This window comes from Coloeus monedula (genome assembly GCF_965178545.1).
Source record: "Coloeus monedula genome assembly, chromosome: Z".
Lineage (NCBI taxonomy): Eukaryota > Metazoa > Chordata > Aves > Passeriformes > Corvidae > Coloeus > Coloeus monedula.
The window spans coordinates 24,952,132-25,240,489 of record NC_138822.1 but is presented as its reverse complement, the minus strand read 5'-3'; the positions used below and the strand labels follow the sequence as shown (position 1 = coordinate 25,240,489).

The 288,358-nt window shown below is 38.9% G+C and overlaps 4 protein-coding genes across 21 annotated transcripts; 1 reads left to right on the top strand and 3 right to left on the bottom strand.

Annotated features, from left to right (window-relative positions):
* Positions 1 to 58,283: 58,283 nt before the first annotated feature.
* On the bottom strand, positions 58,284 to 68,236 carry MACIR (macrophage immunometabolism regulator). Of its 2 annotated transcripts, XM_082302119.1 has the most exons (3): positions 68,180 to 68,236; positions 67,364 to 67,407; positions 58,284 to 59,166 (listed from the first exon to the last, which is right to left on the bottom strand). In XM_082302119.1, exon 3 carries the CDS (start codon positions 59,143 to 59,145, stop codon positions 58,522 to 58,524), a length of 624 nt encoding a protein of 207 aa, XP_082158245.1. In that variant the 5' UTR covers positions 59,146 to 59,166; positions 67,364 to 67,407; positions 68,180 to 68,236; the 3' UTR covers positions 58,284 to 58,521. The 2 variants fall into 2 exon arrangements, with proteins under 2 accessions (XP_082158245.1, XP_082158246.1); XM_082302120.1 differs by lacking the exon at positions 67,364 to 67,407 and having other exon boundaries at positions 68,180 to 68,218.
* A 6,745-nt stretch (positions 68,237 to 74,981) lies between these two features.
* PPIP5K2 (diphosphoinositol pentakisphosphate kinase 2) lies at positions 74,982 to 123,666 on the bottom strand. Of its 5 annotated transcripts, none has more exons than XM_082301228.1 (31): positions 123,548 to 123,666; positions 113,397 to 113,792; positions 111,713 to 111,908; positions 111,284 to 111,374; positions 110,220 to 110,305; positions 108,725 to 108,879; positions 108,266 to 108,367; positions 106,381 to 106,542; positions 105,142 to 105,263; positions 103,717 to 103,818; positions 103,082 to 103,168; positions 102,111 to 102,190; positions 101,920 to 102,025; positions 100,362 to 100,447; positions 99,615 to 99,740; positions 99,398 to 99,519; positions 97,781 to 97,963; positions 95,750 to 95,891; positions 94,958 to 95,181; positions 93,284 to 93,411; positions 92,968 to 93,082; positions 91,600 to 91,707; positions 91,399 to 91,515; positions 90,041 to 90,214; positions 87,456 to 87,629; positions 86,175 to 86,244; positions 84,017 to 84,136; positions 83,088 to 83,150; positions 79,145 to 79,276; positions 77,446 to 77,574; positions 74,982 to 76,828 (listed from the first exon to the last, which is right to left on the bottom strand). In XM_082301228.1, the coding sequence occupies exons 2-31, from the start codon at positions 113,538 to 113,540 to the stop codon at positions 76,725 to 76,727; spliced, it is 3,750 nt and encodes a 1,249-aa protein (XP_082157354.1). In that variant the 5' UTR covers positions 113,541 to 113,792; positions 123,548 to 123,666; the 3' UTR covers positions 74,982 to 76,724. The 5 variants fall into 5 exon arrangements, with proteins under 5 accessions (XP_082157354.1, XP_082157355.1, XP_082157356.1 ...); XM_082301229.1 differs by lacking the exon at positions 123,548 to 123,666 and adding an exon at positions 123,312 to 123,440; XM_082301230.1 differs by lacking the exon at positions 84,017 to 84,136.
* On the top strand, positions 123,645 to 134,202 carry GIN1 (gypsy retrotransposon integrase 1). 2 transcript variants are annotated; one of them, XM_082301234.1, is made up of 9 exons: positions 123,645 to 123,735; positions 125,772 to 125,816; positions 127,173 to 127,318; positions 128,201 to 128,394; positions 129,486 to 129,791; positions 130,554 to 130,682; positions 130,775 to 130,942; positions 131,387 to 131,675; positions 133,426 to 134,202. In XM_082301234.1, exons 3-9 carry the CDS (start codon positions 127,180 to 127,182, stop codon positions 133,719 to 133,721), a joined length of 1,521 nt encoding a protein of 506 aa, XP_082157360.1. In that variant the 5' UTR covers positions 123,645 to 123,735; positions 125,772 to 125,816; positions 127,173 to 127,179; the 3' UTR covers positions 133,722 to 134,202. The 2 variants fall into 2 exon arrangements, with proteins under 2 accessions (XP_082157360.1, XP_082157359.1); XM_082301233.1 differs by having other exon boundaries at positions 130,494 to 130,682.
* A 7,502-nt stretch (positions 134,203 to 141,704) lies between these two features.
* PAM (peptidylglycine alpha-amidating monooxygenase) lies at positions 141,705 to 265,935 on the bottom strand. 12 transcript variants are annotated; one of them, XM_082302135.1, is made up of 27 exons: positions 265,835 to 265,884; positions 242,563 to 242,590; positions 211,235 to 211,750; positions 210,002 to 210,122; positions 207,666 to 207,723; positions 200,646 to 200,733; positions 194,117 to 194,202; positions 192,353 to 192,436; positions 183,650 to 183,698; positions 183,106 to 183,173; positions 181,436 to 181,516; positions 181,255 to 181,331; positions 180,866 to 180,969; positions 177,832 to 178,019; positions 177,052 to 177,123; positions 164,813 to 165,118; positions 160,031 to 160,160; positions 154,810 to 154,926; positions 154,214 to 154,286; positions 152,703 to 152,910; positions 151,850 to 152,050; positions 149,054 to 149,172; positions 147,983 to 148,082; positions 146,585 to 146,638; positions 144,149 to 144,358; positions 143,070 to 143,126; positions 141,705 to 142,534 (listed from the first exon to the last, which is right to left on the bottom strand). In XM_082302135.1, exons 3-27 carry the CDS (start codon positions 211,324 to 211,326, stop codon positions 142,353 to 142,355), a joined length of 2,925 nt encoding a protein of 974 aa, XP_082158261.1. In that variant the 5' UTR covers positions 211,327 to 211,750; positions 242,563 to 242,590; positions 265,835 to 265,884; the 3' UTR covers positions 141,705 to 142,352. The 12 variants fall into 12 exon arrangements, with proteins under 12 accessions (XP_082158261.1, XP_082158257.1, XP_082158262.1 ...); XM_082302131.1 differs by lacking the exon at positions 242,563 to 242,590 and having other exon boundaries at positions 265,835 to 265,935; XM_082302136.1 differs by lacking the exon at positions 242,563 to 242,590 and having other exon boundaries at positions 144,155 to 144,358; positions 265,835 to 265,935.
* Between the last annotated feature and the right edge of the window lie 22,423 nt (positions 265,936 to 288,358).

Here is a 288,358-nt window from a genome sequence, read left to right as displayed (position 1 = left end):
TGTGTTGTCAACACTGTTTTCAACACAAAACCCAAACACAGCCCCGTACTAGCTACTGTGAAGAAAATTAACCCTATTCCAGCCAAAGCCAGCACAACTTTTCAAAATATTTTCACAGTGAAAGCTAATTTCTTGGCAGAAGACTAAAGCTTGTTGTGTCTTTTCATGCCAGCATCCTTAGTTTTTTACCAGAACATTTCATTACATGCTTACTTTACAGAACCATGTATGGGTAGATGTCACACTGCATAACACTACACTCCCACCACTGGCTATCAAGAACCCTGAGTGCCTGGGCCTTCTGCACCAGCTGGACAGGAGCAAAGATGTCTGGATTCAGCACTACTGCATTCTGAAGGATGGCTGTTTGTACTTTTATGCCACTCTCCGGTCTACACCTGCCCAAGGTAGGGATGGCTGCTAGATTTTAATTGATTATTGAAGTAGAAATGTTTCACTGCAGTTTCCAAGGAGAACTTTTACCATTAATGACAGTTTCTTGTCAGGAAATTCCTGCTGTTCCATGAAGGTGAATGAAGGACAACCAGACTCAGTCTCTATTTATCTACTAGCCACCTCATTCCTGACCCTAGTCTTTTTCCCTTTTCCTCCCACAGTCTGATTTTTTCTCTCTGTATTGAGTTATTCTGTGCACCAGGAGCAGGTATCACAAACAAGATCCACCCTTCTAAAGCACTTTATGGTGGCTTGAGGCAGGCCCACTGATGGCAATCTTCTGAAAGCTGTCAAATCCTGCATGTTAGGAAGCATCCTCAGATACCATGAACTCAGACTGGTTTTCCTGAAACTACCAGGTTTACACATGGCCTTGTTAAAGCTATTCCACCTCAATATGCAGAACTTTCCTACTGCAGGAGAGTCTGGTGGTCCAGGATGTGACCACAGTCATTTGCAGCTAAAGCTGCCATCTAGGAGCCCTCCCCACAGCAGGAGAGGGTGGCTGCCCACTCTCAAAGCAGCAACATGATGCTACTGGCGTCAATTGTAAGCAGAGCTCACTTCACACACAGAGAGGGGATCGAGGACCTGCAAATGCTTTCTCCCTGTGCTAAGGAAGCTGGCAGTCAGAAGAAACAGAAAGAAAATGCTTTTTGTTTGCTAGTCTTTGGATCGAAAGGGAAAAACTTTTCTTAGGGCTTATGCTATTATGATCAGGCAAAAGGTGCTCCCCTTTTTATCATTCGCATAACACTCTTCATTGCCAAAGGCCATACTTACGAAATGACATGGGATTTCCTGTCCACATGAAACCAAAGCTAAGGTTTTCCCAGAGAAAAGTAGTGAATTAACAGAAAGGCAGAAATTAAGTTTTATGCATTTATGACCCTGAAGCATGTGCTCCTCCCACATATTTTCTTTTGCTGTTTAAATATCCTACTACATAAAAATTCTTCTATATGCTAGTGGTTTTTTCTTGTTACTGCAGTTTTTTTTCATTTTTACCACATATCCTCATTCTCTCATATAATTCTCAATGCTAAAACATTGTTTTGGGGCTGTTTGCCTAAATGTGAGACCCCCCCCCAAAAAATACAGACCCTGTTTGCGGATCTTTCTGACTATTCATCATGTATGTATAAAGTGAACTTATACTTTAAGTTGCACTGAAGTAAATTCTGGATGAAAAAAATAAATAAAAAGAACAAAACAAAACCAGCTAAAATGAAAATGTCCAGAAGATCAAATTCTGTCTAATGTCTCTTCTTCACAGCTGGCTAGTATGGCCTGCAATGGCATTTCAGTTACTAATGGCAGCAGGAGTAACCAAACCTGGTTTTAGGAAATTTTTTTTCATGTTGAAATTCATATCCCTTTAGTTTTTAAAGGAAAGAAAAAGAAAATATCAGCAACAAGAGCCCCCCTTGCAAAGAACTTTATAGCGGCTTGAGGCAGCCTCATTAAAGGCAGTCAAAAGCTAGGAAAAATATTTTACCATGTCTTATTTGATGAAAAGCTAAATAAATCTCTATTGCTTAGCATTTGGTAGACAGGAAGCCTGTTTTACACTGTTTGAAATCAATTTTCATAAAGGAAAAAGAAGCTGAACTTTCACATTTTTAAATCTAAATTCTGTAAAACTCTGTGAATACACCGATCCGAAATTCCAATTTGCCAGATTTGTTAGTATGCTTGTAATTGGCAGTAATTCTATAAATGGTATCTGCAATGTACATGATGCATGCCATTTTATTCTGTCCAGGTGGCCTTTACCTGCAAGGCTATATTGTGAGTGAACAGTCCCTGGGCTCCAAGAGATCTGTAATTGAACTCAAACCTCCATCTGAAGAATTTAAAACATTTTACTTATGTGCAGAGAATGTAAATGAAAACAAAAGGTAAACCAAACATTTTCTGTTTGTCTTTTTTTTCCAGTTTATTTACCAGACTTTAGGAGAGAGGAACTCTGTGGCTTGGGAAGATCTAGTGACAACTTTGCAGTCTTTTTTCACTTTTCCCTCTAGATTTCCCTTTAGCAGTAGCCTTAGTCAAGCTGTGGTAAAACATATACTGGAACCTGTGAGTCATCAGTTCTCTTATTGTCAATGCTGGAACAACTGTAGGGCTGGCTTGCAGATGTTTGGAAATAAACCTGGATAAGGTGCCTTTCACAATTATATGTGGGTGATTATACTGAACACAAAATAGAGTGTATATCCTCCTCATTCCCAAGAATTATTTACTCCTGCCAATGGCCACTAGAATTTAATTAATTTAAGTAAATTGGCCAATGAAAACACGTTCTGAAAGTAAATTCCCTCACCATAATCCAGTCAAATTCCACATCTGTCAGTGGGACTTTTTACCTAAAGCCTACTAATTACACTACCTGGGTTTTAATTTAATGAAGAAAATACAAAGGTTTTCAGTGTGTTGGAAAATCTGTGTTAAGCTATATTGTTTTTGTAGCCAACTCCTCCACCTTTTGCATGTCTCCAATCCACTGATTATCAGCACACATGGAAACAGAGTTGAACAAACCCCACTTATTAAAGTCATGTTTCAAAGGACAGAGAAATGTACACATAATACTTGGTCATGGAAAATTGTTGGTCTTCCATTTCTTCTAGGTGGATTACAGCTTTGAAAGCTTCAATTAATAAATGGTTACCCCTACATCAGGCAATCCAAGATTTCATGAACAGACCACTGGAGGAGACAAGGATGTGAGAAGAAAGCTCAGTTTTTCCCATTTCTGTTTTGCATTTAAAATTCCATGCTATATCTTGTGAGTCATCTCAAGAGATGCTCTAGCAGCAGCTAATCTTTAGCACTGCTATACATTCACAACTTTTGTAAGCATTAGTAAATAAATGCAAAGCAATGTTGCCTTCTTTGTCACTGTATTTTGTGTTTCTACTTCAACTCAGACCACACATAGAGTCTACTTTACAGCTGTGGCCTGCCATATATTCCACATACATTTTGTACTCCCTGCAGGGTTTTTTTTTGTGGGTTTGTGGGGTTTTTGGGTCTTGGGGGATTTTGTGCAAATGCACTCTTTGCAAAGTGTTCTGCTTTTTCATCCAGATGGTTCATATGTGGGTTTGCCTGTAAGTTTCGAGGTGTTGTCGTGCTTAAGGTTGGGACAAGCTGGGTTTACTGAAGGGTTAGCAGCTACATACTATTACATGGAATAAATCTGTACATTTTGGATGTGCTATTGTACATTCTCTCTTAAGTGTTAATTTTATGCTGATTTTGATTTGGTCATCTGCCATCATATCACAGCACATTTGTGAAGAGAAATCAATTCAAGAATCAAAGGATGCTGTTTCCTCCAAAGTTAGCAGTAAGAGACAGCAGCATAAAACTTCATCAGGGATATCAGGATTAGACATTTGTGGTAATTACAGCTGGTCATATACACAGTATTTCACAAAATTGTCTAACATTTAAATAACTCCTCCTATGAATAAATCTGGATATTCTGTTTCCAAGCTTCTCAAAACACTATTTCAAGTAAAATTACAAAGTTTAGTTCAAAGATACACTCAATACAAACAAAAAAAAATTTGCCAGTCTGTGAGATTTTAATTACAGAGGCTGTGATACTTGCTTTTCTTATGATCTTTAGACCTTAAGATTGTTGGAACACCCCGGAAACTCAGCTACTCACTTGCTGTTACCATTAGCCTGGAAAATACCAGTTGCAGTGCAGAAAAAAGCTAAAAAGCAAGTGGTGCTCCCCTAGCCACCACAAATGTATTGTTTAGGAAACAGATTCATTAGCTTTACATGCTTGAAGCAATAGTACTTCAAAGAATGCTGCTAAACTGTTCAAATTATTTGCTACAGTGACTTGAGTGATTTATTGCAAAAATAAGAATGGGTAGTTAAACACGTAAGCTATTTATTGAAAACAGGCACCCAACCTAACCATATGTTACTATGTTTGCTTTGTTTAAATCTGTGCACTGAGGTAAAATGCACAAGTGTATGTGAATAAAGGCAGATCACAGCCATATTCTACATTCTACAGTATTTTAAAATTTTTGTGTTCAGAACTGAAATTTGCATATCTGCTACAACTCTGAGAATAAATAATGAAATAGCTATGAATTACTTCCTTTTCTTACTCTTTTTCACAATGAAGACAATAACACTTAGAGGTCAAGTGCAAATGCTGTTTACATGAGACTAATAACTCTTCCTGCAGAATAGTTATCCAATTAAGAGTGACAGCTCAGAGCTAGGAAGCAGAAAGCAAACAAAAAACCAAACAACAATATATAAAACAAATTCAAGCAAAATTAAACACAAAAAAAATTGTTTTCCATTAGAAAGAGTAGTGAGTCCTGTGAAGGGTAATGTAACTGTAGAAGGGTCTGGAATACAAATCCTATAAGAAGCAGCTGAAGGAGCTGGGGGTGTTTAGCCTGGAGAAAAGGAGGCTCAGGAGGGCCTTAATGATTCTGATTCAAAAATTCTAGGGTGTAGTAAACTTAGGATTTCTCAAATAACTATAAACTTTGAAAAATTATGAAAAATATCACTTCTTTAAAGAAAAAGAAAACTATCAAGCTTTGGAATTACCTAGTTTTTGACCCAGGGAATTTGAGGAGGAGCCCAAGGTAAGCTTGCTGCATTTCTCTGAGTCAAGGCTTGTTCCTTTCTGTCCTACTGACAAGAGATCAGAGTAGCCTATGGCTGTTGCTGTGTTCCTGTGAAGTAGCTACAGACTCCAAGGAGGTGGGCCTGCCATCCATTCCTTCTTGTACCACTTCATCTCCTTTTTTTGGTAGAAGAACCAAAAGCATTCTGAAAAATATACTGAGATTTTTCTCAACATGTATCAATAAGATGAAAATTGTCACCAGGGAAATTTGCAAATTTTCAAGCCTAATCATTGCTGATTTTACTGTGATTTTCACCAGGTATTCACACCACTTTTTGGACAATATTTCTAGCATGAATTATAGCTCACTTTACTTGGCTTACATATGACTACAGGACAAATGTTAGTCATACCCATCAAGTCAGCCATGCCTTTTAAAAAAAAACTGAAGTGGGAGGTTAGTTCTACATCTTTTCCATAACATAACCAGATGGTATTTATTATAATGAAACACTGATGCATGCATCTCTTGTTGCTAGTTAATGGCCCTTCCCAAGAATGTCTCTTTAAGGTAGGAAAGAGAGTAGCAAAACAATACCCAGACTGCTCACTTTACCCTTCACAAGCCTGAACATTTAATCCAAATACATTTAATACCAGAGGATATGTTATTACCATGCTCCAAAAGCAAAGAGAAATTATGAAGAAGTTATGGGTAAGTTGAAGAAATTTAAAAAAAACTCCTGGATCTCTTAGACAGGGAAAGGCGAAGGGATTGGATGAGGTGATTTGATGGAGAAGTTGCAGCTGTTCCGTAGCAAAAAAGACCCTGCCACTTATCCAAGGGCAAATGTGGCACCTATAACCAGAACTAAAGTTACTGAGGGTGCACTGAGGTTAAATAAATATTCATAGTCAACATTATACATGCACATGTACACAGACACTCTGGAAGGATTGTACTGCTGTCACTGCCTTTACTTTTAACCCTGTCCAGGTCACCCTAGACCCTGTGGTACTGCACTGTTGTTTATTGTCTAGAAGCTTAGACACAATTTTCTCTGGAGATAACTTCCTAAAAAGAGCCTTTTGACAGAATGGAAACTTTCTACCAAGAAGCCCTTAAGGGAACAGTTTAAAGATCTCCATACTGCTGCGGATGAAAATTGAGAATACAAAACCAGACCTCTCCTAATTAAAAGCTCGAATTTTTTTGTTTGTTTCAGGTTTTTTTTCCCCTCATTTATCTGCTTAGAGTGCCAAACTGGCATTCTTACAAAAACATTGAACCCTAGAAATTTTGGTTCAGAGAGGGGCAGCTGGGAAGATGGATTTTTCTTTTCTTGTCTGTTTGCAATTTCAGTCTAGTTGCTGTATCAGTGGAAGAATAAAGACTCAGCAGAAATATCTATACATATCCATGTGCAGCTGCTTGCCCTTAAAATCTGCAAGTGGCACTGTGATGAAAAATAAAGTTCTTGCATAGTAGGAGGTAAAATAAGGGGGGCCAACTGAGGTTTGTCACTGAAGGAGTATTCAGTAGTGACAAGAGATGGACTGCAATTAATCAAGATCACACAGAGAAGTTCTAAAGCATTTCACATAAGGAATGATGTGTTGGAGGTGTTGCAACCTCAACAAAGTATAAAAGGTGTCCTAAAACATTAAAGGGGCTCTCAAACTACATTACAGGCTAACAGGAGGAGCAATTTCTTTCCCAAACTGATTTATTGATGCTATTCGTAACCAACAGAATTTTGATAATTTCATCATTTATTTAAGATTGTAATGCTTGCAAAAGTCTTTCACGCTAAGGAAGTGTGATTTTACTTACAAGCTGTGAAACAATCTCATGCCTCCAGGGCTTTTTTTCTCAGACTCATTATTCACAATATGGTCATACAGTGTCCGATCCCATGATATTCACCAAAACCACACTTTTTTTCTGCACTACCCTCTGGGATAGGTTTTTTGTTGTTGTTTGAACTGTGCAAAGAGACACACTACTTTTACTGATTCCTTCTCCTCCACAAAACCTTTCTTCCTATTACTTTTTCTCCTGCAAGGGAAAACTAGAAAGCATTAAGCACTAAATCACACTGTAAAATTATTTATTCCTAAACAAATAAAGCACCTCTGTGAGACCTTTTTTTTGCAGAAATTCTAAGCAGCAGCCTTTAACATTCTTCTCTTAAGCATTCAGGAAAAGGATTCACTTCAGAGGTGAAAAAGCCTTCAAGTCAAATATAGTGCCTATACAATAAATGCCAGAGAGCAAGCAGTTCAAGAAAATGCGTATGTGTTGCTAACGTAAATGCACTGAGACTGTAAGACAGGAACAAATAACCTCACACAGCAAAAGCAGCTAAACTCAGCTACACACTAAAACTAAAATTCCTGATGGTATACACAGTGAACAGTTCTGGAGAACCAGTCTCAAAGGGTTTATACACTGTCTGAACACATACTGTGTACATAGAACCTCACACTCAGGTTTGAGAGTTAAACTGCAACACAGGCTTTATAACCATTAAAACAAACAACAGTCTTTCAGCTTCAAAGAGCACAGAGGATTTGCTAGGGGTTATGCAAAGAAGTGAAGGTATCTTTCAGATGCAGTAAAATGTCTTTCAGCAAGTCAGCTTCAAGTTTTCAGTCTTCTGACCCCAGCGGTATCTCCACCACGTCTGTGTCTCAGTAAGGGAACAACAAACAGCTCTGGCCCTGTGAGCAATTAGAGCAAGCAAGAAAGTGTGAGGAGGAAGCAATCATTTGTGGACTCCATGTATCAACTTCATTAGAGCCAGGTTTAGACCAGTACGTTCCTCCCTGATCTCTTTTTAATCAAACAGCCACTGGTGACATTGAAAAGTGCTGCAAATATGTGTTTCACAGCTGCTGTGTTGTCCAGATGATGGAACTGTCAGAACTGAAATCATAAAATAAGAACTGGAGTTTTTACTGCTTTGTATCTTTGCTACCAAGGGTAAAAAAGGCAGTGTGACACAGCTACAGCCTTCAGTAGTGCACAACCGATTCACAAACCCAGATTAATGTCTTTTCTGTGCCTCTTGTTGCCCCAGCACATAAGACCCAATAGAAAAGTGAGAGAAAGAATACCTAAATAAACTGAGGAACAAACTGAGACTATAGGCAAAGCAAATAAACCAGAACAGCTCCTTGAAGAAAATTAATTTTAAGGGCTTCAGTGATGATTAGGATTTGACAGATACAGGCAGCTATCCAGGCCAAAAGGACTGCAAAAGAAAAAGCACCAGGCAGAGTCTGTAGGGAGACAAAGAGAGGAGATAAAAAGGAAGCAGCATCAGGAGCAGATGCAGACCAGGAAGGAGAAGGAAAAGAGTAGTAAATGGGGCATTTTGGAGTTCAGCAAAACATAGTACTAGTGAAGTATGATGCTAGGGAAGACATACAAGATGGTTGTGGTGTAGGCTAAACTACAAGTGTCTAAGTCCTTCAGCAAAGCTGCTACTTCATGTGGACTGAGGGAGTGAGGCTGGCAGAAATGCACAGTAAACAAATAACATTATAACTCATTATAACTGTATGCACACCACAGACATCTTGAAATGTTTTGGCAGCAATGGGGGAGAGGAACATTGTGTTTTGACAAATTCTTCTTTCTTGAGGCAAACTGTCATGTTTGTGTAATAGTGGGTACCACTAAAACCTGAAAAACTGGTAACCTAGAAAGTCTCTTCAAATCCTCCTCTGTACAGCAAGTCTGGAAAAATAGCCATTAAAACTGTAACCTATTTAACCTAAATAGGTTAGCTTACTTAAATAGTGCCTCAGTCAACAAACATGTGAATTCTTCTTTCATCTTCCATATGACCTTGGAGTGTCAGTGTGAATACATGAAGATGACAGCAAGTTACATGCTACAGAACAAACCATTTGTTGCAGAAACCTGTTGTCAACAAGCCTGGTAAAAGCATCTGACCTGCTCTGCATAGCAGCATTATTCCCAGTCATTCATATCTTTAAATCATGTCTGTGTACACTCAACGTGTTTGCCCACAGCAATCATCAACAAACACTTAACTGTGATACCTCAGCTCTACAGATTATCTGTGGTGCTACCTCAATGCCCCGAGGTCTCTCTCACAACAAAGAGTTTGTATTGTGTTTTTTGTGGTGCCTGTCTCTCTCTTTGAGGGTTAAACACAAGATTAACTGCCTTTAAAGAAGTAAACAGAAAGAGGAGTGAGAAGGATTTCTACATCTGTCATGTGACCAGAAAGCTTTTCTTGCCCTCTGTAAACTTTTATACCAAATGCATTTCACCAGAGCCAATGCAGTTGCTGTACCTATTCAGCTATTTATATACCTTTATGGGTATTTGTGTAGATAGATACCTTTCCTTTAAAGTGGCAGAAAACAGTAGATCTGAACTTCACCTTGAAGACAAAACCAAGTTAGTGAACTTCAAGAAAGCCACGCTATGCACTCTGGTGATAGGCAACGTGTTACTTTCTGTCTTGCAACCAGAAAAACTAGACTGCAGTCAGGGAATACTTCTTAGTCAGCCTTCTGCAAAATAAATCATCTCTAAAATCCCAAATATCAAAGCACAGACACTTTGTTGGCGTCCTGCAGGAGAAATGTCAGAGTCAGGAGAAGGTGAAAGTGAAACTAGGCCAAAAGCACCTATCCTTTGTGCGCAGTTCAAAATGCACACAGCATTTACTAGCTACTGAATGTTTCTTGAGATTCATTATCTATGCATCTGACCTCATACTACAGGGCTATGATGTTCCTGTATACGTTCCAGAGGAAAGCTTGACTCCAGACTTCACTTACCATTCTAGCAGCCACATAAGTAATTATGGGAAACATGGAAAAAAATTTCTGTAATCATAATCCAAACATGCAAGGCAATGAGCGTCTTCCACAGTGTATTGAAATCAGGCCTGTGTTACATGTCCTTTTCAAATGTCACCCTCCTTACCTGCAAATGTAATAAGTTCTGCCTTAATAAGTTCTGCCTAGCTTAGTTGGTGCCTCACCTTAGATTTGGATTTGTAGCCAATTCTATAGATATGAGACACTAGAGATTTTCCCCTGTCAATATTGTGATATATACTTTAATTTACATACTTTTAATACATTCTGATTAAAAGTTTCAGACAGTATTTCCTTTACAACTTTGCTTTACATGCAATGCACGCATAATTTAAATAAGTTTATCTTTTTTTTTTTTTTTTTTTTTTTTGTTATGTGTGAGGCAAGCAGCATGTACAAAAACAAAATTGAGACTGGGAAACACTAAACACCTCCTGTTTCAAAAAAGATCTTCAATTTACATATCCCCTTTGTCACAGGTTAGCAAGCGTAGTCCCGGAAGGGATGTCCTTGCAAAGGGGTGCTTACAGCTTCCTCTGGGACCTGACAGAACCTATCAGCTGGCCAGTTTGAATATGGACAATTCTTTAAGCCACTAAAGTTGTGACCGCCTCTGTGATACACACTTAAGAATAGACAAACTCCCCCCGCAAGCTCTCTCTCGTTTCCGGCGCTGGGACAGGTGGCTGCGGGGCCCATGTGGGGGCCAGCGGGCCAGGCCAAGGCCCTGCTGTGGGCAGCCAGAGCGGCTCGGCACCGCCCCCCACTGCGGCCAAGATTTCAGCAAAGCGGCACCTCTGCCAGGTGACCAACAGCGATAAGCCACACAGCTGCAAGGCCGAGGTGAGATTAACCCTTTTATTGCTGTGAAGAGCTGAAAACCTAAGGGAAGAGAGAGAGGAGATGCTTAAAGCTGAAATTCTGTTGTGAAGCTATGATATATCAGAGTACCTGTTGTAATTTCATGAAGATATGGGGGGTGGAGTGTTCAACTCATACTTGTGAGCAAAAGCACCTGCCCTGAGACAGGCAGATGCTGACACAGCTGTAATTTCATGAGAAGTTTGGACAGGGAGAGATGGACCAGATGAGGACTTTTGCTCCAAATGGGAAAGGAGAAAACCTCAGTTCCTAGAGATGCTCCCAGAGATAGTCCTAACGGTGAAGATGAGGAGGACCCTCTGCTCCCAGGGAAGGAGAAGGGCCTCTGTTCTTAGAAATGAAATGCTCCCAGAGATAGGTGAAGAGAACTTTTGTTTCTGAACAGCTCAACCTTAAAATTGTACCCCAAAAACTTCAAGAGTGGACCCTCGAAAGCAGTTGCGGGAAAAGCTGCAAGTCGGGGGAAGAGACTCACATGCGAGCAGAGAGACTCCTCTTCCTAAATGGACTGAGCAATATTTGGAAGTGGGCGGCTGTCTCGTTGTGATAATGTTTTCATAGCACGAGCAAGAAGAGACTTCTCTTTCTAAATGGACTGAACAAGGTTATTATGGAAGTGGTAAACAGACTGAACATCTTAAGGGTTGTCTTTTCACATTGTCAGTGGGAGCAGGGAGGAAGGTGGGGGGAGGAGGAGAGTTCTGAAGGTGGTATATTTTTTTTTTCTTTTCCTTCTTTTAGGTCTGTTAATAAACATCTTTATATTCTTTCAAGTTTGGTGCCTGCTTTGTGTTTCTCCTAATTCTTATCTCACAGAAGATAAACAGTAATGAGTATTTTGGACCAAACCACTACACTAAACTGGTGTTTCTGCCCGGTTACAAACCCAACCCGCTACACCCTTATCACACCAGAACATAATTGTGCAACAGCATCATCAGTGATAACAGCACAGGTTTGGAAGGGGAAGTGTTTGTTTATTAATAGCTCTTGGAGAATCACAGGAGCACAATACATAACAGATTGTTTTTCTTCTGGAATATACTGAGCTGATGACCAGTACTTTTCTCATATTCATGTTCTTGCCAAATAAGCAACGATTATTTTAAAGATATCTGTGGCAAACACTAAGAGTCAGATTTACAGGAGTGGTGAATATCCACCCCAGGAGGAATCAAGAAGACCTGCAGGAATTTGGCCTCTCTAACAAGTAGATCTATAATTTTCAGTAATTTTCTCATAGTACTACTATAACAAGCTAAAATAGGTCACAATTTCTACCTACATTGTCAGTGACCTTTTATTATTGTGTGTTATTTTCTTGGCAGGATATATTTGTTTTCAGAGAAGCTGAATTTGCTGTAGTTAATATAAAGAATATAAATGCATAGAGTATGTATATATATTTTTTTATATATATACACAAAATAATGAAAAAGGACCTTAAACATTAGCAACTGTGCTGTAGTAGAAATGTGCCTCATGAAAAGCTTAATAATCATATACCCAAAGCTTTATCTATTCTCAGGAAATACAGGAAACTGAAATAAATTAAACATAGATCCTGACCAAAGCTAAACTAGCAGTATTCAGAATACAGTGCTTACCCCTGTAGGTATGAATTCTGAAAAGTGACTTGAGATACGCTACTGTTACTCAGTACAGCCTGGTTGACAGACCACTCGCAATTGTGAAATGTTGCTCTGTAAGGAAAGATAGCAGTAAAAATGTTGCAAAGAAATACATCCATGCCTGAGGGATCAGAGATACTAAAATGCAATGTGAGTTTCTCATTGCAGTGGATGGGTATCAGCTACTTGTGCAGACAATAAGGAGCAGCATTGAAGCCAAGCCTCTAAAGGAGGAACAAAATGTTAAATCCATTGCTTAATATTTCTTCTGGTTTTGACCAACAGAGAAAAGATTTCGATTATGAAGACCACAAGTACACATCTAGCAGCCCTGACATTTACCTACCACTCAGGTACTATGAGACTAGAGTTATGTACTGCAGATTTCATAAAGCCTTCCATTCCTCTCTGCAGAAATTTTATTTCATCCTTCTTTTTCTGTTTGTTGTTACAACTGAAGGAGATGTACAAGACCATACGTTTGCATGAAATCTATCTTACTAATTGCTTGAATAGCCGTAAGCAGAATCAATTAGCACAAGCTGAATAGATAGGAATTAAATCCAGGGGTGAAGGGATTATGTCTATGGATATATCCTTGGGCTTTGTAGCTATTATTTTAGGAATGCATTTAAAATAGATCCTTCACAGTGTATTCACATTTAACTCTCAAATACTTCATGAAAACATTCCACTCAGGAGTCTAGACAGGTTGGAATTGTCCTTCCCAGGAAGGCTACTGTCATGTATTACACCCAGATAGAGTGAACTTTGCCAAATCCTTTCCCACTGCTATCTCTTCTGAGATCCAGGAGATGTCAGTTTGAGCCAATAAAAAGATGATACAAATATCTGTGGACTCCACACTCTTCAAGTCTCATATAGATTTATCACAGTCATTTCAACTGTGTTTAAAGTGGTTTAAGTACACACCTGTATCAACAGGAAAAGAAAAATTATGTAAGTCCAAAGCAAACATTTATTTGACTGTTTTTGCTTTTCATTATTTTTTATCAAATTTTAATGTATATAACAGAAAGAACACAGGAAACAGTAATAATCTGAACACAGAAAGGGATATGGCTTGATCACAGATCAGTTTATTAACAGATTAGTGAAGAGATTCCTAGTGTATAGGATTTTTCGCAGCTGACCTGCTGGAAGATTTTTCAACCAAACTTCTAAATTTCAAGGTTTGTGAATTTAACTTCAAAAGAACTTCAAAAATTCATTGCCATTTCAGTTGTTTTGATTCAAAAGTGAAACTGGAAAAAAGCCTTATATTTTTTATTTTTCAGTTTGAAAATTCAGTATTTAATTCAGTATTTACATGTTAATAAAAACATTTAAGAAACATTATCAAAGGTTAAAATTTAATTCAAGACTTTATTTTTGTCTGGGCTGTGAATGGTAAATAAAGATCAGCCCTCTAACTGGATGCTACAGGAAGCGATTTATATCCAGAGTACTCAGTACTCTATGAATCTCACACTCAGCTTTCTGTTCAAAATCTGAGAACATGCCCCTAAGATTATATTTCAATTCTTCATCTCATTTGACGCTCCATTGGACTTTGCTTTAAATCAGATAGGAAAACCTCTGTTCTTAGAATCCTAATGGAAGCAGACGAGCCCTACCGAAATCTTTACAAGCATTAAGGAGTGCCTATTAAAAAGCTTTGTGTTGGTTTAACACCTTACCCCAAATCATAGTAAATGTCCAAGATTTTTTGATACAAACACATAGAATTTCTGAAGATATGATTTTAAGCACTTCCTGGCTTTCCACCCAAAGCCACTGCATGTCTGAACCTAGCTATTCAGATGGCATTCATTACTATTTATCTTGCTGTGGTTCTGCCTGCGGCCCACACCCATGTCTCACTTGTCCAGCAGTGATGTGAACAAGGGACCTGTGTGCTCTGTGCACATCTCAAACTCAGGTTCGCTGAATATCTCCAGAAGGCCTTTGTTTTTCCCTTTCTTTCCTCTCCCATATTTTCTATAAATTCTTCAAACACTTCCTTCTGTTTTTAGAAATCCTCTGCAGTGACCAAATGGTGAGCCCCCTGCCAGGGCTCAAAGTTGGGACTCAGCCTGCTCTGTTGTCCAGCTTTCAAAAACTACTGTCCTCCACTTGGTACTCATACACAAACCATGAACTCTGTATGCTTCCTGCTATTAGGCATTACTCACTTCTGCCCTCCTCCCCTTCTTAACAGTCCCTTATGTTGTTCATATGTATGTTCTAGATGTGCTTGCATTATAGACTTGGTTCCCTCCCAAAAGTGCCATCTTCTCCCACACCTCTGCTCTCAGTGTTGCCATTGTTTTGGCTCCTGCCTAAGTGAGGACTCCCTGGTCCCAGGAAAACACACTTCCTTCTCTCTGGCAGATTTCCCGCTTCCTATTTTACATTTTATTTTCCTGCCTGGATGAAATCAAAACCCATGGTGGTGCCAGCTTTCCAGCACACTATCAACACTCCCCTGCACCACAGAGAACAACTGGAATGGAGCATGTCGGCTAATCAGGCACAGTGCAACACTCATTCTGTTTTCTGATTCCTGCTGAAATCTGCAGGCTCATCCAGTCTCCTGCCCCGTGGCACACTCACAGCCAGAAGACATTAGACTGACTGTGCTGTAGGACCTCAGCTTTTGACCACAAACCAGAATGTGGCAGCTGATATTTCATGCATTAGCAGATAGTAGGGGGACTAATTCAAAAATCACCACTGAATAATAATAAAGTGTTTTCTTCTTTTGACAGGAGGCCCACAGCAAACCAATTTTTCAATGTGACCTTTTCCCCAGTTATCAAGAACAACTACATCCTGATTAAAAAAACCCCAACTTTCATACTTAATCCTGACGTGTTTATTATCCAGGAAAGATGAAATTATTTGTTATTTAGCAGGAAATGCAAGTTATAATTATATAGAGAAGTCTAGCTTTGGAGATATAATTGGCCTAAATATAATGGTGATATTTAGGCTGGAATAAAGGCTAAATTGAAGCAGCCAAATTAGCAGTGGTCTTGCAGATGATTAGTTGTGAAAGAAGGATTGAGTATGCCATTTTATGCAATGTACCCATAAAGGCACTATAACACTGTGAGCAGATAATTATGCAACAGTCTTAAATAATAATTGATCAGGGAAATAATCTAAAAACTCAGCATGATATTGGAGAGTGGCATGTATATAAGACGAAATCATTCCTTTTGGCAATTTTTATTTTAAATCAATTCTTACCATATGAGGATTTTAATTCTGTTTGAGCATATAAATTCTGCTTGTTTAAAAAAAGAAATAAAAAGAGAAATGCTACAACTGAGATGAGAAGACATTATTATTAAAAAAAATTAAAATTCTTATTTCTTATATGCAGCCCAAAATAATTTAGGCACCACTACAGAAACAACTTTTCTTCACATCTTATCAATCAAAATAAAATTTACCTTACTCGTATGTTTCTCAAATGTTCCTGCTTTCTAGATTGAACAGGTGAAAGAGAAGGTTGAGTATTCACCTCTGATAGTGAGATGTCATGATAGTTGACTTCCTACTGCCCAGCTAGGCCATGGCATTTGGGTTCCCCATCCATCCCTCCATTATTTTGAGAAAAGAAAAACATTTGTATCAGGAACTGTTAAGCCTTCACTACACTGTATTCAGTCCCAGAAAAAACATTTCTGCTCGTGTCTAACAATGCCTTCACATTTCATTACTCCCAAGCTCTCACTGAATTTTCCCTGTATTTTAAATATTCTAAAGCAATGTGATTTTAAACTGCCTCATCTTAGCTGTAGCAACGTTTAAAGGAAGGAGACAAATAACTGCTTTCTGTCATGAGATTCCTGCTGTGGTAGCACAGGCAGAAACCACTACAATAACAAATAATCAACTTCATCTGCTGTGGGCTGGATTTCAAAGCAACTACACATGCTAGGGGCATGGAGCTGTTCAGCTGTGCACACACACACAGAAACCATGCACCTAAAACTATACCAGCATGGTTTCATACTGTGCAATGTTACAGTGGGGATACTGCAACACGTGTATCAGACAACGAGGTCCATGGAAAAGAAATATATATGGACTGATTCTTGATAGATGTTTCAGAGATGTTTATCTCTCCAGCCGCATGGCCGGGGCTCTGCCCAGGAACTGCTGCAATCACGGGACCCAAGGGTGCTTGGCCATGCAGGGGACACAAAACAACCAATGGGGAGCGAGGCTGACCAGGGGCAGGGAAACCCCGTGTCTCCCCCCTGGGGCCCCTCTGCCAGGGCTACAGGGCAGGGGGGAGGGAGACTCCAACAGTGCAACACCTCCAGAAAGTGTGTTTAGGTTCTGAAAGTGAAGATGGAAAGCATGAGACTGGAATGTTTGAACTCATTTCCTGAGAAGGCCTGTAAAAATATGCTACTCTGTAAAAATATATTTCAGCTTCTGGTCTCAAACACAGTCAAGAAAACCTCCAAACAATACAGAAGTGCTGATCTTTTACTGCCCTTGTTTATTCCAGTTTAAAAGATACTTCTTAGAAATCTTGATGTTAATTAGCTGTACATGTGAAAACACAGGCCAGCTACAGAATGCTCATATTTTTTTATTAAAAATTAACACATATCATTAATATATATCACTGCATCACTTCCCTTCTTCCTAGTTATTTCAGTTTTCTTCCCTTACTAATCAATCCACAATACTTAGCATATGTTTCATGCTTACACACATTTCATATTAAATAATTCATCTAGTTACAGACTCATTTCCAGTTAGCATCCTTATAAAATCATATAAATAAATGGTGTTTATTTTGATGAGGCAAAGGACAACCTGTATCAGTTTATTTCATTCTATTGAAGTGATGAAAGAAAACCATTATACTCATTGCTATTATATTGGTTTTAGCTGGCCTTATAATCTCTTGTTTTCCTAAGTCACAGACTCTTGTACCACTCCACTACATGCTGTTCTTTAATATTTGCTACAACTTGGTACCAGGTATTTATTATACAGTACTGTTTTTTTATTACCATAGCACTCAGAAGACATAAAAATGTATCAGGAATATGCTGTTCATTTTAGTCATTCTTAAACATACCTTGGCTCTATAATCTTTCTTCACAAGATAATAGTTCAAGAATTCAACATTTTTTTCCTTTAGAATTCTGTTGTGATTAACCCAGCAGGTAGCTAAACACCTAAGAGCTGCTCACACATTCCCAAACCTTCACTGGGATGAAGGAGAGAATCAGGAAAAAAAAAAAAAAAAAGTTAAATTCCTGGGTTGAGTTAAAGAGACTTTAGACACTTTACAGAGCAGAAATAGGACAGAAAATGAAAACAACAAAAAAACCAGAATTAGAATGTACAAAAAAAGAGAAGTAAAATGCAATTGCCCACTGCCCACCAATGGCCAATGCCCAGCCTGTTCCCAACCAGTGGCTTCTCAACTAGCTTTCTCCCAGTTTGTTTTTTGAGATGCCACCACAGAGTGTGGAATATCCCTTGGGTGGGTTGGGATCATTTGTCTAGGCCATGTACCCTTCCAGCTTCCTGTGCCCCCAAGCTTCTCGCTGGTGAGTCAGCACAAGAAGCAGAAAAGGCCTTGATACTGTGCAAGTCCTGCTCAGCAGTAACAAAAACATCCCTGTGTTATCAACATTACCCTCATATTAAATTCAAACACAGCAATGTCACAGCACTGTACCAGCTACTTGGAAGAAAATTAGCTGTGTCCCTGCCAAAACCAGGCCAAATTCTAGTTATTCTTTATTCTCCTACATATGACATTTGGATGCATGCTACATCCAAGTTAAGAAAGTGGCTTAGTTTCACGATTATACCACACTGTTTTAGCAAAACTGGATTCCATTGAGAAATAACAGTACTTTTCTGTTAATAGTCACATAGTTGAATATAAGATTTGGAGATATGGCTCCTTTTCTTTTGAAGCATGGACCCTATGAGTCATTCAACAAAAACAGCTGACATGGACTGTTAATAAAGCTAAATATTACCACAAGAGACATTTTTGACTGAAGGCTTTGGATTTTTTTAACAAATTCCCACCCTTGCATTTTATTCTGCCATTTAGACATTGATATTTTAGAGCACAAATTCAGACAGCAAAACCCCTTTTATACAAGTATAGATATGGAATGGTATACCTTACCATACTTAATGCCGCCTCACTGCTGTTGTAAAGTTCACAGTTAAAATTCCTACTACTGAAAAAACAGCAAGAGTTTACTTAAAAAAAATAAAGCTCACTTTCTACAGGAAAGGACATTTCTTATAAACTTCTCTAAATCGTAGCATTAAAACAATAAAATTTCAAAGTCCTTTTCCAAAGTCCTCAATTGATGTAATTTATTTCAAGCTAATTTCACTATTGCACACCTCCTGTCTGTGGTTATTCGGCATTTTATCTTCAGTAAATAATCTATTTTAGAGTTCAAGATTTAAAAATAATCTTTCCATATTAGTACTAATAATTTAAAGAAAGAATGGCATCAAGCTGGAAGATGAGAGGGACTGGGAAAAACCTAGTACCAACACTAGCTGAGAATGGATCCTGTGATCTACGACCTACTTGTGGCCTTCCATTACCTGAAGGGAGCCCACAAGAAACATGGAAAGGGACTATTTAAAGGAGCATGTAGTGACAGAATGAAGGGGAATGGCTTCAAACTGAAAAAGCACACATTATCTTAGGAAAAAATTCTTTACTATGAGGGTGGTGAGGCCCTGGCACAGGTTGCCCAGAGAAGCAGGGGATGCCACATCCCTGGAAGTTTTCAAGGCCAGGCTGGATGGGGCTGTGAGTAACCTGGTCTGGTGAAAGGTGTCCCTACCCATGGCAAAGGGGTTGGAACTAGATGATCTTTAAGCTCCCTTCCAACACATACCATTCCACAGTTCTGTGTTTCTATGATTCTAAATACTATTATTATCATTTCTAAGGGTCACAATATCTAGAAGCCTGCAACAAAAGAGATGTTGTACAAAGATGTCCAAAGAGATAAACTCTTTAACCAAAACAGAAGTTATAACTTAAATGAAAAAGAACAAAAATAAAGGAGCCACAAAGAGGGATTATGCTGGCAGGTGACACAATAAGTGAATTGACTCTGTCCAGTTTTGCATGAACTAGATTCGCAATAAATACTTAACTATGTGTGATCTCACTCACTCCCAGAGCAACAGTCTACCTGTATCAAGTTTAAGCAGCTGTCTTAGGAGGACATGTTATTTTAAGCCCTGAGCTGCAATAGTGCAATTAGGTTGTCCCCACACTTGCTATAGATATTGTAGCAATCCCTCCACCATGCTTCTGTTTCATAGCTCTTCTGCAAAATTCTATGATTTCTGCAAGGCTATACAGGTGACAGGGTCATAGGTACAAAAAGACTGTAGCTTTACAGGATGCCTCCTAAAATCATTCCTAGTTATCACTAGAAATACAAACAGTCGCATTCATGCTCAGATCACATTTTTGGGGAACTATCAAAGAAAACTTATGATTACCTTGCCTCATTAAGAGCTTCCCTTCTGTTGTCCTGACATTTAATTTCTCTAAGCACCATTTTAAAAATTGCTCAGCTACTTCTCACTGATTTAGGATACGTATGGAAACATCAGTTTAAAGTAACAGACCTTTTTGTGTGCTGTATTTAATAACCCTAACAACAAAAGCAGTTAAGTATCTTGACAAAGAAAAAGGAGCTTTCACAACACGATGTATTTTAGCCTGTATTATTGCAGATGACAGGGAGCAATGATAGCATCTAAAAGAGAGACAAGTTTCTTACCACTAAAAAAGGGAAATTATCCAACAATATTGCAATTAGCAAAAATCATGCCTACATCACATTACAGTTTTTGTAGTTATCTCTAGGCATTATTTGCTCTTACGATCAAATTACTTTACGAAGTTATTGAAGCAACTAGAATTTTCCAGTTTGTGAATTCACAAACTAGGAAAGGAAATGTCATCACAACTCTATGTCTTCTTATAAACTCTACCATACAAAAAGCCTAAGGTGCTTTTTATTGTATATTTCAATTCTGTTTGGTGTTATGACACCAGGTTTTTAAACTTATTTTATAGGATTACCATTGCCACTTAAATACTGCATTGAGAATCAAGTTCAGTCACAAAGAGTTTGAAATTTAGGCTTTGATTTTTTTTTTAAGATAACCTGTGCTTGCCAACCCTGCCACTCTTCAGGAACTTGCTACTGGGTGAAAATAGAGACCTTATCATTTCATTTTTGTAAGAGATCACTTTTAGCAATGTCTTCATGGTGACCAGAGGCAGGACCCAAGGGGATGGTCTGTATCGGGGAAGGTTTAGGTTGGAGATTAGAAAAAGGTTCTTCTCCCAGAGGGTGTTTGGGCACTGGAACAGGCTCCCCAGGGAAGTGCTCACAGCACCAAGCCTGACAGAGTTCAAAAAGCATTTGGACAACTCTCTCAGGCCATGGTGTGATTCTTGGGGGGTCTTGTGTAGGGCCAGGAGTTGGACTCCATGATCCTGACAGGTCCCTTGCAACTCAGCTTCTTTGATTAATTAAATACTCTTTAGAAAATTCAAAATGAGCTTGTAAATAGTTTGGAGAATGGCTAAAGGCAATTACCGTTTTTTTCAGACTGCTAAAATAGTGTTTTCTTGTGTTTTAACAAGCATCAACTACCATGCCTAAAAGCAATAGAAAGAGTACCTCCAGTGTGTGGGTTTGGGATCATCTTTTCAGCTTAAGTCAACTACTGTTTTCAGACATGAATTCCTAAAATCCCCTAATTTGCACCCCATGCTTTATATTCGGATTTGCTCGCTTCAGTAAGAGCAGCAAATACTCATATCTATAATAAAAGATCATTCACTTTCAGAAGTAATGGCTAAATTCACACACTCACATTTTAAGTGCTGGTATTTGGTTTCAAAAAGCTTTGTTTTTTCTTAGGATATGGGGGAAATGACTGAAAGCAAAGCAAGTATTTCTCAATTATTTAAAGAAATCACTGTGACATTTAATTTTCATATAAGTAGAACAAATTGCAATATCTTCTGAGACCAAGTAGGTTGGTTGCTAAGGCTGCACTGAAAATAGTAGGCTTTTTCAACTTTCCTCCAAATTTATTTTCATCAAAAAAACCTCCAGAAAAAGGAGATGATTTGGCAATAAAATCATCTCAAATGTGTTCATTTCTGTTTCAAATTAAAAATATATTGTTGATGTTTTTTTTAAAAAAAAAGTCTTTAGAGAGCAAAATTTTTATGAAAAGGATTGGAAATAGATGTTTCACTTTTAAGCAGAATACACTTGCAAATGTGTTTTAAAATTAATAATAAGATGTCAAATGGAAGAAAAAATTTAAAAGCAAATTCATTGCATTGCCTGTAGTCCTCTCTTCCTTTTTGCTGTGAATAGGCAAAATACTGTATTCTTTCCATAACTGCTAATGGGAAAAAATATATATATCCATGACATGTTTATGTGTTTATTCTCTTTTTGTAAATACTGTTCTATCTTTGCTTTGGATTCCTATGACTTCAGACTGAATTACAATAAGAAGCAAGATGAGCAACACTCAAAATTTCCCAACTAATTTTATTCTGCTTAGAGCATTTGTGCTGTCATCAGGAACAAAATTTACTGCCACAGAAAAGCTTGGAAAAGTCAGAGGTGCTCTTCTAAAATTCAGCATTTCTTGCACATATAAATGAGGCCCTATCTGTGAAAGCCTCTCTTTCTATTTGTTAAAGTCAGGGTCCAACACCCATCATGTTTTGCTCTAAAAAATGTGTGGAAATGGAATGACACTTCCCATCCCTTTTTTACACAAGAAAAAGATAAAAAAAGGAAGAAAGAAGGGAAAAGCCCCCTCAGAAAGAGAAGTTCTTATAATAAGCAGTCACAAGTAATGCTCGTTACCCTAGCAACTGCCACATTTTATGGGATTCAGTTTGCCCCCAGGCTCCACAGCATACCACAGAAATTTACTAGGTTCTGGTCTTGAGAAGTATTTTATGTTCACACAATATAGACACATGTAGACCCCGGAGAGTTAATACCCAAGCAAGGAATGAATTTATGTTTCTGAGTAATGCTTCATGTAATAAACGAATTGGTTTCAGGGTGTTGGTTATTACTGTTTAAATGAGATATAGAAGAGGGGAGTTGAGGGTGGAATAGATGGACACATTAATTGAAGGGAAGTTGCGAGACTGTACGGGTGTAATGCTGGAATGTAACCACTAGATGTGGATATAACAAGGACCCAATGGGTTTAATAGAAGGAACTTTCTAGCACATTGCTTCATAGGGTACAAGGGATGAGAACGATGCCCTAGACTGTGATTGGAGAACGAGCCAACCAATGAAGTGGACTTGTTTGGAAATGATTGGTGAGGAATGCACGGAGGTATAGACCAACCAGCGAACAGGAAAGGGATCAATCACCATGAGGATTAAGAAATGCACCAGTCCGGTAGCACCAAAGACTTTAAAATCTACCCGCACCTGGGGGGCGGGGTAGGGGGGGTCCTCCTGCGGAACGTGGGGTCCAAGGGAGCACCCAGTGGGTCTCACTGTCTTGTTGGTGTATTGTTTTATTCTGGCTTGTTGCGCGGAGCCTGGGCTTATCCTGGGTTCCCGCTCTCAGCAGTTAATAAATAAACGAGTTGACTTTTCCTTTCAAAAGTCTCAGCCTCGTTTACAACTCTTCGTGTACTTCCTAATTTTACTACTTAGTTCTCAAACCCTGTTTGAGAGTTGACTGCACAATTTTTTAACACTGAATTTGAGATGAAGTTAGCTTTGTGATGCAGAGAAAAATAGCACTGATTGGGACCACTGGGGCAAGGGGAAAACAAGAATTCAAAATAAACTATGTGAATAATATGCATGGGGTTATTCCAGAGCACAGGTATACGAGTGTGCCACTTATTCCAGAAGAATTTATCTATTTTGTATCATTCTAGCAAGATAAGCAGCTCATAGATGGTAGTACACTGTGACTTCTAACACAAAGTGAGGCGTGGGAACATAATGGAAGGGGAAGTGAATTAAAATCTTAATTCGTGAGACATACTAAGCCAAAATAAATAGAAAATCTGACAATTTTCATATTTTTGAGCGCATAGAACACCACAACTTTTGTATTCTACTATTACTGTCTCTGTCTGGCTCTGTGGGGTCACACGCGTGCACACACAAATGCACGGCTAGCTTCAGTATAAAGTTGGAGGCAAAAGAGGCAGGAAGGTTCTTTGCATGGGTTCCAACAGGAGCATTTATTGCTTCTACACTGTTGAAGACTCCAGAGGCAAAGACGAGAACGGCAAACTCAGAGGTTTTGTCCGGGGGCGGGAAATGGCGGGACTAGGGAATGGGGACCAATGGGGAAGCTCTGGGGGAGTGACGAGGGGTAGAGGCTAGCAGCCAACCGGGGAATTCAAATTGGGATAGATTAACATAACTGAACAATGGATCCTGGGAGAATCCTTTCTGGTCACCCCAACATAAAGTGGTTCTTGTGGTACTAGGGACTTGTCTTACTGAAAACTCTCTGTCCCTTGTAACGTAGGTTCACCGGCCACCATATTCTACCTTTTTTTTTTTTTTTTAAAGAAGGTGCATGTTAAGAAAAACCAACGTTTTTGAATCATTACAGTCAGCATACCAGATGCTGGCTTTCATCTATAGTTATTCACTCCAAATTTAGATTAGCACAGAACAGCCTAGGAAACTCTTCCACAAAATGTTCATTAAAATATAGCTGCCTCTGAACAATAGGGAAATGTGAGCCTGAAAATAATTATTACATGAGAATTAGCCAGAACTTTATTTTTAACTATACTGTGACAGTAGTTTTCACATAATAGGAACAGGGAGTTTTTGAACATGGGTGATCCAGAAGACTGCTTCTACCCTTTTAGTATTGCAGACTGCACTACCGTGTAGCAAACTCTTGGCTACATCCTGCTTTTCTACATAAACACAAGCACAGTAACTCAAAACCTTTTTAAGTAAACCAGACCATGCACAGCCGTGTTCAGTCTATGGCTGCAGCTTGGGACTTGAAAAAGATAGGAAGTTTTTAATGTAGGCCAATGCTTTGTTCAGGAAAGTCTAAAGTCGCTGCACTGCTGTCTAGGGAAGCTCTGGCAACGGTGAATTTTAGTTTTTTTATTATAAAAAGCAAACTCGTATTTTAAATAAAACCAGACTTTTCAACTGGAAATTAAAATAGTTTCAAAATCTCTGGTTTTATATGCCTAGTGACAGAGAAGTGAAATAAGAAGGCTTAAGGGCACAATGGCTAAAGGTGCAGTTGAACGTGCAGTTCCAACCAGAAATTATGGATCTCACATGAATATACTGGATGTTACATTAAGATCAGGCTGAACCCTATAATAGCATCTCCCAGTCTTAACTCTTTCAGCCTCAGGGAAGGATGGAAGGAAGGAAGGAAGAACAGAAGGAAGGAAAAGCATATAGAAATTCCAGCTCCAGTAAAAGAGTTTCACCAATTCAAGGTTCAGGCCAATAGGAAACACATTTTAACCCACAGACATCTCTTAAAAGGCAGTCAAGAACCATTATGAATTATGGACCTACTTTCAACAGGGGTGCTTGAATAACTATTTTTTATCCACTATATGTAATAATAATTATTAACTGCTCTCTCAAGGATATTTCCTTCATCTTCATCCATTACCAGGGTTCAAGGCAATAACTGCAAATAAAGCCTTAGGATGATGGAAATAATTTGAGCTGTTAAGTCTGATATGAGACAAAAGATACAGTGCCAGTAGTTTCATTTTTCATGTTCCATCATAATTGCCAAAGAAGATTACACCTGACATTAATAATATGATAACAATTTATGAGAAAAATTAATTTTTAAGTTTTAAAAAATTTAAACTTAAAAACCAAACATCCATGAGAGTAACAACCCTCAGTCTGTGAGAACTGCCAAACTATAGTTCCTCTAGGCTACCGATTACTTAAAGGTATCTTATACCAAGTTTATTTTTAAAGAAACACTTACGAACAAAAGAGGCTTCCTTTCATAATCCACTACGCAAAGTAAGAAGGCTTCTGTTTTGCATTTTGTCCTGAGAGTATCCACCAAAATCCAATCAGCTTCCAAAAGTTTTTTCACTTTCCAAGGTCCACTTCTGCCTCCTGTGTACTGGCCATCTCTCCTCCAACCCTGTGGTAGCTTTCATGCTTTAAAAACCTCATGTTTTTAAAAACCTCAGCCTGCGTCAAAGGCTTTATGAACACTTACTAGACAGCTTTACCTGCTGACTCAGGGAATACATACCAAGTTTAGTCAGCTGGGATTTCCCTTCAGAGAGAAGCCATGCTGTCCCAACACCCCACATTTCCCATGTGCGTTCTGGTCCCTCGGGTGATGCCACAGCCCAAGCAGCTCATTTGCTCTGCATTTCCATGGCGTTCAACACTTGTATGTGTTTCCTTTAAACCAAGCTGGCTCCTCTTGCTCCCTTGTTCTCTCTGTTAGCAAGAGGGTGCTGGAGATGACTTAAGTCAAGCCAGTCAGAATATGGAGCACAGCAAAGACTTATCCTACAAGGGTGTTGGCTGCAGACAGCTATTTTTGCACTGTCCAGTTGTGCTTTACCAGCTGTTGTTCCATCTGTAGACTTCTTACATACATTCCTAACCAAGAGGTCAAAGTGACACTGCAAGACTACCAAGCCTGGCATCACCTCAGTTTTAATGGGCAGTCTGATGTATCCCTGCTCTGAGCACAGTAACTCCTGTATGGCTGGAACACATTTTTTCAGAAGGGACTTCGCCCCTGTCTGAATGGGACAACTCCCTTAATAATCTGTTTTTAACACCAATTGATTAATTCAATGTTAAAGGAAAAAAAAAAAAAAGAAAGAAATCAATCCAATATCCTTGGGTTGATATTTCATGCATGGTTTTTCCCCTCACATTTTTAAATTAAAGAGCATGTTAAGTACCCTCTACTTTCAATTCATTATAAATAAATATTCCACATTGTTTTGATAACCTGTTGTCTGATCCCTCTGGTACAAATAATTTATTGTGTACATGAGACTTTCCCCAACACCTTCAGCAATAAAAACTGAAACAAGGAATTCACCAAGTCTGTTAGTGTCATCACTCAAGCACCTCTTTGACCTTTTTTCCTCCTGTCATCTCCTCACTTGTCCCCTAAATGACTTCCTGCTTTTGATGCATTTAGAGAACTTTTCACTACCATCTTTTGTTTTCTTAGAAAAGTGAATTTTCCAACCATCTTATAGTCCTGTGTCCTGGGTTGCAGTGTATTCTATCACCATCCTCATGAGGTGTTGAAATCAGGTGGGGCAGTGTTTCCTTGCCTCCTCCCCCCAGACTATCTTGCTGTTAATGGCCCATCATTGTCCTGCCCCATGACTCAGAGATAACTCCCTCTGGACTATCATCTGTTAATGAGCCTAATCAACACTTGGCCTCATGACTCATTACCCCATTGTGAGATGCTCCACCCAGAGGGAGGAACCAAGCATCCCAGCGTGGATATAAGCTGAGGCTGAACACCAGAGAGGGAACCTTTCCACTGGATTTCCAGAGGACAGGAGCTACAGAGCCATCACTGGACCTTCTGAGGAAGAGCAGACCCTCTTTTCTACAGGATCACCGCTTCAGAGGACTGCAGCCACCATTCTGCCGGACTGCTACCACCACCCTGACTAACAGGGACTCAGGTTGTATCTTGACTCTGTCAGTTTGACAGTGTTTTCTTTTAGTTTTTTCTTTCCTTTTCTTTAACTTCCCCATTAAATTGTTATTCTGACTTGGTGCCTCCCACTGGTTTGTTTTCAAACTAGTACATCCTGTTTCCAACTAAGCAGTCCGTTATACACTGTCTGCCTTGTCCTGTGCATTTAAGCAGGCTTTTAAATTGTTAACATCAGCCTTTCCCCTGTGATAACTACCCAAAATCTTCTAATGCGTCAGACATGGTTTAATGGAATGCTTTGTTTGGACGTTTCTTGCTTTTTTGGACTGCCTCATTTTTACATAATTAAAAATACATGTAGGATTTCTGTGGATGAATTCAGTGAGTTACCTGACTTCCTCATTCCTATAACAATTATAAATCTAACTGTAATGTAAATGTTACTAGAAAGGTATCCCAGTGATTCATCCAGAGGTAAATGTTCAGTGTCGTCTGGAACAAAGTGCAGAAAAGCATATTCCCATGAATTGCCAAAGAAAAATTCTTCGAGAAAGCAGCTGTCTGCTAAAAAAAAGCCCCTCACTATATTTAGCACACATTCTAATACAGATCTTTTTATTCAGCTATAGCATGTAGTCAGGGTTCATATTAACTAGTGCTGATCAAAGAACTAAAAAAAAGGCAGCCTTGTAGTTTCCAACTTCAGAATTAAGTTTGCATTTTGATAGTGGGCATTTAATCCTTCAGCCAATTTATAGCATCCTGATGATGTCATCTTACATGGGTGATTAAAGACACATTTAATCTTCCAATCAGAGAAAATATTCAGTCTCAAAAGGAGCTTTAATCAGAATGATTCCCTGCTGTGCAGAAATTGCCCCAGCAAGCAGCATTACTGACCTTCCCTCTGCAAGAAATTTGAATTTCTACCAATTGATCAGTCAGGATTACTACCATTTCACACCACATCAAGATTAAATGGCCTTCCCAGATCAAAGATATGAGAAAACTTTTCACTTGTATGAGTAGAATACTGCAGATACCGACAGTTATGGGTTTGTTTTTCTAAATTGTCTTTTAAAAGATACCTCGGGTGATTCCAGTTACTGAACTAAGCTTCTGTCATGTCTCTCTGATTAACACACGTACTTTACTATATAAATACAGTATTTATATAAACTAATATTAAGCATTAGCTGCTGTCATAAGGTTTCTGCCTTCTTCTGTCAGCTCACAGTCAAATACAAATTAAAATAGTGCCCCCAAAATTACTTCTCATGACATAAACAAGTCCCAGCTGATAATATTTTTCAATACACTTTACAAAGTGTAGTGGTTCGGTTTGAAGTCCATGACTTAATTCGTTTCCTTCTGTGACACCTCTATTTTTGCAACCTGATCTACCTGCCAGTTGTTTCGGTGCTCCTCATCAGCTCAACTCTTGACTTTCACGGATAGCTTTCTTAATCAGGTAGTGATGTCTTACAATCATGGATAAGATTTTTTTCCATGGAAAATTGCCCACCTGAGGCAATCTTTTAATTCCAAAAAATGTCTTACCTTCTGGCTGAAGTTCTAAATTAATCAACAAGAACTCCACAGGAGATAGGAATGCAGGCAGCTGATTGGAGGTTTTACAGTAAAATAGTGTCACAGCTTTATTTTTCTGAAGTCCAGATCCTCTAATATTAAAACCAATGGCAATTTTCCCATTAATTAGAAGCCTAAATCATGTAAGCATTTTGAAAGATACCTCTTTTTGAGGCCAGATAGAAAAGTTACCAATTACTGCAATAGCAATTTCAATACTGATTAAAATCTTGGATGTCTCCGCAGTTAATCATATAAAGCATGTATTATACAACAAAAGTATGTAAGAATGATTTTTTTTCTACCCACATTTTTTAGAACCTAGATCTAAGAAGACAGAAGAAGTTTTTTCAAATGCATCACTGGCCTTCTGAAAATGGAAGGCATATAAAAACATTCAAATATTCAAAAATAGCTGCACCTCAAATTCAGTGTTCAGTTTTGGGCCCTTCACAACAAGAAAGACACTAAGGTGCTGGAGTGAGTCCACAGAAGTGAATGGAGTTCATGAGGAGCAGCTGAGGGAGCTGGGGGGCTCAGCCCGGAGGAAAAGGAGGCTTAGGGGGGACCTTGTTGCTATCTACAATGACCTGAGAGGAGGGTGTAGCCAGGTGGGGGTTGGGCTCTTCTCCTAAAGAACAAGCAACAGGACAACAGGAAACAGCCTCAAGTTGCACCAGGGGAGGTTTAGTTTGGATATTAATCATGTTAAGGGTTGTCAAGCACTGGAGCAAGGCTGCCCAGGGCTACAGTAGCATAACCATCCCTGGAGCTATTTAAAGACTTGTAGATACAGCTCTCAAGGACATGGTTTAATGTGGACTTGGCAGTGGGTGAATGGTTGGACTCAATAATCTTAGAGGTATTTTCTAACCTAAATTATTCCATGTTTCTAGAACTGGGTACTCCAGCCTTCTAAAAGCCCCTCTGAAATGTTAAAACTAATTCACCATCTCTGAAACATTGCTGTCTCACAAAATGTACAGATTGGAGAAGTCTTTACAGATCATTGTATCCCACCTCTGCTCCTGGGAGTGGTGAATTACTCTTTTTTTTCCCCCTAGGTTTGCAGTTCTACTTCAAAGTTATTAAATTGATAGGATGGCCACTATCTACATGAAGGTTTATGTACCATTTTTGCTGGCACCCCCAGCACTATTTCTACTTCTTTTTTTTTTTTTCCAACTATCTCTTTACCAAGACTAATTCTGAGAAAACTATCAGCTAAATATTGAAAACCTGATAAAAATAAAAATATTTGAATTCTATAGAAAACATTATTATAGATGGATCAGCAAAAATCTTGCATACAGTCAGTTGCTTGGAGCTGTAGCTATTCTGGATTGTATCGGTTTTAAAAGACAGGTGTCTGCTAAGGAAGGCAGAAGCCCCCCTTGAAGCGGCAGATATAACCCCTTTTCCCTCCAAGTTATTATATTTTGAAATCAAGGGCCTTTAGGCAAAGATGTGGGAAATAGGAGTAACAGTTCTTTACTATATATATATATATATATATATATATATGTATATGTATATGTATATAACCAGTCAAACCAAACAACAACAACTCTGGCAGTAACAGCACACACAAACCCAGTCCCAGCCCTCTCGGCTGTCGGGCCCTTTCCCCTCGGGTGCAGTTCCGCTCGCAGCCGGCAGGGGCGCTGGCGGCTCCCGGTGAGCAGGGCAGGTGCGATGGTTCCCCCGCGGCTGCAGGGGGCGCTCCGGAGCGAGCTCGGCAAACACGCGGCACCGGTGCCCTGGGATCCCGGGAAGGGAAGGAACAAAGGCTTCGCAAACCCCTGGGCAGCCGATCCCGGACTCTCAGGAACAGCAGGCTGGAACGGCAGGCGGGAACAGCAGGCTGGAACGGCAGGCTAGAACGGCAGGCTAGAGCGGCAGGCTAGAACGGCAGGCTAGAGCGGCAGGCTAGAGCGGCAGGGACAAACGCAAATCCCGGGTGGCAGGCGAGATGTATCCAGATGGGAGAACCCCACGGATGCCCAGGCAGGCAGGGCGAGCAGGGCTACAGAGCAGCGAAAACTCGAAGCAGCAGCAGCGGGGCAGGACAGCCACAGCTCGGCCTCCAGCAGGGCAGGGAAAGCGGCTTTTGGGGTCCCGGCGTTGTTTCCAGCAGGAAGAGAAGAACGGCCAAAAAGACAGAAGCAGCAGCTCCTTTCTCTGCAACTTCTCTCTCCGGACGCTCAGAGCGAACCGACCCCACACCCAGGTGTAGACAAAGGAGTAGCCAGGCCCGCCCCAGTCCCTTTTTGTCTTTCTTAAGTACAGCTATTTGTCCCCTAGCAACATGCATATGGGAGAAAATTCCTTTAACAGGAAAAAAACTAAGACTAAACTAAAACCCCAACATTATCCCCCCCGAATTTTTCCCATACTAACATGTTACATGAAACAACTTTTTTTTTAACCATATAAATCTATGCATTACCCAAATTATATACAAATATACATGCTGATAGTGATACAAGTACAGAGCCATGGGTAGTTCACCCTAAAACAAGGTCCCCTTGAGGTACGCATCGGGTCTCTCCATCCTTTTGCATCACCCACCAGGTGCAACCTGGTCCCTGAGCAAAAACGACCCCACGGATGGGTTTGTCTTTGCTCCAGGCAGACTTTACCCAAACAGTTTTTCCAAGCATACCTCTCATGTGCACCACTGGAACCTTATCCCCGTCTGTTGTTTGTAGGGGTTCGGATTGGGCAGGGCCTGCTCGGCTGGTGGAGCCTCGGGTGTTAACTAACCAGGTGGCTCTTGCTAAATGCATCTCCCAGTTTTTGAAAGTCCCCCCACCCAGTGCCTTCAAGGTGGTTTTAAGCAGTCCATTACACCGCTCAACCTTCCCAGCTGCTGGTGCATGGTAGGGGATGTGGTACACCCACTCAATGCCATGTTCTCTAGCCCAGGTGTTTATAAGGCTGTTCTTGAAATGAGTCCCATTGTCAGACTCGATTCTCTCAGGGGTGCCATGCCTCCAAAGCACTTGCTTTTCCAGGCCCAGGATGGTGTTCCGGGCAGTAGCATGAGGCACAGGATAGGTCTCCAGCCATCCAGTGGTGGCTTCTACCATTGTGAGCACATAGCGCTTGCCTTGGCGGGTTTGAGGCAGTGTGATGTAATCAATCTGCCAGGCCTCCCCATACTTGTATTTGGACCATCGCCCACCATACCACAGAGGCTTCACCCGCTTGGCCTGCTTGATCACAGCGCATGTCTCACAGTCATGGATCACCTGGGAGATACTGTCCATGGTTAGACCCACCCCTCGGTCTCGTGCCCACTTATAGGTGGCATCTCTGCCCTGATGACCTGAGGCATCATGGGCCCATCGAGCTAGGAACAGTTCTCCTTTATGTTGCCAATCCAAGTCTATCTGGGACACCTCTATTTTCGCAGCCTGATCTACCTGTTTGTTGTTACGATGTTCTTCATTAGCCCGGCTCTTGGGGATGTGAGCATCTACATGACGGACCTTCACGGATAGCTTCTCTACCCGAGTGGCAATGTCTTTCCACTCTTCAGCAGCCCAGATTGGTTTTCCTCTGCGCTGCCAGTTTGCCTTATTCCACCTTTCCAGCCAACCCCACAGAGCATTGGCTACCATCCATGAATCAGTGTAGAGGTAGAGCTTTGGCCACTTCTCTCTTTCAGCTATGTCCAGAGCTAATTGGACAGCTTTGAGCTCAGCAAATTGGCTCGATCCACCTTCTCCTTCAGTAGCCTGTGCAACTTGTCGTGTGGGGCTCCATACAGCGGCTTTCCATTTCCGGCTAGCACCTACAATTCGGCAGGAACCATCAGTGAAGAGGGCATATTGTCTTTCACTCTCTGGTAGCTTGTTATATGGTGGGGCTTCTTCGGCACGTGTCACCTGCTCCTCTTCTTCTTCAGAAGATAACCCAAAAGTCTCACCTTCCGGCCAGTTCGTAATTATTTCCAAGATCCCAGGGCGACTCGGGTTTCCAATTCGGGCGCGCTGTGTGATGAGGGCGATCCATTTGCTCCAAGTAGCGTCGGTGGCGTGATGCGTGGAGGGAACCTTTCCTTTGAACATCCACCCCAGCACCGGTAGTCGGGTGCCAGGAGGAGTTGTGCCTCTGTCCAATTACTTCTGAGGCAGCCTGGACTCCTTCATAAACTGCCAGGATTTCCTTCTCTGTGGGAGTGTCGTTGGCTTCAGATCCTCTGTAGCTTTGGCTCCAGAATCCCAGTGGTCGGCCCCAAGTCTCACCAGGCACCTTCTGCCAGAGGCTCCAGGACAGACCATTGTTCCCGGCTGCAGAGTAGAGCACGTTCTTCACCTCTGGTCCTGTCCTGACTGGGCCAAGGGCTACGGCGTGAGCAATTTCCTGCTTGATCTGGGCGAAGGCTTGCTGCTGTTCAGGGCCCCAGTGGAAATCATTCTTCTTGCGGGTAACCAGGTAGAGAGGACTCACGATCTGGCTGTACTCGGGAATGTGCATCCTCCAGAAACCTATAGCGCCTAGGAAAGCTTGTGTTTCCTTCTTGTTGGTCAGTGGAGACATTGCTGTGATCTTATTGATGACCTCAGTGGGAATCTGACATCGTCCATCTTGCCACTTTACTCCCAGGAACTGGATCTCTCAGGCAGGTCCCTTGACCTTGCTCTTCTTGATGGCAAAACCAGCTTGCAGGAGAATTTGAATTATTCTCTCTCCTTTCTCAAACACTTCGGTTGCGGTGTTCCCCCACACAATGATGTCATCAATGTACTGCAGATGTTCTGGAGCCTCACCCTTTTCTAGTGCAGTCTGGATCAGTCCATGACAGATGGTGGGACTGTGCTTCCACCCCTGGGGCAGTCAGTTCCAGGTGTACTGCACGCCCCTCCAGGTGATGGCAAACTGAGGCCTGCACTCTGCTGCCAGAGGAATAGAGAAGAATGCATTGGCAATGTCAATAGTGGCGTACCACTTCGCTGCTTTGGACTCCAGCTCGTACTGGAGCTCCAACATGTCTGGCACGGCAGCGCTCAGCGGTGGAGTCACTTCATTCAGGGCATGATAGTCCACAGTCAATCTCCATTCCCCGTCAGACTTGCACACAGGCCAGATGGGGCTGTTGAAGGGTGAGTGGGTCTTGCTGACCACCCCTTGACTCTCCAGCTCGCGGATCATCTTGTGGATGGGGATCACAGCGTCTCGATTTGTCCGATACTGCCGGCGGTGCACTGTCAAGGTGGCAATTGGCACTCGTTGCTCTTCCACTTTCAGGAGCCCAACTGCAGAAGGATTCTCAGATAGTCCAGGCAGGGTGTTCAATTGCCTAATGCCCTCGGCCTCCACAGCAGCAATCCCAAATGCCCACCTGAGTCCTTTTGGGTCTTTGTAATAGCCATTCCGGAGGAAGTCTATGCCCAGAATACACGGGGCCTCTGGGCCGGTCACAATCGGATGCTTTTGCCACTCCTTCCCAGTCAGGCTCACCTCAGCTTCCAAAAGGGTCAACTGCTGTGATCCCTCGGTCACCCCAGCGATGGATACAGGTTCTGCCCCCACATGTCCCGATGGCATTAAAGTACACTGTGCCCCAGTATCAACCAATGCATCATATTTTTGTGGCTCTGATGTGCCAGGCCATCAGATCCACACCGTCCAGAAAACTCGGTTCTCCCGTGCCTCTTCCTGGCTAGAGGCAGGGCCCCTCTAGCTCTGGTTATCATTCTTTCCCTGGGTGTACATGCTCGAAGTACCTTCAAGGGGATCCGACATATCATCCTCCCTTCTGTAATACCTGGCAGCTCGGTCATGGGAGGCTGAGGCTACCTTCACCTTAGCGGAACCCCCTCGGTTAGTGCCTCCCTCCTTGAGTTCACGCACCCGCGCTGCCAGGACAGAGGTGGGTTTCCCATCCCACCTTCTCATGTCTTCCCCATGCTCACACAGGAAAAAACCACAGCTCAGCTCCTGGGGTGTACCCTCTCTCTAGCAGGGGGACGATGGGCTCTGACTTGGGGGCCTGTGACTCGCACTGGTGCCACACTGACCCTCCTCATCTCCTCCCTCATCTCCTCCCTCATCTCCTTCATCTCCTCCTTGAGGTCCTAGACCACAGCAGAGACATGAGCTTTCAGCGGGCCATTGATCATGCTGTCATAATGCCTGAGCTTGCTGGCAACAGAGCCCACTGTTTCTCGGGTATTGTCAGCATCAATCGTTGCAATGAAGGTGGTGTATTGCGGTGGCTCTTGCCAGGTTCCACATCATCTGTCCTGTGCACCTGACCTTATCGGGGTCATTATCATGCTGTCCATCCTTCCCAAAGAGTACCTCTAATATTGCCACCTCTCTTAGCTGTTGGATCCCTTGCTCGAGTGTCTTCCACTGCATTCTATGATGATACTCCTGCATTCTTTCTTTGTGAATGAACCTTTCTCTCACACTCATTAAGAGCCGCTCCCAGAGAGAAAGGGGCCCTGGCTCCCTCACAAATATCTGGTCCACACCTGGGTCCTGGGTCAATGATCCCAGATACCTTACCTCACCACTATCCAGTTGCACACTTGTGCCCATAAGGTCCCAAACCCGAAGCAGCCAGGTGGTATAAGGCTCACGCCCCCTTCGCACAATGTCGTTTCGCATAGCACGGAGACTGTCGTACGACAGGGACTCAGTGATGATTTCTGGCTCTGGCTCTCCTGCTGGTTGTGAGGGTCCTGGTTGCCCATCATCATTAACTGGTCGTACTGATTTGGTCTTACACTTCCTCCTTTGCACAGGGGCGACTGCTGCTGGCTGTGGTTGTCCTTGTGGTTCAGCTGAAGCCTGGACGGTTGTAACATCCGTGGGTTCTACTGCTGCACCATCGGACTCACCCTCTTTGGGGCAGGGAGAGGGCTTTTCACTAGCTGAGGAGGTGTATTCCCTTAGCAATTGGCATATCTCCTTGCGCACCTGGCCCATCTCCTGGCACATCTCCTGGCGCACCTGGCCCATCTCCTGGCACATCCCCTGGCACACCTGACCCATCTCTTGGCACATCTCTTGCATCCCTTTTGCCAGTACCCCCACCCAGTTTGGGTAGTCCATTTCTGAGGTGGACTGTTGGGCGGTATCAGTCTGTGGGGCGGGGTCTCTAGTGTCTGGGGCTGCGTCAGGCTCTGGGGTAGGATCTCTAGTGTCTGGGGCCGTGTCAGGTTCTGGGGCAGGATAGGGCTCTGGGGTAGGATCTCTTGTGTCTGGGGCCATGTCAGGTTCTGGGGCAGGATCAGGCTCTGGGGTAGGAACTCTACTCTCTGGGGCCATGTCAGGTTCTGGGGCAGGATCTCTAGTCTCTGGGGCTGGTGTCCGGGTAGATATCCAAGCCAATCTCAACTTATCCTTGAGTGCTAAATAGAGTAGGCCTATCAGCAGCAGATGGTTAGTATTCAGAGGGAATTTAAACCCTTCGAAAATTGATGGGGTGGGCCCGAAGAACTGGTTGAGGGGTTGGGGGAAAACTTCCCCTGGTGTCATTTCCTCACAGAAGGTACCATTGTTAACATAACCCCAAAAACATGTGCTCAGTGTGTGATAGCCGTTTATCCATGTGCCCACATTCCAGAGGAAGCTAAAAACCCATGAATTCCTCACCTTCTCGACCCATAACGCAAGCTGGATAACAGCAATGGTAGCCTTAGTCAGAGGACCCATATTCAAGTAAGGAGCTGCAAAGGGGAAGAATATAGCTACGGCCACCTGCCACCCGAACCAGGGTAAACTAGACCACATAGTGCTGCCTAACAAGGTTCCTATATCTGGCACACAAAATAAAGTTATCCAAGAACTGTTATTCCTTTTTTTCACCTCTCTCTCTTAATGCCCTCAGGCCCGACATTGGGCGCCAAGATCTGTCTCGGTTTTGAAAGACAGGTGTCTGCTAAGGAAGGCAGAAGCCCCCCTTGAAGTGGCAGATATAACCCTTTTTCCCTCCAAGTTATTATATTTTGAAATCAAGGGCCTTTAGGCAAAGATGTGGGAAATAGGAGTAACAGTTCTTTACTATATATATATATGTATATGTATATGTATATAACCAGTCAAACCAAACAACAACAACTCTGGCAGTAACAGCACACACAAACCCAGTCCCAGCCCTCTCGGCTGTCGGGCCCTTTCCCCTCGGGTGCAGTTCCGCTCGCAGCCGGCAGGGGCGCTGGCGGCTCCCGGTGAGCAGGGCAGGTGCGATGGTTCCCCCGCGGCTGCAGGGGGCGCTCCGGAGCGAGCTCGGGAAACACGCGGCACCCGTGCCCTGGGATCCCGGGAAGGGAAGGAACAAAGGCTTCGCAAACCCCTGGGCAGCCGATCCCGGACTCTCAGGAACAGCAGGCTGGAACGGCAGGCGGGAACAGCAGGCTGGAACGGCAGGCTAGAGCGGCAGGGACGAACGCAAATCCCGGGTGGCAGGCGAGATGTATCCAGATGGGAGAACCCCACGGATGCCCAGGCAGGCAGGGCGAGCAGGGCTACAGAGCAGCGAAAACTCGAAGCAGCAGCAGCGGGGCAGGGCAGCCACAGCTCGGCCTCCAGCAGGGCAGGGAAAGCGGCTTTTGGGGTCCCGGCGTTGTTTCCAGCAGGAAGAGAAGAACGGCCAAAAAGAAAGAAGCAGCAGCTCCTTTCTCTGCAGCTTCTCTCTCCGGACGCTCAGAGCGAACCGACCCCACACCCAGGTGTAGACAAAGGAGTAGCCAGGCCCGCCCCAGTCCCTTTTTGTCTTTCTTAAGTACAGCTATTTGTCCCCTAGCAACATGCATATGGGAGAAAATTCCTTTAACAGGAAAAAAACTAAACTAAAACCCCAACATGGATATCCTCCAATTTTTCTTCATAAAAATTGGAAGATGCTTGCCACAACAATTAAGAAGTTAAAATCACTGTGGTAAGTCAGAAACAAATTAATTTGCATTTAATATATTATTTTTTTCACTTTCATCCACTTAGCTTAAAAGGTTGGTGTTCCGCCACTGAATGTTCCATTGCACAATGACGTTCTCTCTCCTTTCTGATTTTATCCATCTGCAGCCTACAGTTCACACCATGAAGCTCTCTTCTGCAACATTCCTGGCCGGAAAGAGATTTCTACAGGCATCCTAGTGCCTAATGCTTTTTATGAACATTTCTTGAGTTTCTGAAAAATCAGCTAATGTAAAGCACTACAGCAAATAGTGGCTTGCTCCATTTTCTCATAGGGTTCAGGCTGTCGATGCTGTTCTCAAAGTTCTTGCATATTTTAGCACTTGTATCTCCTCCACTATCACAGAAAGAACAGCTCATAAGGAGCTTCAGCAGGCAAGAGTCTAGCAAAATGCCAGAATGGAATGCAACAATAATCCTACCAGACATCATAGTTAGTATTTACACCATAATACTTAACAAAGCTTGAAAGTTTTTAAATTTTTTAGAACTGAAATTATTAATAAAGGAACAGACAAAAGTTTTGCTTTTTCAGACAGCTTCTCAGACTACAAAATTGCACCATCTACCTATTCACACTGTGCAGGGCTGCTCAGTATCATAAAACACCATGGGATTTGAATTCAGGCCATACTCAATTGGAATAAAGATTATTATTTTATTCCTTCAGCATTCTCATTTCAATTTCATCTAAGCTTATGAGTATGAAAGTGTACACACAGAGCTGCAAGCCTCCTACCTTCACTGCAGCCCAGCCTGATCACAGCATTTTGCTGAGACATCCCATCAGCCTCCTTAACCAGGCAGAAACACACTTGATTGGTTCCTAGAGAGGTTTGAGACCAGCACACCATCTTCTTCCATGTCTTTGGTTTTTTTTGATACTGGAACCACACTCCTCCTACTTTTGTAGCGCTGCTCCTCTGAGGTTCCCCATTTATTTCTCCAGCCTTCCCCTGATATATTCCACTGAATTCTTTCTGCCCTCCCACTCTCCATAGAAATGAAAGCACTGCGCAAGGCTCTCCTTCTTTGCCCTCCCCCTCTTTTCACTCCAGGCCAATTCCTTGATAGGTGACACCAGGCATATGCAAGGTGAGAGAACTTGTCTACTAAAAATGGATGGAATGTGGTCAGTTAATTTCCTTACCTTCTCTTTCGTTTTCAACACAAGACAACTGATTCTAGGTTTTTCCCCCAAAAGTGATAGTCTTCTTTCCTCAGTTCTTCTAGTGTGGCCTAGATAGTTCTTCTGTAGGTTTACATCAATGTCATTCTCTACCACCAAACCACTAAAGCTAAGAGTAAGTTAAAAAGGTGTAAGACAGACTGGGTATTGAAATATTAGGGTAATGTTCCCTTGCTCTTTCCAAGAAGGAAAGGAAGCTTTCCACATTCTGTAGACCTGAAGGTAGTTTGATCTTCCCCGAGTGCTTCTGTGATGGAATAAAGAAGAAAAAAATATTTCAAAAATGCCTGGGGGAAAAAAAAAACCCGTATAATCTGTCTGAAGGTTTTCAAGGTTTGGAAAGTTGGCATTACCTTCTGGCTAAAAAATGTACTGTGAGAAAGGGGGGGAAAAAAAATCAGTAATTCAAACATTGTGTTCTTCTAAAGATCTGTCTATCCAGCACATGTTTGTGCCACTCTTACAGTGTTCAGTGTAATCATCCATCATGGAAACTGATGTCCCAACTAAGAGATCACAGAAAACCTTTCATGCAAAAAGTCGGTCTTCAAAATCATCAATAAACCTGCACTTGCCATATGCTCCGACAACATGCAAAGATATGTGCACTTTAACTGCTGGTTGCCAAGCTTGACACTGACTTTAAAGCTATTAGCATTGTAATAAATTTACCTTTTTCAGTTTTAATGTACATTTTTCCTACAACTTAACAACTTATTTATACAACTTATTTATACATCTGTAATATAGCTCCACTATAAAATTAGTCTTCAAAGCATTTTTTCTAGTTTTTGCTGCCGATATTCTCACTAAGGATGATCTTTTCCTATTGTGTCTTTTTAGGACATAATCCTTTTAAGGTGAAGCTCGGTAACTGGCTTCAACCAGACCACACTATAGAACTTCTAAAAATTGATTATGCTGGAAAATTTGTTTCCAATTCTTTGGCACCATTGAAACTTAGAAAAAACAAGTAAGTTAGCTGTGGGATATGCCCAGCCACTGCCCTGGAGGGATGTCTGCTGAGATAAAAGATTTCGCAATCGCCCAGCAGGACTCCCTGGAAAGGCGACTACTTTGAGTCATGGTGAGGAAAGGTAGACCCACAATCCTTTGGGAGACCCTATGCAGATCATTCTGTAACCCATTGGTCTGTCCCAGACCCTCTGTAACCCATTGGTCCCCTTGCTGATCCCCTGTATCCGTATAAAAGACCAATTCGCCTCTGTGGAGAGAGAGCTCGTCCCTGGCCTTCCCCTTCTCCGGAGGGAACCCCCAATAAAGCTCCCTTCGTGCGGAACCAGCCATACGGGTCTTCTCGTCTCTCTCCTTGGTCTGGCTTGGCCTGGAGGCAGCCCTGCAGAGCTGAGCTGAAATCACGAGCTGATAATCACTAAAGAGCTGACAGCCTCTGCAAGGGCTCCTCTGCCAGCAGCTAAGAGGAAGACACCGGGCCTCGGGAAGGTGATTCCTTTCGGGACCATCTCCCTGGACCGGTCATCTCTTCCTGGGTCACAGCTCGGACCCCACCACCAGCTGTAATAACTGGTGCCCGAACAGCCATTGGACCCCGGACCCCTGGAGCTGGCCTGAGCTGCATCTTGATCGCCAAGACAGAACCAGCCGTTCGTGTCCTGCTCCTCTGAAGATAGACCTACGTTTTAGCAGGCCTTTCGGACGGGAACAGTTCGAGCCCCTCACCTCCCACCTAGGACAAAGTCCCTGAGGATCGAACTGCCAGACCACCCCTTCAGCAGACCTTTCCAGGAGCCAGCCCCACCAGAAAACGGGATTTGTAAGTTTAAACTTGGGGCTCTGTCCTCCTCTTGCGTGCATTTTAAGTTATTTTTGGGGGGGTTTTTTCTCTTTTTCTGCTGAGGGAGGAACTAAGATGGGAAATAGGCAGGCTAAACCCAGCCTTTCCCAATCTGAGAGAGACCTATACCCCTTTCTTCTGACTCTTCTCTTAAAATCTGGCTTTAAATTCCGTAAAGGTGTTCTTTCTAAGAAAAATCTCAAATCTTTCAGTAATTGGATATCTCTAAATTTCCCTGAAGCTACCATCGATTCTGTTCTTTCTGATTCGTTCTGGAACAGTGTGGGGAACAAACTGTATTCCTCTCAAGCCTCGGGAAACCTGTCAGTTTCCAAATTCATTCCTTTATTTCATTTACTGGTTAAAATGCATCGTGCGAAAACCCCCCCTCAGCCAAACCCCTTCTCTGCCCTTCCCCCCTCCCACCCCCCCTCTCCGCCTCTGGTAATGGCCAGCCAGAGCGCGGACCCCGCCAGCTGCCCCGGCCCTGGCCCGGCTGGGGCGCCGGCCCCCCCACTTCCCTTCCCCGATCCCCTGTTCCCGGCGGTCCCCCCGTGTCCGGCCCCCCCCGCTCGCCCCCTCGGTTCCGCTGTCACCCCCCAGGCAGCGCACGCGGTACCCACCCCAGACTCATCCCCCCTCCCCGGCGTGGATGACTCTGAACCCCCCCCAGCCCCGTCTCCCTGTGCCCCTGGCATCCCGCAACCCTCCCCACACGACACCACCCTTCCCCCTCTCGCACCGGCCCGCGGTGCCTCCGACCCCCCCTACCCCACCACGTCCCACTCCACCGCGTCCCAGTTTCCTGCCGCGTCCCTGCTCCACGCGGTCCTGCCCCCCCCCACCCCAGCACGGCGGCCCCGTCCCCACAAGCCGCCCCGCCGCCGCTGCCCCCCCCCGCACCCACGGAGCAAGCATGGTACAACACAGGACTGGTCCCACAGAGTTCCGTGCACACCCTGTGGGACACGGAACAAGCGTCACGCCCCCCGCCAGCGTCTGCCCCTCTCGCCGCTGGCGGAACGCAGCTATCCGTGGCACCGCCTCAGGCTATCGCCCATAGAATGGAATCTCCCTCCCCCCTTCCCCCACCACAAATGGCCCTGACACCCTGGCAGGCGCCAGCACACCCGCTCTCCCCCCTACCAGCTGCATCTTGCGCAATCCCTGCTGATGTTCCCCTTCTCCCTGCACCCCCCCCTCCCCCTACTACAGGTTCTTACACAATCCCTATTCCCCCCGCTGCTGCGCTAGAGCCTACTGCCCCCCCCACCCTCCTATAGCCCACCCCGATTCCACATGGAATTGCGAAACCGGCAGTACCTGTAATCTGAACCCCCCCCAAACGACCTGCTGCTGTACAACGTCTCCACCCACTTGCTGCCATAACAGGACCCCTTCCCACCCCTCAAAGCACCCCCGACCCCCCCCCCATTCCTGCCCTGGGTAAAGCAGAGCCGGCATTTCAAAAACGCCGCGCTACACCTGTATCCCAGCCCTGCCCTGCCACGGCCTATCCTTTCTGTTCAGATGACAGTAGCAGCAGCTCTGACTCTGAATCTGAAGATCAATGGGCAAGCACGCAGGGAAGCAAACCGGGAGGGTGATTGGGAGTTGGCTCAGAAAATTTCAGCTTTTCCAGTCTTTATAGGGAGAGGGAGGAGGGGTGGCCCATCTACAAAAACATGGGAACCTATCCCATACAAAGAAATCAAAGAGTTTAGCAAGGCAGCAAAAGACCATGGGAGAGGGTCACATTTCTTTAGAAACTTATTGGAAGCCACTTTCTCTGCCTATACATTAGTACCACATGATATTAAAAACATTATTAACTGCATCCTTTCCCCTGTCGAATATATGCTATGGGAAAGGCATTGGAAAAGACACTTAAAAACACTGTCTGACACTTATGCTAAAGATGCAAATCAGACAGATTGGACAATAGAAAAACTGGCTGGAGAAGGTGACCTCCAAAAACCCTTAGATCAAGCTACAACCTTACCTGAAGTAGCATTACAAGACATAGCTATTGCAGCTAAGACATCGCTGTTTCTCACCCCTGATGATTCTGTTCCTACACAATATTTCTCTAACATCAAACAGTCAGCAAATGAAAGCTTCATTCAGTTTGTTGATCGTTTGAAAGCTAGCTTAGAAAAACAGATAGAAAGTCCGGATGGACAAAAGGAACTTTTGGGCAAACTTGCCATGGTAAATGCTAACGAACAGTGTAAGAATATCTTGAGGGCCCTACCCATGGACACAGAACCAACAATAGAACAAATGATAGAGACCTGTTCCAGACACCCATCCACAGAGAACACAATGACCCAAGCAGTTGTAAAGGGCATCACAGAGGGAGTTTCCAGTGCATTTGCTGCAGCAGTCTCTAAGGAGAATGCCCGCTGTTTCTATTGTGGCCAACTCGGATACTTTATAAAGGACTGCCCACAAAGGTCACCCACCCAGGACCATCGTGCCGCCTACCAAAGGCACCAGAGACAGCAACAGCACCAGCAGCGTCCAAAAAACTTCCATCGGAGCGCGGTGTCAAGGCCCCGCGCCCAGACAACAAATCAAAGGCCATACTACCCTGCCGCAGCTGTGAACTCCACATCGGACCACCGAGAGCAGACAGCTGGACCTCGCCCAGCACCATCATCCCAGGCGATCCCAGAACACATGAGAAGGATCCAACACACGGAGCGCTACCGATCGGAACGAGATGCCAACTGATAACATCACTGCCATTTAACTTTGTTGACAAGCGTTTTTATCGTATTCCCACAGGAAAGTATGGACCGCATGATGGCCCATGGGACATTCTTATCCTAAGCGATACCATCCATGGTCCAGAACAACTCTTTGTATTACCTGAGATACAAACAGTGCACCCTGGACAAGAGATTCTTGTCCAGCTTTGCTGCACGGACACACCTTTCTTTCTCCCACAGGGAACACCGATTGCTCAAGCTTTTTTACTTCCACAGAACTGCCCAGAACAGGTTCCCCTCAATCCTACAGCATTGTGGATAGAGATTGTGGGCTCAAACAAACCGACCATCGAGTGCAGCTTGTTCTGTAAAGGAGAGAGGGTCTACCGCCCAGGGATGCTGGACACCGGAGCAGACGTGACCATCATCGCCCGCTCCGAGTGGCCAGGGAATTGGGAACTGGAGCCAGTGGCAGGTATGATCTCCGGGATTGGTGGAGTTGCAGTATCCATGAGGAGCAAATGAAATGTTGTCATTGAAGGACCTGAGGGCAAGATAGCGACCACCCGACCATTCGTGGTAAGGGCCCCCATCACCCTATGGGGCAGAGACCTTCTATCCCAGTGGGGTGCCACTCTTACCATTCCCAGCCAGGATTTCTGACTGGGGCCACTGAGAAACGCGCGCTGCCATCTCCTCCCCCACTCACCGGGAAGACTGACAACCCAAAATGGACAAGGCAGTGGCCCCTTGATAAAGAAAAACTCAGTGCGCTGGAAGCCTGGGTGGAGGAGCAACTTGCCAAAGGTCATATCACTGAGACTACAAGTCCTTGGAATTCCCCTGTCTTTGTACTGAAAAAGCCCGGCGCAAACAAATGGAGACTACTCCATGACCTACGAAAGATCAATGAGGTCATTGAAGACATGGGCCCCCTCCAACCCAGCCTGCCATCACCATCCATGCTGCCCCGAGACTGGCTGCTGGCCATCATAGACATTAAAGACTGTTTCTTTAACATCCCGCTCCATCCCCAGGACGCACCACAGTTCGCCTTCTCAATCCCCTCTCTTAACGATGAAGCCCCACTCAGAAGGTACCATTGGCTCGTCCTCCCACAAGGCATGAAGAACAGCCCGACCATCTGCCAGTGGTATGTCACCCACATTCTATCCCCCATCAGAAGCCTGTTTCCAGAAGCAATCATTTACCACTATATGGATGACATACTAATCTGTGCATCAGAAAAAACTTACTTGGACAGAACTCTTAAAAAGACAATTGAAGCCATAGAAGAAGCAGGGTTCGAGATTCGTGAAGACAAAGTGCAGCACTCCAGCCCATGGACTTACCTCGGCCTCCAGATCTGTGAGAGAACCATCGTACCCCAGCAACTCTCCATCAAAAAGGACCCTAAAACCCTAAGGGACTTACACAGCCTGTGTGGATCCATAAATTGGATACGCCCTCTACTGGGAGTCACAAATAAAGACCTCGCTCCCCTCTTCAACCTCCTCCACGGCAGCAAAGACTTGGACTCTCCATGCGCCCTCACACCTGAAGCCCGAGATACCATCACCAAAGTTCAAGAAGCCCTGTCTTCACGCCAAGCCCATCGCATTGAACCCAGCCTGCCTCTTCAGTTTGCAGTTTTGGGTAAAGCTCCCTGTTTCCATGGACTGATCTTCCAATGGGACCCTAAACTCAGAGACCCTTTGCTGATACTTGAATGGGTCTTCACAAGCCATCAACCTACAAAGACATTAACCACCTTCCAAGAAGTAATGGCACATTTAATAAAAAAGGCCAGAACTCGTCTCCGCTCTCTTGCAGGGGGTGAGTTCACATGCATATACTTGCCATTGACCACTGAAGATCTGAAGCTGTTGCTCCAGACCAATGAGAACGCCCTAGATAGCTACACAGGCCAAATTTCCATTCACATGCCAAAACATAGACTTTTCTACCGTGAAGCAGCTTTTAAATTGATTCCAAAATTAATCCAAAGTAGAAAACCTCTTAAAGCTCTGACCGTCTTTACTGATGGTTTGTCACATCGGTCTGTCATGACATGGAGACAACCCAATACCCAGAAATGGGAATCTGATATCCAAATAGTAGAGGAATCTCCACAGATTGCTGAATTAGCAGCTGTTGTCAGAGCCTTTGAGAAGTTTAAAGATGAACCTTTTAATTTGATCACAGATTCGGCTTATGTCACTGGTATAGCTACAAGGACTGAACATGCTTTTCTAAAGGAGGTCTCCAAACCAAAAACTATACCAATTGGTTTCTACATTAATCCATTTAATCTCACACAGAAAACAGCCTTACATTATGCATGTGAGGTCACACACTGACCTCCCTGGTCCCATTGCTGAAGGGAACAGGAGAGCAGATGCACTGGCCATGCCAGCAGAGACTGCAAACGGCCCTGACATCTTTGCCCAGGCAAAGCTGTCACATGCATTTTTTCACCAAAACATTCCTGCCCTCGTCAGAATGTTCAAGCTTTCAAAAGATCAAGCAAAAGCTATCATTGCAACATGCCCGAACTGCCAGAACTACCAAATACCATCTATGGGTACCGGAGTCAACCCCTGTGGTCTGAACAGCTGCCAATTGTGGCAAACTGATGTAACCCACTTCCCATCCTTTGGGAGATCCAAATACGTGCACGTGTCAGTTGACACATTTTCTGGGGCAGTGTTTGCGTCAGCCCATGCAGGAGAAAGTGCCATCCACGTCATCAAGCATTTTCTCCTTGCCTTCGCCACCCTGGGAGTCCCTGAAGAAATCAAAACAGATAATGGGCCTGCCTACACCTCTCACAAGTTAAAAGATTTCTTCAACCAATGGGGAATAAAACACAAGACAGGCATACCTAGCAATCCCACAGGGCATTCCATCATAGAAAGGACCCACCAAACCCTCAAGAGTCCTCAACCAGCAACGGAAAGAAACAGAAATCTTGTCTCCTGTTGAAAGACTCTGTAAGGCTCTCTATGTCATTAACTTCCTAAATGGTACCTTGTCAGAGCCTGAGCCCCCCCAGTACTCCGCCACTTCTCAAATTCAACCCAAGCTGAGCTCACGGAGAAGCCACCAGTGCTGGTGAAGGACCCTGAAACACACCAGGTATCTGGGCCTTTCCAATTGATTACCTGAGGGAGAGGCTACGCCTGTGTCCAGCTACCATCTGGCCCGAAGTGGTTCCCAGGAAAAAGCATTAAACCATACTTAGGCCCTACAAACACTGCTAACACAAACACCAAGAACTCTCCTGAGACAAATACAGGACCTCCACAAAACCAGACCAGCTCGCCATGGAGACAAAAACGTCGCCGGATGCCCACCAACCAGGAAAAACATTGTCCCACCACACGGCAGCAGACGAAACAGAAAGCTGAACAAGAAGCTACAGCAAAAAGTCAAGCCGTAGCCCAGACACAGCCTGGAAAAACTGATCCCTAGTTTATATGTTATCACCCCTTGCTACCCCAAAATATCCCCTTCCCTCAACCATTGTCAAACTTCCCTAAACCCCAAAACCTCCCCTCTCACCACAAAGCTAACAAATCTTGCTTGCATTCCCTCTCAGAAGCCCCATCCCTGCCCAAAGATGAAATGTATCTACATTGATGCTGTCCTCACCGTTGCCTCGATGTTCTTCGCCGTACCACATGCCTTCAGCTGGCTTGTCCCACAGCCTAGCCATATGTCTCGGTTTTGAAAGACAGGTGTCTGCTAAGGAAGGCAGAAGCCCCCCTTGAAGTGGCAGATATAACCCTTTTTCCCTCCAAGTTATTATATTTTGAAATCAAGGGCCTTTAGGCAGAGATGTGGGAAATAGGAATAACAGTTCTTTACTATATATATATATATATATATGTATATAACCAGTCAAACAAAACAACAATAACTATGGCAGTAACAGCACACACAAACCCAGTGCCAGCCTTCTCGGCTGTCAGGCTATTTCCCCTCGGGTGCAGTTCCGCTCGCAGCCGGCAGGGGCGCTGGCGGCTCCCGGTGAGCAGGGCAGGTGCGATGGTTCCCCCGCGGCTGCAGGGGGCGCTCCGGAGCGAGCTCGGGAAACACGCGGGCAATGGCGCCCTGGGATCCCGGGAAGGGAAGGAACAAAGGCTTCACAAACCCCTGGGCAGCCGATCCCGGACTCTCAGGAGCAGCAGGCTGGGAACGGCAGGCAGGAGCGGCAGGCTAGAGCGGCAGGCTAGAGCGGCAGGGACGAACGCAAATCCCGGGTGGCAGGCGAGATGTATCCAGATGGGAGAACCCCACGGATGCCCAGGCAGGCAGGGCGAGCAGGGCTAGAGCGTAGCGAAAGCTCGAAGCAGCAGCAGCGGGGCAGGGCAGCCACAGCCCGGCCTCCAGCGGGGCAGGGAAAGCGGCTTTTGGGGTCCCGGCGTTGTTTCCAGCAGGAAGAGAAGAACGGCCAAAAAGAAAGAAGCAGCAGCTCCTTTCTCTGCAGCTTCTCTCTCCGGATGCTCAGAGCGAACTCCCCCACACCCAGGTGTAGACAAGAAAGTAGCCAGGCCCGCCCCACTCCCTTATTGTCTTTCTTAAGTACAGCTATTTGTCCCCTAGCAACATGCATATGGGAGAAAATTCCTTTAACAGAAAAAAACCCTAAGACTAAACTAAAACCCCAACATTATCCACCCCGAATTTTTTCCCATACTAACATGTTACATGAAACTTAACTTTTTTTTTCTTAACCATATAAATCTATGCATTACCCAAATTATATACAAATATACATGCTGATAGTGATACAAGTACAGAGCCATCGGTAGTTCACCCTAAAACAAGGTCCCCTTGAGGTAAGCATCGGGTCTCTCCATCCTTTTGCATCACCCACCAGGTGCAACCTGGTCCCTGAGCAAAAACGACCCCACGGATGGGTTTGTCTTTGCTCAAGGCAGACTTTACCCAAACAGTTTTTCCAAGCATACCTCTCATGTGCACCACTGGAACCTTATCCCCGTCTGTTGTTTGTAGGGGTTCGGATTGGGCAGGGCCTGCTCGGCTGGTGGAGCCTCGGGTGTTAACTAACCAGGTGGCTCTTGCTAAATGCATCTCCCAGTTTTTTAAAGTCCCCCCACCCAGTGCCTTCAAGGTGGTTTTAAGCAATCCATTACACCGCTCAACCTTCCCAGCTGCTGGTGCATGGTAGGGGATGTGGTACACCCACTCAATGCCATGTTCTCTAGCCCAGGTGTTTATAAGGCTGTTCTTGAAATGAGTCCCATTGTCAGACTCGATTCTCTCAGGGGTGCCATGCCTCCAAAGGACTTGCTTTTCCAGGCCCAGGATGGTGTTCCGGGCAGTAGCGTGAGGCACAGGGTAGGTCTCCAGCCATCCAGTGGTGGCTTCTACCATTGTGAGCACATAGCGCTTGCCTTGGCGGGTTTGAGGCAGTGTGATGTAATCAATCTGCCAGGCCTCCCCATACTTGTATTTGGACCATCGCCCACCGTACCACAGAGGCTTCACCCGCTTGGCCTGCTTGATCGCAGCGCATGTCTCACAATCATGGATAACCTGGGAGATACTGTCCATGGTTAGATCCACCCCTCGGTCTCGTGCCCACTTATAGGTGGCATCTCTGCCCTGATGACCTGAGGCATCATGGGCCCATCGAGCTAGGAACAGTTCTCCTTTATGTTGCCAATCTAAGTCTATCTGGGACACCTCTATTTTCGCAGCCTGATCTACCTGTTTGTTGTTACAATGTTCTTCATTAGCCCGGCTCTTGGGAATGTGAGCATCTACATGACGGACCTTCACGGATAGCTTCTCTACCCGAGTGGCAATGTCTTTCCACTCTTCAGCAGCCCAGATTGGTTTTCCTCTGCGCTGCCAGTTTGCCTTATTCCACCTTTCCAGCCAACCCCACAGAGCATTGGCTACCATCCATGAATCAGTGTAGAGGTAGAGCTTTGGCCACTTCTCTCTTTCAGCTATGTCCAGAGCTAATTGGACAGCTTTGAGCTCAGCAAATTGGCTCGATCCACCTTCTCCTTCAGTAGCCTGTGCAACTTGTCGTGTGGGGCTCCATACAGCGGCTTTCCATTTCCGGCTAGCGCCTACAATTCGGCAGGAACCATCAGTGAAGAGGGCGTATTGTCTTTCACTCTCTGGTAGCTCGTTATATGGTGGGGCTTCTTCAGCACGTGTCACCTGCTCCTCTTCTTCTTCAGAAGATAACCCAAAAGTCTCACCTTCCGGCCAGTTCGTAATTATTTCCAAGATCCCAGGGCGACTTGGGTTTCCAATTCGGGCGCGCTGCGTGATGAGGGCAATCCATTTGCTCCAAGTAGCGTCGGTGGCGTGATGCGTGGAGGGAACCTTTCCTTTGAACATCCACCCCAGCACCGGTAGTCGGGGTGCCAGGAGGAGTTGTGCCTCTGTGCCAATTACTTCTGAGGCAGCCTGGACTCCTTCATAAGCTGCCAGGATTTCCTTCTCTGTGGGAGTGTAGTTGGCTTCAGACCCTCTGTAGCTTCGGCTCCAGAATCCCAGTGGTCGGCCCCGAGTCTCACCAGGCACCTTCTGCCAGAGGCTCCAGGACAGACCATTGTTCCCGGCTGCAGAGTAGAGCACGTTCTTCACCTCTGGTCCTGTCCTGACTGGGCCAAGGGCTACGGCGTGAGCAATTTCCTGTTTGATCTGGGCGAAGGCTTGCTGCTGTTCAGGGCCCCAGTGGAAATCATTCTTCTTGCGGGTAACCAGGTAGAGAGGACTCACGATCTGGCTGTACTCGGGAATGTGCATCCTCCAGAAACCTATAGCGCCTAGGAAAGCTTGTGTTTCCTTCTTGTTGGTCGGTGGAGACATCGCAGTGATCTTATTGATGACCTCAGTGGGAATCTGACGCCGTCCATCTTGCCACTTTACTCCCAGGAACTGGATCTCTCGGGCAGGTCCCTTGACCTTGCTCTTCTTGATGGCAAAACCAGCTCGCAGGAGAATTTGAATTATTCTCTCTCCTTTCTCAAACACTTCGGTCGCGGTGTTCCCCCACACAATGATATCATCAATGTACTGCAGATGTTCTGGAGCCTCACCCTTTTCTAGTGCAGTCTGGATCAGTCCATGACAGATGGTGGGACTGTGCTTCCACCCCTGGGGCAGTCGGTTCCAGGTGTACTGCACGCCCCTCCATGTGAAAGCAAACTGAGGCCTGCACTCTGCTGCCAGAGGAATAGAGAAGAATGCATTGGCAATGTCAATAGTGGCGTACCACTTCGCTGCTTTGGACTCCAGCTCGTACTGGAGCTCCAACATGTCCGGCACGGCAGCGCTCAGCAGTGGAGTCACTTCATTCAGGGCACGATAGTCCACAGTCAGTCTCCATTCCCCATCAGACTTGCGCACAGGCCAGATGGGGCTGTTGAAGGGTGAGTGGGTCTTGCTGACCACCCCTTGGCTCTCCAGCTCGCGGATCATCTTGTGGATGGGGATCACAGCATCTCGATTTGTCCGATACTGCCGGCGGTGCACTGTCGAGGTGGCAATTGGCACTCGTTGCTCTTCCACTTTCAGGAGCCCAACTGCAGAAGGATTCTCAGATAGTCCAGACAGGGTGTTCAATTGCCTAATGCCCTCTGCCTCCACAGCAGCAATACCAAATGCCCACCTGAGTCCTTTTGGGTCTTTGTAATAGCCATTCCGGAGGAAGTCTATGCCCAGAATACACGGGGCCTCTGGGCCGGTCACAATCGGATGCTTTTGCCACTCCTTCCCAGTCAGGCTCACCTCAGCTTCCAAAAGGGTCAACTGCTGTGATCCCCCGGTCACCCCAGCGATGGATACAGGTTCTGCCCCCACATGTCCCGATGGCATTAAAGTACACTGTGCCCCAGTATCAACCAATGCATCATATTTTTGTGGCTCTGATGTGCCAGGCCATCGGATCCACACCGTCCAGAAAACTCGGTTCTCCCGTGCCTCTTCCTGGCTAGAGGCAGGGCCCCTCTAGCCCTGGTTATCATTCTTTCCCTGGGTGTACATGCTCGAGGTGCCTTCAAGGGGATCCGACATATCATCCTCCCTTCTGTAATATCTGGCAGCTCGGTCACGGGAGGCTGAGGCTACCTTCACCTTAGCGGAACCCCCTCGGTTAGTGCCTCCCTCCTTGAGTTCACGCACCCGCGCTGCCAGGACAGAGGTGGGTTTCCCATCCCACCTTCTCATGTCTTCCCCATGCTCACACAGGAAAAACCACAGCTCAGCTCGTGGGGTGTACCCTCTCTCTCTAGCAGGGGGACGACGGGCTCTGACTTGGGGGCCTGTGACTCGCACTGGTGCCACACTGACCCTCCTCATCTCCTCCCTCATCTCCTCCCTCATCTCCTCCCTCATTTCCTTCCTCATCTCCTTCATCTCCTCTTTGAGGTCCTGGACCACAGCAGAGACATGAGCTTTCAGCGGGCCATTGATCATGCTGTCATAATGCCTGAGCTTGCTGGCAACAGAGCCCACGGTTTCTCGGGTATTGTCAGCATCAATCGTTGCAATGAAGGTGGTGTATTGCGATGGCCCTAGCCTTGCCAGGTTCCACATCATCTGTCCTGTGCACCTGACCTTATCGGGGTCATTATCATGCTGTCCATCCCTCCCAAAGAGTACCTCTAATATTGCCACCTCTCTTAGCTGTTGAATCCCTTGCTCGAGTGTCTTCCACTGCATTCTATGATGGTACTCCTGCATTCTTTCTTTGTGAATGAACCTTTCTCTCACACTCATTAAGAGCCGCTCCCAGAGAGAAAGGGGCCCTGGCTCCCTCACAAATACCTGGTCCACACCTGGGTCCTGGGTCAATGATCCCAGATACCTTGCCTCACCACTATCCAGTTGCACACTTGTGCCCATAAGGTCCCAAACCCGAAGCAGCCAGGTGGTATAAGGCTCACGCCCCCTTCGCGCAATGTCGTTTCGCATAGTGCGGAGACTGTCGTACGACAGGGACTCAGTGATGATTTCTGGCTCTGGCTCTCCTGCTGGTTGTGAGGGCCCTGGTTGTCCATCATCATTAACTGGTCGTACTGATTTGGTCTTACACTTCCTCCTTTGCACAGGGGCGACTGCTGCTGGCTGTGGTTGTCCTTGTGGTTCAGCTGAAGCCTGGACGGTTGTAACGTCCGTGGGTTCTACTGCTGCCCCATCGGACTCACCCTCTTTGGGGCAGGGAGAGGGCTTTTCACTAGCTGAGGAGGTGTATTCCCTTAGCAATTGGCATATCTCCTTGCGCACCTGGCCCATCTCCTGGCACATCTCCTGGCGCACCTGGCCCATCTCCTGGCACATCTCCTTGCGCACCTGGCCCATCTCCTGGCACATCTCCTGGCGCACCTGGCCCATCTCCTGGCATATCCCCTGGCGCACCTGACCCATCTCTTGGCACATCTCTTGCATCCCTTTTGCCAGTACCCCCACCCAGTTTGGGTAGTCCATTTCTGAGGTGGACTGTTGGGCGGTATCAGTCTGTGGGGCAGGGTCTCTAGTGTCTGGGGCTACGTCAGTCTCTGGGGTAGGATCTCTAGTGTCTGGGGCCATGCCAGGTTCTGGGGCAGGATAGGGCTCTGGGGTAGGAACTCTACTCTCTGGGGCCATGTCAGGTTCTGGGGCAGGATCAGGCTCTGGGGTAGGAACTCTACTCTCTGGGGCCATGTCAGGTTCTGGGGCAGGATCTCTAGTCTCTGGGGCTGGTGTCCGGGTAGATATCCAAGCCAATCTCAACTTATCCTTGAGTGCTAAATAGAGTAGGCCTATCAGCAGCAGATGGTTAATATTCAGAGGGAATTTAAACCCTTCGAAAATTGATGGGGTGGGCCCGAAGAACTGGTTGAGGGGTTGGGGGAAAACTTCCCCTGGTGTCATTTCTTCACAGAAGGTACCATTGTTAACATAACCCCAAAAACATGTGCTCAGTGTGTGATAGCCGTTTATCCATGTGCCCACATTCCAGAGGAAGCTAAAAACCCATGAATTCCTCACCTTCTCAACCCATAACGCAAGCTGGATAACAGCAATGGTAGCCTTAGTCAGAGGACCCATATTCAAGTAAGGAGCTGCAAAGGGGAAGAATATAGCTACGGCCACATGCCACCCGAACCAGGGTAAACTAGACCACATAGTGCAGCCTAACAAGGTTCCTATATCTGGCACACAAAATAAAGTTCCAAGAACTGTTATTCCTTTTTTTCACCTCTCTCTCTTAATGCCCTCAGGCCCCACGTTGGGCGCCAAGATCTGTCTCGGTTTTGAAAGACAGGTGTCTGCTAAGGAAGGCAGAAGCCCCCCTTGAAGTGGCAGATATAACCCTTTTTCCCTCCAAGTTATTATATTTTGAAATCAAGGGCCTTTAGGCAGAGATGTGGGAAATAGGAATAACAGTTCTTTACTATATATATATATATATATATATGTATATAACCAGTCAAACAAAACAACAATAACTATGGCAGTAACAGCACACACAAACCCAGTGCCAGCCTTCTCGGCTGTCAGGCTATTTCCCCTCGGGTGCAGTTCCGCTCGCAGCCGGCAGGGGCGCTGGCGGCTCCCGGTGAGCAGGGCAGGTGCGATGGTTCCCCCGCGGCTGCAGGGGGCGCTCCGGAGCAAGCTCGGGAAACACGCGGGCAATGGCGGCCTGGGATCCCGGGAAGGGAAGGAACAAAGGCTTCACAAACCCCTGGGCAGCCGATCCCGGACTCTCAGGAGCAGCAGGCTGGGAACGGCAGGCAGGAGCGGCAGGCTAGAGCGGCAGGCTAGAGCGGCAGGGACGAACGCAAATCCCGGGTGGCAGGCGAGATGTATCCAGATGGGAGAACCCCACGGATGCCCAGGCAGGCAGGGCGAGCAGGGCTACAGCGTAGCGAAAGCTCGAAGCAGCAGCAGCGGGGCAGGGCAGCCACAGCCCGGCCTCCAGCGGGGCAGGGAAAGCGGCTTTTGGGGTCCCGGCGTTGTTTCCAGCAGGAAGAGAAGAACGGCCAAAAAGAAAGAAGCAGCAGCTCCTTTCTCTGCAGCTTCTCTCTCCGGATGCTCAGAGCGAACTCCCCCACACCCAGGTGTAGACAAGAAAGTAGCCAGGCCCGCCCCACTCCCTTATTGTCTTTCTTAAGTACAGCTATTTGTCCCCTAGCAACATGCATATGGGAGAAAATTCCTTTAACAGAAAAAAACCCTAAGACTAAACTAAAACCCCAACACCATAATGTTTGGGTGACCCTAGCAAAGACACTCAGTCAAGACAATCTATGCCTGTCCATGGGCAGCGTAGACAACCCACTCTCTACGTGCCTGGTAGGAATTCCTTTAGTAGCAGATGATTGGCCCATCACTAACTCAGAGCTCCTCCACACCACAGGTAAGAGGCCCAACCCGCTAGACACTTGGGATGAGTGGACAAAGATTCTGCCAAATGCTCGAGATGAACCCCAAGAATTAAACCTGCTGGGGTCCTCTAAAGCAACATATTGTGTCAAATTTTATTTTAGACTGCAAAGCCAACACTGGCCAGGGATTGACCAAGCAAAAAACACATACAGAAAAGACATATCACCATTTAACAAAGCCTGTAATAGTCAAGATTGGTGCAATTACACTAGCCACATACTCTCTGTGTCCACTCTCCACCCAAAAGTGCTATCCCCAGGGAGTCTTTCTTGTCTGTGGTGACAGAGTATGAGCCGGGATCCCCTCACGCCTCCAAGGAGGCCCCTGTAGCCTTGGCAAGCTTTCTACTCTCACCCCAAATATTATATTGTTACATAATTGGAGACAAACAGACACATCAACACCTCAAAAGAGATCCTTTGCTGAGTTTGACCAAAGTTGTGACAGCCACATTTACAATTGGAGTAAGGCAGGACAAGTTGCAGCTTCCGTGTTCACCCCTTGGTTAGCTGCACTCAAGGCCCTTGGGGATATCAATCACCTAGGGTGTTGGCTAAGCAAACAGGCTAATGCGACATCTGCCGCCTTGAGCGATCTTTTAAGAGATGAGGAGACTACCAGACATGCAACCCTACAGAATCGAGCAGCAACAGACTACCTACTGCTAGCCCATGGACATGGCTGCCAAGACTTTGAAGGGATGTGCTGCTTCAATCTTTCTTCACACTCAACACTCATCCAGGCAAACATCCAGAAACTACAAGAACTAGTAAAGGACCTAAAAGTAGAAAAGAGCCTGAACTGGGTCAATGACCTTTTTGGACGATGAGGAATAACGGGATGGATTGCATCTTTGATTAAGGGAGCTTTGTGGGTATTCATTGTAATTATTACTGTGTTACTTATGTTCTCTTGCTTCCTACGTTGCTGCAGAAAGGCTGCTGGGAATGCCCTTTTAATAAATACAGAAGGGGGAGTTGTGGGATATGCCCAGCCACTGCCCTGGAGGGATGTCTGCTGAGATAAAAGATTTCGCAATCGCCCAGCAGGACTCCCTGGAAAGGCGACTACTTTGAGTCATGGTGAGGAAAGGTAGACCCACAATCCTTTGGGAGACCCTATGCAGATCATTCTGTAACCCATTGGTCTGTCCCAGACCCTCTGTAACCCATTGGTCCCCTTGCTGATCCCCTGTATCCCTATAAAAGAAGACAAGTTCGCCTCTGTGAGGGAGAGCTCGTCCCTGGCCTTCCCCTTCGCCGGAGGGGACCCCCAATAAAGCTCCCTTCGTGCGGAACCAGCCATACGGGTCTTCTCATCTCTCTCTCCGGTCTGGCTTGGCCTAGAGGCAGCCCTGCAGAGCTGAGCTGAAATCACGAGCTGATAATCACTAAAGAGCTGATAGCTTCTGCAAGGGCTCCTCTGCCAGCAGCTAAGAGGAAGACACCGGGCCTCGGGAAGGCGATTCCTTTCGGGACCATCTCCCTGGACCGGTCATCTCTTCCTGGGTCACAGCCTCGGACCCCACCACCAGCTGTAATAGTTAGCTATTAAAAATTCTTTCTTAGTTTGTATTACACATAGTGTAAGCAGTATTTCCCACATTTTGAGGACTGCAAGTGTGTGTGCGTTAAGCAAACATCATAACCATGTCTGATCACACAGACAAATAGATCACCAAAGGTAAGATGCCAACACATTTTTTATGTCTGAACTCAGCTAGATAGCCATCAACCACTCTCTTAGTGTAGCCATACAATTACAGCACTGGACAACATTAGAAACATGCACATAAAATAAATGCGTAGTTCTTTTCCTGAAACAAAGGAACAGACCTAAGCATCTATTTCACAGAAATCCAGGACCCCATCTTTCAAGTTGTTTTTAAATGCTCCTTGGTCTAAAGTTGTATTTTTTTTAAATGTCCTCTTCTTATCCTACACAGCAAATGAATCCACAACAATAGCTATTTATAATACCCTTTTTATTTTTCAGCCAGAAATACAATTTAATTGGATAGTTCAATAAACAGTGGTGTTTGTTCCTTAAACAAAGCCCCCATCTCTTTGGCATCTGACCATAATCTGTTTTTCAAACTGAAGACTATATAGGAAGACTTTACTTTCAAGATCATTGTTCAATACATTAAATTTACACCAGTGTAGTTAACTTTGAAAAACACACCTTGGTTTTTTTGTAGTTTCTAATAAACTTAAAAAAAGATAACCAAACCACAAAATGCTCTCTAGTGGGCTGCCTTCATTTAAACTGTGGAAGTGACAGAACTCTTAATTTTCCATAGCACACATACTAACTAGTGCTTTCTAGTAATTCTGAGTGATAAACAAACAAACAAACAAAATCTTAACTCTATGAGAAACAACTGATCAAATAATTTATGTTTCAAAGCAATATGAAAGTATTTTTAACTTCTGCAGAGGTCATCAGCCAAAATCAAGTTACACACTGCTTCAGTAAAAGACTGCACCTAAAAAAAAAAAAACCAACAAAACAAACTTTTTAAACTTTTAAACTGAAGTTACCAAAATGTTTTAAATACATCTAGGAATACAACTGTCAAAACTGCATTTGATGTCATGTTTGGATAAAAATTTATTAAGTAACAAAAATAAGCAAGTGCATTATTCTGCTGAAAAATCCAAGATCATGTCTTCAATGCTGATACAGATATATTTCACTTGCACTTGTGTAAAAAAAACCAAAAAACCTACCCTCCAGAGCTCACTCAGTTCAGTGCTTTAACAGAATTCCCAAAGCTATGCTGAAGTTGACACCTTCTGTTACTATATACGAAATGAAAATCACAAAATCAAAAAAATTACTGACATAACAGTACAGACATTCCAGTTTCTGTCTCAAGACAATGTAAAAATAAGATCCACTAACAAAAAAAAGAAAAAGAAATCTTCACTCCCTGAAAGATTTTCTTTAAATAACCGAAGTACTCATTCTGAATGTTTTATAGAATAAAAAGGACAAAGCAATTACTTCCATGCAGAAACTAAAAAAATAATTTAATAGGATTCAAGTAGCAAAGGTTTCTTTTATGAACGAATCTCACCCACATCACCAGTAAAAGCGCAGTCTCAAAATGTGTGAATTCAATTGTTCAAATAGCAAGTGATTAGTCCAGTCAAGCTCACTTTCCTATCCATGTTGTAAGAAAAACCCATACATTTTATTACAGAAACAAAAAGTAAAACCAAAAAACCTCCTTGAGTACTTATCCAAGAGCAGTTTCTAACATCAAGCCAAAATTAGCAACAACCAAGCAGACATCACCAATTTTTCATTGCTGAAATACTGTAAATACTAGATCTAGCTGTACCAAAAAAAAAAAAAAAAAATCCCAAAAATCAAAAGCTTTTTTTTGTTAAAATGTGTCCAAAAAAACATCCACCAGCTGCAGTCAAATCTCCATCAGAAGCTGCTTGCTCAGGAAAGATTTCTCTCTCCAATTATTTGTAACACATTGCATTGCTAAGACTGTATTCAAATAAATTCCTTTCTGGTAACACTGAGCTGATACAACCACCTACAATGTGGACAGTCATGTACACAGTACAACAGTGGATTTTTGCAGCAACAGAGAGAAGGTAAGAAACCATTTCTAAATTTGAGATGATAGCTCATGTACTATTCCTTGCAAACATACGATCCCCTCTAAGAGTAAGGTGTTGGAGCTGGTATTGTAGCACTTCTGTGTCAGCAGGTTCCTTAATGCTCATTTTGTCTAAATTGAGGTAGTCCAGGGATTTGGAATGAGCCCTTTTACCTTTCAAAAGACAGAGAGGCAGGGGACCATGAAATGCCTTGTAAGGTTCATATGGTAAAGCTTTATTGTATTTATCCCCTGAACTGGGCATCCGTCTCCTTCTCCTTCCATTTACTGCTGGGATCTCATATGGCTGGTAGTACCTACTTCTAGTTTTGTACAAGCGCGAGGAACGTGGAAGTCCTGAATCAAGATGTTTGGAGCCCAAGTTCGGACCAGATTCTCCTTTATTCTCTTCACTTCCTGTACACTTATGGGCTAATTTTAGCAGCTCCTCTCCAGTTGTGAAGCCAACCAGGTAGTTAGAATCCATGTGAAGGATCTGATATCCTGCAACTGTCCGCCGCATTGGTGAGCAGGGGGTGCTGGAACAGCGTGGCTTTTCTGCTTCCATCCTGCCTGCACAACTCACCTCTGCAAGGGGCACAGGGAAATTGGAGAGGGCAGTTCTGGACTCTCCATTCACATCAACTTCCATTTTAAACACAAAGCTTTGCTCCTAAAAATAAAACAGAGCTTGGTCAGAAAATGCAACACAAGGTGCTCAGAGAGGACCACAAAAATGGAATTTTGTATTACCCACAAGTCATAACCAATACTTGCCTATTCAGCCTTGTCTTACCTCTGCAGGGTGTCACATAACAGAACTATCACCAACATCTGTCTTTCAAAATTATCTTGGGTGGGTTTTTTTAATAAAAAATACTATAAAGATACTGATAATTCTTAATAGCTAAAAACATACTTGAATACTACCATACACAGAAGTGGAGCATCTCGCCAGATAATTTTTTCAGCCTTTTGGTGCATTTGATTCCTTGTAGTCCCTCACCTCTTGCAACATCTACATCCATTAGCAGATCCATAGCACCTTCCCCTGTATTTACTGCATAATTTGTCTATTGACAATAATCTTATTAAACAAAGCTTTCAAAAAACCTGCCTAACAGATACCACCTCGTTCAGGTATGACCACAGACCAGACCTGATCTCCTGAGTGTACTGCAGTGCTTCCATCTTCCAGATGTGCAGACAGCTTGCTTTAAATTCAAAGAATGGCATCCTGGCTGTTCCACACCTGTCTGATTAGGTCATCAGCAGTCGTCACCCACTCCTCAAGAAAATTCACCTATCACTTATTCACAATCAGCCAAACACACACTCTTTTATTCTAATAGGATTCTAATGTATTTCTAACAAAGTATACTGTGTTTAATGAATATAGCATTAGATTCTTATAAGCATCTTAAGAATACGCAATATTTATTTGTTTGTTTCCTATTTCTCTTGGAAACAGACTATTTTACCCTTCCCTCTCAACTATTCCAAACACATTATTTGGTGCCTTTACAGACGCAAGTGCTCACTACAAGCTATTACCACCTCTAACATGGAAACGTATGGTCACCATCACAGCAAGTATACACCAGTAGATGCTAGAACACTGGGAAGCCTTCTTCTCATTTCTATTTTCAGCATCACATGGACCGTTTCAGTGACACTGCTACTTCACAAAACAGAAAGGTCACATTTGTTTCCAAATCCATGCTTTCTTCATTGTCAGACTGTCACCTTTGCTCTAAACTGCAGCTCACGGCTCTGTAGTCAATATAGTTCACCAAAAAATTCAGCAGAGCTATGTCATGTTTAAAGGCAACAAGACTCAAAGGAACGAATGTTAGCATCTAAGTGTTAAGCAGAAACAATTCTGAAATTCATTATACGTGACCCAAAACCACATTCAAAAACTCAATAATATTTCACAAATAAGACTGACTTAAAATGTTCTTCCAAGAGTTTGCAAACTTTTAAAGCTACTACTTGCTGCCATTTTGAGGCTTAGAACATCACAGGCCAAGTAGCAAAGACAAACAAGGAAATACTTTATTCCATCTTCTGCAATTAGATATTACCGCAGGCCTGGGCCCTAGGGTATATCACTGTGTCCCGCAGCCATAGGGAGGAGGAGGAGAGAAGATCCAGCAGGCAGGAATTGTGCAGCAAGACTGATTGATTTAATTATTTTACAAACTCTTTTATAGACTTTTTTCTTCATAGTCTAATTGGACAAAGGATCAGCCACCCCTTGGGGTGATTGGCTAAAATCCTAAAACATCCATTGTCAAAATATTTTCCTACTATACCATAAACAAGACTTTCCAAGGTTGCAGGTGTTTGCTTGTTTACGTAACTCTGCTACCTCTTCTGTGAGAGAGAAAAGTCTCTCACGGACTTAGAAAATAACAAGAAAATCCTTGCTAACAGCATTTTTGTACCTAAATTCCCCCTTTTTGTTTTATAAGATAACAACTCTACTATTAATCCTAAATAGAAATCTACATCAGTTATTAATTCTAAATATGTCCTTAAGGCTTTAACTATCTGACTCCATAACAAGAAATTTAAAGTTCAGTCTCTGCTGGTGGAAGGACCATCCGCCTGATGGTTGACATCTTGGTCATCATCAGAAGAGTCATTGGGCTGCTGATCTACATTCTGGTCACCATTTGGATGGTTGGCGTTCTGGTCATCATTTGGAGGTTGCCTGTTCTGCCTCTGGTGCCGTATGTCAGGGTGAACACATTTTGAAGGTAGCCACCGTACCCCAGTATCTGTGGAAACGCAAGCATACCCACGACCCCAAACGATAAGCTCATGCGGGCCTTCCCACTGGTTAGTGAGCAAATTCCGCACCCAGACTTTTGTCCAGGGCAGTTGTCTCTCGCCTGCAGACTGCAGTGAGAGAAAATGATTCAGAATAACAGGATTATTTGAATTTTGTGGTACTGTAAGGTGATTAATTGTATACAAAGCTTTTGCTAGTCGGCTCTGTGGGGTTTCTCCATGCATTCCCCCTTTTTGTTTTTCCAAAACACACTTCAAGGTACCATGAGCGCGTTCGACAATGGCTTGGCCAGTAGGAGAATGTGGAATACCAAAGGTATGGTCTACACCCCATAGGTGTAAAAACTGCTGCATTTTCTCCAAGGCATAGGCAGGACCATTATCGGTTTTCACAGAAGCTGGCACGCCCAGGACTGAGAAAGCCAATTTCCAATGGGCAATGACATCACGGCCCTTCTCTCCAGTCTGAGCAGAAGCCCACATAGCCGAGGAGAAAATGTCAATAGACACGTGCACGTATTTCAGCCAACCAAATTCTGGCATGTGAGTTACATCCTTTTGCCAAATCTGCAAGGCTTTTAGCCCTCTGGGGTTTACCCCCACTGGCAAAGGCGCAGCGAGTCCATGACAGTCGGCACAAGCGCTGACAATGTCACGCACTTCAGTTGGCGTTAAATGAAACTGCTTCTGCAGGGTGTGTGCACTTTGATGGAAGAAACCGTGCGATGCCTTGGCTTGGGCAATTTTGTCAGGCTGAGGCCCTACCCATGCAGGGTTGGCCAGCATGACAGCTCTGGCATTGCCTTCTGTTAGAAAACCTGGTAAGCTAGTGTGGCTTCAAATGTGCAGAATGTAATACGGATGCACTCGAGCCTGAATTGCAGACCACAAGGTTTGCAACAGCGAAAACAGAGCTGCATTGTTCAGCTCCTTCAGAAGTGAACAATCTAAGCGTTGGGTGATATCTGCTACATAAGCAGAGTCAGTAACCAAATTCAAAGGTTCCTGTGAGAATTGCTGAAAAGCCATGGTAACAGCCCTTAATTCAACTAACTGAGCAGAGTCTGACTCAGATTGGTGTGTTAATGAACCACCGCAAAGGCAGTGTAGGATTCTGTGCTCCCTTACACACAGTGACCCCTACTAAAAATTTGTCCCAATCCGTACGCCCCAAGCTGCCAGCACATCCCGTCCCCAAAGGTTATGGGAAGTGGTAGCAACATAAGGCCTAATTGTAGCTGTGTGCCCCTCTGAGTCCTTCACCACCACAGGCTGTTCACTTAAATAGCTCTGTGTGGCTCCTCCTAATCCTGCGATGGCCGATCCCACCGGGGCTAAAGGCGATGAGGGAGGCCATGCAGAGAAGGAGATGATCGTTACATCAGCACCCGTATCAATCAAATCTTGAAGCTGAGTCCGGGGTGGATTTAAAAATTAATTTACTTCTGTTTGAAGCATAGGTATGTGCTCTGGTAACCAAAAGCAATCAACTTGGAAAAGTAACCATGCAGAAGGGAAGGAGTCAGCAGTTCACTGCAGAATTATTACCCTCACTGCAAACCAGTACAAAGGAAAATCACAGCAGAAAGCCTTCAAGCCAGCAAACCCCCAGCCTAATACTTCAGCCTGAAACTGCAGAACTCCCATTCTGTGCTGCAGTGTGAAGAACAGTATTAAAACCAATCTGTCAGACATTCAAAAGCAACGGCAGCATCAGAAGCTGGTGCCACAAACATCAAAAGCTCAAGGGAACAGCACTACTAGCTGGTGACAGGAATGACTGGCCAGCTCCATAAGCAAAGGTCCAAAACAACTCAGCATGTATGTGTTCAGCTGTTCCTTCCCAAGACTTTTAATGCCAGTTATTCAAGCGGCATACGGCTTCAACGTGATTTATATCCTTATCTGGGAAAAAAATAAAAAAGACAGAAGGACATTAACTAGAAGACTTCTATGAAAGAAAATAGAAAATAATTTGAGATTCACAGTGAGTGTAGGTACCATCACCTATGAACAGATATTTAAAACCTTTTGACAGTATTTTTAGGACATTTCTACAGTTATAAAACTTCTGTTATGTTCACTGCTGTTTACAAGTATAAGCTCATCAGTAATTCCCAGCATCAATTATAATACTGGAAAAAACAGTACTTCAGTTTAAAAAGATTACTTCTTCAGATCACAGCTAGCTTGTCTTCTTGCCTGTCAAACAGAATAACAACAGAGTGATGCCAATTCAAGGCAATTTGTAATTAAAGATTATTACTGAATCTAAGCAAGGAGACTAGGAACAAGATGGCATATCCTTTGCCACTGGTCCACATATTAAAAAAAATACAGAAAATAACTGAAAATAGCAGTTACCAAGAGAATTCATTTGACCAATACCCACCAGAATGGCATCCAGAACAGAATTCACTTCAATGAGATTTTACAAGATTTTATCAATTCTCTTTGTATATTTAAACCAGGCCCTCCATATAAAGTAATCAGACCCAATCCAATACAGATTAACACTGAGAAAATTGTCTCAAACATAGAGCAGAGGAATAATGAAGATAAATACTACATTAACTACTAAAAATCACTGTATGACCTCAAAGAATACATTAATATTCTTGGGATAGTTCTTTCAGTGCAAAACCATCAAAATTTCCACACTTCACAAATATAAAGGCTTTCTGATTATTGAATCTTTCACAAAGTTGTCAGATATCATTCATATCCTTTTCATAACACGGGACAAATGAAAAACAGACATGCATGACACATTAGTACCTGATGACAATATATGCACCCTCTATCATTTACTGTTGAAATGACTTATCGCCATGTGCCTCGCTGCACTCAAAATCGTGTGTTTGAGTTTTTTCCCCAATCATGTTACTACTTCTTTTATATGTATTACTTACTGTGTTTCTGAGGAGAGAAATACAACTTACAAAATACGAACTTTAATTACTCAGTATTTAAAGACAAAGAAAGATGAAGACAGGTTTCCCTTGATACTCCTATACTTTGTAGAAAGTCTGCATTATCTTGGAACCACTGTAAGTTACTCTCAACAAAATAACTGGTTCTCTGTAATTTCGCATTTCTGTTGTTACTTATTGCCTCAGCTAAAATGTGAAGTGATTTGACAACATGCCTTTTCTTTTCGATAAGCATTGAATTTCTGTCCATCCAGTAAAAATATTTTCTTTTTAAGAACTGATTTTTCCCCCTAGGTGCCAAGCCTGTAGGCAATACTATTAGTTAAGAATCACAAAGATATGTCACATTGATAAAATGATTGTAATTCCAGCAATGCTTACCTGTTAAACATCAGGAGTAAGTGAAATCACCCAGCATGTGTGAAGCTTTTAATTATTTCAATTGTCTATTTGTGAAGGGTAAAAAATAAGGACTACATCTTTCTCCTTGCAGTCTGAAGGGAATAAATTTTTGCTGTTCCTAACAAGAAATTCCATACTACTCTAAGCTGATGAGAATGGAGGCAATATGAAATTGTTGCACCACGTAAGACAACATTCAGATGGAGTAACAACTAAGTGTACCACTGATTTACTTCCTCTAAATTACATGCAAGAAAATGAAATTATGCATAAGACATACACTATAATCCTACAAGCCTTAAGAAAATAGATGAATTTACATTACTGAATTAATAAAAGCTACTGCAGTTAACTTTAGAATGTAATGTAAAACAACAGCCTACAAAATAACTAGTAAAGGGTCTGTGTATGGGGGGGTGAGGGGGGGAAAGGGTGGTGGTGTTCTTGTCAACAGGTAAATTATTAGGCCATTCAGCTATTCAGTGTACCAGGCAATAATACCACATGGCTTACATAAAACTAGGATTGACAAAATGTTCTTTTTAAAAAGATGAGTACATCAATTTCTACCAATATGTTCCTACTTCAAGTAGCAGTAACCATTTTTAAAATTCTTGTTATTAATGCAATTTTAAACAGAAAACTATTATGATCCAGAAAACCACCTTTTAAAATTGAAGACAGTCACAAGTGCACTACTGAGGAACCACAACTAGCAACACAAGTGACTAGCTCAGACCAGATCAGCATGACAGAGCATACAATTTACAAAGAAAAGAGACAGATGGAATGCCAATAGTCTGACCAGACTAATGAATTTTGTATAAGCAGATGTAGCAAGCAGGAAAAGTGAAAGAAAATGGTGGGAAAGAAGGCCATTTAACTCTAACATCTCTCTGACAAGCAATACTAGATGGAAGTGTTTAACAGACAGTAACTTCTCTGAAATATTTAGTCTTCCACAATGCGACTCCCTTGCTGGACTGAATCACAGACAAACAATTCCCCTTCACTTGGTCAGTAAAATGATGCTCCTGGACAGCATAAGGTGGTTGTTTACCATCCTGACTCATAAAAAAATGAAACAGTGAGATACATGTAAAGAAGCTGATACATATTGTAAAACAAGTAATTTTTATTCTTTTTTGGATTAGTAAGTAAAAGAATGTTTCCCTTATTTCTGTATGCAGCTATGCATTTTTACTTTTTGATCTTCCATCTTTTCATCAACTAAAATCTAAGTTTCATTTCCGAAGTTCTTCTAATTTTCATGTTAGCCCATGTGGGAAGACACCCAACAACCTGACTTGTCAACAAAAAACTAAGCTGCCTTTTAAAAATAAGAGGTAGAAACAAACAAGCAAAAGCAGAGTGGTTTAAGTATTTCAGGTTTCACCAAATAAATACTGATTTCTTTTCTTTAAAAACCAAAGTGGGACTACGGGTCTCCACTGTTTTTGTGTTAGAGAAGAAATTCATGTTGGGTAGTATTCTATACTTACAAGTCTGGCAGTGCAGCTCTGGAGACAATATTTTGAAATTATCAGCCTAAATCATACTATATTCAGCTGTGACTACAAACAGCTATTCAAAGAAAGATACTTTAAAAACAGACCTACTCACAGATATTATGAAAAATATGTTTAATCAATGCAATTTAGTTTTTTCAGTTTTTTTAACCGAAGCACTGTAAGTCACTAGTTCTTCATCCTAACTTGCTACGATCTGCAGCAAATATTTAGATATTTGGTGGAAAGGCTTCACATTCACTTATACTATCCACATTGCTGAAGGTCACTTTCTCAAGCTCACTAGAGTAATGTATGCAAAGGCTTTAGAGTTTTGTTGTCTGCCTGCTTCTCAAATGCTCCTTCTTTTACTTACATGCTGCTTAAAAACAAGTGGACTGAAAAATATGGAATAATAATTAATAAAAGCCCAACAGTACATGCAGTTACAGTAAATTTCTATTACACTTACAACTAGTGCAAACAGAAGTCTTCTTTCCGGAACACTCAGAACGTTGTGACTCATCTGACTTTGCCATAACATACCACATTTGCATATGATTATATATGCCCAGTGGCCAAGCCAGCAACATAAGGCTGGTCAGAGAAGAGATTGTATAGAAAGCCACACTATAATGTCAGTACTCTTACGCAAGAGCTTAATTTCAGCGATTGCACTGCTACTGCCTCATTTCCCTGTGCTTCAAAGCCACTGAGAGAACCACCCTCCTCCATCTTCATTATCCTAACAAATACTCTTCCTCAACGGGGAAAAAAACCAACTGAAGCAAGCACACCCAGCCAGATGGAATATGGTTCAAAATACACCCAGAACAGGAGGGTGGTGGGAGGAGCAGCTTTCTGACATAGATTCATTTCTGCATGCAGCTATGTATGCACACACGTATGACATCCTGGCCCACTCTAGAGAACACAGTAACAAAGACATGTTTATAAGAAACATTTGTTAGTGTTCATCATTTTCTGTTTTCTTTATAATAGATAATACATTTATGCTAGGCAAAATCCCTATATAAAACAGTACATAAATAATATATACAGAGAATTAAAATCTGAGATTGTTTTCCTGCATTCTGCAGACCACTCAAAACAGCACTGATACTGCTCAGAGACACTCTCCCAGTAAATGTGCACAGACAGACCTGGCAAAACATGCCTGCTAATAAATTAATGCAGCTTAGCTCTGTGAAGTAACACGTTAACGCACCTTTGAGAGCACAACGGCAGTCAGTGAGCATCACAGGCCAAACCCTGAATATTTAGACAAAACTCTGAGTCTCCATCTAGTCTTCACTAAGCAAAATTTATTACAAAGAAATATAAAGTTACCCACAGAAGGCTGTGCACTAGTGCACGTTCTTACTGCCAGAATCAATAATAAGGTCATATTCAAGTTTATCACTTGCCTGAAAGTATGGGGCTGCCAGTGGCTTTAAGCTTCAACTGAGGAGATAGTTATGCATACTAAATACATATAGACACTAATACTAGATACAGCTGGTAACAGGTAAATTCTGGGCTTTTCCACCGCTTACACTGTCACCCATCGGGTGCCACGGAGAGCCCACAGCAGCAGCTCAGCGCAGGCTCCAGGCCCTGCATGGCAACTCCCCGGCTTTCCGGCACACACGGGGATCGCCACCAGCGTCCTGGTCTCCTTCTACGGCTGCCGGGCAGCTCCTGCCTTGCTCCTCCCTACCGGCTCAGCCCCACCGCACCCGGGGCCGCAGGGCGGGAGCCGGGGCCTGCAAGAGCGCGGGGCCGCCGCTCACACCACGGGACCTAGCGCTGCCCGGGCACGGCCCGCCCGGCCCCTCAGCCCGCGGGCCTCGCTGCCGCTGGGAGCGGGCACAGGCACCGCCGCTCGCGGGAGGCCAGGTCCGCACCCTGCGGCTCCCCAGGCCCCACCGCCCACCCCGCACGGCTCCCGCCCCACGGTCCCTCCCTGGGCCCATCCCACTCCCGGAGCTGACGGCAGGGCCAGAGGCCTCGAGGCCGGGGCTTCATTCCCGCCTGCTCCTACCTGCGGCCCGGTGCGGCCCGCGCGGCAGCGGCTGCCAGGGGCGGCGTCCAAGGCGCTCCGGTTCCCCGGGCCCGCTTGGCGCCGGGCTGAGGGCGGAGCGCGGCGATGGCTCCGTTCGATGCATCCCGGCCGTTCCGAGCTCCGCCTCCCTACCCGACCTGAGCCTCGGTGTCTTCCACCAAACCCACCTGTCCCGAGCCTGGCTTAATAAGCGTTAGTCCCCCCGCGCAATTTCCCGTCGTACACAGCTGTAAGAATGGATCAAGTAACCATCTCTTGGTGACTTTCTCATCACGGGAATATCACCCACCTCCGTGGTATTTCCACACAGCCTACAAAGTTTGAATGCTGACTAGATAAGAAACCTTTAGTAATGGGTTTTGCCAACAACCAATTAGATAATTTCTCTATTGCATTTTGCCGATTAAGCAAAGATGCTATTACTGCAGCGAACCTAGCAAACAATTGCATAACTTGGCTTTTGCAAGTTAAAGGGAAGAGGAAGAAAAAGTGCGATGTCGTACTCCTCTTTTTCCAGCTCTACCACACAGCTCTTAAGCTAGGTTTTGTTTCTGAAGCTGGGTCTTTAAGGACGTGCTCTTGAACACGCAGCTGAAGTTTATTACTCTCATTAGGAAGACATGGATGACCCCAATACAAAGGCCACGTTCTGTTCTCCCTTTAATCCCAATGGTCATGCCAAGAAAGTTGCAAATGAACTGGTCTCGAATTGCGTCAAAGGATGTCGGTATTCCATACGCACCCAGTCTAACCACTGTGCTTCCAAATGCTTCTGGAATGGGTGTTTCTTGGAAATTCTCAGCTAGAACAAACAACAGAGAAACAAAACACTAAGTTTTACAAGGAATTTTAATTACAGGCTCTGCAAGTCCTTAATAGTCATTGGGTTTGTGTGAAAAACACGGGTCACAATCTTGATGATTTAATACATTTATTAAACACTGAACCAATTAACTGAAACACATACGATTGGAAACCTCTGCAGCAGTCTGCCTAGCACAAAACAAAGCACAGCGCCGAACACACCAACACGAACAGACACAACCAAACGCACGGCCATACGCTACCGTTATACATTTTATACCCAAAGCCCCGCCCTTAGACCGCCCATTGCTCCACCCACCAAAGTCTTTGGGATTGGCTAATTGATGTCTTGGGTATCTTGATTGGGTCCTTTCTGTTGGTTCATTGCCTAGGGTCCTTCTGTTGGTCCACCATCCATCCAATGCTGCTCCTTGTCTTATCCCTTTATGTTAATTCCTCATTGAATGCCCGCCCCTTCTATTACTTCATTGGGTTCTGGAAAGTTCTACATTCAATCTTATGAGGTAAACTCAGCAATTCATTTCAATAATAAAACATTTTAAACGTTGAATCCCTGCAGTTATTAATGAGCAAACAACCAAGTCCATTAACAAGACATCCTAATTATAATCAACTCCTTCCTTCCCACCGATTAATTCTTTATTGAATCCGAAAACCACATACCAGAATTCATTTATAACAGTTTGCAAGATCACAGAAGTGTTCTAAGAACACTAGTAAATTTACACTAGTAAATTTAGCACAACATGGGGAATGTATCTGGTCAAGCAGTAGTCTAAGAAAAGGAACCTGTAGTGTAATTCAGGGGCATTATGATGCTCCATGTTGCTGACAGTACACAAACCCCTTTGGTTCATGTTGACACCTGTAATACAAGCTTGAGTGGGAAATCCCATCTTCCTATGCTGTCCTGAGGTATAAATGAGGCTGGGTGTAAGATCTTGTGAGTTAGTGTATCACAGCTTTCTCCCAATGAACATCCTCCCAACAACTTCTGCTCTTCCTGTCAACTGCATTTTCAGTCAGACTCTGAAATGGAGTTCCAAGGAGCAGAGGGCAGGCACCAGTAGTTATAGACTTTAGGAGACAACAGGGGATGATCATAAATGCTTGGGGATGATCATAAATGTGTTCTGACTACATAAATGTTTAAAAGAAAACATGTTTTACAGATTAGCAGTCCTGTCCCATCATGTGTTCCCCTCCTCCCTCCAGATATTTTAGTATTTAATTAGCTGTAAAATTAACTAACATTTATCACACTGACAGAATTAACATGGTGCAAAACTTTTAAATTCCTAGGCAGAAAAAGAAAGGCAGATCCTGAAAACTTCTCCTAAAGCTAGTACTCAAATTCCATACCAAATACTTGAAAATGAACCTACCATTTCCTAAAACCCCATCATTTACAAAGTTTTGCATTTTCAATGCAATCATGCTGTTAAGATTTTCCCAAGATAAACTACTGTATTTCATTGGTTTTTTGCTATGTTTATCCAGGCATTCAAGATTTTATATGGAAAATTAAGATACTTTAGAAAACTCGGGCTTTTTTTTCCCAGGTAAGATCTGATTAACTTTTTATGTCTGCCGTAACACAGAACAAAAGAGACCATTACAAGCCATTTTCTCTGCATCATCCTAGCCAGAACATGAAGCACCGACATCTCAGAGTGTCTGTGCTCATCAGTAGCTTCCCACATCAATGACAGTCAGTTAGAATGACAGTACAAGACAATTTATAAGTAAACACAATATTAAAGATAAAATACACAGAAAACGGCTTAATTTCTATTCTTGTCTTCAAGCTCTTCCTGATTTATTATCCTTAGAGTGCTTTTATAAAAGGCTTATTTCTCTCGCTATTCCTATATTCCATATTAGTACATTGGAAACTGCTATGGTGTTTTCAGCATTAGTGAAGTTCTTAAATTGCTCAGCTGAAAGCTGAAAGCTGAGCAATTTAGAGAATATTTACTCAGTGTGTTTCTTTGGTTCTCTGTAAATGGATTTAATTCCAAAGCTTAGTCAGACAAATATTTTTATTAAATACTCACTTTCCTTTCCCTTACGAAGAATTGTAGCCATTACTTTGAAAATCTGATTTTTGCTGGAAATCCATAGCCACATTCAGGATAAAAAAACAAGGTACTAATTTGAGAAGGGACAGGGAAGAGAAAAGCAGCTCTGAGGGTATGGCTGATGTGGCAGAATAACAGTATACTGGAGAAAAAAAAAGGAATATTTTTATATTAAAAGACAAAGAAAGAAGTATTACCTATTGCCATATAACTTGCAACTTTTGCCATCCAAACTCAAAAATCATTTAGTCATATCTTAAAGGACTAATTTGTTAAGTTAAAAACATTACAGTGAAAATCTACTTAAAACCTAAAGAAAATTTCTTAAGAGCATCATTTAATAAAATCCCATCTTAATTTTTTTTATATAACAAGTTAAAAAATAATTTTAGTAAGTGTGAAAAGCATCCCTTGATTTACTTATTGGGCCAAATTCACTTTTTTGCCTAATTACTCTGATTTCAGCTGGAATAATGGCTGTTTAAGCAAGGCTGAATTTTGTCCGATGGACACAAACACAGGAAATATGAAAAAAGTGGTGGGTTTAGAGCTTTCTGCATTTTGCAGATCTTCAGTTAGTACCAGCTCTGATTCAGAGCAGCTGAAAGCAATGAACAAAATGATTTAACATAGTAAGACACTCTGTCCTACACCATAAGATCTAAAAGTTACTGGGAAAAGGAAGTGAAGTTTTGGACTAGTCTTTAATAAAATCTGCACTTAGTGTGCACGTGTATAGGAAGAGGCAAAGAAAATACTTGCCAGTGTTGCTGTAGGTCTGTTAACTGAACCTAAGGAAGTTTATCAAAGTCAAAACTGTACATTGTTTAGGAGCAAGAGAAGTGATGAGGACGTCTATGCCTGGACCTGGTTGCTCACAGAGTTGGTGCAGTCTCCATCCTTCAAGGCTCTCAAGCCCAAGGCAGATTAAGTGACCTAGTCTGGTCTCACAAATGACCCTGATTTGAGCAAGACATTGGATAACAGTCCTCCTGAGGCCCTTTCCATCCTGAGTTACTGTGTGTTCCTATGATCCTTGTTTAACCTAACTGCTTTTGGGTTGAATGCATAGCCTATGTCGAGGCTAAAATGTACGGCAATTAAGAATAGAATAGAATAGAATAGAATAGAATAGAATAGAATAGAATAGAATAGAATAGCTCAATTGGAAGGGACCTACAATGATCACCCTAGTTTAACTGCTTGACCATTTCAGGGCTGCCCAAATTTAAAGCCCGTTATGAAGGACTTTATCCAGATGCCCGTTTTTAAGGCACTGACAGGCTCAGGGTATCAACCACCTCTCTAGAAAGCCTGTGCCAGGGTTTGACCACCCTCTCAGAAAAAAAAAAAGCTTCCTAATGTCCAGTCAGAACCTCCCCTGATGCAGCTTTGCTGAATTGCAGGGAGAAGAGCTCAGCACCACTTCTCCTCCTCTGGGAGCGGAACAGAGCAATGATGTTGTCCCTCAGCCTCCTTCTCTCTAAACTAATCAAACCCCACCACTCCTTGCAGAACAGACCTCCCAGCCCTTCTGCCTGCTTGGTTGTCTTCCTCTGGATGTCTTCAGGTGCCTTAGCATCATTCTTAATTTTTGCGGGCCAGAGCTGCACACAGTTTTAGCCTGTATTTATACTCATAAATAATACTGAAGCAAAAAAAGGCAAGAATCTCCAGGTTTTTGCTTTTTCTATTTCAAATACAATGTCATTTCAGTCTTTTGAATTCTTTTGGGTTTTTTCCTTTGTTTTCCTTTCTACTTTTCAGTATTTGCAACTTTACATGTTCTGTGCAACTGCTCTTTAAAAATGTCTAGAGTCTCTTAGTTTAAATTCATAAAGTTCAAAATACTTTCCAGAGTAGCCTTTTAAAATAATTTATGGAAGCTTTACATGTAATTTTTAAAGTCTAAATATATTCCGAGCCGTCATCCAAAAGGGAAATGAAGAAGCTATCAAGAGTCTGAAGACAAGTAAGACAGGAAGTCTGAACGGACTTATACTCAGATTTTAAAAGATTCACGTTTTAGTACTTGTGTTAGTATTATTTGTATGCAACAAATAATCTTATTAAATAAAGGAGCAGTTATTCCTTCTTCTGGAGAGATGAAATAGGATATTTAGTAAAACAGGTGTACCCAGACCAAACAAGCATGTCACCCAATTACATTGTCTTCCCTCGTCAGTGACTTTTCTCTCTTTGACTGAACAGGATGGAGATCTGTAAATCCTAATTTTTTGAACTCTGGATTAGAAGTCTATTTCTATATACTGCATTCATACATTGTGTGGCACAGTGACAACTTTTTAATCCAGTCTATTTTTATTTTTTTTTTTAAGCAAGTTCACTTTAGAACTGTTTTTCTATCAAGGTAGAATTTAAGCTTCCTGTAAGGTCTTGTTTACACTAGCTTCTACCTTTTATGATATGGATGTTCTCTGTATTTAGTACATTCTCCTCCTCCTAGGCCCACATTTGATGCCATCCACACACTCACACATTCTCTTTATACATAAAATATTTAGCCTGGTTTTTTATTCAACATCTGTTTTCCACAGTAATACTCTGGACTGCTTTGGTGTTACACCAGTTCTGTATTTCAGAGCACAAGATGGTTGTTTTTAAGGCTAAGTGAGGGAATCAAAAAATTAGTATGTAAAAATACTCAATGAAATTTGTCCTCCTCACAAAAGCATGCAAAATGAAAACCATTATTTAGAAAGAAAAATAAAAGAAACATGAACTACTAATAGAAAGTACACTTCTTTTCTTACACTGCTTCTTGTAGACTTGACTTTTTGCAAAGTTTTTGCTATTTTTTCTTTATAAAGTTACTCATGAGTCTGTCAAAAATAAAATTGCTGTAAACTGATAAAGAAAAAATACAGGAAATATAAAGGAATATTATGCTTCCATCTATGTTAGATGACAGAAAGTAGTCTTAAATCCATACATTCTGCCACTTGTCTATTGCACTGAAATGTGTTTTAAAAATCTTTGTTACATCTCTTCTGCCATCATCCTTTGAACTGTTTCTGCTGATACTGTTCAATGTATGATCATTATTTTTGATATACTATTATATAATAATATGTATAATTATTTTGTATGCATATGTCCCTAGGCTTGATTATATGGTTTTCTACAAAACTGAACTGTGGAAGCACATCTGCTTTCCCTTAACAACTTCTATGTGCGTGGATAATTACATAACTGAAATTTATTTATTAAAATAAAGAATCATACAATATAAAACAGTATTTAAATTAATTTTAGGAGTTTTTTGGTTTGGTCTGTTTTGTAATGATGCTTCATTTTTGAAGAAATGCTAAGCTAAATAATTACTTAAAACTACATTGCAGGGTGATAGTATTTTGGGAGTTACACTCATATTTGACCACTGATTTTCTGTAACCATGTTCTCTGACCTCTGTCAAATCTGGTTGGAATAGGATGTACAGTTCAAAAGGTTTGTGAGAGACAGTGCTATTGCATAAAGAAACTGAATTAAAAATAGGTTCAAAACTGTGCAGTCCATGTTGTGTCCTATTGTCAAGTCTCAACAGGAAGTAGAAGAGCACTCACAGTGGTTCCGTATTTGACATTACCATTCTGGAACACAACAAAGCACTGCAGAGAGTGACTGCCACTTATCTTTTTGAGGAGTGACTTCAGTATAAAGTGATATTGTCATTTCTTTTATGCCACATCCTTAACAGCAAGAGAAATTCTGGCTTATTTGTAAATTAATGGCTGATATGTAAATTGTTTTCCATTGAGATTACTTCATCAACTACTCACTACACTTCACAGTGCTTTTAAAAGAAAACACAATAGAGAGAAGTTGCCAGTGACCTTGATTTTATTTAGGAGCACATAAAAAAAGTTATGCCACAGCTTTGGTTGACTGGAATGATAAATGTACTTAAATTTCTACAGGGTTTTTTTTTTTTTTTAACGGTAAACAAGCGTACATTCAGTTGTATGCAAGACCAACATTATCAATAACACAATTACACTACAGGAAATGAAATCCTTGAAGTATATAGCTGTGAAACCCTTCATATTTTTGGTATTTAACCAGCATTGTTAGAAATAGTCTGCTGAAGCCATTTCATATATGGTAAACACTGAAAAAAGACCCTGTGGCAAAGTGAATGTAACTATAGTTGCACTGGCTCTGGAGATGAGTAAGAGCCCTACCTAAACATCTTACTTGTAAGCTATGTCTTCTGCAGCTTAAACATGAAAGGAATTACCTAACTTGCACTTATGAAGTCCATTCTTACTACTCAGACATTTGAAGAAGTGGTCTATATTTTCATACATTTGGGATACTTATAACCCAGTAATTTTTCATGCCACAGAAGAAAATTACAGTAATTGCTTAGACTGGATGATTATTCTAAGTAACCCCATAACTCCATGTTCCACCAATTTACAAATGCTTCTTACATCTCTTATAAAATGTTTAATTTTTTTCTTTTTTCTTTTTTTTTTTGTGGTTTTTTTGTTTGTTTTTATTTATTTGTTTGTTTTTTGGTTGGTTTTTTTTTTTGTTTTTTTTGTTTGTTTGTTTGTTTGTTTTTTTGAGAGCTGCTGTCAACCACCTAGACTGGAAGGAGGGAGGTATGAAAATTCCCAGGCCATGACGAATCCTGAGTATTTTGCAACAGTATGCACTGAGTTCTGGTGGTCCACAGTCTCTCTCTTTGCTGAAAGGATGATAATAAAGCATGGATGGAATATTTACAATTTTTAGACTAAACCTACTAGCAGACCAGCTGTAACCATTTCTCTTTCTACAAAACGTGCTTTTTAATATCACCTTATTGTAGAAACATATGGCAAAGAAAATAAAACTGTCTTTTTTAGTAAACGTAAGAAGGTTTTGATAAAAACGTATAAAAGACAGTTTTATCTGCTGGATGATATATAGGTACCCGTATACAAACATGTATACCAAACAATAAAAGATAAGGTAGAGTTGAATGTTACAGGTCTGATGTAAACAGAGAAAAAAAAAAAAGAGTAGTCAAAAGTGCTGATACATGAAATCACTCCATCATGCCTAATTATTGCAGCATATATGATATAAAATAATTAAAATGCAGAAAACATCCGCTTATCTCCAAACCAAGGAAAAGAGATCTCTTTGGAAATGTAGTTAAATTAAAAACAAGTCAAGATAAGTGTTATGGTTCAGCACACAGAAGAAATTCACAGGAAGATTATAAATTCCTGAAAATGTAAGTTTGTGATGACAACAGACAATGCCTTCATAACAGTGACATCAACAGAGCCACTGTAACACATACCATTTTCTTTTTGTACAGGTTTACAGTAGATATTTGAAGACACAGAAAAAGTTCATGTGCAGCTTTTCCATTAAAAGCTGTGCAGTTCATCAAACTGATAAGTAGTATATTTCCTGAAATGTTTTAGGAAATGAGAAAAGACACTTGACCTAAATACTGTGCACACTGGTTAACCATGTATAAACTAAAGATTCTTAAGTGCACTATGAATTGCAGACATGAATGGCTTTTGAAAGCTCAGTAATTTGCTTGAATTCACACCAAAGAATTGTTTAGGAAGTTGTTTCCAGTTTTGTCTGATCATTTCTCCTCAGAAAGAGTTTCACCACGAAGTTCTGCATCTAGTGAGGCCTCTTCAAGAGGTGGTTTAATATTAGATACATTAACAGGAGATCCAAGGGTAGCTGTACAAATAGAGAGAAAAGAAGTACTAGGTTTTACACTTAATATCCATGCTAAAAAGCACCAAAGGCAAGAAAAATGCATGTTACCTAGGACAGAAACAAATAAGCTACACTATCTAATGAAATCTGAAATCCAAGTGAAATTTGGTCTCTAAACAGTACAACCATCCAAAAGCAGACAGTGTAGCTAGCCAGCAGTTCAGACTGAATATTCTAATGATTGAATGCATCATCTTGTTATTGGCAGTTTTAGTCTGAACAGGGTCACAGAGCTCTACATTAGGTGTTCAGAAAACATCTTAGCAATTCTGCCACTTAAATAAATGAATTTACTTTGTCTTACTTGGAGATAGCTGTCATACTTCAAAGCAAAAGCTCATGAACTTCAGGCCACAGAAAATGGAACAATTCAGAGGATAAGAAAAAGTAACTATTAACACAGTTTTACTGCTAAAGGTATTTGTGCAATGCTATTGAGTTCTCACTGACCCACAAAATTATTCCACTTACGTATGGAATGTTAATAGCTGCCGTATGAAGTCATGTAATATGTAAGAAGAATTATGCTGTTGGAAATAATCAAGTTAGTCATTTTGCCTTTGACAGAATTTACTTACATAATGTTAGTTTCTCTACAGCTAGCCTTTCAGGCAAAGTTTCAAGTGGAGTTGGTTGAATTTTTGCAGGGGTAAATGTATTTAAAGAAATTTTTCTTCCTGAAAGGGGCATCAGGTAAGTTGGAGAAGCTGAAATGGTGGTGAAAAAAAGAATCATTATTAATAAAAATATTCTCACCAGAGCCAGATGTCAAAAACTGTAACCACAGGACTGTGTATCCATCCAGCAAAATAGATACCACATTCATACAACTGGCTGCTCACCTACTGATTTTCAACTGTAGTGTCGAAACTTCACAACATGAAAGACAATTCTAAAAATCTCTTTTTTACCTCAGAAAGCAACATAATAAGTTCATGCTGTTAAGAGAGAATTTCAGTAACAGGTGCTTTGCCAGAAGATTGGCAAAAGCATTAGTGCTATTTCTCACGGGTTATGTGAGATTGCATATGTTATAGGAGATTGCACCTGAATCAGCCTTGAGTCCAACACTTCTATGAAAAGTGCACACAATGCATTAATCTCTAGACAACCTCCAAATAGTACAGGAAAGCAGGAGAGCTAAACATCTACGACTTTAACTGTATCAGGTCTATTTTCCAACCACTCCTTGGTAGAGAGGTGACAACTGTACTCTAGAAGTATGACATTTTGGTTTTCAATATTTCTTCATCTTGTATACTCTCAATTCTGAACTGATTTTGAAGACACACAAACTTCCTAACCAGTATAAAAAGGCATCTTAAATAGCTGAGAATTTTCCTACACTTGTAAGTTTCACTGAGCTCTTTTTCAGTAACACCAATTTTCTTAAATTGCTTATATTCCTTCTCAAATATAGGAGGCATACCCTATCAAATAAGCTGCTGATTAAAATCTGAACTGTATAAAATAATAGGGGGGAAAAAAAGGAAAAATCCTGCAGCAGAAAAAAGGGGAAAGTCCTAACAGGTAGAATACTGTTGTATCAGTACTTGCAAGTACAAGTTTTCTGATCAAAGCATGAGTCTTTAAACACTTCCTTAGTAGGAATGATTTTCAATCACCTGACACATTATAAGCATCTTAATATGTGGTAAATCTGACCTAACTGAAACCATTTCCAAAGACACAGCAGTAGAATCACAATGGGAAATCATTTTCCCAGACACATGCACATGGATAGAACTTAGCTGTATTTCTTTTCAAGATCACCTAAACTTTAAACATGCAGCAGAAACTGCTAAAAAGATAAGAAGAGCAGTCTACAGGTGAAACCCCAAGTACTATTGAAAGAAACAGGAAATAACAAAGTTTTACGTGTAAATGCAATACTATTCTGCTGAAGTTACTGCCAGTACAACAATACAGTATAAAGCTGGGAATACTGCATGCTCCCTGAAAAGCATTACCTGTGATTCAGCTGACAGTGCGGACAGTACAGAGAAGTCAATGTAATAATAAAGGCAATAAACTAACTATGATATCATTAAATCCTTAATTTACTACCTCAGCCAAGAGAGACATTACTTCAATGAATTTTAAGTGTCCATACCCACAAAAGGATAGTGCAAAATGTAAAATTATGGTTTATGTACATTTTCATTTTCTTCAAAAGCAGTATTTCCAGTTTACTTGTTAACTGCAAAACACTGCAAGGATTAACTAGACAATAGTTAAGAATTTAAAATTGGCGTAATTACAAACTAAAACCAGTACATGTCTCCTGTAGATTTTCCCTTGATGGAGCAGCAACAGAAGCAAGAAATTCATCCACCTGCTTCAGAGACAAGGAATTGTGTAGAGTTTCCAAAGGGCAGATAGAAGGCACCATGGAATACAGTTCAAAACCTAAATGAAAAAATAATAAAAAAAAGAGATTTCCAAACATAAGACAGGATTTAAGGTACTGCATTAATGCATGATAAAAAGTGCACATTAGCATGTGCAGGCATAGGACTCTTGAAATCATGGAAATTAAGTATTACAGGAGTCCGAACAAGGTGAGCCAATTTCCAGCATATACTAAGCTAAAGATACTGTGTAACATACCATGGGATACAAATCCCGTGTACACATGAAGTACATGGGTACACATAAATTATTCAAACATTAGAACTGTGCTCTACTCCCAAATCAGTTCATGAAAAGATAATTTCCCTTTAGGAAAAACTTAGCATATAACTTTAAAAAAAAAAAAAAAAAAAAAAAAAAAGTCAGGAAAAGGTAGAATTTCTCCTACTCATTCTCATACCTGGCACAAGACTAGATAGATAATTCATTCATGCAAGAAAGTAGGATAGCTATTTTGTTAGCAGAAAAGAGCTAAAAATGCTGTATCTTCCAAGAAATAAATTTGCAGAATTCATGTTCTATCATCTTCAGTATTCTGTGAAAACAAACTGTTGCCTTTAATATCAAAGGAAAACCACTGTTAGCATTTTTATACCTTGAGGCTACATGGTTTTACTTTCTGAGACAGATATACACCTACCTTTGTGCATTTAAAAACAGTATTAAAAGACTAGAAATTTCATATATTAGAACAAGTAAGTAAAGCAACCCAAAAATCTAAGAATTTTTTGGACTATGCTTTTCTATGTTAGTATTGATCATACACTAACCATGCTTATTCATATTACTAACAGACTAAAAAGCATTTAAACATCTTGGCTAAAAAATAATTTTCAGTCCTCTAAAGTGTGGCAACTCAATAAACAGCTTTTCATCCAATTGCATTTCAGAAGAGGAAAATATGTCCATTAGTGTTTTCAACATACAGCTGTAACATTAAACTTTGCAATTCAATACTGTAAATTTCTGCTAAGACAATTACATGAAGAAGCAATAGTGAATGAGATAATGTTTAGAATTTCAGTTCAAGGTACATTCGAGACAGCCCTATGACTGTGAACTGTTCTTTTCCATAAAATAATAAGCAACAATGTTCCTGTGATATCCAGTGTTGCCCATTCACTCCCCATTAGTACTTGCATAAGGAAGAAATTCAACAAGATTTCAACCCCCAAATGTCTATACTTATATTTAGATCCACCTTGGCCATACTCAAGTTTCAGGGACCATTGCTACAAATATTCAACCAACTGAAGCGTACTTATGTCAGCTTCACTTAGATTATAAACAAAATGTAGCATTTCATGAAAACTTGGGGTTTGTATACAAAAGAAACAGCACCATACTGTTAATTTCTAGTCTCCTATAAGGTCAGTAGCAGCTAACTTTCAGTGTAAGCACTAAGATGCTTGGCATAGATATTAATACCCTAAATAACTATATGCATGCATGTAACGCGCAAACCCTTTCGTTGCATTACAGTAAAACGTAAGATTTCTCTTTACCCTGACAGAAAAGTAACTATCACTTGAATGAGAATGTTTTTCTGATTTTGTAATTAATGAAGTGGGACAATGTCAGGTTAACTTTTTTGTAACTATTATTGTTATAGTCCATGTTATAGAGAACCAGAAAGGAATTCCAAAATGCACTCATGCCCTTTAAAAAAAAAAGAGAAGAAATAAAATTTTATTGGTTTAGGAATTTCCCCTCCAAATTTTTTGTTGACTTTTGACAATTCTGCTGTCAGCTAATCATATCCCATAAAGTCATTGTAGTATCTTTATGTCTAAGGGATATGGCTTAAACCATAATCTGGAAATCTGCATGTAGGGTTTTATTTGAATATTTTCTTATAAGTATTGTATGATGTTATGAGAAATAAATTTGAAATTTTATGATGAAGAAGCCCGACAGTATCCCTTTAAGAAGGCAATTTCCTGTACACTAACAGCCTTTGATCTTTGGCTGTATTTGTTCTTAAAGCATCAAAAGGCAAAACAATGAAAGGGTTAACGCAGCATCTCAAAAAGCCACCCTGCTGTCTTAAGATTCAAAAGCTGTAGAGACATACCACTGGAGCCTAGAAATTCCACAGAGGAAATGGACCAGCACCTAAAGAGGTGTGGGTGTTCTGCAGAGGCCCAGAAAATAAGGTATAGCATTTTCAGAAGATACTTGTTTCACCATGTTCCTTGAACTAAAGATGGGAGGGGTAGTCTGAAATGAGTTAAGAGGGTGTGGTAACAACATAAAAGTAAGAAAAAAACAGAGTGAAAGGGACAAGGATAATCAAAGTGATAGTCCAGAGGACAGACGAAACAACATCAGTATGGAGTTATGTTAGTAGAGAACCCTTGGAAACCTGCAATATACTTAGGGTTCACAGGAGCTCGTACTGCATGCATTGATCTTGTTGAAGATGTGTGGTAAAACTGCTGCATTAAATGAATCAGAACAACCAGTGTGATCAAAAAAAGCTATTTAGATCTTTTTTTTAAAGAACAGAGTCACAAAAAGTGACTAAATGGAACAGAAAGTAATCATATTAACCACAGATTCTCAAATGCAGTTCTTACTTTCTGACCTTGTATGTTTAGGAAATTTTGTTTGGTTTGAGTCTTAACATAAAAAAAAAATGTACTCCTGACTTTTCCATTTAAAATAGGACACTAGATTTGGCCTTTTAGATCAACCACAGTCTTAATGGTATAAATTAAGCCTTACTACAGTTTTCTTTCAAGAAGCACTGCAGTGCAAAAAAGTCACTATGAGTTTAAAATGAATGTAACAAAAGACTGCTTCTAAGCAAAGCCAAACAAAAACTCAAGACTTTTTTTTGAAACTTTCTTTCTAAGCAAATATATTTTTAATCTAACATGAAAATACTGATGACTTCCACTGCGATTTCAGTATCACTATCACTGAACTCAGCCAGCAGTCATGCACATTATAAAACTGCAGTTAAGAAATCTGGAAAAAATTCAGGTCCGATGGGTGCTGAAGAGTGAGTCTACTTTTCATGAACAGGATATATCTGGGGCCAATTTAATCATGTAGAAAGGGAGGTGCAAAATATTTTGCTGAGGAAGAAAAAGACATACCTCTGTCCTGTGTGTTAAACGAGAATTTTTGCAAACTGAAGACAGTTAACTCTCACTCTTGAAGTTCAAGAGGTCAATGCTGCTCAAGAAGTCACAGCTCTCTTGCTGTGATTTTTAGTGCAATATTTAAGTAATTTGCACATCTGATGAACAGAGAAGTATAAGGTAAAATAAATTTTTGTCCCATGAAAAATATAGCAATTTAGCTTCTGCTTTAGTTTTTGTAATTTAGCATCACTTCAAGAAGATAACTCCAGCTGTCAATTCAGTGATTTATTTTAGAATGGGCAGGCTCAGAAAATCAGTTCAGCAGGAGAAAGACAAAGAAGAAGCAGCAGCTATCAAGAAGTGTATGTCTAATAAGATCAGATTTCATTGTCTGTATCTTGTACCATACAGTCTGATCACGTAAGAACTTGTGGAGAATAATTTATTAAAGAGATCATGATTAACAGTAGCACTTTTTTTTTTTTTCACAGATTTTTCTAAGGAATGAATTTTGATGTTGTATTTATTCTAATGAATGGTAAAGAAAGGATTTAGGGTATCTAATGATTACAAATATATTTGGAATTGTGCTTGAAGTTAGGAACAACAGACAGCTGGATGATACTGTACACCCCGTATTTGAAATAAAAATAAAAGGGATGAAGCAAGGAACCTTTTGTTTTCGATTTTGTTTTTAAAATAAAAGCAAAACGTACCATTGGTTGGGTGTCGAGCAAATGAGATAGAAAACCTTTTAACAGCAGAACCGCGTGTGGTGTCTGAGAAAGAGAAAAACAGGTACCTGAAATTTGTAACAGCTACCAAAAGAGGGAGATTTTAAAATAGGAAAGGAAGAAGAAAGGAAAAAAGAAAAGATGAGAAGGTATTAGAAGTGAGTGTCATGCAGAAGGGACCAAGGAAAAAGACTAAAATCTAAACAGATGTTAAAAGAAGAAAATTTGGATTGTTGGTAAACTACAAGACGTGTAATGAAGTTTATGAAAACAAGCAGAATGAGCTGGTGATTCTGGCATACAAGGTTATTCAGGTTAGACTCAAACACTGAGTAGTGAAGTGGGGGGGAAAACAGCATGAATACTGTTTCACCTCAGAGTTATAAAGGTGTGCTTTGGTATCTTTACGTTCTGAAATCTAGTGAGAGAGTTTCTTCACTATCCCAGACTATCCACAACTGAGAATCTCCTGCTCCTTTGTAACCAAACCCCACCAAATAAAAAGGTCAGGAATCCTAAAATTTTCACCATCAGTATTTAACTTATTACTTTATCATTTCATTCCTTGTATATGCTCCAAATAATTTATTTAATTTCAAGATCAATTAGCAGTGATAAAAACTAGAGATTAAAATGATTTAAGAATTTAGAAACAAAACTTTCAGTTTACTTAAAAAATGCACTTGCTAGAATCTCCTGGCGCACATTACAAGTGATCTGGTAGTCAATTCAAGACAAATAAGAATTAAGGATGCTATTAAGTTAAACATAGGCAAGCTATGGGCAATAAAGAAGCAATAGAAACTCATAAAATTAATACTAAGGCCAAAGATTCTAGGATTCCATTAAAATCTTTAGAAGTTCAATGTGGCACATGGGTTGTGCGTGCATGTGCGAGAGTGTGCACATACCATCTATGAAGCCAGAAGAAGTCAGCTTTTTACGATGAGTACGAGCATAATCCTGTAGGTTAGGTGCACTTGAAGAACCCCCGAGCACTGAGGTGCTAAACAGGCCCGCACAGTGAGACCCTGATGGGAGTTAGAGAAAATACATACAACAACCAGGTGTTCGTCCATTCACATTGGGGATGCATGCAGCATGCAAGCACATGGCTCTTACCACACAAAAGGCAGCTTTTGGCAGTGCCTTGGACAGGTTCACAATATGCTTGTAATGTCAGAGTGGGACTTGTAGGCTGAAACTATCATAATTTATTGTGCTTCTACTCATGAAACAGCACACTCTGCTATATGTGCAAAGAGAGGATTGGCTTTAACAAAATGAGTTCTTGTCCTGTTTTCACTTTTGGTAAAAAAAAGTTACCAGTTAGCATCAATGCAAACATAAACAAAACAACAAAACAAAATTAAGAAGATGACGACGACGATGATGATTGATGATGATGATGTTAAAGTTGTGTCTTTGAAAATCTGTATTCCTGACACAAATATAAACTGGAAAAATACTGCTAATTGCTTTCATCCAAATCAACCTTTGAGATGACAGGCTATGAAGTACTCATGAAGTTCCACAGACTTAGTATGTGGAAATACTTCTAACCCCAATAAAATCTTAACCAAATTGGAAATACTCTATTCATATTTCAGTTACCATTACTGACATTACAAACTGACAATACCTAAAAGTTTCATCAAATTTAACTCGACTTCCTTTCCTGAGAAGACTTTTGCGCAGCTCCATGCAAGTGACAGTACTTTGTTACAACTCATGCATTCCTGCCACTAGAATGGGAGTTTAAACGAATCACTGAAAGCCACAGACAAAAATATAAAAATAACTTATGTAATCATCAACCATTAATGAAACTTAGATACAACAATGAACATAATGGAAAAAAAGTTGCAATTTTTTTCCTTTACATTTTAGTACTAGTTGAAAGGAGAAGCGCTTTTTACTCAGAACTTATCTATTACATTTTAGATAAGTAGCAGCATATTTTTTTTGAAAACCAGCAATACTTCCTTTCATTACTTATAACAATCCAGTGAGGGAAAACATTACTAGCACATGTGACCAATCACAGCCAAAATAAATTGGTGCCTGGTCTGTGGCAAAAGCCTTTCACACCAAATACCTTAATCTACACCAAAATACATGAAATTCCACAAGCCATATTGTGTCACACAAAAGAAAATTCATTCAACTTTAGCAAGCACATACTAAAAACCAGGACTTCAATAAACAAGAGCACCTGATGTATGCATTTTACTATGGGAAAAATATAATGGGAAGAAAAGTATCACAGAAAGATTAAACATACAAAAAATACGTATCTTTGCAAATAAAGGAAAAGCTACTTCTAAGTTTATGCATACAGGTTATGCATTTTTTTGCACTTAATTTTTCCCACAAAAAGACACACAGAAAAAAAAAGCAATATTGATTTACAGTAGTGCATGCTTTCACTTTTTTGCATGTGAGTCATATGTATGCCTGTTTAATAAAGCAACAGAAAAGCACCATTTGAATTAAGAAAATCTGAAAGAAGCCTTTGATAATATGATTCATTCTAATGCTGAAAAGAAGAAATTAATTTTAGGAGAGGGAATATGTGCAAAACCCTTGATACTATCAAGAAACTGTATGTTTGTTCCTCATCCCCTCCCCTTGGAAAAATATCTTCACTTTCATCAATTGCCCACAGTAGGAAACAGAAATTTTCAAGAAAAGTGTTTTAACTGTTTCCAGAGCAGGCCATTTTAATCCAAAAGATTCTTGCAAAATCCAAAAGCTCAATCAGAAATTACATTATCTTAAAAATTTACTTTATGTTAAAAACAATCCTGTGTACCTGTTGTGAGCATTACAGAATCAGTAGTACGAACAGTCTCAAACAATTTTCTCTTTTCAGTTATAATTTATTTTAAAATTTTCCTGCAAAAAAATTGTCCAGTCTGTAGGCAGACACTCAGAATATGTTATTGATAACAAGTACTATTGGATCCTGTTAATAAAAAAGCTGTTCAAAGAATATGCAACCATAGAGAACAGCAGGCAGATGAAAAGCTGGTAACATCAAACAAATTTTCAACCGTAGGCACATACCTAGACCACTCTGCTTTTGTTCCAGAATAGTTCTCGGTGTTCGTAAGTTACTATTGCTCTCTGATAGGACCTGGATATAAGAAACAGAAAAATAAGGGGAAGTAGAACAGCAGCATGAAACATCCATTTAATTTGATACAGCAGCCTGTTTCAGACACAGGTGTTAATAAGCTGTATGATAAGTGTTAGTAAAAATATGTAAAGGAAACATGAAAGATCATGCAATATCCCCTTCTGAAGGGAGTCCATTTCACATATGAGTTCCTTGCAATGAAGTGGTGCAAAGCAAGCATTCAGAATGAGAGAGGACACAGACCAAGACTGATATGAGACATTTGAGACATTTTATTTCATTTTACCAAATGTACTTTCCTAAACTGCGCCTGTAGTGAAAAAAGGAGGGGAGGGAAGGAAAGACAGACAAGCTATTGAGGACACCATACGATCACTGACCATGCACAGGCTCAATCACTATAATCTTCAGATGCTCACAGCCTTTGCTGATATAAACTTCTCCAAATGTAAATAGTTTTAGAATTTTCCATAATAAATTATGAAAATTTTCAAAGAAAAAGGATATGGCTACAGAACACCATCCATTGTCCTACATGTAAACAATATCTTGCCATTCTTAATAGCTTTAGATCTTCACTGGTACTTCCAAAACATTCACTATTTCTTTTTTTTTCTGCTTTCCCCTCACCCCCCATTACAAGGAACAATCTTCAAAATATTGTACAAGTCAATGGATGATGTACTGTGTTGGGAGTTTCAGACACTTCCGGATACAGATGGCAAGAATTATTAGTGCTGGAGTTCTTTCCCTGCAATAGTTAATACCAGGCCACTGAAAATATGATATATGCAAAACAAGTTTTGAATAGCAACATGAAGTACCAGATAAATTATTTTAAATGGCATTGGTTGCAATTAATTTTTTTTTTTTAATTTACCTACCACCAAATTAAGCAATGCTGGTTTTAAAGTCTTAAAGGACAACTAAACCAAAGCATAATTCTCTTTCATTAGGCAGTACACGAAGTCTTTTTTACTCTGGTAACATTTGCAATTCCTATAAAGAAACCAAATTTTTATGAAAGCGTGTAAAACACTCAGTGGAAAAACATGCACTTGCTCTTTTTCCCCCAAACATTCTTGGCAAGTAATTTTAAGAAGTGGAGGTATTGCTTGAAATATAATCCATACAAAGGGATTAGATGTCCTTAAAGACAGTTGTTGCTTGGAATGCATAAAATGTTTAATGAAGTAAAGTTTAAAAACCTGTTGCCATGAGCCAAAAATACTGGATGTGAAAGCCAGTGATTTAGGGGAGACAGGGGAAGAAGTGATTTGTTCCCCTGATCTGCGTCTTCGACGCCCAGTACCCACACCACTGGTGTAATGCAGCCAGGTACCAATACACTCTGGGCTAGACACACTCAGGGGGCTCTCTTCCTGGAAGTGAGAAAGGGGGTAAAAAACAGCAAAGCATGCAAAGTTAGATTCAACAGAGCCAAATGAACAGAAAAGAAAAAAACCCAATCTGCTTGCACCCTTTTATATATTACTTTTAAAACTATTAAACAGTGAAGAGAGAAGAATAATAATACAATATTATAAAGTTTTAGGTTTCACTTTTATCTTTTCATACAACTGTATCTTTTACTACAACACTTCAACCAAATTTCTGGTAGACTAATATTAGATATGAGAGAAAATTATTTGTTATCAATAATTGATTCATAATTTTAAGAATTTTTTACATCTTGGAAACAACTTTTGTTACCCTTGACATACTGTTTAATAGTTTTTCCCCTCCTAAGTACATTAAACTTTCCTATTTACTACTTAATAGTTTCCATTTCTAGTCTATAAGCTTATCTGAAAGCTTCTTTTTTTTAAAATTGCCCTTGAGACTTTACAGTTGACTCACTGGTAGTAGCACCAACCTAACTGGTAGTAGTTTTCCAGACTTAAAAATGTCCTAAAAATTATGTGATCCTGGACACCTTATCAGGACTTCAAGGGAGGACAGTGTCAGGCTAAGCACCCCCACAATGTCTCCATCATTATGTATCATTAACAATTAACATTTTTTGTAATACAGAGTTTCCTTTCCAATGTCAATGAGCTTTACATTCTTGTTTTACTACTATAACTCAGCTTTTTTTTTCTTTTCATGACTCAGTCACAGTCGCAGTCCTTCTGTAAATATTGCTGACTATAACCCAGATTAAAACTTCCATATAGTCTCACACCTGACAGTGTCCTTTCTAATTAATGGACGTAGGTGAAAAGAGAATTGCCTTACAGGAGGAAAAAAACCCCAAGAAAATAAAAGGAAAAAAAAGAAAAAAAAAAAGAAAAAAAAAAGAAAAAAAATTTTTAAAAAAGAAAAAAAAAGTCCAAGGCAGTTGCAGTTTAAGTTGCAGTGACTTTTTTTGAATTGCTCCAAAATGCTGTTTAGTTTAAATATTCCAAATACTAGTTTTGCAGATTTCAGTAGGCCAGATGAAACTTCCTGTTTTACTTACAAGAAAAAAATGGTTTATAGTGTAAGTTTTCTCTAAATCATCTACTTCCTTCCAGCAAATAAGCAAGCTCTGAATGCTGAAACACATTCCATTTAAACATATATTATCTGCACAGTCAAAATTTGGCAATTTGTACTCCTGATATCTTGTGAAAGTTAACTTGCATATAATTTATGAAAATGGTTGAAAGTCTGAAGTAATAGACTATTAAGTTGAGAATAAGTGAACTCATAGCTAGGAGGGGAGTTTGCATGATCATAGTGGAAACAGCTTTTAAAAATCAAAAATACTGATGTTGTGAGCATTTGTTTATGAAAAAAGTTGGAAATAGAAAATGTAAGACATTAACATTTATTGTGTCTGTTAATTTATGGAAGTCATGTGAAGTTATACAGATATCCTTACAGAAGGGGAATCATGCATCTTTTTCTCTCCATACTGCCAATAACAAAGTGATTTGCAAATCTGTAATACTTTTACTGCATACAGACGACTCATTCCTAACACAAATATGAAAGAAAAAGCTTTTGGTGTGAATCTTCATTTCTGATGGTTTCAAGCAACTGAAAATGAGGCAATGAGAAGCTGTTAGTCTGCTTCTAGCATTAATATCACAGAAGTGCCACTATGCACCATCTGAAATTTTCCACTCAACCATCCCAATGGTATCAGTGATAGCTGTGCATCCCCCCACCTCTGTGACATTAAGCCATATCTGTGAAGCACACCTAGATGTCATGGCTTTCAAGACAGCAAACTAGATTGTTCAAGATGTTATCTACAGAATTCATGAAACACAAACCCCAGGCCACTTAAAAAAAAAAGCTTCCACTTTATCTTCTTACCTTCAAAAGCTTGACAAGTGGAGTCACTTTAACTCCACATGAAAGCAAATACAGCAGAAGATGTCTCATTTCCTGCACCTCCCCTACCACCCTAATCCCTCTGTTCCCTTTCAGCACAATCACCCTGAAAGTTCGCTCCATTCCCAGTAGTAGCTGTTTCATAAGGATGAATAGAAAAGCAATGTATGTTAGTTTGTAGATGTAGGTTTAGACTGAAAGAGTCTTCATTTTCAAATATCAACTTTTCTAAAATGGCTTGAAAAAAAAAAAGGAAGTCTTATCACAGAATAGTAATAATTTTTAAAAATAGACCTTCAGAGAAATTACTGCCATGGAGGATTTCCCACTGAGAAAGGGCGAAACTTTTTTGACAGGTATCATGCTGGTTCTGTGTAATCAAAAGCAGAAGTATATTTGGTTTTGTTTTCTTAAAAGCAAGCAAAAGTTAATGTCTTTGACAGAAATTATCTGGAACACAAACACTTACTTCAACAGAACCAATCTTCCTGGATCTTGGAAGGGGTGACTTTCTGTGTATGTGAATTGGGTCTGATACCATTGGCTTGAACATCACTACTGATCGATCCGTTTCATCTCTTTTAGGAGCATGTGCCTCCTCATCACTATCAGTTCTCTGAGAGGTTTTCTTTGAGCCTTCATTCTACAGGAAATACATAATTAATTCTTAATTTGTCTGCACACCTTCACACATGTAGACGGAAGTGGCTCTCAAATAAATACTCTGCATAAAGATAAAGCAAGCTGATTTTAAAAATACAAGATGCAAATCACATATTGTAGGGTATGCCCAGCCACTGCCCTGGAGGGATGCCTGCTGAGATAAGGAGATTGCTCAATCTCCCAGCAGAAGTCCCGGGGAAAGCCAACCACTTTTCAGTTACAGCGGGAAGAAGACAGACCCAGAATCCTCTGGGAGACCCTATGCAGATCCTTTGTAGCCCATTGGCCTTTACCCTCTGATACCCATCCCCTGTATCCCTATAAAGCCAGCCCCCTGCCCCTGCGAGGGCAGAGAGATGCTCGTCCCTGGCTCCCCTTCGCCTAACTAATAAAGCTACCTTGTGCGGAACAGCTACACAGGCCTCTCATCTCTCTCTCTCCCTGGTCTGGCCTGGAGGCTGCCCTGCAGAGCTGAGCTGAAATCACGAGCTGACAATCACTAAAGAGCTGACAGCTTCTGCACGGGCCCTCCTAGCCAGCAGATGAGGGAAGACACCGGGCCTCGGGAAGATGTTATCTTTTGGGACCATCTCTCCAGACCAGTCACAGCTTCCACGGTCAGAGCTACTGACCCCTCACCAGCTGTCATAACATATTACTGAACAAACTGCTCTAGACTTTAATAATCTACATGTGTTTCTTCTATCTTCTTCTATGTACAAGAATTCCAGCCAAGCTTTGCTCTGCTCCGTTTCTCAAAAAGCAGTGGCAACTCCATGGACCTGACCATACATCTTGGAAAATACGAATCCTTCCTCAACAATCTGCATCCATAAACATGCCAAACTACTTTCTTAAATATGTCTTCAGCTGCCAGAGTATTATTCATGTGACACTCTGATGCTGATACCACTTCTCTTAGAGTATTTTGTATTTCTAGTAAACATTCTGGCAAAGCCTTAGAACATCCAAATTATCTGTGTCCTTACTTCAGTCCCCATTCCAAATGAAAAATATTGGGACTACTTATCTTTTACTGCACGTTTTTTTACCAAAAAAAAAATCACACTTGTATTTTTTATCTAACAATTTTACAGTGTTTATTTTAGGTTGTCCATATCCAAAAAAACTAAGTTTTGCTTTATAGAAAAGCATAATTATTACCTCTCTGGAGGCAGGTCGGTATCCATATCCAGATGGTAAATTTTTATCTTCCTCACAGCCTTTAGCTCCTGGACTGAAGTGCAGCTCTACATGAAAACGTTCTTCCGAAGAAAGTTCCTGAAGTAAAATAATTAAATAGGCTTATACTTTAATACATAGCTCAGCACCACTAGATAATTTTAAATTATCCATTTTAAATACCTTGTTTGGATCCTCATAAAGCATGATAACAATCTGTGTCATGTAATTGAGTTCATTGACCACATTTAAGTAATCCATAGCTCGTTTCCATTGTTCATCTTTTGATTCCTTATGGAGAAAAAAAAAATAAACAAATAAAACTCAGTTATTTTCTTTTAAAAGACTGATGATTTCACTTTTCCGCCATTTACATAGATTTTCATAGCAGAAGTGCAAAGCTCATAATAGCTATGGAAATTGCAAAACCAAAAAAACCAATTATGAACCTCCATGAGTGACTTAAAATTGGTCATCAAATGACTGAAAAGAGCAGAATTTTCATAATTTATTTCAGTGTGTCTTTCATGGTTTTTTGCCAACGATGATATGTGGACAGAGGCACTGTTTTCAATTCTCCTGATAAGAACTGCTAATTTTGCAATAAATTCATTTCAGCTAGTATATTGTGAAAAATGTTTTTAGATATCACAGTAACAAATATATGAGTCAAACAGAGTAAATGAAGCTTGCTAGTATATAGAAGAGATACAACCATTACATCCCAAACTACTTAAATAAATAGTCGCTTTTTCGTGCTGTAGGAAAGAAAGCATTTAGTAATACACCTTAAAGAAAAATTAAAAGTTTATCAGACTAAAACTTGGAGTGTACCTGCTGTAGCATGTCACAGAGGTTTAAAAATGCTTTTGTCATCACTGAGTTTAGTCATCCATTACCAGAAACAAATATGTCAATACAGCAATTTGAAAAGTAGTGTATTAGTCAAGTTGCATCTTACAAGCAGACAGGTTTGTGGTGCTGCAGATATCATCTCCAAGAGCTCAGTTTAAGTAATTTCTGAATCTGGAGACCTTGTCTTTTCCAGTGTTAAAGACAACCAGATGGAGAATAATGCACCACCTTTGTAGTATTCTATAACAGTACAGGAAAGTAAGAATAAAATTCATTGTACAGGAGGAACTTTGTACTCTATGAGCAGCCTTGAAATTAGGTAGGGATGTCCTGACAATATTTCAATGGTGAAAAATAATAAGCCAGTGCAAAAGTAAATTCAAGAGAACCCTGAATGACAACTTGAGAGTAGAAGTTGGAAGAATTATTGGTGACAATAGAAGACAAAAAAAAGGTATGTGGCCTTTCCACATCTATTTGTGGAAATAGGGAGCCAATGGAGCACAGCCACTACCTTGATGGAAATCAGCATGCTAATTAATGTGCAATTTGCAGTATGTTTCTGCATAAGTAATAGGAAATCAAATGCTTGAAAAAATATGATAAATTTCAAAGACACTTAAGCTTTCAATTGATACAGTCATAGGAAGATTCAGGTTCCTCTCACAGTATCAGACCTTCAACAGAGAAACTCACATCACATAAGGCACCATAGCGAAGGGTGGATAACAGGGAGTGGACATGACTCTCACTGGTGAAATACAGCCGGGTACGAACATGGCGTTCTGGGGACATAACACCCCTGGAGTAGCTTAAAATAAAGAAAAATGTTCTTAGACCATGACAAGATGTGTCCCTATTTTTAAAATAAAATTTATTCTTTTAAAATAAATGAATAAATTACACTTTCTAATTTCTATGAGCTAAAAAGATACTTCAACTATGAAAGCTATAGAATATCTCTAATTTTTATGGGAATTAATGTAACCATGTAAAGATGTAACTGGCTTACAGAGGGTGAAGCTTATTTACAGTGTCATCATCTTGAGTTCTCTGAAGGTCAGAACGAATTTTTCTGACCAGAGGAGTGCAGTAACCTTTGGCAATCTCCAATTTCTCAGCTTTTGAAATACCGTATTCCTGTGTAAAAACAAATTGACTTTTAAAACTCAGTTAAAGATTGAAATACCTTCTATTTCAAAACTTCTATAGTAAAGCGTATTAGTTTGCTCCGGCTGCAAACCATTTTGTTTAACGTTTTTACTACATATGATTACTGATGGAGCTTCAACTAACAAGCAGTTTGTCTTTTTGCTGGTTGATTTTATACAGAGAAACAGTTCTTCATTCACTAATTAAACCAAAGTAGTGGATTTACCTTATGGTATGATAAAGCTCTTTTTCTTAACCAAAACATCTACAGAGTCATTCCTCCTTCTTGTCACCATCTCAATCTCCTATCCTGCCCCCACAAAGCTTTTTTTTTTCCTTTAACAGTCAATAAAGAGACATACTTGGAATGTCTGTCTTAGTTTGGGGTAAACCACCCCAGAGAAGATCTTCTATTTACATCAAATAATAATACAAATGGTATTTATGTACAACTGGGAAATTATTGATTATATTAGATTTTATAATATCATCAATATTTAAAAATATTTCTTCCAGGAGCTTCATATTCTGCGCTGCACATGCTATGAAAGTGCTCTCACAGTTAGAATGAATCTTCTTGTTACCCTAGAGAGCAACATAAGCACTCTTCCTTTGCATTATGTAGGCTATCAAGTTTTCTTTGTTTATCTTCTTTTAGTATGTGTCCTCATTTTTACCTGCTCTCCTCTAACTTTCTCTTCAAAATTTCAGCTTAACAGACCCACAAAACACAATGCATTGTAAGCATCATTACTATTTTTGTCCTCCTTGTCAAGGAGCTTGAGAGATGGGGAGAGGAAGAACTTCCTTCAAATGCTGCACGCCATACGGGTAAATATGTCTGTTACAACAGTGCTCTGTAGCTGCCAGGACACTTGGGGAAAGCTTTAGTCTGTTCTGTCCTGTTATCACAAAACAATTTCATGTTCTGCCACCTAGAAGATTTTGGAGCTAACCCACATTTAACAGCCTGCAGAGCATGTAAGTTTAACTTGTCCGCTTCTAGCCTGAAATTATATGGAATTTAATGTCTACATTCATATCATGGAGTGTTAGCATTTTGAAAAAGTAGAAAGGTCTTTTTAAATTAAAATTGTTTAAAATAAGTTAAATTACATAGATTAGGATTAACAGTGTCAGTTGCAAAGAGCCCAAAAATGTCTATAAGCAGGAGAAACAAAATTAAAAGCAATGTCAGAAAACAGAGTTATTCACAAAGGCTACAGTTAAATCTATGATGAATGGTGGAGATGAACCATTTTATTTTAATACACTGCTGTAAAGGAAGGAGGCATGTTCACACTTTAAACTTCTAGAAAAATTCACCCTGAAAACAGCTTAATTAATTATGAATCAAATTTTTCTTAAAAAATCCCAGTCAACTTGCTACTGAAAAATAAGAGATAATGTCAAAGGCTTCTATTATTGCAAAATGCGGGAGCTTCAAAAGAAAATACAGAGTAGACATTTTCACAAAAATTTGAAAAAGCATTTATTCTACACTTTCTTCTATTTAATAACTGAAAACGCTTACCTGAGGAATCACAATGTCAGCTAAAGCTTTTGAAAGCCTATATAATTCCATTGTGTTTTCTAATTTTAAGGATCCATTGTGTTGTACATCATATTTTATACAGTCATAAATATCAGGAATCTTGCTAATATCATATCTTCCATTTTTTGTTTTGAAGTCTTTTTCCAACTTGGCCCACCTGCGCAACATCAGTTCTAGAGTTTCACTGTGATAGAGCTGAATATCTGGATAAACACACATCTCTTGTAAGTAATTAAGGCCATTCAAGTAACAAAAGGACATTTTAATTACATAGACATAACAACTGAATTATAGAGGGATCAAAATAAGTTAACTGCATTACCATTACAAAGAAGGGACAGCTGGGCATAAGGTTAATTTTAGTGCTGAAAGCATCACAACTACATGGCTCCACTATGATAGTCAAAAACACTGCTGCAGAAATGCACCACTGGCCCTTAAACATAAGATGTACCTATATAACTTAGCCTTAGTACCCCAACTGTTCCTATTACTTTTGTGGAATGCTAAGTTTCAAATAACTAAGACAAGAATTTCTGCAAACATTGGAATTTCTGACCACCACAGAGCCCTTACTTGCAATATAACCACATGTTCCTCCTTCTTATTTTAGAACTGTGCTATGAAATCAGACTGTGAAAATCCTTAATTCATTATTGATTGACTAATGTTCTGCTAAAAGTGAGGTTAGTGAAGAAAAGTTATGTTACAATTCTCTTTCATATATGTTAACTAGAGAAACTAAATACAAGTATAAAAATGTTTCAGTACCTGCAGACTTCGGGTCTTCCATTCTCTGCCTGATCTGAGAAGTCAAGCTCTGGATCAAGTAATAGACCTTGTCACATGTCTTTACAGGATTTTTAATAACCTGCATTGATTTTATCAGTGAGATGCTTCCAGATGGAGTAAGCTGCAATTTGAGATAAACACAGAATTAACTGAATGAGAACTATATTTGAAAGACCTGGTGAGATAAGATGGAACATGTCAAAGATTCCAAGTATTGGGGAAAAAGCACTCAAGCAGGTTGCTTATGAATGAATATTTTTACTAATTTATCAATTATCTATTACCTTTGAGGCATTAATACATCAAACAGTAGTACCATTTACTAGAGATTCAAAGGCAGTAAGAATTTCATAGGGCAATTAATTCTATACAGTAAATGTGAGTAACTACAAGAATTCATAAAACCATTTCCGTTATTCCAAGACAGGAAAATTGGAAAGATGTTTAAAACTTTGTATATACTTAGCAAGCTTCCATAACTTCAAGTAACTTCTGAATTCAAAAACTTACAAAAAATTCTGTTAGAACTGTTGTCATTAGGCTACACGCCTCACAAAGTATTTTTTGCTCTACAGGAACAACCAGATCTGCAATAGTAACTGATACCTTAAAAAAAGTCTGCCTGTTCCTGTCCTAGGGTTTTGTTTCTACAGGACTGCAGGACACAAACACAAAAAGAAAGCCTTTAAATGCACATATACCAACAACATATGAGATGTTCTTCAGAACTTAATTAACTATAGAAATGGTAAAAGCTACAAACATCACCATGAAGGTGACTGTCTCACTAAAACAACAGAATCAATGTATGTGTGAGGCTTAGCCTCATTTTGTTCAGAAAAGTCTACAGAATCCAAAGTGATCAGTGAAATTAAACAGCAATTTATACACAAAACACACAATTATTTGCACTTTCCTCAGTATCCTGAAATGGATAGAGTAATTTGGATATGGAAAACTTCTGCTTTCTACCTAACAGTAAGCAGTTCCTATCTTCCCAGTATGATGAAGTAAATCAAGAAATCGATTTATTTATACATAATAGGGAAGGAGACACAGGAATAAATCCCATACAATTTTCCCAAATCACAGGTAAATTAAAAAGCCTCCACAAATAAAGGAAGTTTTTATTGCTTAATAATGCCAAGGGTAACTTTCAGTGACTGAAGAGCAATCTATTGGTTCCAGCCACATTTCAAACCTGATTATATCAATACAACAAACATCAATAAATCCTTGCATTTTCCAATTACTGTTGAATCCACTGCTAGCAGTGGTTTGCATGATACTTTACCTATTTAAATGAATCTACACAGAGTATATACATGCCAGGTATATTATTCTTCATTAATTTGCTCTCAATACTTTTTGAAAAATAGCAGTTTAAGCTTAAACCTCATCTGAGGACTTGTATTTAGTTGTTATATGAGACAGAGTAAGGCCAATTGAAAGAGAAAGAAGTTTCTTAATTATAACAAACAGTACATTTAAAACCAGGAACAATGACTGTTCTGTACCAAGTCAACATAAACTATATTACTATGTGCTAATTCAGCATGTTAATGAGATATTTCATTTCACTGATTAGAAGTATTCTACTGGTTTGCAGGATCTAAGTCAAAAAAAAAGACCCTACAGCCGATTAACTACTGAAACAACTGCAGTAGGTAGGCAAACATTTTGTTACACCACACACTGTCAAAGTAAAATGTAAACAATATAACATCATTTCTTGAATAATTCAAATATTTTTAATGGAACAGCGAAGAAGAGTTACAAACGAGATCCCTGTCTACTCCTCCTTCAAAGTTTGTAGCTATTCTGATTACCCAAATCGCAGGACAAAATATCTACAGCCACAATTGGTACAGCCACCTTTGCAGTTCAAACTATTTGCAAGCACCCAAAGGATTTTGCAAAACAGATACATAAACTTACTGCTCATTACTTTTGCACAGGAATTTTCATAATTATTTATTTTATTTAATGGGAAATTAATCATATGCTAACCTTATCATAGTCATCAGCAGTAAACTCTCTGTCTCTCTGGAGAATTTCATGGAGCCTTGCTTTAACACGATGTTGACAGCTGCTTAAAGAATCACTGTCACTGTCCAACAGACCATTCATATTAGCACTTTTTACCATCTGGACAAGAATAGGAGTCAGCTCTCCCTCTAAGGCCAGTAGTCCCTGAAGCAAACAATACAATTACTCAGGCAAATAGATAAAAATGAAAATATGAGTATCTTAAAAAAAAAAAACCACCACCCAAAACACTAATTTAAATTCAAGATCGTATCACTTGGCTATGGGTTAGATAAACAGAGGCATAATGCATGTATTTAGAGAGAAATGGCCCGCCTAAAAACTGCTAGTGTGCAGGGTTGATACAGATGGTAAAGACTGATGGTGACATGTCACAGAGAATGCTCCCCAGCACCAGCTGTTCAAGTCTTGGACTTTGGGGAGTGCAGGTGCCTTCTCCCTGAAGCTGGAAGCAACAGCTGCCTGATTTGTGGGTGACATGCTTTGCTCAAGGATTTGTGTTACCAGAGAGGAGCTAACAAACCAAATAGCATCTGGCAGGATAAACAGGAGATACGCAGGGTCTTACAGAGACTCTACAGAGGCAAAAGCCCAAGCCATGTGAGTCACAGGACAATCACAGGCCTTGAACAAGAGGTGAATAGAGAATTCCAAAAGGAAGAAGGTTGGAAACTTTTTGACTTTTCTGGCAATGGAAGGGCTCTGGAATAATGAAGGAAATGGTGTGGTGCCTTTTCAAACCTGCTGACCAAGGGAAAGCAGGTCAGATAGCTGAAATATTTCTGTACAAACACATGCAGCATAGAAACAAACAGGAGAAACAGGCAGTCTGAAGACTTGAAGAGCTTTAAGTTAATTCCAATTACAGAAATACGGTAGAATAGTTCACACGAATTGACTTTTGCTATAACTAGATATGGGACCTTTTGGAAGCCAGGTACAGGGTAGTATCACGGTAGGCCTCAGCTACAGACCATCCAAATTAAAAGGGGAAATGGATGAAACCTTAATAGAAGCAGAGAAAGCCGCCTAACTGCAGGCCTTGTTTCCATGGGTACTCTTGGCCCTGGATACCTCCATGGCAATATTGAAGGGGACAAGCAATCAAGATTTCTGGGAAACACCTAGGATAATTCTTTGACACAGGTTCCTGATGAACTATTAAGCACAGGCATTGCCCTGCACCTGTTACTCAGACGTGTCAGGAAAGTAAAGGTAGGTGGCAGTCTTGGTAATTGAAATCTGATGTTCTAACAGATCTGCGGAGAAGTGAACAAGACAAATAATTGCATTAGAGCCCTGGACTTCAAGTGAGCAGACTTTAGCTTGTTCATGGAATCTTATGGAGAAGAGCCTTGCAGGACAAAAGTGCCTCAGACAGGGCTGTTCAATTAAAAACTGTCTCATCTGCTCAAACAACTTCAAGTGCTTGGCACATTAACTGGATACTTTTTCACACTGAACTACTCTGAAAATACCTTTTTCTAATAAACTGTAAATCTCTCCCAGAGTTCAAAAGAAAAAATGAACTTAAGAATATCAGAATTTTAGAACTGAAAACATAATTTCACATTGTACCTTTGCAAAAGCTGCGGCAGTCATCTGAACTCGTCCCTCATCAGAAGCGTAGATTTTGAGATCATGTCGGTAAGTGCTATGTAATCTAAGTAAACCACATCCAGGAAATCCAGCATAATCTCCTATCAAACAAACATTTTGCTCTCATCTTGCACTTGATTGATTTATGACACTCAATTGATTTTTTTGAAAATTGTTATTGTAATTTTCTTTTTACCTTGTCCGCCTGGATACATACACCTGAAAGCTCTTCCAAGCTCCTCTGCTTGAACCCTGCCTGCAGGGGTCAATTCTCCTCCCCATTTTAGAACCAGAAGCAGGGATGGCTCATTTCTTCTATTATCTAATTGTACACAAAGAGAGGAGCTTAGGAGTGAAATCTATTGTTAATTTTTTTTTCCAAATGAACAAGAAATATTTGGTCTATGAAAAGCTTCATCAAAGGATCTCTTCAACATTATGTATCTTTCATAGCATTCTAACATTAAGGAAATATTGACCTGGTGAACTAAATGTGCACTTTAAACAGAGAAAACTGAAGTAGTTAAACTATGAAGAGAATATAAGTGAAAAATACTTAGCATGAATCCAAAGCAAAAAGTAAATCAAGACAGAAAAATTAAAACAAATTGGATGCTAAATACTCTACAGTTTATAAATGTTCTGAAGATAGTAATTGTTCTGTGAGATTTTCTTATACTGGCTCAAAACACCACTTGGATGAATCACTGAAGTTTCTTTAATGTTACTTTTCTGTTGCAAAAGAGGAGGGTTAGAAGAAAAATTTACTACAGAGTTTTTAGGTGTACAATTCAGATTAAGATACTGTGAATATCTGCTAACAATACATTCTTGAAAAACAAAATAGTCCTTCTTCTTAACATCAAGACATGTTATACTACTAGTCCATGACTATTTATATAGACATCATATTAAGTGATAAGGTACAAAAGTAATACAATACCTTCCTCTTCGCTGGAAGTCTTAGGGCAGCCATGAGGAAGATATGTTAACTGAACTTTGCGATTTATGCCTGAAAAATGCCCATACCTTAAGTGGGAACAGGAAAAAAAGAGGGGAAAAGGGAGAGACACATTTAAAATATTTTCCTCCAAAACTGCTAAAATCCTGTAATAGGATATAATAAATCTCTTGTTGGCCAATGATTTGTGCATTTGATCACCATTTATTGAAGCAGTGCTTAGAATAAACATTAACTCAAGAAGCACAGAATTAGCAGAAATAACAACTATGCTACAATGAAACATCTTAAAATACTATCTAATTCTACTTTTTACAACACTGAACATAAAACTGGAACCCTCCTCCCCTAAAACAACAACAAGCAGTATGGCACGTGGCCTAAGTAATTTATCTATTCAGATCCAAAGCTACAGTGGCTATCAGCATCCAGAAACTGGTCTCACAGTGTAGATGGCTACTGGTTTTATAGCCCATTAAGTTCTGAAGCAAAACTCAGTATTTAAAACAACTATCATAAATTTCAATAATAACTGTCTGTTCCCTGATATTTTTTTAATTACGAATTCCTATTACCATTTCACATTCTAGGGCTTGGAACACAAGCCCTATGAAGAACGACTGAGGGAGCTGGGGTTGTTTAGCCTGGAGAAAAGGAGGCTCAGGGGTGACCTTATCACTCTCTACAACTGCCTGAAAGGCGATTGTAGCCAGGTGGGGATCGGTCTCTTCTCCCAGGCAACCACTGACAGAACGAGAGGACACAGTCTTAAGCTGTGCCAGGGGTAGTTTAGGTTAGACATCAGAAAAAAATTCTTCACTGAAACAGTGATTGTGTGCTGGAATCGTCTGTCCAGGGAGGTGGTGGAGTCACCGTCCCTGGACGTGTTTAAAAAAAGGCTGGACATGGCACTCAGTGCCGTAGTTTAGTTGATGAGGAGGTGTTAGGTCATAGGCTGGACTTGACGATCTCAAAGGTCTTTTCCAACCTGGTTAATCCTGTGATTCTGTGTAATCTTTAACAAACCTTGAAGCCTTACTTTTTTCTGTTGTTTTCTGTGTTTGGTTGCGTTTTTGAAGTTTTTTTGAATTACTAAATATTTCAGGCTAAGTATACAAAGACTTATTTATTTTCAATCCTTAAAGTTTGCTCTAAGTAGACAAGTACCCATGGTTAAAGTTCTTACTGGCTCTACTGGACTTCATTATGTCACACTGCAAGAAGCAGACTCTGATTACAAATATTTTCATTTTAAAAACATGCAAGAAGACAAAATTTGCTATCAATGAAGGTAACTTTCTCTTGTTGAAACTATACTGAGACACTAGACACAGCAATAAGTTAAATTAAAAAGTCAAGGAGAAAAAAAGCAGTGATGGCCCATTTCAAACATGACATCCCTTCTCTTCAAAAACTTTGTGCTTGAATTATTATATTATTACATATTTGGTAACATTGCAATCCATGTAGTAACTGGTGAAACAGGTCAAAACAGCAGATATAACTTCATTGCTACAAAGCCTGAAAATTAGACACTTACATTTCTAACACAGTCTTTAGCTGTTCAAGTTTTGCTTTACTTTCTTCAATTTCAGAATCATTGTTTTGCCCAAGTTCTACAAGGAGCTGCCTTGCTATATCAAGCACTTCCTAAAGGAAGGAAACATAGGATTTAATTAAATAAATAGATTTCTACTTACAGAACCTTATAGTAAAAAAATAAAGACAAACTTGCCTGAAGCTGTTTCGGTTTTTTCAGTTTCAGTTTTCCAGATTTATATCCATCACATTTTTCAAAGAGATCAAAAAATCTTTAACAGAAAGAGAAGTGATTAGAAAATTCAATTAATAAATTAAATTATTACTACTTGAGCAGGAGGCTCTTAAAGTGATCTAATATTAGCACCTTTACATTATTTGAAAGTCAGGTTAAAACCTGCACTACAGAGGTCAAACCAAGTTTTATTCAAATCCCATCTCCCCAGAAAGTCTCCAACACATTAGGAAAATAAGAGTGCTGCAAATGTTCTCTTACTGACTTCTTAAGTATTAAAAAAAAATATACTCTATTTATTTGAATGCTATAATATTTGAATATTCTTCAAGAACGATCCTCAACAAAAGTAGGGACCAAAAATACCGTGAGCAGTCCTACAGTTCTTCAGCGTGTCCCCAAAATAAATAATTCGTTTTTTACTGAAACTGCACCTAGTTCCAGGTCAATTATGTAAGTTGTCTTATGAATGCTAACATAAAGATGGTAGCTACCATAAATTCAGAGTCATTAAACTTTGACAAAAATAAATAGCAAAAGTACTATGACATTGCATACAAGAATAGTTATGATAAAACGCAGAAGGCAGAAGTCATGGTCTAATGGACAACCAGAAATATTCTCTGCTACATTATTTTTAATAAAGACATTTATAGACACAAATGCATTTTCCATAAGATCAAACAGGACTGTTCACAAAGCACAGCATGTGTTGAAGGAAATCTACACAAGTACGTTGACAGTCCTGTTAGAAAGAGTGGTGCATACTTGTAATTAAGTGCAATATCTAAAACTGTTAGATTTAGAAGAAAACAAAACAAAAAGCAACTTGCAATTGTGCAATTCCTGGTCAATTCACTGCTTGCTTAGCCCCCAAAACCCTATGCTCTAAAATATGGAAAATAATTTTAATAAAGATTCCACTTACCTCTGATGTTTTACTTCCATTTTCATTTTTTGCTTTGGTGTTCGATCCCCATGGCGTATTACAGCTATAACACATCTAAGCTCCATCCTGAAATTTCCAGAGTTGTATTTCACAAGTCTGTATACATGGGTCTTTTATTTACTATTAAACTAACCATAGAGAATTGACAAAGTTGTAGTCATCTGACATAACTACAGAAGTGATGGAAACATATGCAAGAATAGAAGATTAACTGAAAATAATATAAGGTATGAAATACAAATACTGATTTTAACACTTAGGTCGCTACAGAATACCTATTTTAAGTGGTTTTTAAAACAAAGATTTTGAGGATCATTAAATGAGAGAGCATGTTTATTAGAAGTGCATATTAAGTTGGTGCTGGAACAACGATTAGCAGTGGAAGCTATGCATAAAAGATGCTACACTTGAAAATCTGCTGTTCTATACTCAGCTTGACTAAGGATGAAAAACTCTGACTGCTGGTATAGCAATTGTGATTCCTTCCTTGTTTTCAGCACACAAAACAAGCATTCATAGGCCAAAGTGGGCACACCTTGTAAAGAGAAAAAAAGATTCACACAAAAGTTACATTGGGAGTTTGTACAATTCAGATGTAGCTACTATTTTCTTACATTGTTCCAGAAGTGGTTGGCACAATAGGAATGTCTTCAGCTTCTAAAGGAATTGACCATGGTATTTGAAATTGGGGAGCAAGTTCTCTCATTATGATATTTCTAAAAAATGGGTTAAAAAAACAAATCAAGGAAGTTTAAAGCACAGCTTATAGAACATACACAAATGGCAAACCAAACAGATTATATATATGCATTTTTGTTAATGTAGTTTTAGAGTACTAGCAGCCACAAATGTCTAGCTACATATTTTTCTTTTAATTGCATAATAAAGACCACTTAAAAATTTAAAGCTATTACAACTGCTACAGGGACATTAGACTACTGGCCCTGTGTTTGTAACGAACTTCAGCTTTTCAACTCCACTTCCTGAAAGAGTTCCTTGGATATGAATTAGTCTTGTTCATTTATATATGCAGACAATTGGATTCATTAGGCCTAACTATAAGTGCTTAATAATCACCAAGCCATTCTCATCAAAGAGTAACTGCTGTCTTTCACCAGTAGTTTCTCAAAAGTTTCTGTGATAAAACTGGAAGAAGAAGTACAGTCTCTCATCTTAACTATAAAATGACAACACAGTCTCCACCTCAAGAAGGTTGGCACATCTAATGTTCTGTTTCACAAATATTTCATCAAAATACAATGAACTTCAGATTAATACCTACATAAGAAGCACTAACACAGAGGGAAAAAAAAGTCCATCTTAAGGTAGAGAAAGCCAAAACATAATTGCTAAAAGTCTTGAAAAAACTCGCAAAATCTTTCATGTAAGATTTCAGACAATTAGATCATGCTGTATCTCATCATTAGTGCAATCTTGCTGTAAAGCCAGTCACAATGGGGTCAGCTTACTTTGAGGACAACACTTCCTTGGCATAGAGTTCTATACCCACTTCTGTATGATCCCTTGTTACACCTTTTTTTGCCTCCAGTGGCAGAGAAAAGATGGTATGATAGAAGACACCTTGATTCTATTTCAGTTTGGTTTTACAAGTATGAAACTGACAAATATACAAGTATACTCCAGCTTCAGATCAAGGACAATGTACAGTAATTTGGACACATTAAACAGCAGCAATCACAACCATCCAGCAGTGCTTCACGACTTGAAAAGATCTCAGCTAACTTTAAGAACTTAAATCTTGCTTTCAAAATACTTATTCAGTTAGCTTTAAGCACTTTTAAACACTCAGATGTTTGGGATGATTTCAGGAATAAGGAGTTTAGTTAGAATTTATTTATTGACTTAGGATTCTCTTTAATTATATTTTTTTATGGTTTATTTTAATGACTTTTAATGTGATATTTAATTTTTAATAAATAATTAATAATTAATAGTAATAAGAAATCTGTAGTACCTAAACTATACTAATATACAATGGAGTTAATAAGCAAATTTGAAATAAATCAGAAAACTCTTACCCCAGTATCTTAGCACAATCATCATAGTATTTCATGGAGTTTTTCACGAAACTGAAGCCATTCACATCACAGACATAGGACTGTCCATTAGCACGTAGCAAATCAAAGCCACAAACTGTTTGCTGTTTTTAGGAATAAAAGTTCAAGTGATTTAGGATTGCCTATTCTAAACAAACTTTATATTTTATCAGGTTATTCATCTGAAAACATGATAAAAACGACACATTTTACGCTTAGTATCTTTTGTCAGTTCCAGGTTAGGTTCACCCGTATCATGCAAACATCTTCCTGTTTTTAACTTTCCTGCATACCCCTAGCAGTATTAGTATTGAAGGTCAGGTTCACATGAGCACAAAGTTCAAGCTTTACAGCAACAATGGGCCTACAAATTCCCCTTTCTGACACAGGTTTGCTGCTACATACAGTTTTTAAGGATGGCAGGCAAGAAATTACAAAAAAATTGAAAAACCATTTTTGTCAAAATTTGACAGCATAGTTTTGACATAGTATGACATTTTGATATACATGATAGTATTTAACAAGATACTATTGACATCATTAGTAGAGGCTACTAGAAGCTATTTCATCTGATTACTTTTTAAAATCTCAAAGCCCATTTTGCCGATAAAGGTTCCAGAATGACATCACAGTGACACATGGGTAAGGAGACAGACTGAAAGCCTTTTTATAAAACAAGTGAAAGGAGGGTAAGAGACTGAATTAAGTTTTGAACAAAGGAATCCTTACAACGATACAGCAACCTTAAAATTATACAAAAATTGAAACTATCAAATTAATATCAAATTATTCAAATAAGTACCTAATCATGTCAGTACCAAATTAACAGTTAATTTGTACCCAATGTAAATACTAGGTTAACAAAAGTAACAAAAATTTTACTGAAACTGTGTTTTGCCAACTTAGAAACTATTACCAAAATGTGTGAAAATACTATACATAGAATAGATACACTGTGGGCTGGCAAAGCACGATAGCAACACATAAATTCAGGAAACTAATATAACACAAGGAACTTTTCAGAACTTTTCAATACATTAAAGGAAGACTCCTTCTTGATTAAAAAAAGATGTGGACATGGAAGCTTATCTTTTCACCTTCTTAGGAGTTCTGCAGCAATTACCACTGCTGGCTTATGCACTAAAACTCTATGGAAGTTTCATGTAACAAACAATTAACTAACACTAAATGTTTGATCAGATAGGAAAGCAATCAGCTTACCTTAAAGGCAAGGCACACTTTCCAAGCAATTAACTTCTCTCTTGCATTCAGGATGACTGGATATCTCACTTCTTTTCCTTCACTATCTCGTTCTACTTTGCCATCCAGAGCTGGAGACTTCCGGGCCTCAGCGTGAGCATAGTCTGGACCTACTGTGTACACCTGTATTGAGAAACAGGACCTCTTGATTAAGTGTAATTAAATTATGTTGCATAAATTTGCAAAATGCATGCATATAACTCAAACGTGACATCATCAAGAGATACTAGCTGCTTTTGTCATTGAAAAGGTCACGCTAAAGCGTCTTCCTCAGTGGCATTCTCTGCCTTCAGAGAACACATACCATTTACTGACAGCCTAGGATAAAATAAGAAAATCACTCATTAAAAAACTCAATGAATAAAAATTAATTACTCAGTTATGATGGTACAGTGATGTAAATGTTTTCTTCTCCAAAACATCTGCAAAACCTGGAGAACAGGTTAGTTTGAGAATTATCTCAGTTTACTTATTATGGAATCTGGCTGCAGAACTAAGTCATTCTCTTAATTTAAAAAGTATGGTTACATTTTAGACAGGACTAAACAAAGCAAAGATCTGCCCAGCTTTAAGATGACAAGGTAGGAGCTTGAGAGAACAATTTTGTTATCTCTCTACTGCAATTTTGATGCTCACTGAAGGGTTTGGGGCATATGCTAAATGAGATTTGTCAGCAGCTCTCAAAAATAGGCTACAGTTTCTTTAATTAAAAAATGAACTCCAAGCATTAATAAAAAAAGTATTCAAGTAAAGCAGATGACTGCCAGTACTGCCAATTAACTGAATTCAGGCAAGAGGGTGAGTTCAGTGAAACCGCCTAATATAAAGCTGATAGTCTTGTTAAAAAATCCGTTATTTATTTGGGGTGTTAAAAGCCCAGTGCCCTTGATGACTTACACTACAGCTAGTCAAAACAGTCCCTACCCCTCAAGCTATTTGCATTTCTTCATGTTGCAAGAAACCTTTTGGGAAGTTTGTAAAGCTCTTATACAATCATCTGTAAACACAAATTAACCTATTGCAAAGTGTTGCACAGAATAACCTTCAGAACAGTACACCACGGCATTTTTCTGAGAACATGAAAAGATTATTCTCCTCATATGCCACCGAGAGATACCAAGAAGCTGACTGCAATTAATAAAAGGCCTTTTTGGATTAGACCTCACACTCTCTACCCCTGCACCTTTTTGTCTAAATATGGTGATCTCTTACATATTGTAGAACATTGGTTTCACATGTTTTGAAATGGGCTTAAAATAGCCAGAATGAAGACAAAGGGAAAGGAAGTTATCTTCACACATGGTTGGCTTAACACATACTTTGTTATTGCTCTGTTTTAGCATTCTCTTATGGTACCTAATCTTTACTTCTGTTAAGAACTTAAATGAACAAAAGAATGAAAATTATTGCAGATAAGGTCCATGAAGGTTATTTTCTTTGATGTCATAAAATTTTAGCAAGTAACCTTTGCTTATTCATTAGCATACTAAGATCTATTTTATTTAGATTTCTTTGTGACCTTTAACCTTCAGATAAAATATCTAGGCAGCATCTGTCAGCATAGGAAAGAAGATGATGTTCTGGCACTAATAGAATACAAAAACCAGAAAGACAATATATTGGGTAGCAAGCCTCCAGCGCTTGATTCTAACAATGCAACCACAGCCGCTCTATATTACAAGTACTATGTTTAGCTAGAATCAGAATTGCATTCTTTACTTATGAACTGTATTAAAACTCAGTTAAAATTAATCCTTGATAAAGATAAACTATTATCTTTAAAACTGACAAGCTCTTTGAGTACTTGATTGTTCTAAATATAAATAAGAACGTGTATCTGTCATACCTTCACATCAGTTCCATCTGTAGGCATGAATTCCTCATAAATATAAGAGCCTGTTTTTCTCACACTGCTTTCAGGAGAATACACACTGCTTCTGCTGCCAATCTGGAAGACATATTTTTCCATTAAAAAACTCATAGGGTACTGCTAGTGAAACTTTAAAACAACCTAAAATAACACACTTTTACTGACAAAACACTTCCTGTATCAAATGAAGCAAGCTTTTGACCACTGCCAAAAGATTTTTGTAAGATTCTAAAAGTACATTCATAGTGTATGCTAAGAATCTGCAGTAGTTAACAATCTACTGCAAGAAACATAGGTCTTCATTCATCTACATGTTCTCCTGAAATTAATTCTCTGATCTGCCACTATTCCTCAGCAAGCAGGACATGACAGAATTACTCTGCAATCCTGTTAAACACCTACAGCTTTTCAATAGCTTTAGTACCATAACCTCACCTTTCGAAAGAGCCTCTGGCTTCCACCCCCAGCAGATGTTGGATAATAAATATAAACATTGTGGTCCTCAGCACTAACTGGCTTTTCTACAAAGGGCTTCTGGAAAATTTCTCCATTTACTTCCACATGATCTTCTCCTTCAATCAAGTTGCATTCTGAAGAAACAGCGCAAAGAATAGAGCTGTAATGGTATACTAATGGCATGCAATTATTAAGAGATCTGCATTAATTTTGCAGGTTGAAATAATAATATTGTATTACATCTTTGTTTCTCCGATTTGTTACTGACTGCACAACAACTGATGATTACATGCAGTATATGTTTGATGAACCATCTCTGATTATGTTATTTAAATACTGTGTTCCGGAATTTCTGTTGATTCCCTCAGTGTCAGACAAGAAATTGTCTCCTGCAGGTGCATAACCTGCATAATGTGGCATATTTTGGAAATGTTTTGAAGAGACGGAAGCACTGTTTGTCTTCTTTTTTCAGCGCCTCTCTCTGAAATATCAGGGAGCTGGCAGGTGAGAAGTAGTACTCATGGTGTGGTGCCAGACGCCACAGCACCTTCCACAGGGTTAGAACTGTCTCACGCTGTGTGATTCACGCACCCTGCACATAAGATTAGGTCCTCTGGTATCAGCAATCAGGAATCTGGTATTCAATACTGGTTAACTGCAAGTAGCAGCTTTTTTTTCACTTTTGAAGCAGAAATGTGTCCTTTTTTCCCTAGATCACACAGACATTTTAATGAAAAATTCCCTTGACCTGTCATTGCAATCTCTTGCTGTTGCTTAAAGTCTTTATTTTAGTAGAAAAAGTTCAGTTTGTTTCCAGTCATACAAAAAATTAATTCCAATTTATATTCATAGTACATTATCTGCAGATATATCTACTATAGATTTCCAATATACATTGGAAATCTATTCTTATATTCTTCTGCTTATACTCAGAAGGGAAGGTATTCAATAGCCTAACTTGTTTCTGTCAATATTACCTTCCTAAGCAAAATTACTAATAATTGTGGTTAATATAACATCCTGAATGCTGCTCTCTTCGATGACATATTAGAATCTCAGTTCAGGTAAGGAGGCCCACATATTCTAGTTGTTCTATGATGTCTGTAAGATGTATGGTGTCAAAATTATATTTCTCAGTTGCAGACTTCTACTGCCTGCTGGGATGGAGTTAATTATCTTCACAGGAGCTGGTATGATGCTATGTTTTGAACTTGTGACAAAGAAGTCTTGATGTTTTTCTTAATGCTGAACAGTGCTTACACAGTTCAGCATTACACAAACCTTCTTTTTCACATACGGCCCCCCACAGCCATAGGGGTCAATCCACAACACCACTTTAAATGCTGGTGAAGAAATCAAACTCGAAAAATGAATTGTCTAGGCAGTAAAATTTAGCTTTCCACTATGTACATACTGTTCTGCAGGGGAAACACAGAGATGCTAATGGTTGATAGTTTATCTCTGTTCTTTTTACCTTGGGGATTGTTTGGATCACGGTTCAGAACTGCATAGCGAGGAAGTAAAATGCCTTCAGCTTTAAGAATACCATAGACTTCTCTTCTAGAAGAAAAGAACAAATATTGCACAATGAGCCAGCAAATCCTGCTGATATTTGCAGTTTATAGTCCATGAGTAAAGGAGAAGAAAAATAAACATAATTTTTTTTTCAAATCACACAGGATAAGGTTACATATATAATACTCTTCTTACTAAAGAGTCTACTGACAGCTTTAAAGGTCACTGACACAGCTATACCTTTGCAGTGATCTCTTCAACATCAGTAAAAACACACTTTGCAATGCCAGTCCTTTCCTTTCTGGCAGTGCAACAGACATTTACACAAAACAATTGTCTTGTTAAAGGAGATTTTCAACTGTTCATGGTAAAATTTATACAGAACAGTAACTGAAGGCATCCAAAATAGTAAGTCTGCTCACTGTTCAGAAGGCTCCAGTGTTTATGTTTTTTGGTCACTATTAGTAGTTTTATTAATGTTTGCTATGCATGACCTCAGCGCCAAAAGAAAATTCACTTTCAGTAACCACGTGACCTTTGAGTACAAACAACTTCTGTTAAGTATCATCTTTACAGAAAAAAATACTGTAAATCAAATGAATTCTACGATTATAGGAGCTTGCACAGCTGCTATACATGCTATCCTATATGTATGTTAAGAGTTTAAACTTTTTTATTTGCTAAGCTTTAGAAAAATGCATCACCGAACTTCTAACTTGGTAAATTTTCAGACACATAATGTAAAAGCAGCAAAAAAACCCAAAACCACCCCTAAAGACACATCCCAGAAAACGATGCATACATTAATAAAGTGTAACATTCACCGTAATTTTATTTAAACTACTGTACAATCATGGAATCATAGGATTGTTTGAACTAGAAGAGATGTTAAAAATTATCTAATTCCAAACCCTCCACCATGGGTAGGGACAACACACTGGAACTGTTGCTCTGCAGTAACAACAAATTTTTATAGTCTCTGACAAAAACGGGTTGCTTTAAAAGGTGATTTATGTTATTTACCTGTCCTGTATGTGATACTGCATATTCAAGTCATTGATTACGAATGGATTCCTGAGTTTTGCATAGGCTACTGCTTTGTCCAGAGGAAACCCTGTTTATTAAGACAAACAAATTAAAATTACAAGACACGTTACCAGTAAATAGTTTGGAACCTTTGTATTAGATCACTATTTCCACTGGCTTCAGAAGTATTTACCAGTGGAACAGCTATTTTTGAACCATGTCAGAGAGGACCTTCCCAAGCAATGTAAACAGTATCATTTAAAAAACTCGCATTTTAAAAGTCAGTTGTATTATATTAAAGAAGACAAATGAATCACTTCCTAGGAAAATCCAATAAAACTGCAAGACAAAAAACCTAAAAGGACTTTCAAAGAGCTTAAATAATTTAGATGTCACAAGTATTTATGGTATTATTAGAAGATTTACCTTTAGAGTGAAAAGAAATGAGACAGTCACATAAAGGCCAGTTTTCTACTGGCTCATTCAAAATAACATCCTCTTCAAATATCACCACAGTTATATACTTAAACATGGAGAGGCGTTCAAGAATTTCTTTCATTGGTTTGGACTTTGATTTCTTAGCCATTGAACAAATCCCAACTGCAATTTGTCTTTCTGGTGGCTGGAAAAGAGGCACGGGGGAAGGGAAAAGTAATTAATGTGTGTTCTCAAAACACAACAGCGTTTTAGCAGCACAATACTAGAGCAGGTATTTTCTCTTAAAATTCACATGCTACCTTTAATTTAGTTTTTAATCAAGTAAATTGCTAGCAGGTAACAAAATGCAGCATAACAGCATATCACACGGCATCCTCACAAAAAATGCCTCAAGAGTGAAACTGTTTAATAGCTCTGTATTACTTTTTATAAGTGTTGTTACCAGGAACAAACAGACATGATCAAAGGCTAAGGCAGAAGTGTTGAACCTGAACAAAATCACACTTAGGGCTTATTCTGACATTAACTAATAATTGATTTTTCAATTATGTCATTTTTTTAATGTCTAATTAACAGTCACCTAATATTACAAGTGAATTATGAAAAGGAAAACTAGAAAACAAGAAACTTCTATTTTAGATTTCTGACCTATTTAGTGCATAAACAGTTTTGCTTTTTTTGTATACTCTGTATTTACTTTCATGTTAAACTTTCACTAATTTCTTTCTGCCAGTGGTACTTCTAAAGGCAACTGCCAACCTACTTTGCTCTTTAAAGAAATTGCCCACAGAGCAATACTTTAATTCCACTTACTGCTTTTTGAAAATATAGCCAGCTACCTTCCCTTGCTAAAATAGATTAACTGAGTTGAGCTACTTGAGCTGCTAATTTTGGACTGCTACTCTGCATTTCCAAGTTACTTCTAATCATGGGAAGTGCTTTAGCAACACTGCCTTGCATTTAAACTTTTAGACATACAATTAGTGAAAATTCAATCTATTCCATAAAGTGAAATGTTGCAAAAAGAGCAATGAACAGTTAAAAAAATTATATGATGACTCATGCATAATAAAATTAAGAGTTTGTCTTAAGCAAACGGAAAATTGGTGAGCACAATGCTAAAATACAATTCAGAACACTTTATAAAGATAATAAAGTAAGGTATAATTTAAGATTAACTTAGTTTGCACTTTCAATATACCAAGACAAGGAAGAACAACAAAAAAAAAACCCCAGAAGTTAACTGAAGCACACAAAAGAAAAATTCTCAATAATTTTTTGCTTCCAACTATCCAAATAAATAAAACAGAGGCTTATGCCACCATCAAGTTCATTCCCAGAATCCAAATCAAGTCTGCAAAGCATGCACATCAACCTAATTTGCCCTGAAACGCTCTAAAATCAAGCATATCTATTTCACACTTAATTTTCAGGTTTCTTTTCCAGACATTACTGACAGATCATTATCTGAGTAAGAACAATTTCTCAATTTAGAACACCATTTCAGTATGAGACTTACATGAGCTAATGCCATTTTTGAAAAAAAATGAAATACTGAAAAATATTTTTTTAAAATATTTTTTAGAAACCATTTTTGAAAAAAATTTTGGAAATAATCAAAAATAACGCTCGAGAACAAAGAACAGTAAACAAGTGTCCCTACAGTACTTACAGAGTCATACTCTTCCTCCTCTTCTTCCCCATGGTCATAGAAGTGTTCATAATCTGTAGATCTGGCTGAATCCAATAATCCTTCTCCATCTTCTCCACCAACAAAGAATCTGGGAGGATCATTCTCTGTCACATTAACAGACATGGTTACAAGACCTACAGAAATCTATGTAAAAATTACAGGCACTCTTGCAGCTGAGATTCTGGGCATGTTTCCCGCTGACTCAGGAACACTAAAGTCCCTTCCTCTTTGATGTTGCTTGAGCAGTGTTGCCACTGTGATTGCGCTGTTTACCAGGCACTGTTTAACTGGTTATCATCTGCTCATTAATGATTAGAGTTGCTGCTCCGAGAAACAATATGCTGGTGCTTCCCTGAGACAGTATGACTTTTTAACCTACAAGAAACAGACAAAAAAAAAAAAAAAAAGACACACTTGATAAGGGGAGATAAAATAAACTCTTCTCATTCAGAAAAAGTGTTCGAACATTTACGTACCTCTGAGCAAAGCATAACAAATAAAACAGTGCGCACCACACACAGTCTACACTTTTAGAGGTATGTTTAGAGCATTGGGAATAGTTTCAAAATTATTATCAAACTACTGATGTATAAATTCTAGAAACAGATAATATAATGCGCAGAAGTAAAAGCTGGCAAATGCATTTTTTTCCTAAGGTAAAAACGCTAAAGTGGAGAGTATATATTTTACATAAAAAATACAACAAAAATATTCTCAAGTATTTACAATATTTAACTCACTATCCATGTCATCAGCTGTTTGTTTTCCACAGAAGTTTTGTGATCAAGTGGCAATGGCAAGCAGACAGTAGAGCTAATAAAAATATAAAGCCACCATTAGGACTACTAAAAAAAAACCCCAGTCTTAAAACTCGAGTGAATCTTTTCTATGAAAACAGAATGTATGCAACAGCTTGCAACAAAGTGTTGCCTTATTTTCACTCTGAAAAATTAAAAATTACAGAGATGGACACTAGCACTGCCTTCTGACAAAAGTACCTCTAACCACTAATGTAGCAGTGAAGTGAACACACATTGCACCCTTTTAACCTGTCATGTGAAAATAAAATATTGGCAAAATAACTTGTACACAGAAACAGACCCACATATCAGGCATCTCTTGTTTTAACTACTTAACTGATGCTGTGAGATGTAGATGGCTTTCTAAGACTAATTATAATGCATCACTACTACTTAGAAAATTAACAAGCAGTTACTTGTTTAGGAGCTCATCTGATCCAACACGTTAGGTTGTTTATTTGTCAGGTCATTACGCAAGTGCCATTCAACAGTGATGTCTCAGCAGAACTGAATTTGTTTTTAAATATCAGTCAAAATTACTCTGGCTGTCCTATGAACTAAGTGAAGCACTAGTAAATTCCCAGTGGTGGACAACCATTCAGCTTCCTGTGAATGGGGATGGTAAACAAAGCAAAAGTTTCCCAGAAAGAATCTGCCCTAATTCAGAGGCTAGATGTGGGTCAACAATACAGAAACATCAGATCCAGAAGCTGAAACTGAGGTCTGAGCATAAGGATCCTGGGCTGACAGAAGAGGATTAAAAAGATTTATTTCTTAAGCCTATTTGCTATGTATCTGTTGTCCTTCAATTCTGCTACAAAAAATTATTTTCCCTTAGAAGGTGAAACTGTAGTTGTTTGCCTTTCAAGCAATAAGAACAAGATGAAATTTCAAACACCTAATTCATCTGACTGTCACAAGAATTAGAAATTGGGTGTTGAGGTAAATTAACCCTGTTTATGACATGGTAAAGAAAGAGCTTTCCAAATCCTATTTCTAGCAAGCTTCAGAAAGGCAGAGGTTATTGCCAACATGTACTGGCAACTAGCACAGAATTCTGTAAAGGTATCAAAACCAAAAAAGACAACCCCAAAAACCTCTGATAAAGCCTAAAAATGAAGATCCTCTTGGATCACCTTCCAAATCTGTACATTGGAAAGCAGTTTCTTAACAGCTTTTTAAAACTTAAGATTTTTCTAATGAAGAAGGAGGAACAACAACTTGAAACAAGTATGTGGAAGGTCTTAAAACAAGATTTTTAGGTCTTCTCTCTCCTACCTATTCCTGTAGCACACTTTGTGAGAGCAGCAGAAGTTATGAAGTTTATGTACAATTGATGACTGGCTATTTCATGGGGATGCCTGACTGACGGGAAATAGACTGAAGGGAAAGAGCAATGTATTTGTCTACAAATGACACAAAGATATAATCCGACACACTTAACTTCCCCAACAGACCTATCTGAAAACTCATTGTTCTGCTACCTTCCTCATTCAAGAATCAGGAGACTGCTGGTGTTATGAGTGGCAAGCATAGTGCAGTGGGGCTTCCTTTGTGGAAAACAGACTTTGAACAGCCACATAGTTTGCTTGGAATTAACGGTATTTTATCCAAGATTAACATTGTTCATCCGCTTGAAGGCAAATGAATTACTAGACTGCCAATCCATGCTACTGTCACTAGGCCCCAGAGTCTTCATACAGTTTGTAAAAGTAACACCAAAGGCAACAGATCAAAAAAGGATACTGACATTTTTAAGGCTTATAAACTACTGCATGAACTCACTGAATTGCATATAAACTGGCATTCTGACTACTGATGGTTGCCAGCTTATCTCCCTGATGGCAGATGCTGTAAGCTACAGTCATTACCATATATTTGTGTCAGGATATATTTAATAAATTATCTATTTTTTAGACTTAATGCTTTCAGAGATGAGAATTAAAATTCTTTCCCCCCAAATGCTACAATAAAAATGGAGATATCCCCTTCTTTCTTGTGGTATGTGAAATAAAAATAAACCAAGAAAATAGACAAGCGAAGAGAAATACTAAGTGACTGCAACTACAGTGAACAACTTACACAAGTCGTCCAAACACCATTTATAGTTATCTGACATCAAAAATGCAGTAAGAGCACGCTTAAGTAAACACATGGTTCTCTAGCTGTATGCCAAGGAGAACTAATAAATGGCAGAGCAGTAAGATGGAGCTGTCTTCCTGCTTCAGAAGTACTATCAGTGCTGATCGGAGAAGCTTCCAGTACATGGTGCCCTATGCAGAATTCCATCTTGTTGCCCCTTGAGCATGTAAGTCTTCCCAGTATCATTTTTCTTACTAAGATGTGATGAGCAGCAGCAGCAATATAAGGGGCAGAGATACTTAATGGTATATCTTCTTGTACTTGGTGCATTAGCATAAGCCTCAGTAGATAGTGAATGTTGGAAAATTATGTACTCATCTCAGCCACGAACAACTGCACTGTAAGCAAGACAAAACCCGAAGCTTTGTGTTGAAATATGCACTGACCTAATTCCAAAGAGAACATAGAGAACATCCAGACAACCACCTCCTACTGTGTAATGACCTCTCCAGGTAAAATTAACTAGACTATGTTCTGTTTAGACCTCACCTGTTACACAAGGCTTCTCTTTCACAGCTTATAAATTTAAAAAATCTTCACTTTCCGGGAGAAATGTACTGGTGTTCTTATAAAGGCTTTCAATCAAATGTGTGGCCTGTCTACAATATGATATGTCTTGGCCAAAAAAAAACCCCAAAAAATAAAAAAAAAAAACCAAAAATAAAAACCCCAAAAAAGGATAAAACAACATTCTAAATACGTAAAATCAGAGATTTTGATAGCCTGTGCCCTGCATTACAAGTTCTGTGTTTACTCCAGTGGTGCTCTACAGATTTTTCATCTAACAGAACATTTCTCCATTTTTACAAGAATATTCTAAAGGAATTCTAAAGCATGTTCTGAAAGAATAAGCCAAAACCTAGTCCTCACTGTGTTAACAGATACATCCCCAGTTTTTCTGTCCTCATTCCACATGTTTCAGCAGCTCAGGAATCCAGCCCCAGTGTTTCCATATTTACTTAGAGCATAAAGATTAGTATTCGAGTAACTGTAGGCAACAAATCAGTTCAACACAGCAGCAGTGGTCTGAACAGTCATGAAAAAAGGGCTCAAAGTTTTAACACTCACATTTTGAACACTAATAAGAACATATACAACTCCTGTACAAACAGAAGCATTTTACCAAATTTTCTTCTGTGCCTCTGTAGCCATCAGAAGAATAAATATATACTTTCTATACTCCACACTAATGGGAAGTAATGGAACAAACCTGTAGTAAAAGTGCTTTGTATCTGTTATCTCAAGAAAAAAAGACATCATGCATTAGTTACAAAACGTCTCTAAATTACCAACCACTCAGGAAAACAACTTCTTAAAATGCCATTTTATCAAAACAGTGACATTTACATTGTGGAATTTATCAAACAAATAACAAAGAATCATAAGTAGTGCTCATCTGTTACATGATTCTGTACATATATATACATAATAGTAACAAAACAGACCACTGCCCTGTGCTCTACCCCCATATTGCTCCTTTTAAAATTCAAGTTTTTACCGCTGTAGGCATATTCCAACTGTATCCCTTATTAGCTTCCAGCAATTTAAATTATTTCACTAAAACCCAAATAATGTTAATAGCAATTTTTCAGACAGTCTCAAGTGAGTTGGTTGGACAAAAGGTTTTCACTATCTTCCTGCCCTGCTAGAACCATCATGGCTAATATTTTCATTAACAGTACATTTAACAGCAAAAATGTTTGCCTGACTCCTGCTGAGGCATTTTACCCTTTTTAAAATTCCAATTCTGCAATATGATTTACAGTGTAAGAAACCATCAGACAGCCAGTTTGTTGGGTTGCTGGTGACGCAAGACAGTATGAGGAGGAAACAACATGGAAGCAGAGGACAGACTGGAAGAAGACAAGACCAATGGAATCTGATAGCTGAGAGCACCAAGTACTGCAATCCCAAGCACTCTCCATGCATGTGTGACACCTTTCTACCTTTCTACAGATGATTCAAAAAAAGTTGATAATACTTCAAACTGAAATGTGATACTTTAGAACTACTAACAGGAGCCCATACTCGAGAATAGCATTTCTTCAGGTCTGACAAATGACCAGGAAGAGAGAAGAGACAGCACAGTCAAAATGCAGAAAAAGAGGGAAAGGATGCCAAAACCAGAAGCTGCTGGAGACAACGCTGTCAGTAAACCATACATGACTTGTTTGTTGCTGTACCTTACACAGCAAGAGATACATATTCTCTCCAATTTAAAACTGGACAGAATTTAAACACAAGATTTCTACTGTGTCATGTAATCAATAATAAAAAAAAATAACATTTACATGCAGATGTTGTTCTGTTCCATCACACATCCTGTGAGACGCTGAGCAGTAGCTGTCAGCACGTTACTGAGATGGACTAAATCTAAATAAATGTGTTGAGCTGCTCTATCCCAGTATCTCTTAACCACAAAGAATGTTATAGTTACTGCCTGGTATTATTTTTACACGGTACTAAAACCTCAAACCCAAACAACCTAAACAAACAAACCAACCAAACCCCAACAAAGAAAAACCCACAAAGAAACAAATCAAACAATAATCACAGAAAATTCAAGGGTTTCAGATAAGTACTGGAATTTGTAAGGTCCAAGTATACTACACGAAGCTGAGAAAGACCTTTGGCTCTCTTTATCAAATACAAACTTCAACAGGCTTAAGAAGTTTATCATCACCTTCAGCAACTCTGCTCTTCGTAGTAAGATTAAGCAGGAACTCCACTGATGTGCAAAATAACAGACAAGAAATAGGCTAAAAAGGGGTAACAAAGGAAAAAATTATTATAAAGTCTACATCACACAGCTTTACTAGACCTAAGGCACCTGCTCCGATCTTGTGTCAAACATTGAGATCCAGATTTCACAATATGCTAACACATTCCCTAATCATGACAAGAATCTCCCAGAAGAAAAGATTAAAAGTAGCCTTTATTTATTGCTTTTAGCCAGACACTGATTCTGCCTACAAGCCAAGCACAGCTCTCAGACTGCTACATGAAACGCCATAATCTCTGCAAATGACAATGGTGAACATGTTAATTTCTTTCTGTCTGTGGGAACATTGCAAATATTTTTTACAATGTTCCAGAAGCATTACTATGTAGTAGTTTATGCATTACTCCATCAAAAAAATTAACAGCAGTTCCCATTTCAAAAGAGACTATCCACTTTTCAGTTTCATTGTACTGAAACCTGAAAAACCCTTAAGAATAAAAGGAGTCTTCCTTGCCAGGTAAGTGCCTGCATTTGGTTTACATGGTAAAGCTTTGGCGGTGAGTGGGCTGCAGGGGTGGCTTCTATGAGAGACACCAGAAGCTGCCCCTGTGTCAGACAGAGCCAGTTCCAGTCAGCTCCAAGATGGAACTGCTGCTGCCCAAAGCTGAGCCCCTCAGCCATGCTGGTGATGCCTCTGCTATAAGGTATTTAGGAAACGGTACAGAACACTGCACAGAAGCTGGGAGGGTGAGAATAACTGAGAGAAACAACCCTGCAGACGCCAAAGTGATTCAGAAAGGACATGTAGGAAGTGCTCCAGGCACTCAGAGATTCCCCTACAGCCCACCACAGTAAAGCAGGCTGTGCCCGTGCAGGCCCATGGAGGTCCACAGTGGAGCAGACATCCACCTGCAGCCCACAGGGAAGCCCATGCTGGAGCAGGTGGATGTACCCTGAAAGAAGATGCAGCCCACAGAGAGTCTGTGCTGGAGCACCTGGCAGGAGGTGTGGCCCATGGAGAAGACACATGGACAGGAATGCAGTTCCAGGATGGAGCCTTGTTTTACTGAGGGGATCATATTCAGTGTTCAAGTGGTTCTATATGGACAAATAAATTCATATATTAGAAAAGTTATGTAAAAAATGTGTCATTGTATAGTAAGGAAGCATAAAATGGTTTGGGTTTGAAGAGACCGCAAAGATCATCCAGTTCCAAATCCCTGCCATGGGCAGGGAACCTTCCACTAGACCAAACTGCTCCAAGCTTGATCCAACCTGGCCTTGAAGACATCCAGGGATAGGGCATCCACTTCTCTGCATAACCTGTGCCAGTGCCTCACCACCCTCTCAGTAAAGAATTTCTACATAATATTTAATCTAAATCTCTCTTTCTTCATCCTGAAGTCATTCCCCCTGGTCCTGTCACTATAGGCCTTTGTAAATAGTCCCTCTCCAGCTTTCTTGTAGTCAGTCTCCCTTTAGTTACTGGAAAGTGCTCACAGAAGGCCAAATTTGTCAAATTTGCCTTAGTGAAGTCACACTGGCTGTCACCCATCACCTTATTTTCCAAGTGCCCCAGGTGGATCTGCTCCAAGATGTTGCTTAGTAAGCACCTGGTGGCCAATGAATGTGTTTTCTGGGGAAAAAAAAAAACTACTGCACTGTTACTCACACTCCATCTTCAGCAGTAATGTATACATGCAGATGCTTTCACCCACACACTTTTAGGTGTGGACACCTAAAACCTAGGTGGTTAGGACCTAGGTGGTTAGGACCTAGGTGGTTAGGACACACTTCTGACAAACAGAAAACAGGGAGTTGAAACCTCCGAGACAGAAGAGAACAGAGACAAAATTTGTCCTGTTTCATTCAACTGTTCTAACCACTAGGCTACCATAATCCAACTTCACTTTCCCCATGCACCGCTACGTGGGGTTTTGCTGGTTTTTTTGTTGGGTTTGCTTGTTTGTTTGCTTTTTTGTGTTTTTGTTATTGATGTTGTTTTTAACGTGGCCTCTGGATGGCTTTTTACAGGAGAGGGCTTGCTGATCAGCATTCTAAGCACAAGACAGGTCCTTAGTCTGCCAAATCTTACCAATGAGACACTTGCAAACACCCACTCTCAAGCATCAGGAATCCAGAAATACCCACCTTACTGGCATTTCCTACTGGAAACAACTCTGCTCAATGTTAATTACAGGAGTACCTAATATTTCTCAAAATTCTGTATATCTAGGCTAGCTAACAAGCTTCAGTTGCCTAAATCTTCTTCTGGGGACCCTTATTATTTTCCAAGAACAATGGATGTTTGTACCAAAAGTAATATTCAGCCTGATCCTCTGTACTACAGTATCTTAGGGGACAGACAACTAAGAAGAGTTGTGCCGTGCCATGTACGCCAGGAGTCTGTTAAGAGGCCAGCTTTGCAGCAAGGAAATACATGCCTTCTAGGTTCTTGATGAATAAGACTTCTAGTCTTAAAGCACAACTGTTACAATTTTCCAAGAGTAATTACTTGGCTGATTTCCCCATGTCTGCTTTCTCTCCCAGTAATTATATAGATAGTTAGGCAAAGTATTTCCAGCAATTTTGAATTACCAAACCTAAAGTGAAATAACTTTTCAATGGGTCTTTCCCTGACCAAGTTCTTTGCTTGCAGAACTTGTTTTTCCCTAATAGCTCCCCAGCAGAAGAGTGACTTTTCAGTACATGTAAAACTCTTGAGTTTTATCTCCAAATACTGCAGTGTCACAGGCTTACTTCAACTTTCTGGCTGAAACTGCAAAATAAACTCTTACTATCCTTTAACAGAAGTGTTAAAACAGCCTTAGAAGTCTAGAAAAACCCATCTGGTAAATATCATTCTCTTACCTTCCAGACAGAAAGGCAGTATTATTTTAAAGTGGTAAACTACACAAACTGACATCTGGCATGTGTTTTAAGTGTCTCCTGCACAGCTACAGAATAGATAACCTTCACATTCATTAATCTCCAAGCTCCTTTCTAAATCAAACTCTGTCAAACACATCACATAAAGTCATTTATATTTGAGACAAGTTTGAATGTTTCAGGAAGGCTGGCTTCCAAAATTTTAAAGATCCCACTCACAGATGTCAAAACAGCTTCTCCAGATTCTCACAAAAAACTTTAATTCAACTTTATAGCGAAGAGAGGTTTTGCAAAAAAAAATCTGCACTCAAGTTCATTTGGCTCAGTCTCTGGAGGCCTGATCTGTTCTAACCACAACTGCCAGAAGGGTGAAACTTTCTTCCTTAGAAAGAAACAGACAACCAAGACAAGCCAACCAGTATAAAAATTTGAATTTCTCACATATTGAACCACAAGAGGCATATTACATCACAACATACCACAAAAAAGTTTTACGTAGCAAGAATAATTTTGTTACTGATTGAATCAAACCTTGTTCACTAAGACAAATATGGATTCAGTATGAATTTTGATACTCCAAGGAAAAAAACAAGCTTGACTTATTACTCAGAGTACAAAGATGATACAGAAGGGATGCAAAAAAGATGTAAGCTTAAACAGATACAGGGAAACAGCACTTAAAAAGACAGATACAACAATGCAGAAACACTGTTACTAACAGCTGTGAAGGGTACCCCAGTTATAAGTAGTTCGCATGAGAAAGAAAACTACTTATTTCCTTGTGGTTATGACACTGATCACCCCCAATCTTCCTGCTTGTGGCTAACTGCAGCCAACTGCCACAGGTGAACAACAGAAGTGCCAAACCCCCAGCATTTTCAAAGCTAACAAATACTCTGTAAAGTTCCCACGTTCTGGAAAACACCACAAAAACAAAGATAAATGTTACACAGGACATGCCGTCTATACATCTCTCTCATCTCTGCTCCTGACATGTAATCAATTCTCAGCTTTGGGACTGCTGCTGCTTTTCCTCCCCGATATTTTAATTACAGACAGCAATCTCCCTTGCTCCAACTTATATTATACTGAATTTATCATCAGTTTTCGGGATGTTAACAGTGTTCCAAACGCAGAGCTCCAAGAGATGCTCTATCACCTCCCTTCCCACCCCCGTTTAGGCACACGCCACCTTCCACCCCGTGTACATCTGTACCAAAATGCTTCACTTGACACTGACAGCACCGCACGCTGCAACCCCACACACCCGGTGTGCGGCACCACCGCTGCTTCAGCGAAACCCTGTCCGAGAGCAGAACGATCCAAAGACAAAGCGCTGACCGCGCACATGGGCCGCGCGCGCCGCAGTAGCCTTGGGCGTGCCCGAGGACAGGCTGGGGAGCAGCGGGGCTCTGCCCACCCCGCGCTCCGGGGCCAGGGCCGGTGCCCACCGCGACACCGCTTCTCACGGGAACTCTCGCTCGCCTCAGCCGCCGTGCTGCCTACCCGCGTCCTGGCTGGGCCAGGAATGGGAAGGAGGGAAAGGCAGGAACGGAAGGAAGGAGCGGACACCTCACCTGCCTGCGGCGGCCCCGCGGTGCCCTCAGGAGGCGGTGCCACCGCTTCCCCGCCCCCTCGCCTCCCTACCGCCACTTCCGGGGGCACCACAAAAGTCTCGGGGCGCCGCCAGGGCCGGTGCTTCCCGGCGGGACCGACAGCAGCGAGGGCCCCGGAACGGGCCTTGCTGGTACCTCTGCCGGAGCAGGTACGTGCCTGCAGCACGGTGGCTGTGCCTAGCTGTGCCCGCCAAGCCGAGGGGGCGGTGGGGGGCGGCGGCGGGCAGCAAAAACGTCGCGTCGGCGTCGCCTTGCGCATGCGCGGGGCTCGGCCGTGCCAGGCCCCGGGGACGGTCGCTCTCGACGGCTGATTCCGGCATGCCCTGCGCAGGCGCGGTGCATGCTGGGGTGTGTAGTGCTATGGGCGAGAGGGAGGATGCGGAGGCGCCTGCTGGGCATTCTGGATGGCGGCTGAAGCTACCGCGGGCGGCAAGACGCGGTTTCGCGTGCCTACCCACTCGGCCTCATAGGCGCCCGCCCCAGCCCTCTGTCACGCTTGCAAAACCAGGGAGGGATGTAGGCGAGTCCGTCAGTCTGGTTTACATGTTTTTGGAAGCACCTTGGTTAGAAAAGTGATGCTTTTAAGCTGTGTGCTGGAGACAGCCTACAAGAGAGCTGGAGAGGGACTTCTTACATGGGCACGTACTGATAGGCCAAGGGGGAATGGATTCAAAGAAAGGGCAATTTTAGGTCAGATATTAGGAAAAAATTCTTCACTGAGGGGTGGTGAGGCCCTGACACAGGTTGCCCGGAGACGCTGTGGTTGTCCTATCGCTGGAAGTGTTTGATCCCAAGTGGGTTTGGGGCTCTGAGAAACCTGGTCTAGTGGAAGGTGTCACTGGCCATGGCAGTGGTTTGGAAGTTGATGATCTTTAAAGTCCGTTCCAACCCAAACCATTCTGTGACTGTGATTCAGGGCTCCACAGGCAACTCCTGCTTCTTGTAGGAACTGCTGCCAGAGGTAGGGGAATTGATCAAAAGCTGGACTAAAATAATACTTTTCCTGTGAGGATTGTGTTTGTGTGTAGGAGAAATGGGCATTAAAGAATGAAGTAGCTAAGTGTTAGCAGGTGTGGCTGTCTTGGCTAAGCCACTAAAACCAAAAGACCTCTGGTTATATGGAAGTTTCATTCTCTTTGCCAAAATACCTCCTAGTGTATATTTTTCCAGCTTCAAAGGTACTAAAAAATTGATAGCTGATGTTATGGCTTTGATTTTTAGACTACCAGATGCATTATGAGTATTGACAGACATAACGTAGGAATTATCTGAATAAATAAGAAAACCAGAAGATTTTATAAATTGTTCTTTTCAGAGCTGTCCTGTTTGGCTTTTTTTAGGACTAGGCCAAACACAGTAAATTAGGTAGTGGGAGAAAAGATTAGTAGGGATACAAGAAACTAAATATCCAGGAAGGAAGCCCACATTAGGCAGCAGTCCATCAGACTGCTGAAGCACATAACAGTTTGCTGGATCAGGATCTTACTAAATTAATGTGTGTGGGTGCTACATAGTGCATTCTTTCTTCATTGGCTTCATTACCTAAGCTCTTCAAAACTTTTACAACAGAAACTGCCATTGCAGGAATGTGGATAGGGTGTCTGCTTAGCCAAAGTGTATGCTGTGGTCCTGTTTACAAGTATCTTGTTGCTGTGCAACTTCATTTTATTAAAATGGGCAATTCTGGGCTCCATGGAGAATATTTGCTGTTTCAGGAAAGTTTCAAAAGTACTGGAAGAATAAAGATTGTTCTGTAACATCTTTTCCTCCCATGTGTAAAAGTCTGTCAAGCCAAAAGAGTCCGTCATCCCTGTGGTTAAGTAACAGGTCATACCTGGCTAGTTTTGACTTTAGGTAACTTAAGTACAGGACTGGCCTTCAGGAAACCTCTGAGTAAAACTTGAATGTGTACCCCTGGCAGATGGGAGATTTTAATTGCCCTTTACCAGTGCTGTTTTACTCTCAGTAATACTAGTTAATTGACTTCTTTTAAACAACAGAAACATGAATTTATTTCATGGTAGCCACACCTTTTTTTCTGCTGTTAGTTATCCAATTTACCAGCTCGGTGGGTTGGTTTAGCATGTGCTGTCAGATGTAAATTTACAGGAAACTGCTGTGTGAGACCAGTCCTGTGTTCTGGCTCCTCTCTTTCCCTGTTCTGAAACACCCTCTTCCTTCACAGGCAGGATCGTGGTGTTGAAGAGTACATCTGTGCTAGTTCCCTCAGGTATGAAAATTTTACTTTAAAACTAATGTTGTATGACAAGAGACTTGGCTGGTTTTGAAAACCAGCTCTAGGTTGTACAAAAATGACGTATTCAGTGTGGCAAAAGTCTCATCACATTTTGAATGGGAAGTTCCTGGAATGCATTTGCCATTGATAATAGCAGTGCTTAGCTCAGGGTGCAGGTTCCAAAAATAGCATATAGCAGTTTCTTTTCTGGGAGGAAAGGATGAAATGAAAGCTGGCATAATCACTCATAAGAGCTCTTTATCTCCTTCCCACAACCAGCGTAGTAAAGGTAGGTGAGGATCTGTAAATTGAAAAATAGACATCTTGTCCTACACAATTTGTTTTCAAATAGCATCAGCACATAATGAGATGATGCACATTCCATTCTCACTGGATACTGTCACTTTCCCATAATTATAAGTCACTTAGAACACACAGCAGACAAACTAGTTACTCTTTTTAGCAGGCATGTATTGTCACAGTCTGGCGTTGGAACAATGGCAGGATAAGGAAGAAATTGACTTAATGCTGTGGATAACCAGCATTCACTATGAAATTATGACATGGCAGACCCCAAGCTTGATCCTGCTCTTGCAGACATCGACGAGAGCAGGATTAAACTGCTGTTTCATCTATGCTGCCGGAACAGATTTGGGAAAAAAACAAACCACTCAAATCATGTAGAGCCTGCATCAGTAATCCTGCCTGTGAATATTTCTATTTTCATTATTATGTAATTATTTTGATGCTATTCTTGCTAAACTCAAACATATTCTGTATCAATGGCCTATTTTACTAATTATATTATTGCTTATTAATGTGATCAGGGAAGTCAGCCTGTGTCAAGGAATGAATTGTTACCTTGCATGCAGCATCTGGTTTGGAATTTCAAAATCTAATTGTCAGATTAATTAGTGAAAAAAATTAATTTCCATTTGTTTCTCTTTGGGAAGTTGTTTTTTTCCTAGTTGCTTATGTGAGTTTTTCTCAACTAAAGTGGATCTTTGGACAATCTCTAGCACAACTGAATTTGAGAGGTACCCAAAAATGAAAAGAACAATTTCTTTCTCTCTGATCCCATTTCCTTCCCCTGTCCAATGAGTATAGTAGAAGCTTCCATTGTGTGGAAATTTTAAAGTTTGAGAAAACCAACTCTGCTTAGAACAAAATTAGTGTTTCAAGCAGTGTTTCTTGTTGCTAAAATTGATGGTGGATGCGTACAGTGGATGGTGTAACCTCTTCTTAGAAGCTACATAACCAGGATGCCTCTGAGCTACAAAGAAATCAGTAAAAACTTGAAAATGTGCTTCTCTGACAATTTATCTAATAAATTCTGTGCATTTTGTTCAGATTGGCAATGGTTCGTAGCGGAAAAAGTGGTGGGCTCCATCTGAAGCAGATTGCATACTACAAGCGAACTGGGGAATATCATCCCACAACATTATCAAGTGAAAGAAGTGGAATCAGGAGAGCTGCCAAAAACTTTGTTTTCAAAGGTAAAAAATTTTCTCTCAAATTATGCCAAAAATAGATACTAAGATGAAGATTTGCTAATAGGGAAAAAAAAAGTGAGGTCTTGCTCTGCAAGATCTGCATTCTATGATTTTAATAGACATTCTCTATGAGACAAATGCTCTGCAAATCCCTGGTTAATATATAACAGGATGGTTGTAGAAATGGAAGCTCAATCTGCTTTAGTCCATTCCAGGACAGGTTTATTTATCTATATAAAAGCCAAACCTTGTTTTATATACTGGAGAAATATGTAGTCACTGCAATCCATAATTGAAAGTATTACAGAAAGGGAAATAGATCTGCAGCTGGAGACGAGGAATGCTCCATCCAGTCTAGGGGATGGCTGGACAGAAGTGCAAGGACAACTTTGCCATCAGTCACCTGAGAGCCTCCAGGCTGTTCCCAACTTTATTGCAGCCCTGGAGATGTATGAGCCTTTGTAGTCTGCTGTGCTGTCTCAATCCCATCAAAACTGCCAATTTTGTGTAGAGAGAAGGCAGGGAGGAGTTAAATCTATGACCATCAGTGTCAGGTTGCTGGCAGGCACCCAACAGCTTCACAAACAACAGTCTCAACACTCCTTTCGAACCCCAGTGTTGATTTGTGTTTCAGTCAGACTTCCTGTGGGAATGCTGTTTGCATTCTGACTTGCCCTTGTAACTTCTCATGTCCAGAGGAGTTAATAAACATGGCTGAACTAATGGCTCTTTGGAGGACATAATTGAAATGTTTGTAAACAATAAGGTATGTTTACACCAAAGTGAACTTACTATAATAAATTCTGTTCTGAGTCATGCTCAGTAGTTTAGTAAACTAAACAGAAGACAAAGCACTTGCTTATAATTTGCTGGTACTTCTTTCAGAAAACAAGTTGTTCTATGTTGGAAAAGACAGAAAACAAATGCGCCTGGTAATTGTTTCAGATGAAGAGAAGAAAAATGTCCTCGAGAAATGCCACAAAAATGCTGCTGGCACTCATCATGGTATATCAAGGACACTGACTTTAGTGGAGTCTAATTACTACTGGACCTCTGTAACAAATGATGTCAAGCAGTGGGTATGGCCTCATAGCTACAGGATACTTTATGTAGTCTGTTGCAAGTGTTCGGTAATCCTACGAACTTTGATACAGCAAGTATCCAGGCTGTTTCATGAGGAGGAAATGTGAGCTTGCAATCACACTACAACTGGTTATCTTGGCAATGCATGGTGGTTTTTTACCCTTTTACTACTTTTTACCCTTTTACTACTGACTTGCACACCACTATGCTGTAGTGGGGAATCCTAATCTCTTTTGGTAGGCAGGGCACATCCGGTCCCTGAGAGATTTCTTGTGCAAGGAGTCTCACATATCTTTTTTAGGATGCAACATGCCATCACAAGGATGTGTGGCCAGAGTAGCTGCCAGCAGATAAGAACATGAAAATGGTGTCTCTGCTTTACAATTAGGCATGTTCAGGAAATAGTTAAACAAATCAAAGCTTGGGAAAGCTCCTTCTCCTTCACCCAAAGATACAGGGGCAGGAGCCCCTGGCAGAATTTGATCCTTCAGGAAACTATATGTAAATGTCCTTTAAAGCCAAATTACTGTTGCTATCAGCTTACTGCATCACCTGAATACTTTGAGTTCATGTGCAACTGTTACGTGAACTGAATATGAGTCATTCCTTTCAATTTAGATTGGACAGAGGGGCTCTGTCCTGTAGATTAAGCTGTTATGCATGGAAGATTGTGATACAGGGTTTTTCAGCCACAGCATACATAGATAAGCCAAAAGAAGAATGATTAGGACTTCCTCTCATTCCCAGCTGCTTCCTGCTTCCTTTGGTATTTACAGATAGTAATGGATTTTAAAATTTTTATTGTGGACTTGAAAGAGCACAGTGCTTTCAGAATGGAGAGAATTCAGCTATGAGTTCTTTTGCATGTCCCTCTCCTGGCCTTCAGTATTGTTTGTTTTTATTTTGGTTTTATGCTGGGTCTGAAAAATCCTAGGGTAAAAAATTGTAAGAAAGGTGATAAATTTGTTTTGCATTGCCTGGTTTGACCTGATTCACAGAGAAATAGTGGATATCTGTGATTCTGACAGTTGTCTTAAACCTCACCATCACTTTTTATTGTTAACGTCTTCCCTGATGTCTTCTCCAGGTGTATGCTTGCCAGCATTGCCAGGTGGCAAAGAACACAACCACCACAGTGCCGAAAACACACCCTATCAAAGCAGAGGACCCATGGACAGCAGTCACTATAGACCTAATGGGACCTTTCAACGTTACCAACAGAAGTCACAAATACATCATAATTATGACAGATTTGTTTACAAGATGGACTGTTATCTTACCACTGCATGACACTTCAGCAGCTGAAATTGCTAAGGCAATCATAAATGTGTTTTTCTTATATGGGCCACCTCAAAAGATGCCTTTTGATCAAGGGAAGGAGCTTGTTTGTCAGGTAAGTATTTACATGGCTGGTTAATCTCTTTTTTTTGGTTGTTTTTTCCCCTCAAGGAAGAAATGCATTTTCCCTTATATTGGATTTGAATTTTAGATTATTTTTGAGAGAGACTCTAGTATTTTTTTTCTTTAATTGAAAAAGTAAAGAAGTTAGCACATACAAAAAAAGTCAAACCAATTATTTGCAATTATAATGCTATACAATGTTTCCCAGGGCTTTATTCTTTGTTAAAAGAACAAAGTAAAATTATTTCCTGGCAGTTACAGTACAGGTTTTGTCACTCACTTGAACTGGCATAAATTTACATGCTGCAGCCAGCTGTATCTTCTTCATCCATATTGCTCAGTATAGTAATAGCTAAGGGTCTTTTTGACATTGGTTTATAGTGATTATGAAGGACTTTCCACACTTTGTTCCTCTCAGAGATCAAGAGGTCATCAGACTGCGATATGGAGGTAATGACAGATCGAGTTAAGTGGCAAAAGGTGGTTAGGAACCATCAGTCACCGGCTCCTAAGCCCTACTTACTCCTTTAGCTCTCATTCGCAGTCCTGGTGTGTTTTGTGCCAATATGTATGCAAGACTTTTTCCAGTCACCACCATATCAACAAAAGGGGTGGAAAACTGAGGGTTTTTTTACTTGAAATGGGATACAGAACAGGGGAAATGTTCACTAATTGTGTTCTTCTTCTTTTGAAGATAAATGAAGAACTGTTTGCACTGTTTGGAATGAAACAAATTGTATTGTCTTATCCTCAGACAGATGATGTAAATGAAAGAATGTCCAAGACAATCAAAACTTTCCTTAACAAGTACTGCATCGACCATCCAAATGATTGGGATGAACATTTGTCTGCTATAGCCTATGCTTTCAATTTGACAAATTTGGTATGTCAAGGGTCTTCTTTTGACTGAAATCCTCCAAAATGTCTGCAAAGCTGTATGCTAAATTTGCTTGCTTTTGGTCCCCATTTAAATAGGAGCCAGATCAAAACACCCCATATTTCCAAATGTTCAACCGTAACCCACATGCTGTTGAGTCTATGAATATATGTGTGGAAGGAAAATATAGTATTTTTGCCAAAATATTTGAAGCAACTAAAAAATTCAGTCAAGCACTGGAAGAAGAGAAAACCTCAGATTGCCAGGTAAATGTTATATATTTGAATTTTACTAGTAAGAGGACCGAAGATAAAGATGGAAAGGTCTGAGGCATAAAGTACAACTAACCTTATAAAATCATGTGGGGGTTTGAGTGGTGGTTTTTAGTTTGTGTTCCTTCCCCTGTGATCCTTTCATTTCAGTGTAACACATCTCATATGTATTTGGAGGGAGTAATGTTAAGAGACCTATTGTCAAAAGTTTACTATGTCCGACTTAGAGGGCAGAAAAGATAAGTTGAAAGCTATTGCCTATGGACTGGTGATTTATCAAGTTAAAATCAATTTCTTCATCACTCTTTAGTCCCACATAACTACAAACTACAAACATCCAAAACTACTCAATGTCATGCTTAAGCACTATTAACCAATGCTACAAAAATGCATTATTACTTTTGGAAAAAAAAGTCATTTATGTGTATCTTTCTGTAGGCAGATAAAAAAACTTCAGATGAACAAAAAATCAGAACCAAAATCACAGTCAAAAGGAAGTCAAAACAATTAAATACCCTTCGACTTAAAGTTGGCCATGAAGTCCTCAGGAAAAGAAAAAACTGGTGGAAAGATGGTCGTTTCCAGTCGGAATGGATTGGTCCTTGTATTATAGATTACATCACAGAAAATGGCTGTGCAATATTAAGAGATTCCACAGGATCCAGGCTGAAAAGACCCATCAAGATGTCTCACCTCAAGCCATACATAAGAGGGTCCAATGAAAAAGGTATATAGTATTTTTTAAATTTGTATTTTTATATATGTAAAAAAAGTTGGGTTTTTTGTTTTGTTTTTTAAACTTCTCTGTTGTGTTGTTAGGTTATTGGAATGAACAAGTATCATTCATTCACCAGTGGGAGTTACATTAGCACACACAATAATGTAATATCTGTAGTTTTCAGTAAGGAGAACAAGGGAGCGTGAGTGACATGAAACTATGCAGAGCATGGAGGAGAGCTCCTGAATCATGTTTAAGTCTTTTTGAAAGTAGCCTCTATTAAAGTTGCTTCAAATCACTGGTTTGGCTCTATTTGTGCTGGCTGATAGAAGTATAAGAACATGCTAGAAGTATAAGCAGGCTGAACTGTGTTCAAAGGAGCATTTTCTGACTGTTGTTTCTGTTTTGGTGTAGGCTGGATTCACATTAATTTTGCTTGTGCGATGGAAACTGTCTCTTTTTTACAACATCGGAGTGTCTTCTAAAGCCTTAAAATAGGAAGACTACAGCAGAGAACTGATTTTGGAATAGTTTATTTCAAATTGAAGAAGTCAGTGTTTTTCTTACCAGAGCAAATAAAATTATCATGCTCTGCAGTAGGATGGCTAGAAATTCCCCAGGATTTGGGTAACCAACTTCCACTCTTGGTCTTACATATTCAGTGTGTCCTTTTGCAAATCAAACAGTGGCAGCTGTTTCTTTTCTGCTCATGCTGTCTTTGAGTCACCATAGGCATTTTGAGGAAAATTAAATGCATGGTGTGCGGAAGACTTCTGTCACAGAACAGGCTGCTTTTTACTTCAGAGTTCTTGAAGAGCAGAACAGTTCCCACACTATTGGCACATGTGGTCAAGCTTTGGTTCTTGTAAATATTATATAAACTACACAGAGATGGTAATTTCTTCCATCACCTCTTAAAGCTGAGAGATTTGCAATGCTGAAACTAATTCTGGAATTTTGTTTAAGAAGCCGAAATATTTATGTCAGTTGTCAGTTACGGATTTCATAACTAAGATCTTGATTTCATGTCACATCATGAGGCGGCTACTTTTTTTGGACGATCACTCTGTGCCTTCTGGTTCCTCATTAAATTGCTGATGCATGAGGAGAGAGTCACACATATCAAGCATGTAGATAATGTGCAGCTATTACAATAACTTTGGTAAATTGTGTCACTGTATAAAAAGTTAAAAGTAGTTGTCTTTGTAGTATTAGAGCCTAATATCTTTACTGCTGAATATTGCAGAAGTAGTGTGTAAACACAGAATTCCCTTTTTCAGGAAGTGACTGTCTTGGTCTTGGCTGGGATAGATTTTGGGGGTTTTTTTTACTTACTTATTTTACTTACTTTTTAAACTTTTCACGGTTTAAGAAAGCCTGTTGTATGTTGGATTAAGATTTCCCAGTGAGAGCATGAAGAAACCACATTTGTCTGTGTGCATGCACAAAATGAAAGAATCTTCATGTCCATTTATTCAAGCTGTTGGTTCAGTAGGTGACTATGATAGACATTAAGCTAGTCATTGACTTAGCTAAGAAAAGTTCTAAATGTGGATCATTGCAAATATTATTTTGTGGATGTAATGAGATGCCAAACATTTGATGCTCAGTGAACCTGGGAAATTCACATTATCAGTCTGCTGTCACTTAAACACTCTTGTTCTCTTTCAGAAATTGTTTTGAAAAGTAAGTTAGCACCTCACTAACATTTTGAGTATGGCTTCAGGGATCTGAACTAATGGCTACTTTCCTTTTACAGACAACCATTACTTTCTACAAGGTCCAGTAGTTGACCATGACTATATTGGCTTATCTGAAAGATCTAATAATTCAAGCCAGCCAGACTGTGTTGCTGAAGGGGAAATAAATGCCTACAAAAGAGATGTCATGTCTGCTGTACAGATTCCACTTGCAGTCTGCAAAGACCAAGAATCAGCAGATGGTAAACATGAGTCTGAGCTGAGAGAAGATCACTGCATCGAACCAAACACAGCAAAGCCAGAGAAATGGCCTTCACCTTGTTGGACCCTTCAGACCAAGACAGAGGAGACTTAAGCATAGTCTTCTGTCACATTTCATTGCCAAGCAGTTTGGAACTACTGTGACAGACTGAAAAAAAAAAAAAATAATAGCTCCAACTTCCTTATCCCAACCCACTTTACTGCTTTATGAATCTAAGAGTGCTGTAGGTAGCTACTGGTTCATTTGTCTGGGAAAAGCACTAGCAAAAACACATATTCTGATCATATATTTAAATTTCAGATTTTGTTGGTAGAATGCCAATGTGGCCATCCATGCCTTACTGTTATCCTCTCAGGACACAATGCATCATTTCACTGTAATGACCTTTTCCATTTAACCCTTAGATGAGTCATTTCTAATGTGCACTGTGAGATGAATTTAACCTAAGCAACTTGGTGTAAATTTTCCCTCCACTACAGAGAAGCTTATGTCTTCCTTTTTCTGTTATATAACAGTTTTCTATTCTTTCTGGGAAGCTGCAGCCTCTGACTTACACAACTTTTAATTTAATCTAATTTAGTCTAATCCATTTAAGATCTCACAAAACAATAAAACTTACAAAATCAAATATGTGTAGTGTTCTATGCATGAAACAATGAGGGCTTCAGCTGTTCCCTGTTCATCAAAAGTCGGCTGGAGTAGGCAGTTTTAATATTTCAGGCATGTGAAAAAATCTTAAGAGAATTTAATATTCATTTGTGCTTTTTTCATCTGGTTCTCCATTACAGTTGCCTCTTCACTAAGCCTGTGGATGTTGGGAGATTTTCCATGGACAGTGGGCTATGAAAGGTGAAGCACTGGTATTAACTTACTCTCTGATTTCCTTGAGTAAGTTGTTACTGGTCTGGACTTCCTGCTGAGAAGACTGTATCTCAAAGGCAGCTGCACAGGAATTTTTTCATGTGGAAAACTGATGAGTGCAAGTCAGTTCCTTTTTTTTTTTTTTTTTTTTTTTTTTTAATAGGGGATTGACATGAAGATGAAGAAAACCAGCAGAAAACTGAATTGAGCAATTCAGCAACTTCTGGGTGATGCTCTGGAAAATTTGCTTATCTTGCTCTCTGAATGTGTGTGTTCCCTCTCATCTCTACTCCTGACTGTCACATTCCTCCACCTGTGTTATAAGTCACGTACTATTTATTAAGAATTTTCAGTTAATTTTTGGCAATTAGATGTGGTTGTCAAGGCTGCTTAGGTACCTACCTCATACAGAAATTCACATGTATGGTACAGTATATCTGTGATACCATGGGATGGATCTGTGTGAGAAAAGAGCTCAGCACCATTACAGAATCCTGTCTTAAACTTCAAATGAGAAATAATTAATACTCAAATTTTTTTGTGTCTTCTGAAAATGCAGTCCTACAGATACAGTTTTTCTCCACCAAGACTGCTTCAGAAAGAGTCTTTCTGAATATACTATGTGTGTGCACACATGGAATAAATACTTATTTTTGCATATCATGCCTTTAAAGAAAATACTAGTGTCAGGAGTAAAACTGGAGAATAAGGCATTATTTGTAAGACTCATTTCTGCTTTGGTAGCTGAAAAAGAGAATCAGCCTCTCTTAGTTTTTTTTTTACTTAAAGTGATCAGTTCCTGACTTGTGCACAGTACAGCAGAGCTGTTTTCTGGGGCAGTTCTGGAGTAATGCAAGTGTTGTAGAGTTGTTAGAGCTACACTGAAGAGAAAGAAAATGCTACAGTGAGAGAGGAATGGGGAAAACACAGAACCATTTACCATACTGTGTACATTAAACATATTGCTGGTCTTTCAGGCTTCCTGGTAATTTTAATCTACTGTATTGACCAGTAGGCTCATTAGTGACTTACCAGTGCACTGAAATGTGGCCTTCTGTGCATACAGGAGGTTCACTGAAATAAAATACAGGGTTTTCAAACTATTGACAAGAAGAACAGTCACTGGAAAAAAAAACCCACCAGACACCTAGATTAGAAGACCAAAACTGACACAAGAGTAAGCAAGATTTAGCAGTGTCTTCAAAAAATGGGTACTATACTCTTCTGCACCTATTAGAAGACCTGTTGGTCTGCTGTTTATACCTTGGTAACCAAACTATGTAGAAATTTGGAATGAAAAGCAGTACACAAAAAGCTTTAATTTGAAGAGGAAGGCTCTTCCAGGTAGAAGTAACCAGACAGAAAACTGAACTTTAAAACTTTTGATTCAGGAGCAGATAATCCTGAGAGCTGCATTCCCTAGTCAATTCTCCTTTCAACTTGTACATAGATGAAGGGGTCTGCAGCAACTTTGCTGCACTGATAGCAGAAGCAGGTGTGCCAATAAACAATAAATGTTACAGGAAATACACCATTTCCCCTTCATCAGGCAGTGCTGCCCTGCTACAGATTGCTAGTGCAGTGATTAGCAGATCACTTGGACACAACTTTCTATAATTCTGTATTTCCATGTACAACTCATTACTCACGTGGATGAGCCCTTTTCTGGGTGCTTGCAAAGCATCTCAAAACTCGTCAGCAGAGCTGGAGCATTCAGCTCTGCAGCTGGTGACAAGAATAGGTGCCTTAAATACGTAAAGTGATATCTGAGTAAGTGGGTTAAAAGGGAATAAATCAGATTTCACAAATTCAGTACCTAAAATTAGTTGATTATTTTTGGCAATTGATGCCTTTAATCTCCTTATGCCTCACTTCCCCTTTTGTAGAGAGTAGCACCATGTCAGATTCCAGACAAACTGCAAAAAATACTCATTACTCTTCAGAAAGCTGGCAGACAGAGTGATGAAAGCCCCAATAGAAAAGCCCTTAAGAAAATGAGTTCTATGTTTTGTGCATCATCTCAGTGACATGCAGTAAATAAAACATGTGCTTCCCCACCAGATTGATTCTGAGTCTTTACCGTAGTCAGAAACATCATCCATCACTCCCATAGATTAAAGACCAAGAAGAAGGAAAGCAGAGCGCATAGTTACGGTGTAATACCGGCAAACAATTTTTTTTAGTCTTAGCTTCCGTGTGTTCGTCTCCAGAGGGAGACGTTTGGGATTTGTGTTGGAGCGTCGGTCGCAGGGTGGCAGCCTGGACCCGCGGGAGCCGCCGCCCGCAGGGTCCGCGGGGCGCGCCGGAACTGCTGCCCACCCTGCCCTCCCGAGGATGTCTATCGGAAACTACGTTCGCAGCAGAATTTTCGGCAATTTTCACATCGAATTGTCGATAATTACGGGAGCATGAATACATTTCCGAGAGAAATATGATCCGCTGTGTGACCGACCTGTCATGGGAGCCAGAGTACAAAAATTCTCTGCTTGTGCATTAGGCGGTTTTATATCACAGCTGCCAACTGTGGTAAACTTCCAGTACAGCTTTACACCTTCCTAGGAACTGGGCACCTTTCAGTACTCGTTACACCTTGGTTGCTGTGAGCAGGATCTCGCAGGCAAGTGTCTGGAAAAAGGCCATGCCTTCCACTTCCTTATGTGTGGCACAGTGTGTGTGACCTGAGAGCAGACCCGAGGAAACATGGCAGAATTGCGGGATTCAGTCTATTTTCCAGCAAGTAATTTTCTCTTGAGCAGCAGTTTTAGGATGTGTCATGGCTGAAGGAAGCAGTAACAAACACGGGGGAGAGGGTATTCAGAGCACTAAGGATTGCAGTGGCCAGGGTAGGGTTCTGCCCTGAAACCCTAAATGATAAATAGCACCAACTTTAGCCTCTTATGGCTGTTGCCTAATCTCCATTCTGAAAATATTCTTCACTTATAATTAAAAAGAGTAGAAGATTTAGGTTTCTCATAGGTCTCAGAAAAAGAAATGTAGTCTGTAATTAATAATTTTCCTAGTTTGCTGAACTGTTACCACTCTTTTCTAAGGAAAAAAATTACTTCACTGCATCTTTAAACCAGTACTTTGGCACAGTGCCCTAGAATAAGATTGCCCATACATCATCCATATGTTTTCTAAAAAGCTGTACAGTGAAATCAGACAGAGCTTCACTCACAGAATGTCATGCCTCACATGCAACTCGTTAATAAGAAACGTAAGTGGAATGGAGATAAAGAAACAGTAAAATAAAGTGCCTTCATGACCTGTAGTACTTAAAAAAACCTAGTGCAACTTCCAGATTGACTGCCATGCAGTATCTCTCCAAATATGTGCTAACAATGCCAGCTGGATGTTATTTTAGGTTTTTCAGCCACCATGTCCAGAAACAGCAAGAAGTTTGCAAGTTTTGCTTGGATAAGTAGCTATCACTGTAGATTTTAAATCCTCTTCTACACTGTCAGCTCCCCTCTTTTCTTCTGCCGGTAATGCTTAGCTGTACAGATGAATCTAATTTTTTCACCATTATTGGAGAAGAGCCTAAAGAGCAGTTACAGTGTAAATTTTACTAATAAATTTTGATAATTCACATAAGAGAAAAAATATTTTCACATTTAAGAATTAAAAAAACCCCAAAAGGTAAAGGCAAATCAGGGTGCTAAAACTCTAGTGTTCACTAATATGTCTTTTACATAGAAAATACAGTGACTTAATTTCAGCTCTTAATTTTAATTGACTTGAATATTTGGTTCTGGTTTTGGGGTTTTTTACTGGTTTTTTACACTACATGAATCCACACAAACTCTGAACTATATAATGACATAGTCTTTAAAATTTTAAAGTATGTCCTAAAGTGCAATTAAATAATTAAATAATAAAGGTGCTTTTACATTGCTCAGCAGTGATGTTCCACACAACTTTTACTGCTAATACATACGTAGTCTTTCAAACAAGTTTCCACAGGTATTTGAATGGCAAGCTAAAAATCACCAAAGCTGCTTCTCTGTAGCATGACACATGCTTAATCCTAATCCATTGTAGTGTGACAGACATTACTGACCTAAAGACTCTCATAAAACTTAGATAAATATAACTTTGGCAAGGAAGAAGCTTTTGCAATTTACCACATTGATCTATAAATCCTCATTAATTCTACAGTGCACTGCTTGATTAGAAAACAACTTAATCAAGATGCTTCCCAAGGAATCAATTTATACCTAATGATACTTGGTAGCAAGGACAGCTGCTTAATTTGGATTGTAATTTCAGTTAATTGGGACACCTTCAGGTGACGTGGGTGGCAACCTGTGTGTTACAGGTCAGTGCATCCTCCTCATGGCACCTTGCAGTTGTCCCAGTCTGCCCTCACTTAGAGCAGATTCACAACAAGGTGCCAAGAATTACCCGACACCACTTGCCAGTGGATCACAGCCACCTTCCCATCATTCTGAAGGACATCCCATGGGTCAGACTATTTAAAACAGGCAGATGCTTAGTACAGTACAACCAGAGGGAAAGGTGTGTAGCTACTTGGTCAGCCTGATTTAAATGAAAATATTCAGCCCCTACAATAGCCAGGATTCTTACTTCTTAAAAAGGCTTAAAAGATTAATCAACAACATATGGAAGGTAGTACCATGTCTTTTAAAATGTGCAATTACATGTTGTTCATTAAAGCATAATCTTATCTGGAATAACTGCTGAAAACGAATTTAAACATGCTCTCTAACTCCACCAGCTTAGACTGAATAACTAGAATTCAGCATTTAATACAATAAATATTAGCACATAGAGCCTGTTAGGATGGAGGATGGTCTGATGGCTTATTAAAATGAGAACTATGATTCATAAAGCTTGTGTCTTCCTTTTTACGTGAATTTTCTATTGCACTATGAAGTCTCTGGTACATTGTTTTCATAAGATGCAGCTTTAGTATGAGATAAAGAACATTCAGTGCCTTCACACAGGTTCAGATGTTCCAATTTTGCCATTGCGTCTGTACAAAATTAGAGCACAAAACCTGAGGTGCTGAAATTTGATTGCTGCTGGAAAGTAGCTGGTTGCCTGTCTATGCAGTTATTAAAAATGACAGAATGGCTTGGGTTGAAAGTGACCTTAAAGATCACCTAATCCAACCTCTCTGCCGTGGGCATAGACATTTTCCATTGAACCAGGTTGCTCAGAGCTCCATCCAACCTGGCCTTGAACACTTCCAGGAACGGGGCATCCACAGCTTCTTTGAGCAACCTGTGCCAGTGCCTCACCATGCTCAGAATAAAGAATTTCTCCCTAATACCCAGTCTAAATCTCCCTCTTTCCGTTTAAAATCATTGCGCCCTTGTCCTGTCACTACAGTCCTTAGTAAAAAGTTTCAGTCTTTCTTATAAACCCACTTTAAGTACTGAAAGGCCAAAATGTGATCTTTGGGGAGCCTTCTCTTGTCCAGACCAAGCAACTCCAACTCACTCACCATCTTCACAAGAGAGGTACTTCAGCCCTCTGATCATCTTTGTGGCCTCCTCTGGACCCACTCCAACAGGTCCACATTCTTCTTATTTTGGGGACCCCAGAGCTGAATGCAGCACTGCAGGTGGGGTCTTACCAGAGCAGAGCAGAGGAGCAGAATCTGTTCCCTCATCCTGCTTCTCTTTAGGCAGCCCAGGATTATTGTAGAGACCAGTGTCTGAATTCCAGAGAGCTGAGATTATGAGTAAAGCTCAAATAATCTGTTTTAGCCTGTACTTGCAATTAAATTGTTTAGCTGATTCCCTCTCAACAAAACATCATCTAGAATTGGAGATAACAGCTCAAATAAAGTAAAGGACAAAGAGGGAAGCTGCATATTACTTCCACTGAGCTCTGCTAATGGAAGCAGAGAACACCCAACATCATTTGGACACAAGGTGAGCTAACCAAATGTTAGAAAAACACACCCTTATTGATTGCTTTTGAGAAAAGCCTGTCATCTTTTAGAACTGATGGTATATACACCACCTATGACAGCAGTGTCACCACAGCTTTCTTAATTGCTGTCACTGGAACCTTCCTGTAAACTAGTGATTTAGCATTTTTATAGACAGCTTCAGAAGATTCTTCCCAACTAACTGGTTTGTTTTTATTCATATATAAGAGGATCAAGGCCACAGCTAAAAATAATACTGCCCTGCTTTCAAAAGTGAGAAAGAAACAGGCTGTTTTCCTTGTAACATTAGGAAAACAAAAATTTGCATGAGAGAGAGCAATTTAAGAGTATGCACTAAATATATTTCACACAAAACTGCCTGTACTCCAGTGTTTCAGATGGCTATCCTGGAGATTTTGCCGTATGTGACAAAAGAAACTAGCTCGCAAAGGATTTTAAGTTTGGTGTTGTTTTGTTTTGTTTTTTTTTTTTCTTTTTCCAGAAAAAGGGGATTTATAAAATCTCACTGGGGGAAGAAATCTTACCTTGTGCTCCACTATCATTACCCTTACTCCCCAATAAACCATCTTGCAAAACCACCACAAGGAGCCTAAAGCCTATTTTCTGACCTCAATGCCAGCAGCAGCCTATTACAACACCTGCAATGACGAAAATGAAAACTGTTTCATAAAACCCTGTGGCAATTACAGCTGTGTACACTCTGCTTATAATAGCAGTTTAAAAAGGACATTAATTATGCTCTGATCATCAAACTGGACCGATTAGTCATGATGATGTTGCACAATGATTCACACTCCAGATGACTCATACAGAGAGGGTAATTATCCAGCAGGACTTCCGTAAGTCTGCTTTTAAATATGAGAGCTCATTACAGAACTGAGGGCTCCTGTTGTATGAATGAAAAAGGAATTGTGGAGAAAAAATGAAAATCAGTACTTCCAATCAGGTAGTATTAGATGCCTATCCTGACTAATTTGTATATTTAATTTGAGACACAGGTTTCCTCTTAGCTGTGACCATGTGTTTTATTAAGGAAACACCTTGCAGTTTTGTTTACAAGAAAAATTCCTCTTTAGATGTTCAAGGTTGACTTTGTACATGTATGCAGATTATTAGACTTAAAAAAAACCCTCAAACAACCTTGTGACATAGCAAAATATTTTTCCAGCTTCCATACAAAATAGCACTTCTTTCTCTGCTGGTAGAACACATTAAAATTTTTACTGTATTAACTGGCCCATGTAACTTTTACAAAAGTTGTATACAAAAAAATGCAAGCAAAAATTCCAAAGTACACTCCAACAGCCAATGCTCTGCGAATACTTTATTACACAAATTACATTCAGGTTCTGAAAATAGTGTTCTAACAGTGATACCATCTAAAAATAAGACATTCCAGAAACACATCAAGGTAGGAAGAAGAAAAAAATTAAATAGAGGCTTTTTTCTTTCCTTCAATGCAATATCATGTTAGTGATCTAAAAAAATAGAAGACGACTTAGCAGCTTCATTTTCTTGTGGCACTGTATATTCTCTGTACTGCAACAGGTTAAGGATATTGAAGAGGAAAGGCACAAAACAGAAATTGGCAACTGAATAATTATGGAAAATATATTTTGATGAAGCAGATAGTAAGACTTATTTACAAGATCCCCATATTTGATGATAAATACTACTGCTTTAAATCAGTCCTGCAATTAGAAGACTTTGCTTTATTAAGATGTTCACATAAAAACCAACAGCACTGATCTGGAATTTCCATACACTCCTCCACTTAAAAAGCGTAACTAAAACCAAACAAAAATTAAAGGAACCAGTGTACAGCCCCACACAGACTAGAACAGTTTACAATTAAATACACGAAGTCTTAAACGTGCTTAAGGGAAAAAGAATCTGACATTTTGGGTTGAACTGTATAATGGAGAACTCAAAGGTTGGTTTCAGGATGATGAAGGTGCTGGTGGGAGTGGAGATGCTGAACACTCTTCCTCGGAATCTGTGCCATCATCTTCATCTTTTTCTTGATCACTTCCTTCAGTGCTCAGCCGGTCAAACCCTTTTCGGCTGTAGCCTTTGTGACTTGCAAAGAAGTTCCCAAGGTTAATTCCACCACTGCCTTTCCCTGTGGAAAGGAAAGGATTTTTGTAAGGTTTGCTTTAACTCTAAGGGGGGAATAAAAATCTATCTACTAATTAAACAGTATAATGGTGATTATTTAAAGTGTTCGTCCAGAAACTGTTTTTAAAGATTGAGCGCAGGAGCCACATAAGTTGAGTGTATGTATTAGGAAAAAAGAAGGAAATTCATCTTTGAAGGAGAAGTTTCAGACTATGCTTTTTTAGCATCCATTATTTCGTTAAGTCTACACAGTTTACTGGTGTTCCTACCCATTTGCTCCTAGTTTCAAAGTGCTTCATTTCATTCATCAGATTCACAATAACTCATAGCTGCTGCTCTCCCACTGGTAGTGACTCATACTCTTTATAGTGGGCAGATAATGACAGATGAAAGTTGTTTTAAAAGACATTTTCAAAAACCCCTGATCTTTGCCCCCAATCCCTCCTCTGAGAAAGTTCCATCAAATCTGTTATTCAACAAGAATACAGAAAAAAAGCCTCCAGTTACTGTGTTTGAAAACATCTTCGGTGACTACTTACCTCTAAGTCTGCCTAAAATTCTGCCTGAACTAGAATCAAGTTTGTGTTCCCCATCAGCTGAAAAATAAAGTAAATTTCAAAAATAAGCTAAACCCCCAATGTTCTATCATCAAATAATTACCTGCATTTTCTGATAAAAAGCACAGACATTCAACAAACCAATCAGCAGCTCTAAGAAGCCATTTATGGCAGTACTGCTGTAGAGTGTTAGCATATTTGATATGCTATCTAGCACATTTGATGTGCTAACACTTTTGAATACAAAGAGTCAGGAAGCTGTATGTTGAAATCTTCAAATAAAATATATCCAATTCAGTTGCACAGCTGTATTAGATTGCTGAATGGCCTGCTCTGTCACAGTAGGTCCTGACCAGTGGCAGAACTGTGTTGTCTACTTCATATAGATTTTCTTCTCTGGATGTCAGTATCTTGATAAAACAATTTCATGATACAAAATAACAAGTCTAGTGATCAAATGTCTATCGCAGTCTGCCAATTTATGAAAAATAATGCTACTATACAATACAAATTTAGAACCAATTTACATAACTTCTAAGTACCTATTAAAGCTTTCAGAGCAATTGATGAAGGTGCATTTTGGAAGCATGTCTGACTCACAGAACTGACCAGGTAAAACAATAATATATAATCTCTTGTAATAGTATCTGCTTTGATTTTGCTTGTATCTCTAGAATACCCATGGAGTCTTTTGTTCTCAGCAATTTAAAGATCCCATACCAGAAAATCAAACTATGCTTGCAGTATTAAAATTTCTGAATTCTAGACAATACAACATTAATATATTCTATTAATTTTTGAGGTAACAATTTTTGCCTTGACACCAATTAAAGTTTTTGATATGTGTTCTGAAGAGATGCTAGTTTGAGATGCAATATTAAAGGCTCAGGGGGCTGCAGGTGCTGTGTCCCTGCTGATCCTTAGTTTGCATGCAGCAGCACTGCAACTGTTCAGGAGGGCAAAGGCACAGGGAGCTGATCTTGTCATACCCTCACCCCTCAGTGTTCAGTGATACTTGGAACTAGAAAAAGAAAAGCCTGTTCTCTAGAACAGTTACTCACAGTTACCTCCATAGACAGTTGTCTTCCTCCACCGAATAAATACTAAAATTGCCAGAAGGACAACAACAGGGATAATAAGAAGAGTTGTAATAAGAACAAAGGAAATTCCAGTGCTGCTGGCCTCCTGGACCAAGTGTTTATCCGTATTCTTTAGAGGGTCTGTCGATTCTGGCTTGTTTTTCAATCTGGCTTCTACAATTGTCTCTGATTCTTTAAAAAGAAAACAATTTCTGTATGTAATCCATATGCATCGAGCAACACAGAACAAGGTGTTACAGGAAACAACAAGCTAGGATACCTTCAGTGCTTTGTAACAAGGAAACAGAAGACAAACTCTTATGGAGACATTTTTGGCTCTTGCTGAGGTTATCCCAAATATAAGGCAGAGAAAGTCTGAATGATACCTTCCCCTTTTCTCAAATGGGGAAAGGAGTTGTGTCAAACAGAGTTTTGTCCTAAAAAGTACCTACTATTTAAAATACAGGAAATTACCCCAATGATCCATCTTTCCAAATAAGCATGTGTTGTAGTATCAATTAAATACCTCCTTATGACAGAAACACTTCCACAAGAAATACAGAAAGCCAGTATACGTCATATTATCATAAACAAAAAGGAAAATTTTAAAGATCTTTCTAATAAAACTGTGACAAAGGGTTAAATTTTCAGAACTGTTATACTTCATGAAGGAATTTTGGCTCTACAAATCTGGAGAGCTTTTGAAAACAGCCTCCAGTCATTCCTGACTAATTTGTTAACTCTATGCCTACAAGGAGAAAAACTATTTCAGGGAAAACCTTTATGATGTTGCATATGCTTCGTGATAACTATTAATAAGTAAAACTGTCTAGCTATATATTTTGAAGTCAGACTGAACAGCATGTCTTAACAAGTAGCTGCATCACAAACACTCTGAATCAACTCTGTTTTGATTCTGTATCAAAATTTAAATGATGTTCTATTCTGAAGGAATAGCAAATGGTTCAGTCAACACTCAACACTAATAAAATGATAACAATATCATTGTCTTCACAAGTACAAGGATAACAATGACACAATGAAAACAGCTGTCTGTTCAAGTTGTAGTTACTGCTAAGGAAAATTTTCCTCCATCATCTTTCCCTCTGGGCAAAGCTATAGCTCTCCATATATTCTTTCCCCATGTCATAGCAGTACAAGCACTAGTAACAGTCTGTCACCAGAAGGCTGTGAGATTGCAGGCCACTCCTGCCCATTTATTAAGCAGACGACACAAAGTCCATTGGCTCTTTTCTCCCAGTGGAATTGAAAGATGTTAATTTCAGTCTATCTACTCTAACCAGTTTTAGACATTGTTACTTAAAATTGTTACTTACTTTTTCTTACCCTGGTGTTACTATTGCATTTTTTCTGTATGACATTAGAAGAGTCAGCTAAAGAAAGCCAAAATGCATTTACTTATCCCTAGATACACAGCATGCTGTAATTTCAACACTTCCTTTCTGAGTGCTTCAGGCAGGCTGATGTACCAACAGAGATAAAATAAAAGGATAACAGTGATGGCAGTAAGGATTTCACTGTTTCATAATGTTAGCCCTTCTCACTCTATATGCTTTCAATTGGCAGTTGAGATTTTTTGGACTTTTCTCTGTCTACATATACATGGCTGAAGAAAACTGCATAACCTCTGAATCTAACCAAAGAAAACCAGTTACGAACATCTGAACATTTTACATGCCTTTATAAATAGTACCATAATCTGGTACTGTTTTTCTGAAAGTGAAATGAGCTGCATAATAGAAAAATTACTTTTAATCTACCTTAATTGATATTTTACCACTTTCAATCTCCTGTGTGTACTATCTCCTTATATTGTTCCTACATGCTTTCATTTTCTTTTTTCTTTTTTTCCATTTTCATGCAGATCAATTAAATTAGAAGTGTAGTAAATCTATGGAAAGAAATGTAAATACAAAAAAATGGTATTTCTTGCCATATGGTGTGACTGACAAGGCTATGTACTGAAAGACACAGGAATGTAAACCAATTGCCATTTCAAATAACCATTTTTTTGGTGGTGGAGGGTTGTGGAGAAAGGATGGTGGGGAGTAACTATCACAGCTGTATTTCAGAGCTATTTCTGCATCTATGGGAGCTGCCACAGATACCAATCTGGACCATACCAGATGGTAGAATGGAATTAACCTACTAGTTAAATTTTTATCTTAGTTTCTGTGACAGTGAAGCACTTGTCATCACTGAAAACGAAATGTTTAGGTTGACTGTGAAATAGCATCTACCAGGTAACAGTGTTACAAGTTTTTTTCTAGTGCTTCCTATAGCAACTCAAAAAAACCAAACAAACTAGTCAGCATTTTTTCCCTTCAGCTTGGCAGAAGCTTCACTAGTCTACATGAACATACTGATCCCTTCATTTTCATTATGAATCAGACTAACCTTTTGTTTCCTGTACCTCAATACCAGCCTTTTTAACTGACCGATGTTCCATTTCTGTAAAACAAAATCATTCTTCAGGACAACTGATTTCAGAAAGGCACTAGTGACATTTTCCTGCTAGCTTTCTCAAATGTACAGTACAATCCTACAGTAAACATTCCCGTCAATACCTGAACTTCACCATGGAGAGTCAATATAAACTATTCAATAGCTCACAAGGCCATAGAAAAAAAGAAAGAGCTCGATTCATGAAGGGTGCTTGCAACAATCAACTTTTATGAAACAGAAAGATTTTATGGGTATGCCTAAAGGTTCATGGATTCCCACAAAAGTAAAACTGTTTATTATAATCAAAATCATAGTGATTTAAAGGCTGGCTGAATCAGGGTTTCTTAGCTACTGCTCTTTTATACTTCAGCAAAAACTAAAAAGAAGATTTTATACAAGGACTCCCTCATCTAACCTGTAAAAATTCCATTACTTTTTTATTCTCATGTTTCTTTGAATAAAAGCTGAGAATTGGTCATGTTCAGTTTACTAGATGCAGACAAAAACATATCCAATTAGAATTACAGTTTATGTGGTCCAGTCTCCTGTTATTAAGAGCAGCTGATACCAAATGCCCCAAAGGAAAATCCATGAATTATGAAGAGACAAATAAGGAATAACTAGCTTAGTCATTTATAGCAGTGGACTCTAACTGGATGACTAACATCCTGAACCCTAAGGCTTTATCTCCGTCATACATTTTTTTATCCCATATAATGCAGCAGTGGATTATATTTTTATTCCTGTAAAACATGTAAGCTCTCTCTGAATCCTGCTAAATTGATGTCTGACTAATCACTCCATGAAGTGAAGCTGCCTGCTTTGGGGGTTACTAGATTAAAACTGGTAAGTGTTTCCTCTGTATGGAAATAGGACTTCAAATTATACTAGATTAATTTTCTAGTGATAAATGCTCCCAATGAAATGAATATAATTTTTAAGTTGACCTGTGTTTCTACTTCATCCCCTGTGAGTTTTCTACATTATAGCCTCACAGGAAGCAGTTGAGTTCTCAGCAAATGATACACTGAAATTACTAAAATACTAGAGTAGCACTTTTGTTTAAGTGTTTTATGTGTACAGTGATGTGTAAGGCAAATGCATTTTGATTCTTTCTGTGACAAACTCATGTGCCCAGGACTCTTCTTTGACTGAGGACACAGCAATGCTGAATAATGGTCTTTTAATGAAAACTGAGCAGCAGCACACAACTGCTGCAGATGAAGCTTGTAGTGCACTTACATCACTGTCATTATGCCACCAGGCTCTTGGCCAAGGGTACCAGATAAGTGGTACTGACCTGAAGATACAAAATGTGAAGTTAGGACATAAAGAACAAAAAGAACATACTTTCTGCAGATGCAAACTTCCACACTGCTTTGGCATGAACATCTCCAACAAATACTGTTCTATCTTCTGATGCAACAATATCATGTGGCATCTCAAAGCTCTGTGAAGATAAGCAGTCACAGATTACCCTTAAATCTCTATGCCTTCATGAGGCCTCCTTAACCCCTAACTTGAGCCTGGTCATATTCAATCCTTCTTTAGACTGTAAAATGCAGCAGGTGCTGGTGTGAAAGTCTAATGTGCGAAAGGAGAGTGATTCCATTTCTACTGAATGTTTGCCTTCTCCAGGGATAACAACATAGAGATTATTCCATGTATTAATGCTACAAATATATTAATAATATTTCTATTCCTATTATTACACTCCATTTTATCCTGTGAAATATATATTTTCAAAAATAAAGAATCTTGGTTTGAAGCCCACATATTTAGTTTAAGTTCATATGCAACACAGCTATTTGCTATATTCAGAAAAAATAACTCAATATAATTTAAAATTGGATGGCAAATAAAGAGTATATGTGGTATAAAGTGGGAATTTTAGCATTCATTCTTTAGTCCAACACAATATATGGAAGCTGTTAAAAAACCCTCATTTTTTTTATGTACTATACTGCATGTAGGACATTTAGCCTTAACTTACACACTAGTATTCTGTAAAGAGGGATGTAACCACACAGTTGCGTATTATTTATGCTTAGGAATAAGCTCCATTTTTTCACACTTTACTAGCATCTAAGTATATGAATATTTCAATTCCTTCACAATTCTCTTAAATTAACTTTTAATAATTGTACTGGCAGTAATAAAGTACTACCTGGCTGAATATATTATCTGTAGGAATCATCTAGAGGTTAGTATAATTTTCAAATGTGCACCACATGTAGAAGCTAAGACCCAAAATTCTAGTGTCTTTATTTAATACTATGAAGAATTCCTTTTGAATACCTTACATTATAAAATATCTTATTTCCTGCAATAGTCTTATGGAAGTTGGAGAAGTAGAATTTTACCAATGTTCTCATATACATAATTATATGCAACAGGCACTCTATGCATATAATACTCTACCTTTCTAAGTGGAATGAAAGTATCAATTATTTCTCCAGTAGAGAAGTTCATCACAAATCCTTGCACTGATTCTGCCTCTCCAGGATAAGGCATTCCATTAACTGCGAAGAGGAGACCACCTACAACAACATTAGATTTGCTGTAAGAACACACACATAGCAAACTGCAGTGAAGATAAACTGTAATAGTTTAGATGAAAAAAGGCTGAGAGACAGAGAGACAGAAAGATAACTCAACAAGAAACAAAACTAGATGAGAAAAATCAAGTGAGGTGTAGCAGCTGAAACTTTGTCATTTAAGAGGTGCACACTTAGTTCAAACGAAAAGAACCAGCAAGGCAGTATTTTACAGTTTGTTTAAATGTAAAAGGAATGTGAAGGTGTTAAAAAATTAATCTGAAGAATGCTTTGCTAAGGATGGTTGACCTGATAGCAGAAAGTTCTTTCAATGCATCAAAAGTAGAAAGTCAGCTGAGGAGTAAGTGGGACCTTAAAAGGAAAAGATGTGAAAGGGGAACTCAGGGATTAGAGGCCCATGGCAAAGAAATGGATTTTTTTCAGTTTTTTCTGTTTATTATGTTGGGAAGATTTCTAACACTTTTTTTTTTCCTAGTAAAGAGGTCAGAGGAGACAGCTCAACTGGAAGCACAAGGTGTAAGACAAGTCGGAGGTTAAAAATTTATGAGGTTTAGATGGCATTCACTCAAAGTCAGAAGGAAACCAAATGTGAAATCACAGACCTCACATCATATTAAGCAACCCAGCACGGCAAACAGCCATTTCTCCAGAAGACTAGCAGAATGCCGAAGTAGGGCCCACCTACAAGGACTCAAAAGGGTGCCTGTGAACACACATTACCAATTCTGACTTCCATCTCCAGTAAGATGGTAGAATCCATAATGAAGAGTAAGACATGGGTAAATGTGGTCTGTCAGAACAAGTTGGTATGGCTTCTCTAAGGGTTGTGCCTCAGCTCTGAACAGGAAAAAAGAGCACACAAGTAAGCAGATTCTATAGACATACTTGCACTTTCAGTAAACCCTTGACAAGGTATTGCAACAGAGGTCACTGAATGTGAGTTAACATGGGGCTGAATGAAAGATCCATTAATGAACAGGAAGCAAAGAGAAAAACTTAGGGGCAGAGATTGTAATTCTTCAGGACAGAGAAGTCTGAATAGTGCCATCTTGAAGTGATCAGAGTCAGAAATTTTATTCAATAGTTTTCATCAATGACTGAAAAATGGGGTGAACAATGACATCTAGCAGTCTGAGGAAGATAACTGACTTCTGTGGAGAAGTCAAAAGCTTGATGATAGTGAGGAAGTACAGAAAGACTTTTTATAAGAATAAGTGAGTTGTTAAACAGATGGCAGAAGAGCTTCTGCAAAGAAAAATGTAAAGTGATGCTTCTTCTAAAACATAATCTAGATCATGCTTATGTGATGTTTGAACTTGGAACTGGCAGCTACAGCTCAGGAGAAACATTCCTAAGCCATCACTGAAAGATTCCCAAAATCTCTGCCTCCATGGATAGCGTCAGGCAAAATTTCAATAGAATGTCTGGCATCATGAGGAGAGTTAGGAATGGAGGGAACAGTTCTGGACTATGCAAAAACTTAGCATGCACACATATTGACTACTGAGTGCTCTTTTACTCTCTGCATCTCAAAAACGTTCCAATGAAGCTAAAGATGCTGGAAGATAAAGGCAAATACAATACTCATGGGGCTGAAGCAATTAAACGGCTTGAAGAGGATAAGGCAAGATGAACAGGCACCAGACTGGGGGAGTGTAGAACTGTTATTCAGCTCCCACAATTCTGGGACTGAGAAGCACTCAACGAAACTAGGCCACTCTTTACATTAAAAAAAAAAAAAAAATAAAGTGGATAATGAACTTCTGGAAACTGTAATTGGGGAAGGTCAATGAACCAGACAATACGAGTCACTTCAAAATGGGATTAGGAAAATTTATGGGCAATAGGTCTGTAGAAAGATCCTATGAAGAAGAGATCAGAGGCTACCTCCTAACACTGCTAAATAAAGGGTTTGTGGATGCATGGTGAATAGGAGAGGAATGACTACAAAACGCATTCAGGCTTACACACACTCTCAGAATGCCTCTTTTGCTTCCACTGTCAGAGAGATATCAAGTATCTCATCCAGCACAGCCTTTTTTACATTCTTAGCAGATGCAAAAGAGAGAAACATGATATTAAATTTTGTATTAAGGAGTCAGGAGCCCAACATGCCAAAATTCCTCATCCAGTTCTTAACATTTACCTTACCTTCAGTATCAGTATTAAAAATCTAATCCCAAAACTTAATACAGTAATTGTTAAACAGACTGTGATATTAAAAACCACAATATTTTCTAACTGTTTGCTTTCAGTTCTTTTGTTTTATGAAACCAAAAACCTTTCTTGATCATTTGGTCTTAATTTTGCTCTCTTCAATGGAGTTCAAAATGAATACTTAGAAATGTTATTATTAATAATAATTCATTATTAGCTGATTAACTGTGCAGTCACCAAGAAGCTGCAAGATTGTCTACTTCCTGACATTACATTTGGGGAGTGTAATCAGTCACTTCTTAGAAGCAGAGATTAGATGCAAGCTTCCTTCATCCACAAGTAGGAAAACAAGTAGTTCTCAAATTTTCCATTGCATCAGGACTACTCAGGAAGATAATTAATATTTGTCCTAGGATAGCACCATAGCACTCTTCATGAAATAACACTGACATCCTGGCACAAAGCAACTACTTGAAATCTGCAGAACAAGAAAAAAGATTACCTGGAACATATGAAACTGCAAACAACTCTCTTCCAAAAGCTTTGTGCTTGATCTCTCTTGTGAACTCCCCAGTCTCTAACCTGAAGCACTGAATTCGACCATTTTCTCTGTCTGCAACACACAGCTGACTTAAGTCAGAGATCAGGGCTAAGCTGTGAGGAATATGAAACTGTCCGGGCCTGGCTCTGCCTAGAGAAGTCTCTGAAATAAAAAAAACCCCAGGTTTGTGTTAAAGTACACACTGAAACTATCAGTTTTATTTAGAAACAGCAGCATGCCACATAACCATGTAACACTGGGAAAAGACTACGGTCAGCTTGCTTTCTCCTAGCATTTAGGTAGAAAACTCATAGCAGCATATTGCATTTTCTTTATAAATCCCAAATTTAAGAACTTGCAATTTCCTGAGAATATTCAGCACAGTTTAATGTGATACATAAATCTGAGTCAGGCAGAACTATAATTATTCATAAAACTTAAAATAGATGAAATCATGGCATAAATCTGGCAAAAAATGATTATTTTGTTACACGTTTAAGCAAAAATCTGGCTTTATGAAAGTCAGAATATTTTCTTGATAAAACAGGACACACCAATATTTATTCTAAAAGCAAGATAACAACCCCCCCACTTTTTATTTTTAGTAAATATAGAACTACTACAAGTAGCTGTAGAAAAAGTCGAAAGAAAATTTGGATGCCATGACAAGGCTGAAATTCATGTAGGACCTGGAAGGTATTTCTGTAATAGAAATTCATTTAAAAAAATTAATAGTAACAGTGGGAATTTTGTGGTTCATGATCAGTTCATTATAACAGCAGTATGGGTAAAGTACCAAGAGCTCTGACTGTACCTTCTCCCCACTGCATCACGTACAGTCCATTTGGAGAGAACTGAATAATCCGACTGTTGCAGTAGCCATCAGAGACATAAATGCTGCCAGTGATTGGATCCACAGCAACATCAGTTGGTTGACAGAAATGATTTTTGTCACTGCCTGGTTGCAAAGCCACTCCCAAGATCAGTAATGGCTCTTTGTCGCTGGCTCCTAGTTTGAAAACCTTTTTTTCAGTCAAAAGGAAAAGAAAAGATGTTTCAGTTACAGAAGGTGAAACCTAAGACCTAGATGGCCTAGGGAAAAACTCCTATCACTGTGTATAAAAGACATTTATATACCAAACATAATCCTAATATATTGACCATAATATGTATTATTGGTTTTCCAATAGTGCTGATTCTAGGGAACTTCTGCTTAAAATACCAATTTCCAGTCATTACAAAGCAAACAATTTAGTTTCATTGTTTAGACTTAAGTGCATCAATAAGCAGAAGACATAGCAAAAAATTGCAAAGGGATCTTGACAGGCTTGAGGAAGGGGCTCCATGAGAACCTTGTGAAGTTCAACGAGGCCAAGTGCAAGCTTTTGCACCTGGGTTGGGGCAAACCTGAGCATAAATACAGGCTGGGAGGAGAAGGGATTGAGAGCAGTCCTGAGGAGAAGATGTTTGTTGGTGAGAAGCTCAGCATGACCTGGCAATGTGTGCTCACAGCCAGAGGGTCAACCATGTCCTGGGCTGCATCCAAAGCCCCGTGGGCAGCAGGGGAGGGAGGGGATTCTGCCCCTCTGTCCCACTCTGGTGAGACCCCACCTGCAGAGCTGCCTCCAGCTCTGGGATCCCAGAGGACATGGAGCTGTTGGAGCGAGTCCAGTGTCTTGGACATCAAGGTGATCAGAGGGATGGAGCTCCTCTGCTATGAGGAAAGGCTGAGAGAACTGGGATTGTTCATCCTGGAGAAGAGAAGGCTTCTGGGTGACCTAGTTCTGGCCTTCCAGTACCTAAAGGGAGCTCACAAGAAGGATGGAGAGGGACTTTTTACAGGTGCATGTCATGATAGGACAAGGGGGAATGGCTTTACACTGAAAGGGAGGAGGTTTAAATTAGATATTAGGAGGAAGTTCTTTACCATGAGGTTGGTGATGCCACTGGTGAGGTTGCCCAGAGAAGCTGTGTCTGCCCTATCTCTGAAAGTGTTCCAGGCCACGTTTGATGGAGCTCTGAGCAACCTGGCCTAGTGGAAGGTGTCCCTTGCCCATGGCAGGGCAATTGGAACAAAATAATCTATAAGGTCCCTTCCAACTCAGACCATCCTATGATTCTATTATTTCTACGTGCTATGTCCTTGTAGTAAATTACTCAACACAACTATACTCCATGAAGTGCACAGGGGTCAGTTTCTGTAGGCATCTTCTTAATGTTATTCTTAACAGGCCTAGATAAGCAATTTATGTCAAATCTCTAGGAAAATAAAAATATTTTTTAGCAAAATATTAAGGTCCTGGTACTAAAGCTTCAGAAACATACCTGATGAAGAGCTACATCAGTGACCCAGTAGTTACCATTTTTATCTACACTCAAACCATGTGGTAAATAAAATCTGCAAGCACAAATATAGAAGAATTAAGTTAAAAACATTTTTCTGAAAGAATGATATAGATGTGAAGCTTTCATTTTTTACCTACAGATCAAAACCAAATGCTGTACATACTAACTACGTGTAGCATTTAATGAAAAATACAGCTTTACAGCTTAGAATTTTCATGACAAGAGTGTCTCAATTCTGAAATTCAGTTGATCTCAGATATCTCACTCAGGGTACCTTAGCATCTCTAAGGACAATGTACAATATTCACAAGCTCTGCATTTCTGTTAATCTGGCTGGTAGATGCACTTGTATGAAATGTTAGAAGCAGAGGTGGTAGAGATGGCAAATTAATTTTATTATTTGTTGATTTTGTATTTATTTATTTACTTTAAGATAATCAGAGGCTACACTTACACAACTGTATATAAATGTACAAATGTAATATAAAACATATGAAAATGAGTTTAAGGACTCTTTGGCATAAAATATATGGAAATACTAAATCAGTTACTAAGAGTAAAAAAACCTAACTTACAGACTTTTGCCTGTGGAATGAAGCAGTTTTGCATTAGTTGGATTCAGGACAAGAATTGTATTCTGTTCAATTGGTCCAAGTCCTCTTTGCTGATAAACAAATTTGCTGTCAAAAGAACTGTACAAAAGGAGTGGAATAGAAAGCATTAGAAGGTTCTACTGATGAACAATAAACTTAAAGCCAAGTTCAGTAGTTAAATTCCAGTGTGGAGTTATTGGGTTCTTTTTTCTTTAAATTTAAACCTCATTACATCACAGTATGATTGTAAGAGTCAATAGTGTTGTATGTCTGCATTTTCTACTGAGGTTATGACTTCCAAACTGAAGGAGCACCAAATCAACACAGCAACAATTAAGATAGTCCTAAAGCAAGTAAGTAAAAACCCCTTTCAAAAATTTTTCTTTTTTTTTTTAATAATTTCTTTGCTATGGCAACCCAGAAATGAGAAATTCAACAATGTAGCCTAAGAAAAAATATAGGTAATCACCAGAGCACACCTGCCAGTAAGACTAGGAATACTTTGTACCATCTAAGGCAGTCTGTGCATGTTTGTGTGTCTTCTGCTTTTTCTTTTTTCATATGCAGTTCAATATCTTGCTAGAGCTTACTACTACAAGATTCAGGTCTTATGCTTCTTATCCTTTTCAGAGTGTGCTTACAGAAGACTATAGGATATTATGTGCGTTCCTTCTACTCCTACAAAATTATACTCAATTTTCAAGATACATGGAATATCTTGATGAAACACATTTGAACATGTCTCTATTTCAGACATTAAGAACCAGGATAAACTTTCCAGAGGACATTTACTAGGCATGAAATTATCATGTGCTTCCAAAAAATAAGAAAAATAGTTGTCTGTATCCTTACAGAGACGTTCACTATTACTCTAACCTGTTAAATTTATGTTCAGCTTTTGCTGCAGATAAACAGAGCAAAATATTTTGAACAACATTTCAGGCTAAATGTTAGAGCATGGTGTTTGATGTGGATGAAAGATGCATGAATACAAGACTCACTCCCTGCTCCCACCTTGTATTTTTAAATCCATTTGTTAATCCCAAGAGAAATCCAGCCATGACTGATGCTACTTGGTAAACAAGAATATATTTTGTAGTCACAGAGGCAGCTATGAATAAAGCTATTAAAACTATATATTGTGCAGTTCTAGCAGTCTCACATCTCCATAGCATTAAATATTTACATGTCTAGAATTTTTAATGTGGAAAAGCAATATTGGCTTCATATATAACCAGAAAAATCTATAACAGAATGTGTTTAAGTTTCTGCATAGGCGATGATTAAAAAATAGTATTTAGATACTGCCATTGCATATAGTACTACCTGTAACTATTTAATTTCTGGTAGAAATAATTTCTGATGGAAAATAATCCTTTTCACTATGAATGGTTGAGCAAAAGGTGATAGCTACTAAAACTCTCTCCAGATTTCTGCCATCATGTATAGGGAGACACTAGATAAATGGTAATGAAACACAAAGGCCTACACTGGTGTTACATCTTCTTGTTTGGCCATGATTCAGGAGGTGCTGTTATTACCATTCATGACAGTAATCTGCCATGACAAGTTCTCTTCATTTTAAACAGTTTTTTTTTTAAAAGGAGTCTAATACTTGTAAGGACTTGCTCTAGCTATGGATGACCACAACTGGAGCATCAACAATGGACAGACTGAACTAATCTTATTTTTAATCTACATAGATAATCGCAGAAAATCTATACAAATAATCACAGAAAAGAATCTTAGTGGTGGTAGATATTGTACAAAACAACCCCCACAGAAAACATGATTGTATCTCTGCAGAACTGACTATCCAGACTACTTAAAATAATTATTGGCTTTCCTTGTTAGGATTTTGGTTGTTAGTAACAGTGCTGTCCAGACTCCTAAGTATTTCTTACTATGCCCAACTCTTCTGGGAACTAACTGCTTTCAGTGTAAATAAGAGATTGTATGGTACTCAAACAAATTCTAGTGAACTTGAGTTTATGGGAGTGATCTTCCAATCATCTTCTCCCTGTCAAACTTCTTTTCTAGGAGGATGACTAGAATGCTACAAAATCACAGTCACGCTTTTCTTCCCAGTGTTTGAGATTAATTTCCAGGCACTGTTCCTTTGTTGTAAGTGATAAATGAGAACACAAACAATGTTGACTGCTTCTAGCTTAAAAGCAAGCAAGGCCAAAACCACACAAATAGAACAACTAAACACAGTAGTCATACTGCTCTAAAACATGGTTTTCTGATAGGTTCTGCACTCTGATACTGAAGGACAAATAAAATCTGCTGCATATCTCACTACTTCTAATTTCAAACTCCAATTAATTCCAGAGTTATGTTTCTACTTCTCATCTGGCCACTTCACACTAATGCAAACAATTTCCTGCTAAATCTAATATCCTTCTGGTGGGCTACATGATCTCATAATCCCTGAAAGCACAACCCTGAGGTCTGTTCTTGATCAAAATCCATCACCATTGTCATTGTGTGCTCAGCCTGCCTACCTTGTTAAGAATACCGTAACAAGAAAGTAACTTATATTCTCTAGTAAGTTCTTTACAAATTGGATGAATAGTATACATTTTTCATCACAAAATGCAAGATTACTTCCAACTGATTCACTCCTTAGCCAGCTGAATAGTTATAATTTCTTACATTCTACACAACAAATGCTGCTTGTAGCAAAGACTGTTCTGAAACTGAAGAGACAATGTTGTAGAAGACCCTTACTTATAAGGAGGATTTTTTTTTTTTTAAATCATACACTGAAGGAATGCTACAGCCACTGCAAAGTTGCTACTGTATTACATGGCTTGTCACTGCATAACTTTTGTGTTCTAAAGTAGACTGAAATTACCTTTTGCAACAGCACAGATCATTCAACCAGCTGTATTTAGCCAAATGAGGATCCAGCTTTTGTGGCATATGTTAATAATGCATTGGAAACATTTCTGCATAGCCTAACAGCACAGATCATTTTTGTTTAATTTGCTTCTATACTAAGCTGGTGAACTAATGAAACAGAAAACAAATTCTGGGCTTTCAGGCTATTGATTTATCATGTTTACAATTTGGTAAGGAATATTACACTCAATGAACTGTGTATTTGCAGCTAATGATGAAAGTTAACTTAAAAGTCTGGGAACTTCTTACGCCTCCCCCATACAATTGGCATATAAACCCCTTCCAAATACCTTTTTTTTTCTTGAAAATGACAACACCCATTACTCCTTCCTTTTTCATCACAACCCCAAATTTTTCATATGCCTATGTATGTACCCAAAGATAAAAAGGGAAGGCTAACTGAGTGAGCACCTTTCTATGTGCCTCTTCTCTGTGCCACAAGATATGGAACAACAGCTTAACAACAGGCATGTTTTCAAAATCTATTTTAAAATCACCATACTCTACAGAAAAGGCCTACAGAGTTCTAGTTCGGCTGACATAAGGGTCCCTACCAACACTAGGTTTCCTATACATTAACTATGCTCCAGAAGAAGGAAAAAAAAATTAAAATTTGGGAAAAAAAACCCTCAAGAATTAGGATTTAATATGTAGTTATCTTTATGGAAGGCCACTTGTAGCATTACTGAGAACTGCTGGTACATATGTGGATTTCCAGACACATATCACAAATCCAATCTTCTTCTGCAGCCACAGCATAATGAAGTTCTATCTGTCTCTCAACATGGTTGATTCATCATGCACACTTGCTGTTTTAGGGAATGTTCATTTTTTTTTGTTTTGTTTAAAATCTGCAGGCTTTCCCAATACTGCTGGATCTCAAACTCAAGTTTTGTGCTCTGGATTGTTGGTACACTCCAATTGCCAGAGACTCAAAAATACGTGTTTCAGAAGGACCAGCCTATTTTCAAATATTTTTACAATTCTTTATTCAACAACACAAAGAACAGCACTTATGTTCCTGAGTAGGAGGACAAAAAAAACTCAATTCAGCATCAGCTTTTACAGAATACTTGAAGTCTGAGTAATACAAGTTGCATAATGCACCATCCTTTCAAATTTTATAGTCTATATTTATATACACTTGAGCTGGAAAGATCATTGACCTATGAGAATACCGCATGAGAAATAAATGATTGCTTTATCTGCTGCATTATGTTATTTGTTATTTATATGTTATTTATATGTTTATTATTTATTATTATATTTATATGTTATTTATATGTTTATATTTATATGTTATTTATATGTTATTAGCTTAAAACCTAAACAACTTACTTTCTTTCATAAAACACTATTCTAAGCATAATTTGTTATTATAATGTTCAGAATACTGTTCTGTTTTTCAGACACTATCTTAAAATGAATTCATCAGGATTTGAAAACAACCCTATCCTTTAGTCTTATAGCTATATATATGGAGAACACATGCTTAAAAACAAGGGAAAAAAAAAGGAGAAATTAAAAAAAAGGTGTACTTAAAAAAGGTACCACATAACATGTTACAGGCTTGTACTATTTCCTCCCAATATTCTGTTATAATTTCAAAAGTATCCATATAAACACATATACAATTTTGAAGATCAAAGACGTAAGAATCATGAAAAAATAGAGACAGTACTCTTCACTGGAATGTTCTGTTCTTGAGATAATATACCTTTGAATATATCACTTTACAAACACTAGAAGGACTACCATTCTAAAGTTCACGTATTTTTTGGTTTGAGTGATGCTAAATGTAGCTAATTTTATCAAATGAGTAGGACAAAGCTTGTTTTGAGAGAGTACTTTATAACAATCCCATTTTGTTCAGTGTACATAAGCACAAAGAAGAATGAAGACATACTGGAGATAGCTTTGCATGTCTTAAACCCAAGTACTAATTGTAGTATACCATACCAAAACATTATTCACCCAGGCTAATTATTCCTGATAAAAGACATGGAGAGGTAGGGATAATTAATCTCATACTAATGTGGTCATACAGTTTAAGGTCCTAACGAACTATGTTCTTTTCCTCCGGAGACACATTCTTACTGTGTGAAGACCTAGTAACTCATCATCTTGAATTGTCAGTCACCATTTCTACTCTGAGACTCGGAAAGGCACTTTCAGCCAAAGAACTGAATTTTGAAATGGAAAGAGAACTTCAATCTGCTTTTCTTTGAGAAGGTATATAAACAGACCACAGGAATTCAACCTTCTAACTCTCCATTTGGCAAGAGTCTCTACTTACTTTTCATCCCAAAGATGATCACCTCTGTGGAAGACAACTAGGTTATTTTCAGGGTCCAGAGCCAACCCAGAGACTTGGCCTAGTTTGAGGTCTAACCCAGGCCACTCCACAGCCTCTTCTATGTGGAAATCTGACCAAAGAAATAAACAGGCAAAAAAAACAGATAATCATGTAGCATGTTTATTAAAAAAATCCAAATATGGTTAACTGGCATTTGGTACTGACTACTGGGAATTACATGGACATTTTCTTACATGCAGTATTTCCATTCAGTGCATCGAGATTTAATTCCAAGCATAGTTTTAACATAGCAAAGCATGCACAAGCACTGGCATCCTGCTACATACAGATTACAGAAATGTCAAAACTGCTTTCGATTCCATTATTTTCTCCTTCTGATAAGGATACATGTACACAGACTCTAGAAGTTTTAGGAGTTCTGTAAATACTTTCTACACTGAAAGATTACAACTACCATTTAAACCAGCAGGCAAACTTAAATATTAACTATCAGTGTTTTATTAAAAAATGCATAACAAATACCATGAATCACTACATGAAATATGTGGCAGGTGAATAATGTTTTTTCTTCTATAAAGCTTTTAACACTAAGAAAAGAATATTTCTTGTACTTGACTTAAACTGTAAAACTCAACTAAGGGAGAGAAATTTAATTTCAGCCCAAAGATTAATATTAAAAAGATAAAAATATGATCTCTTAAATCTCTCTTTTATGTAAAAGCAGACTGACAAGGATAAAAGGCACAAACTGGTCAATATTTGAAAAGTTGCAGAGAGTTGACTGCAAGGATTAATTTCTCACAGATCACCTGCATAAATACTGCTTGGAAGAGGTTGCTCTTGTGTAGCTCTGGCAGTATATTAACAGACTAATGAACTAGAGTATCAAAAATAAAAAATGTAATGGCAAAAGAAATCTCACTAATTCTGATAAAATTAAAAAAAAAAAAGGAAAAAGAAAAATTATAAAATTTTATAAAATTTGTTCTACATATTAGGAAATCCACCACTGCTTCCTTTCAGAAATTGATTTGTTAAGCATAATTCAGGTATTTCTACAGTGCAAATTTGCATGTAGGCACATATAGCCAAACCGATGGCAAATAAGAAGCAATTTCTTTGAAGTTACATGAAGCTGGAACCACTTCACTAATATTGTGTTTGATAACATCATGCTTTGCTTTGCAACTTTCAGTTCACCCAAAGTTTGTGAGTTCTGCTATAATCCTAAACACCAATCACTGGGGTATCATCTAGGCAGGTGAAACAAATATCCAAATTCATAAAGTGCCAGGGCATCCTGCTTTGAAACATGGCAGATCACAGACCTTAGCACACAACATCCAAGGAGTCTGAGAGGGTTCACCTTCACCTGGAAGTGATCTTCCAATGAAAGGAAAAATTACTGGGAAACAATGTAAATCTTTAAGTGACCTGTGCAACCCATCTGTCCTGAAAATACCCTCCCTTTGCATTTCACTTGGAAGAGATGTAGTCTAAGGGGTAACAACAGGTATACAGTGGAGGTAATATCATTCTCTACAACCTAGGCAAGGGAAATACAAAACCAGTGCTGAAAACCTACTGCACACTAGGAGATGTTTCACCTGTTTAGACTGAGATATCATAGCTAGAGTAGGTGAAAAACCTAAAAGAAGCCTAAAAGCTATCAGCAACTGTAGTGAATCCAGGACAGTAATCCGAAAGTTCTAAAACAAGAAATTCTGCTCTGTAGAAATTTTAGGTGAACAAAAGCTGCAAATTAAAGGAAAAGCTGTTAAAAAAACCCCAAAAACTATACATATTCATACTTCTGTACAGTTGAGTTGATCACAGTAGGTGCAGTGCCAGGTATATTCACAGATGTTTGGGTTTTGAAAGGAATGAAAGGACGGAAATTCAGTGTCTGCTTCCTCACTTGCTCATACCATATCACTTTATGCTAAACTCCAGAAAGCTTGTCAATGTTTCCTGTTACAGAGCCCCTTGGCCTCTGAGACTTTTCAAAAAAAGCTAGAAAAAATAAAGGGCTAAACATCCGAACACTAAATTTTGGCCTCTATTTAGTCTCTCCAAAGGCACACACTATAAAACAGAAAATGTTTATGCTTAAAGGAATAAAAGATTTCTGACAGATCAAAATAATAAAATGAATGTTCAGTGAAATACAATCTAATCTAGGAGCTCCAGCCTCAATACAATCTTTAGATTTTATCACCTTTTCCCAGAATTGGTTAATTAGTATTATATTTTCTTTTTCCTTTGCAAGTCCATTCTGAAAGTCTACAAGAATAAGTGGCCCATGGAACAGTTTCATACAAAACTAATGAAAATTACTTTCCCCACAGAAGAAATTTATAATTACCTAGAAAAAACAAGATCACCAGTTTTGTTGTAAATGAGATCTCTAAACTCAGTACCAGATCTTCTACCTTTCAACTTAGAGATGTTCCTTTCATTAAAAAAAAAGAAAAAAAGAAAGAATTACCTAGATTTAGAACACGCAATTAAGTCTCTAAACAAGGAAAGATGAAAGCCTTATTTATTGACACAATTGCAATTTACTGTCCAGAATTCCCTGGAAGATTGTTCTAGCTTTTAACTTTGCAAACTTTAAGTGATGTTGCATTTAATCCCAGCCATCAGAGTACTCATTTAAATCTTGACAAATTTAATTAAGCACTGCACAAAGGAGTTTTTAAAATTGGAAAATTACACTCTTTGCCTTATTTAGAAGGTGTAATTTTACTAGTTGCAGTGATGTTAAACGACCTGACGAATTAGTGACCAGTCTAGGTTAACAAGCTAACAACAGCGCAGGAAGAGCAATAGTATAAAGTTTAAACATTTATAGTAACTTTACTTACTGTATTAGCCACTTGTTATTTCAGGCCAATTACATGTTAAAAATTGGAATATTTACAAGACTAAAAATATTAAACTACTTTAATTCTGGTAATCTTTAAACAGTTTAATGAAATTAATTTAACAGCAGAGTCTTGTACTAAGAAAATGGAGAATTTTTTCAATTCAGTGCAGTGAAGGTTTTTACAAAAGGTGCAAATTTTTTATTAAATCAACACAACTTTACCTCTTCCCCTGAAGAGGAAAATTCTCTTATGGAAGATTTTTTTCCTAAATATCTGAATACTTCCCTAAAAAGAAACTACATATATGCTTAAAGATCTTATTGCTACAGAAGTTCTTTTGCCAAAAGATGGTACTGACAGCTTCTGCAGGTCAGGAATTCTGTAGTTAGAGGTATTACAAAGATTAAAAAATGCTAATTAAGAAAATGTCAGATTTTTTTTTCTATATGTCAAAATTGTGTCATTTGAAAGTTCATTTATTCATTAGTCCTCCACCAACAAATTCCCCCCAAATGAATTACAGACATTTGCTACTGACAGAGCTGAGCAAATGCTCTCTGTAGTTGGAACTCATGCTATAAGGTATGTCAAAACGAAGCCTTTATTCAGCTCATTGACATTATCTCCTCTGGATCAGTGAAAACAGAAAGTAATTTTCTTCTTTGCCTTGTACACACCACATGTTATTAGTCTAAACTGAACAAACTTCTTTTGCAAAAATGCTATCCACATTGTTTTCCTGAATATTTCATTCCAGTGAGGTTTATGGAATTGTTTATGATTTACACATTTGTCAGGCACATAGTAACATTCCACCTGGATTTTTGCCCCTATGCCAATAATTTGACAGATTCTTATTTAAGTGGATCGCACAATGTAACATTGGAGAGTCCTCATCTTTGGTTTTCTTTTAAATACAAACCCAGGATTTTGCTGAGCTTGAACACTGTAATAGAATTGCATATAAGCAGAGACAATACATGTTAACATTATGAACAGAAATAAAAATCAAATGGATGATGGATGATATATATTTGTATACAAAAGTACTTGGAAACATCAGTCTGGGTGGTTGCAACATAAAAGCTGGCATGTGTGTGGTTACAGCTTATGCATACAGATGGCTTCCATGCATACAAATCACCTTCTTTTATGAGATACCCGTCACATGCTGCATTATCTGGCTTTCCACATTAGCAAGTAAGGCTAAGCACAGTCAATATCACAGAGACCAAAATGCAAGTAAAACAAAGAGAATAATTCCATGGTTTCTCTGTCATAGAAACCTGAAGGGAATAAACTGTATTTCTTGAACAATAAAACAGCCTGTACCAGAATATTTGGAGAGTCAAGCCCAATTTGAAATCAATACGCAGAAAATTTTACTTCTGAAGAATTTTTCAGGATTACCTACCACTCTTTCTGAATGAGAGAAAAAATATCTGATAAAATTACAGCAATAAATTTTATAAAATTGTGTATCCAACAGGTCAAAGTAATCAGCAAACTCATAAAATGTATTGATTGTTCCAGTGACCATTATATAGTAGTTACTTGTCTTTACTTCCTGAGACTACTATATCCTGTGTGTACCTTGTTTTAGCATAACTGATATAAAATCGTTAAGGAAGAGTCTTAAGAGTAGAAAAAAATACCGTATTATTAAAAAAGTACTGGTGTTGTGCCATCAGTACACATTCTTTCTTCACACATGGAAGGGGAAAGAACCCCAGTGAAATACTTCTAAATCAGAGGGAGAACATTTCAGTAATTAGGAAGAAGGTAATGTAAAATACTTCCAAGCCTCAATTGAAATTCCCTTCAGATTTTGCTAATGTGGATCACAGCTCTTACATTGCATTTCATTGTATAAAATTAACCCCTAACCTACCTCCTTTATGTTCTTTTTCCCAGCTTCCCTCACCATGCTTAGACTGTTGTAAAGAGAAATGTCTGTTCTCTGGTGGCCTCAAGGTAGATTCTAGTCTGTGAAACTTCTGAATTCTGTCTCTGACAAGAACAGTATTGTCCCTTTCATCATGATTTGTGATGTCTCTGGCAAGATCCTTCTTTTGGACTACATTAGCAATCTCTGCTACAAGATCTGATTCTGCCTTTTTTGTAGGGTTTTGCTTATGCACATGCACAACATCTTCCCTTTCTCCTAGCAGCTTAGAAAGGAGTGAATAGAAATCACCTGTACAGGAAAGAGAAAAGATAAAGAGGAAAGGAGAAAAAAACCAAATAATTACAACAGATCAAGCTTTCGATGGCTTCAGCAAAGTATAATGTAACAAAGTTATTCAGTTATTGGCAAAAATAGCAAAGAGGAACTGTTTCAGTTCTTAGGAACTGAACAAGCCAGGTTTCTAGTAAGATGAAGTCAAATCGCTACTGACTTGAAATTACATATAGATACTCACTTTTACCTGACACCCTGGCATCAAAAAGTCATCACCTCTGAAGAGATGTTCTTGGAACCAAAGAACAAGAGAAAAAGGGAAAGGGAAAATGAAAGCAAAAGGGAAAGGAAAAAGTGTGCACATTTCAATAAAAGAGTATTTATGATGGAATTATCTGGATTTGCCAGGCTACTGCAGAGTTTTCATATTTTCACAAAACAAAGAGGGGAAAATTCTATAGTTTTATCAAATTTTTCACTTACAAAGACAATAATAGACAACATGATACTTTTCAAAACATATTTCTGTGAAGTCTGTCATTGTATAAGAAGCTTAAGCTGTAAGAAAACCGAATTTCCCATCTGCAAACAGATTCCATTGCACCCACTGTAGAAAAAAGACATGATCCATTAAACTTGCTTTTATTTATTCAGTCTGGGTTCTGCCCCTTCTTTCATTCTGAACAGTAACACTCCTTAGTCATGATATCATCTGGCAGTGAAGGGAAAACTAACTTCTCAATGTGCTTACTAGCAATGCAGTTATCACTGTAACTTTCTTAGGCATCAACAAACATTTCAGTACGTTCCAAAACAATAGCTCAAAAAAAAAAAAAAAAAAAAAAAAATAAAAAAAAAAAAAAAAAAAAAATTTAGAATTTACTAACCAAGTATCTTGGCTGCCTGAAACTATTATCAGTCCTATTAAATACCCCTACATCATTTGAATGGAAAGAGGCATTCAATGTGCTTTAAGAGTTACTCCAAGTAGGTATCCTTCTATTTCAAACACGAATCACTTGTAATTAAAAAATTGTATTATTTATGACAGGCTATATAGGATATCTTTTAGAAAAGTGAAACAATAAGTAACGAAGCTTCCACCACACAAACCAAAGAAATAAACAAGGAAACAACCACCCCACCCCCACAACAAACAAAAAATCAAACCTCAAAAAACCCTATTCAGAACCAGAAATCATCATTTGCAGCCTGGAACAGAGGAAATTAAGTCTTTTGAAAATGATCCTAAGAGGATCTGTCATGTTATTAAACAGTCCCAGTTCAATGATTTTGACTAGAATTGCATTCCTTGCCCTTGGAAATGAAATATGCTAGATAACATATTCTGTCAGAAAATAATTACTGAAGTAACAGGGCGAATTTCAATGAAATTAACAAAGCAAATTAGAGGAGAGAGAAAATCATTAAGCTATGTAACAAGTATTAATTATTTGCTTCACATGCAATTGGTAAAACTAGGGCACTCCATGATCTTAATATTGTCATTTAATGAGTCCAAGTACTGATTCAAAACAAATCCAAATATTTTGAAAGGATATCAAAGGAGTTTTGGACACAAACCTTATTTATACTGAGAAGGGTTTTTAATTAAATTAATCAGGTTCAATAGTCTCTACTTAAAGCAACAAATAACTGGTGCTGAAGCAGAAACACAGCTGAAATTTCCTTTACTTAGGAAACATTTGGTATTAAAATACTCTACCTTGGCCTTTTTCTTCCCCAACATTTTAAAAATTAAATGAATGTCATACAAAGCAAATGTTTTGGTTTTATCTGTGGCTGGAGACCTATATATGAAAAGAGCCAACTACCTCTCCTATATGCAATCATTTCCAGTGAGAGGTCTGAGTGGTAAAAGCAGTGTTCTCCTTAATGTAACTGTGAGAAGTCTCCCTAAACAAACAATCTGATGCTATTTTAAACTGCAAGCCTTTTTAAAGCAAGTTTAGTGATCCTTGCACAGTTCACTCTCTCCTAGTTCTGTATCAACTCTCTAATGAACTGACTTGTAATTGTTGGCTGCAAAAGGACAACAACATATTATAGTTTTTACAAAGGTTTCAGAACTCTTAACAGCTTATATGACCATTCTGTTTGAGTGAAGAAGTTTGACAGCTTCGTGCTCCAGCCAAAAGCACCGTATTCTATCTCTGGTGTGCAAGTGTTGTCACAGAATAATTAACCCAGTCTTTAAAATAGATACTGCTTGTTTATTAAAAAAATTTTAAAAAGACAAAAAAGTTCTTTAGATTACCTATCTGATATTAGCTTCTTCAAAAGAAACTGTTACAAGATAGGGTTTAAGAAGAAAAGAGAGCAGGAGAATTCAACTTAAAAACAAGCTAAGTCCAGGGAATAATTTTTAGGACAGGATGCTTTAATAGAAAACTCCAGTGGTCTTTATGGAAACTGTTAATCGCGGATTCAAGTCTAATAAGGTGACCAATTTTGGTTTTCTCCTAGAACTGAGCCAACAACCATAGGATATATGAGGAACCTTCGAACACTGGAATATAGAGTAAGGCATTTTGAGTACTATAGCCACTATCCCATGGGTATAGATGAGATATTTTCCAAGTTGAGCTTGTCCTGTTAGAGTTTTCATTAAGCAGGTGTTTTGTAATCACAGCAGTTAAAAATATTTAGGAACTGTCTGAATGAATGGAAAAGGGTGTGCATCAGAGAACAGAAGTGGTCAGAAGTGCAGCTGCCCTGAAACTGTGATCCTTTCCTTAAGTGAACGTGTTTGAGAAAATGAATGTGGAATTTCCACGAAGTTCAAAAAACATCCATGGAATCTACAAATGTGACCAGTATCTCCATACTTCTGGCACAAACACTAGGCTGAAGTCTCCTGTCAATGTCCTGGCATCTTGACAGAACACAGGGTATTTACAAGACACAGAAGACATGAAAGTTAAGAATTTAAGTGTCCTGATTACCCAGTGTTTGCAACCCCACCCTAAATTCCACACATTGAATGTGCATCTAACTTTTTTGAGCTTTGTTTGTGATGCCCAGGCAGATTCCAATAATTTGTAAGCAGTGTAATTTTAAGAAATAGTTCAGAATTTTCTAGAGATAACCAGCAAAAAGCAGAGTCATGCTGGTTCTGAGTAAAAGCTGCTCTGTGCAAAGCAATATCCAGCAAACATCAAAGCATGATCTTGTGTTACTGCTTTACAGTGGCCTTGTACCAGCTGGAACAGTTGAAGCCTGAACATACTCAGTGGTAAAGGAACATTGCCTGGTCTTGTTTGTGATGAGACAGCCTTTAGAATGCCTGAATATGACTAGACAAAGATATGGGTGAATCAGCAACTTGATCTTACTGAAAAAATTGAAGTCTAGCAGTGCAATCTCTGGGAAGCTGACTGATTAGGTAACTTTCAGAGAACATACTTGTATTTCTTATGTGCAAGTTATCAGCACAGTTCCCTCTATGGAAAAGATAATTGGCTAGAAACACCTGCAGTTTATTCTTTCTGGAAGAAGTGATAGCTGTCAAGACCAACATGTCCAGAATGAAACAATGCACAAGCATACTCCAGTAAGTTTAAACTTCCGATGGTGGTTCTACACTATCAAAACTCTTTTACAGAACAATATTTTGGAATACAGTCATACAAACAAAATCATAACATAGGCAATTTCATTGCAAAACATGAGTTGAACTTCATCTGATTTAATAAAAGGCCAGGTTAAGGTTGATGAAACAGTTTACATATGTAATGTTTTCAGTCATGTGCTTTAGTTTTAGGTAGTCCTGTGAGGAGCAAGGAGTTGGTCTTAATGATCCTTTATGGGTTTCTTCTAACTCTAGATATTCTCTGATTATATTTCTAAAACTAGGTACTTTTTTTCCAGCACTAGAACCCAAGTTCCCCCATTTGCCGTGTGCAGTCGCTGTCCGTGGTCCTTCAGCAGCACACCACAGTGCTGTTGGAAGCACAAATTTCCAGTTTAGATGAAGTATCTAGCCAAGGAACTGCAGGATCAAGCTAGATGATCTGAAGTTCAGCCACGGTAAGCCTGTCCAGAGAGCCTGAGTGTGTACCTGTTAAGATACATAGGTGAAATCTCATTTTACTACATTTTAGAAAAATAGACAAGGCACCTTGGTGGTGTCTGAGAATTTTCATGTCCAGAATCTGTTATTTTTGTCATAATGTCTGTACAGTGTCACTGTGATGGTTCAGAGAGCCTCCCCAGTCTGTCACTGGCATTTTAGACTTCATGTTCTTCCTTCCAAACTCATGTCTTGGTCCTATCATAACAGGACCAAGAAACACATTTTCACAGTTGACATTGGGCTTCCCAATTACCTCTGAATCAAATGGAGTGTATTCTGAGACTGCATGTTTCTGTCTTAGCAGGATTTGCTTCTGTTTAGTGGGTTAGCTGGCAAAAGTGGTCAGGGGTTCTGCCCCTTCCTACGTACTGAAATCATGCTCAAATGATATGGGTCAAACTATGACTTACTTCAGCAGAACTCCTGTTCCTGATAAAGATACGGAAGCATCTGCAAGTATCACTTGCGAGACTGTGTGATCCTGAGTAAATGCTTCCCAAATATAGTTTTTTAAAATAAAATTCAAAGTTTAATTTTCTTTGCTTTCTTTGGCTTCTGGATGAAGCTACTAAGATTATTCTAAGAGATATATAAGGTAACACTGATGGTGTAAAAGAATGGGAGAAAGGCAAGACATGACATTACGTAAGTGAACAAAATCTAATGCCCGTTTCAAGTGATATTTAACTGAGTTTGACAAATAGGCAAAAAAACTTTCAAAATGTCTTCTAGTCTAGTATAATTTTTCACGCAAGTCATGACTGAATCTGCTGCTTTGATGAAAGTCTTGGAAAGATTCCTGAGAACCAAAAGGTATTAAGTAAGGCTGTTTTCTTTTTGAAGGGATTTGAGGGGCTGGGAGGCATAGATATGAAGAAATGAAAACAGCTGAGCTGCTCTAGAGCTTCTTGCCACCCTCACTGCCCTCAAGTGATGTGCACTTACACCACAGGCAAACTGACGTATTTGAAGAACCAAGAATTGCATCTGCTCTCAAGGCATTTCTAAGCAGCTTACAGAGCAAAAAAATGGATAGAAGAAAAGGTTAAAAAAAAAATTTGCTCTTTTTTCTTCTATGTCTGCATGTCCCTAAGATGGGCTTTTACTACCACCACAATGTGAATGCATTTTCTTTGTTTTTCAATCATCCTTTCTCTTTCTGTCAAAATACTTTAATGTAGAAATGTTTTCAGAGCCCAAGCATAGTTTTTAAAATATCATTAGATTATACGAGTTTGTAAATGGAAAGTGTGAAAGTATGAAGGAAGATGAAGAATCTTCACTGAATATTAAATTTTGTTATAAACATGTGTTCCTTGACAACAAATCAAAACCTGATACCCAAAACCAAGGCTGCTTGCAGCTATCCACCTGCCGTGTTCTTTCCTTTCCTTCCTGACCAGTTATAATTTCCTGACAAGAACCAGTCATTTTGTTACAATAAAATATATTTATTAGCTGCTTCTAGATGACTAGCAGTAAACACAATAGTTTTATATTTCACTGTGCTCATTTGGATATACTACAGATACTTGAATTCTGGCATAGGGTGCCACCTCAAATTTCTATTTCATGCAGTATGTACTTTGAAATACATTTAGTCTCACAAAATTACATAAATGAGAATATGTTTATTACAGAGGAGTTGCACTGTCTTCAATTTATTTTTTTAAGCATCATCATGCTTTATTTTAAAAAAGACAGCAAAATTATAAAAAAGGAACATGTTCTGCCAATAATAATAATAATGACAATAACAACAACAATAGTAATAATTTTGGTTTGTTTTAGATCTGTGATATGACCTTATTTCTCTGAACTCTTCCTGTACTAATACGATGTACTACACTTTCAATTTCTTCAGACACAGTAATGATATTATAAGAAGTTTTTGTAGTTGTTCATTGACAAGCAGCCTTTAGGAAACACCCGGGAAATGTCCCTCTATAATTTTAAGAGCCAGAGAACATAAATCAAGGGTCAGACAGTAAAGAATGAAACATTCAATTTAAAATGGCTTCTTTCCAAGCTTGTTGTACTCTTTCCCTGCTTAGATATACAATTACACCAATTGCCTCTTTTGTTTTTTGTTTAGATCTGATGCTCCTTTCTTTACTGTGCTGAAGATGCTTTTGTAAAGATTATGAATAACCTTATCCTAACCAAATTGAAGTCTCATCTTTTATTTACAACTTTGAGCAAGATCATTCACTGTTGAGAGAGCAAGCAAATCCTCTGGTATTCTGAATCTCCCTAATTATAATTCCCTAGCAGTATATATCACTCTTAGTATCTTTTAGTATCATTTTCTTCAAAGGTTTAATTCAGTCACTTATCTTTTGTATTCTATTTAAGGGACCTCGTATAATCTCTGAGCCCTAAACATACAGTCAAAGCCTGAAAACACCTAAAGATTTTCTTGTACATCTGGTCTTAATCTAAAAGCATCTCAAACACTTCATTCTATGCATCCCACATCAATACTGGAACACGAATTTGTCTTTTGTTTCAAACCCCTCCTAAGAATGTTTAACCACCTACCAAACTGAACTCCTCTAACAGCCATATACAAACTAGCAAGGGTAGATTATAACAAATATATTTTAGAAAGACATTTAACCCATGCTGGCATAAAAATACATCGTCTTACTGGTTGATACTGCTTCCATGGCTTTGCTATGTAATATTATCACAAAAACACACTATTGAAAAACTAAAGACATGCCTGCATGCAGATTCTCCTTTCCTCTGCCTTTCAACATCGGTCCCACAAGATATTGCAGGCCTCCCTTCACATTTCTCCCTCCCTGATTTTTTTTTTCCTTTAAGGAAACAAAAGAGAGATTGGCAGAGAGTGGAGGAGCTGTATCTCCCTTCATTTAAATCAATCAAGAGATATCTATCCCAGATGCAGAAAGACCTCATTCAATACATTTTTAGTGTAACAAGCTTTTCTTAGAAATGCAGAACTTCACAGAAAATATGCAACTCCGCACAGACATTTCCTTTTCCCAACTCACAGATTGAGCTACAACTATGCAAAATATTTCCAGATGTTTAACAAATACCTGGTGCAAAATACTTACCTCTGTGTGCGGGTGGGTGTGTGTGCAGTCATACGCAAATATACTATGCAACTGAAAATAATTAAAAGATGGGGTAGGCATCCAACAGGTAGTAAATAGCAGATTTATGTGTAACCTTTATTCAGACCCCATTTTGTACAGATTGTTATATTAAATTTTCTTACAAAGAAACTTCCTCCTACAGTCAATGGGCCATCCAAATATATTTATATTTAACCTTATTCAAAGATTCCCTCTCCAAGAACTCCTGAACAAGTATTTTAACCGAACAGAAAGACTTCTAAAATTTTTATTCCATCATCTCTGTTTATGAAACACATGCTTGCATTAAAGTACTTTACCCTGTACTGTGAAACTAAGGTCTGTAATTACTGACAGAATAATCATTTAGCATCCATTCATTTTGGATGTCCACCTAGAAACATCTCAGAGTGTGAATTTACAGGGTACATTGTACCATATTCCACACCTTCCATTCAAGCCACATTTCCAGTCAGTTTCAGGAGGAGCTGTGTATATGCAGACTTAGCTTCAGTTCTTTGCTTTGTATATCCTCAAAGACTGGGAAAACAGATCACGACATTAGACTACCCAGCTACCTAGAATCACTCTGCAACTCTCGTAAGAGTCTAGGGAAAAACACACTGTAAGCAGAGAGCATCAAATTGCCTTAGACTATGGACCCATATTATTTTCTTTCTGTTGTTTACTAGTTCACTATACCTATTCTAATCTCTAAAACAAGAAGGTAGAAGTGCAATGAAATGTTTTCTGCGCAACCTATCTCACCACTAGGACAGCAATTCTAATGACTGCAAAAGTAAAGTTCAGCTTTATAGAAGCTAACACCTGAATGCTTGACTAAAACTGCAGTATTATTTTAAATGTAGGAGGTTTAATGGGATTTCACTTAACACATTCAGCTGTGAAAAAGGGACCTCACATGAATCTGTCTGGGGCATTGCAAAAGAAAGATCTTAAGTTCATTGATACTGAACTTTCCCATTTGAACTCCTTGAATAAATTAGTCTCATGGCAACAATGAAATAATGAGGGATACGGGAAAAAATCCCATGGTATTGGCAGTACCAACACTAGTGCTGAGAGCAACTGCAACTTTGACTCACTTCACATTCCATCATCAGAAGCAAAATGTATGTTACTTTTTTGGTACTAACTCCTAAATTCCCTAAGCCAGACAGAAGAAAACTGTACTTTTGTAAGTGTCATGGCAAACGTAATACCAGAAGTACAATGACAATCTCAACTCTTTTCTCTCCCATATGCGTGTAAGTGACATACACACGTGTACACATATGCCCTTCTAAAACAAAACCCAAAATCTGATTTTTGCTTTATATGCTGCTAGTGAATTTTCAGCTCAAGCCAACCTTGAATTTTGCTTTAAACCATTTAAACATAATTATGTTTAATATATGAAATACATATTGTAGTAATATAAATATAATCAAATAATTGTATTAATTTTAGTAGTAGACATTTTGCCCCTTCTGCTTCAGTTTATGATTATTCCTAATATACACAAAATGAGATTTCAAATCAAATAAGCCAGTCAAAACATTAAATACATCTGATTAACCATCACCTCTCTTACTCTTTCCTTATTTTTAGGAAACTACTCCTGCTATTGCTTATATGCATGAGTTTCTAAAGATTTCAGGTACACCATCAGCAAACTTTCTCAATAGTAAAGGCTGCTTTACTGTTTGCATACCAAAACAAACCTGAACTACATTACACTGTACTATGCCACAGGAAAGTGATGAACAAGCAGAATGAAACACATTTAGGTGTTTTTTCAACAGGTAAAGACATATGGCAGAGATAATGAATGCTAACAAATAAATGTTTTTTGCTCTACTGTATCTATTGAGTACACTTTAATCAAACTTCTATGATGAACAAAAAATAAACATACATAATATTTGTTATACTAGGGACTTGATGCTTCAGCAGCAACAGGAAACTTTCCTATACACCAAATGTCTAAATCAATTGCATTTCCTACAATAATTCACTTCTTATGAACAGTTTATCTTCACCAAATAGTGACACTGCTGTTTCAGAAACAATATAATGAGGTCAGTTTCATCAAGATAAGTTCAGTTAAATTTTAACACAGCAGGGATTTGGCTTTGTCTTCATTCAGAGTGCTGGTTCACTTTGTGATGGTTACTGCTTATTTCAATATATCTGTATTGTTTATTAATGTGCCTCTGATGAGTGAAGATCATGAAATTGAAAATTTAATGTAAAAGCAATAGTAACACCTGGATGTACCAATATAATAAACATCCTGTGTGTGACAGGAGGTACCTCTATGCTCAGGCAAACGTGATATACACATTATTTGTAAGCAGATACTTTCACATGGCAGACTTTTTTGTTTTCCCCTTTTGATGCAAATCCTTAGATTTAGGAGTATTGACATAAAAATTGTGTCTTTGACCATGTCTCTAACCTCCAGGTTAGTAAGTACCTCCATGGCAGCACAACAACTTAACAACTATTTCAGTTTTAGTGAAGTAACAGTGTTTATTTCAGTTGCCTGAAACTAAGGAGGGGAAAATAAGCTGCTAAAACATAATAAATCACAGAGAAAGAAACCTGTGCAAGATAAAACACAGAGTTATTGGAAAATTGTTGATGTGCTTTCTTCAGAGAAAATGAAAGGCTGAATTTACTGAGCAACAGCTCAGATGCAACAGAACTAATCGAAGACTCAGTTTTGGTGTCTCTGTGTTTTGTAGATAAGGTTATCATACAGAATATGTCATACCATAAATGGAAAGACTTATGTCTTTTACCTCTGTGAAAGAATGTATTTGTATAATGACCTCAGCCTCTGTGAAGGTATGCATGTGCTTCCGTGTAGGGTCCACTGCTTCCTCCCTCCAAACTGTAGAATTTTCCTGACACTAAGGTCTTGTTCAAATTTGGTTGATATTGGCAAACTCACTTAAGTTACTTGAGGAAATGGACAAATTGGCAAAATGTGCTTAAAACTGATTTGCCCCACAAAACTGGACTCCAGTTTCTATGTTAATTTTTACAGGCACATTTTAGCAGACCATTTCAGCTCCAGATTTCCCCAGTATATCTGGGGAGCACTTGCAGAACCAAAACCCACTTTCTAAGCCAGCCACTCAACTTTCCCTCTTTGGAGAAAAAAATAAAACCAAACCTGATCTAGTTTTTCCTGCTGCTTTTTTTGCTTACTCAGACATAATTCAACTGAAGTTAGAGCTGTATCAATATAAAATTGAAGACAGGTTCCTGTAAATGATGGGAGAATTTATCTTAAGCTAACAATTAAGAACACAAAATGAAATTCACAGCAATTGCCGAGTTGTAGTACTTCACATCATGAACCCAAGTAATTTCAAATGAACAAAACAACTCTGTGTGTTTCCATAGAAACAGGTTAGATGAGGATGTATACTAAATAGCAGTCTCAGCAAACCAGACTGCATTGCAGAAATATCTTCAAAATACATTTCAAAGACAAATGAAAAGGATTTTAACAGCAGGACCTTTTTCAACACTTTTTCTCAAACACTAATGAATTCAATAAAACATACACATAACAAGAACCTTGACCAAATGCTAATGCACCAATGTTACCAATAAGGTAACATAAGGGTAAAGCAGATTGTCAGCATGAATTTTGATGTAAATTTGTAAGCAGATAGCTTGTTCTGCTCTGAAACAGGATTAAAAAATTTGAATTGCTTTTCTGTCTTAAAAAATACACCCTGAATGGACTAAAATAAATATCAGATATGCCATTGTAAATATTATTTGTAATAGTTCAAAGTTCTTTCATTCAAGATAGTTTCACACTCTAGAAACTAGTTTTATGTAACTAAAACTTAATTATTTGAGTTAACTCTAAAAAATGACAGAGTACATATAAAATCTATCCTCTTTGTGAGATGTTATCAAAAATTCTAAACACTGGCCAACATACGCTCTTCTTAAAGTCAAAAGGAGATTTGCTTTAATTTAGTCTTTGAACCTCAACATTCTTCAATGAAAAATGTATGAAACTGTAGCTGATGAGGTCTTCCCCTTAGTCTCTAGAAAAATCCTGATACTGAGGCAATATTTATCAAACAGTATATGACTCACACAAACTTTAAAGTAGAGTCTAAGATATTTCTGAAACGTACGTAATATTCTGAGTATTTCTAAAATCTTTATAGCAGTCATAGATTTTTCTTCTCCAGCGAAGTACTACACACATTTCTGTCTGAGTTCTAATGCATATGTGCACATATACACAAATACAGTGAAAAATAATACAAGATTAAACAGCTGCACTCAACTTGCTGCATGCACAGCAAATACTGAGGCATAAGAACATTATTCCGTAATATACACATAGTAATACAAACTGAGAAATCAATGAAGAGTTAATACCAAATAGTTAGATAGAGAATACATGCACATACAAATAAATCAAAACCTTTGTTAGCTAATTAAACAAAGAACAGGAAAACCTTATAAGATTAAAATGCACTAATAAATTTTACCCAAAAGGCTAGAGATCAGTGGTAAACTAATTTTTTTTATTATTTGTTATATAGCATGCAACCCTAATAGCTTTAGAGAACATTGCAAATTGCATCAATTAAAGATAAACAGATTAAAAACTTCATAACTCATTAAAAACCAGGATATAATTTATAAGTATTTTACATTAGTGAGTCCTTTACTTGACATAGAAATAAACAAGTACATACCCTGATCCAAAATCTCCGCCTCTTCTTTTTTGGCCTGCTGCAGCAAATAACCTGTATCGCTATCCTTGGTTTCTGAAAAATGGATTTAGGATATGATGTTAGCCTTTGCATGTGAATGGAATTGAGTATCTCCCTACTGTGGAAAAACGCCCTTCGGAAAGGAACATTTGGTATTTTTACACACAAATAGTAGTTGTACCAAACAATGCAGCACTAAACAACTGGAATAAAAAAAATTAAGATTTGTATTAGAAGATAGAAGTAAAAATAAACATAGAAATAAAAAATATACATAGAAATAATACACAGACATACAGTAAGATTACTTCTGGATAATACTGCAGCTGCAACTTACATGCCTACTACTGTTCAATGTAAACATTTGATTCCTTCCATAACAAGGCAGTGGGATCTAGAAAACTAGGGAAATGTTACCATACAATTTTGTAGGAAATAGACAGAAGATAAGGTACACATTAAGAAACTGTTAATATCAAGTTTGGCATAGAAAAAGATGCCAATCCTTAGGCCACACAGGTCACATAGCTGTAAAAATGTGTTAGAAATTGGAAGACAACATGAGAAAGAAACAGACAAAATACTATGGCAGACACTTCCACCAAAACCAACAGTGGAATCCCATGATGGTTCATTAATTAGCAATTCGAATTTTATGCAGAACTGTATTACCTCTTCAGGAAAATTTTGTATATCAAAACAACACAGAGAAATACATCAGTGAGCATAACATGAATAAAATGGATTACAAGTATATTTCACCTTCATGATGACCGTGCATCATCTTCAGCACATCAGACTTGACTGGAATAGGAATATTTGCCTCGTTTGGAATATTTCTGAACATTTCAGGGTTTGCGTTCTGTGTGCAGGTCATATATGAGACAGCATGCTTGGCTTCCATATAGTACATAATGTAAAAGTTGCACATTTCATCATTGGCAGTACCCCTACACAATACAGAAAAGATGGGGCACTTTGAAAATAATGAGCTGGGTAGATCATTTAATTCATCCAACTTGTTTAACAGGATACTAGAACACTGCAATCAAATATTTACATGTCCCAAACTAAAACAAACTCACTGCATTGCAGTAAGTATCAGAAATTTCTTTTGGTTTATACTGGAGAAAATGAGTGTGCACAAAATCCCCACATACCTCAGAAATTCCTAGCAATTTGGTTTTGATTTTATAGAAAACTGCATCACCTATTTAAACTGCTCTGCCTTCTCTTTTCTCCAGCAAACCAACACAGTTCTCATTGTGTTATCAACTGTGCACATGTTCTGATGAAATATGACAGACCTATATCATTCATTACATTACTATTCACTTACTTCTCTGCAAATCTTGGACAAATGTAATTTGAAATTGTTGCAAATAACATACATGTTTCATTCAGCGGCTATTTTTTATAACAAATCTTCCCCCTTTCCCCATCAAATGCATTCATTTATTGCCCAATCACATGGGTTCTAATACTGCAAAACTATTTTCATTACATACCTAGATACCATAAGTATGTCTTAAAGAGAACATAGCACTGTTATCTTGAGAATAACTTGTTTGTAAGCTTCTGTAACAAAAACATGAGTGCAAGGGGAATGATAAAACACCAGCAAAATTCAGCTCTTTGATAAATGTTGTGCATGTACTTGAAACAGAAGTGGCTCTTCTGTACTGCTACATAATCTTGTCTTCAACAGAAAAAACAGCTGGCACAAGAAAGTTTTTCTTCTGAAAAATATTACTTTGTAAAGCAGAGTATATATGGCCTCTTTACAACTGTGGTCTGTTTCTTCCTCTAGAAGAGGAACCTTCCTCTAGGTTACTATCTTCTGTTTAGAGCTATAATCCTGACAATGAATAAGCTAGGACTTTAAAAGAAACGTGCATAAAATACAGGGGTTTACACCAAGATTTTTTAATTAGCTTTCACAATTAAACAGTGAGCCTACACTCATTAAAAAAATACAGAGGTGGTCTGTTAGCTGTTTGCGAAAGACATCAGTGCTGACTTTTCCAGCAGCATCCTGCAGCATTCATTTATTCACCATAGCAACAACAATGACACAAGCCAGAGGGGAGAGAGCGAAACATGGGAGAAGAGACTGTTTCAAAAGGGGAACTGGTTATTTTTCCATGAGCTGGAAGTTTTAGCATCCTTTGGAGACCACAAAAATGAGACTCTGACTGGGCAAGTTCTGCTTAAGCTTTTAGAAAGCATTAACTTCACTGTTGGACCTCCAATATCCATCACTGAAATTGCTTCCTCTTTAAGACTCCAGTAGCAAATGAACCACAAGCTGTGGTTCACCTGACACACTACTGAGTCTAAGCATTTGTGGTGATTTAATTTCAGGTGGCAGTTAAGTACTGTTGCTTACTGCCCCCACTCCTGCCCTCCCCAAAAGCAAAGCAAAACTTGTGATAAAATATAATAATACTATATAGTAATAAATAAATAATAGCAATACTAAAAATAATAATGACAATACTAATAAACAATATGGCAAGATTAATACAACACACATTCATATATTATAGTGCAAATAAATAATAATAAATGAATAAAAAGAGGAAAATAATTATCATAATTATAACACTGTATTATCATAATAATAATACCGTAATGAAAAGGACTGAGAGTTTCCCCACTGAAAGCACACTTGTACATTGAAAGAAAATACCATAATTGTCCTAAGACTGTTTCTTAAACCATAAGGATCATTCAACAAACAGAAACTACTTTGGGGAAAGTTAAAGAAACATGACAAACTTTTTGAACTTCTGAATAAAGGTCAGCAGTTAAATTAAGGTTTTATGTTTTTAATGTCATGATATTTGTAAAAACTTCTTCTCAACTCAAAATTCAATTTAAATTGAAACAAAAAATATTTTCCAGCTGTTACTCATCACTATTTTAACTGCCCAGTGGAAGGTGATAAATCCATGTTGAATCCTTACCCCTCTACTGAGATGCAATCTTAGGGTACTCAGTGCATAAAAATCTCTTTCCTTGGAATGCTGCAGCACACACTCCCAGAACGAAGAGATTTCCACAGGTCATCTTTGTATCTCTACATATGCATTAAATTACAGTTCAGAGAACCAGAGCCAGCTAAAAGAGTATGAATATTATATCTATTTTTATAGCTATATTAGTCCTCTTGATCTTACAGGGCTGTGTCTGTCACCTGCAGCTGAATAGCATCAGTGACTAACACAGTTCAGATTTTCCTATTTATTATTATTAGTCATTTCTGGTTTGATTGTTTTTTATAAAAGCCTGTATATTTTTACACTGAAAAAAGGTAATTGCAGTATTAGTCCAGATTTTTTAAGGCTAGATTTTGCCACAGGTCAAAATATCAGAATTTTATAAGCTTCTATAAATTTTCTTTCTGAAATAATAGAGACAATTGTGAAGCTTTATTATTTCACTTTAAACAGTTAATAATGTCAATATACTAAAAAATATATTTTCTAGAATTGATATTCTGAATCCTTCTGTAGGAACAGACCAGCCCAACATCTGAGTAAGTTGTTTGGCAGCCTAGCTTCACTTCAGAAGTGTTCTGAACACTTCAGCAAAGTGAATATTCATGTAAGTAACATCAATGAACATTGTGTAGAGTTAAATCTTAAGGAGACCAGACAGCGTAACAAAACATTCTGATTGAAATTGTTTCTTAGAATTACCTTGGAAGAAGACATGAAACAAAAACATTTCTACATATAACAAATACCCCAGAAAAAACAGTTAGGAAATGGAGCAAATAAATAAAATTTACCCTATATGTGTCTCTGTAGTTCTGCCTTCCCCAGTGAACACACATCTGGCTGCTAGGATATCATTATAGCTAACATCTACTGGATATTCCACGGGATAGAATGCCTGAAAGAAAGGATGATTCACTACAATCAGTGAAAGTGCTTCATATTCTCTGTGTCAATAGACACTGATGAGAAAGACAGTGCTATATCTCTGAAATGACTTTTGCATCATAATCTAATTGTGGTAATACGTAGCAATATTCACTTCCAGGAGCACAACAGCACATAACCAGTGGAAATACCATGACGTAAATCTGTGGACATGTGATTTCCAATTCAGCTTCTCAGTTTGAAACAAAGATAATTAAAATTTACATTCTGAACTAAAAGAAAGAATCCAACCAACCTGTGGTAGTTGCGGGCTCTGTCTACCAATCAATGTCCATTGACCGTTTCTCACTCTGTATCCACTCACTACTTTACCTATAAGATATCAATATGCATGAGAAGTGAGATGTACTTAAAAAAATACATTGCAGTGCCAACATTTTTCTGTTAAGTATTTGATATTCCTATATTACTCTTACCTAGTCTGTGTGTATGAACTCTGTAGGCAAAAAGGTGCATTGGAGACCTTTTGTAATGGCAGGCAATGTCTGCATCAACCACTGTGAAAATAAACAATGACAATAAACAATGACAAACAGATCATTTATCAAACAGAGAAAAGCTGAATTACTGTACTTCATTCAGCATGGTTTACAAAATGTATACCTATACTGGACAACAGATGATTTCAAAAGATAATAGATAATATCTTATACTTCTGCAGTGTCCATCTCAAGACATCTGCAAAGAAAAACTAATAAAATATAGTGCAGGTTACTGGAAAATTACTTACTCAGCTGCCATACATATAAAATCTTTCTGGCTGAAAGCCAGAAGAACTTCTTCTGATAAACAATACTGCTATTTAACAAAATACAGTAATACATTTACTTACAGACTATGTTGAGGGATGCTTAACATAAACACAACTATGGTAAATGGTCTACTCAGGGGAAAATTAAAATAAACTGGTATAATTTTAAACTGATACAATTTACAATGAAATCTTGATTATAAAGGCCCAGACCTAATTTAGGGTTAGACGAGAGACTTTGTCAGAGAAGTGCTGAGCAAAGTTTACAGGGTAGTACTTGTGTTAGCACCTAAGGAAGAGCCTACAGAAAAATCCCAATGCCTTTCTGAGAGATATCTCCACATTTCCTGTTTTAACAAATTTCATGCTCCACTTAAGGGCTGTAAATTTGACTGAACATAAGAACGCAGTTATCAGCAACCACAGAACTGTTTGCCCTTTTCCCTCACCCTCCCAGTTGTAAAATTAAATTCCTACACGGATCTAATATGCTTGGAGGTAGTGGGGGATTAATTTGGTATGTTTTCATGTTGGAGAGCAAAATACTTTTCATTTCAATTCAAATTTAAGAATGTTTCAAGTTGCTGAATTCACTAAACAATTGGAGTGAGCTGAGCAGTCAACCACCTCATCCTATTTAGGCAGCTAGCTGTGAATGGGACAAATGGTGTTCTTGGTTATCTACTTTAAAATTTTGGTATAGCGGAGTAAAGTCAGTGTTCAACTTCCTTAAACAGAACAGTCTATGCTAACTGGAATAAAAGATATTGGGAGTTCCAAGCTGAGTTTCACATAGAATTCAAGATTCTGAATAAAAACTGTTCAGAAACTTCCTATTACCATTTTTTTCCAGCATTTTGACCTTTTAACCTACTAGGAACACAGGAATAAAATTCTTAAATAGCAGCTCCTTACTGGTAGAAATTAATTTTGTAAAACTGAAGTCTTAGTAGATCACAAATATCATGAATGACAAATACAGATGAAGCAGAGTGCAAAACAGTTTATGGCTTTGTAGAGGGGAGAGGAGGAATTAGAAAATAGGTAGGGCATTTTTTGTAAAATATTAAGATGAAAATAAATTAAAGAAATAGTCATTATTAGTTGTACAATATTGTGTTTATACAGCATTGATTGCCTTTACTGATGTAGTCATAGGGAAATAGGATACAATCTTAAACATAACTGTTTTTTCCATCATTTGTTCAATCAATCAAATAATTAGTTTGTCCATCTACATATCATCAAGCCTCTGCCAAATTTTCTTACACAATAAGCAATAAATATAGATCAGATGCTGAAATTATACAATCACTTCGTAAAATGATGACTCACCTTTCTCGCCTGGTGGTATGACCGTGTTCACAGACATCATAAGATACATTCCAGCAATCAAAGGTTGCCTGCAATGCAAAACCCAAGCTCTGGTAAACAAGTCTGTAAAACACAACTGCAAGTGACTCAATATGCAATACCATTTGACACCACTAATTTCTACATATGGGATTACATCTGAAACAGATGTACTGAAAAAGAAGCTGTTTCACAGCAGTTCCCATCTCCCTCCCTTTTTTACTACCTTTTCTAAAGCATTCTCTGCAAAGTATGGGAAATAGGACAAAGCTATCATCTGTGTAATTGCTGTTCTCATACCAGACTTCTAAATATGAAGCTCTTAAACTGGATTAACTCGGTACTCATAGCACAGCTATGTCCAGTTTCTTAGCAGAAATGAAAATTTTTGCCAACAGATGACACGACTTCGAAATTCTTAATATTGTGAAGTATGTATTATTTTTATTTCATATGGTTTCAAAGGAATCCACACTTTATGTTCCAATGAAAAAAAGAATAGGTAAGCAATTTTAAAAATACTCACTTTTGGTGTGTCAGATGTAAAGTTACACCAGAGCAGTCCTTGTGTTTATCTGTACAAATTGTGAAACAGTTTAATCGTTAGCAACTGAAACCCTGCAAATTACTACATATAAGTAAGATTTTTCTGGTGTGTAAAAAATACCAGAAGACAGAACACGTTTTAATCTTACTGTGTGCGGTAAAACTGCTATACTGTGAAAATACTACTCAAATTTGCTCAAAATTGAACACCTCAGTACTGCATACGTAGCAATCCTAATACAGAAAAAAAACTTTGGTGGATGAAAACTGCTGTATTAGAAAATGTAGATCTCTATGAACTAGTATCTGGGAAATGAAACAGTATCATGTTTACACTAGCAGAAAAAGTAGTTTTGTTTCAAACAAATTTATATTTTGATCAAAGTTAGAAAAATGAAAGATTTATGAAAAGCAATGATTTTAGCCACTAATAATGCAGCTGCCAGAAATCCTTGTAATAAAAGTCATCCGGTGAACTTGATATACCAATACAGACAGCAATTCTGCTTAAAATTGGATATGCTAGAAGGCAAGTAAAAATAGATGATTCATTTGTCAGTGTACTGTATCATCATTAGCTGATGTGTTTGACATTTTAATTTAATGACCCAGTTGTCTTGATAGTTACTCAATTATAGTTGGTCATCTGGGAGTTCAATCTTTGCTCCTTTTTAAGCAAGTTTCTTTTTCTTATGGTTTATAGCAGTAATAGCTGTAGCTAGAAGATGGATCTAACTCCAAAGCAAGTAAGCAGAACATTCTAAAAAAATATCCTCCAACAGTGTATGTTTCAGGTAAGAATGAGAGCAGAGTAGCTATGGATCTGGTGACAAGTGGTAACTTCTGAGAGTTTTTCCTCCCATCAATAGCCAGATTCCAAACTGAAAAAGTAGTACATTTGAACAGAATAAAGGACAATGAGCAGAGTGGGACAACACAGGGAAACTTTACAGAGTAAAAACTACCAGTTCAGTTTTTCAGATGCTAGCTATTTCCGTCACACCACATCTCACTATTAAGGGATAATAATCAGTTTGCTTTTCACCATTACTGATAGTAGAATTTGCTAAAATTTGTTTTCAGTATGTTCACAATGTAGATCTGTAAACTAATGTATGTGTTATTCAAGTGAAATAGTTGCTAACGCAATTTCACTGGGTTCTCATAATGCTCATCATCATGGCATCTACAAATTCTTTGTTACTCCAGCTCTGTGCATCCCAATAAATACTTTTGGATTTAAACATCTGAATCAGTATACAACAGTTGTACCTTTAAAAATAGCGACAGAAAAGGGAAGTCTTCATTGTACACAGAAAAGAAAAATAAGAACAGTAGCTCTTAAGACTACCTACAAATGTACTTGCATTGAGTAAGTACCATTCCAGATCATGCACTAGTTTTCAATTACAGGTAATAAATGTTTCTTCCAAATGGCCAAATCAAGAATCCAGAAGTGCCAAAAAGAATAAGCTATTAGGAAAAAAGAAGGGGAATGGTAAGAAAATATTCAAGAGAAAATGAAATTCAACTATTTGTCAATGGTTTTAGAAAAAGTTCAAGATACCTATATACTGTTCATCCTCTCCCAGCAGGCAGCTTCACTCACAATCTCAATGCCTCAGTGTTTGCTACTGAGGTCTTTGTAAAGTGTCTTTTGCTCCACCCTCCTAATTTCAAACTAAATTTTTGTTATTTATATAACACAGGTGATGCTGCAGAACTCAGTTTTTTATAAGTTTAGTATTGTTAGAACTCTGCACTACATCAATTTCAATGGAAATTGGAAAACGCTTGCTTCCTTTCAGAATATTATTACTTAAAGAAATAAAATTATAAAATTTAAAATGCAATCAGTGATATTAAGTCTCTCAGTTTTGGAATTTTATTTGAAAACATCACTATTCTATCTTTTGAATACTGCTGCAAAATCATCCCCAAACCATCAAAGTAATTTCATATTTGAAAAATTTAGTGCTTACGTCACAGTGTCTCTTTAAGAGTAGCACCATAGCAGGAAGGAAAAAAATTCCAACACATTTCAGTTTGGGAATATTAAAGTATTTTGAAACAATCTGAATTTTCAGAGCACAGAAAAAATTTTAATCAGCATTTTCATCCAAATAGAGCAATTTAAAAATGAACTGAAGATAGCTGGAAACTTCTAATTGCTACTATATAAGGCAACCATCTAAATCAGTATCAGGGGAAGCATAAATGAACTTCTGGCACAAGTATCTGATCTGCAGTGCTGTGTTAAGAGTGAAAAAATGGACGGATACATTAGTCTAAACCTTTCAGGAATTCCTACAGTGCTTTATAATTCTGTTTGTAGATACATTTAGCCATAACTGAAGTAAATGTTTTTCTAACAACTACAGAGGGAAGCTGGAACTGATGTTTCCCTGCTTCTTCTTCCTTCAGTTCACCTCTCTGAAACACTCAAAGCTCTAAACACTTCACCCAAGAACGCTGACCACAGTGAGATCATGCCACTTCCCTTTTGCAAATTCTCTTCAAGCTTCACTATCTGACCTAAGCTTGTCCAGCTTATCTAACTACTTTGATTTCCTTGTTTCAGCTATTCAGTAAATAAGCACTGCTCTGGGACAAAGAAGCTACTAGCTACTATTTGCCATATGACAAAGACTGGAAAATGCATTTTTATATACTTCAGAAAGTAGGTTCAAATGAAAGCAAATTGTCTATGCAGAGTTTCCAACTGAAATAAATACTGAAGTTGTGCTCGTGTATGTCTTTTGTGTTCTGTGCAAATATAACACAATCATATTAAATATTCCCTGCTTTTATTTACCCATGTCAAACAAAGCCAATGGTGCATGTTAAACCGGCTCCATATTTTAAGTATTTAATTTTTTAAAATTGTGCATGACAACATTGGAATGACCATTCCAAGTTTAACTGCCAATAAATGTTTAAATTAGTTAAAAAGAATCACCTATGCTACTCCTGTTTATAATGTTTTCTAGAAGAAATATCTCAAATATCAGAAATACTCAACAGTTTTTCAAATTAAATACACCTGACATGAAGGCAAATTATCCTAAAGAGAAACACTCTCCTTCTGTAAGCTGATTTTGCTAAGAATTTCTGAAGCAAGTCTGACAGACCTTCTGCTAATCTGTCTATCCTGATCTACAGTCCTGAACTCTTTAATTACATGCATGACAATCTGCCACAGACATTGAGACTTCTAGGACTTCCTAGATGCTTAAAATTGCATGGTTTTTTATTCATAAAAACAAACACTCTTCAAAACCTATTTTCTTTGCACTCTGAGTATGTGGGTTATAAATTATTGAGCACTCTGCTCAAACTATTTATTCAGCTTCTTCATTGCTTTACTTCTAGTATTTCATAGGAACAGTGTAGTACTCATACGTGACTAGAATACTTAGAAGCTTTCACCGTAACAGAATGGCAAATTTTATGAAGCCCCAAACCCCTTGTTATTTCAAAGTCAGCACTTGATTTGTACCTGAATCTCCATACACAGGCTCAGAATTGGCTTTGCTTCATTCAAAATAAGTAGCCTCAAAGGTGAGCACAACCTCTGAGAAAGGCAATTCCAAAGCTAATGCCCATGGGGAAGTAACTTTCTACAAGTTATATTTAAAAAGCAAAGACATGCAGCACAAAAACGAACTTGAGGTCCCAGTGAAGCATGAGACAAATTCAGTATATTGCATTCAATATTGGTATCTAATATTTGATACATGAAACTACCTTAATTTTTTTTTCTCATGTAAGTCAAGGTGTTTGCACTTGCTGATCTATCCACTCATCCAATATCAATTCAGTAAAATCCTACCTTTTTTCAATCTGTGAAAAACAAAATGCAAACACAGACTCCCCAGTGACATTTTCAGAACTTACTTTCCAAAAAGAAAGGAGGCAAACAATTGTTGATCCTGGTTCAATATAAATTTTTTAACATATGAAGACCTCATAAAGGTCAGAGATGACCGATTTGCTAAAATGATATAATATTTTATCATAGCCATGAATCTCTGTGCATATGTAAAGCTAACTTTATTCAAGACACTAGCAGATTCAAGAGAGTATCAAAGAGAAGGCCATTGAATCTAATGTTTAGAATAATGTTCAAATGACAACATACAATTCACATGCTTATGAGGAAAAACATCTTTTTAAGATCTACTAGCTTGGTGGCCAAAACTAGTTTCTCTCCCCAACCAAAAAAACCAAACCCTAAGACAAAACTAAGAACCCTACACCTCACTCAGAAAAGCAGGTCCATCTATGTTATTATATGTAATGTGGGTAACATAATTCTTGCAGGGAGTGATAGCAAGGAGAAATAAATCAGTGAAAAGGTGGGGAATTAAAAGAAGAAGCTGAGAATGCAATATTGTTCACTGTGCGACAAAAGAGAGAGAACAGGAAAGGGAATGAAAAAAAAAACCAAAGCTGAACAGAGATCCAAGAATTCCCCATAAATTTGCTCTAAAAATATTGACAAAAAATTATAAATTGCTTCAAACAATGCAACAGTTGCACATATACAAATGACAGAATGTGAAAACCTTCCATACAGAACAGCTAGAAGACCTATCACTGATAACTTTTAAACACTGATTCTTGAGGATAGCAATTATATTCTTACACATGCTGGAAAGGAGTAAGAGAATAATATGGCAGATTAGAAACAACTTTAAGTCTTTGTTACACAAAGTGAAGGAAAAAAAACATTCTAGGGATTAGAAAAAAACCCACATTTTTTAAAATTCAGATTCAAAGGTGCTTACATAGAAGAATAAAACAAGACCACGGTGACAACTGCACTGCGTATCACTACAGCCTAAGTTCAAAGCTGACTGGGTCCCTTTACAGACCTAAGGATGGCTAGATTTACTTTAATTTGAATCTGAACTATAAACACTTATGAATATATAAAAAGGCAGACAAATTTCTGACAACTTTTTAATTGTTACATAACTGTATCCATTATTAGACATAACTCCACAATAATTTTTGCTTTTACAATATAAAATGCAAAGAAAATTAAATAGGGAAATGAATATTTTTCTAAGATGGCTCTTTACACATTTTTTTGTAGAATGTATTTTTGGTTCTCCAGCTAAATTTTAATATGTTTACTTTAGACAAGGTACAGTAAGTTTTATTTTCTTATCTTAGCAGAAAGTGTGTATCTACATATGCATTATTAGCTCAGGATTATAGGTAAGAAGGGATGGAAAGTGAATTCATTTACTACCTGGTTAATGAAATGAAAAATATTCTTTTTAGAAAGAGTTGAACATGAGAGTTGATGATTTTAACTATGGCATTTTTTCCCCCCAGAATTGATAGGAAATAGATTTGGGTGCTAATACATAAATATCTTACTACAGCAAGTCAAATATTTTATATTTGCAATTTCTTGTAAGTCAGAACTCTGAACAATTTGGAATCTTTGATGTACTACTGAAAGAATGACAAGTTAACTGAGCATATTTCATCATTTATCTTCTGTTCTAAATTGCAACAACTGCATGTGCTTACACACAAACTTCAATGACTGTATTCTTATGCTTTGATGAGCCGTGGTTATCAACAGACATCTCACAACAAGAAAAATACCTTTAGGTTATTCCTGAAATTTAAAAATACTTGTGAAACTAGTTGAAGATTATGCATTGAATATCTTTGAACACTACTGTGAAGGTTTAGGACATTTTATTAGATTTACATTACATTTTTCTCTACTGGAATTTTCACAGGTAGGCGATACTAAAAACACTTTTTCTCACAAATGGCAGAAAAGATAGATTTTTTACTTTAAAAATACGATCACAGACTACCAAGCAAAAAGCACTGAAAAATGGGAGGGCATTCTGTCACACTCATGACACTGGTATCACCTCCTACATCATAATTCTATCAGTCCACACTCCTTAAACTTCATAATTTTGCAGGCTCATATCTATGGCATTTCTAAGTCCTGCACATATATTCCAGGCAAAAAATAAGGAAGTCTACTGCAGAGGGTCTGCTGGGGGTATAAAACGATGTTTTAATTTCAGGTGATAATTTCTTTCACTGCAGTTTCTCTATGTATGCAACTGGGTTGAGTAGGAGCTTTGACTAACAAGTCAAGTTGTTAATAAAAATTTCCAAAGACATTCTCAACTAGTGTGCAATGACGGTTACTGAGCTCATTTGTTTCTTTTTTTAATAACTATATACTCATATATTATACTTAAGAGTGAAAATGAACAGTGAGAACTCTCAAGCAGTGAGAACTCTCAATGTCCCCAAGCAATAATGAAGAGCAGGCTGTCAATGAATATGGTCTCTTTAGAGGTTTGCTACTTTAATTACTCAGGATTTTAGAAGGCAAAGAATCCCAAGGGTTGTAAGGGTCCATCTGAACTCCTCATGAAAATCAATTCTTTCAATTTCAGTTGTGCACATTTGCAAATATGCTCTCAAACAGTGGTGGCACCCTCAGTTTATTCCTTCCTCATCCTCTACCAATACTGCCATTAAGCCATATTATATCTTCATGTCATGGCAGAAACCATACCTTCTGCTTCAAACAGTGCTGCTTAAAATTCTAGCTAAGTATTGCCCAAACCTTGCCAGAGATGCACAGAAGAGAGGCTGCATGGGCACTGGGAAGCTGCACCTACCTGGTAACTTCTCCATTCTAAACCAAGCAGAGTCTGTGGATCATTTATCATGATACCACAGAAGGACAGAGAGGCCACAGGCATAGCTTGACCTACTGTTGTAATGCATATTCCTCCCTTAATTTTTTTGTTCTTTTTCAGCTTTCTCTTCTTTCAAGCCCAACATTTTCATTATCACTTAGGCCACGAGGATCTTCACATTCTTGTTTAAATCCCACAGCAGTAATGTATGATGGATGAATTCCATGGGAATGACAACCACACATTTTTTGCTCTTGATGACCATAGAGGCCGTAACCCAAAACCTCCACACAGGATGCGATTTACAGAGTAAAAGCAAGAATATATGCACCTCAAAAGATATCTGAACAAGGCACTTTAAAGAACAAAGTACAACATTAAATATAAACAAATTAATTAATTAATTAATTAATCCCCAAAAATCACCACCAATATGTCAATGTGAATTAATGAAATTCAAATTTCCCAAATCCCAGCTCATTATATGGTCTGGATGAGCACTGAGGTGGACTGAACACCAGCTGAATGATTTTCTAGTTGGAGGATGGCAACTAGCAGTATAGCCCAGGAATCAATACTTGAGCTCCAGTCCTGTTCAACATCCTCATTAATGACCTGGATGATGGGGCAGGTGCACCCTCAGCAATTGCAGATGACACCAAACTGGGGGAAGTGTGTGATGCACCAGACTGTTGTGCTGCCATCCAGAGGGACCTGGACCGGCTGGAGAGAAGGGCTGACAGGAACCTCATGAAGAGCAAGGGGAAGTACCAAGTTGCCTTGGAAGACCTGTGCATGTGGGAAGGTACAACCCTAGGCAACAAAAAGCTAGGAAGCAACTTGTCACCAAAGGACCTGGGGGTCCTCAGGCTGCGTGTGAGCTGGCTGTGTGCCCTTGATGCAAAGAAGGCAGATGGTGCTTTGTGCTGCATCAGCCAAAGCATGGCCAGCAGGTCAGTAAAGGGGATCCTGCCCCTCTGCTCAGCACTGATGAGGCCACACCTGGAGTTCTGTGTCCAGTGCTGGGCTCCCCAGTGTGAGAAAAACACGGATAGTGTCCAGCAAAGGGCCACAAAGATTATGAAGAGACTGGAGCATCTCTCCTATGAGAAAAGGCTGGGAGAGCTGGCACTCGTCAGCCTAAAGAAGAGAAGGATCAGGAGGGAATGTGCAAAGAACAGGGAGCCAGGCTCTTCTCAGTGGTGCCCAGTGATAGGACCAGAGGTGATGGGCACACGCTGAAACATGGGAGGCTCTCGCTGAACATCAGGAAACTTTTTCACTGTGTGGGTGACTGAGCACTGGCAGATGTTGCCCTATGGTGTTTCTACACTTGAATATACCTGGACATGGGCCTGGACAACAGGCTGCACGTGGCCCTGCTTGAGCAGGGAGGGAATGGACCAGATCACTTCCAAAGGTTTGTTTCAACCTCAACCATTATGTGATTCTGTGAAACATTCAATGACAAGTATAAGCATATTGCTATGCTTGAAATGAGTGTTTCATCTTTAAAAAAAACAAAAAACCAAGCCAAACAAATAAACAAAAAATACATTGTCTCCATGAATTACATTTTTTCCAAACACAAATACCGTGACAGATTGGCCAGTAAATATAATCTGTTCAAGTAAAATGACAGGTTAAGTGTGTTCACACCTCTTTGTTTCAACTTGATTAAAGAAAATGCTGAATGATATATGGAAACCTCAACTTTCTCCCCCAAACTTAAAATTATTAATCTGCTTCTTGATTACTTTAAATCATTTGCTCCACATTTTTTGAGGGGAAAAAAAAGGTGTTCACCTTTCAAATACTTATAGTGATAAATTAAGTTTATAAAGTCAAGTTAATATACAAATTGTATTACAAATATGCCCACTGATCTTTGCAAATGGCACTAACAGAAAAATTATTTTCTAGAGGTAAATATTTTTGATGCTGTAGCTGATACAACTTACAGAGCAAATTTCCAAAATGCATACCTCTAAATGCACTAACGTCTCCGTAGTGTACCTGGAGAACAAAGTATCTGCTACCCGTTTCTCCTCCAACTCTGAATCCTACACCTAAAAGAAGTAAAATGTATTGTTTTCAGAAACAATAAAATGTAAGATAATTCACCATCACTGACCACATAAAAAAATACGAATCACTTTAATGGCTAAGAGTGAAGGGGTTGAAAATTTCAGACACCACTGAAGTGAACTTTGTCCTGAAACCCAGGAAAACCACCAGCCCATGATCCCAAACAGACCAAGAAGCTTAATTAATTAAGTTAAATAACCATAACTTAATTAATAATACATATCTGCTTTATGAAGAGAACCCTCTCAATCAAAGAACATTAATACAGATTTTATAAAAATTTTTATAAAAATTTAAATAAAAATGAAGTTTTGTCATCCATGTAAGATTTGGTGGAACTTTCTTTTCTCATACAAACTCTACGTGATACAAACTAATTAATACTAACTTACTAAGAAGACATTGAGACTGATAAGAAAAAAAGATCCGCAGTAAAATATTTTTAGATTTAAATAAATATTACATGCAGAAAAAATCTTGAGGAAATTATGCAGTTATGTTACTTGATGAGAGAAGCAAGCACAGGCACAAAACACAATAGAGAAGCTTGAAATAATTTGAAATAATGAAATTCCAGTTATCAGAAAGGGATTTCTCTAAAGCAATTCTACAATGAACACTTTTTAAAAGAAGCAGAGAAAGCAATTGCTTTGTATTTGGTCAGAGAATCCCACAGTAACAGGCAAAGCCAACTTACAAATGGGACTACAGCCTCTGTGCACAAATGAGGCATCTTTGTGAATACTCCCTACAAACCTTGTATTTTTGCACAGCTTACCAACAAGGAAAGCATTACTAGCTGGGGTTTAACAGCAAAACTTCCACAGAATCCTCCAAGCACAAAACTTTTAAAGAATCCTCCATTTTAACAATTTTTTTTAAACTTGACATTCTGATAACCAAATCAAGTAACATTCATGTTGTTAAGTGCGTAAATGGATTATTAAAAAAAACCAAAACATTTTCATTATATTGGTTCATGGCTTTGAAAATGGGCAGCAAAAGATGAAAGAAAAAACACTCAAAATTTAAGATATTTTCAGATTGAGGCTATACAGATGGTAGATATTTCTAAGACCCTTAGTGGTTATTACAAAGAAGCACTTCTCCCTGTTTTGATTTAATTCAGCAGAGTTGTCTATCATGCAAGAAAATGGGTATACAAGCATGTTGCTCAACTGCATCAAAGCATCAAAAAATGAAAAACACATTAAACTGCCAATGTATACTTTAAACAGAAAAAATTCAGTGTTTAGATTCAAGTTGTCTGTGCCTTCCCAAACAAGCAAAAATATTTTAATGTAGTTTGTGTGCTACTGAAAGATACGTAAGTGGTAACCTTCTAGTAACATGTAGTAGGAAATGCAAGATTAATGCTATATAATAATAAACATTATATTATGATAGTTATCTCTCCCTCAGCCTTTTTTACCCCTACAGAAACCCAAAATGGTATAGCAAACAGAATGACAAAAACCCGCAAGTATATTAGCTAGCATAATACATTTCATAGTTAATGAGGTTGATGTTTATACAGTTGCTATCAGTTAGACATAATGAAAATATTACAGGATGTTCCCAGATATGACAGGTGCTTACTTCCATGTCCTCCTTTCTCCCCTGCCCCTGCACACAAGAACTCCATATTAAAGCGCCAATACCTTTGGGCAGCCTGGTGGGTGGAGCATTTCTTGCCCAAGCATACAAAATATTCGATTTATCTTTGCATGTTCCTTCATCACAGTCCCTAAAAGTATGAAGAAAGAAAAGGGAATATTACTTTTAAAATTTTGAAATCAGAAACCAGCAGGTGAGTTACATGCAAAACCACTCATTTTAAGATCTATGAAGATGTTTTTGAATGTATGCTGATTAAACACAGTTCTTTTAATATAGAGTGCTTTCAGAGATATTGGTAGATGTTCCACCTTTTTTTTCCTCCCTTCGCCTTAAGGCAGTGTTGGACAGCTCTGATGGGCTCTGTCAGCCTATTAACCAGTGATGGGAAAAATGAAGGAACCTTTTATGGTAATAAACTGTATGAAAATTTCTAGCATTATTGACTCAAGTGATACAAAATGACAGTGGCTGCCACATTTACAAAGAGGGACAGGACTCAGGCACAAAGCAGAAAAAAACCCCACAAGACATCAAAGCTTCAGCATAAAATTGGTTATTTAAAATTCATTTTAAAATCATTCCAAAAAGTGACAGGAGGCTGTATATGAACCCACAGATAGGAGGCACTCACACTCTTCCCTGTACTTAATTTAAACTCATTGCTTTATGTTAATTTTTATTCCACTGCACGATTTCTTGTTTTTCAAAATAGAAAAATCACACACATACACGCACACACACAAAAAAGAAACAATCACCAAAAAAATCCCGAACAAACAAACCAAAAAAATACAAACCAAAAACCCAAGGGAAAACAAAAAGAAAAAAGAAGAGTTTGCCAAGTAACAGGCCACAAACAGGTCACAAATATTTACAGTAACTGAGAGCTTGAGTTGTCCCCAGCCTCTGCGGCTAGCACCTTGTAGGTGACACTGAGGGTGAAGAATGAAAGACTCCCGAAGACTGATAAATTTTAGACATTTTAAATCTGCAAGAACTGGTAAACCTGAGGCAGAGACACCACCAAATCTGTAAAAGGCCAGACACAGTATACAGACAGCACAATGTATCTTGACCACATCCAAGAAGGCACATATGTGGATGTAGGCTGCATGACCATATACATGGATAATCAAACAAGGGACCCTAAGGAGCTTTCCAAACAGCCACCTAGAATACACTTCTCCCTCTTGATCCTGAATTAGGGAAGAGGTTTATTTACAGGGTGTATTTGTACTTTCTTCCAAAGGCAAACCATCCACGGACCTGAGCACAAAGTGTAGAAGTCATTCCACAGGTGCAGCATACACAGTAAGACTTTTAGAAAGCCTCACCCTGAAACTATTCAGACTACATCAACTGACCCAAACCAGATGTGATGAAGGTTGGCACCAATGCCAGTATTTCATTCTAAACCAAAATGGTACATCCCCTGCTCTGTTTATCACTGCTTGTAAAAAGACACCTGGGAAAACTTTTGTATATGTAAGGCATGGTTTCAGTCACCTGAAATTCTGGGGAAAACAGAGTGCCACACAGTGTGAGGAAGAGCATAAAAGACCAGGACATCTACCAGATGAAGGCTCAATCATGTTCCTGTTACGGATGGCTGAGCCATATGTGCAAATGATGATGATGATTTCCAGGTATCTCTCAGAGATAACCAGCTCTTCTGGCATGTATATCAAACCACCTCAGCAGGACATTATGTACTTCTTTGATCCCAGTGAGCCTTATTGCAGCATAGCTACTGTATTTATTTCATGAAAGCTTTGCTATAATCATGAAAGCATCAAGAGAAAAGGGAACACACCACTTCTTTTATAGTAGTTATACTCACAACATGTATTTCTAGACCTTCATAACTAACAGTTTGGTCACCTTCCCCTTCAAACACACCCACATCCCAAAGGACAATCAAAACTTACTTCAGAATAAGTGAAATGCTTTCATAGATGCAGCTGCAGCTGAAAACTATGCAGCTTCCCACTGCTACTATACAAAAAACCCAAGAGACTTCAGAGATCTAACCCGGTATTGAGCTGCACGATTTGGAAATGTGTTGAAGAGATTGTTTAGGAGGAATGCCAGAAGGAACTTTAAGCACAGTCACAGCTTTACCACCACACTTTGGGCCAGACAGTCTTTATTTATACCACAGTATTTCTAAGAACACATTAATTAGGAAAAAACCTGTGCAGGTTGTTTTCAAACTGTCTTCCTGAGATGCTACCAGAATGGAGGGGGAAGACAGCAGGGGACAAAGATGAAATACAGACACTGCTCTTTCATTTTGTTTAAAAAATGGTCAACTCTCTCATTTAGCCATCAATTATAATCTTGAAACATCAAGTTTTCAGGAAAAAACAAACCTAGAGGAGATTGCAAAGAAGAGATAAGATAAATAGATTGAAATGCAGGGAGCTACTAAAACGTAAAAATTTAACAAACAAAAAATCACTGAAAGTCATAGCTTCTTTACATACAAAAATGAGATTCTAAACAGAATGAGCGACACAGAGTACCTTAAAAATGGATTACAGCTGCATATTACACAATCTTGTTCTAGAAACTGATTATGACTCAAAATTTGGGATTGAGGCAGGTAGGGGAGAGCTTACTGACTACTTCTTGGATCTTTGCGGTTTTTGCAAACTCTCCTGGACTTCCCAAAGACATTCTCCCCAATCTTGGGTCAGTTCAAAAACTGTTTTCATTAATGGCACTGGGGTTTTGACTGATTACCTAGACTGAAAGTAAAATATTTCACTATGTCAACAAGACCACTATTTGGCTATCCCTTCAGCATATTTGCATTGGTTATGGTAAAAAATAACTTCTTTTATTTCTTTCTCTATTATACTGTACTCCTCAGCACTAACTAAGGATTTAAAAAAAGGGTAATTGAGGTGACTGAGTAAGACAAATCATCATTTTTCTCTTTTGTATGTTGCAGACCATTCTAGGGCAGTGGCAATGGTAAGAAACTACACCCAAAAATACAATTCTTTCTACTGTCCCCACTTTCCCCCATGCAACGAAATAGAAGTCCTTCACTGAACCAGTCATGACATCTTTTGCAACCTCTACTGAGCTATTGATGTCAAGGGCTTCCAGAACCATTCTTTCCTGCCAACAGAAACAGCTAGTCTGATAGAAGCATTACTGGGTTGTCATCTATGACCTGTACTTATACATCCATTTGCGTTAGATAACTATTTAAAGTTGCCCTGCCTGATCTCAAAATACAGGCTCTGTCTGTGAATCAGCTCATTCATGAGAGTTTATTTCAGCGTTAGGTTTGACACAGCACAAGACCTGTCTTGCCAGGAGACCCACAAATTCTGAATAATTCAACATTTTCTTTTAAAGCATTCAAGTGCATTCCTGATTATCTACAGAGAATCTTAACTTTTGATCAATCAGTTCGGGCATGTTATTTCAATTTCAACAGTTTGTCAGCTCAGGCAAAACTTGTCATTGCGGCTGCACTGGTTTTAGATTAATTGTGATCAAGGAATGGAAGCAGCTACACCATTTTTTTAGTGCACTGAGCAACACCTGAGGCAATGAGCCCTGGGAAACCACTTTTTTTTTTTCCTATGGAAAGGCCTGTGTATTTCAAGAAGGGAGAATAACATTTAGGATTTGTTCAGATAAAAATTCTACCACACTGCAGTGAAAGCTGAAACCAGCACAGCTTCCATACAATTTGACAGCCTTTATGAAGGCCAGGGACATTTGCAGGAATAGTGTCAAATCAGTATAAAGGGCAGCAGGCCAGACTGGCATCACAGATTTTGGCTTAGTGCTGCTATGGCGAAAGGGCAGCTAACCCCAACAGAGTCATCTGGATGCTTCTCATTCCTCCTCACTCAAAACTGGCCTGAATGAAACATCACACCTCAGGAAAACTAATTTTGACCTTGCATTCTGAATGTTCCTAACAGCCTATTTTTCCATAATAAAACGAATCCACATCATGACGGTAAGAGAAGTAGCTCTTGACTTGCAAAAGCATATGTAACTAATATTGCCAGAACTTTGAAAAAGAAACTAAGAGACAAAAAGATCTATGTGGCATACCTTAATCTAATAAAAGCTGGCTCTATAAAGATGTTGACCATGTAAAAAGTAAGGATCCTTGCTAAAGAAGCCTTACAGCAGCCTGCTCAAACAACCATTCTTTCCCTACTAGATGGAAGAGCAAGAGAAGTCATCACTTGAGAGCCTTCAGGTAACAAAAGGAACAGCAAATAATCAAACAAAATGAACAACAATAAAAACCAGTAACATACAGTCATCAGAATTACTTTAACAAAATCAGGTTAGAACTCTCTAGCACTCTTTAGTCTATTTTATGTATAAAACATGTGATCATCTTTCTAGCCTTGCAAATAACTGTGGGCAGAGCAAGATAAAAAGCTGCAAACTGCTGCAAAACCAGGGATGTGAAATGATGAGACACTGAATGAAGAGCTTTCATTTTGAGAATGCAAAGCAAACACAAAACCTCAGAAACTACACATTAAAAAAAAGGCAAGATCTCATCAAAACCTGCATATGAAAAATTGGAAATAGTAGATTTAAACACAATACTATTGTATTGGGTCTGGCTAAGATGGAGTTAATTTTCCCCACAGCAACCCTCATGGTGCTGGGCTTTGCATGAGGAGCTAGAAAGGTGTTGATAACACACCAGTGTTTGGGAAAGGTCTTAGTAGAGGCCACAGCCAGGCCAGCTGACCCAAACTGACCAAAGGGATGTTCCATACCATATTATATCCACTCAACAATAAAAGGTAGAAGAGAGGAGAAAGGAGGAGAAATACATATTTGTTATTTATTACATTTGTCTTCCAGAGCAGCCATTACTTGTGCTGAAGTCCTGCTTCCTGGAAAGCGGCTTGGTCATGGGAAGTAGAGAACAAAATATTTGGTTCTCCTCTGCCTCTGCAGAACCTTTGCTTTTGCTTTATTAAACTACCTTTATTTTGACTCACGAGTTTTTTTCCATCCTGATGAGGATTGGAGGGATAGAGCAGCTTGGTGGGAATCTGGTGTCCAGCCAAGCTCAATCCAACACAACTAAGTATTTTGTCATTTGACAGGTAGGTGTTAACTACAGCAATCGAGAACAAAAGCAACATTAGCTGCCACACGGCACAGGCTGCCATTGGTGAGTCTTCTTCCTGCTGGGAGGAGTGAAGGTACAGCCAGGGAGCTCAAACTACCTGAACCCTAGACTCAAAACAGGGATTTGAGTCTGATTCAGTTTTGAAGAACTTTGGGTTTTGGCTTTGGATCCCTCTCTTCTACAAACTCAGAACATCAGTTAGATGTGACTTGGGCATTGTCTCATAACTTCATCTCAACACAAGCTCCTGATCAATCTGTAACAACATAGTTTTATCATGTACAAATAAAACTACTTCCAGAAATATGAAAACAGCACAAGTACAATCTACTCAGTTTTAAATAGGACACTCACCTGTTTTCAAAAGGCCAGAATGGAGAAGTTTTATGTTGGTGTATTGTTAACATTAAAGTATTCAAGTATATTCTATCATATAAGATACAATAAAAAGAACACAGAAAAGCAGTCTACTGGGAAAAGAAATTAATAGAACAGAATAGAAATTCTATGCTTTCCGTTTTACTTTGGTCTGACCTTCTTAAGCATCTACTTTTCTTGCACGACTGTGCAAGATTACAACATTTTCAACATTAGAACTGTTGGTTGACGGGTAAACAGGAGATAAAACTTCTGAGGAAAATTTGTTGTGTATGTTTAAAGCATTAAACAAATCATCTCCCCAAAATACGCATTCAAAATGTTTCGGGGTATTTTTCCTGAAAATTTATTATACTATACTATTAGTTCTAAATTCCAGGTTTAGTTACCTTTTTGGTAAATACTTAAAAGATAAATTATGATTACACAACTCTATTAGACCACCTATATAAAAATTGTTCTACAGTTCAGAATAATTCATATAACCTTTGCAGCATCAGCAAAAATACCTCATCTGCTCTCTCATGAAAACCTACAGAAAATTTGCAAAATTACTGAACAGATGATTAACCCTCAACCACCTTCATATTCTCTTCATTTTGCCTCCACAGACCTATTTTAGTGGCATTGGTCTGCTCTCACTGCGTAGTCATTTTGAAGGGCAAGTCAACTACCAAGCCCCTTGATAAGCTTCTTCAGCTTATCCTTTGCTCACCTTGATTCTGAACACCTGTTACATGACTTCATACAGAGAAAAGCAGCCAACTATAGATGAAGATGAGATTTTTTGGTATTCAATGACACACTGTTTACTATAGCTCCTGCCTCCTCCTTGAAGACAGTCAATTAGTCATGAAGAAAACAGAGGAGATAGTTAAAAAAAAACCAAAAACCAGAGCACTTTAAGTGTGGAAAGACTAGATTGTTACACATTTCTTCTTCATTCCAAATTTTCCTACTTTTCCAAGAAATTCTGACACCAGAAAAGGTTTATATGGAAGCAACTAACACCGAAAAAGAGCTGGTTGATAACAAAAGCAAGAAGCAGCTCTTACCAGTAATTTTCGGCAGACGAAGGTTCATTACACCCAAAGAGTAACATGTGATGGACTGTGTCCATGCTGGCATGAGGCTTAAAGTCAACTGAAAAAAAATATGGCAAAACAAGTAAGCTATCCATAATCTCACCATAGGTTACATAACCAAGATCATCTTGTTCCATTTTTCCCCTGTAATACTACAAAATAAGGCAAGTACATCCCCACCCATTTATTTGCCTTCTGCATTCCACTTAACACTCTTTCCTTAAATTTTCATTCAACAGCCCTCCTTCTACACTAAAACACTGTACCTCATTTATTAAGAAAAAGAAACTCTAAGTTCCCAATTAAAACCACTGTATTGCCCACAAAAGTTAAATTTGATACTTAGGTAATATATCAGTGTATCCCAAACCACAGCGTCTTACTGTCACCAGTCTAACTGCAATCTACCTTTGAAATCTGCACTTGTGATTTGATAATACTCTTCAACTTCTTTTGTACTTCATAAAAAATACAAACAAGCAGAAAGTTACAGTTAAGAGCAACTAAATCTTATGCATTAGTAGTATCTTCTCCCAGTATTCTACCTGGCTTACATTTTTTCTGCATCTTTCTTGGGACAACAGTTTCAAGAAGGGATTATGATTGAGTCTAACTAATACGTCAAACCCTTTGGAACGGAAAACAAGATTTGTTTAAAGTCAGCATGATGTCACTGCCCTAAATTTCTCACTATTAGAAACTTAGATGTGAATATTCACCTCCCAAATGTCTGTTCTTTATCCTAAGCCACATATAAAACACTGGTTTGGTTTCTCAAGTACTTGTGATCCTGTTTAGCATAGTAAAAAGTTTACCAACACCATGGGAGTAATATTGACCATAAATGTATAATAAAGGTATTTCTAAAAATAAAGCAAGCTACATTCTTTTATTACTAAAAATAAGTCAGATGCAGGGAATGCAATGGTTTTTCACCTTATACTACAGAAGAAGTTCTGAAGACAAATTACTCCTGCCCTTACATGTACACAGACAGTGAGGAGCCTCCATGTAACTGTCTTCTAGCTATTAACATGGGGAGATGGTGAAGCTACAAACCAGTGAAACATTGTTCTGCTCCTGAGGTTTATGGCATTACTTGCACTCAGAAGTCAGTATTTTAACACAGAGCTGTGGCAGGTTTCCTGAAATGAATGATAATGTGGGTTATTGTCCCAGTTTCATGGGGGAAAATAAATCAAATAGCTTCCTACCCAATTTCTGGAGCTGAGATATGATGTGGAAAATAAGGAAAACCAGCCAAAAGTTAAGGCACACAAGTCAAGTTTTAGGTTGAAGATACAAGGCACGCGTTCAGACTGTAAGAAAATGAGCATGCCACAGCTGAGGGCTTGATCCGGGAAATAAGAGATGTACCCACATGCACTGGGAAGGTACTTTGAATGATATATATGAATTCAGAAGTACAAAAGTTGCAAGCATGAATGAAGTCTAGAGACCACCTAACATCTTTATTTTGCTATAAGCAAATTCTACTCACTTCATACATAGAAACCTCATCTGTGTTATGGAGACAATTTCTGTTTTGATGTTTTTATCAGTAACAATTAGTAGTAAAATTACAGTTTATGCTTGCATGGCAGAGGCAACATGTCATTCTGTGTGGAATTCCTACCTTAGTTTTCAGGTGGTTTGGGTGTTTTAAGCTGCTCTTATCAATTTAAGTGAGAGATTAAATTTCTGAAGGGGTTTATAAGAAGTTCACACATGTGAAACTTCATTAACTTTATGGTCAAAATTAGTACCTGTAAAAAACGTACTCTAAGTACCACCTATAAAGACAGCCTTCAATAAAAGTAAAATTGAAAGTTAGGCCTGTAAGCTGCCAAAGCCACCACCTGTCCTGCTGCTTAATACTGTCTCAGTACTTCTTTTTATTTCTCTACCACTGTACCATTGCGAGTAGTTATTCTAATGAGTGTTTCAGGAAGTCTTTTATTCCCTCCATGTAGTGCCTATTACAATGATATCCTAGAGTACGGACACGACCTTTAAGGACTATTACAGAACTTATCACAAGTACCTTACTAAATGCTTTTCTTACTGAGAGAAAATAATGCACCAGAGCTAACAAAGCAAAATCAGATTTCTGGAATACACTGTTTTAGCTGACATGCCTCATCATTGCTTAAGGAAGCACGGAAAAACCTTACAGTCAGCCTATGAGCTTAAGAGAGCTTTGTACAGGTGGTTACAGTATGGTTCCAGTACAGCTATTTTCGTACCAGCACACCCAGGCATATAACTTTCCAAAGACAAGGTTTAAAGAAACAAACAAACATCTAAAAAATCCTGTGTTGAAAAAGCGATAGAGATTAATGTGGAATTCAAGACAAATGCAGTACCTGCCACAGAATGAGAAGGTGGCCAGAGTTTGAAGAGACCTTAAAGAAAATCTTGTTTCAACCCTCCTGCCATGGCAGGGACATCTTCCACTAGGCCTAGTTTTCCACTAGGACATCTTCCACTAGGCCTGGAACACTTCCAAGGATGGGGCAACCACAGCTCCTCTGGGCAACCTGCGCCAGGGCCTCAGCACCCTCATAGTAAAGAATTTTCTTCTAATAGCTAATAGACCTACTGTCTTTCCTTTCCCCCTTGTCTTGTCACTCCATGCTCCTGTAAAAAGTCTCTCCCCATCTTTCCTGTGGGCTCCCTTCAGGTACTGGAAGGTCACCCAGAAGCTTTCTCTTCTCCTGAACAATTCCAACTTTCTCAGTCTTTCCCCATAGCAGAGATGCTCCATCCTTCTGGTCATCTTTGCGTCCCTCCTCTGGACTTGCTGCAACAGGCCCATGTCCTTCCTGTGCTGGGAACTGTCACTACCAAAGGCTTAAGAAATATTAAACTAAAGTCGTATTTTCCTAGTTGACAGCTTCCACATTTTACACTAATGAAGATTACTCAATAGTTAATTTATTTAATGCATGGAGAAGTGATATAAATGACTACTAAAATAACAGTAGCAGTTTTCATACACATACTAAAAATTGAAGTCTGACTTAATTTCTTGATCAAGTACTACTCAGAACTACCAACTCAAAGAAAAACCGGAATGAACAGAACATGACACCAGTTTAACCTTAACAGTGTGTACTTAAGCTATGTATTTAAAAAAACAACTTCTAAGAAGTTAATCTTAACAAATAACAATTCAATTAAATAAAGTTGATAGTTTGTTTGGTTTTTTTTTTTAAATATTAGTGTCCTCTCTATCACAGAATTAACTTTAAAGAAATTTATCAAAAATTCAGTGTCCGGAAAGCGGCAAACTAGGGAGACATTAGAGGCCTCCAATACAGTGAAGACGACATTGCTTGGCAATAGGAACGTTTATACATGCCATAACAGAGTAACAAACCTAGAGCTTCTCATAGTCATTTATGGATGAAGAGTAATAAACCATCTACGTCAGTCTGTGTTGCTGAACATAGAAGGCTTAATTTCATTTCTACAGCACAATCAGACAGATAGGGACTCATCGTGAGTCAGTAAGAAAAAGACATTTATTTACTGGTCGCCCATGTGAATGAATGCAAGCAGGTGAAGATGACAGTCAAATTCAGTCAAGTTTTTTGGCTCAGTGGCCTACTGTCAGACTCAATTTTTATGAGTGTCTGTAGAGCACCCTTTAGCTATCTCTTCAGCTTAGTAATGAAAAAGCGATTTTTATCAATGCCTGCACCATTAAAGACTCAACTGAGTTTCTGGTTTGGCTACTTAGTCATAAACATTAATCAATCATGATGCAGAAGAAGAAAACCACAATGGTATGTTTTAAAAATGTAACTGGAGCAATACTTTCTTGAAAAATCACATATTAATCTGACTCAGTAATAATGTTTAACATACTAATCTGACAGCCATTTCACTTCACACGAGCAAAAGGCATGTTCCTAACATAAACCATACGTATACCAATTCACCTCACAAAAAACCACTCTCCCTAACCCGATTTGTCAGTATTTACAGCCCTTTGGGACAGAGAAACAACAACTGGTTGAAACAGAAATCTCAGCCTTGACAGTCTGACCCCTCCTCTAAAGAACATAATACAGAAAACAGCATCTGCCAAAATATACAGATGCATGCCTGAAAAAGACCCGTAGGGCAAAACCTGCTCTAATTCTCCTGCTAGCTGCAGAAATTTCATTAAGTAAGTTTGATCGATTCCCTCCTCTGATAATGTCTGAGAATTGACTCCAAACAAGTTTGTGAATTCTGGTACAGTATCTCACCAGCTCTGAAGTACAAAGTTATACCCACTGTCCCTGTGCAATCATGAATGTTTACCGGTTTCCTTTAGGAAATAGCAAAATTGAAGTGTGAATTTAAAGTCCTTAAATACAAATTTAATAAAAATAATGAAAAAATGTTACAGAAAAATTTTTTACTTATTAACAAATGTAGTACTGCCCTCATATAACACTAAAAATGAAGCGCTCTCTTCCAATATTCTTCTATTTCTTATATTCTTCTTATATTTCACCAATATGCAACAAAAATATCTTGCTGTGGGTTCCATAACAGAGCCTCCTCTTCTGCAATGTCTTGGAGGTGGGAAGAAACAACAGTAAAAATAGCAAAGCAAAGTAAAAAAAAAGGAATGAATTAGCAAGTCTTGGTGAAACCATGAAGACACTTGGTCATAAAAATGTACTTCTAAACCATAAAAGGAAACAAAACACAAGGCATTTATAGCAAATAAATTGAACTGAGGCAGAACATGTAGCTTTACCAACAAACTGTCTCAGGAACCCAGTTTATTGTTTCAGTTATGTGTATTCACACATCCTCATGTTAAAGCTCTTCAGAACACACACTGTCTTCCCAACACATCATCAACAGCAACCCAGTGACAATTCATATGCTAGTCTTCCATTGTTTTTGTCACAAAGTGAAACAGTATGTTTTAAGGCAACTTAATTACACCATTTATTGGCAATGCAATGAAGGCAGATTCTACTTAAACCATAAAAATATAGACTCTATCCTTTGAAAAAGAATAAACACTCTGTGTGCCAATCTTCTATGCTTATTTAAGCAACACAAAATACATGTATGTTCACAACACTTAACAATATCCAAAGCAGTTAAGGAAAAACTTCACCAAGCAGCTAATTTCTTAGGTGATGATGTCTATTGTAAAAACCTCTTTCTTGAAAAGATTTCATTTTCTATCCAGATATTTTATAAGGTAGGTCATTCTACATTCTTTCTGCTCTCTACAACTGGATAAGATTGAGTCTACTCTTTCTAATGATCAGGTAACTTCTGCTGATTATGAAGACTCCAATCTGAGTCTTTTCCATGAGGAACACTTTCCAATGATTTTACTGAAGCAAAATGGAACGATCACATGCTTCAGACTGTCCATTTGCCTATTCATTTTGTGTGGAAGTGAAAAAAGAGGAAAAAATCCAGTAATTTTCTTTTACTTTTAAAGCATACAAAAATATGAGTTTGTAAGGAATGCTATCTATCATGGGAACACTTTAAGTTCACACAACAAGATGGGCTTTTTTATAAATTGCTCATCCAGCTCCTCCTGCTCTTCAAAGCTCTACATGACAACTAGAATGGTTTCTCCATTCAGACCTGATTCTGCTTTGTAATTACAGGTACTCAAGAACAGCGATTACTGGAAAGGTGACCAAATCCTGTAAAAATCATGTGAAGAACATATAAACTTTTAGTTTACATAACTTTTAGGTCTTCAGAAAAAAATAAAATGGGTTGCATTACATGACTTGCATTGAGACTTTGCACAACTTTTAAGCAAATTCTTTCAGTAGGTCCTTTTAAGCATACACACCATCAAAAGAAGTTTATGTTCCTTCAACACAAACAACAGAATGAGACATGCAGCAACCTAATAATGAATTAAACTGTGGAAATTTTCAACTCAGTGAAACACTAAATAAAAGCTGCTTGAGCAGGAAGTTAGTAGTACTGTCTTTCTATGAATCAACAAAAGCAGAAGAGTCTGTAGAGTTGTAGAAGAGTAGTTTATTTGAGAGTGACTCACTCCCTTCTACGTACATTTTTACTTCTGGGATGATACTCACAAACAAAATGTGAGATCAGATTCTCACCTCTTTACAAAACTGATCTATAGAGAAAGCACTGGAAAAAAATTTACTCATTTTTCTTAGTTACTGTAATACAACATGAAAATCAAAACACAATATTCTACCTTCTGAGGGATTTCCACAAGAAAATCCAAATGGAACAACACTCTCATAATACACTACATCAAAACTACATGTGAGTCCCACCATGCTTTTATTAAGTGCAGATATCCTAAAATGCAACAAAAGTGTAAAGGAAGAAAAAGACTGTTTCCTTTTATACCGTTTATAGCATGTTCTGATAGCAAAACTATCTTCAGCCAAACCAATAAGCCTTCTCTCTCTCTGAACAACTGGATGTTCACGACAAGGCACAATAAAATTGTTAAGTACCGCAAAGATTTTCTGAACAGATGGTGTTCTTCTGCTGATCTATATGATGACAGCATTTGTAAGGTACTACAGTATTTCCTTCTACTTGTCCACCATCTTATTGATGTCATGTCATAAAAAACCCCAAAAAATAGGAGAGGGTTTGGTTTCTCCTCCAAGTAAAATCCTTCTGCAGCCAACACTGACTGTAAGTGCACAGGATTTACAGCCTGTACCAGCATGTAAATAGTCTGCTCAGCAGTGCAGAATTAAGTATCCAGCCAAAGACAGAAAGCCAATACTCAGCACCAAATGGGACTCTTTGGTGCTGACTGACAGAGGCATCTGCATGCAGCTCCTTAACTGCTATTACTCATGAATCTCCTCAGATACAGTGTTATCTTGACTCTAAGCAGCTCCATCTAGTTTGTTAATGCATTAGCCATGACAAATGCATTTTGGAAACTCTAATGTCCAAAGATTAAGTTAATATGAGTCAAAGAGAAAAAAGCTAACCAATACTCACCTACATAGGCTTCATCATCCACTGGCAGCGGTATTGACATGCAGAGGTAGGTATCTGACTGTTAAAAGAAAAGAGAACAGAAATTACCTTTAAATTGGGAGAATTTAGAATTAAAGAATAGAAACATAGTATTAAAATTCCCTACACTTTCTGAAGATGAATGTGGGAATACCGAACAAATGAATACACACAATAGGACCATATAGTAAAAACATCACATACTTCACTGAGATATATGGGCAAAGACAATGTATGATCCCTTTACTACAATAAGAAATAAATTCATTGCCACAATTTATTTACATGTAACAGAGATCAGGCTATACGGTCATCAAAGTGGCTACCAGGCTGATAGGTACACTATTAACTATTTTAAACTTCTTTTTTCTTAAGACTTTTTTTCCCCCAACTTCTAAGGCTGTTTAAGAAAGGAAATGTATCAGGTACTGGAATTTCACTACACCCATGAACTCAAAATCTGACAGGACTTTCACTTTCATAAGGACATCTAAATAGATTAAGATAAAACTCCTGCTATGAATAACTTCAAACTTAATTTAAAAGAAGACACTGTGAATAGGTGTAAACAATTAAATGCAACTGAGAACAAAGGACAGGTACAATGCTGATAACAATATGTGATTACACAAAGCAGTGATTTGCAGATAAGAAAACATTTTTGGTCTTTTTGCTAGAAGATGGGAAGGGTGAACGGAAGTTAACTGATAAAATTGATGTGAATGCCTTTGGGTACAGTCATTACATGCATTTACAGAGTGAACATATTAAAGCCATTTAGAAATAAAAAAGGAAATATTCTATGTTTTCTATTTAACCTGGGTTCAGAAGAAGATTTCTTTTTTTTTAAAAAAAGCACAACCTAATTTAGGACCTTATACTAAAATTTTGAAAGCCAATGGCAGTAATGCTTCACACTGTAGTAGAAATTAAACAGTTTCCAATGAATGTTCATGTGTGGTACCTGTGCCAAAAGAATGCACAACTAGGTATAGATAGACTACTCCTAAGTCATGTAAGGGGTTGGTTGCCACTCATGCACCCATAGAGCAATCACAGTTATTAAATGCAAGACAAATCCTGGCCCTCCCACCCCTTCAACATGCCCAGTAATCATTTTAAAAATGCAGAGTTTTTGGCAACCTTTCCCCCAGCCTTGACAACACAATACACAATGAAGTTTTTTTTTTTTTTTATAGGAATCTGAACTACTGATCTCTTCATATGTTTCCTAGCTGTTCAACTGATGGCTTCTCAGGTAAAATCAGTAACACAGAATTATAAATGTGCACCTGGATGAACTGAGAGCACTTTTCACTCTTTCTGACAGAGAAGTTTAATATTTTGCTGCAGTCAAAGAAGATCTTTCTAGAAAGTAGAAACCATATTTCTGTTTTGCACTTGCTGAAACAACACCTCTTGCTTTAAATTACACGTTCCAGAGGGGTTTACCCCAATAACTTGAAAACCTCACTTCACTCCTTTGAGAGTGCTATCTGCAGCAATGAGTCATCAACTACTGCAGCACAACATACTGCTCTTTTCAAGCACATGTAGCCCTCTAGAAGAGATGTAGACCTCTTAATGATATATATAATTCCCTGCATCGGCTTACTGCAAGAAGAAAAAAAAAAATCATTTTTTATCTTGCTTAAGGAAATTAGATGTGAAAATGACAGTGGAATCTCAATACTTTTATGTGAATCTTAAAAATGCTAATGCTAAGTTGAAAAATCTTAACTGTCTTCACTTTTACTCACTTGGCTCAGTAGAATATAATCTTTTAAGAGTATACCATCGTAAATTCATACCTTAAAGAGTAAGGTAATTTCATAACTTAAATAGTACACCATCATAACTTGTTTATAGTAGCTTTCATGGAGTATTTTGAGAGTTAAAAATACTAAGTCAGAAGTACTATGCCTTTTAAAGTGCTTTTTGGTTGTTTTCTGTCAGCTTGCCAAAGTTGCAGCAACGTACAGTTTAATGTAATTAGATTCACTGATGCGTCATCTGAGATTTGGTGTAAACTGCAACTCCATGTCTTACTAGCACAGATAGAAATATTTCACATTATAGAACTTCAACAATTCAGTTTATGAAACCATCATTTTACAAATGAAATTAATTCAACGAAAAGATTTTTCTCTCATTTGAGGTTACTTCTTTGTTGCCTACTTTTCTCTGAACATAGATATATATCTATAAAATTTACCCTGACTTTTTTGTTCATTTTATTTGAGTGACATTATAGGAAAGGCTTTGTTTTCCTAGATTATTAAAAGAAGAGAAAGTGGCAAAAACTGCAATTCTCTCACCTGCTTAGGTGTCACCCCAGGCATGCGAATGTCCAGTGCAAAATCTGACAGACCAAAAGAAATCACCGGCTGGTCACTTCCAAGGCATTCACTGGAAAGAGATGTGGTAGTATCTTTGTATCTTAAAAAGAAGGAAGAAAGATTTTTTCCAAAGTATTGATTTTTGTTAGGTCTTTCTTAAAGTAAAAGTCTACAGAACTAGTAAAGAAGTTTGACAATGCTGCCTAGTTCCAGGGGTGATCTGGAAACTTCACTCCTTCATGAGCTGAGGAAAACATCTTTCTGAAGTATTTCCTGATCTGAGCAATCAGATGACTAGTTTGGAAAATATTAACTGAAAACGTAACCTACTATTTCATCTTAATAATTGTCTGAGGCACATGGATGTACAGATAGAGAATTAGTTCACTAAAATACGTCAAGTACTATTAATAATTCACAACAGTTTTGGAGGGTTTTTTTGAGACTATGTGCCTGATTTATAATTCTATACAGATTAAATTAAATTACATGCAAAGGGGCAACTTTTGCTTCAAATACTATGGCATTTATAGCAACTTGTATGCTACTACAAGCAGCAAACAGTTAACTTTGCAACATCAACGAATATGACATTCTGTATTGAATTCAACATATAAACGAATTTTAAGAGTAATGTAGATCACTGTAAAGAACTGAATGGTAAGACGTGAGAAACATTGGTGCAACACTGATACAAGTTTTGACTACGTATATTCCTGTATACAGAAGTGACATGGTACCCAAACCTCAACAACAGTAAAATCCTTTTTTCAGGAGCTGAGGCTACTTCTCTTGTCCACACTACATTAAAGTTTACCTATGCAATTTTGAATTCAAACCACAGCTAAATTCTCAGGACTGTTCAGCTTAGTTGTTGTTTTCTTGTCAAAACATCATATTACCCTGCAAGCTAACTCTAGGATCTGAAATAGATTTAATCCCTGTGTAGCCTCAAATACAGCTGTAACTAAAAGTTTTATTAATCGCCATTTTATCATCCTAAACTCACCTTTAATGAGCAACCCTGTGGATAAAACATGAGTTACTGTCTTCAGTATGACAAGAGTGCCATTTCAAAGTGCAGAAAGAAAATGCAGAGCAATGACCAAAACCAAATACCATAATACATTTTTATCCGGACATGCTTTTTCATACTTCTGTAATATTGTGACCGCATGCATTCAACACATAATATTTTCCTGCATAACCCACCTCTTGAAGACTGAAAGTGGGCTTCTGAAACCCAAACAGATGTTTTGAAACAGAAGAAGCAGTATTAGCAGGTTGTTAAAGAAGCCAGCCATGTCCACCCTGCTGTCTCTGGTCTGATTAAGTGAGCAGAAAAAGGGCAGTGCAGTTCTATCAGCTGTGATCCTGACAATTACGTGGCAGTAGCAGCAGTATCATTTCACTACTTCATTATTATGTACTCTGCAGGCATCCTCCAGCTTCTGACAGACCATCTGTCTTGGAAGGCGATGCACTGTAAATCAGGAAGGTGGATGATACTATGTTGCCTTTATTATTAGCTATGAAAAGCTGTTGAAGAATCTTCCCTTGCAGATAGATGATTCTGTACTTCTGTCTACTTAAAGAGCTGAAAAGGAGTAGCACTCCTGATGCTTTCTGCCCAGGTTGTGCAGTTAAATCTGCACGTTACTTATAAATCCAGAGTGCTGGAGACTTCAAGTGGCATCACAGAAACCAGCATCAGACATCCTTTAGAACCTGTAAAAATAGAAGGAGGTTTAGGATGACTAACACATTAGAGCATTAGTTCTCAGCAAATCCCTGTTGAGGCATTTTAATACATTAATAAGTTCTTTCATGACCATTAGCCCAACCCCATAAAAATTGCATTGGTTCTGTTGATTCATCCTTTTCCTGCCCTTCCCTGCATACAGCATCAGAAACAGACACATTCCATTGTGATATACAAAATGTACTCTCAAACATATTTTACATTATGCAAAGAAATACAAAAACCTACTCAATATGTAAAATGCAAAGTATGGAGTACTTCACATATGCAAACACCAGTATAATGTATTCTGCAAGCAGGAAAAAAGAAAAAAGCCAACACTGACATAGCAAGAATCAAGGTTTGCAAATTTTATTAACTATCACCAAATGCTTCTGCACATATTGCAGACTGGGAGAAAATTTTACTTTTAATTCAACCTGTAATAAATCATTATGTCATTATGGTATCTGTTTCTTATGTACTTAAGCTACGTTTTATATCCATTTCAGGAAAGAGATACTTTAATATTTTTTTTTGGAAATACAGTAACCAGAACTGTTGACATCAGACTGCCCTACATTAGTTGAGTAGTTTTCCATCCTTTCATACACTGAGGGTATGTCAGCATAAACTATCAGTCTCCCTCCTGTTTAACTTCAACTGTTCTTACTTCCCCATTTTAGTTGGCATGGTATTCAATTCCAAAATTTTAGCATTCTTTATTCAATACACTAGAAAATCACACCATGTCTTAGCAAAGACATATACATTAGTATTCTTTTATTTTTTGAGAATTACAGTTTTGGTGGAAGGAAAGTTTCCAGTTATAATCAAAATCTTTTAACTGTCTTATGTAGTAATTCTTCTAAATTAGTATAAATATTCTGGATTAGTAAAAATACTAACAAGAAAAAACCACCCAAATTAAAGTATCTTCCAGCCACTGGAAGACATAGTCAAAATACTTTTATAAGGATGAAATAGAAAATAAGGATTCTGACATGAAACCAATGAAAATCCATATATTTCGTGAAAAATCACTCCCATTTCAGGGCACACATAGCAAAAAGGCTTCTTATAAATCAAAAGTGCTTAAGCATAAACTAAGAAGCCATACTGGCTACACAGTCACTGCCTGTAGTTAAACAGCTACACTAGATTTGCATTGAACTATTCCCAAGATCTGATTATGTTAATCAACACTAAACTTGCAAATTTTATTCACTGAAGGATGGCATAAAAGATTTAGTCACAAACAACTAAAAATGAACACATATTACTTTTCAGCTTGCCAAAAATACACCAAGGCTGTCCACAATCATTCATGCAAGCAATGATACAAGCTTAATTCCTTTTTTAATGTAAATTTTCATGTCACCACTTCTGTGATCTAAACTGTTTTCACTAGTGAACTATACAAATCTGCAACACATATAAAGGACTGTGCAGTGATGGAGACCAAAAATCACTTAAAAACAAACAAACAGAAAAAACAAGTGTGACATGCTTCACATAAGTTAAGACAACTACAATAACATAAGGCTTCATTACTTTCATTCTTTAAGGAACAGCTACACAACAGTGACTGTTCAGTGTCTTTGTAAACCACCTGACCAGAAGTTCTACTACCCTTCTTTCATTGTACTACCCAAGAAATTGTGTCTTTTTTTGCCGTATCATAGTGCAAATACCCTTGACAAGCAGGAAATCTGAAGAACAGGGGCAGGAAGAATACAATGAGTTGTAACATACACAGAACTACAACATTCTAATTTTTCTTTTTAATATGATAAGATATTTTCCAATAACTAGAAATAAGAACAAATGCTTAGCTTATGCAGGCTTCACTAAGTCTGAGATCTGTTACATCAAGTCTGTTACAAACATCTACATGGTATACAGTTTAAAAAAGATGTATTTAATATAAAAGAAATAAAGGAAAGGAACAGCTCAGCAGTCCCTCCTGATGTGAAATACAAGGGCTTTGTTATAGCAGCTTTTAATCCTCACTACAAGTTAAGCATGGTAATAGCAAAAATCACCAGAACACATCTTAATGTTAAGAGAATATGCGATGATTTGTGGCTTTTAGAATGCTGACCACAGGAGGCAGGGGTAAAGCAATAATCTGGAATAGTCTGAAAAAGCAAAGAAATTAAAGCTTCAGTGAGATAAATACATATCTGTATATTCTCCTTAAAAATGGTCCAATTTCATCACCAAGTGCTTTTTAAGGTTTATCAGCTGGATGAATATGAAATATGAAGTTTAATGTGCCCAGTACTTCAGATTAGATCCCTGCACAATGAAATTTTACATCTGGAAGGAAAGGAGAAGAAAAAGAAAAAAAAAGGCAGCACTATCCTGAAGTTATTCCAATGTAATGTTAGATATGATGCAATACAGAAAAATATGAGATGAGGGAAAACAGTGAGGATGAGTGTCATAGGTTAGCAAGCATAGTCCCGGAAGGGATGTCCTTGCTAAGGGGTGCTTACAGTTTCCTCTGGGAACTGATAGAACCTATCAGCTGGCCAGTTTGAATATGGACAATTCTCTAAGCCACTTAAAGTTGTGACCACCTCTGTGATCCACATTTAAGAATAGACAAACTCCCCCCCCAAGCTCTCTCTCATTTCCGGCACTGGCACAGGTGGCTGCGGGCCCCGTGTGGGGGCCAGTGGGCCCAGCCCAGGCCCTGCTTGGGCCAGGCCGGGCCGGGCCACGGCCATCCTGGAGTCGATGGACCTGTTCCAGCCGTGGAACCCCCCCCACTGCCTTGCCGTGGGCAGCCGGAGCGGCTCAGCTCTCCCCCCTCTCCACTGTGATAAGAAAAATTCAACATTCCAGCTGCAAAGCTGCAAGGCCGAGGTGAGATTAACCCTTTTATTGCTGTGAAGAGCTGAAAACCTGAGGGAAGAGAGAGAGGAGATGCTTAAAGCTGAAATTCTGTTGTAAAGCTATGATATATCAGAGTATCCTGTTGTAATTTCATGAAGATATGGGGGGTGGAGTGTTCAGCTCGTAAGCAAAAGCACCTGCACTGAGACAGGCAGATGCTGACGCAGCTGTAATTTCATGAGAAGTTTGGACAGGGAGAGATGAACCAGATGAGGACTTTTGCTCCAAACGGGAAAGGAGAACACCTCAGTCCCTAGAGATGGACCAGATGAGGACTTTTGCTCCAAATGGGAAAGGAGAAACTTCAGTTCCTAGAGATGCTCCCAGAGATAGTCCTAACGATGAAGATGATGAAGACCCTTTGCTCCCAGGGAAGGAGAAGGGCCTCTGTTTTTGTTTCTGAACGGCTCAACCTTAAAATTGTACCCCAAAAAACTTCAAGAGTGGACCCTCGAAAGCAGTTGCGGGAAAAGCTGCAAGTCGGGGGAAAGGACTCACACGCAGGCAGAGACACTCCTCTTCCTAAATGGACTGAACAATATTTGGAAGTGGGCGGCTGTCTCGTTGTGATAATGTTTTCATAGCATGAGCAAGAAGAGACTTCTCTTTCTAAATGGACTAAACAAGGTTATTATGGAAGTGGTAAACAGTCTGAACATCTTAAGGGTTGTTTTTTACATTGTCAGTGGGAGAAGGGAGGAAGGTGGGGGGAGGAGGAGAGTTCTGAAGGTGGTATAATTTTTTTTTCCTCTTTTAGGTCTGTTAATAAACTTCTTTATATTCTTTCAAGTTTGGTGCCTTCTTTGCATGTCTCCTAATTCTTATCTCACAGCAGATAAACAGTAATGAGTATTTTGGACCAAACCACTACAATGAGAGATTCAGTAATAAGATTACATAATTACTTAGGTTCATTATGTGGACATCTAGATACCACTGTTATGCTTTCAATTTGGGGTAAGAGATCCCAAGGGAACAGAAGTAATAAAGTAAAAAGACAAAGACTACAGTGAGAGAAAGGGAGATTAAAATCAGATTGGGCAATGCAAGCATGTTATTTTATCCCACATGCTCCACCCAAACAAAGCAAAAAACAAGAGAGTAAAGAAAAACAAAAACAGTCAAAAGGAACTAGCACAAAGACTGAATGGGGCAGGGGAGGAGAGGCAGGGGAGACATTGGAATTCAAAATAGAATGCAAAACAATATATCAATGTGACATTAAACAAATTAGAACTGTCTTTTAAAAGACTAGCAATTAATTTCCAAAAATCAGCTACATAAAAAGAAAGCTCTGTATTAACCACAAGTTTATAAAGCACATTATAGTATTTTCTTATTTTCTGTTTAGTGACTAGAACATTTCATATACAGTACCAAGAGAACAAGCCAGAAGCAGAAACCACACCCTCAACTGTCATTACCTTCAAAGAAAGAGAAATGAAAAGATGATTAAAATTCATGGCAATTAATGTCCAAGTCTATCACAGATGGTAATTTCTCATACTTGAATCTCTGTTTTTGTTATGCACTGAAGTCACGGAAATGAGCAAGGATTCCTTGCATTCTGTCTTCAGCTAGAGGCAAGTTCACATTTTGTCTTAGGCAAAATTTTAAGCTTAGACAACAACTGGGTATACAAACAATAGCCAGTTCAAGAAATGAACTGCAGCTAGGCCTCCAAGTTGGAACACTTTGCTTCTAATAACAGGATAATCAATATGTTGCGGGATCAGCTTAGGGATTAGTTAATGCACTAAATGCAGCCACCTAGGATACAGATTCATAGAAAAACATATTTGACAAGAAGCCATCAAATTAGACAACCTCTTGATCCTCAACATTAATGAAAAATATCTCACAAAACATATCTAGGGGTTGGGAGGAGATGCACAATGCAGATAATACTGGACTGGGACAAGTGACTGATAGACCAAAGCGTTGTGCTGCTATCTAGAAGGAACTCGACAGGCCAGAGAAATGTCTTTATCTTGACCCATGAGCCTCTCATTATATTTTCTCTCCCCTGTCCAGCTCAGAGGGAGTGACTGAATGGTTTTGGATGGGTGCCTGGTGTTTAGACAATGCCAACCCACCAGAAGGACTAACCTTTGGCGGCATGAGTCCAAGCACGGTGAGGAGGTCACAGAGGTGATCCTTGCCCTCTACTTGGTGCTGGTGAAGTCACACAAGGAGTGCTGCGTCCAGTGCTGGGCTCTCCAGTGTGAGGGAGACAGACAGACCGGAGAGAGTGCAAGCAAGCACCAGGAAGATGCTGAAGACACTGGAGTATCTCTCCTGCCAGGACGGGCTGAGAGAGACAGGACTGTTCAGCCCTGAGAAGAGAAGTCTCAGGGAGATCTCATCAAGATACAGAAGTACATGAAGGGAGGTTGCAAAGAGGATGAAGCCAGGTGCAAACTCATTAAACATCTTTATCAGTGATCTGGGCCAGGAGATCAAGTGCCCCCTAAGTAGATGACACCAAGCTGGGTGGAAGTGTTGACCTGGAGGGCAGGAAGGGTATGGACAGGCTGAATCAATAGGCTGAGGCCAGTTGGACAACGTTCAACAAGGCCAAGTGCTGGGTCCTGCCCTTGGGTCACAACAACGCTCTGCAGTGCAAAACTGCCCTGTGGAAAAGAACCTCCAATCATCCATTCTAATTGCCTTCTATTTTCCTTCTCTTGCTCTCCATTTCTTCAGGAAGATGATGCCCTCCTCCCTGCCCACCTCAGCAGTGTATTAATTTTCCATCAGATCAATTGGTCAATGTGCCAACAGGCAATTGCTGGCCTTCTATCACAAAAGAAAAGGTGTGAGCATACAGCTGGGGCTGTAAAGGATCCCCCAGCTTGCGCAGCAACCCATACTGGATTTGGTGTAGTATTAAACATACTCTTTTAAAATTGAAAATGGTAACTTTTCAAATATAGCTTGCCTCTTGGTTTAATATATATTGTGCAAACTCCTATCTTCTGCTACCAAAAAAAATTCAGACATGAATACCGAAGGAATAATAAAAAAAGAAAAGTATGATTGCTCTTAATGTTGTTTTTATGAACCTTCTCCAAAATTTGTTCTGTTGAGAGTAAGTATGATGCCTATTTTTAAAAGAAGTATTTCATAAAGAAACCTATTGCCCAGGCCATCACAGGAAGAACAATATTAATACATTAAAACAATATTAATACATTAAATAAAGGACTGTGATTTGAATTTTCTTGTATGCATTACCACAGTGAAACTGGATTCATTCTAACAGGAGATACTTTACGAATGTTTTCCAAATATATTGAAATTAGACAATGTGTATTTCTTTCCTGTTCAATTAGAAGTATAAAGTGGTAATTAAAATTTATTTATAAGAGCAATACAAGATATAAAAAAAGTTCAATACCGGAATCTAAGCTTATTTTGAGAGATTCTGATGACCTGTGAAGCATTTTTATGGGTTTCCTACTGCGGAAGCAAGTTCTACTTACTATCTTAGGATAGACTATCTGTACCAAGAAAAATAATAAAGCAAAATCTTTCAAGTGCTCTGTCAATTCAGTAAGTACGATAAGTTTTACCCACAAGACAGATTTTTTTTTTTTAATTATTTGAAGTTTTATACAGCAAAGAAATGGAGGATGAAGAACTGTCATTTACATGTTTCTCTTTTGGAGACCAACATGTTCATGACACAACTTGCAGTTTCCTAACTGCTATTAAGAGAGAATATCATAAACCCTGTGGCCATAAGCAAACCCTATTCATTAAACAATAAAGGAAGCATTCAACTGTATTTAGTAGGCAACTCAAACAGCAATTGTAGTTATGGAAATCACAAACAAAAGGATGCAAGGAAACAGATTATTATATATGTTTATGCAAAGAAAAAACAAGGACATTATTTCCAGGGGGACTGGGCAAAAATTTATAGAATATATAGAAACTAAAACCAGCCTCAGATTTTTTTGTCAGCCTCAGGAAATGCATGAGAAAACAGAGAAGAACCAAGGAAGCATAAAACCCCACAACCCAAGGTGTCAGAATTGCTGTCACCAACCTCTGCATACAGCTGTAACCCTCAGCATCTCCCAGATTAGGACAAACGGGACAAATTTAAAAGTTTAGGCAGACTTGATCTTGTCAGATAAGCTTCTAGAATTGTTAATTTTTAACACCATGTGAGAACTCAGTGCAAACAGAAGAAAATGTGTAAGAAAAAAAAAGATGCAGTAAAGATTTAGCTACTCTTTCACAATGTGACCTTATTGAGCAGCCTTTGCTTAAGACTTGGTTATTTGCCAACAAGTAAAGCTGTCCTAGGACTACCTTCTTAGTCACGTTTTCCTCCCTTTCCTAAAGTAGATACAATACCACTCCTCAACACAATGCACACTCAGGTGTGAGACAAGGAAATACCTGAAAAAGAAGGAATTTTAATAATACATAATCTAGAGGCACTTGCTAGAGTGTTTCAGATGAAAATAAAATTAATATTCTTGGAAATTCTGGAAACTTTCATCAATTTCTGAATTCTAAGATAAGATTTTTCATAACATGATATACAGTTCAAGGTAAGTTTTTTTGCTCATTTTCTCTATCACCATACCATCAACTATTTGGTATAAACTTGTTTACAAACAAGGATTTGTACTTGGTTTGATAGAACAGAAATATGTAAGCAAACCACCAAAAATAATTATTTCCTGTTCATGTTAATACAATTGTGCTTGCATTAGTAAAACATTAGGAGACTTCAAGCAGAAATTCACTTTTACAACCGAAACTACTTGAAACACCCCCTTTCTTGTCTTGAGAGTCAGATATTTTTCAGAAGTCTGAAGACAAGACAGCATGTGTTGGCTCTCCCACTCTGCATTTTAATAGCATTTGAAAAGCATTTTATTCACAATAAATCACCTTCTAATGCTTCTGCTTTGACCAGGTATCAAAACAGGCAAAATTCTCTTGTCAAGAAAGATCAACACTTTTTATAGAAAGACAACATCTTAGCAAACTGCTAATTTCATGTAATAAAAAAATGAACAAGCTGGATGGTACTAATTTCTTGCTCAAAAGGGAAAACACGTAAGATGCCTCTGCTTTCATTTAATATCCAGATCACTATCAGTAGCACAATGTAATAAGAATAAAAGTTCAGTGAAATGCCCTCTGTTTTCCCTTTGTTATGCAAAAATAGAAAATATTAAAGGGAGAATGTTTCATAGAGTTAGAACTAGCCTCCAAGGATAAAGCACATGAGAGATCATTTCAAATACTTCAATTACGCATCACACATGAACTATGAATTAAATTCATTGCATGTTCCTTCACTAAGAAGGACATTAAACTGCAGTGGGCTCAGCTGCAGGGCTCTGTGAGAGACACCAGAAGCTGTCCCTGTGTCAGACAGAGCCAGTTCCAGTCAGCTCCAAGATGGAACTGCTGCTGCCCAAAGCTGAGCCCCTCAGCCATGCTGGTGATGCCTCTGCTTTAAGGTATTTAGGAAAGGGTAAAGAACACTGCACAGAAGCTGAGAGGGTGAGAATAACTGAGAGAAACAACCCTGCAGACCCCAAAGCCATTGAGGAAGGAGGGGAAGGAGGTGCTCCAGCCTACAGAGTCCATGCCAGAGCAGGCAGATGTACCCAGAAAGCTGCAGTTCCCAAGAAGTCCATGCTGGAGCAGGAGCTGTAGCGCACAGGGGATCTACATTAGAGCAGCCTGTTCCCAAAGAACCAAACCTATGAAGAGAACCCATTTTGAAACAGCTCATGGAGGACTGTCTCCCACAGGAGAAACCCCACTCTGGAGCAGGAAAAAAGCATTATGAACTGACTGCAACTTCCATTCCCCACCCCCCTGCACAGATCAGGTGGATGAGACAGAAGAGTTGAGAGTGAAGCTGAGCCTGAGGGAAGTTGGTTGTAAATGTTATCTCATTCCTCAGTATCCTACTCTGTTTAATTGGCAAGACATAAAAAATAGAATATCCTGAGCTGGAAAGGGACCCACAAGGCTCACTGAGTCCAACTCCTAGCCATGGACAGTACAGCCCTAAGAGTCACACCATGGGCCTGAGAGCATTGTCCAAAGGCTTCTTGAACTTCCCACTGCAGGGACAGGCTAGGTTTTTTTGTCAGATTAATGAGTTGGAGCAGCTCAGAAAGGTACTAGATGAAGCTAAGCACTGGAAAAAAAAAATAGAGAAACAGCAGTGTGTTGCTAGGGGTCAGGACAGCAGCAGGTGCTGGAACACTGCTAATGCTAGCAAGCTTCTAGCTCCCCTTGGCCAGGCAGTTGTAATGCACCTTTATGCCTGTTGTTCTGCAAATGGTGGTTCCTGGCTCAGTGTAACATTCTTATGAGAATGCTGGAGTGATTAGTTCCACAGTTTCTATTTGCTCAGTAGGATGCTAGAATGACCTGTCAATCCAAATATTATTCAAGACAACACCTCCCAAATCCAGACATCCCCCCTGCAAAAACCCACCTCAAGAAGCCTTATTTAAATAACAAATGTCTGGCTACCAGAAAGAAAAATAAGAAGAATTAAGAACTTTTTTTTAAACCCTTGAATTGTATGTCTTTTTTAAGTAATTCCAGGTATCAATCTGGAACATCTTCCTGTATATCCAGTCTAAGTCATGTAGTTAAACTGGTATTTACAGCATTAAATTTTCAGCATTAATTTCAGCATAAAATTTATAGCATTAAACTTCATAAAAGTTACAAGCAACTTCAATTAATGAAAGTAAGTCAACAGGAGTTTGTTACAGTTCATTACAAAAGTAATGTTGTAGTCTTTCCTCACTCCAAATGGCACAGATAACATCATCTCTTAATTAAGGGAAAAGACAACGAGGAGAGTGGACAATGAAAACCAAGTCAATTAATCTAATTCAGTTTAGTATTCGTTAACAATTGACCAACATAAGATCCATGCTAAAAGCAGATGAATGAATCCTCAACTATTATAGACCTTTTTACGACGCACTTTTTACTAGTTAAATGCATTGTTTTCAAAACTAGTATCCATAAAATTAAAAGAAAGAATTCTGCAAACATCAAAATAATGCTAGAAATCCAGCACCTCGAGAAATACAGACTTTCACAAAATACAACAATGCTAATACTAAGGTAACTGAACACAATGAAACAGAACAGTATTTCAGCAGAACAAGTCTTAATGTTATGTAGAATTTTTTAAAAGTATAAAGGTAAGTACAACAAAATTGCCTGTGATTATACTAGCACTAGGTTTTTCTACGAAGTGCCTAAATACAGGTGGAGTACAGTAATAGTATATTTTAGGACATAAATGGATAATCAGGAAGAAGCACGTTTCTTTGCTAGAAGACACCAATACACACGGGAAACCAGGAGTTCACAGGAGAAAATGGAAGAAAAACTAAGCACACTGGAAAGGAAGAATAAGGTTAAGAAAACCAGAAATAAAAACCAATGAAGAAAGAAATGCTGAGAACATACTACGCTCCATTGCTACGTACAAAACGTCCAACCCCATGGCAGAAGTCAGGAGAAGGGACTCCACACTGGAGCTGGGGAATGTGCTCTAAAGGAGGTATTAGCCTATGAAGACCTCACACCAGAGCCGGCTCCTGGCAGATGCTGTGGCCTGTAGATGGGTACCCATTCTAACAGATGCACATGTCCCCTTAGCCAAATAGTACAGGTTCCAGAGAAGATAAAGATCTGAGCCATTAATGGGCCAAGAACTCCAGGTTCATCTGTCCTCTGAAAACCCACAAAGGAGCAGAGTGACCCAGTGAGCATCCATGCTCATGAGCTTGGAACACCAATCATGCGATTAAAAAATGAATAGCAAGTGGCTTTTCCAAGGATAATTTGTCAAGGAACAAAGGAAGTTATAGGCACAAGGAGTCTCATGCACACTTTTCCCATTGTGTACAATTTGACTATGAGCAAGCCACATAAATATGATACCCTAAGTGAGCTGCCTTTGAGCTCTCCCTGCCAGGCAGTGTGGCTGCATGGCAGTGATCTCCCCTGGAGCTGGGTGGCCTCTCAAGGTTGCTCCTTGAAGCCTTTTACCATTTTACCAAAGGTAGGTCTTTGTTAAGTGACTGGTAGAGCATACAGCCCTGGTGGAATGGTAACTTTGATTTGTGCCTGGTAATTTTGAATCATTGTTCCAATGACTGGGCCACACAGTATTAGAGTGAACTTGGGCACCAAACTGTAAGTCACAGTTTTACATCATCTTATTAATAACACTTTTGCTAAAACCATTTGACAGTAATTCATTAAGTGATCGAAATCACCAATTCACGACACCCATTAGGAGCAGTGGCCCTGCAGGGGGCTCACACTGGAGAAGCCTCATCTGGAAAGACGATATCCTGAGGAGAGGACTCACATTTTATCAGTTCTTGAAGGATTGCATCCCACAGGAGGTACCTCGCATGGGAGCAGGGAAAAGGGGAGCAGTCCATCACAATGTTAGATCCTATGGCCTGGACCAAAGGGACAAGGGTTGGAGACTTAATGGAAATACCTTTAATTTGTTGTAACCCATGATTTCTTTTTATGTTAAAGGAATTCCTATAAAAGGACCTACCTGAACCAGCGGCGGACAAGCTGCACACAAGGCTGCACAAGTGCCACAGTGACCTGACCTGAGCTGGCTCAGGGGCCCAGTAACTCCCCACAACACACCACCTCTCTATCCTAAGCAATCACCAGAAGAGATTGAGCTCCAAGTCATGGACTGAATTAACTCAGTGAACATTTGTGGGCATTTTACAAGGGTGGTCCATACATGAAGGATCTGTGTATACATCAAAAGACAGGAGGTGGTATGTAGGTGGTGAGGACAGCGAGGATGTATTGGATAACACTGGACCAGAGCATGATATGAACAGTATGGGGATGAGGTGTGGGTTTGTGGGGGTAGTGTAACAATTTTGGCTTGGATGGTGCACATTTTCTTCTGAGTAGCTTACATGGACTTATGCTTTGGATTTGTGAGCAAATAAGCATTGAAAACACATGGATGTTTTAGCTGTTGCTGAGCTGTGGTTACACAGAGCCAAGGCCCTCCTTGCTTCTTACACCACTGTACCAGTGAGAAGGTTGGGAGGGACACAGTCAGGACAGCTGACCCTAACTGACCAAAAAGATAATCCATACCACATAAAGGAGGACTGTGGGGACATTTGGAGTGATGCCATTTGTCTTCCCAAGAAACCACTACATGTGAAGGTGACTGAACACCTGCTGATGGGAAGAAGGATATGAATGCATTATTTTGCTTTGATTGTCCATGCAGCCTTTGCTGTCCCTGTCTTTACCTCAGCCCATGAGCTCTCTTGATTTTCTTGTGACTGTCTTGTCCGACCCACTGGAGGCCAGTGAGAGAGGATCTATGTGGTGCTGACATGCCTACCAGCCTTAAACCACAACTAGTTTTGTTTATTTGCTACCTCCGTAACACAAAACAAGTCAAGAGAAATAAGCATGAAGGGGAAAACAAATAACCTGCACCAGCTGCGGGAAACAAGAAAACCAATAACCATCTAAACTACTGTGAACATGTTTCCTGCTCTCTACAACATCCAGCCCAGCCTCCTGATAAGACTTCCTTCTAGAAATGTGTTCTTGGGAGTATGAAGGAGGATTCTCAACCTTGTTCATTTCCAGAGTAAAGTGAACGAAGCATTCTTCCCTGGAAAATGCTATTCAGCTATAGGCCACTAGGACTGGAAAGACGATACATGAAAAATAGTAGGATACACATCCCAATCTCTAAATTTTAAGACTCAATCCCCAAATTCTTTTTTCTGTAGAAGAAAGGTATATGAAATTATAACTATGCAAGATTGGGCAAGACAGCTTATTCCTTCTAGATACTGGAATTTTAAAAAAATGTTTTAAATTGTATTTATATATAAATACTTGTTTTCAAAACATAGGTGATTCAAATGATGTTTAACCCCCCTTTTCAACAAACTGCAGGGGCAGAAAAATCCTTAAATCCAAGATTTTTCAGTAATTCTATTGTTTATTTTCTCTCATGCAACATCAGTGTTTGACTTATGAGGAAGAACATCTTTACTTCACATTTCTTTTACTTCCTTTAATTGTTCAGTCAAAAGTATGTATGAGAGACAGGAAAATGTATGTAAAATCTACAGTAATTCTCCCTCAGCATAACAAAAACTATTAAAGCAGTCAGACTATTTAAGCAATTAGTTTTCGCATACTTGTGAGATCAATGCCAAGTGCAATTTTAAAAGCTTACTGACATACTGGTTACTCCCATTTCTCAGTAACACTAGGCTTTATTCATTCTGAAAATCTTGCCTGGCATTTAAAAAAAAAAAAAAAAGAAAAAAAAATTGTCAACAGCCATGAGTCATATGCATTTTCTCTCTCCCAGAGCGTGTTCAGTAATTTCAAAAATTTAAAGTTATCTTAATTTTAGATTGCCTCAGCTAAAGGAAGTACATTACTGTCAGCATTACTCACAGCACAATTTAAAAGCAGACCTATCCTTGAATGATACGAAGAGAAATCAGATACCTTTGAACACAAAAGGAGGAAAGTGACGCTACTACTGAAGGAAATCTTTCATACTACAAGAGGAGATCCTTAGAAGTGCCAGAAATTAAATATATACTTTGCCTCTTAAAGATCTGACACCTATTAGACAGAACTGTGGAAGATTTTGTCAAGTACTCCAAACTTTAAAACAGTACTAGTTTCCTTCAAGCAAAAATAAAGAAAAAAAATTTATGACAAATCTGTTGACAGCCACACATTAATTCATTTAAATTATGAACCATCAAAAATTATGAATAATTTCAAATCTTAATGCATAAACGTTTAAAAACAAGATCTTGTTGTGTGACAGACAACTGTACACAGATGACCTTTGAGAGTAAAGAACTGCAGCAAGTGGAAAGAACAAAACCACATCACACACACACAGGACTGTGCATTCCCATTCAACAATGTTGAAAACTAAATAGATTTCACATACTTACAATTCAGTTTTTATATACACACACACACACACACACACACACAAAAGTTCATTCCATTAGTAAAAGCAATGAAACAAGAAGAAACTAACAAGAAAGTTTTTAGAAGTTTTGCTGTAAACAAACGTTCCTCAGAACTGGGTAGAACCAGATTTCATGTCAGCTTGATTTGGTTTCGATCTTTATAATATAATTTAAAGCTACATAAAAAACATGCATCTTGTATGGGGCTGCCAGATGAGGTCAGAAAGATTTGGAAGATCATCTGTTCTCATTCTTACCAGACCAGTACACTCCACCCACATCTTTTCAGGCAAGTAGCTCCTACATCTTACTTGGGATATAACATTTTATGTGTATATATATATATATATATATATATATACACACATAGACACACCTATATACATACAGAGCTTATCTGCTATTTTTACAATTATTTGTGTCCAGTAAGGCTCTTCTGGGGTTTTAAATAGAATCTTGCACAGAATGGATGAGACTCATAATACAGGAAGCAATGTCTTCACTTGATACTGATTTATTACTGTTTTCCACAAAACTCCGACAGATGTGGGTATAAGATTAATCAGCATACTGCCCTTCCTAAACCACTCTACAAAATCCTCAGGCTTTATGTTTTCTGACTCTTGCATAATGGCCATGATTTCAGGTTGAAGAAGAATCTTAAGACTTAGCTTGTACTTAGCTAATTTGTTGAATTCATCTGAAAAGAATTTCTGCAATACATCATTTGAACAGAACTAAGAAGTCTGGTTTAATGATTTCTGAGCCTGTGTATCAGAAAGCAAAGAATTTAAGGTCTGCATTTTACTACAGACGTTGCCTTGCTGAGATCTGCAGACACCTGGCAAGAGAAACTAGAACATGCTAGAACCCTATCTGTATTTTTCAGCTTTCAATGTATAACCACTGCTCACTGAAAATTAAAATGAAATTTAAGATGTATCAGAAACTTCCATTAGGAAACAGAAAAAATTTTGTTTACTTTTCCTAACTTGAGTATCTGTGAATCCTACTGATGTCTGGACTCTTGAATGCCATTACAGGGAATGAAATGGAAGATAATTGAAGAGTTGTAATGAAATCTCTTCAATTTTGTTGTGTTTTAATCCCAGCTGGCAAAGGACTCAGTGTTGTTTGACTCAGTATTTGTCTTATTGCTTATGCCAACTCTTAGAGACTCTGTATTGGTGCTGCAAGTGAGTTACCCCCCCCCCCCCCCAATACAACAATGGTAAATATGTAGGTACATATTTAAATGCCAAGTTTAATCACTTTTTTTTTAAATCTGGAAAACAAAAAAAATTATTAAGTAATTATTTTATGTGTTTTGCCTTTTGCTTCAGAATGCAATCTCCTTCCTATGCTATTCCATCTGTCAAGTTATTATTTTGATTAGCTTAAAAGCCAGCAATAAAAAGGCTGTTTTCCTTGGTGACTTGTCTCTTGTTAAGCACCTTGTGCATGCCAGCCTGGCAGTACACTTCTCTAGGAAGTGTTTTTTAAGTAACATCTCCTATGAAAGAAGAAAGTGAGCCAGGAAGTCCTTGAAAATACAGAATTTATTGGGAATCAACTCACTCTTGGAGGAAGGGATGGGACAGTTTCACAGACAACAGCAACAAACTGAACATCACAATTTCAAAGACCATTTTAACTACAGGTCAGCTCAAAAACCCTACCACTTTTCCCCTAATACTCTACTGAAGAGTACATGTTATGGAACAGAGCTAAAAGCAACCTAAACAAAGCAGTTTACAGGCTGCAGTGAATTTTTGTGATGCACCTTCATTTGTCTATTCCACCTTCCTCCAGAACAGCCCACTCTTCTGACTGGACATACATGACACTCCTAAGCAAATATACAATACAAGTAGTAAAGAGAGAAACCTATACTTACAGGACCTTCTAACAATTTTTCTGCTATTTTGTTTAACAATAGTCAACTACTTATTTAACAATAACAACTTAATACAAACAGATAAACCACAAACTGACATCCAAAAGAGAAAGAGAACGAGGTGTTTTTTCAAAGATTGGCCTTTGCTGGAACAGGAGGCAAAGGGAAACCCTGACAATACCTGGCACAGTGCTCACCCAGCAGGGTGGGGCATGCAGGGGGCCAGGGGAAATGCAGGAGCATCTGCAGGGGATTGAAACAGCCCCGGGAAGCAACTGCAGGGACCAGGGCTGGCAAACAGGGACCAGGCTTGTTCAGCCTTGAAAGAAGAATGTTTGTGGGAGTATCATTGGGGACTACAAAGAAAGAGACTACCTTTCACAAGGAATCACAAGGAAAAGACAAGGGGTAATGGGTATAAATTACTCTTGGGAAGATTCTGTTGGACAGCAAAGGAACATTTTTCATAATGAGAACAATCAGCCCTTGAAATAATCACCCCTGGAATGTGGTGGATTTCCCAATGCTGGGCTCGTTTAAGATCCATCCAGAGAAGGTGCTGGTGATCTTGACTGGACCATGCTTTTGCCAGGAAAGCTGGATCAGATAATCCTTAAGGTTGCAACCTAATATTCTGTGATTCTTGCAATAACAGCAATGATTAAAGAAAAAAAACCAACCAAAATACCCACCTTGAGTCCCGGATTTTAAAAACTGTTTATTGTACCCAGTGACACATTATTTTGCTACTCCAACAAATGCTGTACGTACTAATAAAAAGCTTTAGTACTCGACCAGTACATGAATTCCTAGCCAAAACAGAATATAGGGAACAAATCAAGCACTTCTACAGAAGAAGCAGTAAGATCCACCATGTTTCTGAGCATGTCAAAAGAGGACAGGAACAAATCTTATCAAGATTAAGGGCAATGGTGTGCCTTTTAAAAAAATTAAAATAAAGTCATTATCACAATCTATGAAAGGATATCATAGTTACTGCAAGCCCATGGGCTCATACATTTGACATACAAAAAAAAATACAATGCTTGACACAAATATTTCTTATTCATAGATAAGATAAAGTTTTGGAGCAAGATTTTCATTTATCTGAGTAAGGAAGTGCGGAAAACCAACAGCCAGCTATTCAAACTAAATAGCATGCAGAAGCAAATCCAAGCTGATTGCAAAATACCAGCAAGCCAAGTTTCAGAAAAGGTCACAATTCTTTTATGCCAGATTCTCCAAGGCAATCATCATACTGAATAATGAATACTCTTAAAAATACAGCCTATCAGCAGAGATATTTGTTCACATGAGTGCAAGTCTAATCTCATGAACTCAGTTGCAACATTCATGAAAAGATTCACCCATGAGCATATGAATTGGAAACCTGGTTATGAGCCAAACTACCTAATCACCAACTCATAAGCACACAGGTGTGTTTGCAAGAAAATGTGGCAATGACTTTTATTTTTAGTATAACATACACTCTTTTGCTTGTTTTTATTTTAACAACCAAGTTCCCATAAACTATTTTGACACTAGTTCAATTACAAGCTAAGAAAACTACTTTGCTATCAAAAATTTGTACAAAATTGTAATTCTTAATTAAGAATACATTTTAATGTTTCTCCTTAATGCAGTAACATGAAACATCTACAAACTAGAGATAAGAGACTGTCTGTCCAGAATCAGATTTGTGAAGAAACTCATTTACATGTTCATATTTTGTCTAGTTCAACTACAAAACTTTCACATTAGTGAACTTTATAAACCTGTAAAAGTGAAGTTTAGACTATTAAAAGGAAACATTTTTAAATTAACACACTAATGCTTATTAAGGGTACACCAGTGACTTTTTTTGGTAATGTAAGAACAGTTGGTTAAAAGATGTCTTATGTATTACAGTGCTTATTAGAAGCACTGTATGCAACACCCACTAACTAAATGCAACACCCACTCACCTACAGTCAGTCATGCAATAACTTGTCAAAGTAGCATTTTAGCTCCTCCTAGATGACATCATCTGTTTTTTAGCAAGAAGTCCCAAATCTCCCATTCCCAGTTCCCCACTCAAAAAACCTGATTTTTCTGACATAAGGTGAAAGCTACCAAGAAGTGAGGGGTGTGGGTTGAGGAGAGAAAATACAGAAGTCATTCACATGCTACATAGAAATAGTAAACAATATTCTGAATAGGACTTTTGGATGGAGTCTACTACTCTGTAATTTTTTTTTTTTATTCTATAAATACCTTTTCCTGAATTTTCTTCTTTCTGGGTCAAGAACATACATTTTTGCAGGAAAAGAAAAAAGATCAGTAGAGAATTTTCCAAAAATGCCCAGTTTGAAATGCTACGCAAAACATTACACAGACTTAGCTTAAGTTATAAGTAAAAATGTGTCTGCAGCAAGACATAATAAATTATTCAAGCTGAGTCCCAAACACTGAATCCCAAATGATCCCAGAAATGCAGTAGTTGAAAGCAATCAGGAAGACATCTGAGACTAAAGCAAAAAAAAAAAAAAATCCAAAGATAAGTATTTTTTCATTCACATAAATGTTTCATTGTCACATTATAAGTCCTCCTTAGCCATTGATAAAATACAGAAAGAAAGCACTTTTAAATGCATTTTGGTGTAAAATATGACAAGAATTTTGTACAACAAAATTTGCCCAGTTTATGATAATAAAGAAGCAGGTCAGCTATCAGCAGACTAAACACACCGTCAGAAAGTCAGTACCTACTTCAGTTGTTGAGAACAGTTACATATTTTTAACGCTATTACTATCTCAAATGGGGAAACACTTGTTTTTCCAATGGATTACACTGACAGTTTAGTATAAGTTATTTCACTAGTTAACAGTACAAATCAACGTAAAATAAAAATAAGGCAGTACTACAACAAAGGAGTTCTAAAAAATCCAACCATGATGGAAAGGGGAGAAAGAGTTTAGTATTACACATTACTTCCATTTCTGATACTCTTAGGTGTGTATGGAAGCATTAGGGTGTGATCCCTTGGCAAGAAACATAACACATACTCCAAACTCACCTTGGAGCACAGTGCTTACCTCCCCTAACACTTTCAGATTAAGCGTGTAAGTTCCACAAACACACCATAATTCCATCATTTTCACCTCAACGGCCTTCCAGCAATTCAGGCTTGAAATCAACGTACTAAAGGACATGGCATAGTGAGGCAAAGATCAAGGCTAAAGTCAAAGACAGAAGCCAGGTGACCAAACAAAGGACAGTAATTCCGTATTAAACAGTGTAATTGGCATGGCATTTTTCAGCTGCAATCAAGACATTTTAAGTGTTAGAAACAAGGGTACAACTTACATAGGAGAACCTCCACACCAGCAAGAAGAAATTTGTCTTCTTCTCAGGTTCAAATCACATCCTATGCTTCCCTTCCCTTTTTTTATTCAAGGGGTATCTTCAAACTCTTTTACAAGATAGGGCTGTAGGCCTGGTGAAGTACAGCTCTTTTCCAAACATGGCTGTTTGCTCTTATCAAAGGTGACAGCCTCAGTGACCCAAATGTTGGGATTTCTGTCTTCCTTTATCCTCTAGAAGTAGACTTCTAACTTTTGAATCAGACTTTAGCAGCAAGAAGGGATAATATCAATACAACTGTTACTCAGCACACTTTTGGTGGGGTTTGAGTAGCCTCTGTAAACATGTTACATTTTATAAATTGCATCATAAGCAGAATTATTTCTTCTAGTTTTCAAGCAAAACCCATAAAAACTTACTGTCACAAAAAAAACAGATGACAAACCTGGCTTTCAGACTGCCTTTCAAATTATCTGCTCAGCAAAATTTTTTGTAGCAACATCTGTCTTTGTATCAAGACACAATCCGGTATGGCAATCCATGGAAGTGCCAATGCTTGCTGGCAACATGCCTGCTGAAGAGGGTGGCAGGCACAGCAATGTGAGGACAGAGGGTCAGCATTCTTGTCTTCTGAATAAAGGACTCACTAATGCCACAGCAAACTTAAATTTTGATGTTTTAAGCTAAGAAAAAGAAAGCGGGAATTGCTCTGTGATGATGAAATACAAGTATGTGCCAGAGATACCAGAAGGGAAGTTACTAGAGGTGAGGTTGGAAACTGGGATATGGTGGAGGGGAAACTTCACCACTGAAGCTCCATAGTCTAAACTGCACTTTGAATCCAGTGATTAGGACATTGCAAACTGTCAGCCAACAGTTTGCAAAAATACTCTAAAAGTAAGAGTTTTGATTTTAAGATATATGAGTTCTCCTGAAAATAAGGCTTGAAAACTCAATGTCAATTTTCTTTCCTCAAAGCTGAGGAAACAGTTTTCCTAACAGCTACTCATGGCAGCCTAGTAAGCACTTCAAGGGTCCTTTGATAACGCATTTTTGCAATCACCTTTGTATGGCTATGTAATGATTTACTTTAAGTCACAATGTTTGTGAGGAAAACAAAGAGCAGGAATATAGTGAATAAATGCCATTTCTAGCTAAAGCCTTCACGGAAGAAATGGTGTGGTGTATCATGGGTAAAGATCCCACACACAGAAATTAACCACACACTTCATTAGATCATTTCCTCTTGTCCCATCATTTGTTACTCGGGAGAAAAGCCTGACACACACCTGACTATAACCTGCTTTCAAGTAGTCACAGACAGCCATCATAGCACACCTAAAAGTTTAACTCCCAGCTTAGGGCTGTATGCACTGCTTGCCTTCTCTACATAAGCAACCTGAAGCAACAGAAGTAGAAGTTTTTAACTTCACAGCAGCAAGCACACAAATTCCCCAAGCATAAGACCAGCTGTGTCAAGCTACCAGGAACCTGAGCTGCACAGTCGCAATACAGTTGCATGGGATTTCAATCATAGATAAGGGCTTTATTTATACGCAGTGTAACTGTACAAAATACATAACAAAATCTCATTATGTGTCCACATAGCTTTTGTTTCCTACAGGCAAGCTGATTGAAGGATAGCAAACTATCTGGAGCAAGTAGAAAGAAGTAATTTTGAAGCAGTGGGCACCAGTGTCACTATTACCAGATGGCTCAGAGATGCCACAGACTCCTTTATTCCTCAGTCTGGCTCCATGATCCTTTTAAAGGCACTCAAATAAAGAGACAGCTCCACACACAGGTTAACTTTACAGAAATGAAGGAGAATGACTGTGCAGAGGAAGAGCATGGAGGCCACATAAAAGTGGTACAGAAAAAAACCCTAATGCTGTTTAGATGCATGAACTCTTCATGTGTTAACATAACTGATAGATGGAAGGTGATCTTCATTTCCTTGTCACATGCTCACTACATGAGAACTTTTCCCAAAACCTCATGACTAGACATCTCAAATTTGTTGTCAAATAGTTTTAACAGATTTTAATACTTTATATGAAATTACCACTAAGGTTTTTAAAGGGAAGACAGGAACAGAGCATTTTTTAGTAAAAACAGGTAGAATTTATTCTAACACAGTTTCTTGCTTTCCTCATATGTTCAAATTTTCCTATTCATCCATTTCTCAAAACAGGCAATTCTATATAACCTCTCATTACTTATCCTGTACTTTCACAGGTGTTTTGTATCAGATGACAAAACAGCGCTATCATTTAGCAGTCTCGGCACTGTACTTTGGCTAAAGAGAATTAAGTCTGATTTGGCATTAAACTGCAAAGATGATCATTTTCACTCTCTTTAAGTTATTTAGAAATCAGAGAGGGCTGACTGAATTTGATCATGATTGTGCTGCCTTTGGAGAAGGACAAAAAAATGATGAACACCACCAAAAAATAGAGCTGTGTTAAAACGAGCTATATTTAGCACTACATGAACAGAAGCCAGTACTGCTCTCCTTCATTATGACACTGACAGTACCAAACAGAATGCCTGACCGGTTTCCAGGGGGCTTCAGCAGCTACTGCTGATGCACTGCAGAAAACAGATTGACACTGAAGCCTATTTGTACTCTCTGCCATCATGTGCTCTCCTACCATCCAGTTTAAGACAGTTAAGCAAAAAGACATCAATTACAACTGCCCTTCCAAGATGCTGCTTGGAATAGATGGAGCATATATCTGAAGCTTGCTTTCCTGCTAAGCACTGATTGGTTTTAAACAACAAAGTAATCCTAAAGATCCATTGCCAAATATCGTGGGAAACCAGGTATTCAGTGGCAGCCCTATCTCCAGTTTTGTCAGTCATAATGTTGCACAAACTAAGAATCGGAATATAAATAATAGTGCCCATAAAAGAAATCAACAAATTAAAATCTGACAACTTGCTTTTGAAAAAAAGTAGGTCAATAATGCAAATCTGCCAGCTAAACACAAAAGTTTGTCTATTTATACACGAGATGCAGAAATGACTTTTAAAATGTAATCAGAAAAGGTCAATTTGTTTTCTTGTTCAAAACAATCCCACTAGAACATTCTCAAAAATGCATTTCACTGATAGCTATAACTATTCGTATTAAAAGGGAGAGATCATATATTTTTTTTCCTATCCCCTGTTGAACATCCCCTACAACAATGAAATGCTTGGCTGTGTACGGTACCCCCAAGACAACAGACGTATCTTCATCCTTCTAGCACCTAGCTGAATTCACTGAAAAGGTTCTTTTGTTGGTCGGTTGGTTATAATTAGCTCACGCTCAGCACCAAGTAATACTGACTGCCACTCAGATATGCTTCACCTACAAGCTTCACCTGTGTTTTAATTACTTAGCAAAACCATCCACTATACCTCCAAAGGCTCCACAATTATGTAACATTAAAAGATAAAAACTCTTTTAACTAAAGGAGGTTACCCATGGTAGTCATAGTGCACTGCTTGCAGAGGAAATGGTTAAAATACTGAAATATTGATAAAGCTTAACAGCTTCCTGAAAAAAATAGTTTTCTGTAGAAGTGGATGTTGAAAATGCCTTCTTAAATGAACTCTCATTCACTCATAAAATAAAAATACAAGCCTAGAGTTTACACTCCAGTACAAAAAATACTATTATAGTTGGGTATTTATCTACCTTTTTGAAGCATTCTTCTCCAAAATTCACCAATAAAGCTTTAAAGGCTATGTTAACAATGAAGAATCTCATACTCTCTTGTCCCACAAAAACTTCATGAAACAGTGAAAGATAAAAGATGTAACCTACATCTGTTAAACGTAACAAAGACCTGCACAATATTCAATCCCACCTGAAGAGTAAAGCACACATATTAGAGCTCTGACACATAAATAAAACTAAGAAAATACTGATACTAGAAAATCATTCCTAAAGAACACCAAGGATGAAGAGTATGAAACACATACAAAAACTAACTCTTTATGTACTTCTCTATGAATGTGGGTATCATGTGTATCCTGTATATAATTTAAATATATAATAAGAGACTAATTCACAAGTGCTTCCATGATACAAGGCAGTAGCTGATTAACTACAGATTGGGAACTGAAGCACAAGTTCATGCAAGGCCTCATGTAACCAAGCCAAGAGCTAAAATCCTGCTCACTCATACCAGCGCACTGCTTGCAACAAATCATCACACCAGTTCTTGCAAAGTCCCCTTGCTGCCTTCAGTAAAGCTCACCAGAGAAAGTACACACCACAATTAAATGGGACAATTCAAAAATCTTACCCTGGAGTTGACTGTCAGGTGGAACATGTCCCTATTACAGTATCTCATTTTAGTTACAGACAAACAGAAATACAATACTTACCACTTGTAGTTCTTACAAGGTAACCTCTATTAATGGGTGAGCTTCTGTAACCAACAAGTAAGATAAAACATACACTTTCATACTTACTCTAATTGAAAGAGAATATATTTATAAAGCCTCATTATCTCTCAAGAACCTAACTGCTTTATGGTTTTTCTTTTTCAAGCCTGAACTGAAAAAAAAAATTGCATTAAAACAAGCTCAGGTCTTTCTTAAATGAAAGAAATTGCCAAGTATCACCTTGTTAGGATGAAAGAAACAGGATCCAATTCTTTTACTGCCCCAAACATGATGGCCTTACCTCTTTCATGTCCCAGGATGTGCCTAATTTGCTATTTGAGACAAACATATGAAAACAGACAGTTCTCTTTCCAAGATTTCCTGAAATCACAAGTTAGGGACCAAGTGTCTTTCTTCCTTTTGTCTTTAGTAGAATTGATGGCATGCTTGGTTCCATGTATGTTTGGGTTCCTCTATTTTCCTTTGAGGATGGCAGATGACTTTCACACAAAAAAGGGAACTGCATCAGCCTTCTATCTCCCTTGTAAAGCCATCATCCCTTAAGAATCTGGTCAATTTAGAAGAGGAAACAGCTACTATTTTTAGCAGTTTTGCAAATCTGCACTGACTCATACTCAGACAAACTGATTAGTTGTTCCAGGATTATTTTGTGAATTCAGCTGCATGGCACGGGATGGGCGAAAAGGCTAAGCAAAAGTACACCACACTAGTCTGGTCATTCACTAAACAGTTACCACATCCAGAAAGTCTACAGCAGTGATTATGTGAGCTGGCAGTGAGGCTAAACTCAAGAGCTGTCAGCCAGGGGACCCCTGAGGCATTCCCATTTCCAGGTTGGTTTCTTCAAGAAAGAAAGGGAGGGATGGCATACTAAGTGGAGTACTTCAAAGTGGTTCAGATTTAATCTAGATTTTCTAGGAATACCTCAAGGAAATTTGTACTGTGACATTCCTTCTAATGGACTACATAGACTCCTTTAAACACCAGAATGTGGCAACACTATAGCTCTACAGTGCTTTTCTGAAGAACTTGCTCCTTTCTTACCTTTAAATATATATACCACTTCTCTAAAGGCATTTCCCTAAAAAAGCAGTACGGAATCGACTACTATCTTCAAATTATGTTAATTTTTTAGTTAAAGAAGAAACAAGCAAACAAACAAACAAAAAACCCCCACCCTAGAAGCAGCACAGTGGTAGTACAGTTCTGCTTTCTTGTAGCACTCTGACCCCTCTTCACAAGTTCATAAGACACTCCTTACATATCATCTAGTAACAAGATTCACCAGCCTAGCTCTACCACTCAACTCTAAAACAAGACAAACACTACTAGACTGTCTCAGCAAGTAGTGGAAGTCATACATGGAAACCTTCCAGAAAGGTCCAAGACTTTAATTTCTGTAGAAATCCAAATAGACTGGCTTAGTTCTAAGACTTAAAAGTTCCCTTTTGACTCCCACCCTTTCCCACCATAAAGAGCTTACAGATCTACATCCAGAAAAGTGAAAATAAGACTCACACCAATTATAATGTTCAGCTTTCACTGAAGTAAATATAATTTTTTTTCAGCCAAGATTTCAGCAGCACCTCCAACTGAAATAATTTACTTTTATACTAATTCTATTGCATATAAAATAATATAAAAATAGCTCTGTTAAAAAAAACCCAAACCAACAAGACAAACCCCTACCTACAACCTCTCTGAGGTAACACATGACATAACTTAGGAACAACACCACTGAACCATAAATTAATGCCTCTTCTAGATGCACAACATTGCTTCTATTCTTAGGTTAAAAAGATTGAAAACAAGAAGGCAAAACAATCATGTGGTTTCAAAATTTTGACCTATATTCAGGAAAAAAAAACCCACATAACAATACAACGACTTGGAGGATATGGAATAGGATGACTGAAAAACAGAACAGAACCTATACATGTTTGCATGTACAAATGAAGAAGCTCAAAATGAAATTCTAAGGAAAAAAAATATCAGCGAAGTCCCATTTCCCCCACTTGACATTCCTGACACTGAATACTGTCAAGATATTCTCTTGCTTTTTAAAAAATTCTCCAGAATTAGGTGTTGTACATAAATATGGCAGAGACAAACCAGCAAATTCAGAATAACACAAGCTCTAGAGAATGGTAAAATGTTTTTCTTAGCACACCATTATTTTTGTTGTGTATTTACCTTTATGGTTTTTTCCCCTTGAAGATCATCTAAGCCACCCATCACTACAAAATGATCACATTCACAGTATATGACAATATTCCCAACACCTGAAGACAATAATTTTAGAACAGGAGAATATAATTTTGGAAATCAATACGCTAGTTACCAGTCAATACAGAATGGAAATATTTATAAAAGCCTTGAACTTTAAAAATCCATTCAAGAGAATGTCAGTTCTTTCTAACTACCCGTTCTGCCTGTTTTAATTATCATTATTACACAGATTTAGACAAACATGTGCACATGGTTCCAGACAAAAGAAAAGCACTTAGGAAAAAAAAACAGTTACAAAAAAATTATGCAGATTGTTCTTCATTTTCATACAGCCACAGAGGGGAAACTCTATCTAGTGCACAGCTGAAGCATGATTTTTGGAATAATGCAGGGGGAAAGAAAAGACAAAAAAGACACAGCTGTTGCATAGTTGCTTATGGATTTTTCTACATTTTTAACAGTCCTGATTAAATTATCCAATCTTACAGAAATATATGAATGCTTATCTACAGGTAATTAATTACATTTTGACAGAACAAAATTATTAGGTACTTTTCTGTAAGCAAATCCTAGCAAGATTAGGGTACATCTTTTCTCCTATTAACTGAAATACCAGGCAAACCACAGAGCCTTCATCCCCCATTCCACATGCATGCGTACAAATAATGTCAGAGGAGATAGGACGCAATTGAGTAAACTTTACTGATTCTGAAAAACTATGCACTTCCTCCATTACAATTAACTTCTGCGCAAACAAAGACAAGCTCCATGCTTTAAAGATATAACTATGTAAAATTGCTTAAAGCTTTGTGTTGGAAGAAAATCTGGCCATATCATGCAGACTGAGAAAGGCAAGGTGGTCTCAGTTCCAGGTCCCCACATCCAACCATGGAAAGGTTAAGCATATATCCCCACCATGCACACAAAACATATGTTTTACATATATATTATGTACAAAACTGTACACATGACCAGCCATGGGGCAAGGAGGGAGGTAGAGGAGGAGGGCATAATAATTTAAAGCCAGCACATTCCTAGTGTCAGGTCTTGAACTCAATTTCCTTGTTCAAACAAGGTCAAAAATTTATCCAGAATTTCTATCTGAATAGTAACTTCCCCAAATATCAGGGAATATATTCAGAAACTGTCCACAGATTCTCATGTGCCAACCAGCTATTTTTTCTCACAGTTGTATTTGAACATTGAGATTTTAAATTCCAGAAAAAACCCACCATGATTTTTAGGGTACAGTTGTACTAATGGCTAAGTTGATACAGCAGAATATGCTCAGAGTTAATGCTCTGCAGGGCAATTAAACAGTCTTCTCTACTGTGACAAACTCGTGAGTCCACAGATTCCAGTGGAATAGGTTCATCTTGCTAAGTGGTGGAAAGGCTCTTTGCTTTGTTACAGACTAGGTTTATGTTGCATCAACCCACGAAACAAACTCACCCCATGACTGCTGCAGGGAGAGAAGAGCACCAGGAGAGAAAGACTACTCTTTTCAGCATTGAATTGACTTAACATCCTCAAAAATTCTTAGCTTTACCTTAGATAATGTTCTAATCTGTTCTCGTTAGATAATATAAACTGAAAGAAATCCCAATTTACCCTGTTCAAGTCTTTTTTTTTCCTTCAAGAACTTCTCCTTCAGCCCATATTTAAGGTAATTATCTCTCTCTTCATCTTCATCTTTTTGAAACCCACTCTGTGATGTCCTTCTGTAGGTCACTATTACAGTACTATTTGAAAAAAGCATGTTTCTTTCTTTAAAGTAGTCTTCATCCTTTCCCCTCAGTTCTCCTGTAATCCTGCTTGTTTTCTGCTCAGAATGGAGAAAACACAGCAATGATTAATGACACCACTGCAGTGGAAGATCTCAAGAGTGCACCCAAACATGCATCCTTATAAATGACCTAACAGGATTATAGTGGAAAAACAAACAGAAACCCTGTTTCTGTAATGAACTGTTTGAATGTGAAATCTGAGCATAGTCAGAAGACCTGGTGGGAGGAAAAACAAATCAAATCCATTAATAAACATGAAAAAGAAACTCCCATCTACAAACTACTACTACATCATTAGACACACATTCATTAAAGAAACACACATATTACATACTGGCTGGTTATGTCTAACATGCCAAACTGAAAACCAACCAAACAAAAACATTGAATGAAAAACAAACCAAACAAAAAAGAATGAACAAAAAACCCCTAGTCTAACCTCCTGTGCTAAAACAGAAAAGATGCACCATTCCTAGAGCCATAAAGGAGGACACTGTGACCAATTCAAACTTGCATTAAATACATAAACAGACTTTATTTTTTTAAGTGTCAAATATCAAAGTTAATAGGTATCAGAATCAGAAGGGGTGTTGGTTTCTTCAGTTTATCTAAAATACTAATCTTTTCCATATTAATGTCCAAACTAATAGCTAGGCAGTCAAGAGAGAGAAAAAAAGAGCACATACATCTTTATACTAGAAAGCAAAAAATCCTCAGTCCACAAGGAATTAAAGATACTCAAAAGGCACAGTACTGTCACTAGACTATCTTTCCTATTCTTCTAAAGCACCACATCTATTGCAATTAATAGCACTAAAAACTAAGTGTCTCATCAGTCAGTGCATAATAAGCATTTTGCTTAAGAAATGCCAAGAGAGGACCCCTTTTCCCAAAGCAGACTTAAGTGTGTAAATAAGCCAAGGGATGTTATGGTCAAAAAGCAGAAAACAGGAAGAGGTTAAGAAAAGTTATTTGCATACTGGATATGCATGGGGGGGGGGGGGGAAGAAATAGAGGTACACTGGTGGACAATACATACCACCTTAATGTAGAATTTCCTGCAACACCAAAGCCCTTTTTTAATGTGGGGGATGGGGGGGTTTTGTTTTAATAATAATTTTTTTTTTAAGTGAACATTTTTCTCTTCCGTAGTACTCCCATTACATTATTTGGATGATCTTCTTATGATTAAAAATAAAGCTCTGCAAATTTAAATTGGTAAAAACCTTCTAACTATTGAATAAGTCAGGTTTTTTACTTCAGGGATTTTTGGTTTTTGTATTTTTGTTTTTTATATTTATGAAAATTACCTAGAGTTTGTCATTACATTTAAATTACACCAAGCTATGCGCAAGTGGTTCATCTAAAACATACTTTATGCATTTAGTGAACAACAGGGAATAAGAACAAACCAACACTGAAACTTCAGTGTGAGGATACATAAAAATTACTCAATACGAAGCAAAAGTCACTTACCTTCCAGTCTCATGAATTACTAAAATAACACTGGATAACAGAATGTATGGAGAGATCTTTAGTGAGGGCTGAATCATCTTCATGTAGACGCTCTGAACAGCCCCTGTATGCATACTGACATCATCAGTAAACACGTGGAGGCAAAGGATACTATGGTAACCACGCAATGTGCTGAGAGAGAAGCCTTTAATTGCTTCAACAACTTCCTGCGGCTCGTGCTACAAGGTTTCCATTTGCTCAGAAAGAAATGAAGGCTGTAACAGAGGCAGCGTGATACTGCGCAGAAAAAAACCCTCCACTGAATCCTGATTCTGTTAATTGTGATGTGACTTTTTAAATGACAAGTGTCATAGCTTGAATCTGCTACTGAAATCTTCTGACATCTACAAGATTTGTCAGGAGTCACAGGTCAAGAAACAATACTGCCAGGTAGCAATTTTATAAGCATTTCTGTTTTCTCTATGCATTGATACCATCACATTGGGATATTATCTTCTTCAAGTCACAGCACAGTTTTAAGTGTAGAGCGTTCTTCTGCACCAGAGGGTAAAACAGTGTTCACAACAAAACCTGAAGTCCAGCTAATACTAAAGCTCAGGTATAATATAAACTGACATGCTGCGAAACAAGGTATTTATCCTGGTATCGTGTCTCTTTCAACTTCAATGACTATTAGCCAGTAGACCACTTACCAAGGACAAGACTCTGGGAAATATTACCAGCAGTGACATGATATATGATATGGCCCAAAGATAGCTGAATAAGATGATTTTGGCTGTTTTCCAGAAAACTGGACTACTATCTCTCCATTTTACATAAAAATAGTTCAGCAGATGTTTACTTGTTTTCTCAAAACTGAAAAATAACCACGCAACTAACAATCCAATCAGAATTACACAGTTAGTTGGGATTCTCCCAGTTTGGAGTATCTAGAAGGGCCACCATAAACAGGTTGTTTAATCAATGCCACTGTTTCAATTTTAATGTCAATCAAACTCCTGTGAAGAAGTTATGCTTTTCACAGTTAGGTTGGAAGTCCTCATCATGAAATGCGTGGGTTAAGAACGTTACTGGGCCAACCACTTTCACAGCTAGATGTCATCTGGTCTTACAGACCAAATTTTGCACTCCTATTTTAAAAAAGCACATTTCATGGCCCCCTTTTCAAACACAAGTGCAAATTCCCTCAGATGCTTCACACACATGCTGCTTTTCATCGGAAATTTTCTGCACACACACGGTTTCAAAACCATTCAATCTAAGTAACCAAGGGTATTGTCCTCCACCCCAGTATTTTTATGTATATAATGCTATGCACACTTTAGGGGAAAAGGTAGAGAGAGAATAGAAGTAAAAAACAGCTAGAGAGTTGCCTTTATCACAAGTTACAACTCAGTTAAGCTCCCACTAACTGCAGCAATGCAGAAAGCCGTAACAAGAAGCAAGTTGATCCTCTGTTGAGACCAGTATTATGTCTCCAGCGGACACTAACAACACTCACCCATGCACAAATACAGAGAAAAACAGCAGCTGAACACAGTAGCTCAACAAAAACAGAAGACTGTACCCTCTCTGTTCCCTCCAACTCCATCTTCAGAGACTGATGTTACAAGCATGGCAGCTCCTTTTAGGAAGCCCAAAAGTCAAAAGAGCCACAGCAGTATGAACAGTGAAACTTCTTCTAAATCCAAGGTATGAGAGAGGTAAAGGTGCTTACCATCTCAAATTAATTTCCAAGTTAATAGCTTAAAAAAGGAAAAAGAAGAAAAAAACCACATTAGCCTGAAGCCAAATAGAAAAGCTTGTTCTAAAATTAAAGCACTAAACTTCTGACTATTGAGTTGAAAATACAGTTACAAAGGATGAAAATGAAAACACAATTTTAAATTGCTAGATGACACATTGAGCTTTTAAAATGACATTTATGCAAAATATCTTTCCCACAATCTCCTTCCTGTTTTGGGAAAGGGAAGATCAGACAGTACCTGCAGATCTATTAAATTACATCCACCCTCTCAGAGGATGTAATAATAAATCAAATAAATCCAATACCTCAGTTGTCTTGATTTAGCAGCTAAATGTCTCAGGTTTTTCCAACTAGAATCTCATGTAAAAGTGTTTCTCTGGGTCAATTCCACAACTTCCTCTTCACCTATAGTTAACTCACTTGACTGCGTTAAAAACTAAATAAAAGGCTACATTGTCCAGTCCTTGAACAGTAACTTAATTTAGTATGGAATGCTAGTACTCTCAGGGTTTGTATATAAAACATCCCTCTTGCAATTGCTACAGAAAAACAACCAATTTAGGCTAGATATAAAGCAGGGAGATGGGTATCAGAGGCGGATTAAAAATACCAAATGGCACTTTTTCATCCTTCTTAGTATTTCTTTGAGCTGAATAAAGTCTGGTTTCAAGAGGGAAAAAAAAAAAAAAGGAAACCACAATAAGCAGTCACAATATTTTTGAATGTCTATAAACAGGCACAAGCTTAGGATGTCAGCACGGAATAGGACTGCAAATAATGATGCAATGGTATGTAGAAGAACCATCCTGGCATCATTTTTGAGGCCACATGTAATGGTTTCCTCTTATGCCTAAACTCCTACGACTATTACACTAACACTTCACAATCATTCAAGATTCTCATTTCTACAGCAATAGAAAGAATCAAAGAGTAGCTCAAGCAATCACAACAGCATATTCTGAAGTCCTGCTTTTACTAAGAGAGATTTTAATCTATTTCCTGGCACTCTTCCACAAATTTCTTCCTCTACCCAAGAAAGTAATCTGAGGGCTGGAACATCTCTCCTCTGAGGCCAGGCTGAGGAAGTTCAGTCTGAGCTGTTCAGTCTGGAGCAGGAAAGGCTACAGGGAGACCTTACAGCATCTTCCTGTACCTAACAGGGGTTTACAAAAAATCTAGGAAAGGGATTTTTTAGAAGGACATGTACTGTTAGTACAAGGGAAATGGCTTCGAACTGAAACAGAGTATGTTTAGATGAGATATGAAGAATGTTCAGGTAAGATATGAGAGTGGTAAGGCACTGGCACAGGTTGTCCAGAGAACATGTGGATGCCTAGTCCCTGGAAGTGTTCCAGGCCAAGCTGGATGAGGCTCTGAGCAACTTGGCCGAGTAGCATGTGTCCCTGCCCATTGCTCAGGAGTTCTAACAAGACGATCCTTAAGGTCCTTCCAAACAAAACCATTAAACAATCCTGTAAGTTTCTATAAAATCTCCCCTCTATATTGAAATCTGCGCGTATGCCCTTTAAGTCAATAACTGTCTACCTGCTAAACAGGTAGGTGTAGGACAAGCTGTAAGAGGTACCAGCTTACACAGCAATGAACATTTGCCTTGTGGTTAAAATACTGCGGAAAATAATAATTATAAAATAATTAGATTATTATTCGTCAAAACAGGAAATACTAATTGGTATTACACATAAAAACCCATACTGTTAGTATGTAAGGGATAACAAATACCAAGTTAAATTAGAAAATATTTTGAATTAGGAGACTCATTGTGTTTTATTTCATACACATACACTTGCAACTAAACGAGAGAGATTTCTCTAATTTTTTACAGTGACATGTTGCCAAAACAGAGCTACAGTTCTTATTACAAGCAACATCAGTGGCAAAAAGGAGGCAATCTCCAGCAGCAATTCCTTACTCTGTAGCACTGGATCCTGAACTTGGTTGTATCATGGAGAAAACACACATAAATAACACAGAGATGTGTATTATAAATAAACACAAATATACAGAAACTGTATACAGCAAAGTATTTTAATTACTTCATGTGGTTCTACTATCAAATTTCTGCAAATCTGGCTCTTACTTAGCACCAGTTCTACTTCAAACATTTGGGCTGGGCAGTCTTAGGCGGCTTTCCCAGAAATAGTGTTAATAGCAGAATGCTACCACACTTCCTTTTTACAGACATTGTTTATTCCTGCACCTATCTTCACAATAAACATGTCTTCTGATATTGCAATGCTGGAGGAGAGGATCACTGTGCAAAAACTTCTGGAATGACCAGCACCATCATCAATCTCTTCAAGGAAAGGCAGGGAATGGGGACAAAAGCAGCAGCACAACTGTGTTCTCAATAGGCTGAGACCCTGTTTGTCTCAGCGACACAAACCTTTTCCCCTTAAAGGCCTGGAATACATCCTATTTTTCTAAGTCTATGCATCCCTTTAATTAGCCTTCTTGAAAGAACATTTCCTGCCTGGGCAAATTTGCTTCATGTAAAACAGAGGGATAAACTACAAAAATGAGCACCAGAAAGACAGAGGACTTTACTTCTAAAATAGAAACAATGTCATATATTTACAAATTGCACCTAGGTACTCATATTGATATGCTCACATTTGGAAAAATCTAATTTCTCTGTAGGCATTTTCTACAGTTCAAGTACAACTCTGGAGATTAAGGCCTACACATAAGACTGAACCCCAATACCCACCTGCAATTAATCCTTGTAACATGATGGATCCCTGAAACACACAAGCAGGTTTTTTTGTAGAAAACAAGACTTCTCATAGCTCTGATACATTTTTTAAAAGGACTCTCAGTGCACACAAAAGGCATAAGTGCAAATATGAGATACCCTCTCATGTTTGTAGGGGTGGAACAGTAGAGATTTGAGAGCAAAAAATGAGGTACTTGCCAAGACTGCTGTCTCTACTGTTGAAACCTCATTTCATTTTTTATTTCTATATTTCAAGCAAAAATATCAAAATCCCAACTTTCCATCATCTAAAAGTTTTAGTCGTGCTCTATCCAACTATTCCTCACAGAGACTGAAAAAGAAACAAATACTAACCTTCTTCCATGCCCTTAACAATATGAATGTTCAATGACCAAAAGCCTTCTGTAGTTCTGCAAATGGAATGATAACAGAGCTTTTTATAAAAAACTGACAGGAAAATTTCCTGCTTTGCCCTAAAATGGGGTTGGCCTTCAGTCATTAACTGCCACCATTTCTTCACTGCTCTGCTGGTTTGAAGGCTGACTAAAAGTGCACCAAAGGTCAGCTAAATGCCTCAGAGAACCCAATACCCATATTTCAAAACTCCTCATTCCACTCCATTGTCCTGCAGTAACTTTAACACTTTTATTCCAAGGAGCATGCTCAGTTTACATTGCCTCCAAATCTCAGAGAGGTCTCAGTGACATGTCCATACCTAACTAATTCTGCAATCAGAAATTTATCTGAAGTAGGGCTTTTTCATAATCACCCCAGATTCCTCTTTCCTTTTCAGATGCCTCTAGCCTTTTTTTATAGCAAAATGAGTTACGAAAATACCTCAGCCTGCTTATGGCACCACAGTAAATTACTTGCCATTCACGATCCCAGCCTCAAACTCTACTACTCTAAGATGAAGTTTGGGACAGTGGTCTTTTGTAAGTTACCTTTCCCGACAAGCAACCCCTAAATGAAAAAAACAAAACAAGAGAATTTGACATGTGGCTTCTATCTCTCTCCTGTAACCACAAAACATCTGACAGAGGGGCATGTAAAAAGGATTAGAATATTGGACCTAGTTTTCATTCTGAAGTGATTTACAGTTTCACAACTAGCACATCTCCACACTGGGTGTTGTACCGATTAAGTGTGTTACTTCTATGTCTTCCAGCAGCTCCTCTCTAGCCTCTACACAGAAATATAAAAGGTCAATTTTGATCAAGGAACCCTTAATATTTAATTAGAACAAGTGAATGCCTTGCAGAACAACTGGAAGGAAAGCTGAGCAAGACAAGACACGTTTACTAATTTAGCTCAGCTGAGACAGACTTCACAGCGAAAAGAGCAACCTACACTCCTGGCTGGTTTTTTTATTCTGGTCCTACAGGTGAGCAAATACAGTTTATGGTGGAAGGTTTATTTTTATTTGAAGATGACTCAAAATGGCCAAATTTATTACAAGACAACAGACATGCTTGTTTACTCAATTAAAATAAAGGACTTGTACCATGGATAGCGAAGTGGAAGTTATGGTTATAACTTAAAAGTTATAACAATCTCTGCAAAACAATCAAGAGCAATACATAAAGCTGTAGTATATTCTCAAATAAGGTTTCAGATATAAACAAGAAAGCATAGATATAAAAAACAGAACCAATGCCACTGCATCACAGTTTTGTTACTGATTTCTTTGCCCTATGCTTAATAAACCTACATAAGTATAAAGAAGGGAAATTACTAAATTCTTGCCAGAGTAAAAAACATAGAAAATTGCTTTTGATGGGGATTTATTATTTAAATGGAGCTTGCTTTGTCAGTTTGCAGAAAACAAAAAGTAAATGGAAGCAGAGAAGATATTTTCTTAATAGTATATTAGAAAGAGCTAGATGCTAAGAGAAGCAGGACTTTAACTGATCTTCAAACAAATCACCTTTGTGCTTATCTGCACGTAAATCTATTAAAAGATCCCTCTAGTGTATTAGCTGTTTTTTAAATACAGTAACACAACCTACACACAGTTATAATCCTTGGCTGAAATATCACAATTTCATTAAAAGCATATTCTTTGCTTATATATCAACACTAGACTGACACAGAAAACAGTGCTTCAAGGCAGACAGCTGACTGCAGCTGTTCTCTCTCATGTACTAGACAAAAGCTAACCCAGAGCAGGACCTGAAACTGTCAATAGTAGCAATGACCACCACTGAAATAAACAAACTCCATGGAATTACTGCATTAACTACTTTATATCATGTAGAGGCATATAAGGAACCTTACTTGAAATGATCTCTTGGTCTCCTGATATATATACAGAAAATATATATATTTCTATGTATATATTTCTATATATATAGAAAATTACAGGAAATGTCATACTCAATGTCATGATGCTATCACATCCCAGGGGAAGTCTAGAGCAAGGAAGACATACCCTTGATCATGCCAGGGAATACTTAAGCCAGCTGAACATACTTAAGTCCACGGGTCCTGATGAGATGCACCCATGAACGCTACTCTTCATAACCTTTCATCAATCATGGCAACTGCGAGAAGTGCTCAAGGACTGAGGGAGTCATCTGTGAAGGGTGAGTAGGAGCCCAGTGAGGTTGTGAAGAGTCTAACTTCAGAGATTTTCGAAATCCATCTGAACATGGTCCTGGGCAACCTGCTTTAGGTGGTCCTGCTTGAGCAAGGTGGGTGTACACAGTGAGCTCCAGAGATCCCTGCCAACCCTGACTGTTCTGTGATTCTCTAAAGAAAACTAATAGTTATTTTACCTGTCACTAGGTATTTTGAACTGGAAGAGATGTATGTGCAAACACAATGAGAAAACATTAACTAGGTCTATGTCATTCATCCCATAGGACTATAAACACAAAACAAACGTCCCCAGAATTATTCATATTATCTTAAACATTATGTTTTGATTTTTCATTGATAGTTTTATTTCATTTACATGCCCAAGTACCAGCAGAGAGGTGCCTGCAGGGTGGCTTCTGTGAGAAGAGAATGTGCCAAAAACACGTGGTACCACATGACCAGAGCAGGGGACTGAGCCCCTGAGTCAGGAGGGTGGTACCCCTGGAGAAGTACACTTACGAAACGTGAAAACGTTGCACGGCAGAGTGTGAAAACCACAAGCAAGGGACAACCCTGCAGACACCAGAGACAGTGAAGAGAGGAGGAGGTGCTTCAGGCAGCAGGGCCTGCAGCCCCTGAAAAGCCCCACATTGAAGCAGATACCAACCTCGCAACCCGTGAAAGACCCCATGGCAGAGCAGCTAGAGATGCCCTGAAGGAAGCTGCAGCCCACTGGGAGCCCATTCTACTGTATTTTCAACTGGCAATAAATCAAATTAATTTTCCTCAAGTCGATCTCTTTGCTTATGATGGTAACTGATGAGTGATCTCCCAGTCTTTACCTTGAGCTGCTCCATCTCTACTTTCTAAGCTCATCGAGCAGGCAGAGTGAAAGAGCAGCTGAGTGGGGATCTGGCAAGGCCAGCCAAGGCCAACCCACACCATATTCCACAGAGATTTAAAAATAAACAGGCCATATTTAGAGTAAGTGATTGACACAACTATTCAGACTCTGATTTCACCAAAGTAGTAACGCAGCTGTGAAACAAGGCAAGTCGTTTTTAGATATGACTATGCCAATCTAGCCTCAACTGAAATTTCAGCTTGCAGTGCAGAACATGGTCAGCAAGTGATAATTGCTGCCCTTGACAACTACTACCCATTCATTAAAAAACAAACACAAAAAACCCAACACCCACAACTTCAAATAAAAGTAATAACCAGAAACGATGCTTGACAAAGATCTTACCTCAAAAGGCATCTGGTCTAAGTATCAGTTCATTACTAATAACTGAATATACACTATTATAATTGAAAAGAGATTATATATTCACATAATGTAGACACACATACTATAACCCAGAAACTCTTCCCAAGCAAACTACTGTGGGTTTTATGTAGGTCAAGTTGTCTTGACAGGGATGAAAAGACAAAACAAGACACAGATGCAGATCTTCATGATTTGAACATCATCCAAAGAAAAGATTTAGTGCTTAACGATAACCACAATAACTATAAGAAGACAAAGCCCTCTTGTGAACATACAGGTACTTAGCACTAACCAACAGAATGACTATCACATAATATTAGAAAATAAATTCCATTCTTTGGAAATATTTGTTCCTGAAAAAATCTGGTAACATAAATTCAAAATTTCAGTTGCAGTTTTCAACAGCGGCCATCTGAATTCAGTGAAACAGTAACTCCATATTGATTTCCCCAACTCATTTCTCAAGAAAAAAAATACCACACAACAGAAATAAATAAAATGTAAAGGGAGCAACAAAACTAATGAACTATTAAAAAACAGAAATACAAAACATAGAGAAAACTCGACCAATTCAGAAAAGCCAATAACAGGTAAACAACTATTTTGAATTAATGGTTTGAAGACATAACTAAGGAAGATAAGAGTTACTTTTAAAAAATCCAAAAAATGAAAGGTAGAAATAAAATAAAAAAGGAGGAAAACCAAAACACTCTCAGAAATATGGGAAACACGTAAGATTATCCTCCAGTAATATTATTTGGTAGTAAGAAAGTATTAATAATGTGACTGACTGAAAAAATAAAAGGAATCAAGAAGACTACAAGCACCAAAGGTAACAACACTAACATTCTAATACTTGTGGGCAGTATTGTCAACAGAGCACTCCTTCCCCTCACAGACACAAATGGTTTAGACAAGGTCAGGTTATAGAGCCAGTTATCTGGAAAAAAAGCAATAAAGCTGTCTTTCCTTTAGTTTCCTCCCTCCACCCGCTTCTTTGCTATTATAGAGAAGAAATGCACAAATTTCAAGTTGGAGACTGCCTGACCAGAGTAAGGAAGAGAGAAATTAATGGGAACAACTTTGAGAAAAATACAGTCTACATTGAAAGGCAATTGGTTTAAGAAATAAAAAAATTGATACTGGTTAAACAGAGAGACAGAACACGAATAATAGAGTAAAAGCCTAAGTAAGAGCCAACACAGAGGATGGGGATCTGGGGCCATAAGGACAATAAATAACAGTGACAAATGGGGCTTTAATCCACAGCTACCTCTTTTTCTAGCTCATATTTTTTTGTCAAGATTACCAACAAACCGTAGTAACTACAGATGGTATCTTCTACTCAAAACTGCCAACATACCAAGAAACATGAACCCTAAGAAACTTTCATATTGTATTTCAGTGAATACAAACTCTTCAAAAAGCACTTTTATCTAACAAGATTATAATTTACAGTCTACTTTGTAAATGTATCGTGTACAGACATCCTCTAAATGGATAGTGGATCTCTCAATAAAAGAGATTAGTGTACAGAGAATAGAGTAACTAAGTATTGAGAACACTATTTGTAGCAGCAAAACCTGCAAATTACCTGAAGAAGACAGGAAACTGCACTTATACAAATAAATATAGATAGGTTTGACATTAATTAAATCATTAATCCTTTCTTGCACACTAAGGCCCCAGGTGTTACGTCTTCCAAAAATCAAATCAAGGGAACATGCTTGGCCAAGGTCAGCTGCTCTTAATTCACTGTTAGGCTCTAACAGTAGATACTACAAAACACTGGAAGTTCACATTGAGGTACTATCCCCATGCAATCACTCCTCTCTCTGGGGGTGTGATATGGTAATTGGAAAAGCCGCAGTGCAGGTTTTCAAAATTATCTAAGCAACAATATTGGCTCCAGAGCACTTTGTTACTATTGCTGCATTACGCTCAGGTTTTATTCCACTTTATCTAAGAGCTCTAAGACCAGTGCTGCTGTTCTCACACTGGTAATGTATTTTTTTCCAAGTTTCATTTTATGCAATTTAAGTATCAGAAATGGCAATAAAGGAAGTACTTCAGTGAAACTTGACTTCCCTAAACAGAAGAGAGATACTATTCCATCCCTGTTAGATTCATTTCCTGCCTAGGCAGAGTTCTGGATCGAGAGCAAGACCATTTGAAAAACAAATCAAACTAAGAAGTGTGAGTGGGACAGGAAAACACATGACAAAGACAACAGCAAAACTAGCTAGTGATGCAACCATTCTGAAATATGAAAAAAAGTAGCAAACAAAAACTTAAATCTTTGAGTAGAATAACCTCTGGATAGTAAACCTTTGAGAAGGTTTAACTACTGTAGTAAAATACATTTTAAACAGAACTTAGAGAACGAGTGACACAGTTCTCAAGGGACATGCTTCATTTAAAGCCCTCATACTCATTTAAATCCCATGTTAACTTACAGAAAAGTTCACACAATCTGGATGACATACCTGTTCATAACATGCCACCAGATCTCCCAACTACAGTGCACTCTAACTGCACAATTATGGGCTCATCTTGAAATGTTACAAGTTCTATATCAACAGCAGTACAATGAAACGGTCTTTGAAAATATGAGGTTATAACCAAAGATAAGTTACAAAGATTAGTTACATTTTATTTATATTGAGACACTTAAGGGAAAGTAACAAAAAAAGTTTAATGTTTTAGTCATTTCTGAAGCTCAAGGTTCCAAAACAGAATAAAACATTCATATAATAAATTCACTGAGAATACTAGCAAGTTTTCTACTACTTCATTGGGTAAAGGTGGAAAGAACTGGTGCTGGAAGCTCATTATTTACTCCTAAGCAGCAAGAACAGGATAGGGACAAACCTTAGTAAAAGCCACTTGGGGAAGACCCAAGAAACAAACATTTCCACAGATCAAAGATTCTCTCCCATGATCAAGTTGTGGTGTGAGACTAAGCACAGACACTTGAGAGAAACCATGCCAGATTAAAGCAAGTTTTCCAAAACAACCTGCTTCATGCCTACAACTAACTTCTGATCCAGCAACTACTGCAAGTAATAGTCACAAGTAATCAACTGAACAGACAACTTCTTGCTACATTAGCTAACTATGAAATACATTTTCCAGCAAGCAAAAAGATGGTAAAGAAACACAACAGTGTCAAAACAAGTAATTACTACAGTGCACACACATGACCCACAAGGCTATCACAACAGTAGAAGTATATGCAACAAGTTGGTAAGACTTTTGTAGGTGGCCAAAAAAACATTACCAATTCTCTAACACATTGCTAACTTCAATGTCTACCAAAAAATAAAATAAAAAGACTACATACCTAATTTTGTTTCCAGTCTGATTAGATTCAAAAGCCAGCTAAGGCAATGAATCACCAATTCGCTACACATGCCCACAATTTCCACTGATATGTATCATGACAAAACAAAAGCACAAAAATCAATCTTGTAATATAGATAATGTAGGATTGAATTGTCTATCTGCATCATCCTCACACATCCTTAGGAATAAAAGGCCAAGTATCAGACACAGGATACTGTTAGAATACCAAACTCCAAATTAGAGATGTCTTTTGAAGACCACATAAAAACAGCAAGGGATGTGTAAAGGCATGTATGAGTATTTTTTTTCTTCCTTTGCCACAAGCAAAGCAGAAGATCTGGTAGCTATTTACTTTGTTTAATTTTACTATTTCTTCTGAAGATGAAACAGACCACACCAGATAAATGCAGTTAAAAAGAAGCAATGTGCACTCAGTATCCCATGGGAGGAAAAAAACAGGTATCAAACTTCTCAGTACAGGCCACTGCTGCAAAATTATCTGCCAGTGTGCCCCATGCTAACATGTGCTGCATGCAGCTGGGTATCATGAAAGATACATCCCCTACTTCTTGTCAGAGGAAGATATATTGTGAACACACTTGTAGGTGTATCCTCAGCAACAGAAAACAGTTACACAAAAGGAAATGTTTTAAGTTTTACTCCAGTCTGGAATCCCAAAATACAAAATTGATAGGAAACCATCCTTTATTTATGAAAAAAATAAACAAAGAAAAGATAAATATAGACCACAAAAACAAATCAGGACAGTGGACAAACTGGGTATACCTACTGCTTCCCTATTCAGTGGGAAAAGAGCACTCCTGGTATAAGAGGACCATTCCCTACTCCAATTTGGTAGCTCACATACAAACCCTGTATTAATTAACTAGATCTGGGTCGTCCCCACCAAAGTGTAATGGGTGGCTAAGATGTCACAGAAAGTTAACAAATCTTATATTGTGTTGGCAGTACACTGGAGCATTCACATCTGTCACTGGGTAATGGTTCTGATGGTTATGGGCCTGAGGCCACTGTATTTCACAGGGTCCCATCCCTATAACTAATAAATAAACTAATTAAAATTAGTCACTTGGAGAGACAGGGAGGGGGAGAAGGCAGAAACTTGTTATACCTCTTTGCTCTTACAGTTGGGTTCCTACTTGTCTTTTCTGACAAAGTGCAGGTAGCTTAAGTACATGAATACTAGGTATGACTTGATGGCAAGAAAAGCTTTCAAGACAACAGGGGGGCAAATATTCTTCTGGGGTTCATGCTATCACTGCAGGGAAAGTTGTTACAGCTCCTGCTGATTTGGAAACTTCCTCAAAATAGATTGCATTAAAATGGTACAGGCTAGCCAGAGGCAACCTAAAGATCATCCAGATCATTACAGCTGTCAGAGGCTGGAGTCATTCAGAAAGCCCATTCTTCACTTCAGCAGTCCCATCTGGACAGTAAGGATGCCTGACTGCTCCCAGAGAATGACAGCTGGTTACTGATTGCTAAACAAGGCCATGCCACACAGAGATGAAGTGCCCAATTGTTGTCACTCTGATCCAGTGAGCTGTATCCAAAGCTGTGGGATGGGATGCAGTGAAGGATTTCTCTGGATTTCCAGCTGCTAATGAGCCACAGCAGAAATCCACACACTAGTGTCAGGTTCAGCAATACACTCCCACAGTACTGCCGCCGAAGTATCTGCACAGATCCACAGTTTGCCATGGGCTGGTAGCCCGGTATTTGGAAGACATCAGTACTTCCCCACGCTGCAAATCACTCTGTTAGGGGGATGATGTTATCTACATCACTGAACAAGAAGCGGGAGAACCACTGAGCAATGCCACTGAGGCAATGCAAAATCATGGCTAGGAAATGAACTCCAAGAAAATTCAGAGAACTGCCACAGGAGCAAAATTTGGAAGGATAATTTGGCAGGCACGTCACAGAATGATGCTCAAATCAGCTGAACAAATGATACTTTATATAGCAGAAACGCAAAGTAGAAACACAGAAAATTATTGGTATATGATGGTTTCAGAGGCAATTTATACCATGTTTGGCCCAGCTATGAAGATCATTATACAATGTAATAAGAAAAAAAAAAGTCAAGTGGAAATGGTGCATTTCTACACTTACATCCCCCAGCCAAAACAAAGAGAAAAGAGGGGAAAACAGGACAAATTGTCCTAGGTAACAACAGCGTGCCTCTACTTTTGGCACAGCAGTTCCCACAGTATGAGCAATAAACCCAAGAGGAGAAGGGATGTTTCACTGATTGGACATCAAGAAATGGAAAGCAACATCCTTTGAAATGGCTGAGCAAACCTTCCTAACCCATCAAGGAAAGGGAGGAGCAAGCTGTATGTTAAATTAATAGCTGTATGTATGGTGCTGGAAGAATGATCAGCTTAAGAAGTCTTTTTTCTGACACTTGGGCAGTATACAAAGGTTTCACACCGTACTCTAGGAAATGACGAGCAGATGACTGGATGCCTTTTAAGAACACCTGCAAATAACAGAAGAAAAACTGCCACAACAGCCCTAGAGAAAGACAGAGCACTAGGTGGCCCCAGGCCACACTTGACAGACACTATACTGGGCCACTTCCAAAAGGCCAGGGTTTGCAGTAAATACTGGTGATGGCAGATCACCTGACTGTGATTGCCTACCTCCCCTGCCAACGAGGTCATTATGAAAGGCCTTCACTTTTTAAACCAATGGGTAGGTATTATCACTTGCATTAAATCATATAAGGGTTGTCATTTCCAGGAGAAATGGTGAAGTTGTGGGATGGTGGTCACCAGGTAACATGAGTTTATCACATATCCCCGTCAACCTTAGTAAAGCATACTAAAAGGCTTACCAAAAACCAGTTGTGAATTCTTCCACCTACCTGCCCTTTGGTGGATTTGGCCAACAGTGCATTAATAATTCTGAATTAGCAGGGCATGAGTCCAAGATTACAGCACTTACAGACTATTGTCAGGTCATCACCACACAGCAACAGACACCAGGTTCCTGTCTGAGACAGAAGAGTGGGGTGCATCTTGGTACTGGAAGGACAATCTTGTTTACAGTGATCCCTGCCAAGACACCAGCCCAGGTGCCAGAAACTACATCCTTAATTTCAGTACACTTTGCCAATATTCCTTAATATGTTCTGCAACATGTATTTTTGCAAAAATTATGCTTCCCATTCCTTCAACAGAGAGCAGATGTGGCATTCTCTCTTGGAATTCTCACAGTTATATTTAACCTGCAGCAACATCCATAGGCAGCCTGGGAGTGACAGTGGTGCCCCGCCACACCCACCCAGCAGTTTTGGGCACAAAGGACACTTCAGTGGGAACTAAAAGGCCAGTTTTTAGAGCTGATCAACATCCAAGGATGACAGCAAAGGGAGCCTTGAAAATGGGTGTGTTGGGAAAGATCTCCATGCTCTGACGACCCTTGAAGAGGTTGCTTTCCCTTGCCCTTGCTATTGTACTACTCTTACAGAGCAAAGTAATACTCAGTGGGAGTTACTAACTTTCTTTCATACATACTAAAACGTTGAAACACCTTTGGTATGCTAGAGTTAATAAGATTAATTCCAATCCATGAAAGAATGACCATAATAACTCACTGCCACTACATGAAGAGGAAGTTTAATTTTGATTGTCTCAACACTGTTTGTCAGAGGCACGTGGGGGAGGGGCTGCACACGTGCCACTTGCAGGAGGCAACTAGGAGAAGATGGGGAAAAGCCTTGTCTCTGGGGAGACTTTGCCTGGCAACCATTTCATATCTCATACGGGACAAGCAGTCAGCAAGAGACCACCAAGGACACTGTATCCTCCAGAGAGGCTCTCCAATCAGAAGGAAAAAGGTCTCCACCAATGGACTGCAGCGGAACGTTGGACTGGGCCAATGGTCTCCTGTCAGCAGGTGGACTTTGGGAGGAGCCAGGGGGCATAAAAGTAACTGAGTCACAAGCTCTGGGGCTAAAAGTCAGGCTTTTTGAGTTGCGGCTTTTTAAGTTGGGGCTTTTGGTCTTGTCTTTTTGGCCAGGCTTGAGGTCTGCTTCTACCCTGGCTCTAGCCTGTCCTTGTCCTTTTTGCCCTGGCTCCAGCCTGCTTTATGGCTTTTCTGCTCTCGCTGGCCTTTGCTCTCCCTCCCACTCACTGGGCGCTTGGCTGGACACCGGCTGACCTCGGAGCCTTGTGTGTAGCCTGTGTCCTGCCCTACCTCTTCGCCTGTCCCAGCCGCCGCCTGTCCTGCCTCCCTGTGTTCCTGTCCGATGACCTGCCCGCTTTGTCCCTGCGTTCCTGCCTGCCTCTAACCTTGCTTCGCCGATCCAGCCTGCCGCTGTGGTCCCCGCCGCGACCCCTGTACAGGGTTCTGCGCCTCCTGCCAAAGCGCCCACCCCCTCACACCTCGTGTCCGGCCGCCCGTCGCCGCGGGAGCTGTGCCTGTGGAGCCGTGCCTCTCGAGAGCTGCGCAGGCACCTGGCAGGCAGCGTGCACACACCCCCTGCCACTTGGACACGGACCGCACTCCCCCACCTTCTGGTGGTAATGCCCACTTGTTCTCTCTGTCTCCCCTCTCTCTTTCCCGCCCCCCATTCTTTTTCATCTTCCTTCCTCCTTTTCTGTCTTTTCTAGTCCCCTTTAGTAGGGCAATTCCCTCTTTTTTTGTTACCAATAAACGGTTCTCAGATACAATACTATCTTGCTTGACGTAATTTTATCCTAGACCATCTGTTTTAAAAGAACTCCTTGCAGTTCCCCACAGTGGAACGCAACACACTACCAAGCTGTGAAGCTTGTGAGTTATGGAAAATATGAAAGGTAATTGTCCTTCCTGAGAAAATTATATAGAAAATTTCTTATGGGAATTGTAATGTAATGTCACATAAATCACTACATCTTACTTCATCTTACTAACAATTTAAGCCTACTTCAGATTTGAGATCACATCCTAAAGAAACACATTTTGGGGTGTGCAAAGCTGTCAGCAAAAACAGCCTCAAGCCATTTCCAGAGCTGGACCCTTACCATGTAGCAGCAGGCAAACACCACACAAGGTGCAGTCCAACCTTGTGTAAGAAAGACACGGACATACAGCCCCAGACCAAACACAGGATACACAGCTGATTGAGAGACCTACAGCATCTGTCATATGAGGAGAAATGGGACTGTTTACAGCCTGAAGAGAAGGCCTGCTTAGGATGAGGTGAAACCTAATCAATACACGTAAACAAAATTGATCAGCATGGGATGAAAGCATGTCAAATTTTCCTCAGCAGTGACTGAAAAGAGTCAACAGGGATAAACTAAATCAGAAGAAATTCTACATGCACAAAAGAATATACTTGCTTATTACAAGAGGGGTCAAACATGGGAAAAGGCTGCCAAGAGAAGCTGTGGAGTCTCCATCCATGGAACTACTCAAAACCTGAGTGAACAGTCATACACAACCTGATATAGCTGGTCCTACTTAACTGAAGTGGAGTTACACTACATCATCTCCTGTGATCCTATATTAATCTCACAGGGAGAAAGCTGGGTGAGACAGTCAAAGAAAAGACAAAAAAAAATATCAGCAAACACTTTTTTTTTGCCAGAAAGAAACAAAACTGGAAATCACTGTTTAATTAACATTCTGGTAACTCTCATATGTAATAAAAACTGTTATATATGGACAGCTTTTATAAGAACAGCTAGGTTCTCCCAAACCAGGTACTACAGCAAGTTCTTCTGAAAGGACTACAGTAAATTAACATTCTTAAAATGGTGATTAAAATACATTAACACTGTCTCAATACAGACAACAGTAAACAAGCAGAAAGCAAAAAGTATTTCAAGTCAGTATAAAAAGGATGCTTTAAAATCCATCATAAATCCTTAATCTCTTCCATAATGAGATTGGGATTCTTAGTACCATAAAATCCATCTCAATTTGAGGTCAGGGTACAACAGGCCTGCAAAAGGAATTAAAACCAACTGAACTTAACCAATCTGAATATAAATAATCCATATAAAACTAAAGAATATGGCATAGAAATCTGCAACAGAGGTGTGATTTAGAACAAAACACTAGCTTCCTTCCCCCTTCAGGTGGACTGCTGCAAGCAGGCAAGGCTGACTTGATCAGTTTTCAAGTCCCTTTTCTTCACTTCTGCTTTACAGCACACGAACAAGATTCAGGGAGAAATCTATTAAAGGAAGCTGACTTGTAAAGCAAAAAAAATCACTGACTCTGGAACAGTCACAAAGCAGTAAGCACTGTTATTACTGATAAAACACTGGAGTACAACCACCTTCAGTACCTGAACAGATGTAAAGGTGCAGTTTCACAAAGAGTTAACTCAGCTGGGAAGGGGTACAGGGAGCAATCACAAATGACAGGTGGGTATGTGCTTCTAAAAGACAAAGCTATGGCTTCCTGAAAAGATGAGGATGAAGAAGATAAGCATAATTGTATACCAATTATGCTGGAATATGAATGCATGTTAATGAATCTCACAGAACAAAGTATTCAACTCTTCTCAATAATTATTAATGTAAACTTTTAAATATCTGTTGAAGACATGAGAAGTAATAAATTTACTGTGACACGGGTTAGTTGTATGACCCATTCCATTCAGTCTGTCCTTCTTTCTTCCACCTCACTTCACGTTAGCCTGATTTTCAACCTTACAGTCTTTCACTTCAGTTTTTTCAGTCACTAGTTCATATAAGCCCATCTCTTATTCCAGTTTTCTTCTGCTTACCCAGATCCTTGTCAGCCCATCCCCAGAGTTCAGAGGGTTTCTCCCTCTCCTGGTTGTGCACCCCTACCAGGTCACAGTCCCAACAGTATCTACAGACACCACATTTCTCTACTCATTGGCTTGCTCCTGCAGACTGACCTTCAATGCAACCCTTCCTCTCCTCCCCAGTTCACCTACTTCTCCTTGCATTCTCTTCTAGTCTCTGTTTGCACTCCTCTTATTTCTTCACAGGAAAACAACACCTCAACCTTCAACTGGAAGACTTCACCACCAATATTCAGTAACTTGTCAATGTTACAGTCTGTAGACCACAGAAACTTACTGTGGGAAGTGAAATATCAGACAGCCTTCTAAGCCTTCAAGGCTGGCCATCATCCTGTAGTTTAGAAATGTACCTTGGACCTACTGCTACTTACAAGTACATTAATTCACTTTAGTTTCAATAAAGGTGTTTTATTAAAGAATCAAAGAGAAAAGGAATAGATTTTGAAGTAAAAAGTAATTAGAAACAGAGTGGCAGAAAAAATTGTGTATGAACTTACATTATCTTAGCTAATTATACCATCTTTCTTCGATGAAACAAAATATCATTACCCAAGACAAAAGAAAATGCAGTACAGCTGGCCAGGGGTGGGGGGTTAACTATTTTTTCATCCATACTACAACATGGGGGATTATTAAATGTGAGGAAAGTGGATTAGAAGATGTGGAAAAAAATGGTTAAACAAAGACAACTGAAACAAGATTAAAAGTTATAATTTCATTAACTGTTTCATAAATATAGCCTTACATCTGCATATCTGAACTTCCTCCGATTCAGCTTCATCCCTGTGTTCTGTCACTGTACCCCACAGAGAGCAGATTTGCACCATCCTCTCCACTTCTTCCCTTGAGGAAGCTGTAGCCTGCAATGGGGTCACACTCAGCCTTTTCCTTTCCAAGCTGAATACAATAAGCTCTTAGTTTTCCCAGTATGTAATGAAACAAAGACAATCTGGACTGTTCAGCCCAACAACATGAAGTGTGAAAGTAAACATAACTGTTCTCTAGAAATAAATAAAGTATATACAGAGAACAAACTAAGAATTAAGCTACTGAATTATACTAAACAAGAACAATGAGTATACACGAAGACTCTGAATAATTTAGACTTAAAATTAAACTGACATTTTTGAAACAAGCCAGAAAGGGCATGCTATGGGTCCTAATTTTTAAGATGAGTAATTGTTTTATCCTATGGATCAAAGGACATTACTTAGAGGTCTGCAACAGAAAGCAAATGTACAGCTAACAAAAAACCCCCCATTTTTATATGTGGGTGGAAGGGATAAAAGCAAAATAAATCTTCTATAGTTTTGAAGTGGTCCTCTAGTGTTAATCTAGTCCTGTCCTTTAAAAAAAAAAAAAATCACAAACCTTAAGTTCAATATAAACATTTCCTCATAATTCCTTTTTGTTCCCAACTATGAAAGACTAATAATCTCTTTTTTGTTACAGTATGAAGACCTGAGGCATACACAACACAAAAGACTCAGAAAGCAAGTAGGCCACTTGCAACATACAATGGGAGTGTCAGAAGAAAGATGAGCAAAATAAAAAACAAGTTACGTCTTGATTAACCCTACGCACTAGGGACTCTGACACAGAGATAGATGATTTTACAACAGACAAACTTTTGAGATACCCTTGTTTTGTAGGGATTTCTACAGTAAAGTACTTGTATTAGTACACTAGGGCCATGAATGTACAAGATCACCGACTAAAACACTAGAAATAGGACTGAGACAACCAAGTGGAGCCATAACATCCAAGAAAGAATATTGATAACTGTGGAATGGAACCAGGAGGCAGCAGCGGAGTATGAGACCATGCCACATTAATGGATCAGCAAATATAATATGAGTCAACATCACCTTCAGCATTCTTTGTCCAAATGGAAGATAAATGCAGCAAAGATCACACAACATCATTACCAGTCAAGAATGAACCAAAAGACACAGTGAGGACTTGGTAGCCAGCATCCCTTTCTCCCTTGTCACTGCAAGTACTCATACTGAGACAGCAATCTGTCCTGGTCCTCCTAAATGTAGCACTGCAAAAGCAAGAGTATGAAAGGATGAAAAAAATCTATGAGATTTCAAATACAAGTTTATGAAAATTAATTTGTTCGAAAACAGAAGTCATGTTAGTGATCCACTGAGCTGCTGCACTTTTAAACACTCACCTCATATGGTAACACACCCTGTCTGGCTATTGCAGAGCCTTGGTATCTTAAAGCAGAGCACTCACCAAGTGACATCTGTTGCATAAAATGCAGGAACTTCACCACTGCAGCAGGAATAGCCTAAGTTATCATTTACTGCCTTTCAATTTCAGCAAAACACACTTTGTTCTTTGCATAAAACGGTGGGTTCTGCTGAGTACTTTCATTGCCAATAACAGAATACATTGATGGGTGGGGGGAAAGCAACAAAACCCCTTCCTCTAAAATGCACAGCAAGAGCTCACAGGGACTGGAGTACTACTGCAACAGAGCTCTTCCAACTAATGACTGCTAAGTGTCTTCATTAGAAACACACTGCCTGACCTCCACCTATTAAATAAATTGGAAAAGCTTGCTTTCTTCTGGCATCTCTTCATATACAATATATGCATATCCTTTTAGAGGCTAGTGTTCAATTTCATTCACATTCTCACTTAGATATGAAAGAGAATCTCTATCCAACTTGTTTCTCAACAGCTGAAATAATAAAGCCCAAAATTTTAGATATATACCTGAAAAACAGTGCTTCAAAAAACAGCACTAACCATGAATTTTGCTTCCCATACATACTACACTATTTATATACAAGTGGTCCACACTTTCATTTCCAGATACTTTTAATATAAATTCACGTTGATATATTTAACATAAATTATAAAGTAACCCACAAAATCTGAGATCTATTGAATCAAAATACTTTTCAAGAAAAACTTTTACATCTTTCTGCAGGAAAATGCTTTTAGTTGATTCAATATCCTTGAACAATACATAAATGACACCCTCTCCTCCTGGCCCATTGGAAGAAACTGAATTTGAGTACAGGTAAAATTGACAGGAAATGAAATAGAGTCCTTCACTTATCACAGAGAAATGAAGGGGATTCATTAAGGAGTATGTTTTAAATTCTCACTGGCTTTCTGCTGCCCTATGCATTTCAATTTTTTATGTCCTGACTGCCTTACTGAGGAGATAAAAAACAAAAAGGAGGAGAAAGAAAAAGGGAGGGGGGGAAAGGTGAAAAGTGGTGAGGAAAAGCAAAACAGAGGGGGGGAAGGGTGAAAAGGGGAAAAGGGGAGGAGGCAACAGAAGTGGGAGAAGGCAATAAAGGAGGGGGAAGGCGATCCAAAAGGTGATGTGGAAAGAAAGAGAGAGGGAAAAAGAAAAAAAACAAAGGTAAAAAGGAGAGAGGAAGAAGAGGACAAAAAAGAGAAAGGAGGTGGAGAAAAAAGAGGGGAGGGGAGAGGAAAAAAGAGAGAGGAAAAAAAGGAGAAAAAAAGAGAGAGAAAAAAAGAGAAAAATACTTGGTTGTGCCTTGAAAAACACCCTGCACTCACACCCTGTGCTCATTTGATTGACCCAAGCTCTGTAGCATGAAGAAAACATTTCTCACTAGTCAGAGAATGTCCAGTGTTTCTTTTTGCCACTTTAACATTAGACTGAACTTGGATGCCTTAAGTAGAGACCTCTTTAAAATCATTCAGAATATTTTGACTATACATATTGTCATTCTAGACCAGTCTGGTAAACCAGTCTAGCAACAATTTGCTAGATTGCTCAGATCAGCCAGCACTAGATCTTGTCCTCAAGACACAAGACAACTAAGACAGTAACTAACATGGTATAACCTATTGCTACCATACAGAATATGGTAGATATGGTATAAACTACTCTTTTAAGTACTTAATCCTAATTGTCAGTAATAGTTTTGAAGTATACACATATATATATATATATATATAAATACTTTGTCTAGCTTGTTTGGCTTCATTTGTGATATATTTCAAAACTCTGTACTAATTATAACTTTGGGTAGTATTACTATAAGCATCCCCGGAGATTTATTCATCTTGAATATCACAAGCAATGGTCAGATACAATTAAGGATTAAATGGAAACCTGGCAAATTACAAAATTCCTTTAAAGTATATTTTTAAGTCTTAATTGCATTGTGCATGACATAATTTTTGAGTATTCAATACGAACACTTCTGTCAATATATAAAATGAGCACTTCGGAACAAATCCCCATCTCTGGGCACCTTCTGAGCCATTACTACACATCATATGGAAGCAGTATGGTAAGAGCAAGTTTCTGTTCAATATGCATGCATTTTACAACACAGTTCCTTTGGATTCACCTCTAAGGATCATGAAAAAAACATCCTCTCTGACCATTTTGTGGTATCAGCAACATGCAGGGAAATTAACTTCCACAACAAGCAGATCAATCCTATCTTGTATTACTTGACACTTGGTAGCCCTGAGATTCTCTCACTTGACAAGGAAGCAGATAAAGCATCAAAACGGTGGGTTTGTATTTTGGATTGGATCTCTGAGATTATTTTTGAGCCTGCTTGCACACACACACTTGTGCAGACCTCTGCCTCCATATGTCTAAGGAAGTATCTGCTTTTGGCTACTTACTAGCCATTACCTGGTAGATCTCTCATTTTCACCTGTCCCAGTGATGAGATCACCACGTCAAAGAAGCTAGCGGAGTATGTAAGGACTAAATTCAACCCACTTTCCATTTTTAATGTGTGAAATCAGCAAATATGCTTCAGTCTTCCAGAGAAGTTATTTCTGAAAACTAGCTCCTAATTTCAGATTTACAGTACAAGACAGACACGTGATTTCAGATCTGTAGCAAAAAAGAGAAATATAAATAGGAATCTAACACATAAGTACTTAAAAAAATTAAGTTCAGTTAAAATTTTGGTATTAAACTGTAATTTTCTGAAAGCTATATATTTATTACTGATGTTTTTAATGTGAGAACCCCAGCAAAGACAGAGAATGACTACCCCAAATTGAAAAGGAAAACACCTGATTTGTATCAAGTGACATATCATAAAGAGACTTGTGATATTAAAAATGCCGGTTGTCTTGTAAGAAGACTTCCATTTCCATGCCAAACACTTTTTCTTTAATAAGAAGCTTAAAAATTCTAATTAATGCAAGTGATTTGTCTTTTTTTTTTTTTTTTTTTTTTTTACTCCAATCTATAAGAACACTCATCCGCAAGCCTACAGCAGGTGATGTGAAAACAGTCTATGGTAAAACCTACCAACGACGGCACCTCCGTGTTCGCAGTCCACAAGTCAGTCCGAGAACTGACCGTGGCTTTACCATCGCTGAAGAGCTTTGGAACTCACCCCTTCAAATAGTTCTCACAGCCACGCTCTGGCAAGTGGATAGTTATCTGGCACGTTCAAAAACATGCGCAAAGCAATTTATAAGAGACTGATACACAAAGCATACATATTCTGAAAGTAATGCCTGAAAGTAATACGTGAGTTTTAAAGGAACAGAACGAGCAGTGAAGGCAAAGAAAAGCAACAAAGCCAAACCAACAAAAACCCAAACAAAACAAAAAACAAAACAAAACAACCAACCGAACAAAAACAACCAAAAAAAAACCAAACAAACAAACAATTTTTTTTTTAAAAGCCACTCCCAGGGACTACTGGGAACCATACCCAACTCAAAACAGCTGGAAGTCGAAACTAACAAAATGTCAGCACTTGACCGCTTCCCATGGCTGGACACCCAGAGGTGAAGAAATGACGGCACCAGCGGGGCAGTGCCAAACTCCGGAGGGGCTCTGGCTCTCGGCCTTCAGCCATCTTCCCGCCGCCGGCATGCCGCCCGGCCCTTTAAGCCGGACCCCATGACGGGCGGAAGGCACCAGCCCCGGGACGGCCCCGTTCGCTGACCGCCAGGGCTCGGGCTGGAGGCGCCGCGGGAAACTTTGGCGGGCAGGGAGCGCGCCGTGCCCCGGCAGTCCCGGGAAAACTCGTCCCTCCCGTCGGCCTCGCACCGGACACAAAGTCCCGGCGGGAGGAGCAGAGGCTCCGCCGCATCCACCCCCTCGGGTGGCGGCGGCAGTGCTCAGCCAGGGACGGAGCGGGCGGGATGGGGCTACCCCCGCCTCCCAGCGCCGCAGTCCGCAGCCCGCAGGGCAAGAGCCGGTCCCAGCACCCACACGGCCGCGGCCCCCGGCGGTGCTAAGCGGCCCCCGGGCGTCCGGGAACCCGCCCCGAGGCATCAGCGGGAGGCGCCGCGCCTCGGGCAGCGCGCAGGGGAGCGGCGCCGCCGCCGCACGTGTGCCCAGGCAGGGGCAGCGCCGAGCGCGGCCGAGCGAGAGTCGGGCCGGGGCGCGGGACCGGCACCGGCACCATCGCGGGGCTCGGGGGAATCACCGCAACTCAAAGTACCCGTGCTCGTGCTCCTGCTCCCGCTCCTCCCCTGCCCACAGTCCCCGAGCCCGGGCGAACGCGGCGCAGGTGGAACTCACGGGAGGAGGGTGCGCCGCACCGCCGACTCCCCGCCGACCTACCCTCCGACTGCCGGCGGCGACACCGACACAAGGGTCTGTCGCCGCGACCCCCTTCCTGCCCCGCCCCGAGACCGCCCCCCCCGCGCCCCGCCCCTCTCCGCCCCGCCCGGCGCGGGGGACGCGGCGGCGCTCACGTCGGCCCGGCAGGCGCGCCGGGCCGCGCCGCCGGGGGGCGCTGTCCCAGCTTGTTGTGCTCCGCGCCCGGCCGGGCCGGGCCAGGCCGAGAGCGGGGCCCAGCTGAGCGGCGGCCACAGAGAAGGGGCTGGGGTCCGCAGGGGAAGACTTGGAGTCCTCAGGGAAGGGTTCGGTGTCCGCAGTGAAGGGCCTGGGGTCCACAGGGGAGGGTCTGGAGTCTGCAGAGAAGGGGCTGGGGTCCGCAGGGAGCGGGCTCGGGGTCTGCTTGGAGGGGTCCGAGCCGTGAGAGCCCAGCGGGGAGGGAACAAAGCGCCCCGTGCCCCTCTGACTGGCCTCGGGCAGGAATGGGCGGGTCCCTGTGCAATCAGACCCGGGGGGGGTGAAGCCCCTTCGTGCTGGGAGGGGAAAGGCTGTGGTTGCGGGGTCGCAAGCGGTGGTCAGCGAATTGAAGGGAAAGCTCTGCAGGCCCTTTTCCGGGTGTAGGGTGTAACACTAGCTCAGGATAGCAGGGAGCCACGGTATGGTATCCTCCGAGGGATGGGTGCTGGGGATGGCACAAGGCAGATCCTGGTAACGAAGAATCTAAGGCGAACGTGATTGTGGTTGTAAGCTTGTCGAGAGCTCCAGCGTACTTGAATGAGACGATATTTTCAGTGCAATTCATAACATAAAACAGGGACTTGAAGCTTGGGCATATGTTACAATGAGCTGTATGTCAACCACATATACCCACCGCATGGGAACCCTGATCAGCATCTCTTGCTGAACAGGTTTGTGCAGGAGACCTTCAAGAGATTTATCTGCATAGGTAAAATGGAAAAATTAGGACCCAAATCTGTATTGTTTTTCAGGGGCTTTGTGATGAAGTATTCATTTATCAAACAGGACTGTCTTATTGCTCCTTAAAAATATAAAAAATTCATATGGTAAAATATAATTCTGCCACCTTCAGATTAAAATAATACTTTTTTTTGAGTAGAGCTACTGACTTCTTTATGACAACAAGTCTGGGTAAGTGGGTCTTTGATGGGTGTTTCAGTATTTCTAAAAAGGCTAGATGTGTTATCAAGATGAAGCATTTTTCTTATAAAATGCAAAATGCATCACGAATTAATTTTTGAAAGCTTATTAACACTAATAAATTAAAGCACATCAGTGGAGTTCTGGCTTGGTCTTAGTTGCCTGGTCTTTCTTCTTCAGAATGTGAAAATTTGCCATGATGGGGCTATAGGACATAGCAAGAAATTAGTGATTAATGTGTCCCAAAGGCGCTTTCATTCTTTGATGACAAGAAATATTAAGCGCTTTGAACAGAAATGGTGACTTATTGGCTCCAACTGATTTGCAGAGTCACATCAGCTTTTTTTTGTAGAGCTCTTTGTCATAACAAACCATCATCAAAGTTTCTGCCAGACTTCCCTTCCTTATTGATCTCAATCATGAAAATGAACACTCTAAGTGCAAAGGCCTGGTCTAAGGATTCCAGGATTTGCCCTGAGCAAAGCACACGGTGCTTTTGTGAAATAACAAACTGATCAACACCTGTTGCCGAGGCAGGACCAACCCAAAGGCTTGCCCCTGCCTTAAGCTCTATGTGACATTACCAAAGGGTGCGACTTTGCAGTTTGTCACAGGGGGCTAAGTCCTATTCTAGAAGTTTCCCATGCTAGCTGCTCTTATGCAAATTCTTTAATTGGTGTAGATTAATATATTCTCAAAGCAATCTTTTCAAAAGAAAGCATGGACAAGGATTTGGAGGACCTCAATATAGTCTTTAGGATGTGAATGTTTCCTGAATTAGAAGGTCTTATTTTATGACAATGCAAGGGCCTACAAATTCAGCCCATTTTCTAAGTGCAGAATTTCTGGCTTACAGGTTGTAATGAAAGGAATCAAAGTATTTGGGGGGGGGGGGGGGGGGGGGGGAAGAGAAAAGCATTGAAAAGATATATTATCAACTCTTTGAAAAGAAACTGGGAAAGAGACTGAACTTGGAGCCTACTATGAGGATAGTCTTTAAAGTTTCCTTTCTGAATTTTAAAAGCCTTTTTTTCAAAATTAGAGAAAATATATTAAAATCTCAGCTTTTTATGACTACCTTTGTATCAAAGTCATTAATTTGAGTAGAACCTGTCAAATGTCCTGGTTTTCTTTATGGTTAACTTAATGTTTAATGACTGTCTATATAATTCTACTGAATTTTCCTTGATTTACTCATACTGCATTATTACTTCGAGTCCTGTTTTCATATTGCTTCACAAAGGCAATAAAAATGAGTACATTAAAATGTGATGTTTAATTTTTGCCTCCTTCTGAAATCTGAGACTTGGAGTATCCTGTCCTTTGAATTTGAAAGTTTCTAACACAGAAAAACAAAATAACTTTTAGACTTTATTCTGTGACTTATGCTGTTACCTCTTAGTGTGAAGTACTGAGAAATAAACAAAGTAAACCCCACATCCTGTAAAATACTGGACTTCCTGTAAGACTGACTTCACTGAGTTGAGAAATTATTTCTCATCTTGCTTGACTGGATATCTACTTTTATTATAGTTTTTCGTGGGAAATAAAACTGTGGGGGTTTCTTTAGCTTCAAATCTTTTCATTTGCATTAGGTCCAAATTTAGCAAGAACTTGAAGAGTTTTGAGATTAGGTACACTCTAAAGCAATTGATTTTAGACCTTTGACATGAAAGTTAAATAAAAAGATATGTTTGGTTTGTGGTTGTAATCTCATGATAAAGTACTTGGGCTTCCTTGTATACAGGAATAAACTTAAATTAGTGTCCTAAACTCTTGCATTGTGGCAAATTTATCTTGAAATTTTTCATTATCCATGCCTGAACCATGCTGGACCATCACTGCCTGCCATTTATAGATCTGTGAGAAAATACTGTTTCAATTTGTGCAAAAACTTTTTGAGTCATACAGTCTTCTTATTTATACTTCCCTAACACAATAATATTGTTACTGGCAAGCAACAATAATAAATATTAAATCATGAAGGTCAGTATCATATATCTTGATGAAGTATTTTAGATAGGTAAATTGATTCCAGGCTCTGAGCTCTTTGCTTTGAGCACAATTTACTCTATTTTTGCTACAGATACTTAATTTCCTTTTACCTTGGTTTTTTGGTTAAATTTTTGGTTGGTTTTTTTTCTTAGGAAAAACAAGATACAAACTTTCTCTTTATTCTCTTGCATATGTAAAATTACAGACTGCATCATACACTAGAGAGCTGCAGGGAGATTTTACTTTGCAAATGGAGCAGCATGCTGGCAGCAAAAAGAATGAAAGCCTTTGAAGAGCTCTTTTGAGGATAGAAATCAGCCCATGATTTTCTTCAGGCTGCACTTCCATTCATCCCTATTTCCCAGTTTTTTTCCTAACACTCACCAAGACAAATTTCAATTTAAAAAAGGGTGCCGGTGAAAAGGATATATGTTATAAAGACATGTAACACAGCTGTTGTTAAGGTATACATTAACCAACATGTATAACTTGTAACATGTAAAATGTCGGTATAAAGCAAAACTATACAAAACAAATACCTTTATATTGGAGGCTTAATTTTACCAAAAAGCTAGCTTCAACTAGCTTCAACTTCAACTCTTGTGCAGTAGATGGTCTCTGCAGACTGCAGATGAGGTAAGCTTTTGGGCCACTGCGGTTTATGTCATGCCTTTCCTATGTGTGAAGAATGTTCATCTCCACCTCTGGTAGGACAGTACTTAATGAATAAAACAGTAATTTATGTCAATGTTTTGAAGAAAAATTATTCATAACATTATCTAGAGTGAAGGCATATATTGTGTACCACTGAAAGTGGTTTCTCATTGTTTCAGAACAGAAGATGTTTATTGTTGTGTCTATCTCATCTATTTGTGTGCTGCTATCCTAGATACACACTATCCTTCAAGTGTAAGAGAAATCTGACATGGCTGAACCTATGTATGAGTGATCACTGGTGCCTCAGTGCAGGTAATCCAGTTGTCATTAATTCAAATGTGACAACTCAAGTAACTGTCCTTGGGAAATTGTGTCTATTTCTCCTATGGCTTTTTGTGTGTCTTTAAATAATCTTGCTCTTGCTCTTGCCCTTTTGCCTCTGGGATAGCTAGATAGGTCTCTCTGAAGGGTTGGGATTTTTCCTGTACTTACCTTTTATTTGTTTGCTTGTTTGTTCTGAGAAAAAAGATGTCATATGTCTGTGGTAATAACAAAAGACTTCCCAAAAAAGTTTTAAGTAGAGTTGAAGTAGAACTTATATTCCATCCTTAGATTGTCTCCTAAGAATTTAGTGTAGGAAAACAGTGGATTTGCATTCATTGTTCATACTTAATTGTATTAAGCAGTGACTGAGAGTAGATCCCAGCTCACTACTAAATTCTGACATGTTTTGCTGAAAGACCTAATGACTAAGCTGCAGATATGGTCTCTAGTGAGATACATCACTCCAAAAGGCTAATGTCGCTTAGTGCAAAATAACTTTTTTACAGAAACAGAGGTACCAGTAAATGAAAATGTTTTAAGAAACTCTATGAGTAGTCCTTTTTGCTCTGGAGGGTTGTGCTGATGTTAAATTATATGCGTTTAAGATGTACTTTCACTTTTCCTGTTCAAGATTAAACTACAAAATATTCACAGATTTTAGAAAACGAACCACAGGCACAATGAAAAGAAGGGAAATCAGGTTGTTCTTTGTTACAAAACCTTGAAAGAAGAATAGCCATAATAGGAGATGTAAGAATATAGAGAAGAGTAGTGAAGTCAAATTGTCCTTTGCATACATGTGCCTAATTGACTATACATATAACTGATTGTTTGCCTAGAACAAGGCAAAATCTGCTAACAAAGTCTACTGAACAAACAACAGTTGTTTAACTTTTAGAATCCATTTATTCTATGCTAACATTGGTTTTTAAAGGTAACTGCATTCCAAATCACATGAACAGATAATTCTTCAAGCCAGAGGAAATCATGCTGTGGCAGCTGTATATAAATAAGCAGATTTTATTTTAAAGTGTAGAAAACAAACACTGAAAAATAGGCGCTTGTAAAACTGTCAACATTTAGCTGGGATTTATCTACAGTAAACTTGCCAGTGTTATACCATGCTTAAAGCATTTTTGAATGGGTTGAATCATGCATCCACACCTTTTGAAAATCCAGGTAACTCAATTTGTCATGGGATAACTCATAGTGGGTTCCTTAAAAGCTAATTATTAGACACAGTGCAAGATATTACAAAATATAATATTTTGGACAAGGATGTAGCCTCAAATGAGCATTGAGGGAGATTACTCAGGCACAAATATATAACGTGAGCAAGACTGTGTGCCATATCAAGCAGTGGTGGGATGTGGGACAGAAGCCAGCTCTCACATTGCTTCATTCAGTAAAATCAATCACGCATTCAAAATTAATGTAAAAGAATGAAGTTATGGCACTGGTAAGAGAGATAGTAAAAGAAATGAAACTGATCTATTTAATACTTACGTAATATTTTAGGTTTATTACTGAATGTTAAATACTAACTGACTTTTTCAAAAGCAGTGTAAATTTTGCCCCCATTTTCTACCATGTCCCACAGAATCTGCTGAAATCTTCGTTTCTCTAAGACTAAAAATAAAGCTACCCAGTTGTGGATATAGAACAAATTTAACAATCTGCCAAACTCACCATAATACTGCACTTTTATCAAACTATCAGTCAATAAGACCCTGAATTTTAGAAGAGCAAGGCTTCGGTTCTTCATGGAATTAGTGGAAGAGACCCCCTGCAAAATTGCCCTCAGGGATACAGGAGCAGAACAGAGATGGAAACTAATGTTTTTCTTGAAACTAAAATGCTATGTGTAAGAAATGAGGCAACAAAGAAAGGATAGAAGCATGGCTGAGTGAGGACCTCCTAGTCAAAATAAAGTGTAAGAAGGAAATGCACAGGCAGTGGGTCCAGGTATATGTATCCTGAAAAGAGAAGGCTGATGTACTCTTTTTTCTTATTTTTCACGGGCTGTTATTCTTACATTTTTCAAGTCCCTGAACCTCAAGACAAGGACTGGATGAACAAAGTCCCATCTTAAGAGAAGGTCAAGTTAGAGACCACCTAAGGAATCTGAATATATACAAGTCTATGAGAAGAAAAATTGAATCCCAGGGTCCTGAGGAACCTGGAAGATATAATTACTAAGCTGCTCCCCATTGTATTTGAAAAGTCATGGCAGAGAGGTGAAGCACCCAGTGACTGAAGAAAAGGGAATAATACTCCCATTTCTAAAAAGGGTAAAATGGAGGAATAGTGGGGAATACTGACCAGTCATCTTCACTTCATTACCCAGTAAGATAAGGAACAGATACTCCTGTAAGTGATGTTGAAGTGAATGGAATATAGGGAGGTGATTAGAGACAGACATCATGGCTTTACCAAGAGCAGAATGTGCTGGACTACTCCAGTGGCCTTTAATAATGGAGGAGCTATGTAAGTGGACAAGATAAGAGATACTGATGTGTGTACCTGAGGTACCCTAAGTCCTTGGATATGACCCTTCACAATATTCTCTAAATTAGAGACAAAGAAAGGTCTTTTTGTGCAGGCCTGCTGTGGCAGGACAATTGTTTTAAACTGTAAGAGCATAGGTATAGATTGGGCATAAGGAAGAACTTTACTGTAAAAAGGTGATGGGGCACTGGAAGTAGTTGCCCAGAGAAGCAGGGGGTGCCCCATCCCTGGAAGTGTTCAAGGCCAGGCTGGATGGGGCTCTGAGCAGCCTGGTCTAGTGGAATATGTCCCTGCCCATGGTGAAGGAATTGGAACTAGATGGTATTTAATGTCATGTCCAACACAAACCACTCTGTCATTCTATGGTCTCCTGATTCTATTATTTGATTATTTGAAGACTTAGTTAACATATTTTCATTACTCCTCATTAACCCAGGATTTACTTGTCCTTTAGAGAACAAAAGAGACACTAGGTATTATGCCAGAAAGGAGAGATCACAAACTCTGTCCTTCTTCCAGAAAGAAGGAGACAGGATCCCACCAACATGGAATGTTTGGAGATGATGTGCAAATTGCTCTTTCTTGAAAAGACCACAGCTGGTTCAGACATCCACTTGCACTCTGACGTCTAACAAAGGAGTCCATGCATTGCTTGTGGTCTCTGAAGAAAGGTATCCAACCATTTTTTTCAGACAGATTTAATTAATCCTCTCTATGGAAAGCCTTAGAAATGCATTTAAATCTTAAAACAGCAACACATCTTTCTCTCTCTTGTCATGTATTTACTCTTTTTCCAGTTTACTTCCTTATATCTTACTGCTATTTACGTGCCAAAAGATTCCCTCTGGAAGTTCCTCCAACCAGGTTAAGAAAACAACAGGAGAAAGTGCTGAGATCTGGCAGATGTCCTTTAGGTATATGTTAGGTATTTGCAGAGGTAATTCTCTCTTAAACAATTATCACCTATGGAAAAGGACAGCAAGACACTGCGTGAATTTGGAATATATCAGGGATGTGAAGTCCAACACTGTGCCACCAAAACTAAATTTCTTCTGGCTTGTATGAAGAAAGATAAGCAAGACATGAACCTATGTGAGATTCCCTCATGCGTGATATGCTTATTTCTCTGGTCAGTGGACTCAGGTTTCCAGAAATGGAATCCTTTCTTTTGATCCCACAGCAGAGCAGACACAAGACAAAATTTTTTCCTTGGTACATTATTCTTCTGAAATAATTGAATGTAAGACTGCTAGAGCCAACTAGGTTGTTTTTCATCCAATTTCTAACCTTATGGCAGATGCAGTCATTCATATTATGTATCTGGATTCCTCTAATATGTAAACAAATAGGTTTAACACCATACTCCAATCCTTTTTTATCTCTAATGTAAACTTAAACCTGATTATAAACTGCCTATTTTCCTGTGGAAACACTGGACTAAATATTAGCAAAAATGCAGTTAGTTCTTTTAATGCCTGTCATGGTCAAAAATGCAGGATAGTTTTTAAAAAAAATCAGGGTTTGTATTTTTCTTATTTGTTGTATTTGTTCTATTCTACTGAAATGAAATCAAGATATCTCCCTTGTGAGATACCTATCCTTGTCTAGTAGATTTCAATATTTGCCCCCTTGGTTTTTTTCTAGTCCTCTTGAAAATAGCAAGGTTTCCTTTTTTGTAAAATTTTCTACCAACCTACATTCTGATAGTTTATAAGTCAAAAATTATATGCAATTCTTCATTGGCCAATAAAAAATCTGCTGTATTCTAGGAGAATAATCACATGGCAATGAAGACTTGTAACATCTCTCCAAATGTAATTAACATTCCAATTACTTGAATTACTTGAATTACCTTCGGCATTTGTTGCAAATTCCTGAAAGTGAATGAATGACGCAAATGTCAGGATATTTCAGCAGTGCTTTTATATGAAAATACTCTGTGCATTCATAGCAGGTGTTAGTGTAAATACTTGTACTAAATTACTCAGTCTGTGTCAAAATGGTATTTGCTTTCATTCAGATAAAAACACATCTCCAGTCAATTTTATGCAGGAGAGCTTTAAAGACTTCCATCATGGCAGCTGCTTATTATGGACGTAAAGTTCAATCAGGAATCACAATTGTGCAAATATAGGTAGACTTCTGATGACAAGCTATAATTGCCTGGGCCATCAGAATAACTAACAGCAATTCTTGTAACTTTGCCTTTTTTCAAAAGTTGGTGAGAAATACTTGATGTAGTCTTATTCGATCACTTCCATGTCATGAATTGTTTTAGAAGAAACCTAGATGCAGCCGAGTCAATCCTCTTTCGCAGATTGTATGGTGTTTCTATTGATGTATTGGAAAGTGCAATGACAGGTGGGTCTGAAATGGTTCTGGGTTGCTCTGGATGTAGCAGGTACAGTGATACTTGTTCAGATGCCCCACAGAAAACAGTAGAGAAGATAGAGCAACGACAATAGCCTTGAGTGCAAAGTTAGAAGAATGGTGCAAGTAGATCAGTAGAAGAAATATTTGTGCTTAAGCAGATTGGTTGGATCTTACAGAAGCAAGTAGTGGAGGGAGAAAAAATGCATGTGGAGGAATACTGCTACTATACTATTTTTCTTACATTCAGGAGCTGATAGTAAAGTAGAGGTTCAATAAAACACTTAGGTAGCATCAGTGTCTGTCTTCTTATCAAAGTATGGTATGTCTGAAGCTTCTCTGTGCTCAAGTGATGCTATAGTGATTATATGCAGGTAGGAGATCACTTGGAAAGTTGTTTTACACTGAAAATGGCAACCTATAGCATGTATTTTTGATACAGATGTTTTTGTCATGATCCCTTTATTAAAGAAAAGAAGGAAAGGAAGGAAAATGAAAGAAATAAAAGAAAGAAAAAGTGTCTTGCGGTGACCTTGTTATGTGTGTCCCCTATCGCTGCCCCATGCCCAGAAATTAATTTTGTGCCTTTCTGTGCCTTTAAACTGAGCCTGAGAGGAGGGAGAGACAAAACCGAGGGAACTTTCTAAGCAGTTTGTTTTCATGTTTTCAAGGACACAGAGATAGCGACGGCTCTGTGTTCAGCTGTGGCAGTGGAGTGAGAGTGGGGAAAGCGCCCAGCTTTTGCTTTCAGCCAGTTTTTCAGCTCCTTTTTCTTTCTCTGGAGAGAAATGGAGAGTTGAACTTTTGTTTTCCTGGGACTTTGTTATTTTCTTTTGTTCCTCTGCTGCACTGTTTCAACATCAGAATACACTGGGAGGACTTTCCACCAAGGCCTTGGCCCTGGCGGTGGGCCCACTACCCCGTCCCAGCTCCAAGGAGGGGGAGAGAGAGATCTACGGAAGGACTCTGAAATTTTCCCAGGTTTCTCTCGGCAGAGCGAGGGGTTTTATTATTTAGCATTATTATCCTTCTCCCATGTGTGTGTTAAGTAGTTTTTATCTCTTTCACTTTCCCCCAAGGAAAATTTCTTTTTTCCCGAACCTGATGGGGGAGGGATGGTTATAACCTGCCTTCTCTCAGAGGATATATTTCTAAATTGGGCCAAATCAGAACAAAAAGAAGAAAAGGAAGAGAAGGGAAAGAAAGAAAGGAAAGAAAGGAAGAAAGAAAAAGACCACCATTCTTTTGAGAAGATACCACCAGTCTCTTTATCCTTAAGTGTGTACATGGGTCTTTCACCCTTATTCTAGCACATCAACCTTTGAAAGGTTCACGATTCCTGTCTTCCTTTCCTCCTTTCCTCGAGCTCTAATGTTTCCTATAGCTCAAATTCAGTGAATTTCATATTCAACATGAACATGTTCCAGTTCACTCTTTCACTTAAGGTTTTTTAGGACATCTAGCTGTTTTCCCACATGGAGCCCAGGAGGCTAACCCTGAACCTCAGTTTGTAATTCCCCTAAGTGTAGTGCTGCACTTAACTGATAGGTCTTGTTCTAAAGATGTGAAATATTGCCTTTGTACAAGTTGTAGTCAGCCAATCTTCCTTACTTGAATTTTCCTTCACACCACAGATACAATCACAGTTTCAGGCCAGAAGATATTAGTTTTATTAAACCACAGTTTCTAGTAGCGGGCCTTTCGTTTGGGGTGTTAGAGGGACAGAATACTAACAGTCTGTCTCTTTGTGAACTTTATACTATAGATCATAAAACAGAGTAGCTACATTTCCATTAAAATCTATTAACAGTAGGGGTGGGGTTGCATAATTCAGACATGCTCCCATTAAACTCTTAGTTTAAACCATAGTGGAGAGATCAGTGGGAAATAACAGTGTAGATGGTTATTCTAGTCATAAATGTGGATTAGTGTGACTATTTACTATAGCCTTCATGTAAGAAATGAAAGAGAAGTGCTGCAAGAAAAGCGTCGCCCTTGGTATACAATGTGCAGGCTTCAGTGAATAAGAAGGCAAATGCTAATTTTTTGAAGCAGCTCATTGGTTTCTAAAAACAAAACCCAAAAACCACAACAAACACAAACAAGCCAAAACTAGATGAAACACTATGAAAACTGAGAAATGCTTTAACATTTCCTCAATTACTCTGAAAATATATTTGAAGACTTCTAAATGGTTCCTAATGACTGGTTAGTCATTTTTGCACTAGAGTTCTGGAAGAGAAAAATTCCAGAATAACTTGGGTCTAGGCTTTTTCTTTTATTATAACAGGTTTTCCTCAAGGTGAAATAAATAGTTCTGTCCATACAATACAAAGATATGAAGTAAGCCTGGTCTCACTCCCTGAAAACCCAAAAGCATTTTGCATGCCATGTCGGAAGTCAGACTTTATTTCTGCCCACAAGCTTTCCTTGGTAAAGACTCTTAGAATAGAGAAAGAGTTTTTGAAAATATAACTGCTTACAACACTATGAATGCAAATGAATAGCGATGATTTTGCACGTAACTGTCCAGTTATATCTTTGTCTCCCATGTCTTTGTCTCCCAGACTGTATTAATGCTGACAGTACTGAAGTACTGCTGAAGCTGAAGTACTAGCTTCTATTTATTTTCAAAAAAAATGTTGTTGTATTTGCTTTTATGTAATTAAAAGTTGTTACAAATTTCTCATTTCAATGGCATTGCTTCTCCATGGAAGTTACTTCTGTAACATGGTAAGCCTTCTCTTGTTAAAGAGAAGTGGAATATCTCATATTTGTTCATATCCCATAGACAGGTCCATTCATAATGTAATTTGAAAACTCTTTTACTTAACTAATTAAATTGTGATGTTGTGGATGCCCCATCCCTGGAAGTATTCAAACCCAGGCCTAAAGGGGCTTTGAGCCACCTAGTACAGAGAAAGTAGTCCCTGCCCTTGGCAGGGGGATTGGAACTAGATGGTCTTTAATGTCTTTCCCAACCCAAACATTCAGTGATTCCATTATTCTATTATGAATAGCATTAATAGACTAAAAAGCCTCCAGGATAAATAGCCAGGTTTCCCTAAGGTTCAGGAGTGGAAATGTGACTGAGGCCAGCTCTGACTCCCGTGAGTATCCACAAGGTTTGCTCCACTCAGCTGAAATAAACTGCCCTGAAAGCACACATTTTTGAGGCAAGGGGACTCAGTATTACAGGCCTTGGATCCAACTTGTAAGGTTAACAACATACCTAAAATACATGTGCCCAACCTCACTCAGCTTTTGCTATGTCTCCATAAGTATGTGGAGAATTTAATTCCAGAATCCTATTTAAAAATTCTGTGTGAATCTATGTGGTTATATTGCTGTTCTACAATGAATTTAAATTATAATTTTTAACTTCTCTGGAAATCAGGTGGGCAGATTTCTTCAAGCATGCATCTGATATCATGGAATGATCACAGTCAATGAAAGAAAATCCATCAGGTTCTAGATATCTTTTTAAACTGTTCTTTTCTCTTTTTTTTATTTTTAATTGTAATACTCAGCAGATAATCCTGATGTTATACATACTGTACAGACACAACTATTCAGTACGCATAACTGTCAGTACAGCCTATTTGACACAAGCTAGTATAAAGATAACAAAATCATTAACAGGTACAGTAATTTCTCAGTAAAATCTTAATGTCCTGGTTATGAAACCTTTAGTCATGTAGAATCATGAAGTGAAACAGCCCAGAAAGCCACCTGTTCCATTACACTGCCACTGAGTGGGGATCATGATATTTTAAATGAATATTCTTCCATTTAAATACTTCTGAAGATTATAAACAATCGTTTCATTAGTAAATAGTGTTCAAATATTATTCTTTAATACTCTGAAGTTCATGAACCCCTAAAACCAATAAAGAAAACTGGAGTGATTTAGGATAATCCTCACCAGATAAAAGCTGGCATAAGTCCACTGATCTTAACAGATGTGCATCACAATCTATTGGAGGATGCTTTGATCTGCCATAGACAAAGAAAAGAAAACAAATATAAAATCTGAATGCTTCAAGCAGCATCTGACAGAGGCCTAGGCAAATGAAAATGTAGCTTTCTTTTCATTATACTGGATTCTTTTCACTGAAGGGGAAACAAAGAAATAGCAAGCTATTCCTTGAATAAATAGTCTTATCCATAATTGTGCAGAACAGCAGCATCCAGATGACCTACTGGGGAGACTTGTGGTGCATCCCAAGGCTCCCCTGTGATCACCTAGCCTGGAGACCTGTCTGAAGTGCCACAGGTCCCACTGGTGGATAGTCTTAAATAAAAACAAGGATAATGTATGGAAAGTTGTGTGTACAGCTAAGTTCCTAGATGAAAAATTGGGGAGCAATTTCAGACTGTTTCAGACTGTGTGGATTGTTGAAGAAACATACAGCAAAGAAAAGTCAGGATTAGAGAAAAGGTTTAATTATGTGATGAAGTCCCTAGAAAAATGTCATAAAAGGTGATAAATCTCAAAACCATATGACTTTTCAAGACAAACAAGAGTGTTCTTCCAGTGTAGGACCTCAGAGCCTTGACCTGAAAGGAGAAAAAACTGAAATAATTTCTTGGTTGCAAGTGACAGGGACAGAAATGGACAGTAGCTTTTATTAGGGGAAAGAAATGAGCTACAGCAAATCTGCATCTCCCTTCTACCTTACCCAGAGCTTGTTCTAAAGGCTCTGAAGTTTGTCCCTATTAGCTAAAGTATGAAAGCAACATTAGTGATAAATACCACTGCACAAAAAAGACTTCAATTTCCAATTTAGTTTGCATGGTTAGAAACCATTAAATTGTTATCTAATAGCTTTCTCTTTTTTTTTTTCTTTTTTTTTTTTTTGGGGGGGGGGGTGGCAGGTAAGGGAGGGAGGGAAGGCCAAGTTTGCTAGAAAAGAGAGGAGTTCAAAAGAAAACCAAATCGTTGGAATGAACATGGTCAAAAGTTTCTTTGATTAGATTCACTGGACATTTTAGAAAATACTCTGCCTTGATTAAAGCAATATATTTAATGAGCAAGACTAGAATTCAAACTAGTTAGGAGTATGAACTATGTGACTTGAGAATTATGAATGTTTCTGCACTTGTGGCTCTGCCAGTTTCAGAGAAATAAACAGCTCTGTTAGCCAAGAAATAACTCCTCCTCTGCAGGGCTTCATCGGATGAATAACAGTACAAAAGCTTTTGTACTTTCGTAGTGATTTTCATTTCACAGTGGTTGTGCTGGAGTGTGTATATTTGTTAGGAACCTTGGGCATTTGTTTTTGAAAGGCATATATTTATCTTCTCTTACCTACATCTAGCGATGATCAGAATATCAGAATGCCATCTTCCTTCAAAGTAAGTGATATAGGAAGAAACAACTTTTTGGTAATTTTCCATGGCTGTAATACAAATTAACTCATTATTAATTAACTTCTTTTGCTTGAGAGTATACCAACACACAATATTAAAGCATGTTCCATTTATTTCAATTTTACTTTTAAAAATATCTCAGAGGCTGGAAGAATACTGCTCTATTTTATATTGGGATAGAACTGCAGCATGGGAGCCTAAATACGTATTACTAGATGCATGTTTTCATTTTTTGTCTTTTTCAGTCATAGGAGATAGAAAATGAGGAGCTTAAGACAGCCTTTTTACACATTTTTGACCTCGGCTAGGACATAGTGAATATCACATTCCATGTTTCTAAAAGCAGGCTATCTCAATTTGTTTAATAACAGTCCAGGAAACAGGGATCCTGTGTATACCTCTGATGCTTGATAGAGTAGGTTCCTGCACCTGATCCAGATGGGGGGGTTACTGTTACATTTGGCCTCCACTTCAGCAAAGGGAGTTTAGCTGAAATTAGTGAGTGCTAATTTTGCAATCAACAATAGTGATTTTCACAGTTTTTTGAAAAATTTTTAGACATATCTAGAAAATTCAGATTTTAGTATTCCCAAAGATACCCTATGCCAAGTGCTTGTACAAATCCTGGGGTTTTTTCTCAGTTAAAACTGAGGGAAGAGGGTTACCTGATTTACATTGTGCCAGGTTTTCCAGGGAAAGCTGATAAGAAAGCTATGTTTTGTTCCTACCTCTGTGAGTGCTCTTATCTTGTTTCTAGGTGTGGTTAGGCATGCTGACTCAAAACAACAGAATTCTTCCATAGCTACTTATACCAGTGATGTATTTTATATCTTAGATATTATAATAGCCTGCAATTACCAGCTCAGGAGACTTTAGCAAATCAGAAGCAACAGTGATGTCACTGGTCTGTGCTGTTGATATGTGTGCCATGGGCTTCCTGTTGATGCAAGGCAGAAGAGAACATGAGGATGAGATTAAAATTGACACTGGCATAGTAATGTGATTCTTGATGCTTTGGAAATTTATAGTGCAACTTAATAAATACTCTGTTAACAGCAATTTAAAGAGCAATGTGTTCTCAAATTTAATGATACAATCACAAGGCTTTGCCTTGGAGTATATAAATACCTAGTAGATCTTCTCATGTAGGATATTGGTTCATTTAATAGATTAGGCAGCAGTTCAGTAATTAGATAACATAATTTACTACATGGAACTTCCAGTTATGTAAAAATTTAATTCTGTTTTATTTCCTACTTGTCTAAGAGATTTTTATAGTGGGAAGATGAATTTAGTAATATAGAGATGTGTCTTCTGTTGCAAACATTTCTTGGTTAATTATGTCTCTGTTACATTGATGGCATACTTGTGAAAACCAAATTCACATCAGACCCTCTTTATCTCTGTGATTGTGAGCTAAATTCAACCTTGTCATTGAAACCACCCTGAAGTTTAATATTGAAGAACAAATTAATTGTTCCAATAGACTTTCTCTTGGAGAAGGTTGTGACGGCAACCAAGCTAGAGCTTTTGGCCAAAATGAGAAAGCTTTCCCTCAAGAGCATTGCAAATATCTCCCCACTGAGTAATCAGGCATCTTTCTTCCTTTTTGGAAACTGTCAGAGAGACTCACACTAGTACATTGCTTCCAGGGATCAGGCTTAACCACATGCTGTTACGAACAAAGCACAGATCACTCAAAAGGGAAGAAAGAAGGGGAAGTAAAGGACACGAAACAGAGAATGGAAGTGAAGTTTTGATAAGAGGAATGGGAAATGTGTTGATGCAAACCACAAAAGACAAGTGAAGTTTTGATAAAAGGAATGAGAAATAGGTAGGAGTGATAACAGGACAGAAATGAAATGGAGAATTCATTGTCAGCTGGTAGGCATGTCATGAGTTTATTCTCAAGGTTGTGAAGTTGGTGCTGTTTTGTTTTTCTCCACCCGATGCACATAAATGCGTAACACTGTAATGCAGTGTCCCTGATGTGGCTGATGCTGCAGTGCAGAGCCGTGTCACCCCAGAAGGAGGCTGAGGAAAAGGTGTCACTGACAGCCTTGGGAGATATGGCCAGGGTGGTGACCCTGCCTAGTCGCAGGGGACGGGGCAAGGCAAGGCACTGCAAGCCTGGATCCTACCCTGGGGATTTAGACTTGCAGAACTGCTTCCAGAAGAGGAGAAAAACGTTCTAGGGAGATCACACATATTTTTATCTCTTTCTTTCTCTCTTTGCTTCATCTCAACCTGTTGGGGTCCCTCCCCTGCCATGGAGCCCTGGGAGATGGGCCCAGCGGCGATGGCGACGCGGGGCCGCGCAGAGCCCAGACACGCCGGAGCAGCGCCGCTCGGAGAGCGCGGAGCAGCCACAACGCGGGAGCCCGGCCGAGACGTCGGAGTCGGCGAGGCAGCGGCCACGCAGGACCAGCAGCCACGACAAACACGCAAGCACGTGATAGGAGGAGTTATAGCCACGAAAGTCACAGGAACTGTGAAATGGTACAATGTAAAAAACAACTATGGATTTATAACACGAGATGATACAGGCGAAGATTTATTTATCCACAGAACTACCATTAAAAGGAATAACCCTAAAAATTACCTGCAAAGTGTAGGAGATGGGGAGGTTGTACAGTTTGATATAGTGCAAGGAAAGAAGGGTTTACAAGCAGCAAATGTTACTGGGCCTGGGGGTATTCCAGTCAAAGGCAGCCGTTATGCACAGAATTATAAACAATATCCATCCCTGCAATTTCCCTACCCACAGCCTACTTCCCCCTTTTACCCTACACCCAATATGAACCCCTTCCTAAGTTTGCCCTATCCCCAGTTTATTCCTAATCCGTTTTTCACCCCATGGCTTCCCTATACAATTCCATTTCCCTACAATTCCTCTCCGGTACCGAGGGGGGGATGAAAAGGGGGAGGGAAGAAATTAAACCCTCTCCTGCCTCAGTTTCCCCACAGAGCATGCCCGGAGAGTTCTGTCTCCCTTCTGTCAGCCCTAAGATGTTCCAGAGAATCTGTTTGGACATTTAAAGACTCAGGAGGGTGGCTTGTTTTGTCTTGAAACTGTTCTTGTTATGTTTATCCAGTTGTTTTCATTCTCCTTTTATTAAAATAAAACGGGTGAGATGTTGGGGTCCCTCCCCTGCCATGGAGCCTGGGAGAGGGGCCCTGGGGGGGAGACACGGGGTTTCCCTGCCCCGGTCAGTCTCATTCCCCATTGGTTGGTTTGTGTTCCCCGGGGTGGCCAAGGACCCTCGGGTCCCGTGACCTGGGAGTTCCTGAGCTGAGCCCCGGCCATGCGGCTGGAGAAATAAACATCTCTGAAACATCTACCACGAATCTGTCCATATATACTTCGGTTTCCACGGGACTCCTGGTTTGAAATATACTTGTTGCAGTAATCCCCGCTGCAACATCAACCTATGACAAAATAAATTACCTAAGATAAGAAAGAATCCTAAAAACCATTCTTTTAAGTGCAATGGATGTGAGAAAGCTAGTTTTTTCATGGTTTAGATCCCGATGGGACAATGTCAGCATGTTGAGGGTCTTCCAGAATAACGGTTATTTCTTCTGTTGGACATAGAAAATCAGGTGGACAAGACTTTCCACGGAGAAGTTTCTGATGCTCTGCATCTCATTGTATATCTGTGTGGATGGGTGGGGGGGGGGGGGTGTGTGTGTGTGTGTGAGAGAGAGAGAGACTAAGTTTTACCTAAACAAAAGCTTAAAAAACCCTATATGGCTGTCTCAGTCCTGCCAGGGTTGAAGGCTTTTCCTAACAACCTGCAAATTTGAATGCAGACAGGTGTAGCAAGCAAAATATACATCCAGAGAATAAATTGTATTACTGTGTGTAGATGGAGCATTAACTCTAAAACTAGCTAGGAGGCCAACAATATATGGCAATAGTAGATTTCACTGTCTCAAAAAAGAGATATCTTGTTAAAACACTATGTGAAAATCTATCTGCAGGCTTCATAAATTGGCATCAAAAAACTTCCTTTTTGTCAAACAATGTATGTAACTGTCGTCCCTAATAATGCGCTTTCACCTAGACAATAGTGCAATCATGTATGGCTGAGGATTTTTCTTTTACATTACTCATGCAAGCTGTGTGGGGCAGAGGAAGTTTTTGCCATTACAGCAGAGAAAAGGAAGAGGATTTGCTTTGAATATAGGCAGAACCATAGTAAAAACGTTACCTGACATCTTTACTCTTTTGTAGCCCATGAAGTCATCTTTAAGCTTTTTTTTTTCTTTTCGTTGCATTTCATTATATGTTAGAGAACTAACCACTTAGTGCTCAGAGAGTATCAGGAATCTGTTACTTTAAACAGAAGGAACAAAATCTCATGCAGAAGGAGACAGCAAACTATGGAAATGAGAGGTCAAATGGCTTTCCAAAGGTCATGCAGCTCTAAGACTACCGGTAGCATCCATATTTCTTGTATCTTTTAAATCTCACAGTATCTTTGTCCCAGGACATCTTACTTGCTGTTTTGGTATTTTTTAGAGATGTGTTATTTGCCCATAGAGTTCCATGTCAGGCAAATATAACATCTTCATTTTCTACCCTTGTATTCAGTCCTGTCCTGTCCAAACTGATTCAGCCATCTCTTGAAATCACAGCTATGGATGAAACTGCTAAATTAACCTTACAGCTACCCCTTCATTTTAATAATAATAATAATAATAATAATAATAATAATAATAGTAATAATACTACTACTAATAATAATAGGAAAAATTTGTTTGAAAAATTGAATTAAATTAAACATTCCTCAGCTAGAAATAAATTAGATCATCAACTCCTACTTGTGAAAAAGATTTAAGGAGAATACAGATGAACATTATGCTGGTTATAGATACAATGTGTTTTCATTAAAAATAAAGTGCTGTAACATCAGAAATAAGACTGATATTTCCTTTTTATGACCTAGAATATTTTTAATTGTCTACTTACAGGACAGTTTTTGGCTCAGGCTCCAGCTACTTTCTTTTTCCCTGGGATGATGTAAGAACCATATCTATTCCCATATCCATATTTAAAATGAATCATCTTCTGAGAGAGTAAGATGAACTATTACAGGGGAAGCAGAAAGCCCATGCCATCACATCTGAACAAAAAGATATTTTAGCAGGAGGCCAGCAGTACAAAAGAAAAGTCTCCCCAGAGGTTCTTGCTTTATTCACAGCTAGAATGACCTAAAAATAACATATTGCTGCATAGAATCACAGCTATATTATTCCCCTTGCAGGGTTACCAGCACTTCAAGCCAAATTAAAGAAGCCATTCTAAATTTAGTTTTCTGAGTCTCATCTTTCCTTCTTCTCTGACTTCTGCTTTATAATCTACTCCTTTTTTTTCTGTTTAATTAAGGAAATACTATTTAATTCCCCACATGTCTGTCTTGATAATGACATATACTTGAAAAGGCATTTTTTGATGCACACCCTCTCCAGTAGTTCCGTTTCCAGAAATTCACAAGGTTTGTCTAGGATCCAGATAGAATCTCAGTACATTCTGAATTTCTGAGCAGTAGCTGGTGAGAGTAGCATTGGGGTTAATCATAGTGTAAACTAGGATTTTTCTGACTGGATATATTTTCTCCTATTTTGATTCATTGGATTCATTTACTTAAAATAACACAATATGGTAGACTTATTTGTTAAAGGTCAAAATTATTTTATAGTAGATTAATGTCACATAGATTTTTGTGCTAGGCAATTACTTTTAGCACTTTATTTACTGCTACAATACTAATAGTAGGTAAAAAAAAAAAAAGGTGTGTATGTTAATTAATGTTCTCTGGTTTGGTTTTTTTTACAATGTATCCTCTCATTTCCAATTTGCATTGTATAATGCTCATCAGTCAGTGCCAAGAACCTTATGTGTATCAGAAGCATCTTCTGGAACATCAGAGGCCAGATTCAGTTGCTGTTCAGTGTATATGCAATAGTCGTTTTCTGCTAGGAAATAATAAAACTGTGTCATTTGGTTGCAATTGCTTCCTCACTCACACTAAGGTGTTGGCTTTAAAGGGTTCTTATAAACACATGTAACTAATAATTTTTGTTGGGTTTTTTTTCAGGAGACCAGAGCTGAGAAGCAATAAATAAGAGCTTAAGTCTCTGCAGGACACACAGCTTTGCAGTGTTCTTTGTGCATGTTCATTTACTTCCTCTACAAAAAGGTTTCTAAGAGCTTAAACAAAACCCTGAAGAGGACGAGTATGAACTTTTCCTCAAGATAGCAAAAAAACCCGCATAATTTTCAGTCAAAATGCAAACCATTCTTCTACAGAAGAAATAGATACAGTTTGGGGCAAGACTGGTGGGTAACGTTTCTGTACAGTAATCTCTGAACAAGTTGCCAAAAATAAGAAAATGTTTGAACCTGGAGGATATGGTGCATCTATAGCTGTTTGGGTACTATGGACTTTGTCAATGTACTATGGACCGTATCAATTCACTGTTCCTTCAAATTACTCCCATTCCTATTTCCAGTGCTCCAAAATGCTTCTATTAGGATAGGGGGAGGAAACATCATGACACTGGCCCCCAAAATCAGCTCTACTACTTGCACCACAGTGAAGGATCTACTGTCAGAAAAAAAACCCCCACACTGCAATAACTAATAATTTCAGTGTTCAAATAATCATCTCTAAGCATGTACAATAATTCCTCATGGACATAAATGAAGTATATGGCCCCATTTCCTGCTAATGTTTCACATTCTTTATTTGTTTTTATTTCCAATCCGGACTGCTGCAATTTTGGGGGGGAAAGAGGGAGAGGAGAGAATGAAGATGAGACTGGAACACTAATTTCTTAAAAAAAACTATGTCTAGCATGTATTAACTGTATCAAAACTCAGGCTATCACAAGGCTGAAACATGAGCTGAACCCCTGTATGGCTGAGATGCCATTAAGATTGACATTGATAGGACTGGCTGGAGTTGGAATTAATCTCTGACTTGACACTCTTGTGAGTTAAAGAACAGGAAGAGCAGTTAAAAAGAAAGGGAAGAGGGGGCTTGTACTCAGTTACAGCAAATTAAACTGATCAGCATTTTCCTCAAGTGCTAAATTTGCAGAAATTTTCCAGAACCAGCTCATTTCACTGGCATATGTGGAAACGAGGGTAGTATTGAATGAGTTTTCAGAGGCAGACTTGAAGGCTTGTGAAATTATTTGTAACAACTCCACTCTGTGTTATGACTCCAGACAGAGCTGTGGTTTTTCTTTGTTGAAATGAGAGTCCAGTATCACCTTCGTCATACCCCTGCTATTTATTTAACTTACTGCACTTCCAGTATTTCCATGGCAATGTTGGGCAATGGAAAGGGATCTTAGGGCCTTGGGGTGATTGGCTGAAGAATCAGGATCACAGGTAGTGTTTTCTTCATGGCTTTCAACAGCAGCAAAGAATATTGAAAGGAATGGGGAGACACAATAGTTTAACAGGCTACTCCAAGGCTGGTGTCACTGGCAGAATTTTGGGTTTTTTTAGTCTTGGTATGATGTATACAATGCCAGGCCTGCTGACACCTGATGGAATGCACCTTTCTCAGAGGGGAAAAAGGGTTTTTGCGCAGGAGTTACAAGGGCTTATCAACAGAACTTTAAACTAGACTGGAATGGGGAAAGGAAAAAGAGGAGACTTGCCACTAATAAATAGTGGGGAGGCACATGAAGGGTTGAGGGACTATGTTCAGTCTTCTCCATGGGGTGTTGGCTGCAATGAGATACATCTGCAGTGTTTCTACACCAACATGTGCAGCATGAGTCCCTGAGATACATCAGTGGTGGGATGAGTCCTCTGACTGAAGTGCCTTGTTGGAAGGTTATAGGCTCTTCAGGAGGGATAAGCAGAAGAGGCAATGGTGGGGATGGTGGTAGGGTGGCATTGTGTTTAACGGAGGGACTGGAATGTGTGGTGCTCACATGTGGCAATGGCCCAGTTGAGAGCCTCTGGATAAAGATTAAGGGACAAGCAAACAGTCCATCACCATGGGAGTCTGCTATGGACCATTGAGCCAGGATGACAGTACTGATGAATTGTTTTTTAAGGAACTAAGAGACACC

Excerpts from the sequence above, each read along its gene's own strand:
- MACIR (XM_082302119.1), bottom strand. The coding sequence starts at position 59,145 with ATGGAAGTTGATGTGAATGGAGAGTCCAGAACTGCCCTCTCCAATTTC.
- PPIP5K2 (XM_082301228.1), bottom strand. The coding sequence starts at position 113,540 with ATGTCTGTTAATGTGACAGAGAATGATCCTCCCAGATTCTTTGTTGGT. Across the intron at positions 93,083-93,283 it reads GTAAATAAGCTTCACCCTCT|CTACTCCAGGGGTGTTATGT; the intron begins GTAAGCCAGTTA and ends CTTTATTTTAAG. Across the intron at positions 76,829-77,445 it reads TGTAGAGAAACTAACATTAT|CTACCCTTGGATCTCCTGTT; the intron begins GTAAGTAAATTC and ends CTATTTGTACAG.
- GIN1 (XM_082301233.1), top strand. The coding sequence starts at position 127,180 with ATGGTTCGTAGCGGAAAAAGTGGTGGGCTCCATCTGAAGCAGATTGCA. Across the intron at positions 128,395-129,485 it reads CAAATGATGTCAAGCAGTGG|GTGTATGCTTGCCAGCATTG; the intron begins GTATGGCCTCAT and ends TGTCTTCTCCAG. Across the intron at positions 129,792-130,493 it reads GGAAGGAGCTTGTTTGTCAG|ATAAATGAAGAACTGTTTGC; the intron begins GTAAGTATTTAC and ends CTTCTTTTGAAG.
- PAM (XM_082302131.1), bottom strand. The coding sequence starts at position 211,326 with ATGGCTGGCTTCTTTAACAACCTGCTAATACTGCTTCTTCTGTTTCAA. Across the intron at positions 210,123-211,234 it reads CCACTTTCAGTCTTCAAGAG|ATACAAAGATACTACCACAT; the intron begins GTGGGTTATGCA and ends CTTCTTTTTAAG. Across the intron at positions 192,437-194,116 it reads ACCCACCAGGCTGCCCAAAG|GTGTAGGATTCAGAGTTGGA; the intron begins GTATTGGCGCTT and ends TACTTCTTTTAG.